Here is a 288,358-nt window from a genome sequence, read left to right on the forward strand (position 1 = left end):
GCCCCTCAACACTGCTTTTAATGCATCCCAGAGAATGGGTGGGGTCACTTCCTCATTATCATTATTTTCCAAATATAATTCAATTTCACTTTTCAGTTTATCTTTAATAATTGGGTTGTTCAGAATACTTGAGTTCAGTCTCCAGAGAGTAGATTTCTTATTATTATTCAGATAGATTGACATATAGATGGGACCGTGATCTGAAATAGTACTGGGTCCTATTTCACAGTTATCCACCCTAAAAAAATCTCCTTTAAGCATAAAAAAGTAATCGATGCGCGAGTAAACATTGTGAGCGTGCGAGTAATGTGAGTAGTCTCGGCTCGTCGGGTTTATCTCTCTCCACACGTCAACAATCCCCACTTCACGCATCCAAATATTTAATCTTCTGCTAATGTTTTTTGCGTCGGATTTCCCGTTTGAAGAGTCAATTTTCGGGTTTAATCGGATGTTAAAATCTCCGCCACCTATTAAAATTCCTTGACTTTTTGTCGTCATTAAATCAACCATATGTTTATAGAAGGACCAGACACTGCCCGGCGGAACATACACGTTAAGGAGACTTATCACGACAACTTCTATTCTTCCTATAACCATAACAAATTTGCCTTCCTTATCCTTATGTTCTGATATGTGTTCATAGTTTACCGCATTGGATATCAGAGTCGCCACTCCTCTCCGCCTCCCCGATTCATGTGAAGAGAAGTAAACATGTTTAAATCCTGATTTATTGAATTTAGTATGTTCGCAGTCGCTGAGGTGTGTCTCCTGTAGGAAAGCTATTTGAATTTGATCTTTCTTTAATTTTGATAAGATTTTCCCCCTCTTAACTGGATTGAGTACTCCATTTATATTAAATGATGCTATTTTCAAAGACCTGTTTTGCATCTATGTGAATTCCTCCTCCATTCCAAACAAAAACCTGGTGCGCTTCCCTCTCCCCGCGTAAATCGGCAGGGAACGAATAACTAACACATTAATAAACATCAAACTGAACACAATTTGTCCTTGTGACTCCCTATGTAGGGGTCTGTTAACCTGACCCTGTTGAGCCTCCCGAGGAGACTCGAAGGGAAAAGTCTCCCTCAGTTCGGAGGGAGAGGCCCTTACCTGCAACAGTCGCCTGTCGGAAAAAGGAAAAAAAATTAAAGGTGAAAAAATTGGCCCCGAACGAACCAGTCTATTAAACAGTGGATCTCCACCACTAATTACAGACATATTACATGACCGATTTCACAGTTTATTCCGTCGTCCTCAGGCCGTGGGTTAAGTCCTTTAGGTCCCGAAGGGGGACGGTGATGATTTCCTGAAGGCTCGGAGCTTCTCCTTGTATCTCGGCTCCAGTTCGGCTGTGCCCTTCCTTGCCCGTCGGTCCACTCTCTTCCAGGTCAGCCGCTGCACCTGCTCCATCAGCGTCGCCAGAGGTGTGGTGGTTGTCACGGTGTAGCCTCTTCTCAGCAGGTCCTCTGATGCCTCCTCCATGGTATCGTAGGTTTTGGTCCCGTCCTCGTGTCTCACGCGCAGCCTGGCAGGGAAGAGGGTCTGGAACTGGACTTTATTTTCCTTCAGCACTTTGCGTATCTCTGTGTATTCTCTTTGTTTCTTGAGTAATAGAGGTGGGTAGTCGTGGTCCAGGTTTATGTGGTTTTCTTGCCAGGCAAACCCCTTCTTCTGCCATGCCTTGCAGAGTAATGTGTCTTTTGTTTTAAAGCTTAGACACTCTCATGTTATTTCTCAATGTCAGGTACTTTAATTACATTATTTTTCTTATTGCTCCAAGATGTCTGTCTCCTCTCATTTATGGCCTCAGGGATGAAATGTTTTTTCATGCCCTGAAGAGATTAGCTCTCTGTGGTTTGCGTAAGAAACACTGATCAGATTTGTATCTATTAACAAATTGTCATGGTTATATTATAAAATGTTTTTGTTATTTAATTGCGTCTCTGGCTTGATTGATATTATTTTATTATTAAAAAAATGTAAATTAAATATTCAGTTCGATATAACAATGAAAATGTTGATTGACTAACATCCAAACTCACTAATTGTATTTTTGCAGACATTTGCAGATTTTATTAAACTCAGTTTGCAATTCATCCTCTGTCATTAACCTGACATTATAGAGAGAATTATAAAAACTTCAAACAGGCCTGCTGTGATATTTACAAAATGGCTATCTATAAATTACCTGAAAAATAGACATGTTTAGAAATACTTTTCAACAGAGAGAACCTCATATACTAACTAGCCTCTGCCCGCTGGCCAATGATCACCTGCCAGATTGAATTCTCCTTGTCTTTCGTCAGTTTTCCCCGTGATGTCAGGTATTTTCTTTGCAGAGCATTGAGTTTGTGCACAGCCTGTTCACAAACAGAGAGAATGTGCACAGTTTACATTTAAATAAAACACCAACTATGGCGACATAGGAGCACAAAATAGTAATATTAAATCATAACTTTAGTTGGTTAAAGTTACCTTGGGGCAACGCCCTTCAAAGGAAGGGAAAAGATAGCCTATTTATTGATTAAGATCAGTCTCATTTAGATCTAGTTAAATTAGAAATCTCAATATTTACTATAAAAGATTATAAAATGAACAGTGAAGGTTATGGAGTTCTTGACAGTGTAGAGGTTGGCAAACTTCCCTTATGCAACATTAATGAAAGAACCTTTGTGAAAGAAAAACATTTATTATGAATATAATAAAGTATAAAAACACAAATTACCAACAATCTTACTAGCTTAACAAAGATAGGTATGTGAGTGTGGATGTCTATGTAAATAAGGTGGTTTCTCAAAATGGTGTTTCACCAAATGTTCACATCTTCCTCAGCATGCTTTCAAAATGGTCGCTAACCCCCCCTAAAGTTGACAGCCCTCCCCCCTTCTTCTGCAGTGGAGGAGGAGATAACTAGGTGTAGAGACATGAGTGTTTCTGTGTAAATGTTAATCAAAGACTGAAAGGGTCAGAGAGATCCTGTGACGAACATAAATAACATTTAACTTTCAAATAACTTATAAACACAATATCCCAACACATATCAAACTTATAAACACCACACAGAATCAAATAAAGTCTTGCTTAGCTTAGTATAATCATTAAGCCCAGATTATGTTACCGATCTGAGGGAAAGGGAAAAGGTGTTAGGCTTTCTGTTAGGCTTTCTCAGATTAAGGACCCAATCGCAGACCAAGTTGCAAAAAACACCGTGGAGGCATCAGCCTCCATGATGAACTGTCTACTGGGTCAGGTTGGATCAGGATGGGGGCTGAGGTGAAGCTCTGCTTTAGGGCTTGAAAACTCTCCCTCCGCAGCAGAGGACCAGAGGAACTTAACAGCCTTTGAAGTCAGGGCTGTGAGGGGAGCCGCCAGTGAACCGTAATCCCGGATGAAGCGTCGATAAAAGTTCGCAAATCCGAGGAAGCTTTGAAGCTCCTTGCTGGTTGAAGGAGGGGGCCACTCCAGGACTGTTTCAAACTTTTGCAAATCCCAGAAAGGTGACTGTTTTTTGATGAAACTCGCACTTCTCAGCCTTCACAATGAGCCGGTTCTCCAGCAGTCGTTGAAGGACAGAATGTACATGGGAGACATTATTAATTCAGTTTTTTTAACTTGATCTGTTTGAGATAAACATCTCAACTGAGGAAGTAGGCGGCTCCCCTCCGAACAGCGGCCATTTATTGTACATGACACATAACAATGAATATCCAATGAGCATTGTCCAAATGTAAAAAACTATTTTAAATGCAAAGCAGAGACAACTCAAGATACAAAGAATATATTTATCAATAAGGCTTCTAATCTTCCAAGAGCTTTGTAATATTGAAGCCCAACTACTTTGGACACAAAGTCTCTTTCAAGCACATCACATTGTAACTATGGCAAATCAATGTTGGCAGTGACTGGTGATGACAACTCTGGTGGTTAAACTTTTATTTTTTTATTTATTAATTTTATCGTCCCCTTGTGGTCGTGGCAACTTTGAATGCCATGTTACTTCAGGGATTGTTTGGTTAAATGAAACCTCTTATATAGATATATTTTTGTCACATTTATTTAACTTACATTGTTTGTCATATACTTCTGATGTTTATTGTTTTTTTGTTTTGATCCTTGTAAATTTTTATGTGGTTACAAATAAGACATTTAAGGCTAAAAAGAACTTTGACGGAGTGAGGCATTAATTACAGTCTCATTTTAGTTCAGGTTTTCATCGCACTTTTCCTCCATCAAGATTTTGCTATTCACAAATCTGATTGTGTATAATTTCTACATGTTTTCATCTGTGTACATTCTGGTCACACCTATTACTCTTCATCACCAATGCACTTCCTCTTCCTCATTCAAGGCCTCAGCTCCTTGCACTGCTTTATTCTCTCACCGTCAACATCAGCATCTCTGAGCTTCTACAAACAACACAGGGTTTCCTCTGAGGGGCTGTTCATCTTTTCACATGTGGCAGGGTCATGTCAGGTCTGCCATTGGTCAACTTTACTTCCCGATCATGAGCATCACCATTGTGTTGTCCTACGCCAAGATAATGAAAGTGTCAGTGCAGTGTTAAATCTGTGAAAACAAGAGGACATCAGATCTGTGAATTTGCCAAAGCTCAGAGTGGCTATAAATTACAGGATATAACCAACATGTATAATAATGTATCAAATGAGAACATGAAAAAAGAAACAATGTAACAAAGGGATGGTTTGTTTTGATTCTACAAATAATTATTACATCGATCACCTCAATTTTCAATACAAGTGTAACAGGCCAAATTAACCCCCGCCCAGATTAAACCTGGGTATACCCCGGGGATAAACTGTCCAAGGCCAAACTATACCTGGGGATGTAAAATAGCCTAGGCCAGACTATACCCCTCCAGGCAGGGCCAGTCCTTCCTATAGGCGACAAAGGCGGTTGCCTAGAGCGCCACCTAGAGGGAGGCGCCAAAAACTGCGCCTAGGAAAAAGACAGAAAAATATTTTAATTTTTTCCTGCCAGACTTTTTTGCGCCCCCTTCTATTTCTCGAACTAATAATTTGACATCAAAAAAATATATTTGACATAGGGGGAAAATTTGCCAAAAATCTAAAGAGGTAGGGGGGTTGTCAGAACATGCTAGCGCATTGATGGGTATGGGTCGAGTGTGGGTCGAGCGGACGGATACATTTTTATTAATTTTTTTGTTTAGTTTTTTTCCAAACTTGCATGCACCTAGTGCAGTACATTCCTAATATCATTGGTTGAATGTTGCCCGGTTCTGTATCCCTCCTCCACTCCCTGAGATGCCCAGACATGCAAGAGATGTCCTAACAAACGTTAGATGATGGCTGAAGTTCAAGCACTATGGACTCTGGTACTGGAAGAAAAATAATAGATATCTAGACACTCTTTTATTATAACTTGACAGAAAATAAAACACATCGCACTGCAATAACGGGAGAGAAACCGTTTGGCTTCAAAATATGTTGGAAAAACACAACAAGCCTCAAGAGACACCTGAGAGCGCACAACCCTGTAATTCATGCTACGGTAAATTAGCTAGCAACTACTAAGAACTGTTGTAGCAATCTTTGATCTTTGTGGAAATTTTGATGTTGTTATCAGTGTTTTTCACTTTGAACATTTATACTGTTGCGAGGATTTGCTAGTCATAGAAGTTGAAGTTTCAGGACATAGTAATCTTTGATCTTTTTGGAAGTCTAATATTTTTTCGGTTTTTCTGGTTAAAGAAATACAAGTCTATGTTTTAGAGTTTTAAGATGTAACCGGGTTCCAACTAAAGACCAGCACCAACAAGAATTCAATGTTGGATGGAAGAGATGCTCATGTTGCAGCGCTCCTGTTGTAGGATCAAACAAGTATTATCTTAAATGTGAACCTTTGCATTCAACTTATGAAATAAAGTTACATGTAAATAGTTGAAACAAATAAAGTCGCCATTACTGAATTATGTTTTGAGTGTGAATCCCTCCAACGGACAAAGTGAGTAACTATAGCTACTGTCGCCAGAGGTGTAAAGTAACGAATTACATTTACTCACGTTACTGTAATTGAGTAGTTTTTGTGTGTACTTTGTAATTTTTTGAGTAGCTTTTGAAATGGGTAATTTTACTTTTACTTAAGTAGATTTTGACTGAAGTATTGCACTTCACTACATTGGAAATTACATCCGTTACTGAGTAAAAAAATAAACAGTTCAAGGTGCAAGGCAATTCTCACTGCAGTGGTAGATGCTGCATAGAGTCGATGACGTTCCCTCACGTGCACGTTCAACATATGAAAACTGATCGTAAAGTTCACTGTTATATGCGCGACACTGCACAGGGAGCCACTGCAGAGGTGCTGAAGAGCCGCAGGTTGTCGAGCCCTGGCTCCGGCGAAAGAGCGATTTGTTTACTGCTCCGCCGTTAAAGACATGCGGACGTCAAAACATTAGATCAGCTATAATATTAGTTCCGCCCCGCATTTTCCCCTCCCGGTCGCGCGCGCACATGTTATGACTCCGCGCTGTTTGAGAATCACTGCATTACACAGGGCCGGCGCTCTATGCAAGCTTCACTCCTGGCGGCCACCCCCCACCCAAGACTGCATTTCTTTTCAAATAAACACAAGAACGATAGCAACGACATGGTGCAAGCATTCGATTTAGACAGCGTCTCTCCTCAGGAGAAGGAAAACATTCCGTAACGTTTTAGCTAGACCTCAGATAATATGAACGTGTTCACTGTTCAAATTCAATATTTGTCATTAAGTTTCGTTCAGTTCAACGTTCTCATAAAAATGAACGTGTTCAATGAACGCATTCTTTTGAACTCGTTCATGCACAACACTGCCTGAAACTCAACACTGGCCTACCTGCCTTGGCCGCCTGCGAGCAACTCTTCAGCTGTGATGCTGTTCAATGCAAAGCGAGCCTGGATGAGCTCTACTCAGCTTGAAAATCAGCTGCTGCTCAAACTCAACAAGAAGTTTGTAGACTAGTGCTCAAAAGGTGGGCCAAAGTTTAACCAAAAGTTTAAATAAACAGTGGGACAGCGGCATTTTAACTTTTTATTTTAGCTGTCATGTGGTTCATGTCTTGACATGTCCCACCAAAAGTTCTTAAATGTTGTGTAGACATGTTTAATGTTTAATGTTTGACATGTTTAATGTCATTGCACTTATATTTGTAAAGATTCTCCTTTAACTAAAAATTACTGTTATTGGATTGGATTTATGACCCCTTGTCCTTTTTTGCACTGTATAGGAGCGGCCCTCATCAAGTTGTTGGAAGTAACTAAGTAACTTTTACTTAAATTAATTTTAAATGAACTACTTTTTACTTTTACTTGAGTAGATTTATGGATGGGTACTTTTACTTGTACTTGAGTAAAATTTCATCAAAGTAAAGGTACTTTTACTTGAGTACAATATTTCAGTACTTTTTACACCTCTGACTGTCGCCTATGAGGTGCGTTGTCACCTTCACTCCAGGGATGGTTTGGTAAACTGGGTCTTGTGTTCTTATGTCTTGTGCTCTTATTTGTCCATGCACGCTGTACTACAATAATGTGTGTTGTGTTTAATAACTGTTGATTCATAGAGAGATAATTTGAGCATCTGTTCTTCAGTTCTGCATCTGGTTTTAGAGCTGAATGAAGTGTGGCAGTGTCTGAAGGCTTTTTATATTTGGTTGTGACAGAGAGAAAAATGGCTGCTAACAACACTACAGAGTACAGGATGAATAATAAGATCATGTTGATTCAGGTCTTTGTCGTCCTCTTTCTCTGCATTAACCTTCTGCTAATTATGACCTTTTTCTCCAAGGAGGTCTTCTACACCACCATGCGCTACTTCTTATTTGCTGTCACACTAATGTCCGACTGTCTGTTTTTATTCGTGACTGACATCCTACTCATCTTGAGTTACTATCGCTTTATGATACAAATGTGGTTGTGCCTTATTATTTATATAATTTCGTCGCTGTACATGTTTGTGACACCGGTCACTCTGACAGTGATGACCCTGGAGCGCTACGTGGCCATTTGCCTGCCGCTGCGTCATGCAGAGCTGTGCTCCCCACGCAGCACTCTGCACGGCATCCTCATCATCCACAGCCTCAGCTCTCTGCCCTGCATCGTTGTTCTCTCCATGTTCTTTGCATCGGCCTCCTCTGCCTCCTACACTCAGGGCAGAATGTGCACTGTGGAAATCTTCATCATCCACACGTGGCAGGGTCACCTGAGATCAGCCATTAATCAGTTTTACTTCCTGATCATGTGCATCACAATCCTGTTTTCCTATGTGAAGATAATGAGAGCGGCCAAAGCTGCATCAGGAGAGGACAAAAAGTCCACATGGAGAGGACTCAGAACTGTGGGGCTTCACGCTTTGCAGCTGCTCCTGTGTCTCATCCAGCTGTGGTGTCCTTTCATAGAAGCTGCTTTGCTTAAAATTAATATCATGGTGTTTATCAATGTCAGGTACTTTAATTACATTACTTTTATTCTTGCTCCAAGATGTCTGTCTCCTCTCATTTATGGCCTCAGGGATGAACTTTTTTTTCATGCCCTGAAGAGATTAGCTCTCTGTGGTTTGCGTAAGAAACACTGATCAGATTTGTATGGATTAACTAATTGTCATGATGTTATATTATGACATGTTTATGTTTTTAATTGTGTCTCTGGCTTGATTTATATTGCTATGTTAAAATAAAGGAATGTTTTCGGTTGATGTCAGGTATTTGCTTTGCAGAGCATTGAGGTTGTGAACAGCCTGTTCACAAACATAGAGAGAACTTGCACAGTTTACATTTAAATCAAACACCAACTATGGTGACAGAGGAGCACATCAAAAGTTTTCAGGAAAATGGACATTTCTTTAACTTTAGTTGATAAATTCAGATTTGACTTTTAATTTCCCTTGTCATGTATTGGGAGTGAAAGCCAAAGTCACAGAGATCTTCATTCTGATATCAAACAATAACTCTCAAAACGTCTTATCTGTCAATTAAATAAGTGTGGAATTATATAAAGTTATAAATATTGGTGTTTTGGGGTTGATATATAGACTCGACCCTCACCTGCTCTGCTTTCAACCCCTGATCTCTTTTAAGTTTAGAAACTGACAGATATTAGTTTATATATACACATATAACAAAACATGTGAACATACATAGGAATTCAATAAGGAAAAAACTGTTGAACAATAGATTAAGACTTAGTTTTGAATACTCAATCACCTTATTTTTTGTAAATTTGTCCTTTTGGTGTGGGATCAATAAATTTATATCTTTAATTTGAACCTTTATATTCAACTTGTGGAATAAAGTTACATGGAAATAGTTGAAAAGCATGAAGTCGCCATTTTAGGTATACTATTTTTGATTGCGTCCCTCCAATGGACAAAATGAGTAACTAAAGCTACTGTCGCCTACGAGGTGTGTTGTTGGCGAATGTTGTCGCTCGTGACTCTGTGGTGATTTAACGTTCATATGACGTTGTGTTATAGTTGCCGATATAAAGCCCTCACACACAGCATCTGCTCAGAAGGCTGCACAGGGCTCAGCTGAACACCTTCACTCCAGGGATTGTTTGGTAAACTGGGTCTTGTGCTCTTATGTCTCCTTCTAAATATTTCTCCATGCACGCTGTACTAAAATAATGTGAATTGTGTTTGATACCTGTTGATTCAAAGTGAGATCATCCCTTGTTGAGTTGTGCATCTGGTTTTAGAGCTGAATGAAGTGTGGCAGTGTCTGAAGGCTTTTTACATTTGGTTGTGACAGAGAGAAAAATGGCTGCTAACATCACCACAGAGTACAAGATGAATGATGAGATCATGTTGATTCAGGTCTTCGTCGTCCTCTTTCTCTGCATTAACCTTCTGCTAATTACAACCTTTTTCTCCAAGGAGCTTTTCTACACCTCCATGCGCTACGTCTTATTTGCTGTCACACTAATGTCTGACTGTCTGTTTTTATTCCTGTCTGACATCCTGTTCATTCTGAATTTATATCGCTATACGATACAAATGTGGTTGTGCCTTATTATTTATATGATTTCGTCTCTGTACCTTTTTGTGACACCGGTCACTCTGACGGCGATGACCCTGGAGCGCTACGTGGCCATTTGCCTGCCGCTGCGTCACGCAGAGCTGTGCTCCCCACGCAGCACTCTGCACGGCATCCTCATCATCCACAGCCTCAGCTCTCTGCCCTGCATTGTTTTTCTCTCCATCTTCTTTGCATCGGCCTCCTATGGCTCCGACACACAGGGCAGAACGTGCACTGTGGAAATCTTCATCATCCACACGTGGCAGGGTCACCTGAGATCAGCCATTTATCAGTTTTACTTCCTGATCATGTGCATCACAATCGTGTTTTCCTATGTGAAGATAATGAGAGCGGCCAAAGCTGCATCAGCAGAGGACAAACAGTCCACATGGAGAGGACTCAGAACTGTGGGGCTTCACGCTTTGCAGCTGCTCCTGTGTCTCATCCAGCTGTGGTGTCCTTTCATAGAAGCTGCTGTGCTTCAAATCAATCTCATGTTATTTATCAATGTCAGGTACTTTAATTACATTACTTTTATTCTTGCTCCAAGATGTCTGTCTCCTCTCATTTATGGCCTCAGGGATGAAATGTTTTTGAATGCCCTGAAAAGATTATCTCTCTGTGGTTTGCGTAAGAAACGCTGATCAGATTGATATGGATTATTAAATTGTCATGATGTTATATTATGAAACGTTTTTGTTTTTTTTTAATTGCGTCTCTGGCTTGATTTATATTGCTATATTAAAATAAAGAAATGTTTTTCCAGTGATGTCAGGTATTTTCTTTGCAGAGTGTTGAGTTTGTGCACAGCCTGTTCACAAACATAGAGAGAACTTGCACAGTTTACATTTAAATCAAACACCAACTATTGTGACAGTGGAGCACATCAAAAGTTTTCAGGAAAATTGATATTTCTTTAACTGTAGTTGATGAATTCAGATTTGACTTTATTTCCACTGTCATGTATTAGGAGTAAAAGCCAAAATCACAGAGATCTTCATCCTGAAATCAAATCACAACTCTCAAAACTGCTTATCTATCAATTAAATAAGTGTGGAATTATATATAGTTATAAATATTGGTGTTTTGGGCTGACGTATAGACTCGACCCTCACCTGCTCTGCTTTCAACCCCTGAACTGTTTTAAGTTTAGAAACTGACAGATATTGGTTTATATATACACATATAACTAAAGATGTTAACATACATAAGACTTACTTTTGAATACTCATCGATGGCGTCTATGAGAGCTAAGGTGGCCTGTGAGAGAAAAGTGGTTGAACTATCTGTTACCAGAGACGCTGCTCGTCTGATCAGAGAGTCATGAGAGAGCTGTTCAACCTGCAGCACAGACACGGAGGGAAACACAAAAAAAGTCAGGACAAACTAGTGTTTCAAGAATCACTCTGGTCCTTAAAGTATCAGTTAAATTCAGAGGAAAATAGATACACTTTCACCTAATTTAGGTAAAATTACAAAGACACTTTTAGGAAAATGTACTGAACATTTTAAAAAGTGCACATTTGTCAGTGTTGTATTTTATGTATTATATGCACATGTATATTACATTAAGGGATTTTTTATTGCTGACGCATTCATGTGAAAATATTACACGGCAAAGTAACAAGTAACCGTCAAATAAATGAAGTCTAAAATATAGGCTATGATACCTCAAGATGTACTAAAGTTTTGCTTGTACTTACCTCTACCACTGCAAAAAATACAGAAGATAAATGTGTCCTGTCAGTTGAATTCTGTATATGACTGTAGTCTTTCTTACATGCATCTGTTTCTGGCCGGTGACAGACTCACCTGTTTGAAAGGTACAGCACACAGCCCACCGCCGACGGCCAAAGACGCCAAACTTGTGTAAAGAACATTTGTCTATTTCCTCGGTTTATGCACTGTGGTATTTTTACAGTTGAACAGGACCCGAGCAGAACTCCTGAAGAGACATTTTATTGGATTAGGAATTCATCATCATATTTCGTTGTATGATTTGGAACAAGGACAATGAGAGAAATTGAAAGGTTTCCATTTGTCATCAAAGGAGAATGAACTATGACAAAATAAAGTATTGATATAATATAAACATTTAGACGCATCAAACACAGCTTATCTTAAATGTTTAATGAGGAACACAGTCATCATTTTAATTATACAGTAAGAAAATGGTATTAGGGCTGTAATGTAATTTGTGGCTGATTTCCATTTGTTGATAGTTAAACAAGTTATAAAGCTGTTACATCCATTTGAATTTATCTGCTGAATAATATTTGCTATAGATCAATTTATGAATTAGTCTGTAACCTGTCAGAAAATATTCAAAGATGCCTGCTATAGTGTCTAAAAACCCAAGATGGTGTATTCAACGGACTTTTATATATCTCCCCCAAACATTCCAGTTCTGTTCCCTGTACATACCCAGTATTTACAAAAATGGCATTAAAATAATTCCTCCTTCCCTCAAAGAATATCCAGTGGTGACTCACTTCCCTATTTGTGTTTGTTTACATCAGCTGTCTCTTCATTTACAGGATTGTATTTGTGTCTGACTTCAATCAGGAAGTTGCCCTGTGACTCAGAGTGAGTTAGAGTAAAACACGAAGGTAACACTTAATCGTCATATAGGGACAAAGACGTGTAATATATTTATTATTGATCCACTTGTGTACGATTCTCTAACCACAATAAACACATTAATGTCAATGTAAAGTGAAAGAAAACAGATGTAATGAGTCAGCTCCGTCGTCCACGCGCTGTTATCAAAGTAACCCTACTCATTCTCCCAATTAGAGTCAACAACAGCTCGTGACGTTTGAGATGCAGATATTTCACTGTGATATTAACAGTTCATTGTTGATTCAGTTTGTTTAACTTGATCTGTCTGACATAAACGTCTCACCTGAGGAAGTAGGCGGCTCCTCTCCTGACATGTTGGTCCGTCACAATAAAGTGCCCGCTGAGTGAGCAAAGGTTCCGCCTGATGGTGAACATTGAAAACTGGTGCCCCCTCCTGGTCAAATATATTATAATATAATATACACGTGGACAAAATTGTTGGTACCATTCCGTTAAAGAAAGACAAACCCACAATGGTCACTGAAATAACTTGAAACTTACAAAATTAATAATAAATCAAAATTTCCTGAAAATTAACTAATCAAAATCAGACATTTCTTTTGAATTTTGGCTCAATAGAATCATTTAAAAAAACAAATTAATGAAAATAGCCTGGACAAAAATGATGGTACCCCTAGAAAAGATTGAAAATAATTGGACAGTAGGGACATGATATACTAAGGTGTATCCTCTAATTAGTATCGCAGGTCTCTTCAAACTTGTAATCAGTTTGTCTGCCTATTTAAAGGGTGAAAAGTAGTCACTGTGCTGTTTGGTATCATGCTGTGTACCACAAGGAACATGGACCACAAAAAGCTAAGGGCAGAGTTGTGTCAGGAGATTAGAAAGGAAATTTTCGACCAGCATGTTAAAGGTAAATGCAATAAGACCATCTCCAAGGAGCTTGATGTTCATTTGACTACAGTGGCACATATTATTCAAAAGTTTAAGGTCCACGGAACTGTAGCCAACCTCCCTGGACTTGGCCGCCTGAGGAAAATTGATGACAAAATGAAGAGACGGATAATACGAATGGTAACCAAAGAGCACAGAACAACTTCCAAAGAGATTAGAGGTGAACTCCAAGGTCAAGGTCCATCAGTGTCAGATCGCACCATCCGTCGCTGTTTGAGCCAAAGTGGACTTCATGGAAGACGACCGAGGAGGACACCACTGTTGAAAGCAAATTATAAAAAACGAGACTGGAATTTGCCAAAATCCATATTGACAAGCCACAAAGCTTCTGGGAGAATGTCCTTTGGACAGATGAGACAAAACTGGAGCTTTCTGGCAAGGCACATCAGCTCTATGTTCACAGACGCAAAAATGAAGCATAAAAAGAAAAAAACACTGCACCTACTGTGAAATATGGAGAATGCTCGGTTATGTTCTGGGGCTGCTTTGCAGCATCTGGCACCGGGTGTCTTGCATCTGTGCAGGGTACAATGAAATCTCAAGACTATCAAGGCATTCTGGAGCTAAATGTGCTGCCCAGTGTCAGAAAGCTTGGTCTCAGTCGCAGGTCATGGGTCCTCCAACAGGATAATGACCCGAACACACAGCTAAAAACACCCAAGAATGACTCGGAGCAAATCATTGGACTATTCTGACGTGGCCTTCTATGAGCCCTGATCTAAATCTGATTGAACATCTGTGGAAGGAGCTGAAACATGCAGTCTGGAGAAGACAACCTTCCAACCTGAGACAGCTGGAGCAGTTTGCTCATGAGGTGTGGGCCAAAATACCTGTTGACAGGTGGAGAAGTCTCATTAAGAGTTGCACAAGTTGCTTGATTGCAGTGATTGCCTCAAAAGGTTGCGCAACAAAATATTAAGTTAAGGGTACAATCATTTTTGTCCAGGCCATTTTCATTAGTTTGTCTTATAAAATTATTCTGTTGAACCACAATTCAAAAGCAATGTCTGATTTTAATTAGATAATTTCCAGTAAATTCTTATTTATTATTCCTTTGTCAGTTTCAAGTTATTTCAGTGACCATTGTGGGTTTCTCTTTCTTTAATGGAAGGGAACCAACAATTTGTCCGCGTGTGTAATATGTGTTATAATATAATATAATGATATATAACATAATATACCACAACACAATATATTTTGATACAATACACTACATTATAATATATTTGTATACAAAAACCCATGAAGGGTCAATGGATTATGATGCTTTATTATAGTTTAAACTTCCAGCAAGTAGAAATTACATTTTTAGTTGCACTTGTATTGATAAATGCTCAGTTCATTTTTGTGGAAAAATTAAAAAGCTCCATCTTCTTAATACTAAAATGTGCTCCTTTTCACCCGCAATGATTTCAGTAAGTCTAATTTATTTTAAATAGTTTTAAGGTTTGCACTGTGCAGTATATAAAATAAGCAATGAGGACGTGTTATCTTGGTAATAATGATTACATTTATCTTTATTTCCTACCAGACAAACAATCAATTGATCAAGCAAGAAAATAACCACTGAGCTGCAACTGAAAAGCTAGGATTGATTTGTTGCACCTTAACCAACTGTTTTACTTTTAAAATGCTGCTCATACATTCATGATGATGACATAAAGATGATGTACACTGTATATAATAAATTATTTATATAATATGTCAAAGAAGATTATATGCTCTCATTTGTGGTTTGTGGGAATTAAAAATAACTTTTAGACATTCCAAATAAAAATATGATATCATATATATATATATAACACAAGTATGGATCCATCCACCAAGGCCATTTATCTGCATCCAATAATTTCATCATATTCTCGCAGACAATGAGACAAATTTGTAGTTTTGCAATTTAAAAAATAAACTTATCTCAAACTTGTGTCCTTCATCCTCGCCCAGAGCCCAAATCAACACCAACACCTTAAATAATTAATGAACCAATTAAGTTGATGAGTTTCACAGGGGTTGGTGGCTCATAAGAGAATAACAAGGATCAGCTCATTAGCATCACTGTTGTGTTTAGAGTCTAAATCCACATGGAAAAAGAAATGACTTCAGAGTTTCACCATCAAAACAATACCCCCTCTTGAAACATCTTTGTCTTCTGGGTGAACAGACGATAGCCACTTTAAAGTATATTCTCTGGACTGGTAGTGTGAAATTTGGATAAAAAGTATATGGAATATAACTTTTTATTGTACATGACACATAGCATTGTCCAAATGTAAAAATCTATTTTAAATGCAAAGCAGAGACGACTCAAGATACAGAGAATATATTATCAATAAGGCTTCTGATCTTCCAAGAGCTTTGTAATATTGAAGCCCAACTACTTTGGACACAAAGTCTCTTTCAAGCACATCACATTGTAACTATGGAAAATCAATGTTGGCAGTAACTGGTGATGACAACTCTTTGGTGGTTAAACTTTTATTTTATCTTCCCCTTGTGGTCGTGGCAACTTTGAATGCCACGTTACTCCAGGGATGGTTTGGTAAAATGAAACCTCTTATATCGATATATTTTTGTCACATTTATTTAACTTACATTATTTGTCATATACTTCTGATGTGTATATAGTTTTTTGTTTTGATCCTTGTAAGTTCTACTAGCAGCTTTGGGATCCTTTTTATTGAATTTATAAGGCAGGTGTCACAAAACCTTTTTTTTATGTGGTTACGAATAAGACATTTATGCCTAAAAACGAGGCATTAATTACAGATTCATTTTAGTTCAGGTTTTCATCGCACTTTTCCTCCATCAACATTTTTCTATTAACAAATCTGGTTGTGTATAATTTTTTACATGTGGTCATCTGTGTACACTCTGTTCACACGTATTACTCTTCATCACCATGCACTTCCTCCTCCTCATTCAAGGCCTCAGCTATGTGCTCTGCTTTATTCTCTCACCGTCAACATCAGCATCTCTGAGCTTCTACAAACAACACAGGGTTTCCTCTGAGTGGCTGTTCATCTACATGCAGCAGGGTCACCTCAGGTCTGCCATTAGTCAGCGTTACTTCCTGATCATGAGAATCCCCATTGTGTTGTCCTACGCTAAGATAATGAAAGTGTCCGTGCAGTGTTAAATCTGTGAAAACAAGAGGACATCAGATCTGTGCATTTGCCAACGCTCAGCGTGGCTATAGACGCAGAGGTCTTCAACAGGGGGTCCGGACCCCTGGGGGTCCGTGGAAGTACTGCAGGGGGGTCGCAACATTTTTGGTTGAGAGAATTTTTTATATTTTTTTATAATTTTTAATTTATTTTCCAACCAATTTTTTCCCCACGAATTGAAATGCATTTAAATAGACATTAACATGCATCCAACATATTGTGAGGCTGATATGACCATCTGCATGACAACCTCCATCCGTCCAAGGTTAGATAAGTTATGTGCTACCCATTCGGGTTTGACATCTCACTAATGTGGGAGTATGTGTGTCATCCACAGATGGCTTGAGGATTCACTGTCAATTCTACAACAGAGAAGGGGAGGAGGAGAGACGAAAACAACAACATACAACTAACCAAATCCTTACAGTATGTTTCATATAAAAACATGAATCTGTGAATTATTTTAATAGCTCAGTGTTGTATGCAAGATGTATGTTTATGAATGGCAGTGGCATGGTCATCCTGTACATTGCACATGTTTAAATTAAGAACATGAATATATGAACCTGTGTAATATTTGAATAGTTTACTATTGAATGCACCATAACAGGGTAGCTATGTTTATACATGGCACTAGGCCCAGTTTAATATAAAACCCAATTTGATACAATATATATAGTATGGGGTCCCTGCTCCATCTCTCCACCAGTTTGAGGGTCCTTGGCCTGAAAAACCTTGAAGACCCCTATATTACAGGATATAACCAATATGTATAATAATGTATCAAATGAGAACATGACAAAAGTAACAATGTGACAAAGGGGTTGTTTGTTGTGATGCTAAAAAGCATTATAACATCAATCACCTCAACTTTTAATGAAAGTTGTCCTGAAATAGTTGCCGACTGAAGAACTGAAGGTTCCTGGTTCAATCCCGGGTTCCAACCAAAGACCAGCACCAACAACAATTCAATGTGTGGGGGAAGAGATGCTCATGTTGCAGTGCTCCTGGTGTAAAATCAAACAAGTAATATCTTAAATGTGAACCTTTACATTTAACTTATTTAATAAAGACACATGTAAATAGTTGAAACACATGAAGTCTCCATTACTGAATTATGTTTTGAGTTTGAATCTCTTCAACGGACAAAATGAGTAACTATAGCTACTGTCGCCTATCAGGTGTGTTGTTGCTGAATGTCATCGCTCGTGACTCTGTGGTTAGTTAACGTTCATATGACGTTGTGTTATAGTTGCCGATATAAAGCCCTCACACACAGCTCCTGCTCAGAAGGCTGCACAGGGCTCAGCTGAACACCTTCACTCCAGGGATGGTTTGGTAAACTGGGTCTTATGCTCTTATGTCTCCTTCTAATTATTTCTCCATGTACAATGTACTAAATAATACGTATTGTGTTTGATACCTGTTGATTCAAATAGAGATCATCCCTTGTTGAGTTGTGCATCTGGTTTTAGAGCTGAATGAAGTGTGGCCGTGTCTGAAAGCTTTTTACATTTGGTTGTGAAAGACAGAAAAATGGCTGCTAACATCACCACAGAGTACAGGATAAATGATGAGAGAATGTTGGTTCAGGTCTTCATCGTCCTCTTTCTCTGCATTAACCTTCTGCTAATTACAACCTTTTTCTCCAAGGAGGTCTTCTACACCACCATGCGCTACGTCTTATTTGCTGTCACACTAATGTCCGACTGTATGTTTTTATGCGTGACTGACATCTTACTCATTTTAAATTACTCTCAGTCTATGATACAAATGTGGTTGTGCCTTATTTTGTATACCATTTCGTCTCTGTGCATGATTTTGACACCGGTCACTCTGACGGCGATGACCCTGGAGCGCTACGTGGCCATTTGCCTGCCGCTGCGTCATGCAGACCTGTGCTCCCCACGCAGCACTCTGCACGGCATCCTCATCATCCACAGCCTCAGCTCTCTGCCCTGCATCGTTTTTCTCTCTGTCTTCTTTGCATCAGCCTCCTTCAGCTCCTACACCCAGAGCGGAACGTGCGCTGTGGAAACCTTCATCATCCACACGTGGCAGGGTCCCCTCACGTCAGCCATTAATCAGTTTTACTTCCTGATCATGTGCATCACAATCGTGTTTTCCTATGTGAAGATAATGAGAGTGGCCAAAGCTGCATCAGGAGAGGACAAACAGTCCACATGGAGAGGACTCAGAACTGTGGGGCTACACGCTTTCCAGCTGCTCCTGTGTCTCATCCAGCTGTGGTGTCCTTTCGTAGAAGCTGCTGTGTTTGAAATCAATCTCATGTTATTTATCAAGGTCAGGTTCTTTAATTACATTACTTTTATTCTTGCTCCAAGGTGTCTGTCTCCTCTCATTTATGGCCTCAGGGATGAAATGTTTTTTCATGCCCTGAAGAGATTAGCTCTCTGTGGTTTGCGTAAGAAACACTGATCAGATTTCTATCGATGAACAAATTGCCATGATGTTATAGTGTGAAATATTTTAGGTTTTTAGTTGAGCCTCTGGCTTGATTTATATTGTTATTTTTTAATTTAAAAAAAAAACGTAAATGAAAAATTCAGTTGGATATAACAATGAAAATGTGAATTGATTAACATCCAATCCCACTACTTGTATCTTTGCAGACAATATTTGCAAACATTGTATTAAACTCAGCTTGCAATTCATCCTGTCTGTCATTAACCTGACATTACAGAGAGAATTATAAAACATCAAACAGGCCTGGTGTGATATTTACAGAGTGACTATCTATAAACATCATAAATGAACTAGCCTCTGCCCGCTGGCCAATGGCTAGACCTGCCAGATTGAATCCTCCTTGTCTTTAGTCAGTTTACCAGTGATGTCACGTATTTTCTTTGCAGAGCATTGCGTTTGTGCACAGCCTGTTCACAAATAGAGAGAACGTGCACAGTTTACATTTAAATCAAGCATCAATTATTTTTTAACTGTAGTTGATAAATTCAGACTTTTCTTTGAATTTCCACTGTCATGTATTGGAAGTGAAAGCCAAAGTCACAGAGATCTTCATTCTGGAATTATATACAGTTATAAATATCGGTGTTTTTGGGGTGCCGTATAGAGTCGACCCTCACCTGCTCTGCTTTCAACCCCTGATATATTTTAAGTTTAGAAACTGACAGATATAAGTTTATATATACACATAAAACAAAACATGTAAACATACATAGGACTTCAAGAAGGAAAAAACTGTTGAGCATAGGATGAAGACTTACTTTTGAATACTCAGTGATGGCGTCTATGAGAGCTAAGGTGGCCTGTGAAAGAAAAGTGGTTGAACTGTCTGTAACCAGAGATGCTGCTCGTCTGGTTTAATTACAGACTCATTTTAGTTCAGGTTTTCATCGCACTTTTCCTCCATCAACATTTTGCTAATAACAAATCTGGTTGTGTATAATTTTTTACATGTGGTCATCTGTGTACACTCTGTTCACACGTATTACTCTTCATCACCATGGACTTCCTCCTCCTCATTCAAGGCCTCAGCTATGTGCTCTGCTTTATTCTGTCACCGTCAACATCAGTATCTCTGAGCTTCTACAAACAACACAGGGTTTCCTCTGAGGGGCTGAGGCCTGTTTCAGGTAGCTGGTTTAACATACTCTGAGTTTAATCCTGCGCTCTGAGTTGGTTGACTCAGAGTTCAGGGTTGAAAAGCAACTCTGGGTTTTCGGTTTCAGAACAGGTGATCAGCGTTGGCTTAATCAACTCTGAGTGTGTTCACGCTGGGTTGGGGGCGTGCCTGTTGACTATAAAGAGCCATCATCAATGGATCTCTGATAACATGATCAAACATGGACCAAAAACGTAGATCCAGTTACTTTTCACCCACGGAATTGGAAATATTAATGCACGCATATGCCGAGCAGGTACCCATTTTCACCAAAAAAAGTAATACCGCCGCGGCAGCGAGAGCGCGAGAGAGAGCTTGGCAGGAAATAGCCGAACAAGTCAATGCGTGAGTAAAATAAAATAGTAAAATAAAATAAGAGGAAAGTTTAATATCTTCCACTTATTCAATATGTAAATTGTGTGTGTGTGTGTCAATTTACACAGGAACAACCCGAGTTGCCCCAAGAGGACTTGGCAGCAAATGAAAATGAAGTACAAAAATATAGTTCAAACAGGTAAACTAATGTTTAATTGAAATCAAATCAATTGTGCTGTTTTGCCTGCTCTACCTAATTTAACAGCTATTTCAACATGTGATGGGTCTATATTTAAGCAGTAAATGTAAGTAGTACATTTCTCAGCCACCCCAACACTGCCAATATTTAATAGGATTTAGATATATTAGAAGGCTACTCCTAGGCAAAATGCATTGTATGTATGTATGTATGTATGTATGTATGTGTATATACATATATATGTGTCTTCAAAATAGCGCTTACTGAATATTAGGGTAACATTTTCCTCCATGTTAGCAAATCGAAAAAAAGCAGAGGCCCGGAAGACTGGAGGGGGTCCACCACCTGCAGCCCTCACAGAGGCTGAGGAGATCAGCCAACAGAGTATGCGTCCTGTGGCTGAGGGCATCCCTGGAGGGAGCTCCTCTGATTCCCCCCACCCCCCAGGATAGAAGTGCCTTTATCAGAGGTTGGTTATTCAAAATAATTAAATATGTACATGCAACCCAGCGCGTTGCAAATTAGATGGGGCAATATTCTGGCTCAAGTAATAATTTCACTGTCTAATCATCTTCTTCCAGTTACTGATGGCGTCATTGCCCTACTGGAACCAGATGCCCTCACCAACCTCCATGCAATTGTAACAATTCTTCACCTTCCACAGATTATTAATATTTTCTTGATAATTGCTGAACACAACTGTTAATGTCATTACAGGAAGATGATGGAGAAACATTGTCTGCAGCATTTGAAAGGGAAGAGGAAAGGCCTATTGAGGTTAACACCTTTTAAAAATAACATCTAAAAGTTGATGATAGCGTTGTACAATTTAAAACTGACATCTTCTTTCTCTCAAACAGGATGAAATCGAATTCAATGAGAGGCCATCCACTTCTAGCTCTACTTCACAGCTTACCTCTGTAAGATTCTCCCTGGAATTATAATAAAACGCTGTACTTGGCACTGTGAAATCCAATGTCATCTTTTGCATTCCTATAGCTTCCAGTCAAAGAGCTCTATAAAATCTATCTGGGAAAACAAATAAACAAAGCAAACTTGGAAATGGACCACATTAGGCAAAAGATGCAAAAGGATGCTTTGGAGATCCAAATTTTGGAACATAAGTTAAAGGTGGGTGAGGTACAAACTGGGATACTGTTTCCTGCTCCAAAAACATACCCAATATGAATGACCTTTTTTTTTTTTTGTGCTTTCAGGAAATAAAGAAATCCTCATAAAAAGTAGATTGTCTTTATTAGAACACGGGCTGTGGTGGGACAAGTTATTTTGTTGAACAGTGTCACCCCCTACCAGAGGCTGGGTCTGTCACACGAGTTTACTATCATACAGGAAGGCGAAAGAATGCCAAAGAAAACATTTCGGAAATAATAAAATACATTTAACTACATAGAAAACTCAAACAAAATGATTTTGGCAGAGTCTTTCTCTAACCACCCTTCCGTCCTGTGGATCCATGGCATGGTTTGGGTTTATGTGCTGCTCATCTGCAACTGCAGGTGGGCAATTTTCCCCTCTCAAAATCGCGATGTGTAGAACCACACATGCAATTATTATGTCACATGCCCTTTCTGGTGTGACTCGCAGCATTTGGAGGCACTGGAATCTTGCCTTCGGGATCCCGAACGTGTTTTCGACCCTGGCTCTCGTCCTCATATGCGCCAGGTTGTAGCGCTGCTGTGGTCCTGGCACGGGATCGGCATACGGGGTCAGAAGGCAAGGCTGGCAGGGGTACCCTCTGTCACCTAAAACATGACCGTCGAACTCTCCTACGATACAGGTGAAATATTAATCATCTGAACAAATATGGATTCTAAATCCTTCAAATATAGGCTTAACTCACCACGGGCAAAGCGAGTGCTCAGATTAGACTCCCGAAATATGCGTGCGTCATGCACAGACCCCGGCCACTTTGCCTCCACTTGGTTGATGATATTTCTGGCATCACATACAACCTTCAAATTGCAGAGGAGTATAATTAGATACAGAGGCTGTTTTGTTAGGTATCTTTAATTTAAAATGCTGAAGGTCTAGGCCTTCACCTGTACCTGCACATTGATGCTGTGGAAGGACTTCCTATTAACATAGTCTCCTTCATTCACTGAAGGAGCTTTAATAGGAATATGAGTTCCATCGATGCACCCGATGACACCCGGAAAATCTAGAACATTACAAATTAATTAATTTAATTAAATTGTGCACATTATTTATTACATCCAAGAAACAAATAGGCTACATTGTTGCTACTGTTACCTGCAATTCTGTAGAACTCTTCCTTGATTATTCGTATAGGTCGGTGACTTGGAAACATCACAAACGTGTAAAGAAAACGTTTCAGTGCCAAAGTCACATTTCTGACAGACCGACACACGGTTGCCTTTGAAATGTGCTCGGCGTCACCGACGTTGTAAAGAAAGCTGCCGTTTGCAAAAAAACGGAGTGCCACACAAATAATTTGTATTGAACTTAAAGCATGCCCCCGGTGCGTTTGACAGTTAACATGGGGGCTGAGAAGGTGGTCTAAATAAATGATAGATTGCGCTGAAAAACGATAGCGCTCGTGAAGAAAATTATCAGGAAAAGAAAGTATATCCAACCGGGGTCTTAATAATCGTTCCTCACGGAGATTCCTTCTGAGGATCGCAGCCTCTACGTCCACGGGCTCTCGTAGAAAAGGACATGCCATTTCTAACACTTCCTTCTGTCGGAGAGCTGCCTTCAGCCTTATAGACAACAAACTCAGAGTAGGTTTAACCACCTCCCGAGCAGGTTAGGTCCACGGCGTATGTTGCCGCAGCAACTAACTCTCGGTTGCGCTGAACCTGCTACCTGAAACGGAAAACCCAGAGTTTCCACTAACTCAGAGCGAACAAACTCGGGGTTGCCTCAAAACCAGCTACCTGAAACAGGCCTCTGTTCATCTACATGCAGCAGGGTCACCTCAGGTCTGCCATTGGTCAGCGTTACTTGTTTTTTCTAGTTTTAAATGTTTTTCATGCCCTGAAGAGATTAGCTCTCTGTGGTTTGCGTAAGAAACACGGATCAGATTTGTATGGATTAACAAATTGTCATGATGTTATATTATAAAATGTTTTTGTTTTTTAATTGTGTCTCTGGCTTGATTGATATTGTTATTTTATAATAAAGAAATGTTTTCCCAGTGATGTCAGGTATTTTCTTTGCAGAGCATTGAGTATGTGCACAGCCTGTTGACAAACATAGAGAGAACGTGCACAGTTTACATTTAAATCAAACACCAACTATGGTGACCGAGGAGCACATCAAAAGTTTTCAGGAAAATTAACATTTCTTTAACTGTAGTTGATAAATTCAGATTTGACTTTTAATTTCCCCTGTCATGTATTAGGAGTAAAAGCCAAAGTCACAGAGATCTTCATTCTGAAATCAAACCACAACTCTCAAAACGTCTTATCTATCAATTAAATAAGTGTTGAATTATATATAGTTATAAATATTGGTGTTTTTGGGGTGACGTATAGACTCGACCCTCACCTGCTCTGCTTTCATCCCCTGATCTATTTTGAGTTTAGAAACTGACAGATATTAGTTTATATATACACATATAACCAGAGGTGTATAAAGTACTTGAGAAAAATAACTAAGTAAAAGTATAAGTACCACAACTGAAAATTACTTTGGTAAAAGTTAAAGTCACCTAAAAAAAATGTACTTGAGTAAAAGTCTTAAAGTAGCTCACATTAAATGTACTTAAGTATCAAAAGTATCTTGTGAAAAAATATACTCAAGTATCAAAAGTACAAGTACAAGTATTTTATAGTACGCATGAAAGGAAGCAAAACAACCCAAAATTATTCTCCCCTTGTTTTTTATTTCACTTTTTCAGGTGAATGAAATGTGGTATAGAATACCACTCAAAAATAAACAATGTCTTTAACATAAGAACCACTTTTTAACTATGTTGGGGGAATCCTCATGAGCTGAGGCACAGTAACACCACACAAACAAACTCTCTGGTTCAAGTGGAGAAGTTGAACTTGCGGTTCATCCTCAGCAGAAGCTGATTTTCAAAAGTGTCTGCAGCTAGCCGTGCTCTTTTTGGGCTGAAGATGAGACCTGCTATGCTGAACAGCCTTTCGCAAGCTGCAGAAGCAGGCAGAGGTGTGTTGAGTTTGACAACTTGAGAACCACAGGAAACGTCTTGAGAATCTTGATGTCGTCTGTTGAGTAGGCCAGATACGAATCAAGCTGCTTGGTGGCGCTTGGTGTTTTGTGGGAACTTTTCAGGATGTGGAAGAAGTCTCCCTCATCAGATGAGCCAGATCCAGCCTCTGCTGAAATAGAAGGATCCTCCAACTGCTCCCTGATGTAGTCCAACCCTGAAACACAGGGAGGGTGACACTAGCATTAGTACAGTCACATTTTTATTGGACAAATTTAATTACATTTATGACATTTTCCATAATTCTAAAGGAATAAATAATATTACATTGACAAAAAACACTATCAGAAACAAAAGGCCAAAATTAGCAACAAAAAAAAAAGAGATATAAAGTAGAAAAAAAGTTGTGACAAATTGTGAAAATAACAGATCTACAACCAAGGCAGTGTGAGCTTGCAGGTGGGCTACACAAATTCAGGGAATAGATAAGGAGAAAAACACAAGTCTTGACTCTGACAATTAGAAATCTTAGATATTGGCTCAACCACTATTCAAAATAAGACTGGTGTATGAAATGAGTAATAAAATAATAAAAAAAATGTAGTAAGTGTGCATTAGATTTGTAATTTAATGGATACAATTTAATTTTATGGATATTTTCTTCCTTTTATTTTCTCCATGTTGTCTTACCGATTTTCAGTGTAGCATCATCTTTGATCCAGGCCGTTTTGAATTTTGGGATGAGAATCGCTGCAGCAACCAATTCAGGGTCTCTTGACATTTCACCAAAACGGTTCTGGATGCCCACTTGAATGGCTTCAACCAGCGGCTTGCAGTGCTTCAGTGCAATCTTTATTTTTTCCAGTTTGCTGCTCAGCAAGGAAATAGTCGGAAGAAGCCATCCCATCTGGACTTCCACTTCTCCTTGGAGGATGTTGATGGACTGGGCAACAGGGCTCATGGTGGTGTAGTACTCTTTTAGGAAAGTGAGCTCAACTGGATGAAACCTGTTAGGGAGAAAACAAACCACTGTTTTACAATTATGCATGAATATTGTACCCAAAAAATAAAATAAAAAATACATAAATACATAATTCAAACTTACATTGGCACCTTCAATTCTGCACAGATCTCTCTCAAAGCTGGCTCTCCCTTCTCTCTCAGAATCTTGAGGAGCCTTTCCACAGCCATAAACATTGAGTTCCACCTGGTGGCGTTTGGTCGTAGCAGCTGGAGGGAGCAGGCATCTTCCACAGCTTCAGCTGCTTGGCAGGATCTTCCACACTTATTCCACAGCCCATAACACTTGCTGAATGTTGAGCGTTGCAGTTTTTTGTATCCATCGTTGGCTGTTGCTTTTTCAGCATCAACTGTAGACACTAAGTTGAGCAGATGACAAGCACATCGTTGATGTTTCGGAAGCTCAAACTCAAAGCCATCATTCTCAACAAGGATTGAAGTCATGTCAACAAATTCCACTCCCTCCATCTCATTCCCTTCCTCATCCTCTTTCTCTTCTGCTTCATTATTGTTTTTGTCCACACTAAAAACTTGAAAAGCCTTCAGGAAGTTGGAGCCATTATCGGTTGTTGTCCTCACAACTTTGTTCCTGATGCCATATTCAGTATGGATGTCATTGAGTGCGGTGGCCAAAACATCAAAGGTGTGGGAACCTCTTAGCTGTCTGCAAGCTAGGGCTGCTGATCGTCTAGTTAGGTCTGTAGAGTTCACCCAATGAGCAGTCACACCAAGGAAGCTCCTTCTCCTAACTGACCAGCAGTCTGTAGTGGTGGCGATGTGGTCCACTTTACTCATCTCCTCAGTTAACACGTTTTTCATAGACTTTGCTAAATCTTCAATCCTTGATCGCAGGGTGACCCGTGTGATGACTTTGGCAGTAGGAAGAAGATCTGTGAGAAGCTCTCTGAAGGCTTCATTCTCGACAGTTGACAATGGCTGGAGATTGTTGACAACATACTTAACAATGGCCCTGTCAACAGCACTCTGAGATATGGATCGGGTAGCCAGCAACGTGGTCTGTTTGAGGGTGGAGGTCCCAGCTTCCGAAGCCCTCTTTCTTTTTTGTGAGGTCAGCTGCTCATATTTCTTTAGATGTTGTGGATGTGCTCTCTACATGAAAAACACAAAATTAAAAGAAATAATAATATTAGTTCAAATGATACTCAAGACATCATTCAACAGTTACCACAATGACAGGTCTGGATTTCTAACCCCTTTCACCCTGATGTCTCGTTTGTGGGCATGTCCAACATTAATAAAAAAAAAAGAAATGGTCAACTGTCAACTATATTTTATCTTTCAAAAATACCAAATAATTTAAAGCTAAAACATCATACAGGACACTGAGCTTGGATATCTAATTGCTGTACAACAAATACAATTTAAAAAAACAAACACAAAGCTATTTTAATGAACAGCATGCCATTTTACTACAGTTCCTATGAACAAACAGGCACATTTTCAATAGCCTATTGCTTAACTTCCAAGTTACAGATTTTGTATGATTTATTTTTTGTATTTTTCATTAAAAAAAGTGAAGCACTTTGTGTGAAGCAAAATGTATCATGCAGGAGGAAAACTGCCTCGTTCGAGATGCTAACCCTGTTTATTGACACTCCTGCATAACACTTGTGTGCGTGCGTGCGTGTGTGTGTGGCGTAGGTTTATTTGTCCACGACATCACCACACGTGTGATACGGGCAAGTTGCTAACGTTAGCACATAGCGTTAGCAACTTGCTACTAGCACGCAACCATGCTAGCACGTCGTTACGTTAGCAACTTGCCTGTAATGTTAGCTAAAACTATGTTTTACACATTTGTATATCCCTCCTGCCACATGAAATGACATTGCTTACTTAATGCACTTACTTCGATGTGTTTTTTGAGGTTGGACGGGGAGTTTTTGAAGGCCTTTATTTCGTGGCACTTCGGAAGGCATAACATGCACTTCATTCGGTAGGAATTTGCCTCCATCCAGAGGTAGCTGAACATACTTTCCAGGTATGACCACGGGTGTCCGTCGTCGACTTCTGTTGAACGCCGTGCGTCGTCTTCTGTGTCTCCCTCATCCACATGCTCTGCGGCTGCCATGTTTGTAGTGATCTCTCTGCCGCCCCCGCACGGCGCGCGCATCCCGCATTTATACCTTCTTCGCGAGAGTACCGTACGTGGTTCTTCTCGTCCTCTCGGAATCTCATGCAGAAACTATTTTAATTTGTAACGAGTAACGAGGTGGCAAATGTCAAAGTAACGAAGTAAAAGTATATTTTTTAACTTAATAATGTAGTGAAGTAAAAGTAAAAGTCCTGATAAAAAAAAAAACTCAAGTAAAGTACAAATCCTCAAAAAAAATACTTAAGTAGTGTAACGAAGTACATCTACTTCGTTACTATACACCTCTGCATATAACAAAACATGTAAACATACACAGGAATTCAATAAAGAAAAACAGTTGACCAATAGATGAAGACTTACTTTTGACTACTCAATCACCTACATTTTTTGTAAATTTGTCCTTTTAGTATGGGATCAATAAAGTTTTATTTTTAATTTGAACCTTTATATTCAACTTATGGAATAAAGTTGCATGGAAATAGTTGAAATGCATGAAGTCGCCATTTTAGGTATACTATTTTTGATTGCGTCCCTCCAATGGACAAAATGAGTAACTAAAGCTACTGTCGCCTACGAGGGGTGTTGTTGGCGAATGTTGTCGCTCGTGACTCTGTGGTGATTCAACGTTCATATGACGTTGTGTTATAGTTGCCGATATCAAGCCCTCACACACAGCATCTGCTCAGAAGGCTGCACAGGGCTCAGCTGAACACCTTCACTCCAGGGATGGTTTGGTAAACTGGGTCTTGTGCTCTTATGTCTCCTTCTAATTATTTGTCCATGCACGCTGTACTAAAATAATGTGTATTGTGTTTGATACCTGTTGATTCAAAGAGAGATCATCCCTTGTGGAGTTGTGCATCTGGTTTTAGAGCTGAATGAAGTGTGGCAGTGTCTGAAGGCTTTTACATTTGGTTGTGACAGAGAGAAAAATGGCTGCTAACATCACCACAGAGTACAGGATGAATGATGAGATCATGTTGATTCAGGTCTTTGTCGTCCTCTTTCTCTGCATTAACCTTCTGCTAATTACGACCTTTTTCACCAAGGAGGTCTTCTACACCACCATGCGCTACGTCTTATTTGCTGTCACACTAATGTCTGACTGTCTGTTTTTATTTCCTGTCTGACATCCTACTCATTTTAAATTACTCTCGGTATACGATACAAATGTGGTTGTGCCTTAATATGTATATAATTTCGTCGCTGTACATGTTTGTGACACCGGTCACTCTGACGGCGATGACCCTGGAGCGCTACGTGGCCATTTGCCTGCCGCTGAGTCACGCAGAGCTGTGCTCCCCACGCAGCACTCTGCACGGAATCCTCATCATCCACAGCCTCAGCTTTCTGCCCTGCAGTGTTTTTCTCTCGATCTTCTGTGCATCGGCCTCCTATGGCTCCCACACACAGGGCAGAACGTGCACTGTGGAAATCTTCATCATCCACACGTGGCAGGGTCACCTGAGATCAGCCATTTATCAGTTTTACTTCCTGATCATGTGCATCACAATCGTGTTTTCCTATGTGAAGATAATGAGAGTGGCAAAAGCTGCATCAGGAGAGGACAAACAGTCCACATGGAGAGGACTCAGAACTGTGGGGCTACACGCTTTGCAGCTGCTCCTGTGTCTCATCCAGCTGTGGTGTCCTTTCATAGAAGCTGCTGTGTTTAAAATCAATCTCTTGTTATTTATCAATGTCAGGTACTTTAATTACATTACTTTTATTCTTGCTCCAAGATATCTGTCTCCTCTCATTTATGGCCTCAGCGATGAAATGTTTTTTAATGCCCTGAAAAGATTAGCTCTCTGTGGTTTGCGTAAGAAACACTGATCAGATTTGTATGGATTAACAAATTGTCATGATGTTATATTATGAAACGTTTTTGTTTTTTAATTGCGTCTCTGGCTTGATTTATATTGCTATATTAAAATAAAGAAATGTATTCTCAGTGATGTCAAGTATTTTCTTTGCAGAGCATTGAGTATGTGCACAGCCTGTTCACAAACATAGAGAAAACTTGCACAGTTTACATTTAAATCAAACACCAACTATTGTGACAGTGGAGCACATCAAAAGTTTTCAGGAAAATTGATATTTCTTTAACTGTAGTTGATGAATTCAGATTTGACTTTATTTCCCCTGTCATGTATTAGGAGTGAAAGCCAAAGTCACACAGATCTTCATTCTGAAATCAAACTACAACTCTCCAAACTGCGTATCTATCAATTAAATAAGTGTGGATTTATATATAGTTATAAATATTGGTGTTTTTGGGGTGACGTATAGACCCGACCCTCACCTGCTCTGCTTTCAAACCCTGAACTATTTTAAGTTTAGAAACTGACAGATATTAGTTTATAATTACACATATAACAAAACATGTGAACACACATACGAATTCAATGAGGAAAAAACTGTTGACCAATAGATGAAGACTTACTTTTGAATACTCAGTGATGGCATCTATGAGAGCTAAGGTGGCCTGTGAGAGAAAAGTGGTTGAACTGTCGCTGCTCGTCTGATCAGAGAGTCATGAGAGAGCTGTTCAACCTGCAGCACAGACACAGAGGGAAAAACAGAAAAATGTCAGGACAAACTAGTGGTTCCCTCCGGTCCTTAACTTCAATACAAGTATCAGTTCAATACAGAGGAAAATAAACACTCAAATAGATAAAGTTTAAAGTCCAAAACTGTCTTCTCAACAAATGAGATCAAAAAGCTCCCTTTGCATCTTAACTTATGGATCTGATTAATTATGAGAAAGGAAACATTTTCAGTTATATGAACATTGTATTGAATAACCAACTTGACAAGTAACAGCAATATTAATTTTTAAAATGTAGGCTTGAATACCTCAAGTTGAACTAAAGTTTAGCATGAACTTACTTTTCACCACTGCAAAAAATACACAAGATAAATGTGTCCTGTCAATTGAATTCTATGACTGTAGTAATTTGTACATGCTTCTGTTTCTTGCCAGTGACAGACTCACCTGTTTGAAAGGTACAGCACATAGACTACCGCCGACAACTAAAGACAACAAACTCGTGTACAGAACATTTGGCCATTTCAATGCAGAGATGAGGTCTGTCTTGCGGGTAGCTGACAGTCAGTTCCATAGGTCCCCTGTGGCAAGATGTTGGGTATGTGTGGAATGGGTGGGATAGTTCGTAGAGGAAGGTTACGGTATTGGTGTGAACGAGTGCAAGGCCTATAGTATCTACGAGTAGAAATGTGCATGGAAAGTATAAAAATAGAAAAATAAAATGAAATATCGGCTTAATACTCCCCGAAGACTCCAACTAAAGTCCCCTTCGTCTTTATCCTCCGGGTCTTCACAGACGCTGTGCTGACCACACACCCTGCTCATGAGTCAATCAGGCACCAAGTGGTGATGGCCCAGCAATAGAAACTCAGCAGAGTTCAACACAAGAGAAACTTTTCACTTTAATCAGTGATCAGGTGAGTTTCACAAAATGTCCTAATTTGCCAACAGCTGATTATTGACAAAGTCTATTGACCACAAAAGGTAGAAAGTAAAATAGAACTTAGTCCTTAACAGAACTGGAATAAAAATGAAGCACTTTAACCTTAGCTGGTTCCCTTTTAACTGTCAATAACTTGAGTGAAACTATAAACAATAAAAAAAATCCTAGCTCATACAATTCAAGGTAAGACCAAACAGTACAATCTATCAATCTATTTAACCTAAAGGCTGAAATATGCTACCCCGACTCCGTTACGCGCGGGGGGACGGACCCTTTTTCATTTATGGTTCTCCGAAGGCTGTGGGTGCTGAAATAATTCACCGCCAGAACAGTACGTGGTGCAACGTTTTTTTTGGGGTCTAAGACGATCTTAGAGAAGCCTACCTCATGACGTCTTTATATGTAGAAGAAGTCCACGATTGTTTATTTACCTTCTCCCGGCTTTCCTCACACACAGTGAACGATGGCAACTATCAGAAAAGGCTGTTGATGGAGCTGGAGCTGCTTGACATGGAAGAGGACTTGCTTAACACAAGCTTAGAGAATCGTAATTGACTCTGAACACGCGTAGAAAGGACAGTTTTAGCTGAAATAAAGTGACACCCAGCGGCTCAAAATGCTTATGTTATCGCTTCTTAGCGCAGCGGTTCCCCGGTCTTGTTTCCAAACTGCATTGCTAATGTGGCTTGAAGCTACACGGAGGCAGATAGCTTCCTCTCCAGCTTCCACACACAGTCAGCAGGGACTCTTGATACTCACTACTACCAATGGTTTGCTTCTAACCTGACGGTATTTGAGAAATAGTGTCATGATAGCTGTGGAATTAAAGACGTGACAGCGGGTTTTTGCGCTGTTACCACCGCAGTTAGCATGGTGGCTAGCACGCTAGCGCCGTTATGACCGGGCATTATAACCGTATGTGACTGTACTCACATGCCGTTAGTGCTCTAACCAGCCACTGTAAGCCGGACAACTCCACTGGCTTAACACACTTGTCACATTAATCGTAGAATCAAAGTTGTGTTTGGGCTTATTGTGATATAGGTAATATGGACTACCATATATCATATATTTGTTTATATATCATACCCTATATAAACAAAATCCTAGCTCATACAATCAAGGTAAGACCAAACAGGAAAAACTATCAATCTAGTTAACCTAAGACAGCAGATACAATAGTAATCTAGCAGAGAAGCTTAGTAAAGAATTTACTTCTGAGGAATCCAAGTAGACCAGTAGTATGAAACTCCAGAAATCCACTGCACATTTAACACAAATGTATAAAATGAGAACATGAAAAAAGTTACAATGTGACAGAGGGGTTGTTTGTTGTGATGCTAGAAAGACATTTTACATCAATCATTTAGTTTGACCCTTAATATTCAACTTATGTAATACAATAACATAGAAATAGTTGAAAAGCATGAAGTCGTCGTTTTAGTCATACTTAGTTTTTGAGTGCGTCCCTCCAACGGACAAAGTGAGTGACTATAGCTACTGTCGCCTATGAGGTGTGTTGTTGGCGAATGTTGTCGCTCGTGACTCTCTGGTGATTTAACGTTCATATGACGTTGTGTTATAGTTGCTGATATAAAGCCCTCACACACAGCTCCTGCTCAGAAGGCTGCACAGAGCTCAGCTTAACAACTTCACTCCAGGGATGGTTTGGTAAACTGGGTCTTATGCTCTCCTTCTAATTATTTGTCCATGCACGATGTACTAAAATAATGTGTATTGTGTTTGATACCTGTGGATTCAAATAGAGATCATCCCTTGTTGAGTTCTGCATCTGGTTTTAGAGCTGAATGAAGTGTGGCAGTGTCTGAAAGCTTTTTACATTTGGTTGTGACAGACAGAAAAATGGCTGCTAACATCAGCACAGAGTACAAGATGAATGATAAGTTCATGTTGATTCAGGTCTTCGTCGTCCTCTTTCTCTGCATTAACCTTCTGCTAATTACGACCTTTTTCACCAAGGAGGTCTTCTACACCACCATGCGCTACGTCTTATTTGCTGTCACACTAATGTCTGACTGTCTACTTTTATTCCTGACTAACATCCTGCTCCTTTTGACTTACTATCGCTATACGATACAAATGTGGTTGTGCCTTATTATGTATATCATTTCGTCGCTGTACATGTTTGTGACACCGGTCACTCTGACGGCGATGACCCTGGAGCGCTACGTGGCCATTTGCCTGCCGCTGCGTCATGCAGAGCTGTGCTCCCCACGCAGCACTCTGCACGGCATCCTCATCATCCACAGCCTCAGCTCTCTGCCCTGCATCGTTTTTCTCTCCATCTTCTTTGCATCGGCCTCCTACAGCTCCTACACCCAGTTCAGAATATGCACTTTGGAAATCTTCATCATCCACACGTGGCAGGGTCACCTGAGATCAGCCATTAATCAGTTTTACTTCCTGATCATGTGCATCACAATCGTGTTTTCCTATGTGAAGATAATGAGAGTGGCCAAAGCTGCATCAGGAGAGGACAAACAGTCCACATGGAGAGGACTCAGAACTGTGGGGCTTCATGCTTTGCAGCTGCTCCTGTGTCTCATCCAGCTGTGGTGTCCTTTCATAGAATCTGCTGTGCTTCAAATCAATCTCATGTTATTTATCAAGGTCAGGTACTTTAATTACATTACTTTTATTCTTGCTCCGAGATGTCTGTCTCCTCTCATTTATGGCCTCAGGGATGAAATGTTTTTTCATGCCCTGAAAAAATTAGCTCTCTGTGGTTTGCGTAAGAAACACTGATCAGATTTGTATCGATGAACAATTTGCCATGATGTTATAGTGTGAAATGTTTTTGTTTTTTAGTTGAGTCTCTGGCTTGATTTATATTGTTATTTTTTTATTAAAAAATAATGTAAATGAAAAATTCAGTTGGATATAACAATGAAAATGTTAATCGATTAACATCCAATCCCACTACTTGTATTTTTACTGACAATATTTGCAAACATTGTATTAAACTCAGCTTGCAATTCATCCTGTCTGTCATTATCCTGACATTACAGAGAGAATTATAAAAACGTCAAACAGGCCTGCTGTGATATTTACAGAGTGACTATCTATAACATCATAAATGAACTAGCCTCTGCCCGCTGGCCAATGGCCACCTGCCAGATTGAATCCTCCTCGTCTTTAGTGAGTTTACCAGTGATGTCACGTATTTTCTTTGCAGAGCATTGCGTTTGTGCACAGCCTGTTCACAAATAGAGAGAACGTGCACAGTTTACATTTAAATCAAGCATCAATTATTTTTTAACTGTAGTTGATAAATTCAGACTTTTCTTTGAATTTCCACTGTCATGTATTGGAAGTGAAAGCCAAAGTCACATAGATCTTCATTCTGAAATCAAACCACAACTCTCAAAACTGCTTATCTATCAATTAAATAAGTGTGGAATTATATATAGTTATAAATATTGGTGATTTTGGGCTGACGTATAGAGTCGACCCTCACCTGCTCTGCTTTCAAACCTTGAAATATTTTAAGTTTAGAAACTGACAGATATTAGTTTATATATATACACATAAAACAAAACATGTAAACATACATAGGACTTCAAGAAGGAAAAAACTGTTGAGCATAGGATGAAGACTTACTTTTGAATACTCAGTGATGGCGTCTATGAGAGCTAAGGTGGCCTGTGAAAGAAAAGTGGTTGAACTGTCTGTAACCAGATATGCTGCTCGTCTGGTTCAATACAGACTCATTTTAGTTCAGGTTTTCATCGCACTTTTCCTCCATCAACATTTTGCTATTAACAAATCTGGTTGTGTATAATTTTTTACATGTGGTCATCTGTGTACACTCTGTTCACACGTATTACTCTTCATCACCATGCGCTTCCTCCTCCTCATTCAAGGCCTCAGCTATGTGCTCTGCTTTATTCTTTCAACGTCAACATCAGTATCTCTGAGCTTCTACAAACAACACAGGGTTTCCTCTAAGGGGCTGTTCATCTACATGCAGCAGGGTCACCTCAGGTCTGCCATTGGTCAGCGTTACTTCCTGATCATGAGAATCCCCATTGTGTTTTCGTACGCTAAGATAATGAAAGTGTCCGTGCAGTGTTAAATCTGTGAAAACAAGAAGACATCAGATCTGTGCATTTGCCAACGCTCAGCGTGGCTATAAATTACAGCAGAGGTCTTCAACAGGGGGTCCGGACCCCTGGGGGTCCGTAGAAGTACTGCAGGGGGGTCGCAACATTTTTGGTTGAGAGAATTTTTTATATTTTTTATAATTTTTAATTTATTTTCCAACCAATTTTTTCCCCACGAATTGAAATGCCTTTAAATAGACATTAACATGCATCCAACATATTGTGAGGCTAATATGACCATCTGCCTGACAACCTCCATCCGTCCAAGGTTAGATAAGTTGTGTGCTACCCATTCGGGTTTGACATCTCACTAATGTGGGAGTATGTGTGCCATCCACAGATGGCTTGAGGATTCACTGTCTCTTCTACATGTATGTGTTAGGGTTTGTGGTGGTGTTCGGACCCCAAAGCAGACACGGAGGAGCAGGTAGTGAAAAAGGTAACAGTTTATTGACTGTGTAGGCAGGTACAGGCTGGAGCGGCAGGGTGCAGGCTGGCTGGAGGATCCACGGAGAGGCAAGGAGGACAGCCGAGCGAAGAGGCACACGGAGGTTCTGCGTGGAGCAAGCAAGAAGCAGGAATTTAGTCCACAAAACAAAACGAGACGTGAAGGTCGAGAGCAACCGCGAAACAACTACCATGATATATGGAATAATCTGGCGCCGGCTTGTTGAGCGGACCAGATCTCTATAGCGGGGATGATTAGGATTGAGTGCAGGTGCGCCTCGTCCGCTGCAGGGAACCAGCCACGCCCCCTACCGCTCACAGCACCTGCAAAGGGAAACAGAGAAGGGGAGGAGGAGAGACGAAAACAACAACATACAACTAACCAAATCCTTACAGTATGTTTCATATAAAAACATGAATCTGTTAATTATTTTAATAGCTCAGTGTTGTATGCAAGATGTATGTTTATGAATGGCAGTGGCATGGTCATCCTGTACATTGCACATGTTTAAATTAAGAACATGAATATATGAACCCGTGTAATATTTGAATAGTTTAGTATTGAATGCACAAAAACAGGGTAGCTATGTGTATACATGGCACTAGGCCCAGTTTAATATAAAACACAATTTTATAGAATATATATAGTATGGGGTCCCTGCTCCATCTCTCCACCAGTTTGAGGGTCCTTGGCCTGAAAAACCTTGAAGACCCCTATATTACAGGATATAACCAATATGTATAATAATGTATCAAATGAGAACATGACAAAAGTAACAATGTGACAAAGGGGTTGTTTGTTGTGATGCTAAAAAGCATTATTACATCAATCACCTCAACTTTTAATGAAAGTTGTCCTGAAATAATTGCCGACTGAAGAACTGAAGGTTCCTGGTTCAATCCGGGTTCCAACCAAAGACCAGCAGCAACAACAATTCGATGTGTGTTGGAAGAGATGCTCATGTTGCAGCGCTCCTGGTGTAGGATCAAACAAGTATTATCTTAAATGTGAACCTTTACATTTAACTTATTTAATAAAGACACATGTAAATAGTTGAAACACATGAAGTCGCCATTACCGAATTACGTTTTGAGTTTGAATCTCTTCAACGGACAAAATGAGTAACTATAGCTACTGTTGCCTATCAGGTGTGTTGTTGCTAAATGTCATCGCTCGTGACTCTGTGGTTAGTTAACGTTCAGATGACGTTGTGTTATAGTTGCCGATATAAAGCCCTCACACACAGTTCCTGCTCAGAAGGCTGCACAGAGCTCAGCTGAACGCCTTCACTCCAGGGATGGTTTGGTAAACTGGGTCTTATGCTCTTATGTCTCCTTCTAATTATTTCTCCATGTACAATGTACTCAAATAATACGTATTGTGTTTGAAACCTGTTGATTCAAATAGAGATCATCCCTTGTTGAGTTGTGCATCAGGTTTTAGAGCTGAATGAAGTGTGGCAGTGTCTGAAAGCGTTTTACATTTGGTTGTGACAGACAGAAAAATGGCTGCTAACATCAGCACAGAGTACAAGATGAATGATAAGTTCATGTTGATTCAGGTCTTCGTCGTCCTCTTTCTCTGCATTAACCTTCTGCTAATTACGACCTTTTTCACCAAGGAGGTCTTCTACACCACCATGCGCTACGTCTTATTTGCTGTCACACTTATGTCTGACTGTCTACTTTTATTCCTGACTAACATCCTGCTCCTTTTGACTTACTATCGCTATACGATACAAATGTGGTTGTGCCTTATTATTTATATCATTTCGTCGCTGTACATGTTTGTGACACCGGTCACTCTGACAGCGATGACCCTGGAGCGCTACGTGGCCATTTCCCTGCCGCTGCGTCACGCAGAGCTGTGCTCCCCACGCAGCACTCTGCACGGAATCCTCATCATCCACAGCCTCAGCTCTCTGCCCTGCATTGTTTTTCTCTCCATCTTCTTTGCATCGGCCTCCTATGGCTCCAACACACAGGGCAGAACGTGCTCTGTGGAAATCTTCATCATCCACAGGTGGCAGGGTCACCTGAGATCAGCGATTAGTCAGTTTTACTTCCTGATCATGTGCATCACAATCGTGTTTTCCTATGTGAAGATAATGAGAGTGGCCAAAGCTGCATCAGGAGAGGACAAAAAGTCCACATGGAGAGGACTCAGAACTGTGGGGCTTCACGCTTTGCAGCTGCTCCTGTGTCTCATCCAGCTGTGGTGTCCTTTCATAGAATCTGCTGTGCTTCAAATCAATCTCATGTTATTTATCAATGTCAGGTTCTTTAATTACATAACTTTTATTCTTGCTCCAAGATGTCTGTCTCCTCTCATTTATGGCCTCAGGGATGAAATGTTTTTTAATGCCCTGAAGAGATTAGCTCTCTGTGGTTTGCGTAAGAAACACTGATCAGATTTGTATCGATTAACAAATTGTCATGATGTTATATTATGACATGTTTTAGATTTTTAATTGCGTCTCTGGCTTGATTTATATTGTTATTTTAAAATAAAGAAATGTTTTCCCAGTGATGTCAGGTATTTTTTTTGCAGAGCATTGAGTTTGTGCACAGCCTTTTCACAAACATAGAGAGAACGTACACAGCTTACATTTAAATCAAACACCAACTACTGTCACAGAGGAGCACATCAACGTTTTCAGGAAAATGGACATTTCTTTAACTGTAGTTGATGAATTCAGATTTGACTTTTAACTTCCCTTGTCATGAATTGGGACTGAAGGCCAAAGTCACAGAGATCTTCATTCTGTTATCAAACCACAACTCTCAAAACTTCTTATCTATTAATTAAATAAGTGTGGAATTATATATAGTTATAAATATTGGTGTTTTGGGGTGACGTATAGACTCGACCCTCACCTGCTCTGCTTTTAACCCCTGATCTATTTTGAGTTTAGAAACTGACAGATATTAGTTTATATATACACATATAACAAAACATGTTAACATACATAGGAATTCAGTAAGGAAACAACTGTTGACTTATAGATGAAGACTTACTTTTGAATACTCAATTACCTTAATTTTTTGTAAATTTGTCCTTTTGGTGTGGAATCAATAAATTTGTATCTTTAATCTGAACCTTTATATTCAACTTATGGAATAAAGTTACATGGAAATAGTTGAAATGCATGAAGTCGCCATTTTAGGCATACTTATTTTTGAGTGAATCACTCCAACGGACAAAGTGAGTAGCTATAGCTACTGTCGCCTATGAGTTGTGTTGTTGGCGAATGTTGTCGCTCTTGACTCTGTGGTGATTTAACGTTCATATGACGTTGTGTTATAGTTGCCGATATAAAGCCCTCACACACAGCTCCTGCTCAGAAGGCTGCACAAAGCTCAGCTGAACACCTTCACTCCAGGGATGGTTTGGTAAACTGGGTCTTATGCTCTTATGTCTCCTTCTAATTATTTGTCCACGTACTAAAATAATGTGAATTGTGTTTGATACCTGTTTATTCAAAGTGAGATCATCCCTTGTTGAGTTCTGCATCTGGTTTAAAATCAGAATGAAGTGTGGCAGTGTCTGAAAGCGTTTTACATTTGGTTGTGACAGAGAGAAAAATGGCTGCTAACATCACCACAGAATACAAGCTGAATGAAAAGATCATGTTGATTCAGGTCTTTGTCGTTCTTTTTCTCTGCATTAACCTTCTGCTAATTACGACCTTTTTCTCCAAGGAGGTCTTCTACACCACCATGCGCTACGTCTTATTTGCTGTCACACTAATGTCTGACTGTCTTTTTTTATTCCTGTCTGACATCCTACTCATTTTGAGTTTCTATCGCTTTATGATACAAATGTGGTTGTGCCTTATTATATATATCATTTCGTCGCTGTACATATTTGTGACACCGGTCACTCTGACAGCGATGACCCTGGAGCGCTACGTGGCCATTTGCCTGCCGCTGCGTCACGCAGAGCTGTGCTCCCCACGCAGCACTCTGCACGGCATCCTCATCATCCACAGCCTCAGCTCTCTGCCCTGCATTGTTTTTCTCTCCATCTTCTTTGCATCGGCCTCCTATGGCTCCCACACACAGGGCAGAACGTGCTCTGTGGAAATCTTCATCATCCACACGTGGCAGGGTCACCTGAGATCAGCGATTAGTCAGTTTTACTTCCTGATCATGTGCATCACAATCGTGTTTTCCTATGTGAAGATAATGAGAGTGGCCAAAGCTGCATCAGGAGAGGACAAAAAGTCCACATGGAGAGGACTCAGAACTGTGGGGCTTCACGCTTTGCAGCTGCTCCTGTGTCTCATCCAGCTGTGGTGTCCTTTCATAGAAGCTGCTTTGCTTAAAATCAATCTCATGTTATTTATCAATGTCAGGTACTTTAATTACATTACTTTTATTCTGGCTCCGAGGTGTCTGTCTCCTCTCATTTATGGCCTCAGGGATGAACTTTTTTTTCATACGCTGAAAAGATTAGCTCTCTGTGGTTTGCGTAAGAAACACTGATCAGATTTGTATCGATTAACAAATTGTCATGATGTTATATTATGAAATGTTTTAGATTTTTAATTGTGTCTCTGGCTTGATTTATATTGTTATTTTAAAATAAAGAAATGTTTTCCCAGTGATGTCAGGTATTTTTTTTGCAGAGCATTGAGTTTGTGCACAGCCTGTTCACAAACATAGAGAGAACGTGCACAGTTTACATTTAAATCAAACACCAACTATGGTGACAGAGGAGCACGTAAGAAGTTTTCAGGATAATTAAAATTTCTTTAACTGTAGTTCTGTCAGACAACTCACGTTTGATCATGTAATATATTTATTACAACAGATTTAGTGTTTGGCGTTTAGGCTCCAACTTAATCACTCCCCCATATGATTACACAGTAATGATGGGAGTGATGAGCAAATACTTGTAACCCCCGTTGGAGCCTACAGGTGGATGCTGGGCCTACAGGTGGATGCTGGGGTGGTGGAGGGACTGAAGCAACAGGTAGCAATACTGCAGCAGCAGTGCGAGCAAGAGGGGTTGATGGGAAATGTCTCTCTGGTTAAATAGACCACCTGATAAGGTGGGTGTGTATTAAGATGGTTGTGGAGATTGAGGTATGTCACATGATGTATGTCACATGATGTATGACACCTGATTGGCGCAGCGCCGCTCGAGTTGCCTGCCAGAACTAGCTCGCAGGCGTCGCCATATTTCTGTCAGACAACTCACGTTTGATCATGTAATATATTTATTACAACAGATTTAGTGTTTGGCGTCTAGGCTCCAACTTAATCACTCCCCCATATGATTACACAGTAATGATGGGAGTGATGAGCAAATACTTGTAACCCCCCAACACTGCACATAGTCGGAGCCTGACGTATGGATCGGTATCTGCTATGTGTACGCCATTCACCGCAGCGGTGTGGCCATTCTCCGTAGGGGCATTAGCCTGCAGGAGAATATGCTAACTAGTGAACCTGTTATGTGAGCCATTCACCGCCGTGGTGGTAGCCAAATTCGATGTAGCCAAATTGTCTGCGGGGGAATATACTTCCTGGTGAAGTTCCATATACGGGAATATAGTGAACTTGGCACATGGCAACATATGCATCGGAATTTCACCTTTAAGCCCAGCAAACCACCTGAAATGCAATAAAAGAATCAGTCTGCAAAGCACATAGAAATTATTCACTCACATGTTTTGTTTGTATCGCCAATATTCAAAACATGATTCGTTTCATCGGGCTTAACAAATGCGACATCCTGTCCTTAACCCTCGACAAGAGTAAGGAAAAACTACCAAAAAACCCCCATAAACAGGGGAAAATGTAGAAACCTCAGAGAGAGCCACATGTGAGGGATCCCTCTCCCAGGATGGACAGGAACAGATGTATGCCACGGCAAGGGTGCAATGAATCCCTTGGCATCGTTTGCATTGTATCGTCACCATTTGAGGGGATGAAGGCGCGCCGAAACATGCCTGTGACTATACCCGGACGCGAAGACGTGATGGATCCCGAGATCTGACATGCAACAAAGGATTTGTGCAGTGGAGATTACATATTAAAACATCAAGGCTGCAGATGATGTTTGAGAGTCAATATTCCTTCTTGTGGTGTCCAACATAGCATGAGTAGCATTGATGATGGAGTGTTGCAGTCATAGCGGTGCCACATCTTAGGGAGTGCGGGGACAGCATCCAGGTGTTAGGCCTCAGCTCTGGCAGGGATGGCGAAGCTTTGAGGAGATCTCGTCATGCATTTTCAACCATTGTTGGTAGGCAAGGGTGTCGTCAGATGGGTTGAAGAGGGATGCAAGCGTTTGATCATAGAGAAGAAAGAACAGAAAGCAGTTTATTCTTAGCAATGATAATTCAGAAGTCTCGACAAGATCTATCAGACTTGTTGTGAACATGTGTTGGGACATGGTTTTTGTGCAAACCACAGGCCTCCCTTCAGTCAAACTTGAAACAAGGGAGCCGCATGTTCTGGAGTGAACTCAGTCTCCCAGAGTGCCACATGTTCCCTTTGTCTTAAGACAGTCAAGGAACTCAGTCTCCCAGAGGATGTAACAGGATGCTGCATGTCCTGGGATTTGGGCAATATCACACAAAAGTGTAAAGAACCTGGGGGGTCACTCCTATTGGTCACTCTGGTCCAAGACCTGTGAGGTCACCGGGGCCAATATAAGGAGAGGTCTCCCCTCTCTCTCTCTCTTTCTACAATCCTTCGAAGGCGGAAGGCTGCTACAGCCTCTCTTCTCCTACATCGCCAAGGGGGGGGGCCTGGCTGATCCAGCTTCCTTCTCTATCCAACCCACAACCGGAGGTCAGAGGTGCAGCTCCCAGCTCACCCCTCTCAAGGAAATCTCCTCGCCCTTCAAGCTCTACAAAACTCCTCGTAGCGACGCGATGTCCTGCAGGAGAACTTCAACCAGCATCTGAGCACACGGCTCGACAGAATCGCGAATGCAGAACTCTACGACCACCAACCCAGGAGACGTCACAGAACTGCAACTGGACTGCAACTTCTTTTCCCCTTTCCCTCGGACTGGTAACATAATCTGGGCTTAATAATTATACTACGCTAAGCAAGACTGTTTATTTGATCAGTGTGTGTGTATAAGTTTGATATGTGTTGTGATATTGTGGACACAAGTTATTTGAAAGTAATTGTTAGTTAGGCCCTTCATAGGCCTCCTTTGTAGGTCTCTCTGACTCTTGCATTATCTGATTAACATCTACACAGACACACGCATAGTCTCCACCTAATTAAACCTACCCCCATAAAGCAACCTCAGAAGAAGGGGGGGGGGGGGCTCTTATCTTAGGGACCATTTTTAAAGCATGCTAATTTACATTCACACACACACACACTCACACACTTCCTTGTTAGTTAGTTTGATTGTTTAGTAATTTGTGTTTTTATACTTTATTATGTTCATAATAAATGTTCTTCTTTCACAAATGTTCTGTCATTAATATTGCATAAGTGAATCTTGCCAACTGTTACACTGTTAAGAACTCCATAGCCTTCATTGTTTATTATATAATCTTTTAATGGTAAAATATTGAGATTTCTAATTGAACTAGATCTAAATGAGACTGATCTTAATCAATAAATTGGCTATCTTTTCCCTTCTATGAAGGGTGGTGCCCCGCGAGAACTTTAACCAATTAAAGTTATGATTTAATATTAATATTTTAAATATTAATGTTTTACATTTTATTTTGATAACCAAATTTATTGAGTGCCTAAAGGCACACCACTCTATGGTAACACTTTTTACGTACTATTGCACAACACATGTGTTCTTCTAAGACTAGAGAGGATAAGGTCATGTAGAGGATTAAATGAGCGTCCTTGTCAGATTTCCTATTAGACTGCTTCCGTTATCGTATACTCTGACTCACCTTGACAACAATTCAGTAATAAGGAAATATAAAGCCAAGGTAAATGACAGTCTTACCTGTCATCATTGAGGATTCATAGATTTTCTATTGTAGCAGCATTGACACATGATAAGGTTATTGGTTCTTGATCTATTCACTGCTCTGTAGGAATTGGATGAATACCATGGGGTCAAGACGCTCGGGTATGGTTGGACAGATGGGATTTCCCTCTGCTTAAATAGACCGCCTAATGCAGTGGATGAGTGCTGTGGCTGGTTGTGGCAAGTGAAGTATGTCACCTGATATGTCACATGATTTATGTCACCTGATGTATGGCACATGACTGAAGCAGCGCAGCTCGATTTGCCTGCCAGAACTAGCTCGCTGGCTTCGCTCCATTTCAGTCAGACTACTCATGTTTGATTATTTATCTTATTTATTAAGATATTTATTATTTACAATAGAACATGTTTGTGTTTGGTGTCTAGGCTCCAACTTAATCACTCCCCATATGCTAACACAGGAATGATGGGAGTGATGAGCTAATACTGTAACCCCCCAACACTGCACAAATTCGGAGCCTGACGAATGAATCGGTATCTGTTATGTGTGCGCCATTCACCGCTGCGGTGTGGCCATTTCTCCATAAGCGCATGCCTGCTTGAGAATATGCTACCTAGTGAGCCTGTTATGTGTTCCATGCCACTGCGGTGTGGCTATTCTCCATAGGCGCATGCCTGCAGGAGAATATGCTACCTAGTGAGCCTGTTATGTGTTCCACACCACTGCGGTGTGGCTATTCTCCATAGGCGCCTGCCTGCAGGAGAATATGCTACCTAGTGAGCCTGTTATGTGTTCCACGCCACTGCGGTGTGGCTATTCTCCATAGGCGCATGCCTGCTGGAGAATATGCTACCTAGTGAGCCTGTTATGTGTTCCACGCCACTGCGGTGTGGCTATTCTCCATAGGCGCATGCCTGCTGGCTAGTGAGCCTGTTACCTAGTGAGCCTGTTATGTGTTCCACGCCACTGCGGTGTGGCTATTCTCCATAAGCGCATGCCTGCTGGAGAATATGCTACCTAGTGAGCCTGTTATGTGTTCCACGCCACTGCGGTGTGGCTATTCTCCATAGGCAATCATGGACAATCCGTCTCACCCCTCCACAAAACACTGGACAGGCTAAGGAGCAGCTTCAGCCATAGACTCATTCAACCCCGCTGCTCTAAGGAACGATACAGGTCGTTCCTCCCAACCGCAATAAGACTGTACAACGCATCTACCTCTGTCAGAGCCACCATCACTGAACTAAACTAATTATACCTGTCTCAATTCATCATTTTATACAATAATATTGTCTTTTGCACACTCTGTCTACATATTCTTACACTCATAGTACATTATATTATCTATTGCATCGCCAAATACTTATATTTATACCCGTACTATATATTATATCATACTCTTTGTATATTCTTTGTATATATAAGTCTATATACACATATTTATACATGTGTACCTGTTATTATTATTATTATTATTATATTTGACTATTATTATATATACTGTTACTGCTATTATTACTATATACTGCTATTATATTGGTATAATTACTATCATATATAAATATATATTATATATACTATACAATTTTTTATATACTATCTAACAATAACATTACCATCATATCATCATGTAGCGCCTTTAACCCTGATGGAAGAAAGCAACCCACATTCCCCTAGGTTCAGAAAGCTGGACTCTTACTGGAAGTTGAACAGTGATCATTTATTGCCTTGCCAACAATTCCTATTTTGCAGTGCAGTGAATTAGGAACAAACAAAAATAGAGCTCTTTCAATAAAATAAAAAAATAAAATAAAGTTCAAAGAAAAGTGTCCTTTCTTCTATATCAGAAGATGGGGTTTTAACCCTGTGTTCGTTCTACTACCCGGGTAGGTTTTATGGTGAACGTTCTTATCTGAATCAAAGGAAAATGAGTAGAAGTCTTTGGTCTTCGGAGTGGATCCCGATCTCCGTCTGCTGTCAATCGCCTGGCTCGCCACTGAACCACCAAAGGTTCAGAATCTGATCAATATCTGATCTAGCAAAAAACCAATCTACACGCATGGTGCAGAAAATAGATTTCAATTATCCATATTCATCACATGACTTCTACTACTCTTAATCTGATTCTCTGCATATACATATCCAAATGCAGTACATTGTTCCAATCATTGTAAATGGCAATGTACACATTTACAGTACAAATATTTTAACAATTATTCATCATGTACTTGTACTTAACATAAATATACTTATTTATCTCTATAAGCAGTGTTTATATTCTTAAGCAATATTTATCTTTTTAACTGTAAATGAACTGTATCAATTCACTCCTTTTTACTCTACATTCAAATGACCTCCATGAATTTATCACATTATGTACACAGTAAATTATATCTGATCAATATAATTACAACCTGACATCATCGTCCATCTCTGTCTCTATCATCAAATATTGTGGTGGCATGGTAGTTTAGCCAGCTACACATTAGCTATATTGAACACCACAGTATATCTGAGCTAGCTTAACAATGCTATCCGCGATTAGCGTTAGCGCGGTAGCTAGCGATCTTTTAGTAGTAATAGTAAGTAATTTTCCACATATCACAATGATACAATAGTACCACGGTGGGTTAAAACATTAGGAAACATTCCCTTAACTCCGATTGGTTTTATGAAAGTATCTCAGTAAGCAGCATGTTCATCTGAGCTAACATCAACAAGCTAATAACGAGGCTTAGCCTCTTAGCATGTAGCAATGCTCTTACCGGAGTCCAACAGAGGCTTACACGGCTGAAGCAGCTCCGCTCTCTCTCTCTCTACACACAAAGCTCTCTCCTAATAAACAAGAGATTTATCAATATACTACGTGGGGATTAATCATTAATTTATGAGGTTTACATCACGTTTCATACCCAGGTTCGTCAGCTCACTCAACGAGTGGCACTCACGGTCAACGTCTCGGGTGTGGCTCAGGACGAGCACGCGCTCTGTGGTCGTGACCATGAATGCAGGGCTAACGCGCCACCTTGTGGTGGGGCTCGGTAAACTCCCTCTAAATGACATACATGGGTCTTGTATCCATGTGGGTTACACCCAGTACTATTACCATCATCTGCCACTGCACCTTATCTACCTATTTATCTTGTGTTTCTGTTTTTATTCTTTCTACCTCAATATTTTATTCTATTGTATTTATTTTATTGTAATCAAATGTACCGGCTGCTATGACGACTTAATTTCCCTTCGGGGATGAATAAAGTAATCTATCTATCTATCTATCTATTTACGGACCTCAGAGTGACAAAGGGAGCCACAACAACTAGGGCTGCACAATTAATCGAATTGCATGATCGTCAGCGATATTGACATTTAAAATGCGTGCTTTGCTACATATCAAATCAAGCGCTTTCTCGACTAACATTCGCTAACCACCAGAGGGAGAACAAAATGGGAGTTGTCATGCACGCACCCTGCAGCGGTAGCCAGAACAACGTTTTGTCTGCAGTCAGTTCCGGTATTTCTTAGAGAGTAGAGACAGAGAGTAGCCAATCACGGTGTCGTGTGAAAGGTAAATCAATTATCAGGAGCAGAAGGCGAGGAGCTAGTCCTTCGAAAAGGATCATCAACCGTTGTATGGTAGTTTTGGAATTTAGGGCAAGTGATGATAACCAAGAACAAATCATGCCAGAGTGACTTTAGAGTTGTGTTTGCGCCGCATAGCAATACAACTACCTTGTTTAACCACCTGAAAAAACGACCCACAAACCATAGTACAACAAGTGCATCAAGGCCAAAAATATGGCGACGCCTGCGAGCTAGTTCTGGCAGGCAACTCGAGCTGCGCTGCGCCAATCACGTGACATACATCATGTGACATACATCATGTGATATACCTCAATCTCCACAACCATCTATAATACACACCCACCTTATCAGGTGGTCTATTTAACCAGAGAGACATTTCCCATCAACCCCTCTTGCTCGCACTGCTGCTGCAGTATGGCTACCTGTTGCTACAGCTTCTCAGCCGTTGACCAAGTGACCGTTGTTCCTCCGTGGGTCGTTGTCTCTTATTTCCGAAATTTCGTTCGGTCCTTCAAGATTCACTACGTGTGAATCGGACGTCAAGCGTCTGCGCCACGACTCCCGCGGGCCTCTCAGCGCGCACCACATCCTGGAGGAGCTGCGCACCCGAAGCGTTTAATTCATCCGGTCTGAGCCACGAGTTAATTTCAACTACTTCTTGACTGAAGGCGGCTCCGCGAGGCCGAACAAACGCTGGTGGCAGCGTCACTGATGGCAGCTTCGCTGACGGATTCTTCCCGGGACATCTCTGCTCTACCAACTTCTCCCTCACCGCGGGATGTTGTCCCTCGGAGGCAGAGGAAGCGCGCCTGGATCCGCTGGGGCTTTCATCCTGTCTCCTTTGCTGAATGAAGTCTGCACTGAACGTTATGAATGAGACAATTCAGTCTCGAATCACACGCCATCTTCCCTGCACGTGATGTAAACAAAACTACGGTACCGGCTCGTGCTATAGTACTTCCTGGTACGTCACTCCAGCAGGATTGTGGGAGTTGTAGTCCAATCTCCAGCCATGGGTTTGAAGCTCCTGTCTCCTGACAACAGTACCTTTCCCAAAGGAATCAAATGCTAGCAGGTAATATGTTTTGTTATTCCGGAAACATTCAATTATATAATATAATATATATGCGGGTAGAGTGGTCTTCCTCCAACCAAAGGTTGGGGTTCAATCTTGTGCAAGATACTGAACCCTCAAATGGGCCCTCATAGATGTTGGATGCAAGAATTGTAAATAACTTGTATATATGACTTTCTTATGACTTCTGGCATGCGATGATTTCACAACGGACGTGCCATGTGCTATATTTGTCGCATTGCACATGCCAGAGTTTCAGGGATAGGAAGGGAGCGAGATGGCTCACTCCTCAGCTACTTCCATCAGCACCTCCGGTAAAACAAAGTTTATTACAGCTGCGCGAATAACACACGCTATGAGGTAACTAACGAATGATCGAATATTAAATTCGCGGGCAACTATTTTGTCTTCGGATTGTCGACTACAATCTGGTGCACTTTGAGGAAGTAAATATGTCAGAATCTACTGTTGGTGGTCATAATCTACTTGTGGTGTGAGAAACAGTTCATAGACACACTGAGCAGTACCCGGGTTTTTCTTTTCCGCAGATGAACGTCTTGGCGATGTCCGACTCGGGAAACCTTCTTTGAAAATTTCTGAACATCTTTCATTGGATGTGAGAGAGTGGTGGTTTACTGTTGTGTCAAGACACCACAACCCTTCTGTGCGCAGCGTTGTCGTAAGGCCTGCATGATTATGGCCAAAATCATAATTACGATTATTTAGATCAATATTAATATCATGATTATTCATACATTTTAGGAACAATATATTTTTTATAGCGTTTTTATGTTTAAATGCACAAGAACACTGCTTTCACTTCCATGTTGTGCTACACTCCAGCTAATGTACACATCTTTCATTAGGCCCTGGGCAATCAACTCTCCTGGCGGTTCTTATGGGAAAAAATGACGTCTGTAAGCATCGACTCTTCATTGCAAATTACAATCGATGCAGTGAATTGTCAGGGACATGTACGGCTCCATTGTTGTGCTTGATCATTGCTCACAGTATTTATGGGACACCAGTCTTTGGCCAAATGAAATGCGATCGCATCCGTTATTCCAGTGTGTCTTCGGGAAGGGGACGGATACGCGTCGCACCATGCATGGTCGTTTATGGTTTTCTCTGTTGACGTTGGACATGGACGGAGATTCAGGGAGGTAATGTTAGCTTTGGCCTTGATGCAATTGTTGTACTATGGTTTGTGGGTTGTTTTTTTTCAGGTGGTTAAACAAGGTAGTTGTATTGCTATGAGGCGCAAACACAACTCTAAACGTACTCTGGCATGATTTGTTCTTGGTTATCATCACTTGCCCTAAATTCCAAAACTACCAAACAACGGATGATGACCCTTTTCGAAGGACTAGCGCCTCGCCTTCTGCTCCTGATAATTAATTTACCTTTCACATGACACCGTGATGGCTACTCTCTGTCTCTACTCTTCTAAGAAATACCGGAACTGACTCAGACAAAACGTTTGTTCTGGCTACCGCTGCAGGGTGTGTGCATGACAACTCCCATCTTGTTCTCCCTCTGGTGGTTAGCGAATGTTAGTCGAAAAAGCGCTTGATTGGATATGTAGCAAAGCACGCATTTTAAATGTCAATATCGCTGACGATCATGCAATTCGATTAATTGTGAAGCCCTAGTTGTCGTGGCTCCCGTTGTCACTCTGAGGTCTGTTGAAGCAGAGGGAAAAATAAATTGTTGCATTTCAGGTGGTTTGCTGGACTTAGAGTGTTCAATTCTGGGGTATAGGTTGCCATGTGCCAAGTTCACAATATATTCTCCTACAGCCAGGGCTGTCGGGGGGAACCTCACCAGGCAGTATATAGTCTCCCGCGACAATGTGCCTACAGCGAATGACCACACCACGGGGGTGCATGGTGCGCATCACAGTTTCACAGGTAGCATATTCTCCTGCAGGCATGCGCCATGGAAAATGGCCCCACCGCGGCGGTGAATGGCGCACATAATCAGTTTCACAAGGTAGCATATTCTCCTGCAGGCATGCGCCTATGGCGATTAGCTACACCGCAGTGGCATGGCACACATAACAGGCTCACTAGGTAGCATATTCTCCAGCAGGCATGCGCCTATGGAGAATAGCCACACCGCAGTGGCGTGGAACACATAACAGGCTCACTAGGTAGCATATTCTCCAGCAGGCATGCGCCTATGGAGAATAGCCACACCGCAGTGGCGTGGAACACATAACAGGCTCACTAGGTAGCATATTCTCCAGCAGGCATGCGCCTATGGAGAATAGCCACACCGCAGTGGCGTGGAACACATAACAGGCTCACTAGGTAGCATATTCTCCAGCAGGCATGCGCCTATGGAGAATAGCCACAACGCAGTGGCGTGGAACACATAACAGGCTCACTAGGTAGCATATTCTCCAGCAGGCATGCGCCTATGGAGAATAGCCACACCGCAGAGGCGTGGAACACATAACAGGCTCACTAGGTAGCATATTCTCCAGCAGGCATGCCCCTATGGAGAATAGCCACACCGCAGTGGCGTGGAACACATAACAGGCTCACTAGGTAGCATATTCTCCAGCAGGCATGCGCCTATGGAGAATAGCCACACCGCAGTGGCGTGGAACACATAACAGGCTCACTAGGTAGCATATTCTCCAGCAGGCATGCGCCTATGGAGAATAGCCACAACGCAGTGGCGTGGAACACATAACAGGCTCACTAGGTAGCATATTCTCCAGCAGGCTAATGCCCCTATGGAGAATGGCCACACCGCAGCGGTGAATGGCGCACACATAGCAGATACCGATCCGTACGTCAGGCTCCGACTATGTGCAGTTTTGGGGGGTTACAAGTATTTGCTCATCACTCCCATCATTCCTGTGTAATCATATGGGGGAGTGATTAAGTTGGAGCCTAGACGCCAAACACTAAATCTGTTGTAATAAATATATTACATGATCAAACGTGAGTTGTCTGACAGAAATATGGCGACGCCTGCGAGCTAGTTCTGGCAGGCAACTCGAGCTGCGCTGCGCCAATCACGTGACATACATCATGTGATATACCTCAATCTCCACAACCATCTATAATACACACCCACCTTATCAGGTGGTCTATTTAACCAGAGAGACATTTCCCATCAACCCCTCTTGCTCGCACTGCTGCTGCAGTATGGCTACCTGTTGCTACAGTCCCTCCACCACCCCAGCATCCACCTGTAGGCCCAGCATCCACCTTTAGGCTCCAACGGGGGGTTACAAGTATTTGCTCATCACTCCCATCATTCCTGTGTTATCATATGGGGGAGTGATTAAGTTGGAGCCTAGACGCCAAACACTAAATCTGTTGTAATAAATATATTACATGATCAAACGTGAGTTGTCTGACAGAACTAACATTACCTCCCTGAATCTCCGTCCATGTCCAACGTCAACAAAGAAAACCATAAACGACCATGCATGGTGCGACAGCGTATCCATCCCCTTCCCGAAGACACACTGGAATAACTGATGCGATCGCATTTCATTTGGCCAAAGACATGTGTCCAATAAATACTGTGAGCAATGATCAAGCACAACAATGGAGCCGTACATGTCCCTGACAATTCACTGCATTGATTGTAATTTGCAATGAAGAGTCGATGCTTACAGACGTCATTTTTTCCCATAAGAACCGACAGGAGAGTCGATTGCCCAGGACCTAATGAAAGATGTGTACATTTGGCGGATTGGCTCTTCCGAATTTCCAACTGTATTATTGGGCGACACATATTCAAAAAATGTCATTTTGGTTCAAGTCAGTGAATCTGCCATGGTGTCACCTGGAGGCACAGTCATGTGTTTCATCCTCCTTACCTGCTCTACTTACTTCTTCTATTCCATCCAACCTCTCTGGCTTCACAAATAATCAAGTGGTTCACTCCACACTTAAAATTTGGTATCAGTTTAGGAAACACTTCAAATTTAAATCAACATCTACTTTAGCTCCTTTACTGAACAATCATTTATTTCGACCTCCGCTCACAGATTCAACCTTTCTCACATGGCATAATAAAGGCCTGAAATGTTTTGAAGATCTTTACAAGGATGGTATTTTTCGCAGCTTTACAGATCTCTCAGGAGAATTTCATCTCCCACCTTCTCATCTCTTTCGATACTTTCAAATTAGACACTGCGCTAAAGCATTGTTTCCAGTTTTTCCCTCCTCGCCGCCGACCCTACAGTGGGAGGTGCTCTTAAACCACGATCCACTTCAAAAATCACTCATCTCTAAAGTTTATAATGAACTTCTGTCCTTTGATTGCTCTCCAGTTACTAAAATTAGGGCTGCCTGGGAAGATGAACTAGATCTGAATTTGGAGGATGACTGGTGGGACACTGCTCTTAAGAAAATTCACACAAGTTCATCCTGCGCTCGTCTCACACTTATACAGTTTAAAGTAGTGTTTAGAGTCCACTTTTCTAAAGCGCGACTGTCGAAAATCTATCCCAGTATCACTGACAAATGCAACAAATGTCATGCCTCATCCTGCAATTTAACCCATATGTTCTACTCTTGTCCGCTACTCTCTTGCTTTTGGCTGAATTATTTTGACACCATGTCAAAAATACTCTCAGTGACTATAAAAGTCTCCCCCCATGTTGCCATATTCGGGCTCCCAGAGAACCATAACCGGTTTACCTCTACACAATTAGACATTTTAGCTTTTACTTCCTTACTGGCAAGATGCCATCTTCTTTTCCACTGGAAGTCGACTAAAGCTCCCTCTAGTACTCAGTGGCTCAACGACACCATGTCTCTTCTAAAGCTGGAAAAGATCAGATATTCAGTAAAAGGCAGCTCTAACAAATTTTATAGTAAGTGGCTTCCCTTTCTTACATTCTTCCACTCTCTCCAGTCCCTGCCCCCTGATTGACGGAACCCCCTCTCTCTCTCTCTTTTCTCTCTTTCTTCTTCCTTTTTATTCATTCATTTATTTATTTATTTTATTTATATATATATATATTTTTTTATTTATGTATATTTTATTTTTTCTTTCCTTTTAATTTGTTTATACTGTGCAGCTTTAATACTTAATTGTTACTTAATATAATTTCCAGTTATCTATCTATCATTATTGTTGTTGTTTTCATTGAGTTGTGTAATGTGTTGTTTGCTGGACCACGTTCATGTGGTCCATAAAATAAGAAAAACTTCCTAGGAGGAAGACTGTATATACTACTCTTGATCAAGATGCGCAATGTTTTTGTGGTATCAATGTCTTTGTGTATTGCTGATTGTCGTGCTGAGATTTTATGATACCCAATGTAAATTTGACATTGATTTCTGTCCTACTGTGCCTTACCTCCTAATAAAAATATTAAAAAAAAAAAAAAAAGACACAGGGTTTAAATACATCTCCCGCCCTGAATAGACATTCTTCACCAGATGTGCCACAGAAAAAAAAAAAAAAAGATGTGTACATTAGCTGGAATGTAGCACAACATGGAAGTGAAGCAGTGTTCTTGTGCCTTTAAACATGAAAATGCTATAAAAATATATTGTTCCTAAAATGTATGAATAATCATGATATTAATATTGATCTAAATAATCGTAATTATGATTTTGGCCATAATCATGCAGGCCTTACGACAACGCTGCGCACAGAAGTGTTGTGGTGTCTTGACACAACAGTAAACCACCACTCTCTCACATCCAATGAAGGATGTCCAGAATTTTCTGGTGCACTTCCTCAAAGTGCACCAGATTGTAGTCGACAATCCGAAGACAAAATAGTTGCCCGCGAATTTATTATTCGATCATTCGTTAGTTACCTCATAGCGTGTGTTATTCGCGCAGCTGTAATAAACTTTGTTTTACCGGAGGTGCTGATGGAAGTAGCTGAGGAGTGAGCCATCTCGCTCCCTTCCTATCCCTGAAACTCGGGCATGTGCAATGCGATAAATATAGCACATGGCACGTCCGTTGCGAAATCATCGCATGCCAGAAGTCATAAGAAAGTCATATATACAATTTATTTACAATTATTGCATTCAACATCTATGAGGGCCCACCTGAGGGCCCAGCACCCTGCACAAGATTGAACCCCAACCCTTGGTTGGAGGAAGACCACTCCACCCACATATATATTATATTATATAATTGAAAGTTTCCGGAATAACAAAACATATTACCTGCTAGCCTTTGATTCCTTTGGGAAAGGTACTGTTGTCAGGAGACAGAAGCTTCAGACCCATGGCTGGAGATTGGACTACAACTCCCATAATCCTGCTGGAGTGACGTACCAGGAAGTACTATAACACGAGCCGGTCCCGTAATTTTGTTTACATCACGTGCCGGGAAGATGGCGTGTGATTCCTGCCTGAATTGTTTCATTCATAACGTTCAGTGCAGACTTCATTCAGCAGAGGAGACAGGATGAAAGCCCCAGCGGATCCAGGTGCGCTTCCTCTGCCTCCGAGGGACAACATCCCGCGGTAAGGGAGAAGTTGGTAGAGCAGAGATGTCCTGGGAAGAATCCGTCAGCGAAGCTGCCGTCAGTGACGCTGCCACCAGCGTTTGTTCGGCCTCGCGGAGCCGCCTTCAGTCAAGAAGTGGTTGAAACTAACTCGTGGCTCAGACCCGATGAATTAAACGCTTCGGGTGCGCAGCTCCTCCAGGATGTGGTGCGCGCTGAGAGGCCCGCGGGAGTCGTGGCGCAGACGCTTGACGTCCGATTCACACGTAGTGAATCTTGAAGGACCGAGCCGAAATTTCGGAAATAAAGCGAACTTCTTCAGAGGAGGAATCACTCGGATTGAGAGAGACAACGACCCACGGAGGAACAACGGTCACTTGGTCAACGGCTGAGACGCTGAAGCAACAGGTAGCAATACTGCAGCAGCAGTGCGAGCAAGAGGGGTTGATGGGAAATGTCTCTCTGGTTAAATAGACCACCTGATAAGGTGGGTGTGTATTAAGATGGTTGTGGAGATTGAGGTATGTCACATGATGTATGTCACATGATGTATGACACCTGATTGGCGCAGCGCCGCTCGAGTTGCCTGCCAGAACTAGCTCGCAGGCGTCGCCATATTTGATAAATTCAGATTTGACTTTTAATTTCCACTGTCATTTATTGGGAGTGAAAGCCAAAGTCACAGAGATCTTCATTCTGAAATCAAACCACAACTCTCAAAACTGCTTATCTATCAATTAAATAAGTGTGGAATTATATATAGTTATAAATATTGGTGTTTTTGGGGTGATGTATAGACTCGACCCTCACCTGCTCTGCTTTTAACTCCTGAACTATTTTAAGTTTAGAAACTGACAGATATTAGTTTATATATACACGTAGAAAAAAACATACATAGGAATTCAATAAGGAAAGAACTGTTGACCAAAAGGCTGTAGACTTAGTTTTGAATACTCAGTGATGGCATCTATGAGAGCTAAGGTGGCCTGTGATGGCCGGTGATTTAACGTTCATATGACATTGTGTTATAGTTGCCGGAATAAAGCCCTCGCACACAGCTCCTGCTCAGAAGGCTGCACAGAGCTCGGCTGAACACCTTCACTCCAGGGATGGTTTGGTAAACTGGGTCTTGTGCTCTTATTGCTCCTTCTAATTATTTCTCCTTTCACGATGTACTAAAATAATGTGTATTGTGTTTGATACCTGTTGATTCAAATAGAGATCATCCCTTTGACCCGGTCGAGAACCATTGTAGTTGACATATTTTCTCCCAGCTCTCCTGTGAGATCTTTACCCCTATTTCCGTTTCCCATTTCCTCTTTATGTATTCTGTATTCTCTTGTTTGGATAATTGTATGGCGTTATATAATTTGGAGATAATTTTATTGCATGTTCTAGATTTAGTCAATGCTAAAAATACCTCCATGAACCCTGGCTCATCTTTTCCTAATGCCTCTTTAATATTTTTGTTAAAGTAATGTCTCACTTGCAGGTACCTAAAAAAATCATCTTACCCCAGACCGTGATCCTTCTGTAGGGTTTCAAAACTCTGAAATACCCCCTTGTGGACAAATGAATAATAGGAAGTTAAACCTTTTGTGATCCATGTCTTAAATCTGCCGTCGATTTTATTCGGTGTAAAGTCTGAGTCATAGGCACACCACCTCATAATTTTAGATGTGTTTTTTAATCTGCAAATTTTGGCTATTTCCTGCCAGGACTTCAAGAAGCTGCCCGTTATAGAGTCTTCTGGGATCTCCTGTTCTCTTTGTAGTTTGTTATCATTTAGTAGAGCTGTTATTGGAATACCCTTTACCATCGTTCCTTCTATTTCCTTCCATGCTGCAGTGTATGATGGTAAACACAGGCAGACTAGCGGCCTTAATTGGGCTGCATAGTAGTATTCCTGTACGCAGGGAAGGCCATTCCCACCCTTTTCTTTTCTTAATTGCAGCGTTTTGAATTTAATTCTGGCCTTTTTCCCTTGCCACAGATACCTCGCTATTAATCTGTCCCATTCTAAGAATTGCTTAGATGGTATTCTAACTGGTAGACATTGAAAAAGATACAGCATCCGTCGGAGAATATTCATCCTGATTGATTCTATCCGGGAGCTTAAACTCAAAAAGGGAATAACGTTCCATCTTTGTATATCAGTTTTTATCTTTGAATTTAACGGGTCGTAGTTGATGTTATATAACCTTGTGAAGTCCCTAGGTAATGAGACACCCAAATATTTAATGGACTCAGCCTCCCAATTCCAGTTGTACATGGTCTTAATTGAGACTGGAGGGTCATGATTAAATGTTAATACTTGAGTTTGATTAATATTAATTTTGTAACCTGAAATTGAACCAAATTTCTCTAGCAATTTCATCAATTTTGGGAGTGTCTGAGTAGGTTGTATTATACTCAGCAATAAATCGTCTGCAAATAGGCCCAGTTTTTGTTCCCCGGATGCCATCGTTACCCCCTTTATATCAGTCCTCTGCCTAATTAGCTGACTTATGGGTTCTACAAACAAGGCAAAGAGGAGCGGCAACGCACAACACCCCTGTCTCGTTCCCCTTTCCAGAATGAACGAGTCGGACAAATCCCCATTGATTTTGACTCTAGCAGTTGGTCTGCTATATAGTGCTGCAAACGTGTCAATTATAGTTGTATGAAAGCCAAATTTTGAAAGTACTTTATATAAAAAAGACCACCTCACTGAATCAAATGCTTTCTCTGCATCCAAACTTAGTATCAACGTCTCCAGTCTTTGTGTGACTTGTTTCATAACGTGCAGTGTTTTCCTGATGTTATCTTGGGTCTGTCTTTTTCTGACAAAGCCAGTCTGGTCCTCATGTATTAATACTGGTAGTATCAATTCTATTCGTTTAGATAATATGGAAGTGAATAGTTTCTAGTCGTTGTTTAAAAGACTTACAGGACGGTAATTCCCACATTCCAATTTGTCTTTCCCCTCTTTAGGTATGGTCGAAATCACCCCTTTCATCTTTCTGATTGCCAATTGAATTTCTTCTTTTGTTATTTAAGATGTTAATTTTTCATTTTGTTCATCAGTGATCATTGGAAGGTTTACCTGGGACAGGAAGGCATCGATTTGGTTGTCGTTGTTTGTCTGTGGTTGAGAATATAATTTTTTATAGTATTCTCGGAAGCATTGTTGTATTTTCTCCTGACTAGTTTCTATTACATTGGCTACTGAGTTTCTTATTTTATATATAGTTCTGTCTGCTTGTTGTTTTCTTAACCTATATGATAAAAGTTTCAGTGATTTCCCATCTGTCTCATAGTATTGTTGCTTTGTCTTTGAGAGACTTTGCATGTTCTTTCTGTATACTTTTCAAGTCCTCTTCTAATTTTTTTAGTTTTTGCTCCCTAATTTTCTTCTCATATGAGGAGATGGCTATTATTTTGCCCCTCAACACTGCTTTTAATGCATCCCAGAGAATGGGTGGGGTCACTTCCTCATTATAATTATTTTCAAATATAATTCAATTTCACTTTTCAGTTTATCTTTAATAATTGGGTTGTTCAGAATACTTGAGTTCAGTCTCCAGAGAGTAGATTTCTTATTATTATTCAGATAGATTGACATATAGATGGGACCGTGATCTGAAATAGTACTGGGTCCTATTTCACAGTTATCCACCCTAAAAAAATCTCCTTTAAGCATAAAAAAGTAATCGATGCACGAGTAAACATTGTGAGCGTGCGAGTAATGTGAGTAGTCTCGGCTCGTCGGGTTTATCTCTCGCCACACGTCAACAATCCCCACTTCACGCATCCAAATATTTAATCTTCTGCTAATGTTTTTTGCGTCGGATTTCCCGTTTGAAGAGTCAATTTTCGGGTTTAATCGGATGTTAAAATCTCCGCCACCTATTAAAATTCCTTGACTTTTTGTCGTCATTAAATCAACCATATGTTTATAGAAGGACCAGACACTGCCCGGCGGAACATACACGTTAAGGAGACTTATCACGACAACTTCTATTCTTCCTATAACCCTAACAAATTTGCCTTCCTTATCCTTATGTTCTGATATGTGTTCATAGTTTACCGCATTGGATATCAGAGTCGCCACTCCTCTCCGCCTCCCCGATTCATGTGAAGAGAAGTAAACATGTTTAAATCCTGATTTATTCAATTTAGTATGTTCGGAGTCGCTGAGGTGTGTCTCCTGTAGGAAAGCTATTTGAATTTGATCTTTCTTTAATTTTGATAAGATTTTCCCCCTCTTAACTGGATTGAGTACTCCATTTATATTAAATGATGCTATTTTCAAAGACCTGTTTTGCATCTATGTGAATTCCTCCTCCATTCCAAACAAAAACCTGGTGCGCTTCCCTCTCCCCGCGTAAATCGGCAGGGAACAATAAACTAACACATTAATAAACATCAAACTGAACACAATTTGTCCTTGTGACTCCCTATGTAGGGGTCTGTTAACCTGACCCTGTTGAGCCTCCCGAGGAGGCTCGAAGGGAAAAGTCTCCCTCAGTTCGGAAAGAGAGGCCCATACCTGCAACAGTCGCCTGTCGGAAAAAGGAAAAAAAATTAAAGGTGAAAAAATTGGCCCCGAACGAACCAGTCTATTAAACAGTGGATCTCCACCACTAATTACAGACATATTACATGACCGATTTCACAGTTTATTCCGTCGTCCTCAGGCCTTAGGTTAAGTCCTTTAGGTCCCGGAAGGGGGACGGTGATGATTTCCTGAAGGCTCGGAGCTTCTCCTTGTATCTCGGCTCCAGTTCGGCTGTGCCCTTCCTTGCCCGTCGGTCCACTCTCTTCCAGGTCAGCCGCTGCACCTGCTCCATCAGCGTCGCCGGAGGTGTGGTGGTTGTCACGGTGTAGCCTCTTCTCAGCAGGTCCTCTGATGCCTCCTCCATGGTATCGTAGGTTTTGGTCCCGTCCTCGTGTCTCACGCGCAGCCTGGCAGGGAAGAGGGTCTGGAACTGGACTTTATTTTCCTTCAGCACTTTGCGTATCTCTGTGTATTCTCTTTGTTTCTTGAGTAATAGAGGTGGGTAGTCGTGGTCCAGGTTTATGTGGTTTTCTTGCCAGGCAAACCCCTTCTTCTGCCATGCCTTGCGGAGTAATGTGTCTTTTGTTTTAAAGCTTAGACACTCTCATGTTATTTCTCAATGTTAGGTACTTTAATTACATTATTTTTCTTATTGCTCCAAGATGTCTGTCTCCTCTCATTTATGGCCTCAGGGATGAAATGTTTTTTCATGCCCTGAAGAGATTAGCTCTCTGTGGTTTGCGTAAGAAACACTGATCAGATTTGTATCTATTAACAAATTGTCATGGTTATATTATAAAATGTTTTTGTTATTTAATTGCGTCTCTGGCTTGATTGATATTATTTTATTATTAAAAAAATGTAAATTAAATATTCAGTTCGATATAACAATGAAAATGTTGATTGACTAACATCCAAACTCACTAATTGTATTTTTGCAGACAACATTTGCAGATTTTATTAAACTCAGTTTGCAATTCATCCTCTGTCATTAACCTGACATTATAGAGAGAATTATAAAAACTTCAAACAGGCCTGCTGTGATATTTACAAAATGGCTATCTATAAATTACCTGAAAAATAGACATGTTTAGAAATACTTTTCAACAGAGAGAACCTCATATACTAACTAGCCTCTGCCCGCTGGCCAATGATCACCTGCCAGATTGAATTCTCCTTGTCTTTCGTCAGTTTTCCCCGTGATGTCAGGTATTTTCTTTGCAGAGCATTGAGTTTGTGCACAGCCTGTTCACAAACAGAGAGAATGTGCACAGTTTACATTTAAATAAAACACCAACTATGGCGACATAGGAGCACAAAATAGTAATATTAAATCATAACTTTAGTTGGTTAAAGTTACCTTGGGGCAACGCCCTTCAAAGGAAGGGAAAAGATAGCCTATTTATTGATTAAGATCAGTCTCATTTAGATCTAGTTAAATTAGAAATCTCAATATTTACTATAAAAGATTATAAAATGAACAGTGAAGGTTATGGAGTTCTTGACAGTGTAGAGGTTGGCAAACTTCCCTTATGCAACATTAATGAAAGAACCTTTGTGAAAGAAAAACATTTATTATGAATATAATAAAGTATAAAAACACAAATTACCAACAATCTTACTAGCTTAACAAAGATAGGTATGTGAGTGTGGATGTCTATGTAAATAAGGTGGTTTCTCAAAATGGTGTTTCACCAAATGTTCACATCTTCCTCAGCATGCTTTCAAAATGGTCGCTAACCCCCCCTAAAGTTGACAGCCCTCCCCCCTTCTTCTGCAGTGGAGGAGGAGATAACTAGGTGTAGAGACATGAGTGTTTCTGTGTAAATGTTAATCAAAGACTGAAAGGGTCAGAGAGATCCTGTGACGAACATAACTAATATTTAACTTTCAAATAACTTATAAACACAATATCCCAACACATATCAAACTTATAAACACCACACAGAATCAAATAAAGTCTTGCTTAGTTTAGTATAATCATTAAGCCCAGATTATGTTACCGATCTGAGGGAAAGGGAAAAGGTGTTAGGCTTTCTGTTAGGCTTTCTCAGATTAAGGACCCAATCGCAGACCAAGTTGCAAAAAACACCGTGGAGGCATCAGCCTCCACGATGAATTGTCTACTGGGTCAGGTTGGATCAGGATGGGGGCTGAGGTGAAGCTCTGCTTTAGGGCTTGAAAACTCTCCCTCCGCAGCAGAGGACCAGAGGAACTTAACAGCCTTTGAAGTCAGGGCTGTGAGGGGAGCCGCCAGTGAACCGTAATCCCGGATGAAGCGTCGATAAAAGTTCGCAAATCCGAGGAAGCTTTGAAGCTCCTTGCTGGTTGAAGGAGGGGGCCACTCCAGGACTGTTTCAACCTTTTGCAAATCCCAGAAAGGTGACTGTTTTTTGATGAAACTCGCACTTCTCAGCCTTCACAATGAGCCGGTTCTCCAGCAGTCGTTGAAGGACAGAATGTACATGGGAGACATTATTAATTCAGTTTTTTTAACTTGATCTGTTTGAGATAAACATCTCAACTGAGGAAGTAGGCGGCTCCCCTCCGAACAGCGGCCATTTATTGTACATGACACATAACAATGAATATCCAATGAGCATTGTCCAAATGTAAAAAACTATTTTAAATGCAAAGCAGAGACAACTCAAGATACAAAGAATATATTTATCAATAAGGCTTCTAATCTTCCAAGAGCTTTGTAATATTGAAGCCCAACTACTTTGGACACAAAGTCTCTTTCAAGCACATCACATTGTAACTATGGCAAATCAATGTTGGCAGTGACTGGTGATGACAACTCTGGTGGTTAAACTTTTATTTTTTTATTTATTAATTTTATCGTCCCCTTGTGGTCGTGGCAACTTTGAATGCCATGTTACTTCAGGGATTGTTTGGTTAAATGAAACCTCTTATATAGATATATTTTTGTCACATTTATTTAACTTACATTGTTTGTCATATACTTCTGATGTTTATTGTTTTTTTGTTTTGATCCTTGTAAATTTTTATGTGGTTACAAATAAGACATTTAAGGCTAAAAAGAACTTTGACGGAGTGAGGCATTAATTACAGTCTCATTTTAGTTCAGGTTTTCATCGCACTTTTCCTCCATCAAGATTTTGCTATTCACAAATCTGATTGTGTATAATTTCTACATGTTTTCATCTGTGTACATTCTGGTCACACCTATTACTCTTCATCACCAATGCACTTCCTCTTCCTCATTCAAGGCCTCAGCTCCTTGCACTGCTTTATTCTCTCACCGTCAACATCAGCATCTCTGAGCTTCTACAAACAACACAGGGTTTCCTCTGAGGGGCTGTTCATCTTTTCACATGTGGCAGGGTCATGTCAGGTCTGCCATTGGTCAACTTTACTTCCCGATCATGAGCATCACCATTGTGTTGTCCTACGCCAAGATAATGAAAGTGTCAGTGCAGTGTTAAATCTGTGAAAACAAGAGGACATCAGATCTGTGAATTTGCCAAAGCTCAGAGTGGCTATAAATTACAGGATATAACCAACATGTATAATAATGTATCAAATGAGAACATGAAAAAAGAAACAATGTAACAAAGGGATGGTTTGTTTTGATTCTACAAATAATTATTACATCGATCACCTCAATTTTCAATACAAGTGTAACAGGCCAAATTAACCCCCGCCCAGATTAAACCTGGGTATACCCCGGGGATAAACTGTCCAAGGCCAAACTATACCTGGGGATGTAAAATAGCCTAGGCCAGACTATACCCCTCCAGGCAGGGCCAGTCCTTCCTATAGGCGACAAAGGCGGTTGCCTAGAGCGCCATCTAGAGGGAGGCGCCAAAAACTGCGCCTAGGAAAAAGACAGAAAAATATTTTAATTTTTTCCTGCCAGACTTTTTTGCGCCCCCTTCTATTTCTCGAACTAATAATTTGACATCAAAAAAATATATTTGACATAGGGGGAAAATTTGCCAAAAATCTAAAGAGGTAGGGGGGTTGTCAGAACATGCTAGCGCATTGATGGGTATGGGTCGAGTGTGGGTCGAGCGGACGGATACATTTTTATTAATTTTTTTGTTTAGTTTTTTTCCAAACTTGCATGCACCTAGTGCAGTACATTCCTAATATCATTGGTTGAATGTTGCCCGGTTCTGTATCCCTCCTCCACTCCCTGAGATGCCCAGACATGCAAGAGATGTCCTAACAAACGTTAGATGATGGCTGAAGTTCAAGCACTATGGACTCTGGTACTGGAAGAAAAATAATAGATATCTAGACACTCTTTTATTATAACTTGACAGAAAATAAAACACATCGCACTGCAATAACGGGAGAGAAACCGTTTGGCTTCAAAATATGTTGGAAAAACACAACAAGCCTCAAGAGACACCTGAGAGCGCACAACCCTGTAATTCATGCTACGGTAAATTAGCTAGCAACTACTAAGAACTGTTGTAGCAATCTTTGATCTTTGTGGAAATTTTGATGTTGTTATCAGTGTTTTTCACTTTGAACATTTATACTGTTGCGAGGATTTGCTAGTCATAGAAGTTGAAGTTTCAGGACATAGTAATCTTTGATCTTTTTGGAAGTCTAATATTTTTTCGGTTTTTCTGGTTAAAGAAATACAAGTCTATGTTTTAGAGTTTTAAGATGTAACCGGGTTCCAACTAAAGACCAGCACCAACAAGAATTCAATGTTGGATGGAAGAGATGCTCATGTTGCAGCGCTCCTGTTGTAGGATCAAACAAGTATTATCTTAAATGTGAACCTTTGCATTCAACTTATGAAATAAAGTTACATGTAAATAGTTGAAACAAATAAAGTCGCCATTACTGAATTATGTTTTGAGTGTGAATCCCTCCAACGGACAAAGTGAGTAACTATAGCTACTGTCGCCAGAGGTGTAAAGTAACGAATTACATTTACTCACGTTACTGTAATTGAGTAGTTTTTGTGTGTACTTTGTAATTTTTTGAGTAGCTTTTGAAATGGGTAATTTTACTTTTACTTAAGTAGATTTTGACTGAAGTATTGCACTTCACTACATTGGAAATTACATCCGTTACTGAGTAAAAAAATAAACAGTTCAAGGTGCAAGGCAATTCTCACTGCAGTGGTAGATGCTGCATAGAGTCGATGACGGTCCCTCACGTGCACGTTCAACATATGAAAACTGATCGTAAAGTTCACTGTTATATGCGCGACACTGCACAGGGAGCCACTGCAGAGGTGCTGAAGAGCCGCAGGTTGTCGAGCCCTGGCTCCGGCGAAAGAGCGATTTGTTTACTGCTCCGCCGTTAAAGAGATGCGGACGTCAAAACATTAGATCAGCTATAATATTAGTTCCGCCCCGCATTTTCCCCTCCCGGTCGCGCGCGCACATGTTATGACTCCGCGCTGTTTGAGAATCACTGCATTACACAGGGCCGGCGCTCTATGCAAGCTTCACTCCACCCCCCACCCAAGACTGCATTTCTTTTCAAATAAACACAAGAACGATCGCAACGACATGGTGCAAGCATTCGATTTAGACAGCGTCTCTCCTCAGGAGAAGGAAAACATTCCGTAACGTTTTAGCTAGACCTCAGATAATATGAACGTGTTCACTGTTCAAATTCAATATTTGTCATTAAGTTTCGTTCAGTTCAACGTTCTCATAAAAATGAACGTGTTCAATGAACGCATTCTTTTGAACTCGTTCATGCACAACACTGCCTGAAACTCAACACTGGCCTACCTGCCTTGGCCGCCTGCGAGCAACTCTTCAGCTGTGATGCTGTTCAATGCAAAGCGAGCCTGGATGAGCTCTACTCAGCTTGAAAATCAGCTGCTGCTCAAACTCAACAAGAAGTTTGTAGACTAGTGCTCAAAAGGTGGGCCAAAGTTTAACCAAAAGTTTAAATAAACAGTGGGACAGCGGCATTTTAACTTTTTATTTTAGCTGTCATGTGGTTCATGTCTTGACATGTCCCACCAAAAGTTCTTAAATGTTGTGTAGACATGTTTAATGTTTAATGTTTGACATGTTTAATGTCATTGCACTTATATTTGTAAAGATTCTCCTTTAACTAAAAATTACTGTTATTGGATTGGATTTATGACCCCTTGTCCTTTTTTGCACTGTATAGGAGCGGCCCTCATCAAGTTGTTGGAAGTAACTAAGTAACTTTTACTTAAATTAATTTTAAATGAACTACTTTTTACTTTTACTTGAGTAGATTTATGGATGGGTACTTTTACTTGTACTTGAGTAAAATTTCATCAAAGTAAAGGTACTTTTACTTGAGTACAATATTTCAGTACTTTTTACACCTCTGACTGTCGCCTATGAGGTGCGTTGTCACCTTCACTCCAGGGATTGTTTGGTAAACTGGGTCTTGTGTTCTTATGTCTTGTGCTCTTATTTGTCCATGCACGCTGTACTACAATAATGTGTGTTGTGTTTAATAACTGTTGATTCATAGAGAGATAATTTGAGCATCTGTTCTTCAGTTCTGCATCTGGTTTTAGAGCTGAATGAAGTGTGGCAGTGTCTGAACGCTTTTTATATTTGGTTGTGACAGAGAGAAAAATGGCTGCTAACATCACTACAGAGTACAGGATGAATAATAAGATCATGTTGATTCAGGTCTTTGTCGTCCTCTTTCTCTGCATTAACCTTCTGCTAATTATGACCTTTTTCTCCAAGGAGGTCTTCTACACCACCATGCGCTACGTCTTATTTGCTGTCACACTAATGTCCGACTGTCTGTTTTTATTCGTGACTGACATCCTACTCATCTTGAGTTACTATCGCTTTATGATACAAATGTGGTTGTGCCTTATTATTTATATAATTTCGTCGCTGTACATGTTTGTGACACCGGTCACTCTGACAGTGATGACCCTGGAGCGCTACGTGGCCATTTGCCTGCCGCTGCGTCATGCAGAGCTGTGCTCCCCACGCAGCACTCTGCACGGCTTCCTCATCATCCACAGCCTCAGCTCTCTGCCCTGCATCGTTGTTCTCTCCATGTTCTTTGCATCGGCCTCCTCTGCCTCCTAAACCCAGGGTAGAACGTGCTCTGTGGAAATCTTCATCATCCACACGTGGCAGGGTCACCTGAGATCAGCCATTAATCAGTTTTACTTCCTGATCATGTGCATCACAATCGTGTTTTCCTATGTGAAGATAATGAGAGCGGCCAAAGCTGCATCAGGAGAGGACAAACAGTCCACATGGAGAGGACTCAGAACTGTGGGGCTTCACGCTTTGCAGCTGCTCCTGTGTCTCATCCAGCTGTGGTGTCCTTTCATAGAAGCTGCTTTGCTTAAAATTAATATCATGGTGTTTATCAATGTCACGTACTTTAATTACATTACTTTTATTCTTGCTCCAAGATGTCTGTCTCCTCTCATTTATGGCCTCAGGGATGAACTTTTTTTTCATGCCCTGAAGAGATTAGCTCTCTGTGGTTTGCGTAAGAAACACTGATCAGATTTGTATGGATTAACTAATTGTCATGATGTTATATTATGACATGTTTATGTTTTTAATTGTGTCTCTGGCTTGATTTATATTGCTATGTTAAAATAAAGGAATGTTTTCGGTTGATGTCAGGTATTTGCTTTGCAGAGCATTGAGGTTGTGAACAGCCTGTTCACAAACATAGAGAGAACTTGCACAGTTTACATTTAAATCAAACACCAACTATGGTGACAGAGGAGCACATCAAAAGTTTTCAGGAAAATTGACATTTCTTTAACTTTAGTTGATAAATTCAGATTTGACTTTTAATTTCCCTTGTCATGTATTGGGAGTGAAAGCCAAAGTCACAGAGATCGTCATTCTGATATCAAACAATAACTCTCAAAACGTCTTATCTGTCAATTAAATAAGTGTGGAATTATATAAAGTTATAAATATTGGTGTTTTGGGGTTGATATATAGACTCGACCCTCACCTGCTCTGCTTTCAACCCCTGATCTCTTTTAAGTTTAGAAACTGACAGATATTAGTTCATATATACACATATACAGTGTTGCCATAGTTACTTTGAAAAAGTAACTTAGTTACTTTACAAGTTACTTGATTTTAAAAGTAACTAAGTTAGATTACAAGTTACTTGATTTTAAAAGTAACTAAGTTAGATTACAAGTTACTTTATTAGTTACATTCAGCAGCTGCCGACAACACCCCCGCCGCCTCAACATAAAAATGACAACCGGTTTGGCCAACACTAACTTTATTAGACACCGCCGGAGGCCCCCCCCCCCCCCCCGCGCGAACGGAGGGTTCCCCTAACGGGCGCTGTAGCTGAGGTGATCCGCGAGAAGAGCCCGACACACGTCCAGAGTCGCTGTCGCCGACCGTCGTACCCGGTCCCCTCCAACCGGTCCCCGCCTTCCGCAGCGCCGACGGACACCGCCCCGCGGCATACTATAAGGAAAGCCCCCGCACCGCGGACGAGCACCTCCCCCCCTAAAAAAACGTCGAGGAGTGCCGCACACCGAGCCTCCGGCGGCGTGGTGAGGAGGGCGACGGGGCGACTGCTCCCCCAGCCGCAGGACGTGCCCAGTGGTCTAACCACAAATACCGAAATAGTAACGCAAGGTGACTTGGACAAGTAACTTTAATCTGATTACTGGTTTGGAAATAGTAACGCGTTAGATTACTCGTTACTGAAAAAAGCGGTCAGATTAGAGTAACGCGTTACTAAGTAGCGCGTTACCGGCATCACTGCACATATAACAAAACATGTGAACATACATAGGAATTCAATAAGGAAAAAACTGTTGAACAATAGATCAAGACTTAGTTTTGAATACTCAATCACCTTATTTTTTGTAAATTTGTCCTTTTGGTGTGGGATCAATAAATTTGTATCTTTAATTTGAACCTTTATATTCAACTTGTGGAATAAAGTTACATGGAAATAGTTGAAAAGCATGAAGTCGCCATTTTAGGTATACTATTTTTGATTGCGTCCCTCCAATGGACAAAATGAGTAACTAAAGCTACTGTCGCCTACGAGGTGTGTTGTTGGCGAATGTTGTCGCTCGTGACTCTGTGGTGATTTAACGTTCATATGACGTTGTGTTATAGTTGCCGATATAAAGCCCTCACACACAGCATCTGCTCAGAAGGCTGCACAGGGCTCAGCTGAACACCTTCACTCCAGGGATTGTTTGGTAAACTGGGTCTTGTGCTCTTATGTCTCCTTCTAAATATTTCTCCATGCACGCTGTACTAAAATAATGTGAATTGTGTTTGATACCTGTTGATTCAAAGTGAGATCATCCCTTGTTGAGTTGTGCATCTGGTTTTAGAGCTGAATGAAGTGTGGCAGTGTCTGAAGGCTTTTTACATTTGGTTGTGACAGAGAGAAAAATGGCTGCTAACATCACTACAGAGTACAAGATGAATAATAAGGTCATGTTGATTCAGGTCTTTGTCGTCCTCTTTCTCTGCATTAACCTTCTGCTAATTACAACCTTTTTCTCCAAGGAGCTTTTCTACACCTCCATGCGCTACGTCTTATTTGCTGTCACACTAATGTCTGACTGTCTGTTTTTATTCCTGTCTGACATCCTGTTCATTCTGAATTTATATCGCTATACGATACAAATGTGGTTGTGCCTTATTATTTATATGATTTCGTCTCTGTACCTTTTTGTGACACCGGTCACTCTGACGGCGATGACCCTGGAGCGCTACGTGGCCATTTGCCTGCCGCTGCGTCACGCAGAGCTGTGCTCCCCACGCAGCACTCTGCACGGCATCCTCATCATCCACAGCCTCAGCTCTCTGCCCTGCATTGTTTTTCTCTCCATCTTCTTTGCATCGGCCTCCTATGGCTCCGACACACAGGGCAGAACGTGCACTGTGGAAATCTTCATCATCCACACGTGGCAGGGTCACCTGAGATCAGCCATTTATCAGTTTTACTTCCTGATCATGTGCATCACAATCGTGTTTTCCTATGTGAAGATAATGAGAGTGGCCAAAGCTGCATCAGGAGAGGACAAAAAGTCCACATGGAGAGGACTCAGAACTGTGGGGCTTCACGCTTTGCAGCTGCTCCTGTGTCTCATCCAGCTGTGGTGTCCTTTCATAGAATCTGCTGTGCTTCAAATCAATCTCATGTTATTTATCAATGTCAGGTACTTTAATTACATTACTTTTATTCTTGCTCCAAGATGTCTGTCTCCTCTCATTTATGGCCTCAGGGATGAAATGTTTTTGAATGCCCTGAAGAGATTAGCTCTCTGTGGTTTGCGTAAGAAACACTGATCAGATTTGTATGGATTAACAAATTGTCATGATGTTATATTATGAAACGTTTTTGTTTTCACACACAGCTTCTGCTCAGAAGGCTGCACAGAGCTCAGCTGAACACCTTCACTCCAGGGATGGTTTGGTAAACTGGGTCTTATGCTCTTATGTCTCCTTCTAATTATTTGTCCATGTACAATGTACTAAAATAATGTGTATTTTGTTTGATACCTGTTGATTCAAAGTGAGATCATCCCTTGTGGAGTTGTGCATCAGGTTTTAGAGCTGAATGAAGTGTGGCAGTGTCTGAAGGCTTTTTACATTTGGTTTTGACAGACAGAAACATGGCTGCTAACATCACCACAGAGTACAAGATGAATAATAAGGTCATGTTGATTCAGGTCATCGTCGTCCTCTTTCTCTGCATTAACCTTCTGCTAATTACGACCTTTTTCACCAAGGAGGTCTTCTACACCACCATGCGCTACGTCTTATTTGCTGTCACACTAATGTCCGACTGTCTGTTTTTATTCCTGGCTGTCATTTTAAATTACTCTCGGTATACGATACAAATGTGGTTGTGCCTTATTATTTATATAATTTCGTCGCTGTACATGTTTGTGACACCGGTCACTCTGACGGCGATGACCCTGGAGCGCTACGTGGCCATTTGCCTGCCGCTGCGTCATGCAGAGCTGTGCTCCCCACGCAGCACTCTGCACGGCATCCTCATCATCCACAGCCTCAGCTCTCTGCCCTGTATCGTTTTTCTCTCCATCTTCTTTGCATCGGCCTCCTACAGCTCCTACACCCAGGTCAGAATATGCACTTTGGAAATCTTCATCATCCACACGTGGCAGGGTCACCTCACGTCAGCCATTAATCAGTTTTACTTCCTGATCATGTGCATCACAATCGTGTTTTCCTATGTGAAGATAATGAGAGCGGCCAAAGCTGCATCAGGAGAGGACAAACAGTCCACATGGAGAGGACTCAGAACTGTGGGGCTTCACGCTTTGCAGCTGCTCCTGTGTCTCATCCAGCTGTGGTGTCCTTTCATAGAATCTGCTGTGCTTCAAATCAATCTCATGTTATTTATCAAGGTCAGGTTCTTTAATTACATTACTTTCATTCTTGCTCCAAGATGTCTGTCTCCTCTCATTTATGGCCTCAGGGATGAAATGTTTTTTAATGCCCTGAAAAAATTAGCTCTCTGTGGTTTGCGTAAGAAACACTGATCAGATTTGTATGGGTTAACAAATTGTCATGATGTTATATTATAAAATGTTTTTGTTTTTTAATTGCGTCTCTGGCTTGATTGATATTGTTATTTTATGATAAAGAAATGTTTTCCCAGTGATGTCAGGTATTTTCTTTGCAGAGCATTGAGTATGTGCACAGCCTGTTGACAAACATAGAGAGAACGTGCACTGTTTACTAGGGATGCACCGATTTATCGGCCGAACATCGGTAGCGGCCGATATTCGCCTGATATCGGCTTATCGGTAATAAACTTGACTTTCACCGATATCATTGGCCGATGTTCATATTTGTGGTAAAACCGCTGGGCACGTGCCGCGGCTGAGGGAGCAGTCGCTCCGTCGCCCTCCTCTCCGCGTGAGGAGTGTGCGGCACCGGGAGGTCCTCATCCGGTGGCACCTCACGGCGTCACTGGTGGGGGGGCTTTCTTTCTCTTGGACCGCGGGGCGTTGTCCATCGCCGGCACGGAAGGTGGGCTGTTGGAGGGGACCGGGTACGCGGTCAGCGTACCCGGTCTGGACGCGTGTCGGGCCCTTCTCGCGGATCACCTCAGCTACGGCGACCGCTGGGGGAACCCTCCGGCTGGCGCCTAGCAGCTGACTGAGAACTGGTGCGGACCAGGGGAATCCGACTGTTTAATTAAACAAGCATCGCGAAGGGCCACGGTGGGTGTTGACGTGATGTGATTTCTGCCCGACACTAAAAACAGGTAAAACTGAGGAGGGCTTGTTAAGGTATCTTGACTCACGCAGTGTAACATGGCATTAAAAGTATGAGCGTAGCGTCTGTTTAAGTACTTTATTCTCATGTGCACCGGCTCTATTCATCCGTCTCATGCACAGGTAACAAGGGAATTGACAACATACGTCATACACACAGAAGCCGTAACACATCTAATAAACGGGCAATACTGCTACCGTAAATCAATGAGAAGAGCGTTCTCTATAATGCTACTTTAAGAGGGCTGTTTTAGACAGGGTAAAAAGGTGCTGTTTTAAATTATCCTTGTGGTATTTTGACCAAAATATGTTACAGTCATTTCATTAAGATCCCAAGGAACCATTTCAACTTGCGGTAAAATGGGTATAATATGTCTCTGTTAAATAAAGTTTAGTTAAATCCAAGATTGTTTCATAAATCTGATTCAATTTGTGCTCATTAAAAGATAAGAGTGATGAAGGGCTGAACATTTTTTAAATAGTGCTTTTAAATAATGATTTAATTATTTTTTCTGGCACAAAAGGGTGAATGAATAACAACAAAAAGAAAATAAACAAATATCGGTATCGGTATCGGCTATCGGCCAGATTGTTATTTTAAATATCGGTATCGGTATCGGTATCGGCCAAGAATTTCCATATCGGTGCATCCCTACTGTTTACATTTAAATCAAACAACATCTATGGTGACGGAGGAGCACATCAAAGGTTTTCAGGAAAATTAACATTTCTTTAACTGCAGTTGATAAAATCAGATTTGACTTTTAATTTCCCCTGTCATGTATTAGGAGTAAAATCTAAAGTCACAGAGATCTTCATTCTGAAATCAAACCACAACTCTCAAAACTGCTTATCTATCAATTAAATAAGTGTGGAATTATATATAGTTATAAATATTGGTGTTTTGGGCTGACGTATAGACTCGACCCTCACCTGCTCTGCTTTCAACCCCTGAACTATTTTAAGTTTAGAAACTGACAGATATTGGTTTATATATACACATATAACTAAAGATGTTAACATACATAAGACTTACTTTTGAATACTCATCAATGGCGTCTATGAGAGCTAAGGTGGCCTGTGAGAGAAAAGTGGTTGAACTGTCTGTTACCAGAGACGCTGCTCATCTGATCAGAGAGTCATGAGAGAGCTGTTCAACCTGCATCACAGACACGGGGCGAAACACAAAAAAAGTCAGGACAAATTAGTGGTTCAAGAATCACTCTGGTCCTTAAAGTATCAGTTCAATTCAGAGGAAAATAGATACACTTTCACCTAATTTAGGTAAAATTACAAAGACACTTTTAGGAAAATGTACTTAACATTTTAAAAAGTGCACATTTGTCAGTTTTGTATTTTATGTATTATATGTACATGTATATTACATTAAGGGATTTTTATTGCTGACGCATTCATGTGAAAATATTACACGGCAAAGTAACAAGTAACCGTCAAATAAATGAAGTCTAAAATATAGGCTATGATACCTTAAGATGTACTAAAGTTTTGCTTGTACTTACCTCTACCACTGCAAAAAATACAGAAGATAAATGTGTCCTGTCAGTTGAATTCTGTATATGACTGTAGTCTTTCTTACATGCATCTGTTTCTGGCCGGTGACAGACTCACCTGTTTGAAAGGTACAGCACACAGCCCACCGCCGACGGCCAAAGACGCAAAACTTGTGTAAAGACCATTTGTCCATTTCCTCGGTTTATGCACTGTGGTATTTTTACAGTTGAACAGGACCCGAGCAGAACTCCTGAAGAGACATTTTATTGGATTAGGAATTCATCATCATATTTCGTTGTATGATTTGGAACAAGGACAATGAGAGAAATTGAAAGGTTTCCATTTGTCATCAAAGGAGAATGAACTATGACAAAATAAAGTATTGATATAATATAAACATTTAGACGCATCAAACACAGCTTATCTTAAATGTTTAATGAGGAACACAGTCATCATTTTAATTATACAGTAAGAAAATGGTATTAGGGCTGTAATGTAATTTGTGGCTGATTTCCATTTGTTGATAGTTAAACAAGTTATAAAGCTGTTACATCCATTTGAATTTATCTGCTGAATAATATTTGCTATAGATCAATTTATGAATTAGTCTGTAACCTGTCAGAAAATATTCAAAGATGCCTGCTATAGTGTCTAAAAACCCAAGATGGTGTATTCAACGGACTTTTATATATCTCCCCCAAACATTCCAGTTCTGTTCCCTGTACATACCCAGTATTTACAAAAATGGCATTAAAATAATTCCTCCTTCCCTCAAAGAATATCCAGTGGTGACTCACTTCCCTATTTGTTTTTGTTTACATCAGCTATCTCTTCATTTACAGGATTGTATTTGTGTCTGACTTCAATCAGGAAGTTGCCCTGTGACTCGGAGTGAGTTAGAGTAAAACACGAAGGTAACACTTAATCGTCATATAGGGACAAAGACGTGTAATATATTTATTATTGATCCACTTGTGTACGATTCTCTAACAACAATAAACACAGTAATGTCAATGTAAAGTGAAAGAAAACAGATGTAATGAGTCAGCTCCGTCGTCCAGGCGCTGTTATCAAAGTATCCCTACTCATTCTCCCACGTTAGAGTCAACAACAGCTCGTGACGTTTGAGATGCAGATATTTCACTGTGATATTAACAGTTCATTGTTGATTCAGTTTAACTTGATCTGTCTGACATAAACGTCTCACCTGAGGAAGTAGGCGGCTCCCCTCCTGACCGCGGCCATGTTGGTCCGTCACAATAAAGTGCTCGCTGAGTGAGCAAAGGTTCCGCCTGATGGTGAACTTTGGAAACTGGTCAAATATATTATAATATAATATACACGTGGACAAAATTGTTGGTACCATTCCGTTAAAGAAAGACAAACCCACAATGGTCACTGAAATAACTTGAAACTGACAAAATTAATAATAAATAAAAATTTCCTGAAAATTAACTAATCAAAATCAGACATTTCTTTTAAATTTTGGCTCAATAGAATCATTTAAAGAAACAAATTAATCTAAACAGCCTGGACAAAAATGATGGTACCCCTAGAAAAGATTGAAAATAATTGGACAGTAGGGACATGATATACTAAGGTGTATCCTCTAATTAGCATCGCAGGTCTCTTCAAACTTGTAATCAGTCTGTCTGCCTATTTAAAGGGTGAAAAGTAGTCTCTGTGCTGTTTGATATCATGCTGTGTACCACAAGGAACATGGACCACAAAAAGCTAAGGGCAGAGTTGTGTCAGGAGATTAGAAAGGAAATTTTCGACCAGCATGTTAAAGGTAAGTGCAATAAGACCATCTCCAAGGAGCTTGATGTTCATCTGACTACAGTGGCACATATTATTCAAAAGTTTAAGGTCCACGGGACTGTAGCCAACCTCCCTGGACTTGGCCGCCTGAAGAGACGGATAATACGAATGGTAACCAAAGAGCCCAGAACAACTTCCAAAGAGATTAGAGGTGAACTCCAAGGTCAAGGTCCATCAGTGTCAGATCGCACCATCCGTCGCTGTTTGAGCCAAAGTGGACTTCATGGAAGACGACCGAGGAGGACACCACTGTTGAAAGCAAATTATAAAAAACGAGACTGGAATTTGCCAAAATCCATTTTGACAAGCCACAAAGCTTCTGGGAGAATGTCCTTTGGACAGATGAGACAAAACTGGAGTTTTCTGGCAAGGCACATCAGCTCTATGTTCACAGACGCAAAAATGAAGCATAAAAAGAAAAGAACACTGCACCTACTGTGAAATATGGAGAATGCTCGGTTATGTTCTGGGGCTGCTTTGCTGCATCTGGCACCGGGTGTCTTGCATCTATGCAGGGTACAATGAAATCTCAAGACTATCAAGGCATTCTGGAGCTAAATGTGCTGCCCAGTGTCAGAAAGCTTGGTCTCAGTCGCAGGTCATGGGTCCTCCAACAGGATAATGACCCGAACACACAGCTAAAAACACCCAAGAATGACTCGGAGCAAATCATTGGACTATTCTGACGTGGCCTTCTATGAGCCCTGATCTAAATCTGATTGAACATCTGTGGATGGAGCTGACACATGCAGTCTGGAGAAGACAACCTTCCAACCTGAGACAGCTGGAGCAGTTTGCTCATGAGGTGTGGGCCAAAATACCTGTTGACAGGTGGAGAAGTCTCATTAAGAGTTGCACAAGTTGCTTGATTGCAGTGATTGCCTCAAAAGGTTGTGCAACAAAATATTAAGTTAAGGGTACAATCATTTTTGTCCAGGCCATTTTCATTAGTTTGTCTTATAAAATTATTCTGTTGAACCACAATTCAAAAGCAATGTCTGATTTTCATTAGATAATTTCCAGTAAATTCTTATTTATTATTCCTTTGTCAGTTTCAAGTTATTTCAGTGACCATTGTGGGTTTCTCTTTCTTTAATGGAAGGGAACCAACAATTTGTCCGCGTGTGTAATATGTGTTATAATATAATATGATATATAACATAATATACCACAACACAATATATTTTGATACAATACACTACATTATAATATATTTGTATACAAAAACCCATGAAGGGTCAATGGATTATGATGCTTTATTATAGTTTAAACTTCCAGCAAGTAGAAATTACATTTTTAGTTGCACTTGTATTGATAAATGCTCAGTTCATTTTTGTGGAAAAATTAAAAAGCTCCATCTTCTTAATATGAAAATTTGCTCCTTTTCACCCACGATCATTTCAATAAGTCTCATTTATTTTAAATAGTTTTAAGGTTTGCACTGTGCAGTAAATAAAATAAGCAATGAGGACGTGTTATCTTGGTAATAATGATTACATTTATCTTTATTTTCTACCAGACAAACAATCAATTGATCAAGCAAGAAAATAACCACTGAACTGCAACTGAAAAGCTAGGATTGATTTGTTGCACCTTAACCAACTGTTTTACTTTTAAAATGCTGCTCATACATTCATGATGATGACATAAAGATGATGTACACTGTATATAATAAATTATTTATATAATATGTCAAAGAAGATTATATGCTCTCATTTGTGGTTTGTGGGAATTAAAAATAACTTTTAGACATTCCAAATAAAAATATGATATATAACACAAGTATGGATCCATCCACCAAGGCCATGTATCTGCATCCAATAATTTCATCATATTCTCACAGACAATGAGACAAATTTGTAGTTTTGCAATTAAAAAAATAAACTTATCTCAAACTTGTGTCCTTCATCCTCGCCCAGAGCCCAAATCAACACCAACACCTTAAATAATTAATGAACCAATTAAGTTGATGAGTTTCACAGGGGTTGGTGGCTCATAAGAGAATAACAAGGATCAGCTCATTAGCATCACTGTTGTGTTTAGAGTCTAAATCCACCTGGAAAAAAAAATGACTTCAGAGTTTCACCATCAAAACAATATTCCCTCTTGAAACATCTGTGTCTTCTTGGTGAACAGACGATAGCCACTGTAAAGTATATTCTCTGGACTGGTAGTGTGAAATTTGGATAAAAAGTATATGGAATTTAACTTTTTATTGTACATGACACATACAAATGTATGTCCAATGAGCATTGTCCAAATGTAAAAATCTATTTTAAATGCAAAGCAGAGACGACTCAAGATACAAAGAATATATTATCAATAAGGCTTCTAATCTTCCAAGAGCTTTGTAATATTAAAGCCTTTGGACACAAAGTCTCTTTCAAGCACATCACATTGTAACTATGGAAAATCAATGTTGGCAGTAACTGGTGATGACAACTCTTTGGTGGTTAAACTTTTATTTTATCTTCCCCTTGTGGTCGTGGCAACTTTGAATGCCATGGTTTGGTAAAATGAAACCTCTTATATCGATATATTTTTGTCACATTTATTTAACTTACATTATTTGTCATATACTTCTGATGTGTATATAGTTTTTTGTTTTGATCCTTGTAAGTTCTACTAGCAGCTTTGGGATCCTTTTTATTGAATTTATAAGGCAGGTGTCACAAAACCTATTTTTTATGTGGTTACGAATAAGACATTTATGCCTAAAAACATTAATTACAGATTCATTTTAGTTCAGGTTTTCATCGCACTTTTCCTCCATCAACATTTTGCTATTCACAAATCTGGTTGTGTATAATTTTCTACATGTTCTCATCTGTGTACACTCTGGTCAAACTTGTTACTCTTCATCACCATCACATCCTCCTCCTCATTCAAGGCCTTAACTCTGTGCACTGCTTTATTCTCTCACCGTCAACATCAGTATCTCTGAGCTTCTACAAACAACACAGGGTTTCCTCTGAGGAGCTGTTCATGTTTCACATGCGGCAGGGTCACCTCAGGTCTGCCATCGGTCAGCTTTACTTCCTGATCATGAGCATCACCATTGTGTTGTCCTACGCTAAGATAATGAAAGTGTCCGTGCAGTGTTAAATCTGTGAAAACAAGAGGACATCAGATCTGTGCATTTGCCAAAGCTCAGCGTGGCAATAAATTATAGGATATAACCAATATGTATATAAATGTATCAAATGCTAACATGAAAAAAGCAACAATTTGACAAAGGGGTTGTTTTTTTTGATGCTACATAGAATTATTACATCACCTCAATTTTCAATCCCGGTGTAACAGACCAAGTTAACCCCTGCCTAGATTATACTTCGGCCCAGGCCAGAGTATACCCCGGGGATAAACTGTCCTAGGCCAAACTATACCTGGGGGTGTAAAATAGCCTAGGTCAGACTATACCCCTCCAGTCTTTCCTATAGGCGACAAAGGTGGTTGCCTACAGCGCCACCTAGAGAGGGGGCGCAAAAAACTGCCCATAGGAAAAAAATAAAGTGTAGTACATTCTTAATATCATTTGTTGAATGTTGTCCGGTTCTGTATCCCTCCTCCAATCCCTGAGATGCCCAGACATGCAAGAGATATCCTAACAAACATTAGATGATGGCTGAAGTTCAAGCACTATGGACTCTAGTACAGCAAGAAAATAATAGATATCTGGACACTCTTTTATTATAACTTGACAAAATTAAACACATCGTACTACTTTTTTTCTGTTTTTCTGGTTGAAGTAATACAAGTCTATGTTTTAGAGTTTTAAGATTTAAGTCAGTTAGCTTTCTCACTTAATGTGACAGTTCTTTACAGATCTGGGACTCAGTAGCAGAAAAGAAGCACGAGAAGCAAAATAAAGTATAAAAAATAAAACTTTACTTCAAAAGTCCATTCAGGGATAAGGCAAAATCCAAAGTCATAGATCCAGGCAGAGTCAAAAAGCAGGTAGTCCAAAACACGAATGAAAGAGCTGGAGAGCATGCACACACGGTGGCGACAATGAACAATCTGGCAGAGGGTGAGGGGAAACACAGGGTACAAATAGAGAGTGCTTAATGAGAAACAAGGTACAGGTGCGTGGGGAAACAAACAGGAAGTAAAGCTAGACACAGGACACAAGAACCCAGACAACAAAATAAAACAGGAAGTGGATACCAACAAACAGACTGCACAGATGTTACAGTACCTCCCCCTCAAGGGACGGCTCCAGACGTCCCTGGTTGGTCCGGGTGACGCCGGTGGAAATCTCGAATCAAAGTCTTAGCAAAAATGTCTCTAGAAGGGACCCAGGACCTCTCCTCGGGCCCATAACCCTCCCAGTCCACGAGGTACTGCAGTCCACGGCCCCTGCGGCGGACCACCAGAAGACGCCTTACGGCGTATGTTGGCCCCCCATCAATGACCTGGGGGGGTGGAGGGAGCCAGCGGACTGGTCCTGACAGGTTTGACCTTGGACACATGGAAGGTCGGATGGACCCTCATTGTCCTGGGGAGCTTGAGCTGCACCGCAACAGGGTTTACCACCTTGGTGATGGTGAACGGACCAACGAATCTGGGAGCTAACTTGCGGGACTCCAGGCGGAGAGGAAGGTCCTGGGTGGACAGCCAGACTCTCTGGCCAACCCTGTAGTGCAGAGCTTGTGAACGGTTCTTGTCAGCCACACGCTTGTACCGACTGGAGGTGCGGAGGAGAGCCGCCCGTGCTCTTCTCCAAGTAAGATGGCAGCGGCGCACCAAGGCCTGAGCAGATGGCACCGAAATCTCCTCCTCTAGCTCAGGAAACAGGGGTGGTTGATACCCATAAACACACTGGAACGGGGAAAGTCCTGTGGCTGAGACAGGGAGAGAATTATGAGCATACTCAATCCATATTAACTTTTTGCTCCAAAGAGAAGGATCTTGTGAAACTACACAGCGGAGTCCTGTCTCCAGCTCTTGGTTGTAGCGTTCCGTCTGGCCGTTTGACTGGGGGTGAAAACCAGAGGAGAGGCTGGCTGTGGCACCAATGAGCCTACAAAATTCCTTCCAAAACCTGGAGGCAAACTGTGGTCCCCGGTCCGACACTACATCCTGAGAGAGTCCATGTAAACGAAAAACATGAGACAACATAACCTCTGCTGTCTCTTTGGCAGAGGGAAGCTTCGGCAGAGGGACAAAATGAGCCATTTTAGAAAATCGGTCAACAATAGTTAGTACGACTGTGTTACCCTCAGAAGGAGGCAGTCCAGTTACAAAGTCGATAGAGATGTGCGACCAGGGTCGCCGGGGAATAGGCAAAGGGTGGAGCAAACCGTGGGGCCGCTGGCGAGAGGTCTTATTCTGGGCGCAGACTGGGCATGCAGCGACGAACTCCTGGACATCCTCCTTCAGTGTGGGCCACCAGAAACGTTGTCGGAGGAGACTTATGGAGCGAGCCACCCCTGGATGACAGCTAAAGTTGGAACAGTGTCCCCACTGCAGGACCTGCGGACGGAGAATAGACAGAACAAAGAGACGGTTCTCCGGACAGCCTACCGGGATCTCTGCCCCCTCCAGTGCCTGTCTGACCTTATCGGTAATGCCCCATGTCACAGCTCCAATGACGCACGCTGAAGGCAGGATGGTGGCAGGGGTTCCGGGGGTGTCCTCCAGCTCAAATTGGCGGGACAGAGCATCAGCCTTGACGTTCCTGGAGCCAGGGCGATAGGACAGTGTAAAGTCAAAGCGGTTAAAAAACAGTGCCCACCTGGCTTGACGAGAGTTTAGTCTTTTAGCAGTCCTTATATACTCCAGGTTCTTGTGGTCGGTCCACACCAAAAATGGCTGCTCAGCCCCCTCCAGCCAGTGCCTCCACTCCTCTAGAGCCAACTTCACAGCCAGCAGCTCCCTGTTGCCCACATCATAGTTCCTCTCGGCAGGAGAAAGCTTCCTGGAAAAGAAAGCACAGGGGTGAACCTTGTTGTCCTTGGAACAGCGCTGGGAGAGGACTGCCCCCGCCCCCACCCCAGAGGCGTCGACCTCGACGATAAACTGCAGCTTCGGGTCTGGCAAGGTGAGGATGGGTGCAGAAGAGAACCGCTGCTTAAGAGACCGAAAGGCCTCTTCTGCCTGGAGACTCCATGAAAACCTGGTTCCTGGGGACGTGAGGACATGGAGAGGGGCTGCAACAGAGCTGTAGTTCCTGATGAAACGTCTGTAGAAATTTGCAAAGCCCAAGAACCTCTGCAGCTGCTTCCTGTCTGTGGGAACAGGCCAATCCAAAACTCCACTGACCTTACCAGGGTCCATCTGGATGCTGCCGGGTGCCACAATGAACCCCAGGAAGCTAACAGTTCGCTGATGAAATTCACACTTTTCAGCCTTAACGAAAAGCTGATTCTCCAGCAGCCGCTGAAGAACCCGTCGGACATGCTGCACATGCTCCTCCTCTGACTTGGAAAAAAAAAATCAAGATGTCATCCAGGTAAATAAACACAAACTTATTTAACATGTCCCTCATAACGTCATTGACCAATGCCTGAAAAACTGCTGGGGCGTTGGTTAAACCAAATGGCATGACCAAATATTCATAGTGGCCGCTAGGGGTGTTAAAGGCCGTTTTCCATTCGTCCCCCTCCCGTATGCGAACTAAATGATAAGCATTTCTTAAATCCAGTTTAGAAAAAATGGATGCCCCTTTTAATAGTTCAAAAGCAGAAGATATGAGTGGAAGAGGGTACCTGTTTTTGACCATGACATTGTTCAGACCTCTGTAGTCAATGCAAGGACGCAGGGATTTGTCCTTCTTACTGACAAAAAAAAATCCAGAACCAGTGGGAGACGATGAGGGACGGATAATCCCAGTAGCCAGGGAGCCTGGAATGTATTTATTCATGGCCTCCGTCTCAGGAGCAAACAAGGAGTAAAGGCGACCCTTCGGAAGTGAGGCACCAGGGAGGAGGTCGATAGTACAGTCATAGGGCCGATGGGGGGGTAAGGACGTAGCGCGGGATTTGTTGAAAACCTCCTTCAAATCCAGGTAGACGGGTGGGACCTCCGAGAGATCAGGAAAATCTGGGGAAGAGTCAGAGTTCTGGGGACAACAACTAACCGAGGCAGACACAAGGCAGGATGAGAGGCAAAATTCACTCCATCCTAAAATCAACCCAGTTGACCAGTCAATGTGAGGGTTGTGTCTTTTGAGCCAAGGCAGGCCCAAAACAAGCGGCACCTGAGGTGAGTCAATGAGCAAAAATGATATCATCTCAGCGTGGTTACCTGAGATCGTGAGACTCAAAGCAGGAGTACGGTGAGTAACATGACATAACAGGCGGCCATCCAGGGCGTTGGCCTCCCGGGGAACAGGGAGTGGTTCTGGGATCAGCTTGAGCTGCTTAGCTAGCTCCCGATCCAGGAAGTTCTCATCGGCCCCAGAATCCACAAACACAGCCAGTTCCAGGGAAACATCAGGAGATCTCAGACAGGCATGGATTAATGGTCTGAAGGGACTAGAGGAAGTTGAGGTTTGGCTCACCAATAAACCTCTCCTTATTGATGAGCCCGGTCTTTTAACGGACAAGCCGCCAAGAAATGGCCCAGCTTTCCGCAGTAGAGGCATCTTCCCTCCCTACGGCAGCGCTGACTTTCCTCAGAAGAGAGGGGAGTGCGCCCGAGTTGCATGGGTTCCTCCTTCCCACAGGGAGACACTGAGGCGCTGTCCGCTGGCCTCACTGGAACAGAAGAAGGTGCAGGAAACCGGAATGGCGAAGGCTGCCCCCATTGGGCCGGCGGTCTATCGTTGCATCGAGCCTTCTCCATCCTCCTCTCATGGAGTCGATTATCAATCTTTATAGCCAGGGCGACCAGAGAATCGAATTTGGATGGCAGATCGAGTGGGGCCAGGTGGTCTTTAATGTCCTCGGATAGACTGTGCAGGAAAGTGTCACACAATGAATTCTCTCCCCACTCACTCTCCGACGCCAGGGTGCGGAAGCGTATAGCATGATCGGCGACTCGACTGCTTCCCTGTCGCAAGTCCAACAGTCCACGAGCCGCCTCTCTGCCTGGTGTGTGATGATCGAAAACTTTGCGGAGGGCTTCCGCGAAACTCCTCGCTGAAACAAAAGTTAACGACTTCTTGTCCCACTCTGCGGTAGCCCACTCTCGGGCCCTTCCAGAAAGGTGAGTAATCATAAACGCCACCCGAGAGCTCTCTGAGGGGTAAGAGTGAGGCTGCAGTTCAAAAGTCATTGAGCAGAGTGACAGGAAGGAGCGGCAAGTAGACGGATCACCATCATACCTCTCGATACTAGGGAGACGGGGGTCTGGGTGAACAACAGGATGAGCCTCCCTAGGCTGAGGAGCAGGCTGAGCAGGTGGATCCGAAGCAGTGGTTCTCAGGCTAGCGTGCATCTGTTGCATCTGGTTGGAAAGATCTTGGAACTGAACTGACAGGGAAGTTTGAAACGCATCCTGTCTGGCTTGCAATTGCTGCACGCCACCCACCAGAGAAGACAGCTGCTGCTCATGATCGTGAAGCAAACTCCCTTGTGCACGGAGAGCCGAGCGAAAAACGTCTTCCTCTGCTGAGTCTGTCATGGCCAGATTGTACTGTGACAGTTCTTTACAGATCTGGGACTCAGTAGCAGAAAAGAAGCACGAGAAGCGAAATAAAGTATAAAAAATAAAACTTTACTTCAAAAGTCCATTCAGGGATAAGGCAAAATCCAAAGTCATAGATCCAGGCAGAGTCAAAAAGCAGGTAGTCCAAAACATGAATGCAAGAGCTGGAGAGCATGCACACACGGTGGCGACAATGAACAATCTGGCAGAGGGTGAGGGGAAACACAGGGTACAAATAGAGAGTGCTTAATGAGAAACAAGGTACAGGTGCGTGGGGAAACAAACAGGAAGTAAAGCTAGACACAGGACACAAGAACCCGGACAACAAAATAAAACAGGAAGTGGATACCAACAAACAGACTGCACAGATGTTACACTTAACTTACCCGACAAAGCTGAGTCCCCAATAAAGTGTTGAAAAATTAAGTAATTCTTGTGTATATCACTGAACACTACTGATATTATGGGGGTATAATCTGGCCTGAGGGGTATGAATTGGCCAAGGCCAATTTATACCAAGGGTATAATCTAGCCTAGTCCCCTTCAACCCCAGGTATAGTCCGGACTGAGGGTATACTATTGCCTGTTACACCGGGTTCCAACTGAAGACCAGCACCAACAAAAATTCAATGTTTGATGGAAGAGATGCTCATGTTGCAGCGCTCCTGGTGTAGGATCAAACAAGTATTATCTTAAATGTGAACCTTTATATTAAACTTATCTAATAAAGTTAAATGGAAATAGTTGAAACACATAAGTCGCCATTACTGAATTATGTTTTGAGTGTGAATCCCTCCAATGGACAAAGTGAGTAACTGTAGCTACTGTCGCCTATGAGGTGTGTTGTTGCCGATTGTTGTAGCTCGTGACTCTGTGGTGAGTTAATGTTCATATGACGTTGTGTTATAGTTGCCGATATAAAGCCCTCAAACACAGCTCCTGCTCAGAAGGCTGCACAGAGCTCAGCTGAACACCTTCACTCCAGGAATGGTTTGGTAAACTGGGTCTTGTGCTCTTATGTCTCCTTCTAATTATTTGTCCATGTGCGTTGTACTAAAATAATGTGTATTGTGTTTGATACCTGTTGATTCAAAGAGAGATAATTTGAGCATCTGTTCTTGAGGTCTGCATCTGGTTTAAGAGCAGAAAGAAGTGTGGCAGTGTCTGAAGGCCTTTTACATTTGGTTGTGAGAGACAGAAAAATGGCTGCTAACATCACCACAGAGTACAAGATGAATGATAAGATCATGTTGATTCAGATCTTCGTCGTCCTCTTTCTCTGCATTAACCTTCTGCAAATTACAACCTTTTTCTCCAAGGAGGTCTTCTACACCACCATGCGCTACGTCTTATTTGCTGTCACACTAATATCCGACTGTCTGTTTTTATTCGTGACTGTCATCCTGCTCATTTTGTATTACTATCGCTTTACGATACAAATGTGGTTGTGCCTTATTATATATATGGTTTTGTCGCTGTACACTTTTGTGACACCGGTCACTCTGACAGCGATGACCCTGGAGCGCTACGTGGCCATTTGCCTGCCGCTGCGTCACACAGAGCTGTGCTCCCCACGCAGCACTCTGCACGGCATCCTCATCATCCAAAGCCTCAGCTCTCTGCCCTGCATCGTTTTTCTCTCCGTCTTCTTTGGATCGGCCTCCTCTGCCTCCTACACCCAGAGCGGAACGTGCGCTGTGGAAACCTTCATTATCCACACGTGGCAGGGTCACCTCAGATCAGAGATAAATCAGTTTTACTTCCTGATCATGTGCATCACAATCGTGTTTTCCTATGTGAAGATAATGAGAGCAGCCAAAGCTGTATCAGCAGAGGACAAACAGTCCACATGGAGAGGACTCAGAACTGTGGGGCTTCATGCTTTCCAGCTGCTCCTGTGTCTCATCCAGCTGTGGTGTCCTTTCATAGAAGCTGCTGTGCTTCAAATCAATCTCATGTTATTTCTCAATGTCAGGTACTTTAATTACATTACTTTTCTTATTGCTCCAAGATGTCTGTCTCCTCTCATTTATGGCCTCAGGGATGAAATATTTTTTCATGCCCTGAAGAGATTAGCTCTCTGTGGTTTGCGTAAGAAACACTGATCAGATTTGTATCATTAACAAATTGTCATGGTTATATTATAAAATGTTTTTGTTATTTAATTGCGTCTCTTGCTTGAAAAAATGTAAATGTAATATAATCAGTTTCGATATAACAATGAAAATGTTGATTGATTAATATCCAATCCCACTACTTGTATTTTTGCTGACAACATTTGCAGATTTTATTAAACTCAGCTTGCAATTCAACCTCTGTCATTAACCTGACATTATAGAGAGAATTATAAAAACTTCAAACAGGCCTGCTGTGATATTTACAAAATGGCTATCTAAAAATTACCTAAAAAAAATCGACATGTTTAGAAATACTTTTCAACAGAGAGAACATCATAAATGAACTAGCCTCTGCCCGCTGGTCAATGGCCACCTGCCAGATTGAATCCTCCTTGTCTTTAGTCAGTTTACCAGTGATGTCACGTATTTTCTTTGCAGAGCATTGCGTTTGTGCACAGCCTGTTCACAAATAGAGAGAATGTGCACAGTTTACGTTTAAATCAAGCACCAATTATTTTTTAACTGTAGTTGATAAATTCAGACTTTTCTTTGAATTTCCACTGTCATGTATCGGAAGTGAAAGCCAAAGTCACAGAGATCTTCATTCTGAAATCAAACCACAACTCTCAAAACTGCTTATCTATCAATTAAATAAGTGTGGAATTAAATACAGTTATAAATATTGGTGTTTTTGGGGTGACGTATAGACTCGACCCTAACCTGCTCTGCTTTCAACCCCTGAAATATTTTAAGTTTAGAAACTGACAGATATTAGTTTATATGTACACATAAAACAAAACATGTAAACATACATAGGACTTCAAGAAGGAAAAAACTGTTGAGCATAGGATGAAGACTTACTTTTGAATACTCAGTGATGGCGTCTATGAGAGCTAAGGTGGCCTGTGAAAGAAAAGTGGTTGAAATGTCTGTAACCAGAGATGCTGCTCGTCTGGTTTATTACAGACTCATTTTAGTTCAGGTTTTCATCGCACTTTTCCTCCATCAACATTTTGCTATTAACAAATCTGGTTGTGTATAATTTTTTACATGTGGTCATCTGTGTAGGGCCAGAGCCCAGAGTGAACTGACCATCTACACAAAGGCTTGAAAATTTGAGGCCCTGTGGGAAATTCTGATCCAGCATAGGAATTTCACTTGGCAGTTTCGAGAAACCCCAGCAGGTTTCAAGACCCCCGCAGGAACACAGGGACCCCTGCTGGGTCTGAAGAGCCCAGAGGTTGGCCACCAGACACTGGAGCCGAGGTTAAACAAAGGGTTGTTAAACTTTTGGAGGGAAAACATTCTCCAGCAGGCCCAAGAGTCTCCCCCTGGTGGTGGAAAATGTCCTGGGAATGCCTTGGGACCCCCACTGAGTTCCAAGCCCCGCCCACTTAGATCGATTCCTGACAATTCAATTGGCCGATGTCCTATGACCAACTCCTCAAGGAGGAGGACCTCACAGGTAATTTAAAAGCCCTGACACCCCAAAAATCTTAGCCATTCCCCCTGCTAAGGACTTCGACCAGGGCCCTTCCGGGCCTCCCAGATGTTCCAGCTCTAAAGGGGGCAACTTTAACAAAAGCCGCGCAACAGGAAGCTCATTCGCCGGCCGAGACAAAGACTTTTCTTTTCCACGATCTCCAAAACAACCGTGCCACCGCTGTTCATCACTGCAGAAGAACGACGTCATCCCGTTGAGGAGCAAGAAGAATCCGCTCCTATTCGGCCCAGCCGACGCCGCTGCAACAGAGGAACCAGCGCCACCGAGCTTGAGCGGCCACGATTATTCACTGGACTTCCGGAATATCCGCGCGACACATGCATGCAACACCGTGAAGGTCACAGTAAGAGGCTTATTAATTGTCTGGGCAGAGAACTAGTTTAAATACTTAGCGTGTCATTTATTTGATTGTATGTTTGTTTGAAGATTGCGGATCTATTTTTCAGTCCGTGTTTGAACGCAGCGAAACGATAAGTCACTTCCGATTCCTTTGTACCGTGTTGAAATGTTTTATGTTATGGAGAGTCTACGGCAGCACTGTTATCGTCCAACTGGGTTTGCAGAGACTTTGCCAATAAAAAGTTTGGTACACAACTCCAATTTGAGTACCGAGTGGTAAAGTTTCTGTAACCTTGTCTCTGACGATTTTTTGAGAGCTTTCCTGATCTCTCTCTATCTCTCCCTCTCTCTCTCTTTTCTCCTAAACCTGTTTTTACACACGTCCCGACCTACACTTATACGTTTCATGTTACACAGCTAAATCTTGACTAAAAGAGCCTAAATTCATCTCGACGCCGTTCGGCGCCAGAACCAGGAGATGCAGTGTTAAATCTGTGAAAACAAGAGGACATCAGATCCGTGCATTTGCCAACGCTCAGCGTGGCTATAAATTACAGCAGAGGTCTTCAACAGGGGGTCCGGACCCCTGGGGGTCCGTGGAAGTACTGCTGGGGGGTCGCAACATTTTTGGTTGAGACAATTTTTTATATTTTATATAATTTTTTATTTATTTTCCAACCAATTTTTCCCCCACGAATTGAAATGCCTTTAAATAGACATTAACATGCATCCAACCTATTGTGAGGCGGATAGGACCATCTGCCTGACAACCTCCATCCGTCCAAGGTTAGATAAGTTGTGTGCTACCCATTCGGGTTTGACATCTCACTAATGTGGGAGTATGTGTGCCATCCACAGATGGCTTGAAGATTCACTGTCTCTTCTACAAGTATGTTTCATATAAAAAAAATGAATCTATGAATTATTTTAATAGCTCAGTGTTGAATGCAAGATGTATGTTTATGAATGGCAGTGGCATGGTCATCCTGTACATTGCACATGTTTAAATTAAGAACATGAATATATGAACCTGTGTAATATTTGAATAGTTTAGTATTGAATGCACAATAACAGGGTAGCTATGTTTATACATGGCACTAGGCCCAGTTTAATATAAAACACAAATTTATAGAATATATATAGTATGGGGTCCCTGCTCTAACTCTCCACCAGTTTGAGGGTCCTTGGCGTGAAAAACCTTGAAGACCCCTATATTACAGGATATAACCAATATGTATAATAATGTATCAAATGAGAACATGACAAAAGTAACAATGTAACAAAGGGGATGTTTGTTGTGATGCTACAAAGAATTATAACATCAATCACCTCAACTTTTAATGAAAGTTGTCCTGAAATAGTTGCCGACTGAAGAACTGAAGGTTCCTGGTTCAATCCCGGGTTCCAACCAAAGACCAGCACCAACAACAATTCAATGTTTGATGGAAGAGATGCTCATGTTGCAGCGCTCCTGGTGTAAAATCAAACAAGTATTATCTTAAATGTGAACCTTTACATTTAACTTATTTAATAAAGACACATGTAAATAGTTGAAACACATGAAGTCGCCATTACTGAATTATGTTTTGAGTGTGAATCCCTCCAACGGACAAAGTGAGTAACTATAGCTACTGTTGCCTATCAGGTGTGTTGTTTGTTAATGTCATCGCTCGTGACTCTGTGGTTAGTTAACGTTCATATGACGTTGTGTTATAGTTGCCGATATAAAGCCCTCACACAGCTCCTGCTCAGAAGGCTGCACAGAGCCCAGCCTTCACTCCAGGGATGGTTTGGTAAACTGGGTCTTATGCTCTTATGTCTCCTACTAATTATTTCTCCATGTACAATGTACTAAAATAATGTGTATTGTGTTTGATACCTGTTGATTCAAATAGAGATCATCCCTTGTTGAGTTGTGCATCTGGTTTTAGAGCTGAATGAAGTTTGGCAGTGTCTGAAGGCTTTTTACATTTGGTTGTGAAAGACAGAAAAATGGCTGCTAACATCACCACAGAGTACAGGATGAATGATATGAGAATGTTGATTCAGGTCATCGTCGTCCTCTTTCTCTGCATTAACCTTCTGCTAATTACAACCTTTTTCTCCAAGGAGGTCTTCTACACCACCATGCGCTACCTCTTATTTGCTGTCACACTAATGTCCGACAGTATGTTTTTATTCGTGACTGACATCCTACTCATTGTAAATTTCTCTCAGTATACGATACAAATGTGGTTCTGCCTTATTTTGTATATCATTTCGTCTCTGTGCATGGTTGTGACACCGGTCACTCTGACGGCGATGACCCTGGAGCGCTACGTGGCCATTTGCCTGCCGCTGCGTCATGCAGAGCTGTGCTCCCCACGCAGCACTCTGCACGTTATTCTCATCATCTACAGCCTCAGCTCTCTGCCCTGCATTGTTTTTCTCTCCATCTTCTTTGCATCCGCCTCCTCTGCCTCCTACACCCAGAGCGGAACGTGCGCTGGGGAAACCTTCATCATCTACACGTGGCAGGGTCACCTCATGTCAGCCATTAATCAGTTTTACTTCCTGATCATGGGCATCACGGTCGTGTTTTCCTATGTGAAGATAATGAGAGTGGCCAAAGCTGCATCAGGAGAGGACAAACAGTCCACATGGAGAGGACTCAGAACTGTGGGGCTACACGCTTTCCAGCAGCTCCTGTGTCTCATCCAGCTGTGGGGTCCTTTCATAGAAGCTGCTGTGTCTAAAATCAATCTCATGTTATCTATCAAGGTCAGGTTCTTTAATTACATTACTTTTATTCTTGCTCCAAGGTGTCTGTCTCCTCTCATTTATGGCCTCAGGGATGAAATGTTTTTTCATGCCCTGAAAAAAATTGTTCTCTGTGGTTTGCGTAAGAAACACTGATCAGATTTGTATCGATGAACAAATTGCCATGATGTTATAGTGTGAAATGTTTTAGTTGTTTAGTTGAGCCTCTGGTTTGATTTATATTGTTATTTTTTAATTAAAAAAAAACGTAAATGAAAAATTCAGTTGGATATGACAATGAAAATGTTGATTGATCAACATCCAATCCCACTACTTGTATCTTTGCAGACAATATTTGCAAACATTGTATTAAACTCAGACTGCAATTCATCCTGTCTGTGATTAACCTGACATTATAGAGATAATTATAAAAACATCAAACAGGCATGGTGTGATATTTACAGAGTGACTATCTATAAACATCATAAATGAACTAGCCTCTGCCCGCTGGCCAATGGCCACCTGCCAGATTGAATCCTCCTCGTCTTTAGTGAGTTTACCAGTGATGTCACGTATTTTCTTTGCAGAGCATTGCGTTTGTGCACAGCCTGTTCACAAATAGAGAGAACGTGCACAGTTTACATTTAAATCAAGCACCAATTATTTTTTAACTGTAGTTGATAAATTCAGACTTTTCTTTGAATTTCCACTGTCATGTTTTGGAAGTGAAAGCCAAAGTCACAGAGATCTTCATTCTGAAATCAAACCACAACTCTCAAAACTGCTTATCTATCAATTAAACAAGTGTGGAATTATATACAGTTATAAATATTGGTGATTTTGGGCTGACGTATAGAGTCGACCCTCACCTGCTCTGCTTTCAACCCCTGAAATATTTTAAGTTTAGAAACTGACAGATATTAGTTTTTATATACATGTAACGATCTCCTGGGCCTGAGTTCGTAAACACAAAAAATGAATATGATCTCAGAAGAATATTTGAAACGAAACTTATCTTTTGTTTTAATTCCTCTAATTAAAATTAAAGACCACCACAACTGTATTTTAAAAGTCAAAACCTTTACAGGTGTTTATTAACAATATGAAATAAATGAAATTGTTGTGAGCTCCTCTCTCAGGAAGTAAAATATTTACAAAATAAAATAAATGCACAACAGTTATATGAAATATAACTTTTCTCAAATGCACAAAATAAAATACAGGGTCTCTTTAAATTGTTTTACCCATTCCTATGAATTCACCCTTTAAATCACTGAAAAAGGGTTAAATAAAATCTTTACCTTTCACAGGTCTCTGAATAAAAACAAAACAATTATCAACTTTAAATTAACTCACAAACATCACATGTGGACCAGAAATGATAAAACTCAAAACTCAGTTGCAGGCCTGTAGTGATGCTCGGGTTCGGTGAGGCCTGAAAACTATTATGGCCACTTCACTCAGTCAAGAGCATAAAATAAAAGCACGTGCATTGTCACATCAGTTCAATACTCACAGGTCCAAACGAGGAGAAATAGGGCAATGACAGTCACAGATAGGGGTGATGGCAGTCACAATCCAAACACAGGCAGCACACAGCAACGAAAATCCACTGCGGTCAAGTGAGCAGTGGTTCGTCTTTTCGTGGTCAAGTGAGCAGACGTTCGTCTTTTCCTGATTTCGAGTGCGCCCTTATTACAGAATGTATGGCAAATGCAGGTAGTCCATGATACGGAGCGAGCCAATCTTTTATGCGACTGTAAAATCCCTTTATACCATAATTTCTGACAAAGGCTGATCCAGTTGTCCTCAGGACCATCCTGACTGTTCAGTCACTCAGTATCAAGCATATTTACTGTATAATTGTGGAGAAATTCAGCCTCAAAGTTCCTTTTTTTTTGTTGAAAAAGGCAATATGTGCAATATTTCCTCTACTGTAAAATCTCTATGATCCATAATTTCTGACAAAGGTTGATACAATTTAACTCAGGACCATCCTGACTGTTCACTCAGTCAGTATCAAGCATATTTACTTTATCATTTTGGAGAAATTCAGCCTCAAAGTTCCTTTTATTTAGTTGAAAAAGGCATTATGTGCAATATTTACTCTACTGTCAAATCTCTTTGATCCATAATTTCTGACAAAGGTTGATACAATTTAACTCAGGACCATTCTGACTGTTCACTTACTCAGTGTCAAGCATATTTACTGTATCATTTTGGAGAAATTCAGCCTCAAAGTTCCTTTTTTGTTTGTTGAAAAAGGCAATATGTGCAATATTTACTCTACTGTAAAATCTCTTTGATCCATAATTTCTGACAAAGGTTGATACAATTTAACTCAGGACTATCCTGACTGTTCAGTCACTCAGTATCAAGCATATTTACTGTATCATTTTGGAGAAATTCAGCCTCAAAGTTCCTCATTTTTGAGTAAATAAAAATTCCCATTTCCCTTGCTAATTTCCGTGTGCTCTCTCTCTCCTTGAACATCAGCAAGGTTTGCAAGGGGGTGGAGGTGGGAGAATTTTTTTTATATACTTCTGTATGTATGATGTTTAATTTTCAATTGTGAAAACCAATAAATAAAGTGAAAAAAAAATGAGTAGTATACCGTTTATTTATTTATTTATTCATTTAATATTTATGTATTCATTCATTTATATATTGTAGCGTCCTCGCTTACAGAGGACAGGGAACTTTTCCTTCGTTTAACAATTTGTATTAACATTTACACGGACATGTGCACTTCTCCTTTCACTCGTCACTCGAACGGATCATCTTATCATCTTACGGATATCATATGATATCATACTCTTTGTATATTCTTTGTATATATAAGTCTATATACACATATTTATACATGTGCACATGTTATTATTATTATATTTACTATTATTATTATATATACTGTTGCTGCCATTATTACTATATACTGCTATTTTATTGGTATATTACTATCATATATAAATATATATTATGTTATATTATATATACTGTACTATTTTTATATACTGTCTAACAATAACATTACCATCATATCATCAGTACTATTACCATCATCTTGCCACTGCACCTTATCTACCTATTTATCTTGTGTTTCTGTTTTTTATTCTTTCTACCTCAATATTATTCTTTTATTTTATTCTATTGTATTGTATTTTATTGTATTCAAATATACCGGCTGCTATGACGACTTAATTTCCCTTCGGGATGAATAAAGTAATCTATCTATCTATCTAACACCTCAACAACAACTTCACTTCACAACGTCATTGACTCCTGATCCCCCCCAAAACCAGCCAATGAGAGACTGTCTTCCCCAAACAGCCCCATCCTATTCGTCTAAACAATCACATGTCCCACCCCCATCCCCTTCTGTGACACTCAGGATCTCAGAACACTCCTTAAACACAGTGTTTTACTGAATAACGTCAAACCCACATATATACATAAAACCCAGTCCGTTGCAATATATTTAATTATGCATTTTTATTATTTCCTGAGTTGGTAACTTTACACTGAATAAGCGCATGCGCGATATTATAACACCAGATTTGCTCTTCCAACGACTTCTTCTCGTCAAATGTTGAGGCATGGCGCCAACACGAGGGTAAGTAGCCCTTGCAAATATTTCTTATGGCTACTTGGGCTTAAGTGACATGGGATGTTGACAGTAATAGTAGCTAAATAGCGCCATCCTATCCTTTTCTATGAATAAATATAACATTTGTTATAAATATTTGTGGCATCTACACCGCACATGGTTAGTCTAATTGTTCAGCCAATAAGCACATGCTCATGTTAATTGGCACACCAAGTAACATATGCAAAGTATGCACAATAGGCTATGTTGTATACATTTTTATCAGTGCAAATTATATTTTACTATTTTCCAGTTGTTACATAACTCATCCGCAGCTTGTTGCGGAGCCTACAGCACGCAGAAACGCAGAAACTCAGTCGCTACCTGCAGGCCAGTGATTGAGAGAGACATATGGGGGTGACAGGCAGCCCCCGCTAGTTTATAACTTTCACACTGTTCAAAATTTCTAAGTTTATAGGCTACAGCACGCGCAGCCGACTATGCGCAGCCGGGCCTACAGAAACACTTCAAGAAATGCTGCAGCATAACACAATATCTTTTTCTTTTGTTCATTTCAGAGTCTTTCTGTTCTCTACGTTTGGAAAGGTAAGCAACCCCACTCCAGCCAAATGTAGGCCTACTTTTAATTAATACATTTTATTGTTTTCCCCTGGATTATATTTAGTTAATTTCATCCAAAGCCCAACAAACGGGTGTTTGGAGCAGGCACGGCGGCAGGATCTCAATTTCGGGTGAACCAGAGTAATTTTGGATGGGCCTATTAATTACAGATGTTAAGTCAATGGCGCAGTATTTCACTGGGCGCATAATCAAGATAGTAATCTGTGTCTCTTTGGGCGGGTGCACAACACACACTGCTTAGACACACACGGAGCACTGCACACACATATGCAAACGATTACAAATAAACGTCATTTATGTTTTTCTCTCCTATGCGAGACGACCCAGAGCGTAAAGAAAGTTAGTGAGACGCGCATCCCAGTCCCGGAGTCAGACGCGCGACTGCACTTGGACTGTGTGTGTGTGTGTGTGTGTGTGTGTGTGTGTGTGTGTGTGTGTGTGTGTGTGTGTGTGTGTGTGTGTGTGTGTGTAACAGCTGAGATTCGGATGTGTACAAGAGTTCAGAACATTAATTACATTAGATCCTGACCGATCACATGAGTGGAGATTAATGGTTGGGGAGTAACAGATTACATGTAACGGCGTTAAGTATTTAAAATAAAAAACACGAGTAACGGTATTCCGTTATAGTTAGTTTAAATTGGTGTATTTACTTTCTTTCCCGAGTGCCCCCGCTGGCGGGGGCAACAGCGCCCCCTATAAATTAAAAACTTCTCAGGGCAGTTAAACAAGCACGAATATAAGTCATATGACACACATTAGTCGATGTTATTTGCATAACTTATTCTCTGAAGACAGTAATAAGATCGCTCTCTAAAGCAAGTGTTAAATAAAATCAGTGTCCCAGATAAATACGTTCAACTAGACAATTTTGAAGTAAGCTTAAATTAATCCAAAAGTATTTAGAATACATTACTTTACTTGAGTAATCCAAGGGAATACATTACAGATAACATTTTAACAGGGGAATACATTTTAAAAGTAACCCTCACAACACTATGGAGATTTATGCTGTGCCTCGTGTGTTAATGAGCACATGTCTTATCGATTTGCCTGGCATCTATTGATTTCTTTTAAGCACCGCGGTGCTGGACAGCTCCCGTTAACAGCTTCTTCAGTGTGATTTTAAGGCACTCAAAATAATCCAGTTAAGAACGCGCATGGGAAACATTCTTAAGAGCGCTCTTAAGTCCTTAAGTACAATCTTAATTGGGAAAATGACATATTGTCTTTTGTTTTACAGTCCAGAAAAGTTTAAAAAAAACCATTGAGGATATAGTGACTGTCATTGACAAGCGTCGTGCCTCGAGCCATGATGAGACTTTTTGGGGTGAAATCTGTCGTGACCTTGGTATTACAAATTCCAACATAAACAGGACAAGGCTCAAAGATGGCTATCTTCGATATAAAAAGGTAATGGTTTCACGTTCTCACTTTGACATTTCTAAAAGCCTGTGGACATGAACCCTCTAAATAGTAAAATTCATAGTTCATATAGTGTCAAAATGTTGTATTGTCATTATTTGTCCATAAATTTCTTAGAGAAAGAAAATGTTTATAAAATGAGAAACTAAGTTGACAAACCGCTGTGTTGCTTGGTCCAGACTCAGTAGGCAGAGTGAGTAGCAATAGAACATAGATTGATGTTACAACACAACAATTTTCTTTACACACCCACTCAGCAAGTAACATTACTTATTTATGACCTTTTTGTAATTAATTGCATAATTTGTGTGTTGAACGCTAAGCACAACCACAATGAAACATAACTTATGATATCATTTGTTAAATTTGGATAGATTCAATGGATTTCCAATCATTTTAAAATGTTTGACAGTATATACATGAACGCCTAATTTACATGGTTACAGGCACATGTTGCATGTGAGTTTCCAGAGGCTCTAATATTTGGCATCACAAATTAAATCTGCCAGTAAAAAACGATATTGCCCTTGACTGTACTAGCTGTTTTCCAAGGTAATGTAATGTGTTATGACTGACTGTTTCATCTCTCTCTAGGAAAATGTGTCCACTAGCGTGACCCTGCCCACACCTGGGCCAAATGTCCAGAGTCCTGCAAAAGAGACCACACCACCTGTGGAGGTAACACAATTAAATCTTTCAGTAGTAAAGACAGAAATATGGAGATGGGTGTTATGATACATGAAAAATAACGGAGTGTCTTACATTATTTAACATTCAAAGTGCAGTAATATAAATTATCAGCCTTTAAAAGAATAACTCATATTTTAATTGTATTTCATTGCTATTTGCAGATTGGATCCACAGACGCTTCAGATGAAGAAAAATCATCTAGTGAAGAGTACTTCACCCATTCATTGCCGCCGCCACCTTGTTTTTTCTTCATTGACCAGAAGGATTGGACCAAACTGCGCAAAAAACAACACTGCCGTAGATTCAAAACACTGAACTGGACCTCTGTAATGGCCAAAGGAATACGGAGTGTTCATCCTTACTGCAGTTTTGGATTTAAGTGCCACAGTGTCAAATCCATCGGCTCTAAAAGAAGTGGCCCAGTCTTCACATGTTCTGGCTACTGTACTTTTGATGACTGCCCTGTAGAGGTGGAAATAAAGTTTCAAGAAGAGTCGTCTCTGAAGGCTGAGGTCATCTTCAGTGGTGATTTGGTCTGCCACCGATGGGACCAAATAAAAAGACGGCCGGTGCGAGGTGAGGAAAGGGATGCCCTGTCCCATACTCTTTCAACCAAACTGCCGAGGACTGTCTTCTTGGAGAGCATTGAGAGGCTGGATGAAACTGTTGTGGCATCAGGGTGCAGGGACAACGTCCCTGCAACTGGTGTCATGAAAACAGTGTCATGGAGCAAGAAAAAACTAAAAAGAAGACAAAACAATGAGATGATCAGCCTCCAGAAGATGGTGGCAGAAGAGGAGGCAGAGGCAGAAGGAAGGGTGATCCAGAACATCGGTCTTTACCCTAAAAGCGTGATGCTGTACTCTCTAGAAACACTTAATATTTTCTTTGACAAGTGCAAAGAAGATATTGTATATTTAGATGCAACAGGCAGCATTGTACGGAAGGGAAAAGGACAGACGTCACCATTTTACGTCTATGAGTTGGTCGTGAGACACCCAACTAAAGGATCTTCCCCTCTCCCTGTGGCAACATATATCACCAGTGACCACACCACAGCATCAGTCTCACATTTCTTAGGGTCAGTGGTCACAGACTTAGCAAAACATCATGGTCGACAAGCCAAATCAAGGCCAGTGATGTTAATTTGTGACGGCTCAGTGGTTCTGCTGCAGTCACTTGCATATCATTTCTGTGGAGTGAGTCTGCAGGAACTACTCTGCAGATATTTTGCAATTGTGACTGGACAAGCAACAAATGATGCCATAGGTCTACCTATACTCCACCGATGCTTGAGCCACATTATGAAAAATGCTAAGGAGCTTTGCAGAAAACAGTAGGTGGCGACTGTATATAAATATGCTTAAGATTTCAGACATAACAGCATTATGACATCTCTGATAATGTTTTTTTTTTAATTATCCTTTGTAGTGCCTCCAAACATTACCACTTAACAATGTATGTGTTTGGACTCATGACCCGAGCATCAACCCTTAAGGAACTGGATGAAGTTGTCATCAGTGCTAACGTGGTCTTCTCCAGTTCTCACAGTGGTCAGAATGTTGAGAAACATTTTAAAAATCTACAAATGCTTCTGACCAAAGCAGGACCATGTGCTGAGGATACTTCCATCAAAGAGCAAGACTATGAGGTATCTTTTACTTAACTGCAACTGTTACATTCTTGCTTTTGATTCAGGTTTTTGCTGTACCTGACTAAGAAATGTCATTTCAAACACATTTGGCTTACTAAATTCAAGCTCTAAAGAGCACAACACTGGACACAGATACAGCTATGAACAGCATAACTCAAAAGTGTATGATGTATACACAGCTGGTTGTAAAAAACATGCTCCACGACACTCCATTCATCAGCTGTTTGGGTCAGACTCTTGCAGTGTGTGGACCCAGCGTTATGTCTGACTTGTGGAGAGGAGAGAGCTGTCAACTACAGATATATACTTAGGGGGTCATTAGGGCCTCATACAACCACACTTAAAAACTTAACTATCCCTTTAAAGCTTTGTTCTTTTTTTTTACTTCTTTGCTAAACTAAACTCTTGTGTAGGCATGCATAAATGTTTTATGTTTCATCTGTGATGTGTGAAAAACATATTTCCACACACTCTGCCAGCCACTGTAGTGTCACCTGCCCTGCACACACTCTTTCTTAAACAGTCTTGTAGATTAGTACATTTTTTTTTCTAGAACGATGTTGGAACAACGCCTTTCTCGCAGCACTTTGAAGAAGTCATTGAGACGGAAGAATGTGACCAGGAAGGTGATTCAAACATCTACTTCTGTCCAACCTTCATCCCGACGTTGATGAAGTACTTTCTACCTCAGGCTGCCCTATGGTCTGGCTTACTCCTGGGTTAGTCCTGTTTAATTGTTGTTATTAATCTATATGCTTATTTTAATATATTTAAGTAAATTAAATACAAAATTAATGTTCCATCTTCTGCCAGGTGATCGAGGTCGTCATGGATCAGGCCCAGTATATGACAGTCTGACAAAAAAGTACAGTAGAGCTGCCTGTAAATCACAACAGGTACAATAAAGCTGAACATCTGTTAATGAAACTGAATATTACTTGCACGTTTTCATGCTGGATATTACACATGATAAAATAAACCAAATGAATGAAGACATTTTGATTTGATGCAATGTTTTTGTTGAACCCTAGAATTACACTCTGGACAACAAAACGAAGGGAATAATGGAGAAAGGCCAATGGGACCTCAAACACATCCGTTTCCAACGTAAAAAAATGACCAGACTCGATGACTTTGTGGACACCTACAAAGTCACACTCAAGGCTTTATTGAGGGAGTATGCTGACTCCCAGAGGAGAAAGAAAAAGGTAAGAAGTGCATATGCTGATCATAAATACTTCAATTACTAGTATTTTAGAAATTTGTGATTATGCACCAGCCATTGCTAAAGTAACCCCACCCTCATGCCAAACAACCACACAAAAAGTACAATCCACAAAATGTAATGCTTACACTATGGCTACAATAATCAAAATCAAGATAATTTTCCATTCAAAGTCACATGAAAAATAAGTAAAAAAATGTTGTAGTTAAATCTAATAATGTAGCATGGAACAATGCAAAATTGTGCTTCAAGAATACTACTATTAAATTAATTTGATATTGACAATATTTTGTTGATTTACTTTAGACACATCGGGTGGACGTGGAACGCTGGAAGAGCAGGAAACAGAGAAAACGAGGGGTGTATGTGTCTCGACTGAACAAGCCTTTTGTTTATAAACAACAGAAGAAGAAGGTAAGTGTTTTTGAAAGATTCATTGGAATTTCAGAAGTGGATACAGAATATGGTCATATTCCACTGTACAATAATACAAAACCATACACAGTCCTCTATATTTATCCATATTCATCCTCCATAGAGTTCTCTACATTTATTTTATCTGATCCTATTTCACTTGAATCTTACTTTATATATTTAGTTAGAGTTTACTGCTTAGTGTTAATAGTTTATTGTTTTACTGTTTACTTATATATATATATTTAGCTTAGAGTCTATTGTTTATCTTGTATTATATTTTGTTATACCTCCTTTATTTTGTATACAAGTATCTGTATGCTACTGGAAATTCAATTTCCTTCAGGGAGTCATCCCAGAGTGATCAATAAAGTGCGGTCTAAGTCTGAGAATAATGTACTGTGTCTGTCTATTTTAGAGAACATTGGCCAAAAAACCCTCTAAAGCAGTGGATCCCAAACTTTTTACAGTCGCGTACCCCTTCAGACATTCAATCTCCAGCTACGTACCCCGCGCAGCACGTGCGATAGGAAACAAAAGATGTTGCGCTATGCAAAACCTAAATCAAATATTTCCCCTGCGTACCCCCTGAACCACTTTGCGTACCCCTGGGGGTACATGTACCCCAGTTTGGGAACCAATGCTCTAAAGCATCTGAAGATCATTCTCCATCACCGGCTCCATCACAGGTAATTTCTTGAGGCAAAATGCTACAAATAGCAAGCAAAACAAACAAAGTAGAAATCAAAACCTGATTTTAGATGTTCTGATTTTAGATGAAAATGTATAAATGCATATAGTGATATGGTTAATTTCCATTGCTTGCAATATGTACTTGAAAGATTTCTATAACACTACTATTTCTATCCCTAGAGTCCACAAAGCAGCACACAAGCTCCACCAGCATCACTCAGTGATGATCTTCAATCACAGGTATGTCCAACATAGCGTAATTGTCTAATGTTATATTTCTTAATTATATTTTATATATTTTATTAAATTAACTTTAGGATGGAAAAAAAATTGGTTAATTGTTGCCAATTGATGTATATAATCCCTGATAATATTGTTATGTTGATTAATGATGTATCGCTGTGGCTTCAGGTGTTTATTAGTTATGTCACGGCAGTGTAGTGAGCGTGCCAATGCGTCCATTAAGGGATCGTCACACATTTATTTGTCTCGCCTTCCGTGTACACTATGCCAGCGACATAGATATGGAACTTTCTGAGCCAAGAGGTTGCTTTTTGTTAACAGTCTCTTAAAGTCCTTTAAGTTTATAAACACTAAAATCTTATCATTTATTAATCTTCTACTGTTTATCATTATATATCCTTATTATTGCATTGTGTAATTTAAGCAAGTCTGTGTTGGTTTATTATTAATATTGCATATGATTAATATGCACATTTCTGTTGATTCCTTATTGTAGTAACACACAGACAATATCAACAGAAGAGTTTATTCAGCAATAAATGAGGGGCATCTCAATGAGAGTGTGTGTGAACTGGACTCATTAACCCTTCACCATCATTCCTGTTCTTACAGGACAACCTCTGTCTATTATGAATAGGTCTCAAGTTTGGTATTCAGTAAGCCAGCACCTGTTTTATACCCACCATAAAAAAAAAGTCATAGCTTTTTATGATTTGCAGGTCACAGAACTGTGGGGAAAAAGGGACACAGAAGTGGTCGTTTCTGTGGTGCCCTCTCAATTAGGGAACAACTTTGTTATCCACCACAGTGAGTTCAACACTCTAAGACCTCACCAGTGGCTTGTAGGCGAGGTAAGTAGATTGATTAAAAGAACAGAACCACTTATCTTAAAGACATAAAAACTATGAAAGATGCAGTCAGCGATGATCGAGCAGACCATTACAGTACAAGCAGTTTGAACAATGTGTGATAGTGAGTCAAATGTCATTGAAGAACAGCTCCATTAGCCAAAACAATTGATATAAGTGTGTGATTTAAATGTTTTTTGTTGACTTTGTGTTATACATAACAGAGAAGATGAAGAGTAATCCATAAGGATCATATGTTCAGCATTTTAACTAAATGTATGACTTCACAACACTTTGTGTGTGTTCATAAAAAAATCTCTGAAGGTCATCGAGTCCCTACTTCACCACACTGCCAGGAAACTGAATTTGGGAAGCACCATTTACGTTCTGAGCCATTATGTGGCTGGTGTGATCTTCTTTGGTAAGAGGGAAGAAGTTTGGAGACAGACTATGTCAAAGGTAATATTTTTGTCAGGTACAAAAACAAAGTAGAACAGTATGTCAATTGTTTACAAGTTAGCTGTGTGTGTGCATGTGTGCGTGTGTGTGTGTGTGTTGTGGGTGGGTGGGTGGGTGTGTGTGAATTAAGATTAATCAAATAAAAACAATATTCCATTGAGCCTTTCAGTCAGTCATTAATTTATTTGTAGTTGCAATGACATATCTATCTATCTATAAATTACAGGAGCACACACAGACATATACACACGCTCTTGCTTGCACGCTCCAGATTCTGGGAGATTGGATCTCATTTACGGGCGTCAAGGAGCCGCTACTAATATGTGGGAGAGTTTGGATGTCTGGCTTTGTAGTAAAAACACACGCAAAACAGATGTTGCACAGTCAAAGCACTAGTAAAATTAAATAACTAATTTTGGGTTTTGTTACAGACCGACTTTGACAACTATAACTATAAGGCCATTGTGTCCTTTATTAACATTGGCAATGTACACTGGAAGTTTCTGGTAAGTCGTTACTTAATACATCACAACTGCCTTCAATTCTGTGTATGTCATTATTAACTTCTAAATGATATTTCATATTTTCTCTTTTGGTTACAGTACATCAGTGCTGCAGATAGTACTGTCTTTGTTGTTGATCCCGCACGCAGTGCTACCGAGCAGGCAGACTCAGACAACGCAGCAAAAAGATTGCGGTAATTAAGCAGATCTATCTGAACAGTGTGACTGAAGCAATTTCAAAACTGAATATTTCTTATATGTTTGCAAGATGTGTTTTCTTTAAATTAAAATATTTAAGTATGGATGCTATATTGTGAATCATGCTTGCAGTAATCTGTTAAACAACATGTTAGAGGCAACTTTACAAAACAGAAATAGGTAACAAGTAGAATTTATGCATAAGGCTGAACATAGGCAATATGTCAGAAAATACTTGTTCAATGTCCCACACATTAACAATGTCACCCTTGCTAAACACCTAAAAAAGTTAGAAGAGACTTGTGACCACTTAAAGACATCATTACCAACATTATAATTTTTTTCAATCAAACTTGTTAACACTATTAGGCCGAACAAGTGTTACATAATATGTAATTCTGACCCCAAAATATTAACTCTGTCTAACTCTCTTGTCCAAACAACCCCCTTTTTCTTTAGTACGACATACATTGTTTTCTTGGGTGAATAATGTGTACATATTCCTTACATTAACCACTTTAAAAAAATGGCCTTTCACAGTGAGTACTTCAACATGAGGAGGATCTGTCTGGGAAAAACTGACTGGGTCAATGTTAAGTGGAAAGGCGGTGTTCTGGAACACCCATTTCAGAGAGACGGGAGTAGCTGCGGTGTAATTGTCATCAAAGTAATGAGAATGTTTCTTGGAACATCATCTTTATCTAAATGATCTACATTCATTAAGAATTTGGATCAATTTCTGTTTTATTGCAATTCCACGTACTTTATTTTGCTGACTAGGAAACTTATGCAAACAGATGCTTTCTTGTGTGTTTAGATGGCAAAGGCAGTCATGGAGGCTTTTCCAAAGAAAGCAGAAATGTCATTTGGGACAGCTCCAAGATTGATGGCAGATGACAGAAAACACTTGGCTCTCGAGCTCCTGGAAGCCTCAGGTATGTAACAACTTATCTTAAATCTACAGTGACACGGTATTACAGAAAACACTTTGTAAACATATTCTCTATACACTAAAACAAGTAAATCATTATTTTATTTATTATAAGTACAATTGTTAGTGGTGGCAGTAGTGGTAAATCTAATATTTTCAACTTTCTGTTAGTGTTTAACACAGAGACCAGCTGTGCCATGTGCTCAGCAGTCAAACCACCAATTAAAGGGCCTGACTTAACAAACTGGATAAGTTGTTTAAAATGTTTTTTCTGCACATTTTGTATGCCTTGTTTTAAAGTGGATGACAGCAAGCAAGAGCCGAAAAGGATGAGAAATGACGACAGACAATCATCTGTGCTAGGACAACCTGAGGTTCACTCCTCAGCCATAGGGATGTGCATGTTTTCCTATCAAGAATTCCAAAAAGAAAGTGTGCATTAGATTGAGATTTCAACAATGACAATTTTGATCAGGAGAATAATCAAATGAAGAAAGTCATCAAAAGGTTGTAGAACAGTACATAATTACTTAGCTATTTCATGAAGAAAGCAAAAACAACGGCTAAGTCAACCCTGTAATTTCATGTCATTCACATTTATAATGTCCTGTTTTACATGGTGGAAATGCATTTCTACAGAGTGAAATATTATATTTGGACCACATCAACCAAAATATCACACTGTGAAGCCTTCACCATTTCTAGAGAAAGATCTACAAATATAAAAAAACTGTATCTGTATTAAGTGTTTCAAAGAAGCAAATATTAGCTCAAAATATTACTTTGGGGATCATGGTTATCTGGTGTCCATCACGGCTAGATATCAAAGTTTATTCTTGCATGTGCTTAATTTGCCCTTTTACAGATTCAGTGTGACACCTGTTGCAGGTGGTTCCATGTTGAGTGCATCGACATGGACTCGGAAACACTTCAGCAGGCAGAGAGTAGTGAATGGAATTGTGTTATTTGTGAAAAATTAATGAACAACTTCAACAATGATCTCAGACTATATCTACAGTCTGTATTCATCCTGCTCCCACATCCACATTTTACTAGAGAATGATGTTATTTGTTCCCCAAATGTGGAGCTGAGACATGGAGGGTTTGTAATGATGTTTTCAGTTTTCAACTGAGTTTAGTTTTTCCTCTGTGTTTGGAGTTTAAACCTCTTGATTTGTTCAGCTTCATTCTTATTTTGAACAAATAAACAAAACTGATATTTAAAAAAATAAATAAAGAATCTACCTTTACAAAGCAAAAATGTGAACTTTGAGGCTGAATTTCTCAACAGTCAGGGTGGTCCTGAGATCAAGTGTACAACCTTTTGTCAGAAATTATGGATCAAAGAGATTTTACAGTAGAGTCAACACTGCACATATTGCCTTTTTCAACAAAAAAAAGGAACTTTGAGGCTGTATTTCTCCAAAATGATGCAGTAAATATGCTTGATACTGAATGAGTGAACAGTCAGGATGGTCCTGAGGACAACTGTATCGGCCTTTGTCAGAAATTATGGAATAAAGGGATTTTACAGTAGAGTAACTGTTGCGCATAATGCCTTTTTCAACTAAATAAAAGGAACTTTGAGGCTGAATTTCTCCAAAATGATACAGTAAATATGCTTGATACTGAGTGAGTGAACAGTCAGGATGGTCCTGAGGACAACTGGATCAGCCTTTGTCAGAAATTATGAATCAAAGAGATTTTACAGTAGAGTAATTATTGCACATATTGCCTTTTTCAAAAAAAAAAAGGAACTTTGAGGCTGAATTTCTCCAAAATGATACAGTAAATATGCTTGATACTGAGTGAGTGAGCACATTCAGGATGGTCCTGAGGACAACTGGATCAGCCTTTGTCAGAAATTATGGAATAAAGGGATTTTACAATAGAGTAACTATTGCGCATAATGCCTTTTTCAACTAAATAAAAGGAACTTTGAGGCTGAATTTCTCCAAAATGATACAGTAAATATGCTTGATACTGAGTGAGTGAACAGTCAGGATGGTCCTGAGGACAACTGGATCAGCCTTTGTCAGAAATTATGGATCAACGAGATTTTACAGTAGAGTAACTATTGCACATATTGCCTTTTTCAAAAAAAAAAAGGAACTTTGAGGCTGAATTTCTCCAAAATGATACAGTAAATATGCTTGATACTGAGTGAGTGAGCACATTCAGGATGGTCCTGAGGACAACTGGATCAGCCTTTGTCAGAAATTATGGATCAAAGAGATTTTACAGTGGAGTAACTATTGAGCATATTGCCTTTTTCAACAACAAAAAAAGGAACTTTGAGGCTGAATTTCTCCAAAATAATACAGTAAATATGCTTGATACTGACTGAGTGAACAGTCAGGATGGTCCTGAGTTAAATTGTATCAACTTTTGTCAGAAATTATGGATCAAAGAGATTTTACAGTAGAGTAAATACTGCACATATTGCCTTTTTCAACAAAAAAAAGGAACTTTGAGGCTGAATTTCTCCAAAATGATACAGTAAATATGCTTGATACTGAATGAGTGAACAGTCAGGATGGTCCTGAGGACAACTGTATCAGCCTTTGTCAGAAATTATGGAATAAAGGGATTTTACAATAGAGTAACTATTGCGCATAATGCCTTTTTACACTAAATAAAAGGAACTTTGAGGCTGAATTTCTCCAAAATGATACAGTAAATATGCTTGATACTGAATGAGTGAACAGTCAGGATGGTCCTGAGGACAACTGTATCAGCCTTTGTCAGAAATTATGGATCAAAGAGATTTTACAGTAGAGTAAATATTGCACATATTGCCTTTTTCAACAAAAAAAAAGGAACTTTGAGGGGGAATTTCTCCAAAATGATACAGTAAATATGCTTGATACTGACTGAGTGAACAGTCAGGATGGTCCTGAGGACAACTGTATCGGCCTTTGTCAGAAATTATGGAATAAAGGGATTTTACAGTAGAGTAACTGTTGCGCATAATGCCTTTTTCAACTAAATAAAAGGAACTTTGAGGCTGAATTTCTCCAAAATGATACAGTAAATATGCTTGATACTGAGTGAGTGAACAGTCAGGATGGTCCTGAGGACAACTGGATCAGCCTTTGTCAGAAATTATGAATCAAAGAGATTTTACAGTAGAGTAACTATTGCACATATTGCCTTTTTCAAAAAAAAAAAGGAACTTTGAGGCTGAATTTCTCCAAAATGATACAGTAAATATGCTTGATACTGAGTGAGTGAGCACATTCAGGATGGTCCTGAGGACAAGTGGATCAGCCTTTGGCAAAAATTATGGATCAAAGAGATTTTACAGTAGAGTAACTATTGCACATATTGCCTTTTTCAACAACAAAAAAAGGAACTTTGAGGCTGAATTTCTCCAAAATGATACAGTAAATATGCTTGATACTGAATGAGTGAACAGTCAGGATGGTCCTGAGGACAACTGTATCAGCCTTTGTCAGAAATTATGGATCAAAGAGATTTTACAGTAGAGTAAATATTGCACATATTGCCTATTTCAACAAAAAAAAAGGAACTTTGAGGGGGAATTTCTCCAAAATGATACAGTAAATATGCTTGATACTGACTGAGTGAACAGTCAGGATGGTCCTGAGGACAACTGTATCGGCCTTTGTCAGAAATTATGGATCAAAGAGATTTTACAGTAGAGTAAATATTGCACATATTGCCTATTTCAACAAAAAAAAAGGAACTTTGAGGGGGAATTTCTCCTAAATGATACAGTAAATAGGCTTGATACTGACTGAGTGAACAGTCAGGATGGTCCTGAGGACAACTGTATCGGCCTTTGTCAGAAATTATGGAATAAAGGGATTTTACAGTAGAGTAACTGTTGCGCATAATGCCTTTTTCAACTAAATAAAAGGAACTTTGAGGCTGAATTTCTCCAAAATGATACAGTAAATATGCTTGATACTGAGTGAGTGAACAGTCAGGATGGTCCTGAGGACAACTGGATCAGCCTTTGTCAGAAATTATGAATCAAAGAGATTTTACAGTAGAGTAATTATTGCACATATTGCCTTTTTCAAAAAAAAAAAGGAACTTTGAGGCTGAATTTCTCCAAAATGATACAGTAAATATGCTTGATACTGAGTGAGTGAGCACATTCAGGATGGTCCTGAGGACAACTGGATCAGCCTTTGTCAGAAATTATGGATCAAAGAGATTTTACAGTAGAGTAACTATTGCGCATATTGCCTTTTTCAACAACAAAAAAAGGAACTTTGAGGCTGAATTTCTCCAAAATAATACAGTAAATATGCTTGATACTGACTGAGTGAACAGTCAGGATGGTCCTGAGTTAAATTGTATCAACTTTTGTCAGAAATTATGGATCAAAAAAGATTTTACAGTAGAGTAAATACTGCACATATTGCCTTTTTCAACAAAAAAAAGGAACTTTGAGGCTGTATTTCTCCAAAATGATACAGTAAATATGCTTGATACTGAATGAGTGAACAGTCAGGATGGTCCTGAGGACAACTGTATCAGCCTTTGTCAGAAATTATGGAATAAAGGGATTTTACAATAGAGTAACTATTGCGCATAATGCCTTTTTCAACTAAATAAAAGGAACTTTGAGGCTGAATTTCTCCAAAATGATACAGTAAATATGCTTGATACTGAATGAGTGAACAGTCAGGATGGTCCTGAGGACAACTGTATCAGCCTTTGTCAGAAATTATGGATCAAAGAGATTTTACAGTAGAGTAAATATTGCACATATTGCCTTTTTCAACAAAAAAAAAGGAACTTTGAGGGGGAATTTCTCCAAAATGATACAGTAAATATGCTTGATACTGACTGAGTGAACAGTCAGGATGGTCCTGAGGACAACTGTATCGGCCTTTGTCAGAAATTATGGAATAAAGGGATTTTACAGTAGAGTAACTGTTGCGCATAATGCCTTTTTCAACAAAAAAAAAAGTAACTTTGAGGGTGAATTTCTCCAAAATGATACAGTAAATATGCTTGATACTGAGTGAGTGAGCACATTCAGGATGGTCCTGAGGACAACTGGATCAGCCTTTGTCAGAAATTATGGATCAAAGAGATTTTACAGTAGAGTAACTATTGCGCATATTGCCTTTTTCAACAACAAAAAAAGGAACTTTGAGGGTGAATTTCTCCAAAATGATACAGTAAATATGCTTGATACTGAGTGAGTGAACAGTCACGATGGTCCTGAGGACAACTGTATCAGCCTTTGTCAGAAATTATGGATCTAAGAGATTTTACAGTAGAGTAACTATTGCGCATATTGCCTTTTTCAACAAAAAAAAAAGGAACTTTGAGGGTGAATTTCTCCAAAATGATATAGTAAATATGCTTGATACTGAGTGAGTGAACAGTCAGGATGGTCCTGAGGACAACTGGATCAGCCTTTGTCAGAAATTATGGAATAAAGGGATTTTACAGTCGCATAAAAGATTGGCTCGCTCCGTATCATGGACTACCTGCATTTGCCATACATTCTGTAATAAGGGCGCACTTGAAATCAGGAAAAGACGAACGTCTGCTCACTTGACCGCAGTGAAAATCCGGGGAAGAATAAAACAGCAGGGTCCATCAACCGGCAACCATCTCAGGTTCTCTCTCCCTCTCTTCAACAGACGTCCGTCTCCTTTAATTACATGAACTCTGTTGAGCCATAATATCATCACGCTAAATCGTACTGACTTAACGTTAGCCCGTTTTAGCATTGAAAACTACAACAGTGCTAAAGCTATGCTATCCAAACACGTGATGCTATGCTAGCGGGTGGCTAATTACATTACAGTTTGGTCTTTTTTTACTACAACATTAAGTTACAGCTCACAATTTAAGGCATACACATTATATTTACCTTTGGCAAGTTACATAGAAGAGTAATATATCAGGAACACGAGTAGTCGACCTCGATGACACCTCTTAAATGTTTCCCACAGCACTACACTTTTCCTCAGGACACCGGACAATCTGTCTCTCTAACTCACCTGCTCAAAGCATGCTGAACCTCATCCTACACTTCATGTCCCTCCCCATACCAGACTTGGATTGGCTGTGAATTTGCTACTACCCAATGAAAAATGCAGAAACTGAATGACTGACACACAACAGAGAAAAAGTTAGATTTCACATTAAAAGCACTCAAATCAAGTTTCTCGTCTTCTCAATCACAGAGCCTTTTAACCACACATCTATTTATTGCTTTACTTTTTTTAACTGTAAATAGCTAAACTTATTAACTGTACATATTATATTTATTACATTTTATCCCGTATTTAACCTTATTTTAACTAATATTTTTAATAATATGAACTTATCTAATTATCATGAACTTTCTCTAACATTTTTTATGCTATTTTGAGATTAATTTTATGCACTGTATCCTAATGATTTTATACAGGGCTACACCCTCCCTCTTCTGAATGTGTAGATGTCCTCATCACACCTTTTGTCCCTCTTTTACTTGGAAGGGCGATAACTTTTCTCTTCCTCCTCTATGAACCTTTTGGATGTTTTGCACTTTTTCCTTGGTTCGTTGTCTTGGTCTGGAGGGTTTAACTTAAGATGAATAACCATACCATGGTGCATGATGGTAACCGGTTCACAGGATTGGTTACCAGGTTTTTCATAGGTCAATCTCATAGTTGGTTTTGGACTGTAGAAGACCTTTTACTTCCACTTCTTGCTCTTTTAGCGGCTTTATCCCGTCTGGCTCTGTTTAACTGAGGCGAGCTTGTTCCCTCTTCTAGATCTTGTTCTTCCACAGATTCATCATTTGTGTCTTGGACATCAGAGTCTGATAAAGGAGGTGCAGCACCTTCAGGGGGTTCATCATACTCTGTTTCTGTGAGTAGTTGATTTTCTGTTTCCACCACAGGTTTTTCATCCTCTTCAGAGCTTTCACTCTCTTCAAAGCTCTGACTCTCTTCATTTTCCACGTGGTGATTCACCATGTCCATTTGTCTCCTGACCTCAACCACATCAAAATCTGGAGGATTGTGGACAGTTTCAAACTCTGAGCCTGATGACTCTGTGTCACTTTCTTCTACTGGGTCAGTAGACTTGGTAGTTTGACGTTTCCGGGTAAGTTGAGCTCTTGTTACAGGTCTCCGAACAGAGTTTGTATCATCTGAGGGGTTAAACATCCTGACCATGTAACAGATGGGCAACAGGTGGTCTCGATGGAGAGTTTTGACTACACCTGTACCATGCTCTGGTTTGACCTTGTAAACTGGCAGGTTAGGCAACTTCTCCACAACAACATACGGTGTTGATTTCCATCGATCTTGGAGTTTATGCTTTCCTTTTAGACCCACATTCTGAATGAGGATTCTGTCACCTTTCTCCAAAGGTTAGTCTCTCACACGGTGGTCATATCGTGCTTTATTTTTCAGGTGATTCTTTGTAGCATTATCAGATGCCAACTGGTAAGCTTTTTGCAGCTCTTTCCTCATCCTGGCGACGTACTGTTGGTAGGAGGTTTCACTTTCACCATTTGGTGAGATTCCAAAACAGATGTCGATGGGTAACCTTGCCTCCCTTCCAAACATGAGATAATACGGTGAGTATCCCGTGGAATCGTTTTTTGTGCAGTTGTACGCATGTACCAGGTAGGTGATATGTTGACTCCAACACTGTTTCTTTACAGTGTCCAGGGTACCGAGCATTGCTAAAAGCGTTCGATTGAACCTCTCTGGTTGTGCATCTCCTTGAGGGTGGCAGGGGGATGTTCTTGACTTCAGAACCCCAAGCATGGACAAGATCTCTTTGATCAGGCGACTTTCAAAATCTCGTATCGCATATACGAGCAGGTAGGCCGTAGTGCACAAAATACTTCTCCCACAATACTCTTGCAACAGTGATAGCCTTTTGATCTTTCGTAGTGAATGCTTGTGCATAACGTGTATAACTGTCTGTCACTACTAACACATTAGCAACACCTTTAGAGTCCGGCTCTATCTGCAAAAAGTCAATACATACTAAGTCTAAGGGGCCATTACTTGTTATTTGGTTCAAGGGCGAGGCATGCTGAGGGAGTGTCTTCCTGGAGATACATCTTCCACAGGTTCGAATGTACTGCTCAACCTCAGCTGTCATCCGCGGCCAATAAAATCGGTCTTTGATCAGTTCGGTGGTGCGCTCCACTCCCATGTGTCCGCACTCATCATGTAGAGACCTTAACACCATTGGGCGGTATCTTGCTGGTAAGACAAGTTGTTTGATCTTTTTTCCACACATTTTTTCTTTTACTCTGTAGAGTAATCCATCCTTTAATTCCAACTTGCGGCTTTCACGTAGCAACAACACAGTCTCGGGCGAATCATTTTTTGAACGAGACAGCCTTTTATTGCTCTCGAGTGCTTTCTTCAACGGCCCAATCGTTGAGTCCATATCTTGTGATGCCTGAATATCTTTCGGGCTCAGCTGATCAAGGGTGTTTATGCTGAGGTTCACTGGGAACACATAAGCTTCTGGTACTGCAGTGGCAGGAGCTCCCAGCTGATCCACCAGTCTGTCAGGCACATCTGCCTCTTCACTGATGCAGGCTCGCTTGCAGAGGGCTTTGATGCCAGCAGGTGGGACACTAGTCCACTCTTTGACCTCTTCTGGAGTGTGTTGTCGAGACAGCAAGTCAGCATCGATATTGTGCCTCCCAGGACGATACTGGATGGTGAAATCGTAGGTGGCAAGGGCAGCGAGCCAACGATGTCCGACTGCACTGAGTTTGGCGGAGGTCAACACATATGTTAACAGGTTGTTGTCAGTTCTTACAATAAATTTAGCTCCATCCAAGTAATCGTGAAACTTGTCTACGGCGGCCCATTTTAATGCCAGAAATTCCAATTGATGGACTGGATAGTTGTGCTCTGAATCTTTAAGCTTGCGACTGGCAAAAGCTACTGGCCTGAGGCCCTCAGGATATTCCTGGTTCAGGACAGCGCCTAGCCCATTCATACTGGCGTCCACATGCAAGATGTAAGTCTTAGTGGGGTCAGCGAATGCCAACACTGGGGCATTGATCAAACAGTCACGGATCTGCTCAAACGCCTCCTGGCAGGCTTGAGTCCACCGTTCTCCAAATGGCTCTGATGGCTTGAAATAGACTTTGCTTGGGTCAACACTCTTTTTGGAATTGGGGTCTTTCCAAGTGGGGGCATAACCCTTGGTGAGCTCGGAGAGGGGACGGACAACGCCAGAATAATTAGCAATAAACCTCCGATAATAACTACAAAATCCGAGGAAGGACTTGAGAGGCTTCAGGTGAGTGGGCGCTTTCCAGTGCTTTACTACTTCCACTTTGTCTGGATCAGTAGCTATTCCATTAGCCGAAACAATGTGACCCACATACTTAACTCGAGGCTGGCAAAATTGACATTTGTCAATAGAAACTTTCAATCCGACCTCCTCTAGTCTATCCAGTACCTTGAGGAGACGTTGCTCATGCTCTTCAAGTGTTTTTCCAAAGATGATAATGTCATCTAAATACACAAGGGCTTCCAGAAAATGCATATCGCCAACAGCTTTCTCCATTAAGCGCTGAAACGTCGCCGGCGCTCCTGTGATTCCCTGTGGCATGAGCTCAAACTGATAGAATCCGAGAGGGCAAATGAAAGCCGTCTTCTCTTTGTCCTCCGGAGCCATCTCTATCTGGTAGTAGCCACTACGCAGATCTAGAACCGAGAACCACTGGCTGCCTGATAAGGAATCCAAGGCGTCGTCAATGCGTGGCATTGTGTATTGGTCTGGTGTGGTGCGGTTGTTAAGTGTCCTGTAGTCGATACATATTGTTATAGTCCCATTCTTTTTGCGGACTACGACGATCGGTGAGGCGTAGGGGCTACGGGACTCTGTGATAATGCCAGCGGCCAGCAGTTGTTGTATGTGCCGCCGCACATCGTCAATGTCTGCAGGGGCTAGTCTCCTTGACCTTTCCCTGAAGGGTCTGGGGTCATGCAGGCGTATGTGGTGTTCAACCCCCTTGGCCAAGCCAACATCCCACTCATGCAGCGAGAAAGCATTCCGCCTCTCAGCCAACTTCTGCTGGAGCCGACTCTTCCACTCTTCAGGGATGGAGGAGTCCCCGAAATTAAAGAGACTTGGGTCTACGGTTTCAGCTGTGAGGTCGGAAGGCTGGATTGGGGTAACTGTATCCACAGCATACATCTCAGCAATGACGCTCCCCACTGGGATGGAAGTTGTCTTTTTGGATTCGTTCAGAATGAGCACAGTGAAACTGTTGCTGTCTACATCGGCGTCTGAGAGCACACCAGGCTGTACCAGCACACCGGCAGGGAGTAACTGGGCAGTGGGTGCATCAATCAGCACAAGGTCTTTGGACGGGGCACTCTGTCTTTCTACTTTGCAGGTTGCATAGTACTTTGCACCTGGAGCAATAGAAAGTGGGCCGGGTCCTTTCCACTTTATCTGTCCCAAGACTTCATTTTTGGCTAACTGTTCATGTGATTTAACAGGGGCGTACACAGCCTGAATTCTCATGGAGTGCACAGTGTTCTTGTCACCTTTTGTCTTCACCAGCTCCCATAGGCGGCGGAACAGAGATGTATTGGTTCCAACCAGCACAGGGGTTTGTTGTTGGTTTCTTGGCTCAGGACAAATCAAGGCGAGCACTTCTACACGTCCCGACACACCAGTGATCTCCTCAGTAAACTCCATCTCAACAACAACGTACCCTTTGTAAGGATACTCTGTGTCAGCGAGGCCCCAAAGTCCAAGGCGAGAGAGGGGTTTTCATCGGGATACCTGGTAAGTGTTTGTTATACCAGCTTTCAAAGATAATAGTCACATTAGACCCACTGTCGATGAGAGCATCGCAGACCACATCATTAACTTTGATGGTGTGTATAAACGATGGACCTACAAGACCCTCAGGTAAGTCAGCGTTGTTCTCTGGGACTTCAACCTTATGGTTCTAGCTAGACACTGCTCTTCAGATGCGGGCTTTGGGTTCTCTTTGTTGGGAAGAGGGGAAACTCGCACCAAGCGTATGAGCTTTCTGATGACTTTCTGGAGGTTCTCAGGGGCATTACACTCTTTTTATTTTCTAGTGCTTTCACTTGTTCCCTCAGTGATTGCAGTTCACTCTGTGACTCATTTTTCTGTTTTGGTTTCTCTTTAGGACCTTTAAAGGAATCATCAGATGGCGGATGAGGCCGTGGGTTGTTTCTTTCCTCTAACTGTGTTCTCAACTCTTGAATCTGAGCTTTCAGTTCACTCTGAGAGACTGATTCAGATTCTTTCTCCTTTTCTGCTTGGATGGTGCGTACACGCTGAGGACGCATGGGTGCCACTTGGCTTTGTCTGGCTGACTGGCGACCTTCCTCTTCCATCACTTCTCTTAACAGGTTCAAGAACGTAGGGGGATTACTGCTCCGCTCCCTAATTTTCAACTGAAGCAACATGATCTCAGAGGTGGACCCTCTAATAAGCTGCTCTAACCGAGCGCTGTTGGCAGCACTAACAGGTAAACCACCTCCCTGTACTACTTTGACAAGGGATCTCTCTAATCTTCGTAGGAACTCAGACAGACGCTCACCAGGCTGTTGGTGGAGGGCTCTAAACGACAGGTATAGTTCTTCTGAGGACTCTACTGTACCAAAAATGCTCTCTATAGCCTCTATGTCAGGGGTACTCAAGTAGAAATGATGAGGGGCCACAAAAAATTTTTTCAGTGACTCAAGGGGCCATTTATTGGGACCGTGTACGTCCGATAACGTATCATAACATAACGTATGTATAACATTTACAACATTTTATAACACAACATTTCCTTTTTATTAAAAAAAAAAATATTTCCTAAAATAAAAATATAATTTTAATTTGGGCAAATATTAAAAAAAATAACTAAATAAAACCAAACATAACCCTGTTCAAGATAAAAAAACAAAAAAAAACAAAAAGCCTTCAGACAGCCCATTTTTGTGCTTTGTTTAACAAACTATTTCACATTTCTCACATGTCCCCTTTAATGGGAGAATTGGCCTCTGCTTTCTTTGGACAATGCTTCAAACCTGGGCTGATATGGTGTGATTGCCAGGGAGACACACTGATGCACGTGCTCGTTGGTTAGGCGACTCCGGTACTGATTTTTGATGAAGTTCATTTTTGAGAATGCAGATTCACATCTGTATGTGGATCCAAACATTGTAAGGATGTGCACTGCCATCCTATTCAGCAGGGGGAAATTGGCCGCAGTTACCATTTTTGTCCACAGGGTGATGACGTCACACTGAGTCTCCCTCAGTGTGATATTCTCCTGCAGGTCAATCAGCTCAGTTTGGAGTGCTGCAGCTTGGATCCAGGGGAATACCTGATTCGCCTCTGAAGTGAACTCACTCACATTTCTGACAAGGAATGGGTTTCCAATGCACAGGAGGATTTGGTTTCCAAGAATGAAGTCATCAAATCTTGTTCTGAAGTTCTCAATCATCTTCTCCACAAATGCAATGTGTTTTTGATGAGCATCTTTTTCTTTGGTCTGCTCCAAAAGTTCGGGGAAATGGAGCAATTCCTCCTGTACATAACAATAAAAAAATAGTAATTATTATTGGCATATTGGCAAATTATTGTTATTAGGACAATGATTCTGATCATGAGTATGGTGATGATGATGATTGTTGTTGTTGTTATTGTTATTATTAATATTAGTAGTAGTAGTAGTAATAGTAATTAGTAGTAGTAGTATTGTTATTATTTTAAAATGGCATGACAAAAATGGCATAATAAAATAAAGATGTGTGGCAGCCAATGTTAAACAGCCTACCTGTAAGTCACCCTTGTAGAGCTCTAGTTTCCTCTGGAATGCCCGCATTGCTGATATCAGCTGACATACAGTGTTGCCATTCCCTTGGAGCTTCAGATTCAAGTCATTCATGTGAGATGTCATGTCAGTCAAAAATGCCACAGCCTCCATCTTTTCTGGATTGTGCAGGAAATCCAAGAACAGTTTTGCTTTTGCACTTTTTTGTTGTGACAGAAATAGTTGTAGTTCATTCCTAATGGCCCAAAACCGCTCCAGGACCTTGCCCTTGCTCAGCCATCTGACGTTGTTGTGCAAAAGCAAGTCATCAAATTCAGCACTGACCTCAGTCAGGAATGACCGCAGCAAGCGATGCTGTAGTGCAGATGATGCTCTCAAGAAATTGACGCGCTTCAGCATTGTGTTCATGACTTCGGCGTAGATTTCTCCAAGACTTGCACAAAGGATGGACTGGTGAATTATACAGTGGTATGAAATGAGTTGAGGGTGAAGAAGCTTCAGGCGCTGAACTAGTCCCTTCTCTCTGCCCATTATAGATGGCGCCCCATCAGTAGCCACTGACACAATTTTCTTCACATCAATTCCTTTTTCATTCAGCACTGCCATTATTGCATTGTAAATGTCTTCACCCCTCGTCTGCCCAGAAAGGCTTGCCATGCCCAGCACATCTTCAATAAACTCTCTTTTTGACTCATCAAAGTATCTCACAAATATCATCAACTGAGCTTTATCATTAGTGTCAGTGGATTCATCCACAGCAAGGGAAATGCACTCTGCATTTTTTATTCCATCACACAGCTGCTTTGCAATATCATCAGCCAGCATTTCAGTACGTCTGCATGCTGTGGAGTCAGACTGCTTATCTATCAATTAAATAAGTGTGGAATTATATATAGTTATAAATATTGGTGTTTTTGGGGTGATGTATAGACTCGACCCTCACCTGCTCTGCTTTCAAACCCTGAACTATTTTAAGTTCAGAAACTGACCAATATTAGTTTATATATACACGTATAACAAAACATGTTAACATACATAGGAATTCAATAAGGAAAAAACTGTTGACCAAAAGGCTGTAGACCTAGTTTTGAATACTCAGTGATGGCATCTATGAGAGCTAAGGTGGCCTGTGAGAGACAAGTGGTTGAACTCTCTGTAGCAGAGACGCTGCTCATCTCGTTTAATTACAGACTAATAATCAGTTCAGGTTTTTATCGCACTTTTCCTCCATCAACATTTTGCAATTCACAAATCTGGTTGTGTATAATTTTGTCATCTGTGTATACTCTGGTCACACCTATAACTCTTCATCACTTCCACCTCTTCCTCATTCAAGGCCTCAGCTCTGTGCTTTGCTTTATTCTCTCACCGTCAACATCAGTATCTCTGAGCTTCTACAAACAACACAGGGTTTCCTCTGAGGGGCTGTTCATCTATATACGGCAGGGTCACCTCAGGTCTGCCATTGGTCAGCTTTACTTCCTGATCATGTGCATCCCCATTTTGTTTTCCTACACTAAGATAATGAAAGTGTCCGTGCAGTGTTAAATCTGTGAAAACAAGAGGACATCAGTTCTGTGCATTAGCCAACGCTCAGCGTGGCTATAATTTACAGAATATAACCAAAATGTATAATAATGTATCAAATGAGAAAATGAAAAAAGTAACAATGTGACAAAGGGGTTGTTTGTTGTGGTGCTACAAAGAATTATGACATCAATCACCTCAACTTTTAATGAAAGTTGTCCTGAAATAGTTGGCAACTCAAGAACTGAAGGTTCCTGGTTCAATCCGGGTTCCAACCAAAGACCAGCACCAACAACAATTCGATGTGTGGTGGAAGAGATGCTCATGTTGCAGTGCTCCTGGTGTAAAATCAAACAAGTATTATCTTAAATGTGAACCTTTACATTTAACTTATTTAATAAAGACACATGTAAATAGTTGAAACACATGAATTCGCCATTACTGAATTATGTTTTGAGTGTGAATCCCTCCAACGGACAAAATGAGTAACTATAGCTACTGTCGCCTATGAGGTGTGTTGTTGGTGAATGTTGTCGCTCGTGACTCTGTGGTGATTTAACGTTCATATGACGTTGTGTTATAGTTGCCGATATAAAGCCCTCACACACAGCATCTGCTCAGAAGGCTGCACAGGGCTCAGCTGAACACCTTCACTCCAGGGATTGTTTGGTAAACTGGGTCTTGTGCTCTTATGTCTCCTAAATATTTCTCCATGCACGCTGTACTAAAATAATGTGAATTGTGTTTGATACCTGTTGATTCAAAGTGAGATCATCCCTTGTTGAGTTGTGCATCTGGTTTTAGAGCTGAATGAAGTGTGGCAGTGTCTGAAGGCTTTTTACATTTGGTTGTGACAGAGAGAAAAATGGCTGCTAACATCACCACAGAGTACAAGATGAATGATGAGATCATGTTGATTCAGGTCTTCGTCGTCCTCTTTCTCTGCATTAACCTTCTGCTAATTACAACCTTTTTCTCCAAGGAGCTTTTCTACACCACCATGCGCTACGTCTTATTTGCTGTCACACTAATGTCTGACTGTCTACTTTTATTCCTGTCTGACATCCTGTTCATTCTGAATTTATATCGCTATACGATACAAATGTGGTTGTGCCTTATTATTTATATGATTTCATCTCTGTACACTTTTGTTACACCGGTCACTCTGACGGCGATGACCCTGGAGCGCTACGTGGCCATTTGCCTGCCGCTGCGTCACGCAGAGCTGTGCTCCCCACGCAGCACTCTGCACGGCATCCTCATCATCCACAGCCTCAGCTCTCTGCCCTGCATTGTTTTTCTCTCCATCTTCTTTGCATCGGCCTCCTATGGCTCCGACACACAGGGCAGAACGTGCACTGTGGAAATCTTCATCATCCACACGTGGCAGGGTCACCTGAGATCAGCGATTAGTCAGTTTTACTTCCTGATCATGTGCATCACAATCGTGTTTTCCTATGTGAAGATAATGAGAGCGGCCAAAGCTGCATCAGCAGAGGACAAACAGTCCACATGGAGAGGACTCAGAACTGTGGGGCTTCACGCTTTGCAGCTGCTCCTGTGTCTCATCCAGCTGTGGTGTCCTTTCATAGAAGCTGCTGTGCTTCAAATCAATCTCATGTTATTTATCAATGTCAGGTACTTTAATTACATTACTTTTATTCTTGCTCCAAGATGTCTGTCTCCTCTCATTTATGGCCTCAGGGATGAAATGTTTTTGAATGCCCTGAAAAGATTAGCTCTCTGTGGTTTGCGTAAGAAACGCTGATCAGATTGATATGGATTATTAAATTGTCATGATGTTATATTATGAAACGTTTTTGTTTTTTTTAATTGCGTCTCTGGCTTGATTTATATTGCTATATTAAAATAAAGAAATGTATTCTCAGTGATGTCAAGTATTTTCTTTGCAGAGCATTGAGTATGTGCACAGCCTGTTCACAAACATAGAGAGAACTTGCACAGTTTACATTTAAATCAAACACCAACTATTGTGACAGTGGAGCACATCAAAAGTTTTCAGGAAAATTGATATTTCTTTAACTGTAGTTGATGAATTCAGATTTGACTTTATTTCCCCTGTCATGTATTAGGAGTGAAAGCCAAAGTCACACAGATCTTCATTCTGAAATCAAACTACAACTCTCCAAACTGCGTATCTATCAATTAAATAAGTGTGGAATTATATATAGTTATAAATATTGGTGTTTTTGGGGTGACGTATAGAGTCGACCCTCACCTGCTCTGCTTTCAACCCCTGAAATATTTTAAGTTTAGAAACTGACAGATATTAGTTTACATGTACACATAAAACAAAACATGTAAACATACATAGGACTTCAAGAAGGAAAAAACTGTTCAGCATAGGATGAAGACTTACTTTTGAATACTCAGTGATGGCATCTGTGAGAGCTAAGGTGGCCAGTGAAAGAAATGTTATTGAACTGTCTGCAACCAGAGATGCTGCTCGTCTGGTTTAATTACAGACTCATTTTAGTTCAGGTTTTCATCGCACTTTTCCTCCATCAAAATTTTGCTATTAACAAATCTGGTTGTGTATAATTTTTTACATGTGGTCATCTGTGTACACTCTGTTCACACGTATTACTCTTCATCACCATGCGCTTCCTCCTCCTCATTCAAGGCCTCAGCTATGTGCTCTGCTTTATTCTTTCACTGTCAACATCAGTATCTCTGAGCTTCTACAAACAACACAGGGTTTCCTCTAAGGGGCTGTTCATCTACATTTAGCAGGGTCACCTCAGGTCTGCCATTGGTCAGCGTTATTTCCTGATCATGAGAATCCCCATTGTGTTTTCCTACGCTTAGATAATGAAAGTGTCCGTGCAGTGTTAAATCTGTGAAAACAAGAGGACATCAGATCTGTGCATTTGCCAACGCTCAGCGTGGCTATAAATTACAGAGAGGTCTTCAACAGGGGGTCCGTGGAAGAACTGCAGGGGGGTCGCAACATTTTTGGTTGAGACAATTCTTTATATTTTTTATAATTTTTTATTTATTTTCCAACCAATTTTTTCCCCACGAATTGAAATGCCTTTAAATAGACATTAACATGCATCCATAATATTGTGAGGCTGATATGACCATCTGCCTGACAACCTCCATCCGTCCAAGGTTAGATAAGTTGTGTGCTACCCATTCGGGTTTGACATCTCACTAATGTGGGAGTATGTGTGCCATCCACAGATGGCTTGAGGATTCACTGTCTCTTCTACATGTATGTTTCATATAAAAACATGAATCTGTGAATTATTTTAATAGCTCAGTGTTGTATGCAAGATGTATGTTTATGAATGGCAGTGGCATGGTCATCCTGTACATAGCACATGTTTAAATTAAGAACATGAATATATGAACCCGTGTAATATTTGAATAGTTTAGTATTGAATGCACAATAACAGGGTAGCTATGTTTATACATGGCACTAGGCCCAGTTTAATATAAAACACAATTTTATAGAATATATATAGTATGGGGTCCCTGCTCCATCTCTCCACCAGTTTGAGGGTCCTTGGCCTGAAAATCCTTGAAGACCCCTATATTACAGGATATAACCAATATGTATAATAATGTATCAAATGAGAACATGACAAAAGTAACAATTTGACAAAGGAGTTGTTTGTTGTGATGCTAAAAAGCATTATAACATCAATCACCTCAACTTTTAATGAAAGTTGTCCTGAAATAATTGCCGACTGAAGAACTGAAGGTTCCTGGTTCAATCCCGGGTTCCAACCAAAGACCAGCAGCAACAACAATTTGATGTGTGGTGGAAGAGATGCTCATGTTGCAGCGCTCCTGGTGTAGGATCAAACAAGTATTATCTTAAATGTGAACCTTTACATTTAACTTATTTAATAAAGACAAATGTAAATAGTTGAAACACATGAAGTCGCCATTACCGAATTACGTTTTGAGTTTGAATCTCTTCAACGGACAAAATGAGTAACTATAGCTACTGTCGCCTATCAGGTGTGTTGTTGCTGAATGTTGTCGCTCGTGACTCTGTGGTTAGTTAACGTTCATATGACGTTGTGTTATAGTTGCCGATGTAAAGCCCTCACACACAGCTTCTGCTCAGAAGGCTGCACAGAGCTCAGCTGAACGCCTTCACTCCAGGGATGGTTTGGTAAACTGGGTCTTATGCTCTTATGTCTCCTTCTAATTATTTGTCCATGTACAATGTACTAAAATAATGTGTATTTTGTTTGATACCTGTTGATTCAAAGTGAGATCATCCCTTGTGGAGTTGTGCATCAGGTTTTAGAGATGAATGAAGTGTGGCAGTGTCTGAAGGCTTTTTACATTTGGTTTTGACAGACAGAAAAATGGCTGCTAACATCACCACAGAGTACAAGATGAATGATGAGAGAATGTTGATTCAGGTCATCGTCGTCCTCTTTCTCTGCATTAACCTTCTGCTAATTACGACCTTTTTCACCAAGGAGGTCTTCTACACCACCATGCGCTACGTCTTATTTGCTGTCACACTAATATCTGACTGTCTGTTTTTATTCCTGGCTGTCATTTTAAATTACTCTCGGTATACGATACAAATGTGGTTGTGCCTTATTATTTATATCATTTCGTCGCTGTACATGTTTGTGACACCGGTCACTCTGACGGCGATGACCCTGGAGCGCTACGTGGCCATTTGCCTGCCGCTGCGTCATGCAGAGCTGTGCTCCCCACGCAGCACTCTGCACGGCATCCTCATCATCCACAGCCTCAGCTCTCTGCCCTGTATCGTTTTTCTCTCCATCTTCTTTGCATCGGCCTCCTACAGCTCCTACACCCAGGTCAGAATATGCACTTTGGAAATCTTCATCATCCACACGTGGCAGGGTCACCTCACGTCAGCCATTAATCAGTTTTACTTCCTGATCATGTGCATCACAATCGTGTTTTCCTATGTGAAGATAATGAGAGCGGCCAAAGCTGCATCAGGAGAGGACAAACAGTCCACATGGAGAGGACTCAGAACTGTGGGGCTTCATGCTTTGCAGCTGCTCCTGTGTCTCATCCAGCTGTGGTGTCCTTTTATAGAAACTGCTGTGTTTAAAATCAATCTCACATTATTTATCAAGGTCAGGTTCTTTAATTACATAACTTTTATTCTTGCTCCAAGATGTCCGTCTCCTCTCATTTATGGCGCCAGGGATGAAATGTTTTTGAATGCCCTGAAAAGATTAGCTCTCTGTGGTTTGCGTAAGAAACGCTGATCAGATTGATATGGATTATTAAATTGTCATGATGTTATATTATGAAACGTTTTTGTTTTTTTTAATTGCGTCTCTGGCTTGATTTATATTGCTATATTAAAATAAAGAAATGTATTCTCAGTGATGTCAAGTATTTTCTTTGCAGAGCATTGAGTATGTGCACAGCCTGTTCACAAACATAGAGAGAACTTGCACAGTTTACATTTAAATCAAACACCAACTATTGTGACAGTGGAGCACATCAAAAGTTTTCAGGAAAATTGATATTTCTTTAACTGTAGTTGATGAATTCAGATTTGACTTTATTTCCCCTGTCATGTATTAGGAGTGAAAGCCAAAGTCACACAGATCTTCATTCTGAAATCAAACTACAACTCTCCAAACTGCGTATCTATCAATTAAATAAGTGTGGAATTATATATAGTTATAAATATTGGTGTTTTTGGGGTGACGTATAGAGTCGACCCTCACCTGCTCTGCTTTCAACCCCTGAAATATTTTAAGTTTAGAAACTGACAGATATTAGTTTACATGTACACATAAAACAAAACATGTAAACATACATAGGACTTCAAGAAGGAAAAAACTGTTCAGCATAGGATGAAGACTTACTTTTGAATACTCAGTGATGGCATCTGTGAGAGCTAAGGTGGCCAGTGAAAGAAATGTTATTGAACTGTCTGCAACCAGAGATGCTGCTCGTCTGGTTTAATTACAGACTCATTTTAGTTCAGGTTTTCATCGCACTTTTCCTCCATCAAAATTTTGCTATTAACAAATCTGGTTGTGTATAATTTTTTACATGTGGTCATCTGTGTACACTCTGTTCACACGTATTACTCTTCATCACCATGCGCTTCCTCCTCCTCATTCAAGGCCTCAGCTATGTGCTCTGCTTTATTCTTTCACTGTCAACATCAGTATCTCTGAGCTTCTACAAACAACACAGGGTTTCCTCTAAGGGGCTGTTCATCTACATTTAGCAGGGTCACCTCAGGTCTGCCATTGGTCAGCGTTATTTCCTGATCATGAGAATCCCCATTGTGTTTTCCTACGCTTAGATAATGAAAGTGTCCGTGCAGTGTTAAATCTGTGAAAACAAGAGGACATCAGATCTGTGCATTTGCCAACGCTCAGCGTGGCTATAAATTACAGAGAGGTCTTCAACAGGGGGTCCGTGGAAGAACTGCAGGGGGGTCGCAACATTTTTGGTTGAGACAATTCTTTATATTTTTTATAATTTTTTATTTATTTTCCAACCAATTTTTTCCCCACGAATTGAAATGCCTTTAAATAGACATTAACATGCATCCAACATATTGTGAGGCTGATATGACCATCTGCCTGACAACCTCCATCCGTCCAAGGTTAGATAAGTTGTGTGCTACCCATTCGGGTTTGACATCTCACTAATGTGGGAGTATGTGTGCCATCCACAGATGGCTTGAGGATTCACTGTCTCTTCTACATGTATGTTTCATATAAAAACATGAATCTGTGAATTATTTTAATAGCTCAGTGTTGTATGCAAGATGTATGTTTATGAATGGCAGTGGCATGGTCATCCTGTACATAGCACATGTTTAAATTAAGAACATGAATATATGAACCCGTGTAATATTTGAATAGTTTAGTATTGAATGCACAATAACAGGGTAGCTATGTTTATACATGGCACTAGGCCCAGTTTAATATAAAACACAATTTTATAGAATATATATAGTATGGGGTCCCTGCTCCATCTCTCCACCAGTTTGAGGGTCCTTGGCCTGAAAATCCTTGAAGACCCCTATATTACAGGATATAACCAATATGTATAATAATGTATCAAATGAGAACATGACAAAAGTAACAATTTGACAAAGGAGTTGTTTGTTGTGATGCTAAAAAGCATTATAACATCAATCACCTCAACTTTTAATGAAAGTTGTCCTGAAATAATTGCCGACTGAAGAACTGAAGGTTCCTGGTTCAATCCCGGGTTCCAACCAAAGACCAGCAGCAACAACAATTTGATGTGTGGTGGAAGAGATGCTCATGTTGCAGCGCTCCTGGTGTAGGATCAAACAAGTATTATCTTAAATGTGAACCTTTACATTTAACTTATTTAATAAAGACAAATGTAAATAGTTGAAACACATGAAGTCGCCATTACCGAATTACGTTTTGAGTTTGAATCTCTTCAACGGACAAAATGAGTAACTATAGCTACTGTCGCCTATCAGGTGTGTTGTTGCTGAATGTTGTCGCTCGTGACTCTGTGGTTAGTTAACGTTCATATGACGTTGTGTTATAGTTGCCGATGTAAAGCCCTCACACACAGCTTCTGCTCAGAAGGCTGCACAGAGCTCAGCTGAACGCCTTCACTCCAGGGATGGTTTGGTAAACTGGGTCTTATGCTCTTATGTCTCCTTCTAATTATTTGTCCATGTACAATGTACTAAAATAATGTGTATTTTGTTTGATACCTGTTGATTCAAAGTGAGATCATCCCTTGTGGAGTTGTGCATCAGGTTTTAGAGATGAATGAAGTGTGGCAGTGTCTGAAGGCTTTTTACATTTGGTTTTGACAGACAGAAAAATGGCTGCTAACATCACCACAGAGTACAAGATGAATGATGAGAGAATGTTGATTCAGGTCATCGTCGTCCTCTTTCTCTGCATTAACCTTCTGCTAATTACGACCTTTTTCACCAAGGAGGTCTTCTACACCACCATGCGCTACGTCTTATTTGCTGTCACACTAATATCTGACTGTCTGTTTTTATTCCTGGCTGTCATTTTAAATTACTCTCGGTATACGATACAAATGTGGTTGTGCCTTATTATTTATATCATTTCGTCGCTGTACATGTTTGTGACACCGGTCACTCTGACGGCGATGACCCTGGAGCGCTACGTGGCCATTTGCCTGCCGCTGCGTCATGCAGAGCTGTGCTCCCCACGCAGCACTCTGCACGGCATCCTCATCATCCACAGCCTCAGCTCTCTGCCCTGTATCGTTTTTCTCTCCATCTTCTTTGCATCGGCCTCCTACAGCTCCTACACCCAGGTCAGAATATGCACTTTGGAAATCTTCATCATCCACACGTGGCAGGGTCACCTCACGTCAGCCATTAATCAGTTTTACTTCCTGATCATGTGCATCACAATCGTGTTTTCCTATGTGAAGATAATGAGAGCGGCCAAAGCTGCATCAGGAGAGGACAAACAGTCCACATGGAGAGGACTCAGAACTGTGGGGCTTCATGCTTTGCAGCTGCTCCTGTGTCTCATCCAGCTGTGGTGTCCTTTTATAGAAACTGCTGTGTTTAAAATCAATCTCACATTATTTATCAAGGTCAGGTTCTTTAATTACATAACTTTTATTCTTGCTCCAAGATGTCCGTCTCCTCTCATTTATGGCGCCAGGGATGAAATGTTTTTTAATGCCCTGAAAAGATTAGCTCTCTGTGGTTTGCGTAAGAAACACTGATCAGATTTGTATGGATTAACAAATTGTCATGATGTTATATTATAAAATGTTTTTGTTTTTTAATTGCGTCTCTGGCTTGATTGATATTGTTATTTTATGATAAAGAAATGTTTTCCCAGTGATGTCAGGTATTTTCTTTGCAAAGCATTGAGTATGTGCACAGCCTGTTGACAAACATAGAGAGAACGTGCACTGTTTACTAGGGATGCACCGATTTATCGGCCGAACATCGGTAGCGGCCGATATTCGCCTGATATCGGCTTATCGGTAATAAACTTGACTTTCACCGATATCATTGGCCGATGTTCATATTTGTGGTAAAACCGCTGGCCACGTGCCGCGGCTGAGGGAGCAGTCGCTCCGTCGCCCTCCTCTCCGCGCCGCCGGAGGCTCAGTGTGCGGCACCGGGAGGTCCTCATCCGGTGGCAACTCACGGCGTCACTGGTGGGGGGGCTTTCTTTCTCTTGGACCGCGGGGCGTTGTCCATCGCCGGCACGGAAGGCGGGCTGTTGGAGGGGACCGGGTACGCGGTCAGCGTACCCGGTCTGGACGCGTGTCGGGCCCTTCTCGCGGATCACCTCAGCTACGGCGACCGCTGGGGGAACCCTCCGGCTGGCGCCTAGCAGCTGACTGAGAACTGGTGCGGACCAGGGGAATCCGACTGTTTAATTAAACAAGCATCGCGAAGGGCCACGGTGGGTGTTGACGTGATGTGATTTCTGCCCGACACTAAAAACAGGTAAAACTGAGGAGGGCTTGTTAAGGTATCTTGACTCACGCAGTGTAACATGGCATTAAAAGTATGAGCGTAGCGTCTGTTTAAGTACTTTATTCTCATGTGCACCGGCTCTATTCATCCGTCTCATGCACAGGTAACAAGGGAATTGACAACATACGTCATACACACAGAAGCCGTAACACATCTAATAAACAGGCAATACTGCTACCGTAAATCAATGAGAAGAGCGTTCTGTATAATGCTACTTTAAGAGGGCTGTTTTAGACAGGGTAAAAAGGTGCTGTTTTAAATTATCCTTGTGGTATTTTGACCAAAATATGTTACAGTCATTTCATTAAGATCCCAAGGAACCATTTCAACTTGCGGTAAAATGGGTATAATATGTCTCTGTTAAATAAAGTTTAGTTAAATCCAAGATTGTTTCATAAATCTGATTCAATTTGTGCTCATTAAAAGATAAGAGTGATGAAGGGCTGAACATTTTTTAAATAGTGCTTTTAAATAATGATTTAATTATTTTTTCTGGCACAAAAGGGTGAATGAATAACAACAAAAAGAAAATAAACAAATATCGGTATCGGTATCGGCTATCGGCCAGATTGTTATTTTAAATATCGGTATCGGTATCGGTATCGGCCAAGAATTTCCATATCGGTGCATCCCTACTGTTTACATTTAAATCAAACAACATCTATGGTGACGGAGGAGCACATCAAAGGTTTTCAGGAAAATTAACATTTCTTTAACTGCAGTTGATAAAATCAGATTTGACTTTTAATTTCCCCTGTCATGTATTAGGAGTAAAATCTAAAGTCACAGAGATCTTCATTCTGAAATCAAACCACAACTCTCAAAACTGCTTATCTATCAATTAAATAAGTGTGGAATTATATACAGTTATAAATATTGGTGTTTTGGGCTGACTTATAGACTCGACCCTCACCTGCTCTGCTTTCAACCCCTGAACTATTTTAAGTTTAGAAACTGACAGATATTGGTTTATATATACACATATAACTAAAGATGTTAACATACATAAGACTTACTTTTGAATACTCATCGATGGCGTCTATGAGAGCTAAGGTGGCCTGTGAGAGAAAAGTGGTTGAACTGTCTGTTACCAGAGACGCTGCTCGTCTGATCAGAGAGTCATGAGAGAGCTGTTCAACCTGCATCACAGACACGGAGCGAAACACAAAAAAAGTCAGGACAAATTAGTGTTTCAAGAATCACTCTGGTCCTTAAAGTATCAGTTCAATTCAGAGGAAAATAGATACACTTTCACCTAATTTAGGTAAAATTACAAAGACACTTTTAGGAAAATGTACTTAACATTTTAAAAAGTGCACATTTGTCAGTTTTGTATTTTATGTATTATATGTACATGTATATTACATTAAGGGATTTTTATTGCTGACGCATTCATGTGAAAATATTACACGGCAAAGTAACAAGTAACCGTCAAATAAATGAAGTCTAAAATATAGGCTATGATACCTTAAGATGTACTAAAGTTTTGCTTGTAATTACCTCTACCACTGCAAAAAATACAGAAGATAAATGTGTCCTGTCAGTTGAATTCTGTATATGACTGTAGTCTTTCTTACATGCATCTGTTTCTGGCCGGTGACAGACTCACCTGTTTGAAAGGTACAGCACACAGCCCACCGCCGACGGCCAAAGACGCAAAACTTGTGTAAAGACCATTTGTCCATTTCCTCGGTTTATGCACTGTGGTATTTTTACAGTTGAACAGGACCCGAGCAGAACTCCTGAAGAGACATTTTATTGGATTAGGAATTCATCATCATATTTCGTTGTATGATTTGGAACAAGGACAATGAGAGAAATTGAAAGGTTTCCATTTGTCATCAAAGGAGAATGAACTATGACAAAATAAAGTATTGATATAATATAAACATTTAGACGCATCAAACACAGCTTATCTTAAATGTTTAATGAGGAACACAGTCATCATTTTAATTATACAGTAAGAAAATGGTATTAGGGCTGTAATGTAATTTGTGGCTGATTTCCATTTGTTGATAGTTAAACAAGTTATAAAGCTGTTACATCCATTTGAATTTATCTGCTGAATAATATTTGCTATAGATCAATTTATGAATTAGTCTGTAACCTGTCAGAAAATATTCAAAGATGCCTGCTATAGTGTCTAAAAACCCAAGATGGTGTATTCAACGGACTTTTATATATCTCCCCCAAACATTCCAGTTCTGTTCCCTGTACATACCCAGTATTTACAAAAATGGCATTAAAATAATTCCTCCTTCCCTCAAAGAATATCCAGTGGTGACTCACTTCCCTATTTGTTTTTGTTTACATCAGCTGTCTCTTCATTTACAGGATTGTATTTGTGTCTGACTTCAATCAGGAAGTTGCCCTGTGACTCGGAGTGAGTTAGAGTAAAACACGAAGGTAACACTTAATCGTCATATAGGGACAAAGACGTGTAATATATTTATTATTGATCCACTTGTGTACGATTCTCTAACAACAATAAACACAGTAATGTCAATGTAAAGTGAAAGAAAACAGATGTAATGAGTCAGCTCCGTCGTCCAGGCGCTGTTATCAAAGTATCCCTACTCATTCTCCCACGTTAGAGTCAACAACAGCTCGTGACGTTTGAGATGCAGATATTTCACTGTGATATTAACAGTTCATTGTTGATTCAGTTTAACTTGATCTGTCTGACATAAACGTCTCACCTGAGGAAGTAGGCGGCTCCCCTCCTGACCGCGGCCATGTTGGTCCGTCACAATAAAGTGCTCGCTGAGTGAGCAAAGGTTCCGCCTGATGGTGAACATTGAAAACTGGTCAAATATATTATAATATAATATACACGTGGACAAAATTGTTGGTACCATTCCGTTAAAGAAAGACAAACCCACAATGGTCACTGAAATAACTTGAAACTGACAAAATTAATAATAAATAAAAATTTCCTGAAAATTAACTAATCAAAATCAGACATTTCTTTTGAATTTTGGCTCAATAGAATCATTTAAAAAAACAAATTAATCTAAACAGCCTGGACAAAAATGATTGTACCCCTAGAAAAGATTGAAAATAATTGGACAGTAGGGACATGATATACTAAGGTGTATCCTCTAATTAGCATCGCAGGTCTCTTCAAACTTGTAATCAGTCTGTCTGCCTATTTAAAGGGTGAAAAGTAGTCTCTGTGCTGTTTGATATCATGCTGTGTACCACAAGGAACATGGACCACAAAAAGCTAAGGGCAGAGTTGTGTCAGGAGATTAGAAAGGAAATTTTCGACCAGCATGTTAAAGGTAAGTGCAATAAGACCATCTCCAAGGAGCTTGATGTTCATCTGACTACAGTGGCACATATTATTCAAAAGTTTAAGGTCCACGGGACTGTAGCCAACCTCCCTGGACTTGGCCGCCTGAGGAAAATTGATGACAAAATGAAGAGACGGATAATACGAATGGTAACCAAAGAGCCCAGAACAACTTCCAAAGAGATTAGAGGTGAACTCCAAGGTCAAGGTCCATCAGTGTCAGATCGCACCATCCGTCGCTGTTTGAGCCAAAGTGGACTTCATGGAAGACGACCGAGGAGGACACCACTGTTGAAAGCAAATTATAAAAAACAAGACTGGAATTTGCCAAAATCCATATTGACAAGCCACAAAGCTTCTGGGAGAATGTCCTTTGGACAGATGAGACAAAACTGGAGCTTTCTGGCAAGGCACATCAGCTCTATGTTCACAGACGCAAAAATGAAGCATAAAAAGAAAAGAACACTGCACCTACTGTGAAATATGGAGAATGCTCGGTTATGTTCTGGGGCTGCTTTGCTGCATCTGGCACCGGGTGTCTTGCATCTATGCAGGGTACAATGAAATCTCAAGACTATCAAGGCATTCTGGAGCTAAATGTGCTGCCCAGTGTCAGAAAGCTTGGTCTCAGTCGCAGGTCATGGGTCCTCCAACAGGATAATGAGCCGAACACACAGCTAAAAACACCCAAGAATGACTCGGAGCAAATCATTGGACTATTCTGACGTGGCCTTCTATGAGTCCTGATCTAAATCTGATTGAACATCTGTGGAAGGAGCTGACACATGCAGTCTGGAGAAGACACCCTTCCAACCTGAGACAGCTGGAGCAGTTTGCTCATGAGGTGTGGGCCAAAATACCTGTTGACAGGTGGAGAAGTCTCATTAAGAGATGCACAAGTTGCTTGATTGCAGTGATTGCCTCAAAAGGTTGTGCAACAAAATATTAAGTTAAGGGTACAATCATTTTTGTCCAGGCCATTTTCATTAGTTTGTCTTATAAAATTATTCTGTTGAACCACAATTCAAAAGCAATGTCTGATTTTCATTAGATAATTTCCAGTAAATTCTTATTTATTATTCCTGTGTCAGTTTCAAGTTATTTCAGTGACCATTGTGGGTTTCTCTTTCTTTAATGGAAGGGAACCAACAATTTGTCCGCGTGTGTAATATGTGTTATAATATAATATGATATATAACATAATATACCACAACACAATATATTTTGATACAATACACTACATTATAATATATTTGTATACAAAAACCCATGAAGGGTCAATGGATTATGATGCTTTATTATAGTTTAAACTTCCAGCAAGTAGAAATTACATTTTTAGTTGCACTTGTATTGATAAATGCTTAATTCATTTTTGTGGAAAAATTAAAAAGCTCCATCTTCTTAATACGAAAATTTGCTCCTTTTCACCCACGATCATTTCAATAAGTCATTTATTTTAAATAGTTTTAAGGTTTGCACTGTGCAGTAAATAAAATAAGCAATGAGGACGTGTTATCTTGGTAATAATGATTACATTTATCTTTATTTTCTACCAGACAAACAATCAATTGATCAAGCAAGAAAATAACCACTGAGCTGCAACTGAAAAGCTAGGATTGATTTGTTGCACCTTAACCAACTGTTTTACTTTTAAAATGCTGCTCATACATTCATGATGATGACATAAAGATGATGTACACTGTATATAATAAATTATTTATATAATATGTCAAAGAGGATTATATGCTCTCATTTGTGGTTTGTGGGAATTCAAAATAACTTTTAGACATTCCAAATAAAAATATGATATATATATAACACAAGTATGGATCCATCCACCAAGGCCATTGTGATGGAAATTCATCTTGAGATTTGAAATAATGAAATCAGACTGGAGTTGCCATTGAGTCTTTATAATAGTAATCTCTGCAGAGATACACAACAAGCACGGGTGCTCAGGATGGAACAACTGGCTGCGAAGGTGAAAAAGCCAGGACTTATACAAAGAGGCGTTTCATAAGACAGCATGAGAAAAAGAAGACATGCCAGAATTAATACAAAGAGGTGCTTCATAAAACTTAATATGAAAAAGATATGAAATCCTCCTCAGTGCTCATCTGCTGTGTCCGTCCGCTGTAGCAAACTCCCAGTTTGCCAAGGCCACAGTAGTGAGACACCTGGTCTGTTGAATTTTCCCTCACACTCCCCCATTTGATCATCAATAAAAATATGATCACTAACGAAAAATAATCAAGAAACATCATAATCATTATCAATAACAAACATCAAATCATAGAAGAAAAATCGACAAGTCTGCAACCCTGGTACCTTACATACAGAATCACTGGCGATGAGGCCACAATAGGTAGCCACTGCTGTTTTTTTAGAAAGGAAACAAAAAAAAAAAAATTCTTTCCCTGTAATGGAGCAAGCGTCTAAAATGAAAAAAATATGGAAGGAAATCAGGTCAAACAAAATCATTTTCTCATTAACCATTATCAAAATGTAACACGCTGTATTGATTGGCAAAATTAACTCATATTAAAATGTAATAAAACGTTAAATGTCAACATAAAGTATATCTAAGGTTGAAAATATCATAGGCCTTTAACATGGTGTGACATCTGCCCTTAACCCTCATAAAGTGTAAGGAAGAAAACTACTCAAAAAACCCTTTTCACAGGGTGAAAAATAAGTAGAAACCTTAGAGAGAGCCACATGTGAGGGATTCCTCACCCAGGACGGACAGAAGTGGTATGTATATATTATTAAGTATGTACAAACTTCATAAAGTAACACATCAACCTTAAAAATTCAGAGATTTAAATTAAGGCATCAGAAAATATGAAGTTGAAAGGATAATTGCAGTAGCTGTTTTTTGTCTAGTGAAATCAGAAACACATAAGCAAGCTGGAGGGAGAAAATAACATAAAAATGAAAATGAAAATGAAAAATAAAAAGAGTAAAATAAAACTAAATTTGAGTATCGTCATCAGAATCATCTGTGCTGTCAGTGTCCAGGTAAGTAGTGATGTGGAATAGGTTACAGATCAAGGGGACCTGAATCACTTTTCTTGTGTCTAGTAAATTTGCATGTGCTGGACGGGTCTGAGAGGACACTGTAGGTAAAGAGGAGTTTGTTAGATCATCAGAAGCTTTTCTAGGAGGGTGTCTCGACAAAATAATTGGAAAAACAATAATTAAGGAGATCATGGATAACACGAATAGTGAGCCTCTGAGGCTTTTGTCTCTGATCTTCTTAACTGGGAACAGTGGAGTGTGGACCGGTGCATCAGGGAAGGGGACATTTACACCAGCCTGCAAAAAAGATTCAGAAACAGGACGTATACCCTCCACTGCTTCTTGTCTGAGAGGATATTGTTGTTTACATGGTCTATAATCAGATTTTGGAGTGATTTTGACTGGATCACAGTTTCTGATGAGGCCCACATCAGATTTGTCCTTTACCTACAATGTTTCAGGCAGATCTGAAAGTAGAGGAGAAACATCAGAGGGGCTGGTCAACATCGCATAAGAATGAAGGTGATTTTCAGTCACAACAAATGAGCATGTGTCTGTCACATGTGAAGTGCAGTGCAATGAATCCGTGTGCATAACATCAGAAAAAAGGGTGATAAGAGAGTGTGACGTGGAGAGCAGATCAGTGGAGGCATTTATAGGAAGTTGCAACTGATATGCAAACAGCTGCTCATGTGTGGTCTGTGACATTGTGAAGGTGGGTGAAGAAGAATTGTGTGTAACCGTCACTCCATCAGGGGAGGATACTAAATTGAGGCCTAACACAATCATCAAATCTCTTCCTAATAGATTAACTGGCCAACAGGTAGACAACAGAAAATCATGTTCAAACCTTATGGGATGTTTGTCTAACTGAGCGGCGCATTTGAAAGAATATAAAGCGACCATTCAGCTCAGGAGATGTGGGCAAATCTGACATCCTAACCACAGAATAACCTGCACCAGAGTCGACCATTACATTAAGTTTGTGACCGTTAACTTGGAGTTAAGGCATTTTCTTAAAGGCATTACTATTGTACTTAACATAAGAACCACAAAGTTGTGTGTAATCTGGTGTGTGTGTGTGTGTGTGTGTGTGTGCGGTTAGTAATGCAAGCTGATACTTCTTTGCAGTGGCATGTATTTGTGTGTGTGCTGGAGCTTCTGTGTGTGTGTTTCACTTCCCTTTCTCTGATCCTCGGTGGGTAGGCTGGACGTCTCCTCCCCGTCTGCCCTCTCCTCCCTTTTTCTATTTCAGTCGGCAGTGATAGTTCCTGTCTCTCCCACCTCTCGCCGCTGGGGGCAGTTCTTCGCCCAGTGTCCTTTTTCTCTGCAGATCATACACTCATCTTTGGGAATTCGAAATTGTCGAGAGAAGCCTCTCCCACGGCCACGTCCGCGACCGCGCCCCTCTCCTCCTGGTTCATTGAAGTTGGTTCTGCTATCAGCGTTATCTTTGCTGCTTGGCCTTGACAAGGCTGAAACAGCCTGTATCATGGTTAGCTGTGCTTTCTGGAGCTGTTGATCCTTTTTTAGTTTTTCTCTGTCTTTGGTTTCTTTGTGTTGGCGTTCAGCATGTTCAGCATGACGTCTGATCTCTGTCAAGCGAGCATCCTCAAGCCCGATGCAGGTGTTGCCTACGTTTGCCCGTAGTGGGGGGAACAGTCCATTCAGGAAGGCCTGTTTCAGATGTGTTTCATAAGCCCCTGGCTCATTGCCAAGGTCGTCCGGTATGGGGATGCCGCTGTGTTGATTAAACAGGACAGTCAGACGTGTGAGGAAATCTCCTACGGTTTCGTCTGGTTGTTGTTTGCACCCCGTTATTTTGGACATGTCAATTTTATTGGGGAAGGCGTTCTTCAGGGCATTGAGGAGTGTGTTGAGAGCGTTGACATATGCTGCATTACCCGCATCCTCCCAGTCTGGCGAAGTCAGACGGAGGTCACCTCCACAGTGCTGACGTATTTTTGCAAAGTCAGTGGGGCCTAATTTCTTCATTAGAAGTCGTCTGATTTCAGACACTGTTGGCATGAATTCACGGCAAAATGTTTCAAACTGGAGGGCAAATGCTGTGCCAGAGTTCCGTGGGTCTGGGAGGTGATTCAGTGCTTCGGTCATGTCTGCATCAGTCCAGGGGCGGTAGACGAGGGCTGGGCCGGTTGGTCCCATGACATTTATCATAGGAGCAGTTATCACTTCTCTCTGCTGTTGACGAGTTCTATTTGCAATGGGAGAAAAGGAATCGGAGCCCAGAGATGAGGAAGAGGTGACGTTATCATTCAGTCCTCCAGCTGCCCCGTCTCCATAGACTGGCAGAGCGGCGGGTGGAGGCTGGGATGGGCCTGAGAGTTGATCGGTGGAGTCTGGTATCTGCACATCATATGGAGGGGGGTTTTGTCGTTGGGGAGGAGGGAGGCAGGCGTCGAGGAGAGGCCCTTTAAACCCTGTAAGGGGAGGATAAAGAGATGTATATGATTTCTTTTCAACTTTCTTTTCAACATTCTCAATTTCCTTCTTGTCAACCTTAGCCATCTGTTTAAACGTTTTTTTCCTGTCCCTACACTCTGCCTCTTTTTCCCACATTTCAAGACACTTTTTATTGTCTTCAATGTCTTTCAACATTGCGACCTTGACCTTTTTCTTGCTTTTTAACTCTTCCTCTCTCTTGAGGAGTTTCTCTCTTAAAAGTTTAATTTTTTCGACACTGAATGACCCGTTATGAGGAAAACCAAAGTCTCTGGACCATACTGGAAGATATGTCACACTTTCCCATCCGTGCCTTGCAACCATAGAGTCCACAATAGGACCCTCTGGGCTTTGGGGTCCTTGACTCCCCTTGTTACCCATCCTGTCTGGTCTATGAAATTGGCTTATCAACAATTTTCATAACCTTATTAATTAGCTGTGTGAAAATGGACTCATCAACAGTTTTCACAACACTCTAATTTAAGACGTGGACGTCTCCACGAATCCTTGTTTCTTTCTAAGGCAAAACAGGAAAAATGCCTCAACAAGAATGATTGCCACAAAATGGGTCAGATTAACAATAATAATCCACAATAATCCAGAGACAATGACTAATACACCTGTTCCAAATAAAACCCTTAAATGTTTTATTTCTTATGTTTGATTTCGTATTTGAGAAATCACCTTAACAGTCACAAAAATCTGAATTTCAACATCTCACCAGATTTAAGATGACCAAAGAGAGGTCTTTGGATCCCTGTGAAGAAGGTCCAGAGCCCCAGTTTTTTCGGTCCTCTCTTCTCTTCAGTGTTGGAGGTAGAGGCAGAAGATTTTCTCTCCTGGGTGATCAGCCACCGAAGACTTCTCGGGTCCAGACGATCTTTCAAGGGATCCTGTTCGTGACGCCAAAATTGTGATGGAAATTCATCTTGAGATTTGAAATAATGAAATCAGACTGGAGTTGCCATTGAGTCTTTATAATAGTAATCTCTGCAGAGATACACAACAAGCACGGGTGCTCAGGATGGAACAACTGGCTGCGAAGGTGAAAAAGCCAGGACTTATACAAAGAGGCGTTTCACAAGACAGCATGAGAAAAAGAAGACATGCCAGAATTAATACAAAGAGGTGCTTCATAAAACTTAATATGAAAAAGATATGAAATCCTCCTCAGTGCTCATCTGCTGTTTCCGTCCGCTGTAGCAAACTCCCAGTTTGCCAAGGCCACAGTAGTGAGACACCTGGTCTGTTGAATTTTCCCTCACACCATTTATCTGCATCCAATAATTTCATCATATTCTTGCAGACAATGAGACAAATTTGTAGTTTTGCAATTAAAAAAATAAACTTATCTCAAACTTGTGTCCTTCATCCTCGCCCAGAGCCCAAATCAACACCAACACCTTAAATAATTATTGAACCAATTAAGTTGATGAGTTTCACACGGGTTGGTGGCTCATAAGAGAATAACAAGGATCAGCTCATTAGCATCACTGTTGTGTTTAGAGTCTAAATCCACATGGAAAAAAAAATGACTTCAGAGTTTCACCATCAAAACAATACCCCCTCTTGAAACATCGGTGTCTTCTGGGTGAACAGACGATAGCCACTTTAAAGTATATTCTCTGGACTGGTAGTGTGAAATTTGGATAAAAAGTATATGGAATATAACTTTTTATTGCACATGACTGTGACGCAGTCTGACTCTGAGCTTTGTCAACAAACGAGGGAGACGGATGAGGGATGAACAAAATAACAATTATTTATTATAACACTAAGTTAACAATAGCCAAAGTCAATAACCAAGTGAAAAACAGCCGTCTGCATCCGGGAAGGGATCCCCCCCGAACTGGAAGAGTCGTCTTGATATAACCAGACCGGGCACAGGTGTGGCTCATCAGGCCTGACGACCCATCACTCCACCAGGACACCTGAAAGAGAGAAGACACCTAGTTGAGTGGAGGGTCGTCACACCCCCACCCATAAAAAAAACGTTCCCACCTGGAACCGCCAACCTTAGTCAACCCCGCCACCTAGTAACTCTGGTTCCCAGAGAGACGCTTTTGGAAAGCAGAGAGACACAGACAGAGCAGGTAAAACAAAGACAAAATGAATACAGAACTTAAGAGCAAGGTGCTCTCGACAAGGCATCTGCCACAATATTTTCAGAGCCTTTGATGTAACGGATGTCCAAACAGTAGGCTTGCAAAAACAAAATCCAACGCATCAACCTGCGGTTTGGACAAAGCACCGAGTGCAAAAAGGTGATCGGGTTGTGGTCTGTGTAGACCACTAGAGGAACACTGGAGTCTACGTAGACTTCAAAATGTTGCAATGCCCAGATGAGTGACAATGTCTCTTTTTCAATAACAGAATAATTTAACTGAAAAGAATTACATTTCTTTGAGTAAAAACTCACGGGACGTTCAACACCCTGGGTGTCACTTTGAAACAAAACAGCACCTGTACCTACATCACTTGCATCCACATGAAGTTGGAAAGGTTGATCCATGCATGGAGCTGCAAGAACAGGGGGTGAGCAAAGAACAGACTTCGCATTATCAAATGCTTGCTGACAGGACAATGACCAGATGTATTTTACTTTACCCTTGAGTAGGTCAGTCAGAGGAGCGACAACCGTAGAAAAGTTCCTACAAAAACTGCGGTAGTAACTAGAGATGAGCCGGATACTCGGCTGAAACGAGTATCCGGTACGGATAAAGCACTTTTGCCGAGCACGAGTATTATACGAGTAATACGAGTCAATATCTGTGCTCGGACTGAATGAAAATCCTCACACAGCGTCACAGCGCTCCTCCCCTTCACACACCGCTCTGCTCACTCACTCAAAGAACAGCTCTCTGTCTCTCAGTCACTCAGGTTCGCGGGTCTTTTCCGTTAACGTTTAGGGTTTCTTCAGCTTGAAGTTTGTTTTTATTTCAGTTTGTACTTACTTATTAACCAGTAGAGTTCTGTTAAACGTGGGTTCGTTCAGACGTGGTGCTGGTAGAAAGCGACTCGCGTTGCGTCTCTGCCTGTCGGAGATTTTTTTTTTTTTTAAACATTTTTTTTTTTTTTACTTTAACGGTTTAAACTTTTTTTAAACCGTCAGTTGGCTCTAATCAGTTTTATTTTACTTCACGCACTGAGTGTCTGACAAGTTCTAGGTAGTAGTGGTATAAAAAATATTACAAATTAAGCTACACACACACACACACTCCCCCTCTCTCTCTCTGTCTCTGTCTCTCTCTTACTCACTTACACACACACACACACACACACACACACACCTGGTGTGGAAATAAATTTAAAAAAATTCAAAGTTAAAAAAGAAAGTTATGTTGAGTATGAAAACACTTGTTATTACATTTCACTTCATAATTGCAACAGCATGTGTTGTATTCATTGTTACAAAACTTGTTCTGTAAATAGTTCGTTTGCTATTGTGATCAAAATCATTGATCTGAAGCTCAATGCTGATGCTGTCCTGTAATAGTTTTCTAATCAGCAATAAATATAACAATTTCTGATCAACCCATATCAATTGCATGCTTAAAATAACATACTGGTTAAAGCCCCGCCCATTTCAAGACAACCCGGCCCACTTCCGGGTTAAATCACACCCACTTCCTGGTTAGGCCCCGCCCACTCCGAGTACGGATACGGATACAGATAATTGATATGGTTAACAGATACAGATACAGATACAGATAATGCTGTACTCGCTCATCCCTAGTAGTAACCCACAAGCCCAAGGAACTGCTGGAGCTCCTTTTTAGTGGTGGGCACTGGGTAGTGCTCAATGGCAGTCACTTTAGCCTGAAGGGGCCGCACAATCCCCTGCCCCACTACCTTGCCCAGGTATCTAACTGTGGCCTTAGCAAACTCACACTTTGCCAAATTTACAGTCAAACGGGCATTACGCAGGTGATCAAACAGCTGCTCAATACAAACCACATGCTCCTCCCAAGTATTACTGTAAATCACAACATCATCCAGGTACACAGCACATCCTTCAAGCCCAGACACAACCATGTTCATCAGGCGCTGGAACCCAAAGCTCTTCTTCATTCTCACCTGTGAAGAGGCCAACTTTTCCCTAGCCATCTCCCCAGCTGCGTACAACCTGTGGCGGAAACCATTAACATAATTAATCAGGTTCTGAGGCGGTACTGGTTTCTCCACAGTGTCATGCAATAATGCGAGTGGCCCACGCACTGTATGGCCAAAAACCAGTTCATTCGGGCTAAAACCTGTGCTCTCCTGCACAACCTCTCTGGCTGCTAACAGTAGCCATGGTAGCCCCTCTTCCCAATCTTTGTTCAATTGAACACAATACCCCCGTAACAGAGACTTGAGGGTCTGGTGGAACCTCTCCAAAGCTCCCTGAGCGTGGTATGCAGAAGCCTGATTATGTCTAACATGCAACTGCTTTAGAACTTGGGCAAATAAATGGGATGAAAAATTTTATCCTTGGTCACTCTGAATTACTTTCGGAATTCCAAAAATGGAAATGAACCGTGTCAGTGCTTTGACTACAGCCTTAGCAGCAATGGAACGCAATGGATACACAGCCGGATACCTGGTGCTCTGACACATTACTGTCAGCAGGTAGCTGCTACCAGACTTGGAACGAGGCAGAGGACCCACACAGTCTATTATCAGGTGCTCGAATGGCTGCTCCACCACCGGAATCGGGTATAAAGGAGCCGGGAAAATACCCTGATTGGGTTTACCGGTCATTTGACATGTATGGCACGTTTTGACATAACCAGACACATCCCTCCTTACACAGGGCCAGAAAAAGTATCGCAGCAAGTACTCATATGTCTTACTAACTCCCAAATGGCCTGACTGATCATGAGCGGTTTTCAGAACTTCTCCACGAAACTTAGAAGGAACTACTACCTGAAACACAGGATTATCAGCAAAGCTATCACCATGTGGAAGCCATTTTCTCACCAGCAACTTGTCCTGAAGCAAGTACCCACTAGCAGCACTCCTTCCTTCCTCAGTGGTGAGAACCAAGTCAAACAGTTGGCTCAGCGAGGAATCAGCTCTCTGCTCCGCCACTAGGTCACTGCGAGAAACGGACAAAAGAGAGTTAGGAATAGGCACCCTCTCTTCTGCCCCCTCCTGCTCAGATGCAGGTTCAGGCCCCGACTCTGCACGGCCCATAGCCTGTGTCACTGCACAGGCAGTAAACACCCCAGGGAAGCGCTGAGCACTCTCATCGGGTTCTCCTGTAACACAGGGTGAGGATGTCACTATTGGAGGAATGGGATTTGGCTGAGTTCCAGCCCAAACATGGCTACCTGCCAGGTCATTTCCCACTATGACCTCCACGCCCTCAATGGGTAATGCAGGCCGCACGCCCAGGACCACCTCACCTTTGACCAACCCACAGTTGAACACCATCTTATGCAGTGGGACAGGGAACACACTCAAACCCATACCTCGCATCAAAACCCGGTCCCCTGTATCCGAGTCTCCAGAAAAAGGTAAGACAGAGCTCACTATGTATGAATTAAAAGCCCCAGTGTCCCTCAGAATCTTTACCGGTACAGTGATGTCACTCCCCACAAGTGACACGAAGCCGTCCGACAAGAACGCAGAGAAATCAGACCCCAAGCTGCCTTTCACTCCAGATTGCACCTGTTGACAGGGAGAAACAGATTTGGTTGAGTCAACAGAACCAGCAAACAGTGCTGGTGTAACCTGTCCCCTACCACTTCCACGTTTAGCTTTTGGACACTCCGCCCCCGAACTGGAAGAGTCGTCTTGATATAACCAGACCGGGCACAGGTGTGGCTCATCAGGCCTGACGACCCATCACTCCACCAGGACACCTGAAAGAGAGAAGACACCTAGTGGAGTGGAGGGTCGTCACATGACACATAGAAATGGATGTCCAATGAGCATTGTCCAAATGTAAAAATCTATTTTAAATGCAAAGCAGAGACGACTCAAGATACAGAGAATATATTATCAATAAGGCTTCTGATCTTCCAAGAGCTTTGTAATATTGAAGCCCAACTACTTTGGACACAAAGTCTCTTTCAAGCACATCACATTGTAACTATGGAAAATCAATGTTGGCAGTAACTGGTGATGACAACTCTTTGGTGGTTAAACTTTTATTTTATCTTCCCCTTGTGGTCGTGGCAACTTTGAATGCCACGTTACTCCAGGGATGGTTTGGTCAAATGAAACCTCTTATATCGATATATTTTTGTCACATTTATTTAACTTACATTATTTGTCATATACTTCTGATGTGTATATAGTTTTTTGTTTTGATCCTTGTAAGTTCTACTAGCAGCTTTGGGATCCTTTTTATTGAATTTATAAGGCAGGTGTCACAAAACCTTTTTTTTATGTGGTTACGAATAAGACATTTATGCCTAAAAACGAGGCATTAATTACAGATTCATTTTAGTTCAGGTTTTCATCGCACTTTTCCTCCATCAACATTTTGCTATTTACAAATCTGGTTGTGTAAAATTGTTTACATGTGGTCATCTGTTTACACTCTGTTCACACGTATTACTCTTCATCACCATGCACTTCCTCCTCCTCATTCAAGGCCTCAGCTATGTGCACTGCTTTATTCTCTCACTGTCAACATCAGTATCTCTGAGCTTTTACAAACAACACAGGGTTTACTCTGAGGGGCTGTTCATCTACATGCAGCAGGGTCACCTCAGGTCTGCCATTGGTCAGCGTTACTTCCTGATCATGAGAATCCCCATTGTGTTTTCCTACACTAAGATAATGAAAGTGTCCGTGCAGTGTTAAATCTGTGAAAACAAGAGGACATCAGATATGTGCCTTTGCCAATGCTCAGCGTGGCTATAAATTACAGCAGAGGTCTTCAACAGGGGGTCCGGACCCCTGGGGGTCCGTGGAAGTACTGCAGGGGGGTCGCAACATTTTTGGTTGAGAGAATTTTTTATATTTTTAGTGCTACCCATTCGGGTTTGACATCTCACTAATGTGGGAGTATGTGTGTCATCCACAGATTGCTTGAGGATTCACTGTCAATTCTACATGTATGTTTCATGTAAAAACATGAACCTGTGAATTATTTTAATTGCTCAGTGTTGTATGCAAGATGTATGTTTATGAATGGCAGTGGCATGGTCATCCTGTACAAACCACACCAAGACAATTTCCTGTATGTGCAAATATACATGGCAATAAAAAGAATTCTGATTCTGATTCTTATTCTACATTGCACATGTTTAAATTAAGAACATGAATATATGAACCCGTGTAATATTTGAATAGTTTACTATTGAATGCACAATAACAGGGTAGCTATGTTTATACATGGCACTAGGCCCAGTTTAATATAAAACACAATTTGATACAATATATATAGTATGGGGTCCCTGCTCCATCTCTCCACCTGTTTGAGGGTCCTTGGCCTGAAAAACCTTGACGACCCCTATATTACAGGATATAACCAATATGTATAATAATTTATCAAATGAGAACATGACAAAAGTAACAATCCGACAAAGGAGTTGTTTGTTGTGATGCTAAAAAGCATTATTACATCAATCACCTCAACTTTTAATGAAAGTTGTCCTGAAATATTTGCCGACTGAAGAACTGAAGGTTCCTGGTTCATCCCGGGTTCCAACCAAAGACCAGCACCAACAACAATTCAATGTGTGGGGGAAGAGATGCTCATGTTGCAGCGCTCCTGGTGTAAAATCAAACAAGTATTATCTTAAATGTGAACCTTTACCTTTAACTTAGTTAATAAAGACACATGTAAATAGTTGAAACACATGAAGTCGCCATTACTGAATTATGTTTTGAGTGTGAATCCCTCCAACGGACAAAGTGAGTAACTATAGCTACTGTTGCCTATCAGGTGTGTTGTTTGTTAATGTCATCGCTCGTGACTCTGTGGTTAGTTAACGTTCATATGACGTTGTGTTATATTTGCCGATATCAAGCCCTCATACACAGCATCTGCTCAGAAGGCTGCACAGGGCTCAGCTGAACACCTTCACTCCAGGGATGGTTTGGTAAACTGGGTCTTGTGCTCTTATGTCTCCTTCTAATTATTTGTCCATGCACGCTGTACTAAAATAATGTGTATTGTGTTTGATACCTGTTGATTCAAAGAGAGATCATCCCTTGTTGAGTTGTGCATCTGGTTTTAGAGCTGAATGAAGTGTGGCAGTGTCTGAAGGCTTTTACATTTGGTTGTGACAGAGAGAAAAATGGCTGCTAACATCACCACAGAGTACAGGATGAATGATGAGATCATGTTGATTCAGGTCTTCATCGTCCTCTTTCTCTGCATTAACCTTCTGCTAATTACGACCTTTTTCACCAAGGAGGTCTTCTACACCACCATGCGCTACGTCTTATTTGCTGTCACACTAATGTCTGACTGTCTGTTTTTATTTCCTGTCTGACATCCTACTCATTTTAAATTACTCTCGGTATACGATACAAATGTGGTTGTGCCTTATTATGTATATAATTTCGTCGCTGTACATGTTTGTGACACCGGTCACTCTGACGGCGATGACCCTGGAGCGCTACGTGGCCATTTGCCTGCCGCTGCGTCATGCAGAGCTGTGCTCCCCACGCAGCACTCTGCACGGCATCCTCATCATCCACAGCCTCAGCTTTCTGCCCTGCAGTGTTTTTCTCTCGATCTTCTGTGCATCGGCCTCCTATGGCTCCCACACACAGGGCAGAACGTGCACTGTGGAAATCTTCATCAACCACACGTGGCAGGGTCACCTGAGATCAGCCATTTATCAGTTTTACTTCCTGATCATGTGCATCACAATCGTGTTTTCCTATGTGAAGATAATGAGAGTGGCAAAAGCTGCATCAGGAGAGGACAAACAGTCCACATGGAGAGGACTCAGAACTGTGGGGCTTCACGCTTTGCAGCTGCTCCTGTGTCTCATCCAGCTGTGGTGTCCTTTCATAGAAGCTGCTGTGTTTAAAATCAATCTCATGTTATTTATCAATGTCAGGTACTTTAATTACATTACTTTTATTCTTGCTCCAAGATATCTGTCTCCTCTCATTTATGGCCTCAGCGATGAAATGTTTTTTAATGCCCTGAAAAGATTACCTCTCTGTGGTTTGCATAAGAAACACTGATCAGATTTGTATGGATTAACAAATTGTCATGATGTTATATTATGAAACGCTTTTGTTTTTTAATTGCGTCTCTGGCTTGATTTATATTGCTATATTAAAATAAAGAAATGTATTCTCAGTGATGTCAAGTATTTTCTTTGCAGAGCATTGAGTATGTGCACAGCCTGTTCACAAACATAGAGAAAACTTGCACAGTTTACATTTAAATCAAACACCAACTATTGTGACAGTGGAGCACATCAAAAGTTTTCAGGAAAATTGATATTTCTTTAACTGTAGTTGATGAATTCAGATTTGACTTTATTTCCCCTGTCATGTATTAGGAGTGAAAGCCAAAGTCACACAGATCTTCATTCTGAAATCAAACTACAACTCTCCAAACTGCGTATCTATCAATTAAATAAGTGTGGATTTATATATAGTTATAAATATTGGTGTTTTTGGGGTGACGTATAGACCCGACCCTCACCTGCTCTGCTTTCAAACCCTGAACTATTTTAAGTTTAGAAACTGACAGATATTAGTTTATAATTACACATATAACAAAACATGTGAACACACATACGAATTCAATGAGGAAAAAACTGTTGACCAATAGATGAAGACTTACTTTTGAATACTCAGTGATGGCATCTATGAGAGCTAAGGTGGCCTGTGAGAGAAAAAGTGGTTGAACTGTCGCTGCTCGTCTGATCAGAGAGTCATGAGAGAGCTGTTCAACCTGCAGCACAGACACAGAGGGAAAAACAGAAAAATGTCAGGACAAACTAGTGGTTCCCTCCGGTCCTTAACTTCAATACAAGTATCAGTTCAATACAGAGGAAAATAAACACTCAAATAGATAAAGTTTAAAGTCCAAAACTGTCTTCTCAACAAATGAGATCAAAAAGCTCCCTTTGCATCTTAACTTATGGAGCTGATTAATTATGAGAAAGGAAACATTTTCAGTTATATGAACATTGTATTGAATAACCAACTTGACAAGTAACAGCAATATTAATTTTTAAAATGTAGGCTTGAATACCTCAAGTTGAACTAAAGTTTAGCATGAACTTACTTTTCACCACTGCAAAAAATACACAAGATAAATGTGTCCTGTCAATTGAATTCTATGACTGTAGTAATTTGTACATGCTTCTGTTTCTTGCCAGTGACAGACTCACCTGTTTGAAAGGTACAGCACATAGCCTACCGCCGACAACTAAAGACAACAAACTCGTGTACAGAACATTTGGCCATTTCAATGCAGAGATGAGGTCTGTCTTGCGGGTAGCTGACAGTCAGTTCCATAGGTCCCCTGTGGCAAGATGTTGGGTATGTGTGGAATGGGTGGGATAGTTCGTAGAGGAAGGTTACGGTATTGGTGTGAACGAGTGCAAGGCCTATAGTATCTACGAGTAGAAATGTGCATGGAAAGTATAAAAATAGAAAAATAAAATGAAATATCGGCTTAATACTCCCCGAAGACTCCAACTAAAGTCCCCTTCGTCTTTATCCTCCGGGTCTTCACAGACGCTGTGCTGAGCACACACCCTGCTCATGAGTCAATCAGGCACCAAGTGGTGATGGCCCAGCAATAGAAACTCAGCAGAGTTCAACACAAGAGAAACTTTTCACTTTAATCAGTGATCAGGTGAGTTTCACAAAATGTCCGAATTTGCCAACAGCTGATTATGGACAAAGTCTATTGACCACAAAAGGTAGAAAGTAAAATAGAACTTAGTCCTTAACAGAACTGGAATAAAAATGAAGCACTTTAACCTTAGCTGGTTCCCTTTTAACTGTCAATAACTTGAGTGAAACTATAAACAATAAAAAAAATCCTAGCTCATACAATTCAAGGTAAGACCAAACAGTACAATCTATCAATCTATTTAACCTAAAGGCTGAAATATGCTACCCCGACTCCGTTACGCGCGGGGGGACGGACCCTTTTTCATTTATGGTTCTCCGAAGGCTGTGGGTGCTGAAATAATTCACCGCCAGAACAGTACGTGGTGCAACGTTTTTTTTGGGGTCTAAGACGATCTTAGAGAAGCCTACCTCATGACGTCTTTATATGTAGAAGAAGTCCACGATTGTTTATTTACCTTCTCCCGGCTTTCCTCACACACAGTGAACGATGGCAACTATCAGAAAAGGCTGTTGATGGAGCTGGAGCTGCTTGACATGGAAGAGGACTTGCTTAACACAAGCTTAGAGAATCGTAATTGACTCTGAACACGCGTAGAAAGGACAGTTTTAGCTGAAATAAAGTGACACCCAGCGGCTCAAAATGCTTATGTTATCGCTTCTTAGCGCAGTGGTTCCCCGGTCTTGTTTCCAAACTGAGTTGCTAATGTGGCTTGAAGCTACACGGAGGCAGATAGCTTCCTCTCCAGCTTCCACACACAGTCAGCAGGGACTCTTGATACTCACTACTACCAATGGTTTGCTTCTAACCTGACGGTATTTGAGAAATAGTGTCATGATAGCTGTGGAATTAAAGACGTGACAGCGGGTTTTTGCGCTCTTACCACCGCAGTTAGCATGGTGGCTAGCACGCTAGCGCCGTTATGACCGGGCATTATAACCGTATGTGACTGTACTCACATGCCGTTAGTGCTCTAACCAGCCACTGTAAGCCGGACAACTCCACTGGCTTAACACACTTGTCACATTAATCGTAGAATCAAAGTTGTGTTTGGGCTTATTGTGATATAGGTAATATGGACTACCATATATCATATATTTGTTTATATATCATACCCTATATAAACAAAATCCTAGCTCATACAATCAAGGTAAGACCAAACAGGAAAAACTATCAATCTAGTTAACCTAAGACAGCAGATACAATAGTAATCTAGCAGAGAAGCTTAGTAAAGAATTTACTTCTGAGGAATCCAAGTAGACCAGTAGTATGAAACTCCAGAAATCCACTGCACATTTAACACAAATGTATAAAATGAGAACATGAAAAAAGTTACAATGTGACAGAGGGGTTGTTTGTTGTGATGCTAGAAAGACATTTTACATCAATCATTTAGTTTGACCCTTAATATTCAACTTATGTAATACAATAACATAGAAATAGTTGAAAAGCATGAAGTCGTCGTTTTAGTCATACTTAGTTTTTGAGTGCGTCCCTCCAACGGACAAAGTGAGTGACTATAGCTACTGTCGCCTATGAGGTGTGTTGTTGGCGAATGTTGTCGCTCGTGACTCTCTGGTGATTTAACGTTCATATGACGTTGTGTTATAGTTGCTGATATAAAGCCCTCACACACAGCTCCTGCTCAGAAGGCTGCACAGAGCTCAGCTTAACAACTTCACTCCAGGGATGGTTTGGTAAACTGGGTCTTATGTTCTTATGTCTCCTTCTAATTATTTGTCCATGCACGATGTACTAAAATAATGTGTATTGTGTTTGATACCTGTGGATTCAAATAGAGATCATCCCTTGTTGAGTTCTGCATCAGGTTTTAGAGCTGAATGAAGTGTGGCAGTGTCTGAAAGCTTTTTACATTTGGTTGTGACAGACAGAAAAATGGCTGCTAACATCACCACAGAGTACAAGATGAATGATAAGTTCATGTTGATTCAGGTCTTCGTCGTCCTCTTTCTCTGCATTAACCTTCTGCTAATTACGACCTTTTTCACCAAGGAGGTCTTCTACACCACCATGCGCTACGTCTTATTTGCTGTCACACTAATGTCTGACTGTCTTTTTTTATTCCTGGCTGACATCCTGCTCATTTTGAGTTACTATCGCTTTACGATACAAATGTGGTTGTGCCTTATTATATATATTGTTTTGTCTCTGTACACTTTTGTTACACCGGTCACTCTGACAGCGATGACCCTGGAGCGCTACGTGGCCATTTGCCTGCCGCTGCGTCATGCAGAGCTGTGCTCCCCACGCAGCACTCTGCACGGCATCCTCATCATCCACAGCCTCAGCTCTCTGCAATGCATCGTTGTTCTCTCCATCTTCTTTGCATCGGCCTCTTCTGCCTCCTACACTCAGGGCAGAGTGTGCACTGTGGAAATCTTCATCATCCACACGTGGCAGGGTCACCTCAGATCAGCCATTAATCAGTTTTACTTCCTGATCATGTGCATCACAATCCTGTTTTCCTACGTTAAGATAATGAGAGTGGCCAAAGCTGCATCAGCAGAGGACAAACAGTCCACATGGAGAGGACTCAGAACTGTGGGGCTTCACGCTTTTCAGCTGCTCCTGTGTCTCATCCAGCTGTGGTGTCCTTTCATAGAAGCTGCTGTGCTTCAAATCAATCTCATGTTATTCATCAATGTCAGGTTCTTTAATTACATTACTTTTATTCTTGCTCCAAGATGTCTGTCTCCTCTCATTTATGGCCTCAGGGATGAAATGTTTTTTAATGCCCTGAAAAGATTAGCTCTCTGTGGTTTGCGTAAGAAACACTGATCAGATTTGTATGGGTTAACAAATTGTCATGATGTTATATTATGAAATGTTTTTGTTACTTAATTGCGTCTCTGGCTTGATTAATATTGTTATTTATAATAAAAAAATGTAATTGAAATATTCAGTTGAATAGTAAAATGTAAATGTTGATTGATTAACATCCATTCAACTACTTGAACTACTATTACTACTATTTTTGCTGACAATATTTGCAAACATTGTATTAAACTCAGCTTGCATTAATCCTGTCTGTCATTAACCTGACATTACAGAGAGAATTCTAAAAACGTCAAACAGGCCTGCTGTGATATTTACAGAGTGACTATCTATAAATTACCTGAAAAACAGACATGTTTAGAAAACCTTTTCAACAGAGAGAACATCATATACGAACTAGCCTCTGCCCGCTGGCCGATGATCACCTGCCAGATTGAATCCTCCTCGTCTTTAGTCATTTTTCCCATCGATGTCAGGTATTTTCTTTGCAGAGCATTAACTATTTTTGAACTGTAGTTGATAAATTCAGACTTTTCTCTGAATTTCCCCTGTCATTTATTGGGCATGAAAACCACAGTCACAGAGGTCTTTATTCTGAAATCAAACCACAACTCTCAAAACTGCTTATCTATCAATTAAATAAGTGTGGAATTTTATATAGTTATAAATATTTGTGTTTTTCGGGGCTGATGTATAGACTCGACCCTCACCTGCTCTGCTTTCAACCCCTGAACTCAGGGCCGGCCCAAGCCTTTCGGGGGCCCTAAGCAGAATTTAATATTGGGGCCCCCCCTCCCACCTAGCGGAGTCATTTGCGCTCGACGATTATTGACAAAAATGTCACACTACAATGATTTGACAATGAATTAATTGACATTATCAATTGTATTAATACTGAATTACGTAGATGTGATTTCCTGTATTTTTTATATGGCCAGCTGGAGAAGGGAAATACCTAAATTTAAGCATATTCATAGCATTTTGCTTTTTGACTTATTGAGATGGTGACTTGGGCTTGGGCTTCAGTGCCCCTTGACCTCTTGGGCCTGGAAGGCTCATTCAGTTGCTCTCATGCCAAAAATATTCTAGACTTTTGTCCCTAGATAGACCCCTGTATTATTATAGTCGTTATTTACACCAAAACAGTCACCTTTTAACCTTAGAGGGCACTTAGATCACAGATTTATTTTAAACTTTCATATTCAAAGTAAAGCATCAAGTGTGGTTTACTGAAGTTAAATTGTAAAATAATTAAATACAACAGCATTTGTATTTTTTTTTAAAGTATCAGTTTAATAAACAGATCTTTCAACAGATTTGTAAATGTGCAATCTTAAACTGAAATCAAAATACACAAACATTAGCAGTGGATGCTGTAGAAGGACCTGTAGGGACATTAGATACAAAAATAGAATCATAACATAACACAAGATATTTCACAGTTAAGTAAGGCAACACAAAACAAAAACTGTTAGATTAACTGACCTGTTATGCCGGCAGAGGTTGAAGTCGGTGTATCAGTGACTGTCAATGCTGGTAACTGTTCCTCAATGGGTAAAAGTTCTTCCTCACTTTCAGGTGACTGTAAGTCTGCTGGGGGTGAACCTGCAAAGATAAAATAAATAAATCAACAAATAAAAAAAATGTAATTATTTTTTTTTTAAATGTGTCATGTCATATTAAAAGACTATGTAGCCATTTGCCATCAAGAAAAACCTCACCTGCTGTATCATCAGCTGTGGAGGCACTGACACTTGATGACACATCGGGGGCAGGTACAGTTGGTTGTGCTCCAAAATACTTCAACAGTGTTCCTGAAAAAATAACATTGCAAAAGTGCATAGTTGATAGTGAGTTTATGAAAAATGAGTTTATTTTGCCATCATTACTTACACTCATCAACAAACAATTCCACACCTAACCATTCCTATTCTAGTGAGGCAAAATAAGGCACAGCCTAATTGCAGTGTGGTGAACACTTAACATCCTAAATATAATATTAATACAATATAAGTATATTTTTATCACAGACGTCTCCTCACTTCAACATGGTGTTTTCTCATAAAGACCAATAGGCCATCTCTCAACAAAGATCTTAGAGCAGAGCGCACATTGTGCTCCATCTTTGGCTGAGATGTCACTTTTACTAACGTGCACAGGCACAGCAATGCTAGCTTGCATCCCTTACACCTAGAAGGTTAAGTTCACCTTTGGCTGTTTCCTCCAATATAAACCGATATCTCACGGACTAAGACTCTGCACTTAGTCGCTGTCAGACTCACCACTATGTCACATTTATAAAACAGTACTGTTTTCATGTAGCTAGCTACTAGTGCTAATGTCCACCTCAGTCAGCGAGCTAAGGTTAGATTAAGCCTGGCAAGAGCTAGCAGTACATGTTTGATTGAACATCCTAAACACTGCCAATATTGTTGACATCTGATATACACCTAGATAAATGTATATTAATGAGATACATACACTGTTGATGAATATAGCTCATGTGATGGCAAATATAAGATGACATTAACTCGCTAGCTAGCTAGCTAACTCCTATGATAGCTTGAGCTGCTCCTCCCTCAAATGAGTTCAAAACATATTTTAAATAATCATGCAATCATACCTTTATCTTGCTCTTTTTTCTCATCTTCTGTCCTTTTCTTTTTCCGTTTTTGGGCACCAGAGAGATACGTCCTTTTAGATGACATGCTTATATATGTCCCTTCCAACTTAACCTTGAGTATTATGCAGTGTCTGTCTATGACCGCGAATTATCTGTCAGCAGATTGAGCACGCAGTTGATATGCATGACTTGAACGCTGGCAGATATATTGATCGTAAAATCAGAATTTTCTTGTATAGATGTATTCTTTATTTCATTCAATCAGGTCACTTGTTTAAGTTATTTAATATTATTATTATTATTATTTTTAATTATTTTTAATTATAATTTTTTTTTTCCGATAGGGGGCCCCCTATCACATGTGGCGGGGTCATCTCAGGTCTGCCATTGGTCAACCTTACTTCCTGATCATGAGCATCACCATTGTGTTGTTCTACGCTAAGATAATGAAAGTGTCAGTGCAGTGTTAAATCTGTGAAAACAAGAGGACATCAGATCTGTGCATTTGCCAAAGCTCAGTGTGGCAATAAATTACAGGCGATAACCAATATGTATATAAATGTATCAAATGAGAATGTGAAAAAAGTAACAATGTGACAAAGGGGTTGTTTGTTTTGATGCTACATAGAATTATTACATCAATCACCTCAATTTTCAATCCCGGTGTAACAGGCCAAATTAACCCCCGCCCAGATTATACTTCGGCCCAGGCCAGAGAATACCCCGGGGATAAACTGTCCTAGGCCAAACTATACCCGGGGGTGTAAAATAGCCTAGGTCAGACTATACCGCTCCAGTCAGGGCTGGTCTTTCCTATAGGCAACAAAAGTGGTAGCCTACAGCGCCACCTAGAGAGGGGGCGCAAAAAACTGCCCCTAGGAAAAAGAGAAAAAAAAAATTGCGACCTTTTTGCGCCCCTTCTATTTCTCGAACTAATATTTTGACATCAAAAAAATATATTTGACATAAGGGTAAAAGTTGCACAAAATCGAAAGAGGTAGTGGGTTGTCAGAACATGCTAGCGCAATGATGGGATTTGGGTAGAGTGTGGGTCGAACGGACCGATTAATTTGTATTCGTTTTTTTGTTTAGTTTTTTTCCAAACTTGCATGCACCTAGTGCAGTACATTCTTAATATAATTTGTTGAATGTTGCCCGGTTCTGTATCCCTCCTCCACTCCCTGAGATGCCCAGGCATGCAAGAGATGTCTTAACAAACGTTAGATGATGGCTGAAGTTCAAGCACTATGGACTCTGGTACTGGAAGAAAAATAATAGATATCTAGACACCATTTTATTATAACTTGACAGAAAATAAAACACATCGCACTGCAATAACGGGAGAGAAATCGTGTGGCTTCAAAAGAGTTGGAAGAACACAACAAACCTCAAGAGGCACCTGAGAGCGCACAACCCTGTAATTCATGCTACGGTAAATTAGCAAGTAACTAATAGAAGAAGTCTAATATTTTTTCTGGTTGAAGTAATACAAGTCTATGTTTTAGAGTTTTAAGATTTAAGTCAGTTAGCTTTCTCACTTAACTTACCCGACAAAGCTGAGTCCCCAATAAAGTGTTGAAAAATTAAGTAATTCTTGTGTATATCACTGAACACTACTTATATTATGGGGATATAATCTGACCTGAGGGGTATGAATTGGCCAAGGCCAATTTATACCCCGGAGTATGAACTGGCCTAGGCCATAATATACCCAGGGTATAATCTAGCCTAGGCCCCTTTAACCAAAGGTATAGTCCGGACTGGGGTTATACTATTGCCTGTTACACCGGGTTCCAACTGAAGACCTGCACCAACAAGAATTCAATGTTTGATGGAAGAGATGCTCATGTTGCAGCGCTCCTGGTGTAGGATCAAACAAGTATTATCTTAAATGTGAACCTTTATATTCAACTTATTTAATGAAGACACATGTAAATAGTTGAAACACATGAAGTCGCCAATACTGAAATATGTTTTGAGTGTGAATCCCTCCAACGGACAAAATGAGTAACTATAGCTACTGTCGCCTATGAGGTGTGTTGTTGGTTAATGTTGTCGCTCGTGACTCTGTGGTGAGTTAACGTTCATATGACGTTGTGTTATAGTTGCCGATATAAAGCCCTCACACACAGCTCCTGCTCAGAAGGCTGCACAGAGCTCAGCTGAACACCTTCACTCCAGGAATGGTTTGGTAAACTGGGTCTTGTGCTCTTATGTCTCCTTCTAATTATTTGTCAATGCGCATTGTACTAAAATAATGTGTGTTGTGTTTGATACCTGTTGATTCAAAGAGAGATAATTTGAGCATCTGTTCTTGAGTTCTGCATCTGGTTTAAAATCAGAATGAAGTGTGGCAGTGTCTGAAGGCTTTTTACATTTGGTTGTGACAGAGAGAAAAATGGCTGCTAACATCACCACAGAATACAAGCTGAATGAAAAGATCATGTTGATTCAGGTCTTTGTCGTTCTTTTTCTCTGCATTAACCTTCTGCTAATTACGACCTTTTTCTCCAAGGAGGTTTTCTACACCACCATGCGCTACGTCTTATTTGCTGTCACACTAATGTCCGACTGTCTGTTTTTATTCCTGGCTGACATCCTGCTCATCTTGAGTTACTATCGCTTTACGATACAAATGTGGTTGTGCCTTATTATATATATTGTTTTGTCTCTTTACACTTTTGTTACACCGGTCACTCTGACAGCGATGACCCTGGAGCGCTACGTGGCCATTTGCCTGCCGCTGCGTCATGCAGAGCTGTGCTCCCCACGCAGCACTCTGCACGGCATCCTCATCATCCACAGCCTCAGCTCTCTGCAATGCATCGTTGTTCTCTCCATCTTCTTTGCATCGGCCTCCTCTGCCTCCTACACTCAGGGCAGAACGTGCTCTGTGGAAATCTTCATCATCCACACGTGGCAGGGTCACCTGAGATCAGCCATTAATCAGTTTTACTTCCTGATCATGTGCATCACAATCGTGTTTTCCTATGAGAAGATAATGAGAGCAGCCAAAGCTGCATCAGGAGAGGACAAACAGTCCACATGGAGAGGACTCAGAACTGTGGGGCTTCACGCTTTGCAGCTGCTCCTGTGTCTCATCCAGCTGTGGTGTCCTTTCATAGAAGCTGCTTTGCTTAAAATTAATATCATGGTGTTTATCAATGTCAGGTACTTTAATTACATTACTTTTATTCTTGCTCCAAGATGTCTGTCTCCTCTCATTTATGGCCTCAGGGATGAACTTTTTTTTCATGCCCTGAAGAGATTAGCTCTCTGTGGTTTGCGTAAGAAACACTGATCAGATTTCTATGGATTAACTAATTGTCATGATGTTATATTATGACATGTTTATGTTTTTAATTGTGTCTCTGGCTTGATTTATATTGCTATGTTAAAATAAAGGAATGTTTTTGGTTGATGTCAGGTATTTGCTTTGCAGAGCATTGAGGTTGTGAACAGCCTGTTCACAAACATAGAGAGAACTTGCACAGTTTACATTTAAATCAAACACCAACTATGGTGACAGAGGAGCACATCAAAAGTTTTCAGGAAAATTGACATTTCTTTAAATTTAGTTGATAAATTCAGATTTGACTTTTAATTTCCCTTGTCGTGTATTGGGAGTGAAAGCCAAAGTCACAGAGATCTTCATTCTGATATCAAACAATAACTCTCAAAACGTCTTATCTGTCAATTAAATAAGTGTGGAATTATATAAAGTTATATATATTGGTGTTTTGGGGTTGATATATAGACTCGACCCTCACCTGCTCTGCTTTCAACCCCTGATCTCTTTTAAGTTTAGAAACTGACAGATATTAGTTTATATATACACATATAACAAAACATGTGAACATACATAGGAATTCAATAAGGAAAAAACTGTTGAACAATAGATTAAGACTTACTTTTGAATACTCAATCACCTTATTTTTTGTAAATTTGTCCTTTTGGTGTGGGATCAATAAATTTGTATCTTTAATTTGAACCTTTATATTCAACTTGTGGAATAAAGTTACATGGAAATAGTTGAAAAGCATGAAGTCGCCATTTTAGGTATACTATTTTTGATTGCGTCCCTCCAATGGACAAAATGAGTAACTAAAGCTACTGTCGCCTACGAGGTGTGTTGTTGGCGAATGTTGTCGCTCGTGACTCTGTGGTGATTTAACGTTCATATGACGTTGTGTTATAGTTGCCGATATAAAGCCCTCACACACAGCATCTGCTCAGAAGGCTGCACAGAGCTCAGCTGAACACCTTCACTCCAGGGATTGTTTGGTAAACTGGGTCTTGTGCTCTTATGTCTCCTTCTAAATATTTCTCCATGCACGATGTACTAAAATAATGTGAATTGTGTTTGATACCTGTTGATTCAAAGTGAGATCATCCCTTGTTGAGTTTTGCATCTGGTTTTAGAGCTGAATGAAGTGTGGCAGTGTCTGAAGGCTTTTTACATTTGGTTGTGACAGAGAGAAAAATGGCTGCTAACATCACCACAGAGTACAAGATGAATGATGAGATCATGTTGATTCAGGTCTTTGTCGTCCTCTTTCTCTGCATTAACCTTCTGCTAATTACAACCTTTTTCTCCAAGGAGCTTTTCTACACCTCCATGCGCTACGTCTTATTTGCTGTCACACTAATGTCTGACTGTCTGTTTTTATTCCTGTCTGACATCCTGTTCATTCTGAATTTATATCGCTATACGATACAAATGTGGTTGTGCCTTATTATTTATATCATTTCGTCGCTGTACATGTTTGTGACACCGGTCACTCTGACGGCGATGACCCTGGAGCGCTACGTGGCCATTTGCCTGCCGCTGCGTCACGCAGAGCTGTGCTCCCCACGCAGCACTCTGCACGGCATCCTCATCATCCACAGCCTCAGCTCTCTGCCCTGCATTGTTTTTCTCTCCATCTTCTTTGCATCAGCCTCCTATGGCTCCGACACACAGGGCAGAACGTGCACTGTGGGAATCTTCATCATCCACACGTGGCAGGGTCACCTCAGATCAGCCATTAATCAGTTTTACTTCCTGATCATGTGCATCACAATCCTGTTTTCTTACGTTAAGATAATGAGAGTGGCCAAAGCTGCATCAGCAGAGGACAAACAGTCGACATGGAGAGGACTCAGAACTGTGGGGCTTCACGCTTTTCAGCTGCTCCTGTGTCTCATCCAGCTGTGGTGTCCTTTCATAGAAGCTGCTGTGCTTCAAATCAATCTCATGTTATTTATCAATGTCAGGTACTTTAATTACATTACTTTTATTCTTGCTCCAAGATGTCTGTCTCCTCTCATTTATGGCCTCAGGGATGAAATGTTTTTTAATGCCCTGAAAAGATTAGCTCTCTGTGGTTTGCGTAAGAAACACTGATCAGATTTGTATGGGTTAACAAATTGTCATGATGTTATATTATTAAATGTTTTTGTTACTTAATTGCGTCTCTGGCTTGATTGATATTGTTATTTATAATAAAAAAATGTAATTGAAATATTCAGTTGAATAGTAAAATGTAAATGTTGATTGATTAACATCCATCCAACTACTTGTATTTTTGCTGACAATATTTGCAAACATTGTATTAAACTCAGCTTGCATTAATCCTGTCTGTCATTAACCTGACATTACAGAGAGAATTCTAAAAACGTCAAACAGGCCTGCTGTGATATTTACAGAGTGACTATCTATAAATTACCTGAAAAACAGACATGTTTAGAAAACCTTTTCAACAGAGAGAACATCATATACGAACTAGCCTCTGCCCGCTGGCCGATGATCACCTGCCAGATTGAATCCTCCTCGTCTTTAGTCATTTTTCCCATCGATGTCAGGTATTTTCTTTGCAGAGCATTAACTATTTTTGAACTGTAGTTGATAAATTCAGACTTTTCTCTGAATTTCCCCTGTCATTTATTGGGCATGAAAACCACAGTCACAGAGGTCTTTATTCTGAAATCAAACCACAACTCTCAAAACTGCTTATCTATCAATTAAATAAGTGTGGAATTTTATATAGTTATAAATATTTGTGTTTTTCGGGGCTGACGTATAGACTCCACCCTCACCTGCTCTGCTTTCAACCCCTGAACTTTTTTACGTTTAGAAACTGACAGATATTAGTTTATATATACACGTATAACAAAACATGTTAACACACATAGGAATTCAATAAGGATAAAACTGTTGACCAAAAGGCTGTAGACTTAGTTTTACATACTCAGTGATGGCGTCTATGAGAGCTAAGGTGGCCTGTGAGAGAAAAGTGGTTGAACTGTCTGTAACCAGAGATGCTGCTTGTATGGTTTAATTACAGACTCATTTTAGTTCAGGGTTTCATCGCACTTTTCCTCCATCAACATTTTGCTATTCACAAATCTGGTTGTGTATAATTTTCTACATGTTGTCATCTGTGTACACTCTGGTCACACATATTACTCTTCATCACCATCACATCCTCCTCCTCATTCAAGGCCTCAGCTCTGTGCTCTGCTTTATTCTCTCACCGTCAACATCAGCATCTCTGAGCTTCTACAAACAACACAGGGTTTCTTCTGAGTGGCTGTTTATCTTTCACATGTGGCGGGGTCATCTCAGGTCTGCCATTGGTTAACCTTACTTCCTGATCATGAGCATCACCATTGTGTTGTCCTACGCTAAGATAATGAAAGTGTCAGTGCAGTGTTAAATCTGTGAAAACAAGAGGACATCAGATCTGTGCATTTACCAAAGCTCAGTGTGGCAATAAATTACAGGCGATAACCAATATGTATATAAATGTATCAAATGAGAATGTGAAAAAAGTAACAATGTGACAAAGGGGTTGTTTGTTTTGATGCTACATAGAATTATTACATCAATCACCTCAATTTTCAATCCCGGTGTAACAGGCCAAATTAACCCCCGCCCAGATTATACTTCGGCCCAGGCCAGAGAATACACCGGGGATAAACTGTCCTAGGCCAAACTATACCCGGGGGTGTAAAATAGCCTAGGTCAGACTATACCGCTCCAGGCAGGGCTGGTCTTTCCTATAGGCAACAAAAGTGGTAGCCTACAGCGCCACCTAGAGAGGGGGCGCAAAAAACTGCCCCTAGGAAAAAGAGAAAAAAAAAATTGCGACCTTTTTGCGCCCCTTCTATTTCTCGAACTAATATTTTGACATCAAAAAAATATATTTGACATAAGGGTAAAAGTTGCACAAAATCGAAAGAGGTAGTGGGTTGTCAGAACATGCTAGCGCAATGATGGGATTTGGGTAGAGTGTGGGTCGAACGGACCGATTAATTTGTATTCGTTTTTTTGTTTAGTTTTTTTCCAAATTTGCATGCACCTAGTGCAGTACATTCTTAATATAATTTGTTGAATGTTGCCCGGTTCTGTATCCCTCCTCCACTCCCTGAGATGCCCAGGCATGCAAGAGATGTCTTAACAAACGTTAGATGATGGCTGAAGTTCAAGCACTATGGACTCTGGTACTGGAAGAAAAATAATAGATATCTAGACACCATTTTATTATAACTTGACAGAAAATAAAACACATCGCACTGCAATAACGGGAGAGAAATCGTGTGGCTTCAAAAGAGTTGGAAGAACACAACAAACCTCAAGAGGCACCTGAGAGTGCACAACCCTGTAATTCATGCTCGGTAAATTAGCAAGTAACTAATAGAAGAAGTCTAATATTTTTTCTGGTTGAAGTAATACAAGTCTATGTTTTAGAGTTTTAAGATTTAAGTCAGTTAGCTTTCTCACTTAACTTACCCGACAAAGCTGAGTCCCCAATAAAGTGTTGAAAAATTAAGTAATTCTTGTGTATATCACTGAACACTACTTATATTATGGGGATATAATCTGACCTGAGGGGTATGAATTGGCCAAGGCCAATTTATACCCCGGAGTATGAACTGGCCTAGGCCATAATATACCCAGGGTATAATCTAGCCTAGGCCCCTTTAACCACAGGTATAGTCCGGACTGGGGTTATACTATTGCCTGTTACACCGGGTTCCAACTGAAGACCTGCACCAACAAGAATTCAATGTTTGATGGAAGAGATGCTCATGTTGCAGCGCTACTGGTGTAGGATCAAACAAGTATTATCTTAAATGTGAACCTTTATATTCAACTTATTTAATGAAGACACATGTAAATAGTTGAAACACATGAATTCGCCATTACTGAATTATGTTTTGAGTGTGAATCCCTCCAACGGACAAAATGAGTAACTATAGCTACTGTCGCCTATGAGGTGTGTTGTTGGTTAATGTTGTCGCTCGTGACTCTGTGGTGAGTTAACGTTCATATGACGTTGTGTTATAGTTGCCGATATAAAGCCCTCACACACAGCTCCTGCTCAGAAGGCTGCCCAGAGCTCAGCTGAACACCTTCACTCCAGGAATGGTTTGGTAAACTGGGTCTTGTGCTCTTATATCTCCTTCTAATTATTTGTCAATGCGCGTTGTACTAAAATAATGTGTGTTGTGTTTGATACCTGTTGATTCAAAGAGAGATAATTTGAGCATCTGTTCTTGAGTTCTGCATCTGGTTTAAAATCAGAATGAAGTGTGGTAGTGTCTGAAGGCTTTTTACATTTGGTTGTGACAGAGAGAAAAATGGCTGCTAACATCACCACAGAATACAAGCTGAATGAAAAGATCATGTTGATTCAGGTCTTTGTCGTTCTTTTTCTCTGCATTAACCTTCTGCTAATTACGACCTTTTTCTCCAAGGAGGTTTTCTACACCACCATGCGCTACGTCTTATTTGCTGTCACACTAATGTCCGACTGTCTGTTTTTATTCGTGACTGACATCCTGCTCATCTTGAGTTACTATCGCTTTATGATACAAATGTGGTTGTGCCTTATTATTTATATAATTTCGTCGCTGTACATGTTTGTGACGCCGGTCACTCTGACAGCGATGACCCTGGAGCGCTACGTGGCCATTTGCCTGCCGCTGCGTCATGCAGAGCTGTGCTCCCCACGCAGCACTCTGCACGGCTTCCTCATCATCCACAGCCTCAGCTCTCTGCCCTGCATCGTTGTTCTCTCCATGTTCTTTGCATCCGCCTCCTCTGCCTCCTACACTCAGGGCAGAACGTGCTCTGTGGAAATCTTCATCATCCACATGTGGCAGGGTCACCTGAGATCAGCCATTAATCAGTTTTACTTCCTGATCATGTGCATCACAATCGTGTTTTCCTATGTGAAGATAATGAGAGCGGCCAAAGCTGCATCAGGAGAGGACAAAATGTCCACATGGAGAGGACTCAGAACTGTGGGGCTTCACGCTTTGCAGCTGCTCCTGTGTCTCATCCAGCTGTGGTGTCCTTTCATAGAAGCTGCTTTGCTTAAAATTAATATCATGGTATTTATCAATGTCAGGTACTTTAATTACATTACTTTTATTCTTGCTCCAAGATGTCTGTCTCCTCTCATTTATGGCCTCAGGGATGAACTTTTTTTTCATGCCCTGAAGAGATTAGCTCTCTGTGGTTTGCGTAAGAAACACTGATCAGATTTGTATCGATTAACAAATTGTCATGATGTTATATTATGACATGTTTATGTTTTTAATTGTGTCTCTGGCTTGATTTATATTGCTATGTTAAAATAAAGGAATGTTTTCCATTGATGTCAGGTATGTGCTTTGCAGAGCATTGAGTTTGTGAACAGCCTGTTCACAAACATAGAGAGAACTTGCACAGTTTACATTTAAATCAAACACCAACTACGGTGACAGAGGAGCACATCAAAAGTTTTCAGGAAAATTGACATTTCTTTAACTTTAGTTGATAAATTCAGATTTGACTTTTAATTTCCCCTGTCATGTATTGGGAGTGAAAGCCAAAGTCACAGAGATCTTCATTCTGATATCAAACAATAACTCTCAAAACGTCTTATCTGTCAATTAAATAAGTGTGGAATTATATAAAGTTATAAATATTGGTGTTTTGGGGTTGATATATAGACTCGACCCTCACCTGCTCTTCTTTCAACCCCTGATCTCTTTTAAGTTTACAAACTGACAGATATTAGTTTATATATACACATATAACAAAACATGTGAACATACATAGGAATTCAATAAGGAAAAAACTGTTGAACAATAGATTAAGACTTACTTTTGAATACTCAATCACCTTATTTTTTGTAAATTTGTCCTTTTGGTGTGGGATCAATAAATTTGTATCTTTAATTTGAACCTTTATATTCAACTTATGGAATAAAGTTACATGGAAATAGTTGAAAAGCATGAAGTCGCCATTTTAGGTATACTATTTTTGAGTGCGTCCCTCCAATGGACAAAATGAGTAACTAAAGCTACTGTTGCCTACGAGTAGCCTGGATGCCAGACGAACTTAGCCCCGCCCACAACATTTTTGGTCGGGCAGTTCGGTCTGGAGTCGCTCCATTGGGAAAAAATTATGGGGCGTGTTTCAACTGACCAGGAAGTAAAATACCCCAAGGAGCTTTTCTACACCACCATGCGCTACGTCTTATTTGCTGTCACACTAATGTCTGACTGTCTTTTTTTATTCCTGTCTGACATCCTACTCATTTTGAGTTTCTATCGCTATACGATACAAATGTGGTTGTGCCTTATTATGTATATAATTTCGTCGCTGTACATGTTTGTGACACCGGTCACTCTGACAGCGATGACCCTGGAGCGATACGTGGCCATTTGCCTGCCGCTGCGTCATGCAGAGCTGTGCTCCCCACGCAGCACTCTGCACGGCATCCTCACCATCCACAGCCTCAGCTCTCTGCCCTGCATCGTTGTTCTCTCCATCTTCTTTGCATCGGCCTCCTATGGCTCCTACACACAGGGCAGAATGTGCTCTGTGGAAATCATCATCATCCACACATGGCAGGGTCACCTGAGATCAGCCATTAATCAGTTTTACTTCCTGATCATGTGCATCACAATCATGTTTTCCTATGTGAAGATAATGAGAGTGGCCAAAGCTGCATCAGCAGAGGACAAAAAGTCCACATGGAGAGGACTCAGAACTGTGGGGCTTCACGCTTTGCAGCTGCTCCTGTGTCTCATCCAGCTGTGGTGTCCTTTCATAGAAGCTGCTTTGCTTAAAATCAATCTCATGTTATTTATCAATGTCACGTACTTTAATTACATTACTTTTATTCTTGCTCCAAGATGTCTGTCTCCTCTCATTTATGGCCTCAGGGATGAACTTTTTTTTCATGCCCTGAAGAGATTAGCTCTCTGTGGTTTGCGTAAGAAACACTGATCAGATTTGTATCGATTAACAAATTGTCATGATGTTATATTATGACATGTTTTGGATTTTTAATTGCGTCTCTGGCTTGATTTATATTGTTATTTTAAAATAAAGAAATGTTTTCCCAGTGATGTCAGGTATTTTTTTTGCAGAGCATTGAGTTTGTGCACAGCCTGTTCACAAAGATAGAGAGAACGTACACAGCTTACATTTAAATCAAACACCAACTACTGTCACAGAGGAGTACATCAACGTTTTCAGGAAAATGGACATTTCTTTAACTGTAGTTGATAAATTCAGATTTGACTTTTAACTTCCCTTGTCATGAATTGGGACTGAAGGCCAAAGTCACAGAGATCTTCATTCTGTTATCAAACCACAACTCTCAAAACTTCTTATCTATTAATTAAATAAGTGTGGAATTATATATAGTTATAAATATTGGTGTTTTGGGGTGACGTATAGACTCGACCCTCACCTGCTCTGCTTTCAACCCCTGATCTATTTTGAGTTTAGAAACTGACAGATATTAGTTTATATATACACATATAACAAAACATGTTAACATACATAGGAATTCAGTAAGGAAACAACTGTTGACTTATAGATGAAGACTTACTTTTGAATACTCAATCACCTTAATTTTTTGTAAATTTGTCCTTTTGGTGTGGAATCAATAAATTTGTATCTTTAATCTGAACCTTTATATTCAATTTATGGAATAAAGTTACATGGAAATAGTTGAAATGCATGAAGTCGCCATTTTAGGTATACTATTTTTGAGTGCGTCCCTCCAATGGACAAAATGAGTAACTAAAGCTACTGTTGCCTACGAGTAGCCTGGATGCCAGACGAACTTAGCCCCGCCCACAACATTTTTGGTCGGGCAGTTCGGTCTGGAGTCGCTCCATTGGGAAAAAATTATGGGGCGTGTTCAGGCGCGGCGCGTCCCATTGGGCAAGTCGGGCAGTTGCCCAGGGCCTCGGCCACCAGGGGGCCTCGTCGTATTTATGATTTTTTTCTTTATTTTTCAAATAAATCACTCCTCATGTCCTCCTTCATTCAATATGAACCCAATAGCAAGACAGGCTTCATTGTACTTTCTTTTCAACTTGGTTTTTGAACACTGTGTCTTGTTTGTCACTGACCGGCTGCTTAACAGGAACGAGCTCTGATCTCACTCTGCGTCTCTGAGCGAATGTGAGAGGGCGGAGCCCCGGGGCCTGTGTGTGTGTGATGTCTGGGGACACACACGCAGACACTCGCCCGCACAACACTGTACAGCAGACCTGGGCATTGTACGGCCCCCGGGCCGCATCCGGCCCTTTGGCTGTCTGTGACCGGCCCGCGTGAGGTCAACGGAATATTAGGAATCACATGTAAATAAGTGAACATCATGCAGAGAATACAACAACATTTATTTTATTTTGAAGGTGCCTTTTTTTAACATTTACCTGACGTACATCCTGAATGCCGCGAGCGGATGATGTGTTGGCGAACGGAGTTAAGAAGAGATTTGAGTTACTAAAGTCCGCAAAAATGTCAGCCCACGTTAAGAGAAGAAAGATAGAGTTTTTAACGAGACATGGACTGCTAAGTATTTATTTACTGAAGTCAATGGGAAAGCCGTGTGCTTAGTTTGTGGAGAAAAGACCGCTGTTTTTAAGGATTGCAATTTGAACCGCCACTACGAGACAAAGCACGGAGAGACTCTTACGGACGAAACGTAACGAGAAGGATCGAGGACATCGGTCATGAAAAACCTGGAAAAGTCATGGAATTGTTAAATGTTTATTTTCCAGTCCTGGAAAAGTGCTTGAAAAAAATCCCAAAAGTTTTGGAGAAGTCATGGAGATTTGTTATATTCATATTTTCATGTCGTTCATTTACGCTGAGTTTTAATTAATTCAAATGCTTTTAAAAGAAATACGCTCAAAATATAAGTAGGCATACTATCTCATACTAATTGAAATGTTCGGTGGGGAAGCAGGTGAGATAATGCACTACGCCAGGGAAGTGTAGATTTAACCATGCTTGGCTACAAATGGAAAAGTACATGCCATGTGTTACAACAGACGTCAATCAAACTATTGTCTCACTCATTTGTGTAATTCAAGGTTTACTGTATGCTTTGAAATTCTCATTGTTATCTTAAATACTAAATTTAGTCTCTTTTGCATGTATACACTGAGATCTCACAAAATGTTTGGTCATGGAAAGTTGGTTTAAAGATATTGAAAGTCATGGAAAAGTCATGGAAATCCATGGGTTAAAAATGTGTATGAACCCTGTGTATTATACATCAGGAGGTGTTTTGTAAGTCAGTGCTAAAAATGAATCATTACTGATGTTGTAACTAAATTAGTTAACTTTATCAGGGCAGGAGCTGAATCACAGACAGTTTGTTGCACTTTTGGAGGAGCATGAGACTGAACATGGGGACATAGGCCCCCACACAGCTGTCAGATGGCTCAGTCTGGACAAAGTGCTTAAAACTGTATGGGACCTGAGAGCAGAGATTCAAGAGTTTTGTGAAAAGAAAGGCAAGAACAGCCCAGAGCTCTCAGATGCAGACTGGATGGAAGATGAGGTAAACAGAGAGTTTAATTCTGCGTGGACAGATTCATTTGCTTTCACTGCCAACGATGCAACGATGCAGGTGTATGACAATCCACCGTACATTGTCATACACCTGTATGCTTGATATGTGGTGAGGAATTAGCAAGCAATAAGAAATGTCATGTTGAAAGACATTTCCAGAGCGAGCACACAGCATCTGCTGAAAAGTACCAAGCTGGAGATGAGCAAAAAAAGCAGAGTTCTGTGTTTCATTTAATTCAAAGTAGGCCTACACATGTATTATGTTCTCCTCTTCTTAAGAGTTTAGTGTTTTCCTTTTTTGTAACAGGTTAAAATAGCAGATAAACAGTTTTTTATTGTCGTTCTATAATTCAATAAATGCAACAAACTATAGTTTTTATATATATTGTATAACTATATATATAACTTTATAACCTGTGTTATCAAATATTTGTTTGGCTCCAGGCAGATTTAATTTGGGGGAAGAGGGGACAAAATGGCTCTTTCGATACTAAAGGTTGACTACCCCTGGGTTAGTATGACACAAACACTAACTCACTCACTCACATGTCTCCCTTTCTCACACACACTCACACAGACAAGTCTCCATTTCACACACACTTATTTAATCACTTTCTCTTTCTCTTTCTCTCTCTCTCTCACACACATACACACGCACATAGTCAAAATAGATATTTTTTTTTGGGGGGGGGGGGGGCCTCAAAATTGTTCTTTGCCCAGGGCCTCCAATTAGCCAGAACCGCCCCTGGGCGTGTTTCAACTGACCAGGAAGTAAAATTCCCCAAGGAGCTTTTCTACACCACCATGCGCTACGTCTTATTTGCTGTCACACTAATGTCTGACTGTCTTTTTTTATTCTTGTCTGACATCCTACTCATTACTTATTTTTGAGTGAATCACTCCAACGGACAAAGTGAGTAGCTATAGCTACTGTCGCCTATGAGTTGTGTTGTTGGCGAATGTTGTCGCTCTTGACTCTGTGGTGATTTAACGTTCATATGACGTTGTGTTATAGTTGCCGATATAAAGCCCTCACACACAGCTCCTGCTCAGAAGGCTGCACAAAGCTCAGCTGAACACCTTCACTCCAGGGATGGTTTGGTAAACTGGGTCTTATGCTCTTATGTCTCCTTCTAATTATTTGTCCACGTACTAAAATAATGTGAATTGTGTTTGATACCTGTTTATTCAAAGTGAGATCATCCCTTGTTGAGTTCTGCATCTGGTTTAAAATCAGAATGAAGTGTGGCAGTGTCTGAAGGCTTTTTACATTTGGTTGTGGCAGAGAGAAAAATGGCTGCTAACATCACCACAGAGTACAGGATGAATGATGAGATCATGTTGATTCAGATCTTCGTCATCCTTTTTCTCTGCATTAACCTTCTGCAAATTACAACCTTTTTCCCCAAGGAGCTTTTCTACACCACCATGCGCTACGTCTTATTTGCTGTCACACTAATGTCTGACTGTCTTTTTTTATTCCTGTCTGACATCCTACTCATTTTGAGTTTCTATCGCTATACGATACAAATGTGGTTGTGCCTTATTATATATATCATTTCGTCGCTGTACATGTTTGTGACACCGGTCACTCTGACGGCGATGACCCTGGAGCGCTACGTGGCCATTTGCCTGCCGCTGCGTCATGCAGAGCTGTGCTCCCCACGCAGCACTCTGCACGGCATCCTCATCATCCACAGCCTCAGCTCTCTGCCCTGCATTGTTTTTCTCTCCATCTTCTTTGCATCGGCCTCCTATGGCTCCCACACACAGGGCAGAACGTGCTCTGTGGAAATCTTCATCATCCACACGTGGCAGGGTCACCTGAGATCAGCGATTAGTCAGTTTTACTTCCTGATCATGTGCATCACAATCGTGTTTTCCTATGAGAAGATAATGAGAGTGGCCAAAGCTGCATCAGGAGAGGACAAAAAGTCCACATGGAGAGGACTCAGAACTGTGGGGCTTCACGCTTTGCAGCTGCTCCTGTGTCTCATCCAGCTGTGGTGTCCTTTCATAGAATCTGCTGTGCTTCAAATCAATCTCATGTTATTTATCAATGTCAGGTACTTTAATTACATTACTTTTATTCTGGCTCCGAGGTGTCTGTCTCCTCTCATTTATGGCCTCAGGGATGAACTTTTTTTTCATACGCTGAAAAGATTAGCTCTCTGTGGTTTGCGTAAGAAACACTGATCAGATTTGTATCGATTAACAAATTGTCATGATGTTATATTATGAAATGTTTTAGATTTTTAATTGTGTCTCTGGCTTGATTTATATTGTTATTTTAAAATAAAGAAATGTTTTCCCAGTGATGTCAGGTATTTTTTTTGCAGAGCATTGAGTTTGTGCACAGCCTGTTCACAAACATAGAGAGAACGTGCACAGTTTACATTTAAATCAAACACCAACTATGGTGACAGAGGAGCACGTAAGAAGTTTTCAGGATAATTAAAATTTCTTTAACTGTAGTTCTGTCAGACAACTCACGTTTGATCATGTAATATATTTATTACAACAGATTTAGTGTTTGGCGTCTAGGCTCCAACTTAATCACTCCCCCATATGATTACACAGTAATGATGGGAGTGATGAGCAAATACTTGTAACCCCCGTTGGAGCCTACAGGTGGATGCTGGGCCTACAGGTGGATGCTGGGGTGGTGGAGGGACTGAAGCAACAGGTAGCAATACTGCAGCAGCAGTGCGAGCAAGAGGGGTTGATGGGAAATGTCTCTCTGGTTAAATAGACCACCTGATAAGGTGGGTGTGTATTAAGATGGTTGTGGAGATTGAGGTATGTCACATGATGTATGTCACATTATGTATGACACCTGATTGGCGCAGCGCCGCTCGAGTTGCCTGCCAGAACTAGCTCGCAGGCGTCGCCATATTTCTGTCAGACAACTCACGTTTGATCATGTAATATATTTATTACAACAGATTTAGTGTTTGGCGTCTAGGCTCCAACTTAATCACTCCCCCATATGATTACACAGTAATGATGGGAGTGATGAGCAAATACTTGTAACCCCCCAACACTGCACATAGTCGGAGCCTGACGTATGGATCGGTATCTGCTATGTGTACGCCATTCACCGCAGCGGTGTGGCCATTCTCCGTAGGGGCATTAGCCTGCAGGAGAATATGCTAACTAGTGAACCTGTTATGTGAGCCATTCACCGCCGTGGTGGTAGCCAAATTCGATGTAGCCAAATTCTCTGCGGGGGAATATACTTCCTGGTGAAGTTCCATATACGGGAATATAGTGAACTTGGCACATGGCAACATATGCATCGGAATTTCACCTTTAAGCCCAGCAAACCACCTGAAATGCAATAAAAGAATCAGTCTGCAAAGCACATAGAAATTATTCACTCACATGTTTTGTTTGTATCGCCAATATTCAAAACATGATTCGTTTCATCGGGCTTAACAAATGCGACATCCTGTCCTTAACCCTCGACAAGAGTAAGGAAAAACTACCAAAAAACCCCCATAAACAGGGGAAAATGTAGAAACCTCAGAGAGAGCCACATGTGAGGGATCCCTCTCCCAGGATGGACAGGAACAGATGTATGCCACGGCAAGGGTGCAATGAATCCCTTGGCATCGTTTGCATTGTATCGTCACCATTTGAGGGGATGAAGGCGCGCCGAAACATGCCTGTGACTATACCCGGACACGAAGACGTGATGGATCCCGAGATCTGACATGCAACAAAGGATTTGTGCAGCGGAGATTACATATTAAAACATCAAGGCTGCAGATGATGTTTGAGAGTCAATATTCCTTCTTGTGGTGTCCAACATAGCATGAGTAGCATTGATGATGGAGTGTTGCAGTCATAGCGGTGCCACATCTTAGGGAGTGCGGGGACAGCATCCAGGTGTTAGGCCTCAGCTCTGGCAGGGATGGCGAAGCTTTGAGGAGATCTCGTCATGCATTTTCAACCATTGTTGGTAGGCAAGGGTGTCGTCAGATGGGTTGAAGAGGGATGCAAGCGTTTGATCATAGAGAAGAAAGAACAGAAAGCAGTATTTATTCTTAGCAATGATAATTCAGAAGTCTTGACAAGATCTATCAGACTTGTTGTGAACATGTGTTCTTCTAAGACTAGAGAGGATAAGGTCATGTAGAGGATTAAATGAGCGTCCTTGTCAGATTTCCTATTAGACTGCTTCCGTTATCGTATACTCTGACTCACCTTGACAACAATTCAGTAATAAGGAAATATAAAGCCAAGGTAAATGACAGTCTTACCTGTCATCATTGAGGATTCATAGATTTCCTATTGTAGCAGCATTGACACATGATAAGGTTATTGGTTCTTGATCTATTCACTGCTCTGTAGGAATTGGATGAATACCATGGGGTCAAGACGCTCGGGTATGGTTGGACAGATGGGATTTCCCTCTGCTTAAATAGACCGCCTAATGCAGTGGATGAGTGCTGTGGCTGGTTGTGGCAAGTGAAGTATGTCACCTGATATGTCACATGATTTATGTCACCTGATGTATGGCACATGACTGAAGCAGCGCAGCTCGATTTGCCTGCCAGAACTAGCTCGCTGGCTTCGCTCCATTTCAGTCAGACTACTCACGTTTGATTATTTATCTTATTTATTAAGATATTTATTATTTACAATAGAACATGTTTGTCGACTTCCGGTGTTGCGACTAATGGAGTAGCACGTGTTTCTCTGAGCTCCTGCAACAACTTTTAAAAAATCCTATTTTAGGTACACCTGCTGCATCTTTCTTCGGTGTGTATTTTTCCCACGTTCATATTCTGAATTTCAGCCGTCTTTTTGCCGACCAAAATGCCTCCAAAAGCCAAGCCACCTGTACAACTGCCGCGGCCTGCTGCACACACTGCATCCCCGCCTCGTAGTGACTCCTCCACCTGCCTGGTCGAAGCTGCCGGTGAGGCTCCGCCACACGATTTCAAGGCCGAACTCCTCTCTTCACTCCGTGTTGAGATGGCGGCTATTTTCAAAACTGAGCTTCAAGCTGCTTTGACCGAGACCTTGTCAAGCATCAAGACTGAGCTACAGGCAGTGAAGTCTGAGTTATCCAGCAGCATTACAAACATCCAGTCTGAGGTGCGTACTGAAGAATACCGTAGGTGAAATGGAAACATCGCTCTCCTCCTGCACCGATGACATTACTACCATACAGAAAGTGGAGCATCTGTCAACTGAGCTGATAAAACTGGACAATAAATGCGAGGATTTGGAGGCGAGATCGCGGCGCAATAACATACGATTAGTGGGAATTCCCGAAGATTTTTCCACCTTTTCTGCTGCTGTAGATGTTTCCTCTCTGCTCAAGGAGGCGTTTAACCTGGAGAAGGAGCCTCTCGTGGACCGCGCACATCGTACTCTCCAGCCGAAGCCGAAGCCCGGAGAGCGCCCTCGCCCCATAATCGCTCGTCTACACTATCATACAGAGTGTGTGGACATATTGCGCCGAGCCAGGACCCAGCAACGGATCAAGATCGGAGAGCTGAGTTTCTCTGTCTTTCCCGACCATACCCCGAAGACGGCTCGTGCCCGAGCCGCATTCAATGATGTCCGTCGCCGGCTCCGTGAAATACCGGGGATCCGCTATGGTCTGCTATACCCGGCGCGCCTCCGGGTCACTCACAACGGTGCGGAGAGGAGGTTCGATTCAGCAGAGGAGGCCAGCGCATTCATCAGTTCGCTCAACAAGTAAGAGAACCGAGAAGTGATGCACACCGTTGAGGAAGCAGTGACAGTTAATATTGACATTTATTACTCTTTTCAGATAATCTGTTTCCTCTTATTTTCATTAACACACAGTATGTGGTTTTCAGTTTAACTTGGTCTTGATTGGTTGTACCTTCATGTCAAATGTTGCTAGGCTTGCAGGAGCTGAACCCGAAGCTTGTTAGTTATGCAAAAAGCCGAAAGTGTTCGTTTTAGGGATCTGACTCCTTGTAGAGTTAGCACTGGGTTCTCCATCGTTTGGGGATGGGGACGTTGTAAGTGCAATTGGGGGGAGGGGGGGTGGTTCAATGTGTTTTTTTTTGTTTTTTGTTTTTCTCTTTTTTGTTTTGTTTTGCTTATTGTTTTGTTTTTTCTTCTTCTTCTTCCTTTTTCTTCTTCCTTCCTTGGGGATCCGCATTCAGTCTATTTCTATCTCTAAGGATTTAACATATGGCCACCAATACTAATACTTCTGATGTTCCACTCACTGGGTCCTCAATGAGATTATTGAGCTGGAATATTAAAGGCATGGGGAGTCCAATTAAGAGATCAAGGATATTTGCTCATTTGAAACGTCTTAAAGCGGACTTAGTGTTTCTGCAGGAAACCCACATGCGCACTAAAGATCAGGTCAGACTTAAATGTCCCTGGGTTTCTGAGGTGTTTCACTCTAATTTCAACTCTAAGGCCAGAGGGGTTGCTATTTTAATTAGTAAGTCAATTCAGTTTTCAGCTTCTAAGGTGATATCAGACAAAAACGGCAGATACTTAATTGTTGCAGGTACGCTATTCCATATTCCCATTTTATTAGTTAACATATATGCCCCCAATTTCGATGATCCACACTTTATGAATAAGCTATTTGAACGTCTTCCCTCATTGAACAACAGCCTCCTTATAATTGGCGGGGACATGAACTGTGTAATTGATCCCAACCTAGACCGCTCCAACCCACGAACTCTGACCCCTTCTTCAATGTCGAGGTCACTTTCAGATTTTGTGTCCAAGAACGGTTGCACTGATCCTTGGAGATTTTATAACCCTCGTAATAAGGAATATTCCTTCTTTTCTCAGATGCATCAATCTTTCTCTCGGATTGATTATTATTTTATTGATGCTAAACTAATTTCCAAAGTACTGGCTGTTAATTATCATCCTATTGTTATTTCTGACCACGCCCCTCTTTCATTAGATATTCAGTTCTCCTCACAACCCCGGTACTCAACACCTTGGAGGTTCAATACATTACTTCTTTCAGATGATAAGTTCACCAAATTTATTACAACTAAAATTGATGATTATATCTCTCTAAATCAAAATGATATGGAACCAATTTCATGTTCACTGCTGTGGGAATCATTAAAAGCATACTTGCGGGGACAAATTATTTCCTACTCTGTCCACTTGAATAAGTCCCGTAAAGCCAAATTGCAAGAAATCTCTATCAATATCACCAAATTGGACCAACAACTCGCTACTTGCCCCTCTCCCAGTTTACTTAAACAGCGTGTTGAATTACAGACTGAATATGATCTCATCACCACTAGTGATGCAGAGCGACTTCTTTTACGATCACGCTCCACATATTATGAACATGGTGACAAGGCAAGTCGGCTCCTGGCTCATCAACTACGTCGCCAGGCTGCCTCACGTACGATCCCTCAAATAAAAGATTCATCTGGCTCATTGCATAAGGATCCCGCCACCATTAATTCTGTCTTTCACTCATTCTATTCCTCTCTATATAAGTCTGAATCTCCACCTGACACCACTGAATTGAATTCATTCTTAGATAGCCTCAACTTTCCTGTGATAAGCTCAGATGCTGCTAAAAAACTTGACTCACCATTAACGGTAGAAGAAATCACTTTCGCTGCGAGAGGTATGCAGAATAACAAAGCTCCTGGCCCTGATGGATTTCCAGTGGAATTTTTTAAGAGATTTCAGGATAGATTGTCCCCTTTACTACATGCTGTTTATAAGGAATCACTGGAACATGGCACTCTCCCTCCCACTTTAAGGCAAGCCTCCATAAGTCTCCTCTTAAAAAAAGATAAGGATCCGAATCTCTGCGGCTCATACAGACCTCTCTCATTAATAAATGTAGATGCTAAGATCCTTGCTAAAGCTTTGGCCTATCGCCTGGAGAACATTGCACCAACTATTGTCTCACATGAGCAAACTGGATTTGTTAAGGGGCGGCAGTTATTCTTTAACGTCCGAACACTCCTAAATATTATTTACTCTAAAACTGCCACAACAACACCTGAAGTAGTGATATCGGTCGATGCTGAAAAAGCATTCGATAGGGTTGAATGGGACTATTTATTTACTGTACTAAAGAGGTTTGGACTGGGTAATGGGTTCATTTCGTGGATACGTCTCCTTTACATATCACCACAAGCAAACATTTCCACTAATGGCATTCAGTCCAATTTTTTCACTCTAACCCGTGGCACCAGACAGGGGTGTCCCCTATCTCCTCTATTGTTCGCGCTAGCTATAGAGCCCCTGTCAATCTTTCTGAGGTCCTCCTCCACTTTTACTGGGATCTCACGATTGGGCACAGAATTTAAGCTGTCACTTTATGCGGATGACTTATTATTGTACGTCTCAGATCCTGTCCTTTCCATTCCCACAATTGTATCTGCTTTCCAGAGATTTGGTTCATTCTCAGGCTATAAAGTGAATACTTCTAAAAGTGAATGGTATCCTGTCAATGCTTCAGCATCACAGCTCACACAGTCAGATGTCCCTTTCAAAATGAGTCTTTCTGGCTTTAAGTATCTCGGGATCAACGTAACCAGAACGTTAAATTCTCTTTTTTCTGCTAATTTCTCACCTTTAATGTCTAAAATTAAATCTGACCTCCAAAGATGGAGGAGCTTACCTCTTTCGTTAATTGGAAGAATTAACGCGGTTAAGATGAACATTTTGCCCAAATTTCTTTTTTTGTTCCATTGTCTCCCACTTTTCCTGCCAAAGCAGTTTTTTAAAACAATTGATCAAACTATTTCTGACTTCTTATGGTGTGGGAAGGCTCCTAGGATCCGCAAATCCACACTTCAGAGATGTAAATTCAATGGCGGATTGGCACTTCCGAATTTCCAACTGTATTATTGGGCGACACATATTCAAAAAATGTCATTTTGGTTCAAGTCAGTGAATCTGCCATGGTGTCACCTGGAGGCACAGTCATGTGTTTCATCCTCCTTACCTGCTCTACTTACTTCTTCTATTCCATCCAACCTCTCTGGCTTCACAAATAATCAAGTGGTTCACTCCACACTTAAAATTTGGTATCAGTTTAGGAAACACTTCAAATTTAAATCAACATCTACTTTAGCTCCTTTACTGAACAATCATTTATTTCGACCTCCGCTCACAGATTCAACCTTTCTCACATGGCATAATAAAGGCCTGAAATATTTTGAAGATCTTTACAAGGATGGTATTTTTCGCAGCTTTACAGATCTCTCAGGAGAATTTCATCTCCCACCTTCTCATCTCTTTCGATACTTTCAAATTAGACACTGCGCTAAAGCATTGTTTCCAGTTTTTCCCTCCTCGCCGCCGACCCTACAGTGGGAGGTGCTCTTAAACCACGATCCACTTCAAAAATCACTCATCTCTAAAGTTTGTAATGAACTTCTGTCCTTTGATTGCTCTCCAGTTACTAAAATTAGGGCTGCCTGGGAAGATGAACTAGATCTGAATTTGAAGGATGACTGGTGGGACACTGCTCTTCACACAAGTTCATCCTGCGCTCGTCTCACACTTATACAGTTTAAAGTAGTGTTTAGAGTCCACTTTTCTAAAGCGCGACTGTCGAAAATCTATCCCAGTATCACTGACAAATGCGACAAATGTCATGCCTCATCCTGCAATTTAACCCATATGTTCTACTCTTGTCCGCTACTCTCTTGCTTTTGGCTGAATTATTTTTACACCATGTCAAAAATACTCTCAGTGACTATAAAAGTCTCCCCCCATGTTGCCATATTCGGGCTCCCAGAGAACCATAACCGGTTTACCTCTACACAATTAGACATTTTAGCTTTTACTTCCTTACTGGCAAGACGCCATCTTCTTTTCCACTGGAAGTCGACTAAAGCTCCCTCTAGTACTCAGTGGCTCAACGACACCATGTCTCTTCTAAAGCTGGAAAAGATCAGATATTCAGTAAAAGGCAGCTCTAACAAATTTTATAGTAAGTGGCTTCCCTTTCTTACATTCTTCCACTCTCTCCAGTCCCTGCCCCCTGATTGACGGAACCCCCCCTCTCTCTCTCTTTTCTCTCTTTCTTCTTCCTTTTTATTCTTTCATTTATTTATTTATTTTATTTATATATATTTTTTTTTTTATTTATGTATATTTTATTTTTTCTTTCCTTTTAATTTCTTTATACTGTGCAGCTTTAATACTTAATTGTTACTTAATATAATTTCCAGTTATCTATCTATCATTATTGTTGTTGTTTTCATTGAGTTGTGTAATGTGTTGTTTGCTGGACCACGTTCATGTGGTCCATAAAATAAGAAAAACTTCCTAGGAGGAAGACTGTATATACTACTCTTGATCAAGATGCGCAATGTTTTTGTGGTATCAATGTCTTTGTGTATTGCTGATTGTCGTGCTGAGATTTTATGATACCCAATGTAAATTTAACATTGATTTCTGTCCTACTGTGCCTTACCTCCTAATAAAAATATTAAAAAAAAAAGAAAAAAAAGAACATGTTTGTGTTTGGTGTCTAGGCTCCAACTTAATCACTCCCCATATGCTAACACAGGAATGATGGGAGTGATGAGCTAATACTGTAACCCCCCAACACTGCACAAATTCGGAGCCTGACGAATGAATCGGTATCTGTTATGTGTGCGCCATTCACCGCCGCGGTGTGGCCATTTCTCCATAAGTGCATGCCTGCTTGAGAATATGCTACCTAGTGAGCCTGTTATGTGTTCCATGCCACTGCGGTGTGGCTATTCTCCATAGGCGCATGCCTGCAGGAGAATATGCTACCTAGTGAGCCTGTTATGTGTTCCACACCACTGCGGTGTGGCTATTCTCCATAGGCGCCTGCCTGCAGGAGAATATGCTACCTAGTGAGCCTGTTATGTGTTCCACGCCACTGCGGTGTGGCTATTCTCCATAGGCGCATGCCTGCTGGAGAATATGCTACCTAGTGAGCCTGTTATGTGTTCCACGCCACTGCGGTGTGGCTATTCTCCATAGGTGCATGCCTGCTGGAGAATATGCTACCTAGTGAGCCTGTTATGTGTTCCACGCCACTGCGGTGTGGCTATTCTTCATAGGCGCATGCCTGCTGGAGAATATGCTATCTAGTGAGCCTGTTATGTGTTCCACGCCACTGCGGTGTGGCTATTCTCCATAGGCGCATGCCTGCTGGAGAATATGCTACCTAGTGAGCCTGTTATGTGTTCCACGCCACTGCGGTGTGGCTATTCTCCATAGGCGCATGCCTGCTGGAGAATATGCTACCTAGTGAGCCTGTTATGTGTTCCACGCCACTGCGGTGTGGCTATTCTTCATAGGTGCATGCCTGCTGGAGAATATGCTACCTAGTGAGCCTGTTTATGTGTTCCATGCCACTGCAGTGTGGCTATTCTCCATAGGCGCATGCCTGCTGGAGAATATACTACCTAGTGAGCCTGTTATGTGTTCCATGCCACTGCGGTGTGGCTATTCTCCATAGTCGCATGCCTGCTGGCTAGTGAGCCTGTTACCTAGTGAGCCTGTTATGTGTTCCACGCCACTGCGGTGTGGCTATTCTCCATAAGCGCATGCCTGCTGGAGAATATGCTACCTAGTGAGCCTGTTATGTGTTCCACGCCACTGCGGTGTGGCTATTCTCCATAGGCGCATGCCTGCTGGAGAATATGCTACCTAGTGAGCTTGTTATGTGTGCCATGCCACTGCGGTGTAGCTATTCTCCATAGGCGCATGCCTGCAGGAGAATATGCTACCTTGTGAAACTGATTATGTGCGCCATTCACCGCCGCGGTGGGGCCATTCTCCATGGCGCATGCCTGCAGGAGAATATGCTACCTGTGAAACTGTGATGCGCACCATGCACTCCCGTGGTGTGGTCATTCGCTGTAGGCACATTGTCGCGGGAGAATATATACTGCCTGGTGAGGTTCCCCCCAACTGCCCTGGCTGTAGGAGAATATATTGTGAACTTGGCACATGGCAACCTATACTTCAGAATTTAACACTCTAAGTCCAGCAAACCACCTGAAATGCTGGCAATCATGGACAATCCGTCTCACCCCTCCACAAAACACTGGACAGGCTAAGGAGCAGCTTCAGCCATAGACTCATTCAACCCCGCTGCTCTAAGGAACGATACAGGTCGTTCCTCCCAACCGCAATAAGACTGTACAACGCATCTACCTCTGTCAGAGCCACCATCACTGAACTAAACTAAATATACCTGTCTCAATTCATCATTTTATACAATAATATTGTCTTTTGCACACTCTGTCTACATATTCTTACACTCATAGTACATTATATTATCTATTGCATCGCCAAATACTTATATTTATACCCGTACTATATATTATATCATACTCTTTGTATATTCTTTGTATATATAAGTCTATATACACATATTTATACATGTGTACCTGTTATTATTATTATTATTATTATATTTGACTATTATTATATATACTGTTACTGCTATTATTACTATATACTGCTATTATATTGGTATAATTACTATCATATATAAATATATATTATATATACTATACAATTTTTTATATACTATCTAACAATAACATTACCATCATATCATCAGTACTATTACCATCATCTGCCACTGCACCTTATCTACCTATTTATCTTGTGTTTCTGTTTTTATTCTTTTTACCTCAATATTTTATTCTATTGTATTTATTTTATTGTAATCAAATGTACCGGCTGCTATGACGACTTAATTTCCCTTCGGGGATGAATAATGTAATCTATCTATCTATCTATCTATTTACGGACCTCAGAGTGACAAAGGGAGCCACAACAACTAGGGCTGCACAATTAATCGAATTGCATGATCGTCAGCGATATTGACATTTAAAATGCGTGCTTTGCTACATATCAAATCAAGCGCTTTCTCGACTAACATTCGCTAACCACCAGAGGGAGAACAAAATGGGAGTTGTCATGCACGCACCCTGCAGCGGTAGCCAGAACAACGTTTTGTCTGCAGTCAGTTCCGGTATTTCTTAGAGAGTAGAGACAGAGAGTAGCCAATCACGGTGTCGTGTGAAAGGTAAATCAATTATCAGGAGCAGAAGGCGAGGAGCTAGTCCTTCGAAAAGGATCATCAACCGTTGTATGGTAGTTTTGGAATTTAGGGCAAGTGATGATAACCAAGAACAAATCATGCCAGAGTGCGTTTAGAGTTGTGTTTGCGCCGCATAGCAATACAACTACCTTGTTTAACCACCTGAAAAAACGACCCACAAACCATAGTACAACAAGTGCATCAAGGCCAAAACTAACATTACCTCCCTGAATCTCCGTCCATGTCCAACGTCAACAGAGAAAACCATAAACGACCACGCATGGTGCGACAGCGTATCCATCCCCTTCCCGAAGACACACTGGAATAACTGATGCGATCGCATTTCATTTGGCCAAAGACATGTGTCCAATAAATACTGTGAGCAATGATCAAGCACAACAATGGAGCCGTACATGTCCCTGACAATTCACTGCATTGATTGTAATTTGCAATGAAGAGTCGATGCTTACAGACGTCATTTTTTCCCATAAGAACCGACAGGAGAGTCGATTGCCCAGGACCTAATGAAAGATGTGTACATTAGCTGGAATATAGCACAACATGGAAGTGAAGCAGTGTTCTTGTGCCTTTAAACATGAAAATGCTATAAAAATATATTGTTCCTAAAATGTATGAATAATCATGATATTAATATTGATCTAAATAATCGTAATTATGATTTTGGCCATAATCATGCAGGCCTTACGACAACGCTGCGCACAGAAGTGTTGTGGTGTCTTGACACAACAGTAAACCACCACTCTCTCACATCCAATGAAGGATGTCCAGAATTTTCTGGTGCACTTCCTAAAAGTGCACCAGATTGTAGTCGACAATCCGAAGACAAAATAGTTGCCCGCGAATTTAATATTCGATCATTCGTTAGTTACCTCATAGTGTGTGTTATTCGCGCAGCTGTAATAAACTTTGTTTTACCGGAGGTGCTGATGGAAGTAGCTGAGGAGTGAGCCATCTCGCTCCCTTCCTATCCCTGAAACTCGGGCATGTGCAATGCGATAAATATAGCACATGGCACGTCCGTTGCGAAATCATTGCATGCCAGAAGTCATAAGAAAGTCATATATACAAGTTATTTACAATTGTTGCATTCAACATCTATGAGGGCCCACCTGAGGGCCCAGCACCCTGCACAAGATTGAACCCCAACCCTTGGTTGGAGGCAGACCACTCCACCCACATATATATTATATTATATAATTGAAAGTTTCCGGAATAACAAAACATATTACCTGCTAGCATTTGATTCCTTTGGGAAAGGTACTGTTGTCAGGAGACAGAAGCTTCAGACCCATGGCTGGAGATTGGACTACAACTCCCATAATCCTGCTGGAGTGACGTACCAGGAAGTACTATAACACGAGCCGGTCCCGTCATTTTGTTTACATCACGTGCAGGGAAGATGGCGTGTGATTCCAGCCTGAATTGTTTCATTCATAACGTTCAGTGCAGACTTCATTCAGCAGAGGAGACAGGATGAAAGCCCCAGCGGATCCAGGCGCGCTTCCTCTGCCTCCGAGGGACAACATCCCGCGGTGAGGGAGAAGTTGGTAGAGCAGATATGTCCCGGGAAGAATCCGTCAGCGAAGCTGCCGTCAGTGACGCTGCCACCAGCGTTTGTTCGGCCTCGCGGAGCCGCCTTCAGTCAAGAAGTAGTTGAAACTAACTCGTGGCTCAGACCCGATGAATTAAACGCTTCGGGTGCGCAGCTCCTCCAGGATGTGGTGCGCGCTGAGAGGCCCGCGGGAGTCGTGGCGCAGACGCTTGACGTCCGATTCACACGTAGTGAATCTTGAAGGACCGAGCCGAAATTTCGGAAATAAAGCGAACTTCTTCAGAGGAGGAATCACTCGGATTGAGAGAGACAACGACCCACGGAGGAACAACGGTCACTTGGTCAACGGCTGAGACACTGAAGCAACAGGTAGCAATACTGCAGCAGCAGTGCGAGCAAGAGGGGTTGATGGGAAATGGGAAGACCACCTGATAAGGTGGGTGTGTATTAAGATGGTTGTGGAGATTGAGGTATGTCACATGATGTATGTCACATGATGTATGACACCTGATTGGCGCAGCGCCGCTCGAGTTGCCTGCCAGAACTAGCTCGCAGGCGTCGCCATATTTGATAAATTCAGATTTGACTTTTAATTTCCACTGTCATTTATTGGGAGTGAAAGCCAAAGTCACAGAGATCTTCATTCTGAAATCAAACCACAACTCTCAAAACTGCTTATCTATCAATTAAATAAGTGTGGAATTATATATAGTTATAAATATTGGTGTTTTTGGGGTGATGTATAGACTCGACCCTCACCTGCTCTGCTTTTAACTCCTGAACTATTTTAAGTTTAGAAACTGACAGATATTAGTTTATATATACACGTATAAAAAAACATGTTAACATACATAGGAATTCAATAAGGAAAGAACTGTTGACCAAAAGGCTGTAGACTTAGTTTTGAATACTCAGTGATGGCATCTATGAGAGCTAAGGTGGCCTGTGATGGCCGGTGATTTAACGTTCATATGACATTGTGTTATAGTTGCCGGAATAAAGCCCTCGCACACAGCTCCTGCTCAGAAGGCTGCACAGAGCTCGGCTGAACACCTTCACTCCAGGGATGGTTTGGTAAACTGGGTCTTGTGCTCTTATTGCTCCTTCTAATTATTTCTCCTTTCACGATGTACTAAAATAATGTGTATTGTGTTTGATACCTGTTGATTCAAATAGAGATCATCCCTTTGACCCGGTCGAGAACCATTGTAGTTGACATATTTTCTCCCAGCTCTCCTGTGAGATCTTTACCCCTATTTCCGTTTCCCATTTCCTCTTTATGTATTCTGTATTCTCTTGTTTGGATAATTGTATGGCGTTATATAATTTGGAGATAATTTTATTGCATGTTCTAGATTTAGTCAATGCTAAAAATACCTCCATGAACCCTGGCTCATCTTTTCCTAATGCCTCTTTAATATTTTTGTTAAAGTAATGTCTCACTTGCAGGTACCTAAAAAAATCATCTTACCCCAGACCGTGATCCTTCTGTCGGGTTTCAAAACTCTGAAATACCCCCTTGTGTACAAATGAATAATAGGAAGTTAAACATTTTGTGATCCATGTCTTAAATCTGCCGTCGATTTTATTCGGTGTAAAGTCTGAGTCATAGGCACACCACCTCATAATTTTAGAAGTGTTTTTTAATCTGCAAATTTTGGCTATTTCCTGCCAGGACTTCAAGAAGCTGCCCGTTATAGAGTCTTCTGGGATCTCCTGTTCTCTTTGTAGTTTGTTATCATTTAGTAGAGCTGTTATTGGAATACCCTTTACCATCGTTCCTTCTATTTCCTTCCATGCTGCAGTGTATGATGGTGAACACAGGCAGACTAGTGGCCTTAATTGGGCTGCATAGTAGTATTCCTGTACGCAGGGAAGGCCCATCCCACCCTTTTCTTTTCTTAATTGCAGCGTTTTGAATTTAATTCTGGCCTTTTTCCCTTGCCACAGATACCTCGCTATTAATCTGTCCCATTCTAAGAATTGCTTAGATGGTATTCTAACTGGTAGACATTGAAAAAGATACAGCATCAGTCGGAGAATATTCATCCTGATTGATTCTATCCGCGAGCTTAAACTCAAAAAGGGAATAACGTTCCATCTTTGTACATCAGTTTTTATCTTTGAATTTAACGGGTCGTAGTTGATGTTATATAACCTTGTGAAGTCCCTAGGTAATGAGACACCCAAATATTTAATGGACTCAGCCTCCCAATTCCAGTTGTACATGGTCTTAATTGAGACTGGAGGGTCATGATTAAATGTTAATACTTGAGTTTGATTAATATTAATTTTGTAACCTGAAATTGAACCAAATTTCTCTAGCAATTTCATCAATTTTGGGAGTGTCTGAGTAGGTTGTATTATACTCAGCAATAAATCGTCTGCAAATAGGCCCAGTTTTTGTTCCCCGGATGCCATCGTTACCCCCTTTATATCAGTCCTCTGCCTAATTAGCTGACTTATGGGTTCTACAAACAAGGCAAAGAGGAGCGGCAACGCACAACACCCCTGTCTCGTTCCCCTTTTCAGAATGAACGAGTCGGACAAATCCCCATTGATTTTGACTCTAGCAGTTGGTCTGCTATATAGTGCTGCAAACGTGTCAATTATAGTTGTATGAAAGCCAAATTTTGAAAGTACTTTATATAAAAAAGACCACCTCACTGAATCAAATGCTTTCTCTGCATCCAAACTTACCCATATGGAAAAGATATAGATGAATCTTATAAAATTTGTATGTCTTCTGTCTGAAACTTGTATGTAAAGCATACAACAGTGAAACCAGATATAAGATCCTTAGTATATTTGAACAAAATGAAACTTGTATGATTTGGGTATTTATAAGAACAATATATGACAGTAATGTTGCATACAATATCCTTAGTAGGAAAATGTAATATCAAACTTATATAAGTTGGACATTCATCAGTGAAACTAAACTGTTGCAAACATTATAGAAAATACTTATAAAATGTACTTGTGTTGCCACAAATGTGAGACATTCAAATAAACAACATGATTTGACAATGAAATTAAAGGGAAATCACGAGTTGACTAAAAGCAGGTTTTCATGCAAAATATTGTTTAACATTTTAGGAGCAATTATATACAATCATATTCATTCCATTCTTGTTGTAGAAATATTTTTAATTTTGCACAAGATCAGCAGATTACATTAGAATAAGAATTATAATTTAATTTGTTACAATAGTAATTTGGAAAAATATTTCCTTTTCTGCTCAGAAACACAACAGCAATAACTCCACCTTCACAGTTAACACTCAATCATTTACAGTAATACATATTCAGTAGCCGACATACGATCGAGTGGGACTGTGGACACTGTATGTACATACATGGTCTAACTATCAGAGTGGCATTTATGGCTTTGTGAAAGCCTGTGGGAAAGTGAACAGTTGACATGTACCTCAGTTGAGTTCTGATTATAGAACCTCTGGCCAACTTCTGCACTGTACAAATGTCATATTTTCCTATGGCATATACACATTGATCACCCATGTCAATAAAGTGTGAGACTGTAAAAATACTTCCATCCTTCAAAAGCACAACAGAGTTGTTTCTTTGTTTTATTTTGCTGTAGGTATGACCATGAACAACACCACCATTTACAGCAATTCTCTTGTAGTAACTCACCACAGAGTTTGTGGGAACCTCTCTCACTGTGTGGAGAGCAGCTTGGTCACCAAGAGATATACAGTGCCTTGCATAAGTATTCACCCCCCTTGGACTTTTTCCCATTATGTACTGTTACTAACTGGAATTCAAATAGACTAAAATAAACTTTTTCCCGTTTGATCAACAAAACATGCATAGTACTTTGGAGGTGCAAAATAAATTTTATTGTGACACAAACAATAATGAGAACAAAAAAGTTGACATCTGTTGGGTGCATAAGTATTCACCCCCCTGTGTCAATACTTGGTAGAACCCCCTTTCGCTGCAATTACAGCTGCAAGTCTTTTGGGGTATGTCTCTACCAGCTTTGCACATCTAGAGATGGAAAGGTTTGTCCATTCTTCTTGGCAAAAAAGATGAAGCTCAGTCAGATTGGATGGAGACCGTCTGTGAACCGCAATCTTCAAGTCTTGCCATAGATTCTCTATTGGATTGAGGTCTGGGCTTTGACTGGGCCATTTTAAGACATTAACATTCTCTAATCCAAACCATTCCTTTGTAGCTCTGGCTGTATGTTTAGGGTCATTGTCCTGCTGGAAGATGAACCTCCGCCCCAGTCTCAAGTCTTTTGCAGACTGCATCAGATTTTCTTCAAGGATTTCCCTGTATTTGGCTCCATCCATCTTTCCCTCTATTCTGACCAGTTTCCCTGTACCTGCTGAAGAGAAGCATCCCCACAGCATGATGCTACCACCACCATGTTTCACTGTTGGGATGGTGTGCTCAGGGTGATGGGCAGTGTTGGGTTTTCGCCACACATAGCGTTTTGCATTGAGGCCAAAACATTCAATTTTGGTCTCATCTGACCAGAGCACCTTCTTCCACATGTTTGCTGTGTCTCCCACATGGCTTCTGGCAAACTCCAAACGGGATTTTTTATGGATCCCTTTCAACAATGGCTTTCTTCTTGCCACTCTTCCATAAAGGCCAGATTTGTGGAGTAGACGACTAATAGTTGTCCTGTGGACAGATTCTCCCACCTCAGCTGTGGATCTCTGCAACTCCTCCAGAGTAACCATGGGCCTCCTGGTTGCTTCTCTGATTCATTTTCTCCTTGTCCGACTCTTCAGTTTGGGTGGACGGCCTCCTCTTGGTAGGTTTGCGGTTGTGCCATATTCTTTCCATTTTCTTATGATGGATTTTATGGTGCTCAGAGAGATGTTCAAAGCTCTGGATATTTTTTTATAACCTAACCCTGCTTCATATTTCTCCACAACTTTATCCCTGACCTGTTTGGTGAGCTCCTTGGTCTTCATGATGCTGTTTGTTCAGTAATGATCTCCAACAAACTCTGAGTCCGTCACAGAACAGGTGTATTTATACTGAGATTAAATTGCAGACAGGTGGACCCTATTTACTAATTATGTGACTTGCAAATGTGACTTGTGAATGCAATTGGTCGCACCAGATCTTTGTTAGGGGTTTCACAGTAAAGGGGGTGAATACATATGCACTCAACACTTTTCAGATTTTTATTTGTAAATAATTGTGAAATCCATGTAATATTTCCCCCCACTTCCAAATGATGCACTATTTTGTGTTGGTCCATTACATAAACTCACGATGAAATAAATTTTAATCTGTGGTTATACCATGACAAAATGTAGAAAAGTCCAAAGGGGGTGAATACTTATGCAAGGCACTGTAAATCTCACATTTGGTGGACCAAGGGCAGTCACCTCGGTCAACTTTTTATACTTCTTGACATGCTGGTTTCCCTGTCTCATTTCATTGCAGAAATCTTTAACTTCTGCCGATGCATTTGTCAAGAATTGCTTTGCTAAACAGGGGAAAGCACGGGATAATGCCACTTGTTTGCATATTTGTTGTGGAACAGCTTGACTACTTTTGACTTGTTTCAGGAGGTACCCGTTGAAATCTTCAAACATGAAGGCTGAGTGAGCCCACAGAGGACCCCAGTGTACAACACTTTTGCTTAAACGCAGTAGTGAATGAACATTGAATGTCATGTGCTCTTTCCCATACAATGACTGCACACCTCCAACAAAGTACACTAATGCGTCATGTGCGTGATTTATCAGCTCAGCATTTAATTCAGACCCCAACAGAATGCTTATGCCCTCTATCAGTAATGCCCAATGAGAGTGAAACCTCTGTGGAAGTAGGCCTTTCAGAACTGGCAAGCTGTAGTACAAAAGCCAGTGCTGCCACTCATGGGCTTTCCAGAATTTGCGTTCTATTAGAGATCTTGGAACTCGAGCAACAATACTTGGAGGTTTAATAGACAAGAGGTGTCTGTCGATGATGGCTGTTTGTGCACCAATATACCATGGCTTAGAACTGCTTTTAGAATCCATCCATAAAGTCGCCATATATCTGCACACACCAAGCAACACACAGTGCATGTAGTCAGGGACCATCCCATTGATTAGATCAAACAATGGTAAATCTGCAAGAGCAGATGAGCCCTTTATGCCCAATATGGTCTTCCCTTCTCTTTCAGCTATTTGTCCTATTTTGACTGTGGTTTTATAATTTCTGTCAATTGGCTTTTCATCTGGACATGCATAAACCCTTGTGCTTCCTTTTCCTTTCCTTGTTTGCATCCCAGGGTGAAGGCAGACTCCACAGCCATACTCACCATTAAACTGCTTAAAATTCTGTAGTAATGGCCTTGCAACTGCATCACACACACAGCACAATGTGTGCACTTTTATGTGTCTCAATGACTGGTCACTAGGATGCTGCCACTCAAAACCAGCTTGAGAAAGATTGGCACACTCCTCAACAAATGGTTTAAAGAAGCAGGACATGTCTGGCTTCTTGGATCCAAACCACAAACCACATAAAAGTATATGTTTATCCCTACTCTCAGGTGGTATCTCATTAACACAGCATAATATTGGCCAAATACTAAATTTGGAGGACTGAAAAACTGGTACACCATCACAATTGAATGTAAGGGACAGAAAATCCTCTTTACTGTTATTTTTCAAAGTCTGATATAAGGTGCCATCACATATGTCATTTATTACATGCTTTGTACCGGCATCAGCACAAAAACATAGATCATGCATACCCTGGTTCTCAAGAATGTCTTTCAGCTGATCCTTCAATGGTATGTGAATAAAGAAATGTCTTTCCTGTAAACTGTCTTTCACTGTCATGAATGAGGAACATGACACACATTTGAGTGTTTCTTCCAGAGATTGTGAAGAACCAATGTACTTAGTACAAACTCTACAGTAATGGTGTCGTTCAAACTGATGTGTAATACCAGCTAATGGTTTCTCCAGAAAATACTTGCTTGTTGGAACTGCACTAGTCCGAGCAGAATGCAATTTGAGCAGTTTCAGCAGGTCTTCCATTAATACACCTGTTGTGTTGTGTCTCAATCTAAAGGAGAGAATCGAGATGATGCTTTGCTCTTCTGTTAGTCCATGGGAGGAGTGGACATCATCAACTTCTTGAGGGACATTGTCCTAAATGATAGAAAGAGAAGCACTGCATTGAAACTGATCAGGTTTCCCTTGTTTTGCTCATAACCTTGTTTTGGCAGACTGAACTTAGTATGGAAGATAAACAGAAGCTACAACACATGAGAAAGAGAAAAATAAGCGGATGGATAGAAAGCGTACACGTTAATAAACTGCAGAATATGTTACAGTTTGTCCAATGACAAATTAATCTAATGTGTAATCAACCTCATATGTAAGTGCTTAAGTTTTGTCTCACCTGCACCATTGTGAAAGATTCTGCTCTTTGTTCTTGTCTTTGGCTGCCACCTTCATTGTTTTCCTGAAAAGGACAGAAATTAACAAATCATTAAAGAGAAACAGAGGGATAGAGATGGAGCAGATTATATGACACTGCAGTTTTGTCTCACCTGTGGCACTGTGAGAGGTTCTGCTCTCTCCTCTTCTCTCTGGCTATCATCTTCATCACTTTCCTAATAATGATACAAAGAAACAACATAGATAATTGTAATTTGACTGTAAGAGTAAGCAACAGAGGTAGAGTTGTCTAATATTGTAGTTTTGTCTCACCTGTGGCAGTGTGAGAGGTTCTTCTCTCAGCTCATCTCTTTGGGTGGTATCTTCACTTTCCTGAGAGGAACATCATTTATTGAATAGATAAAAGAATTAGAGATTGGATCTAACAGTGACCTAATTCATGGAATGGATATTGGGCTGACAGCACAGAGCCACTATGGGCGGCTGGAGAGAAGCCGAGCTCACTTGAAGACATCTGTGAACTCTACATCTCTCTCTTCTACACTGTGATGTATCAGTGTAGAAGAGACTTGGTGTGCACAGAACAACATAAGAATGAAGGGATGACATCAACCAGGGGCGTCGTTAGCCCTGGGCGTCCGGGGCTTTAGCCCCGGATGTTTTATGAATAGCCCCGGATCAATTTCGCATCAATTTTTTTTTTTTTTTTTTTTTTAATTATAGCCCCGCGATAACATTCGCTGATTATAAAGCAAACGTTTTTCCAAAGCAGTCATGTATGTTTTAGAAAATTTAGATGAATTGCTCCAGTTTCTCCCCTGGCCATAGAACGGGCAGCATATCCACATTGCGTTGGCATAGATAGCAACCATCTCTAAGTGAGGAAAGCTGTGAAAGTTGTATGCTAATTTGCGGTGAAATACCATACTGTATCTGATGATGCTATAACAAACCAAGCCAGGTAAGGCAAGATAAGCTAGGACTGATGCTCTCTTTTTTAGCAACTGATTAAGTAAAAGACAAAAAAGCAGAGAGACATGACAACCACCGTTATGTGGTTTAGTTAGCCTACATGAAAAGCTAGCCTAGATTTTATGCAACAAAAAAAGGAAAACAGACACAAAACAAAGACAAGCAGGAATTCATTGAGTGTGAGGGTGATGAAAGGCGGTGTGTGTGTGTGTGTGTGTGTGTTTGTTTGTGTGTTTGTGAAAAGGGCTTTTAGGTCCCGCTAGCTTCAATGCTAACTTACAATGCATTCTCAATGTACAATGCTGCCGCGATTAGCATCGCCGAATTTAAGCTACAATTAAACATTCAGAAAATTAACAAACATACTTGCTATGCCACAAAAGTGATTTAGCTCCTTTAAACATAAATACTCAGGGACTGAGACTCTCTCAGGACAACAAAGATGAGAATTAACTGACATGCTGTGCTCTCTTGCTCAAACTAAACTAAGGTAACACAGGAGGGTCAAAAAACACAAATCACACCTGCAATGCAGTTTTTAACCACCAAGCGTCTACAGCAAAAACTAATTGTGGTGCAGAACAGTAGTTCAAAATCATTTACTAGTATTTGGAAATTTTCACTTTAAAATAAAATAAGATTGAAATTAACTGGTGTGGGTAAATGTAAAAAGCATTGGACTATACTTTTAAGCAAAGCCAAAATTGTAATAAATGAATAGATAAACGACCCTCTATCTAAGTGTGTATTAAAGTATATTTGTCAATTCCACATGGAGTTTCAGGAAAGTGTCAGTTAATGTTGAAATGTATTATGATAAAATAATTTCAAGCAGTTTAATAACAGTTAACTTTCATTCACAGTTAGTGTCATCATGAGCAAGAGGAAAGGTGGAAGTGACATTCGTCACTTTTTTGGGCAGCCCCAGAAAATAAGAAAAGTAAGTTGAGAGCAGTGAGAAAATGTGTAATAGGCTTATGTTAGAAATATACAGAAGTGCAAGAGATGAGTTTATTTAGAGTGATATAATAATCATTGCTGTTTAGTTCAGAAATGCCATTTTGACGAGACAAATCACTTTGATAAGATATCTTTATTGTTCACTCTGGTATGTTCAGAGTAAAGAGAGAGAGGGAGAAGGAGAGCTCAATGATGATGAAAGGGCAGGACGAGCAAGTGAGGTGGAGGTGAGTGAGAAAAAGAGAATTTGATTGTAAAGTCTGAACAATGACACAACAACACTATAGTAAGTAGTGTATCTTGTGTATATTTCAGATAATACAATCAAGCAGGGAGAGTGAGTTTGAGAAAGAAACAGAAACACACACAGAGAAAGGACAGGCAGTTGAAGACGAAAGAGAGGGAGTAGAGGACCCTGGACCTTGCCCAAATCAGGAAAAGACAGGAATGACAGATTTAGGAAACACAGAAACAGGTCCTAAACAAGTTAAAGATATCCAGTTCCCCTTTAGACAGTTTGGACTTCAAAAGAGGTGCTTCCAGAAGGGCTGGTACGACGCTTTTAACTGGCTAGAATATTCAGTAAGCCAAAATTCAGCGTTCTGCTTTTGTTGTAGATTGTTCAGCAATCAGCTAGGTAGGCAGAACAAAGATGGTCTGGCCTGCACAGGCTACACAAACTGGAAGAGGGCTCTAGATTCCTTTAGGGACCATGAAAAAACTTCACTGCACAAGGCCTCAATGGTGGCATGGACAAGCTTTAAAGCCACCAAGGTCCATGGGGACATAACTGAGCAGCTACAAACTGCAAGTGTAGTGGAGATAACTGAAAGAAGGCAGTATCTCCAACGCATTTTGTCAGTAACTACCTTTCTGGCCAAACAGGGCCTTGCTTTTCGTGGCCAAAACGAAAAGGAGGACAGCCCCAACCGAGGGAACTTCCTTGAATGCATGAACATGCTGAAGAAATTCGACCCTTTCCTGCAGAGATACGAAACTCCAGCCAATACAACATACCTCTCACCTTCTTCCCAAATTGAATTGATAAAATGCTGCTCTACCGAGGTCACAGCCCAGATAATTCAAGAAGTGCAAGAATCAACCATGTATGCAGTAATGGCAGACGAGGCTAAGGATGGGCACACAGAACAACTCTCTGTGTGTGTGCGTTATGTTGCACCAGAGGGTAACATCAAGGAGCGATTTCTGAGCTTGAACAAACTGGATGGCTATGGTGCCGAAGCAATTACAAACGCGGTGGAGCAGGTTCTCGTGTCAAACAATATTGCTAACCTGAAAGTTGTGGCACAAACTTATGATGGTGCGGCGGTTATGAGTGGATCAATTCGAGGGGTTCAAGCCCGTTTCAGGGAAAAACACCCAGAGGCTGTCTATGTGCATTGTTATGCACATGAACTGAACCTTGTCCTTTGCCACACCTGCAAGGCGATTCCTGAAGCAAGAGATTTTTTTGATCTGCTGGAGAACCTCTACGCATTTTTTAGTGTGTCTATAATCAACCACGATCAGTTTGCTGCTGTTCAGAGAGAGCTCAACATCGTGCAGGAAGAGCTTGTGCAAATATCAACAACCCGATGGTCATGCCAGTTGAACTCAGTCAAGGCCCTGCTGAAGAATTTTCCTGCAGTAGTAAAAACGCTTCAGATAATCAACACGCCAACGGCGATAGGTCTGCATTCCAAGTTATGCAAACTGTCCCTGGTCTACATGTTGGCTATGTTCAAACAGTTGCTGGGCATCACTGAGGGGTTCCACAAGTTTCTTCAAAAAGAAACTGTCGACCTGGCGCATGCAATTCAATACAAAAGTGCTGTAAATGAGACCTTGGTCAGCCAGCGAACATCACAGGTGGCTGAAGATATCTATTCCATGGCAAAGAATATTTGCCAAGAGAACAACATCGAGGAGCCCTCTCTCGGTCCCAGAAGGAAACAGAAGAGGATGGAAGACTATGTTGTGGAGGTGTCATGTGGGTCCAGCTCAGACCTGCTTGAAGAATCATCAGAGCATCTCAAGCAAAGGCTCTTCTACCCCTGCATTGATCGAATGACCAGTGAGCTGGAGAATCGTTTTTCCAGTGTTGGGAGCGATGTCATGATTGGCATCCAAGCATGTCACCCTGCCTCCAACACCTTTCTGTGCATGCAGTCCCTCGACAAACTAGCCTCGCATTACAACATCCAGCTAGCCTCAGAAGAGGTCTTGGTGGCGAAAAGCTTTTTAAGCAGGAAGGGGCCAGAAGCCATCCCGGACATTCTGAGTGTGTTTAAGCTTCTAGATCCCATGATGTTCCCATCATTGAAGGCGGTCTTGCAGGTGGCCCTTACCATCCCAGTCAGTAGCTGCAGCTGTGAGAGGTCATTCAGTGCTCTTCGCCGGCTACACACTTGGCTCCGGCGCACCATGGGCCAGGAAAGACTCAATGATCTGGCAGTGATGTCAATTTAGAGAGAGTTGGTGGGAGGCATCAATGATGACAAAGTGATCGACCGATTCGCCAAACTTAAATCAAGGCGCCACACCCTGCTGCTTCCTCACCAGAGAAAATAGAACATATTGTACTGTTGCTTTTCCAAAGCCTTAGCAAACAAGTAGGTTTCATATTTGCTAAAACAGCAAGAAACACAAAACTGTCAAAGGTCATGAGGTTGTTACTTTAAAATTATTGTACAGTGGTCAGGTGATATCTTAATGGCTTTTTGTCCAGTACCATGAGTGTTTGTTAGTTAAGTGTTCACAGTGGAGCAACTGTTGTTTTTCCGGTTTGTGATCAGCAGTATGAGATGTATAAAAAGATTGATTGCATGTAAAGTTGTGCTGCATCTAGAGGGAGCTGGTTCCTAATGTACCTATAATTCCTTAAATTGAATTTGACTGTATTACTCACCTGCTTCACATGTTTCTTGAAGGAGAGCTGTGAGTCCACAGTTATTCCTAAATATTTAAAATGTGAAGCAGGCTGGATCTTTTCTCCATTAACAATAATATCAGGCTGATTTCCATTTGTTCTATTTTAAAAGTACATGCATGCTGTTTTACTGATGTTGAGTGTCAGGCAGGACTTTGAGAGCCAATCAGTTAATTGATTCATTGTTTTTCATAGGCATATACGAGATAACACAAATATGTAGACTGCATTTAATTTTCTATTCCAATGTACCTTTTGTCTCTTGGATGTTTATTAAAGACAAACTGTTCGATAAAGCTGCCAATATATATTTTTTTTTAAACACGGTTTATCACAATAAGGGGAGAATAGTTGGCACAGCCTGTACCCTGTATATGTACACACCCACACCCAATGGTCTGCATCCAATCAGCAGGCATTTGAGGACTGACATTTTTATTTTAACTATTCTACTGCACCAGATTGATGGATTTAACTAACTGACGTGCAAAATTTTCTACGGGGGGGCAACCCCCCCGGACCCCCCTTAGTCAATGTTCGCCCCTGGGCTAAGCCCCCGATGTCTCATGATCCTAACAACGCCCCTGACATCAACTTATAGCCTGGGCACCTATATTCAGATTTTAAAAGCCATGAGAAAAAGGTTACATAAATAAATATGTAAATATGGGAGAGAGAGAGGGGAGGTTGTATAATCCTGTAATTTATTTCTCACCTGCTGTGGTACTGTGAGAGGTCCTGCATGCTGCTCTTCTCTCTGGGTATTATCTTCATCACTTTCCTTAAAATGGTATATCAAGAACTCGTTTGAGACAGATTTCACACAGCTCCCCAGGAAACAATTACAATGCAGTTTTTCTCCCTTTCCATATTGTGGACTGGTTGTTTTTGAACCACAATAAGATAGTGCTTTGTTTATGAGTTAAAAACAGTTCATTTTCTTCTTCTAGTCAACGTTTCACATTTACTCAAGCAACATTTTGGATAACTTAAATATAACAGAGATATTATGAAGTACATTTTAGGTTTTCAAATACTGGGATTTCCTTCTCACAACAAATGCACAGAATTCACCATTCATGTGGCAAACATCATGTAGGCTATTATGTTACCACTGTAATTCGTGCTCATTGAGAATACATGCACCTAAGTGTATGAAGTTTCATACTTTTCATACTTTTGTGCAAAAGTGACACTTCAGCTTACATTGGTACACATAACCTTGACTCGGGATTGAATGATTATAGTGCGGTGAGAAACAGTTCACCTTACATTGACTATTGTTAGCTGATAAACAGAGAGGACAAGAGATAAATTGCACTTACATGTTGCGCGGTGTGCTCCCCGCTGTCACTCAAAGCTCTGTTGATTTTCCTAATGAAACAATGGACAGTAACTAGTAACGATAACTGTAACGTTAACGTCACCTATGAGCTGCAAAGAGCGTGCATATACCTTTTTTTCCATCTCGTCAAAGTCCGTGTAGGAACGTTTCTCCGCAGCCAGTCTCTTTCTGTTGTGTTAGGTCTCACGACTTTTCTTTTCGGCATGTCTCTAAAGTAACAGAAGCCAGTTCGACGATCGGTTTACCAATTCACCCAGGAAGTTAAAAGTTTGTTTTTATCCCTGAGAGCGTCGATTTGCTGGGAGTATCAGGATACGTCCAATCAAAGACAGCGAAGGGCGGGTCATGCCCATCATGCCGGTCAGAGCGAAGGTGTACCTGGCAGCTATCAACGCGAGGCCTTGGCACATCACACGAGAGAGCATTATTTTAACGGTTGACGGTTGGCGGTTGATATTTGACGGTTGATGCTCTCTCTGCATATCATCATCGCGCGATGGATACACTGCAGACAGATGAACCTCCCGTTAGTGGTAAGTACATTTACGTAATTTAAGGAGTTAGCGAACATCGGATTTTCTGTTTATGTAGCATTTGCTAAGTGATAGTTAGCTGAATGCTAAAACACATTAAACCAATAAAATGTAGGAATTCTCAGTTAAGAAGGCGGAATTGTGCATATGAAATTACACTTGCCTAAACCTACAGATGCCCTGTAAAAAATAATAATTTTTTTCAAAAGAAAAAGAAAAAAATGATGGTTAGGTAGTGTATTGGTCATATATTGCTTAGCTACATGTAAGCAATAATTACATTATGTTTCACTACAGAACACAAGGAGAGGAAGTTTGCAGTGGTGCGGTGGAGTGAAGGGGAGGATTGTGGGAAGCTCAGTGAAGTAAAAACTAGAGCTGTGAAAAATAACGCGTTAACGCGTTATGATTAAATTACAGGATTAATTCGTTGTTTTTTTTTAACGCATTTAACGCATGCGCAGAAGGACCTTCCAATTCCGCCGCCTCTGCATTACGCCGGGTTCACACCGGACGCGGAAGCGACGCCGAAGCGAGGCGTAAGCGCAGCGCCAATCCTCTGGCTCCCATCCACTCCCATGTTAAACCGCAGCGCTGAACACACCGGAGGCTGAGGCGTAGCGTTGTGCCGCGGCTGCCTAGCGCCGTGAAGCGATCGTTTCGGCGTCGAGTCTATTTTTTCCGCTTGACACGAGCGTATCGCAACAGGAAACACACTGAAAAATGATTTTAAACGATATAGATGACATATTTTATATGATATAAATGATCAAATATGCATCCCATACTTTGTATTCACGTTCTGTTGTCTTGGAGTTTTAATTTTACCACTTTTACCAACCACATTATTTAATGTCCCCCTCTGCCCATCCACTACAGCCACACAAGCAGTCATAAAGATAAAAAAGAGAGGGGGGGGGCTACGTATTCTCCACATAGGCTTGAGTGGAGAATACGTAATTTACCCTCGACACCCGACATTTACCGGAGCTAACAGCGGAGAAGTTCTTCAACATGGATGACATTAAATTAATCATTGAAGTGGAGGAGTAACTTGAGTTGTTGATTCTCAGCATATGTTGTATAAAGACAACACCAAAAAAGACACATGTTGGGACGCTGTTGCAGTTAATGTTGGAGCAACAAGTAAGTATATGCTTGAAAAAAATGATTAAATGCCGTTTTTACTGCAGGCTGATAGCAGCAGAAGTATGTGATATTATTAGTAATGCGCGGCGCTTCGGCGGCGCTACCGCGTCCGGTGTGAACCCGGCGTAAGTCGCCGCTCTAATGCAGTCAGACGGCAGCTGCCATTCAAACAAACAAACAACATGGATAATTCTGATGAACCTGAGGACCTTCTGGACGGGAAGATCGTGTTCGCAACGCGAAGCATGTGTTGGTCGGCGAGGGGCGTTCAAGTGGAATGCCCCAAACCAGACTCACTCGCAGGACACATTGTGCAAAAGAAGCGGTCAGCTTTACTGTCAGAGAATTTGAACAAGTTAGTTTGCCTCACCAACTGGCTAAAGACTGAGTAGCTAAGAGGGCCTTTAGAGGCATTAGATTGTATCATGGTGTGGTTAATGGTTGTGTGACAAAAAATATAAAAAACGTCAACCATCCTATGGCTAAGAAGCTCAAATAATTTCTGTTTGATTTAAAAAAAAAAAAAAGTTTTATTCAACCACACAATGGCTAAGGAGCCCGAATATTGTTTAGGATGAAGATTATATTAATGTTCCATATGGAAAAGCAATGATAACTGCTGAAGAACTGCTGAGTTGCAGCACAAAAGAAAAGTTAAATGTCATAAATCTTGTTTTCACAAAACTATTCCGAGAAAATTGGTAATGTGATTAATCATGATTAATCCATAGAAACCTGTGATTAATTTGATTAAAAATTTAAATCATTTCACAGCCCTAGTAAAAACTGATAATATACGGAGGTACGATGATTCCAAGATGGACCAACATGGGAATCCCATCTCCACCTACTCAGCCGTTATCGAATGGCGCCATGGGAAGAAACAGCGTGGAGGGTGGCCCCACTACCGGGCCACTGTTATATTTGTCAGTGGTAAGTTAATGCTGCTATGGTTCAAAGTAAAGATTGTCTTCTCTACATAACCTGAAAATAGGCGTCTAAAGTTAGACAGGGGACATTTTGTGCTTACTTTCCTTGCTAGGTGGATAAATACTTTCCAACAAATGTTTTGCAGTATACATGATGAATAATTAGCTTACACGATTATTGGTGGTAAAGTCAAGTAAAAATATGATCCCTATTTTAATAAGCCAACTCTTGACACATTTTAATGGAACTCATATTATTTACTACAGTTTTGACACCATTTTATCATGTATAAGCGACTGATCTACAAAATGCTTATCTGCACAACTTTCCTTGTCTCTAAGTGAATGCATGAACAACACTAACCATAGTTGTAGTACTCTGTAGCTGTGGTTCCTACTTTTAAGTACCCTTAAACTGACACAAATTAGATCACAATCACCTGTCTGATGTCTGATAAGATTTTTCTTATACATGTTTTAGTACACAAAGTTTATTAAACATTAACCAAAGTTTCATATGAATGGGAATATAGTAAAATATTAATTATTATTTTTTGCAAACCCCATTGTGTGAACCACAGCTCTACACAACACATACTATATTGTTATGCTGACAGTGTCATAACCTGGTGATACAAAAAGTGCTTTCGAATATTAAGCAGTTTGCCATTAAATCTGTTTGTTTGCTTTCTTCCTTTGTTCTCTAGTTACTCGTTATGAGGCAACCCGTAAACTTAATGCACTGTTGAAGGAAAATGAACGTGCAGAGCTGACCAAGAGGGTACCAGTCCGCCCTCAAAAATATCAGGATGATCCAGATGACTCAGATCCAGATGACACTCTTCTGACTCAGTCATTGCATGTCAAGGTGACATCTATTTGCTATTTTGAGGTGACCATGTTTTTCAGTTGTATCATGTAAATCGAATGTCAGATCTCTCTCTCTCTCTCTCTCTCTCTCTCTCTCTCTCTCTCTCTCTGTCTGTCTGTCTGTCTGTCTGTCTGTCTGTCTGTCTGTCTGTCTGTATACCCAGAAATCAAAGGATCTCACAAGGAAAGACCCTGCAGAGGAATTCCTTGCAATGTACAGTGATTCACCGCCCTCAGTCATTCATAATGTTAAAAGTCTGCCAAAGACAGTGGTTGAATTAAAGCGGGAGATCCAAGACCTGAAAGAAGAGAATGCCAATTTGAGGGAGTTGCTTGTCCAAGGTATCAATTCTTTTCAGTTATTTAACAATTAGACAACCAAAACACTTAAAAAAAAATCACTTTAGCCTACTTTACATTGTACTAAATGATGTTCCATTTTTGTTTGCGATCTGCTGTGGATAGATGTGCCTGAACTCCTAAAGACCATGAATAATGTAATTGATTTGGCTGAACCTCCTAAGAGATCCAGTTCGGAGCTGACCACACCACGACTGCCCCCCCAAAGTTCTCCGCAGTCCAGGTCTGGTTCATCATCTGCAGATTCACTGCTGTCCCTCCCCAGATCTTCACCGTCCAGCTCCACATCAGAGTCTGTCATTCCATCGTCTAAGGTAATAGATTTTTAAAGAATAAATAAATACAGTGCATAAATTGGATCTACTGCCTCTCAGATGTACATGTATGAGTATGGCAGATCTAATTTTTGTTTTAATGTCTTCAGTCTCTAGGGGTGAGCAAATTATATTTGAACCCTAAATACTCATCATGTCTCCTTGTTTAAATAGATGGAGATCCATCCTGGGACTAGAGTCATGGTAGAGAAACTGGCGTGGGCCTATGCAGTCAATGCAAATTCGGCTACAGTATTTGTGAGGCATCTGCTCACAGCAGTCTTCCCAGTGGAGATACTGCTGGTGAGCAATCTTCGAGGGGGGAAACGAGGCAGAGGAGATGCTCGTCTACCTCTGGACAAACGTAAACTGGATGCTATCTACATTAAGTTTTCAACCTTTTATGGTATGTGTTTTGACAATAGTCCATGCTTTTTTGTTGCTGATTTCAGACGAGGAATATGTAGGGAGTCATACACCTTACCAGCATTCTACATTGTCAGACTTCAGTGGCAGTTGTGTTAAATTTTATGACAGGCATGGAGAACATATCTACCCAACATTTATATCTATAACTGTTAATGAAAAAAAATGCCTCTGTCAAATGGAAGAACCTAATTCATAAAATACTTTCTGCTCTTCCTTTTCTTTCTTTATATGCATATGTGTAATATTGGTCCTCTCATGACATGCTATTGTAGAATACCACTTTCTCTGCTCTTTCAAGTGCCTCTCAAATCTTTATTTTTTTTTTTGTCCAACAGCAAATAAACAAATGAACACATTTAGGAAAATAAGTTTTTTTCAGTCTGACGTATAATCTTGCATTTGATAGAGGCCTTTCTTTATCAAAGGTCATACAGTGTGATGTATTTCTTTTTAGTTAAGTTCTCCATGTATCTCCAATACAGTGCAATAGAGCCGGCACCATCAGTCATTAATATAATGTCATGATGCTTTTTTATTGGTTGCTTCAAGATCAATAATTGTACTGTTATTCTTTTCCATTTCCCCCTATTCTTGTGTTCATAATATATAGGTGCAACGCTTGAGAGGTGGCCTGGGACCCAGCCCTCCAGCATTGGCAGCACAATCAACGCCAAGATCACAGAGCTCCGTGCCAAAAGTAAAATTGTTTCTGTTATAACACCCCCTTAAAACCACACCACAATCATTATCCACCTGGAAGTAACTGTTACTGTTACTGTTACAGTGTCACATTTGTAGCCAGGTTTTACCTGTTAGAGGGAAATTGTTTTAAGTGGGCAGGTTTTTATCCCTCCCTAGTTTTGCCCATGTTGATGTTCACTATAATATCAGTTCACTGCAAATAAAGTCCATTAAATAAAAAGTTTGCCTAACAGCCATTTTTTTTCAGCATTACAGATATTGAAAGCATTTATAGACTGCAGTTATGTAGCTGGAATGGTAGAAAGTAGTATTGCAGTAGTGAAGGGACAAATTAAGTTTCGTCACTTTCATATGTGAGTTACATGTTTCTTATGATAGAAACTTATATGAAGCTGTATGAAATAATCATAAAAAAAGTATGTAATTTTGATAATTGTATTGCAAATTTCATAGGCTGACTTCCCTTAACATACAAAAAATCTATATGTAATGGTACATATTCCTATATGTTTTTATAGAAATTTTTATTAGATGCCATTTAATAAACCTATATGAAACATATAAAGACAGTATAATTTCCCTGGAAAAAATATTCACTTTACATACAGAAAAACTACATGTAATGGTATTTGTTCATATATGTAAAGTATATGTCTTTATAACAGGCATAGTAAAAACAACTGCAAAAATTATATGAAACATGTATGAAAAACATACGTTGATGTGTGCTTTCCTTATTTTCCACATACATGGTTCTCACATGATTCTTATGCAATTCTTTTTATTATCTTGTATGAAAAGAATGCAAAAGTGGCCACTTTCAGGAGTAAATCATATATGACTTATATGATGCACAATACATGAAACATAAACTGGAGGTGATGGAAAGTTATATATTTTTTTATAAGTTTCTTCTATTTCTTTTCCATATGGGTAGTATCAACGTCTCCAGTCTTTGTGTGACTTGTTTCATAACGTGCAGTGTTTTCCTGATGTTATCTTGGGTCTGTCTTTTTCTGACAAAGCCAGTCTGGTCCTCATGTATTAATACTGGTAGTATCACTTCTATTCGTTTAGATAATATGGAAGTGAATAGTTTATAGTCGTTGTTTAAAAGACTTACAGGACGGTAATTCCCACATTCCAATTTGTCTTTCCCCTCTTTAGGTATGGTCGAAATCACCCCTTTCATCTTTCTGATTGCCAATTGAATTTCTTCTTTTGTTATTTAAGATGTTAATTTTTCATTTTGTTCATCAGTGATCATTGGAAGGTTTACCTGGGACAGGAAGGCATCGATTTGGTTGTCGTTGTTTGTCTGTGGTTGAGAATATAATTTTTTATAGTATTCTCGGAAGCATTGTTGTATTTTCTCCTGACTAGTTTCTATTACATTGGCTACTGAGTTTCTTATTTTATATATAGTTCTGTCTGCTTGTTGTTTTCTTAACCTATATGATAAAAGTTTCAGTGATTTCCCATCTGTCTCATAGTATTGTTGCTTTGTCTTTGAGAGACTTTGCATGTTCTTTCTGTATACTTTTCAAGTCCTCTTCTAATTTTTTTAGTTTTTGCTCCCTAATTTTCTTCTCATATGAGGAGATGGCTATTATTTTGCCCCTCCACACTGCTTTTAATGCATCCCAGATAATGGGTGGGGTCACTTCCTCATTATCATTATTTTCCAAATATAATTCAATTTCACTTTTCAGTTTATCTTTAATAATTGGGTTGTTCAGAATACTTGAGTTCAGTCTCCAGAGAGTAGATTTCTTATTATTATTCAGATAGATTGACATATAGATGGGACCGTGATCTGAAATAGTACTGGGTCCTATTTCACAGTTATCCAACCTAAAAAAATCTCCTTTAAGCATAAAAAAGTAATCGATGCGCGAGTAAAAATTTTGAGCGTCGGGTTTATTTCTCTCCACACGTCAACAATCCCCACTTCACGCATCCAAATATTTAATCTTCTGCTAATGTTTTTTGCGTCGGATTTCCCGTTTGAAGAGTCAATTTTTGGGTTTAATCGGATGTTAAAATCTCCGCCACCTATTAAAATTCCTTGACTTTTTGTCGTCATTAAATCAACCATATGTTTATGAAGGACCAGACACTGCCCGGCGGAACATACACGTTAAGGAGACTTATCACGACACCTTCTATTCTTCCTATAACCATAACAAATTTGCCTTCCTTATCCTTATGTTCTGATATGTGTTCATAGTTTACCGCATTGGATATCAGAGTCGCCACTCCTCTCCGCCTCCCCGATTCATGTGAAGAGAAGTAAACATGTTTAAATCCTGATTTATTCAATTTAGTATGTTCGGAGTCGCTGAGGTGTGTCTCCTGTAGGAAAGCTATTTGAATTTGATCTTTCTTTAATTTTGATAAGATTTTCCCCCTCTTAACTGGATTGAGTACTCCATTTATATTAAATGATGCTATTTTCAAAGACCTGTTTTGCATCTATGTGAATTCCTCCTCCATTCCAAACAAAAACCTGGTGCGCTTCCCTCTCCCCGCGTAAATCGGCAGGGAACGAATAACTAACACATTAATAAACATCAAACTGAACACAATTTGTCCTTGTGACTCCCTATGTAGGGGTCTGTTAACCTGACCCTGTTGAGCCTCCCGAGGAGGCTCGAAGGGAAAAGTCTCCCTCAGTTCGGAGGGAGAGGCCCTTACCTGCAACAGTCGCCTGTCGGAAAAAGGAAAAAAAATTAAAGGTGAAAAAATTGGCCCCGAACGAACCAGTCTATTAAACAGTGGATCTCCACCACTAATTACAGACATATTACATGACCGATTTCATGGTTTATTCCGTCGTCCTCAGGCCGTGGGTTAAGTCCTTTAGGTCCCGGAGGGGGACGGTGATGATTTCCTGAAGGCTCGGAGCTTCTCCTTGTATCTCGGCTCCAGTTCGGCTGTGCCCTTCCTTGCCCGTCGGTCCACTCTCTTCCAGGTCAGCCGCTGCACCTGCTCCATCAGCGTCGCCGGAGGTGTGGTGGTTGTCACGGTGTAGCCTCTTCTCAGCAGGTCCTCTGATGCCTCCTCCATGGTATCGTAGGTTTTGGTCCCGTCCTCGTGTCTCACACGCAGCCTGGCAGGGAAGAGGGTCTGGAACTGGACTTTATTTTCCTTCAGCACTTTGCGTATCTCTGTGTATTCTCTTTGTTTCTTGAGTAATAGAGGTTGGTAGTCGTGGTCCAAGTTTATGTGGTTTTCTTGCCAGGCAAACCCCTTCTTCTGCCATGCCTTGCGGAGTAATGTGTCTTTTGTTTTAAAGCTTAGACACTCTCATGTTATTTCTCAATGTTAGGTACTTTAATTACATTATTTTTCTTATTGCTCCAAGATGTCTGTCTCCTCTCATTTATGGCCTCAGGGATGAAATGTTTTTTTATACCCTGAAGAGATTAGCTCTCTGTGGTTTGCGTAAGAAACACTGATCAGATTTGTATCTATTAACAAATTGTCATGGTTATATTATAAAATGTTTTTGTTATTTAATTGCGTCTCTGGCTTGATTGATATTATTTTATTATTAAAAAAATGTAAATTAAATATTCAGTTCGATATAACAATGAAAATGTTGATTGACTAACATCCAATCTCACTAATTGTATTTTTGCAGACAACATTTGCAGATTTTATTAAACTCAGTTTGCAATTCATCCTCTGTCATTAACCTGACATTATAGAGAGAATTAAAAAAACTTCAAACAGGCCTGCTGTGATATTTACAAAATGGCTATCTATAAATTACCTGAAAAATAGACATGTTTAGAAATACTTTTCAACAGAGAGAACCTCATATACTAACTAGCCTCTGCCCGCTGGCCAATGATCACCTGCCAGATTGAATTCTCCTTGTCTTTCGTCAGTTTTCCCCGTGATGTCAGGTATTTTCTTTGCAGAGCATTGAGTTTGTGCTAAGCCTGTTCACAAACAGAGAGAATGTGCACAGTTTACATTTAAATAAAACACCAACTATGGTGACATAGGAGCACAAAATAGTCATATTAAATCATAACTTTAGTTGGTTAAAGTTACCTTGGGGCAACGCCCTTCAAAGGAAGGGAAAAGATAGCCTATTTATTGATTAAGATCAGTCTCATTTAGATCTAGTTAAATTAGAAATCTCAATATTTACTATAAAAGATTATAAAATGAACAGTGAAGGTTATGGAGTGTAGAGGTTGGCAAACTTCCCTTATGCAACATTACTGAAAGAACCTTTGTGAAAGAAAAACATTTATTATGAATATAATAAAGTATAAAAACACAAATTACTAACAATCTTACTAGCTTAACAAAGATAGGTATGTGAGTGTGGATGTCTATGTAAATAAGGTGGTTTCTCAAAATGGTGGTTCACCAAACGTTCACATCTTCCTCAGCATGCTTTCAAAATGGTCGCTAACCCCCCCTAAAGTTGACAGCCCTTCCCCCCTTCTTCTGCAGTGGAGGAGGAGATAACTAGGTGTAGAGACATGAGTGTGTCTGTGTAAATGTTAATCAAAGACTGAAAGGGTCAGAGAGATTCTGTGACGAACATAACTAACATTTAACTTTCAAATAACTTATAAACACAATATCCCAACACATATCAAACTTATAAACACCACACAGAATCAAATAAAGTCTTGCTTAGCTTAGTATAATCATTAAGCCCAGATTATGTTACCGATCCGAGGGAAAGGGAAAAGGTGTTAGGCTTTCTGTTAGGCTTTCTCAGATTAAGGACCCAATCGCAGACCAAGTTGCAAAAAACACTTATTTATTTCAAAAAAGGAAAAACCAAGGATCCAAAAGGGAAAAAACACAAGAGCAAAAAGCTGAAAAAATCCTCTTCAAAAACACAGAGGATCAAAAATCTGAAAGTCAAATACCATACCAGGTAAACAGGGCTCAAAAATGGGAATTCTGGCATAGCTTCTCACATACAAACGATAACAATCCGACAGGGGACAACAGAAAGACTGGGCTTATATAGAAGGGGGAACAAAGACAAGACACAGGTTAACAAATCAGGCAAACACTCAGGCTGATGATAGGGAACAGGTGAGGGAGAAAAAGAGCTGGAAGCAGCAGAGGGCGGAGTCTCCAGACAATAACAGAACACACATGGCCTGACAACATAAACATGACAACATAAATAAACAGGGGGAAACACATGGCATAACTAAAACACAGCAGGAGGCACAAGGAAAAATGTCTTAGATCACCAGGATCTTAACAGTACCTCCTCCCTAACGGACGCCTCCAGGCGTTTTCTTGGGCGGAATGGGGTGCTGGCGGTGAAAGTCCTTGCGAAGGGCTTGGCATAGGATGAAGCGAGATGGGACCCAGGATCTCTCCTCGATGCCATCGCCCTCCCAGTCCACGAGGTACTGGAGTCCCCGGCCACGGCGGCGAACATCCAGCAATCGACGCACTGTGTGTGCCTCTGAACCAGGTTTGGGGGCAGGGTGCAAGGGGCTACAAATAAATGGCTTGATTCTGGAAACGTGGAAGGTGGGGTGTAGAGATGAGCCGGATACTCGGCTGAAACGAGTATCCGGTACGGATAAAGCACTTTTGCCGAGCACGAGTATTATACGAGTAATACGAGTCAATATCTGTGCTCGGACTGAATGAAAATCCTCACACAGCGTCACAGCGCTCCTCCCCTTCACACACCGCTCTGCTCACTCACTCAAAGAACAGCTCTCTGTCTCTCAGTCACTCAGGTTCGCGGGTCTTTTCCGTTAACGTTTAGGGTTTCTTCAGCTTGAAGTTTGTTTTTATTTCAGTTTGTACTTACTTATTAACCAGTAGAGTTCTGTTAAACGTGGGTTCGTTCAGACGTGGTGCTGGTAGAAAGCGACTCGCGTTGCGTCTCTGCCTGTCGGAGATTTTTTTTTTTTTTTTACTTTAACGGTTTAAACTTTTTTTAAACCGTCAGTTGGCTCTAACCAGTTTTATTTTACTTCACGCACTGAGTGTCTGACAAGTTCTAGGTAGTAGTGGTATAAAAAATATTACAAATTAAGCTACACACACACACACACACTCCCCCTCTCTCTCTCTGTCTCTCTCTTACTCACTTACACACACACACACACACACACACACACACACACACACACACACACACCTGGTGTGGAAATAAATTAAAAAAAATTCAAAGTTAAAAAAGAAAGTTATGTTGAGTATGAAAACACTTGTTATTACATTTCACTTCATAATTGCAACAGCATGTGTTGTATTCATTGTTACAAAACTTGTTCTGTAAATAGTTCGTTTGCTATTGTGATCAAAATCATTGATCTGAAGCTCAATGCTGATGCTGTCCTGTAATAGTTTTCTAATCAGCAATAAATATAACAATTTCTGATCAACCCATATCAATTGCATGCTTAAAATAACATACTGGTTAAAGCCCCGCCCATTTCAAGACAACCCGGCCCACTTCCGGGTTAAATCACACCCACTTCCGGGTTAGGCCCCGCCCACTCCGAGTACGGATACGTATACAGATAATTGATATGGTTAACAGATACAGATACAGATAATGCTGTACTCGCTCATCCCTAGTGGGGTGGAATGCGGCGAAGGGGACGAGGAAGGTTGAGACGAACAGCGGTGGGACTGATGACTCCGGTGATTGGAAACGGTCCGATGAAGCGGGAGAGAGCTTACGGGACTCAGTCTTGAGGGGGAGGTCTTTGGTGGAGAACCACACCTGTTGCCCCTGGCGATAAAGGGTGGGGGGGTTGGGAGCGGTGTTTGTCTGCCTGGACCTTCATCCTGGCAGAGGAGAGAAGGTCTGCTGAGCGTGTGCATTTCCAAGTCCGGCGGCAGCGACGGATGAATGCCTCAGCAGAAGGAACGCCCACCTCCCTCTCCTGGTCCGGGAACAGAGGTGGTTAATAACCCAGGGAACACTCGAAGGGGGAGCGGCCTGTGGACAATGTAATATGGGAATTTATGGCGTATTCCGTCCAGGGCAGTTGTTGGCTCCAGGAGGTGGGGTTCTGCGACGCCACGCATCGCAGCATCGTCTCCAACTGCTGGTTCGCCCTCTCGGTTTGGCCGTTGGACTGGGGTGAAAACCAGACGATAAACAGACAGATGCACCAATAGACCACAAAAAGCCTTCCAGAAACTGGATGTAAACTGAGGGCATCAGCCTCCACGATGAACTGTCTACTGGGTCAGGTTGGATCAGGATGGGGGCTGAGGTGAAGCTCTGCTTTAGGGCTTGAAACGCTCCCTCCGCAGCAGAGGACCAGAGGAACTTAACAGCCTTTGAAGTCAGGGCTGTGAGGGGAGCCGCCAGTGAACCGTAATCCCGGATGAAGCGTCGATAAAGTTCGCAAATCCGAGGAAGCTTTGAAGCTTCTTGCTGGTTGAAGGAGGGGGCCACTCCACGACTGTTTCAACCTTTTGCAAATCCCAGAAAGGTGACTGTTTTTTGATGAAACTCGCACTTCTCAGCCTTCACAATGAGCCGGTTCTCCAGCAGTCGTTGAAGGACAGAATGTACATGGGAGACATTATTAATTCAGTTTTTTAAACTTGATCTGTTTGAGATAAACATCTCAACTGAGGAAGTAGACGGCTCCCCTCCGAACAGCGGCCATTTATTGTACATGACACATAACAATGAATATCCAATGAGCATTGTCCAAATGTAAAAAACTATTTTAAATGCAAAGCAGAGACAACTCAAGATACAAAGAATATATTTATCAATAAGGCTTCTAATCTTCCAAGAGCTTTGTAATATTGAAGCCCAACTACTTTGGACACAAAGTCTCTTTCAAGCACATCACATTGTAACTATGGCAAATCAATGTTGGCAGTGACTGGTGATGACAACTCTGGTGGTTAAACTTTTATTTTTTTATTTATTAATTTTATCGTCCCCTTGTGGTCGTGGCAACTTTGAATGCCATGTTACTTCAGGGATTGTTTGGTTAAATGAAACCTCTTATATAGATATATTTTTGTCACATTTATTTAACTTACATTGTTTGTCATATACTTCTGATGTTTATTGTTTTTTTGTTTTGATCCTTGTAAATTTTTATGTGGTTACAAATAAGACATTTAAGGCTAAAAAGAACTTTGACGGAGTGAGGCATTAATTACAGTCTCATTATAGTTCAGGTTTTCATCGCACTTTTCCTCCATCAAGATTTTGCTATTCACAAATCTGATTGTGTATAATTTCTACATGTTTTCATCTGTGTACATTCTGGTCACACCTATTACTCTTCATCACCAATGCACTTCCTCTTCCTCATTCAAGGCCTCAGCTCCTTGCACTGCTTTATTCTCTCACCGTCAACATCAGCATCTCTGAGCTTCTACAAACAACACAGGGTTTCCTCTGAGGGGCTGTTCATCTTTTCACATGTGGCAGGGTCATGTCAGGTCTGCCATTGGTCAACTTTACTTCCCGATCATGAGCATCACCAGTGTGTTGTCCTACGCCAAGATAATGAAAGTGTCAGTGCAGTGTTAAATCTGTGAAAACAAGAGGACATCAGATCTGTGAATTTGCCAAAGCTCAGAGTGGCTATAAATTACAGGATATAACCAACATGTATAATAATGTATCAAATGAGAACATGAAAAAAGAAACAATGTAACAAAGGGATGGTTTGTTTTGATTCTACAAATAATTATTACATCGATCACCTCAATTTTCAATACAAGTGTAACAGGCCAAATTAACCCCCGCCCAGATTAAACCTGGGTATACCCCGGGGATAAACTGTCCAAGGCCAAACTATACCTGGGGATGTAAAATAGCCTAGGCCAGACTATACCCCTCCAGGCAGGGCCAGTCCTTCCTATAGGCGACAAAGGCGGTTGCCTAGAGCGCCACCTAGAGGGAGGCGCCAAAAACTGCGCCTAGGAAAAAGACAGAAAAATATTTAAATTTTTTCCTGCCAGACTTTTTTGCGCCCCCTTCTATTTCTCGAACTAATAATTTGACATCAAAAACATATATTTGACATAGGGGGAAAATTTGCCAAAAATCTAAAGAGGTAGGGGGGTTGTCAGAACATGCTAGCGCATTGATGGGTATGGGTCGAGTGTGGGTCGAGCGGACGGATACATTTTTATTAATTTTTTTGTTTAGTTTTTTTCCAAACTTGCATGCACCTAGTGCAGTACATTCCTATTATCATTGGTTGAATGTTGCCCGGTTCTGTATCCCTCCTCCACTCCCTGAGATGCCCAGGCATGCAAGAGATGTCCTAACAAACGTTAGATGATGGCTGAAGTTCAAGCACTATGGACTCTGGTACTGGAAGAAAAATAATAGATATCTAGACACTCTTTTATTATAACTTGACAGAAAATAAAACACATCGCACTGCAATAACGGGAGAGAAACCGTTTGGCTTCAAAATATGTTGGAAAAACACAACAAGCCTCAAGAGACACCTGAGAGCGCACAACCCTGTAATTCATGCTACGGTAAATTAGCTAGCAACTACTAAGAACTGTTGTAGCAATCTTTGATCTTTGTGGAAATTTTGATGTTGTTATCAGTGTTTGACTTTGAACATTTATACTGTTGCGAGGATTTGCTAGTCATAGAAGTTGAAGTTTCAGGACATAGTAATCTTTGATCTTTTTGGAAGTCTAATATTTTTTCGGTTTTTCTGGTTGAAGAAATACAAGTCTATGTTTTAGAGTTTTAAGATGTAACCGGGTTCCAACTAAAGACCAGCACCAACAAGAATTCAATGTTGGATGGAAGAGATGCTCATGTTGCAGCGCTCCTGTTGTAGGATCAAACAAGTATTATCTTAAATGTGAACCTTTGCATTCAACTTATGAAATAAAGTTACATGTAAATAGTTGAAACAAATAAAGTCGCCATTACTGAATTATGTTTTGAGTGTGAATCCCTCCAACGGACAAAGTGAGTAACTATAGCTACTGTCGCCAGAGGTGTAAAGTAACGAATTACATTTACTCACGTTACTGTAATTGAGTAGTTTTTGTGTGTACTTTGTAATTTTTTGAGTAGCTTTTGAAATGGGTAATTTTACTTTTACTTAAGTAGATTTTGACTGAAGTATTGCACTTCACTACATTGGAAATTACATCCGTTACTGAGTAAAAAAATAAACAGTTCAAGGTGCAAGGCAATTCTCACTGCAGTGGTAGATGCTGCATAGAGTCGATGACGTTCCCTCACGTGCACGTTCAACATATGAAAACTGATTGTAAAGTTCACTGTTATATGCGCGACACTGCACAGGGAGCCACTGCAGAGGTGCTGAAGAGCCGCAGGTTGTCGAGCCCTGGCTCCGGCGAAAGAGCGATTTGTTTACTGCTCCGCCGTTAAAGACATGCGGACGTCAAAACATTAGATCAGCTATAATATTAGTTCCGCCCCGCATTTTCCCCTCCCGGTCGCGCGCGCACATGTTATGACTCCGCGCTGTTTGAGAATCACTGCATTACACAGGGCCGGCGCTCTATGCAAGCTTCACTCCTGGCGGCCACCCCCCACCCAAGACTGCATTTCTTTTCAAATAAACACAAGAACGATCGCAACGACATGGTGCAAGCATTCGATTTAGACAGCGTCTCTCCTCAGGAGAAGGAAAACATTCCGTAACGTTTTAGCTAGACCTCAGATAATATGAACGTGTTCACTGTTCAAATTCAATATTTGTCATTAAGTTTCGTTCAGTTCAACGTTCTCATAAAAATGAACGTGTTCAATGAACGCATTCTTTTGAACTCGTTCATGCACAACACTGCCTGAAACTCAACACTGGCCTACCTGCCTTGGCCGCCTGCGAGCAACTCTTCAGCTGTGATGCTGTTCAATGCAAAGCGAGCCTGGATGAGCTCTACTCAGCTTGAAAATCAGCTGCTGCTCAAACTCAACAAGAAGTTTGTAGACTAGTGCTCAAAAGGTGGGCCAAAGTTTAACCAAAAGTTTAAATAAACAGTGGGACAGCGGCATTTTAACTTTTTATTTTAGCTGTCATGTGGTTCATGTCTTGACATGTCCCACCAAAAGTTCTTAAATGTTGTGTAGACATGTTTAATGTTTAATGTTTGACATGTTTAATGTCATTGCACTTATATTTGTAAAGATTCTCCTTTAACTAAAAATTACTGTTATTGGATTGGATTTATGACCCCTTGTCCTTTTTTGCACTGTATAGGAGCGGCCCTCATCAAGTTGTTGGAAGTAACTAAGTAACTTTTACTTAAATTAATTTTAAATGAACTACTTTTTACTTTTACTTGAGTAGATTTATGGATGGGTACTTTTACTTGTACTTGAGTAAAATTTCATCAAAGTAAAGGTACTTTTACTTGAGTACAATATTTCAGTACTTTTTACACCTCTGACTGTCGCCTATGAGGTGCGTTGTCACCTTCACTCCAGGGATTGTTTGGTAAACTGGGTCTTGTGTTCTTATGTCTTGTGCTGTTATTTGTCCATGCACGCTGTACTACAATAATGTGTGTTGTGTTTAATAACTGTTGATTCATAGAGAGATAATTTGAGCATCTGTTCTTCAGTTCTGCATCTGGTTTTAGAGCTGAATGAAGTGTGGCAGTGTCTGAACGCTTTTTATATTTGGTTGTGACAGAGAGAAAAATGGCTGCTAACATCACTACAGAGTACAGGATGAATAATAAGATCATGTTGATTCAGGTCTTTGTCGTCCTCTTTCTCTGCATTAACCTTCTGCTAATTATGACCTTTTTCTCCAAGGAGGTCTTCTACACCACCATGCGCTACGTCTTATTTGCTGTCACACTAATGTCCGACTGTCTGTTTTTATTCGTGACTGACATCCTACTCATCTTGAGTTACTATCGCTTTATGATACAAATGTGGTTGTGCCTTATTATTTATATCATTTCGTCGCTGTACATGTTTGTGACACCGGTCACTCCGACGGCGATGACCCTGGAGCGCTACGTGGCCATTTGCCTGCCGCTGCGTCATGCAGAGCTGTGCTCCCCACGCAGCACTCTGCACGGCATCCTCATCATCCACAGCCTCAGCTCTCTGCCCTGCATCGTTGTTCTCTCCATGTTCTTTGCATCGGCCTCCTCTGCCTCCTACACTCAGGGCAGAATGTGCACTGTGGAAATCTTCATCATCCACACGTGGCAGGGTCACCTGAGATCAGCCATTAATCAGTTTTACTTCCTGATCATGTGCATCACAATCCTGTTTTCCTATGTGAAGATAATGAGAGCGGCCAAAGCTGCATCAGGAGAGGACAAACAGTCCACATGGAGAGGACTCAGAACTGTGGGGCTTCACGCTTTGCAGCTGCTCCTGTGTCTCATCCAGCTGTGGTGTCCTTTCATAGAAGCTGCTTTGCTTAAAATTAATATCATGGTGTTTATCAATGTCAGGTACTTTAATTACATTACTTTTATTCTTGCTCCAAGATGTCTGTCTCCTCTCATTTATGGCCTCAGGGATGAACTTTTTTTTCATGCCCTGAAGAGATTAGCTCTCTGTGGTTTGCGTAAGAAACACTGATCAGATTTGTATGGATTAACTAATTGTCATGATGTTATATTATGACATGTTTATGTTTTTAATTGTGTCTCTGGCTTGATTTATATTGCTATGTTAAAATAAAGGAATGTTTTCGGTTGATGTCAGGTATTTGCTTTGCAGAGCATTGAGGTTGTGAACAGCCTGTTCACAAACATAGAGAGAACTTGCACAGTTTACATTTAAATCAAACACCAACTATGGTGACAGAGGAGCACATCAAAAGTTTTCAGGAAAATTGACATTTCTTTAACTTTAGTTGATAAATTCAGATTTGACTTTTAATTTCCCTTGTCATGTATTGGGAGTGAAAGCCAAAGTCACAGAGATCTTCATTCTGATATCAAACAATAACTCTCAAAACGTCTTATCTGTCAATTAAATAAGTGTGGAATTATATAAAGTTATAAATATTGGTGTTTTGGGGTTGATATATAGACTCGACCCTCACCTGCTCTGCTTTCAACCCCTGATCTCTTTTAAGTTTAGAAACTGACAGATATTAGTTTATATATACACATATAACAAAACATGTGAACATACATAGGAATTCAATAAGGAAAAAACTGTTGAACAATAGATTAAGACTTAGTTTTGAATACTCAATCACCTTATTTTTTGTAAATTTGTCCTTTTGGTGTGGGATCAATAAATTTATATCTTTAATTTGAACCTTTATATTCAACTTGTGGAATAAAGTTACATGGAAATAGTTGAAAAGCATGAAGTCGCCATTTTAGGTATACTATTTTTGATTGCGTCCCTCCAATGGACAAAATGAGTAACTAAAGCTACTGTCGCCTACGAGGTGTGTTGTTGGCGAATGTTGTCGCTCGTGACTCTGTGGTGATTTAACGTTCATATGACGTTGTGTTATAGTTGCCGATATAAAGCCCTCACACACAGCATCTGCTCAGAAGGCTGCACAGGGCTCAGCTGAACACCTTCACTCCAGGGATTGTTTGGTAAACTGGGTCTTGTGCTCTTATGTCTCCTTCTAAATATTTCTCCATGCACGCTGTACTAAAATAATGTGAATTGTGTTTGATACCTGTTGATTCAAAGTGAGATCATCCCTTGTTGAGTTGTGCATCTGGTTTTAGAGCTGAATGAAGTGTGGCAGTGTCTGAAGGCTTTTTACATTTGGTTGTGACAGAGAGAAAAATGGCTGCTAACATCACCACAGAGTACAAGATGAATGATGAGATCATGTTGATTCAGGTCTTCGTCGTCCTCTTTCTCTGCATTAACCTTCTGCTAATTACAACCTTTTTCTCCAAGGAGCTTTTCTACACCTCCATGCGCTACGTCTTATTTGCTGTCACACTAATGTCTGACTGTCTGTTTTTATTCCTGTCTGACATCCTGTTCATTCTGAATTTATATCGCTATACGATACAAATGTGGTTGTGCCTTATTATTTATATGATTTCGTCTCTGTACCTTTTTGTGACACCGGTCACTCTGACGGCGATGACCCTGGAGCGCTACGTGGCCATTTGCCTGCCGCTGCGTCACGCAGAGCTGTGCTCCCCACGCAGCACTCTGCACGGCATCCTCATCATCCACAGCCTCAGCTCTCTGCCCTGCATTGTTTTTCTCTCCATCTTCTTTGCATCGGCCTCCTATGGCTCCGACACACAGGGCAGAACGTGCACTGTGGAAATCTTCATCATCCACACGTGGCAGGGTCACCTGAGATCAGCCATTTATCAGTTTTACTTCCTGATCATGTGCATCACAATCGTGTTTTCCTATGTGAAGATAATGAGAGCGGCCAAAGCTGCATCAGCAGAGGACAAACAGTCCACATGGAGAGGACTCAGAACTGTGGGGCTTCACGCTTTGCAGCTGCTCCTGTGTCTCATCCAGCTGTGGTGTCCTTTCATAGAAGCTGCTGTGCTTCAAATCAATCTCATGTTATTTATCAATGTCAGGTACTTTAATTACATTACTTTTATTCTTGCTCCAAGATGTCTGTCTCCTCTCATTTATGGCCTCAGGGATGAAATGTTTTTGAATGCCCTGAAAAGATTATCTCTCTGTGGTTTGCGTAAGAAACGCTGATCAGATTGATATGGATTATTAAATTGTCATGATGTTATATTATGAAACGTTTTTGTTTTTTTTTAATTGCGTCTCTGGCTTGATTTATATTGCTATATTAAAATAAAGAAATGTTTTTCCAGTGATGTCAGGTATTTTCTTTGCAGAGTGTTGAGTTTGTGCACAGCCTGTTCACAAACATAGAGAGAACTTGCACAGTTTACATTTAAATCAAACACCAACTATTGTGACAGTGGAGCACATCAAAAGTTTTCAGGAAAATTGATATTTCTTTAACTGTAGTTGATGAATTCAGATTTGACTTTATTTCCACTGTCATGTATTAGGAGTAAAAGCCAAAATCACAGAGATCTTCATCCTGAAATCAAATCACAACTCTCAAAACTGCTTATCTATCAATTAAATAAGTGTGGAATTATATATAGTTATAAATATTGGTGTTTTGGGCTGACGTATAGACTCGACCCTCACCTGCTCTGCTTTCAACCCCTGAACTGTTTTAAGTTTAGAAACTGACAGATATTGGTTTATATATACACATATAACTAAAGATGTTAACATACATAAGACTTACTTTTGAATACTCATCGATGGCGTCTATGAGAGCTAAGGTGGCCTGTGAGAGAAAAGTGGTTGAACTGTCTGTTACCAGAGACGCTGCTCGTCTGATCAGAGAGTCATGAGAGAGCTGTTCAACCTGCAGCACAGACACGGAGGGAAACACAAAAAAAGTCAGGACAAACTAGTGTTTCAAGAATCACTCTGGTCCTTAAAGTATCAGTTAAATTCAGAGGAAAATAGATACACTTTCACCTAATTTAGGTAAAATTACAAAGACACTTTTAGGAAAATGTACTTAACATTTTAAAAAGTGCACATTTGTCAGTGTTGTATTTTATGTATTATATGTACATGTATATTACATTAAGGGATTTTTTATTGCTGACGCATTCATGTGAAAATATTACACGGCAAAGTAACAAGTAACCGTCAAATAAATGAAGTCTAAAATATAGGCTATGATACCTCAAGATGTACTAAAGTTTTGCTTGTACTTACCTCTACCACTGCAAAAAATACAGAAGATAAATGTGTCCTGTCAGTTGAATTCTGTATATGACTGTAGTCTTTCTTACATGCATCTGTTTCTGGCCGGTGACAGACTCACCTGTTTGAAAGGTACAGCACACAGCCCACCGCCGACGGCCAAAGACGCCAAACTTGTGTAAAGAACATTTGTCTATTTCCTCGGTTTATGCACTGTGGTATTTTTACAGTTGAACAGGACCCGAGCAGAACTCCTGAAGAGACATTTTATTGGATTAGGAATTCATCATCATATTTCGTTGTATGATTTGGAACAAGGACAATGAGAGAAATTGAAAGGTTTCCATTTGTCATCAAAGGAGAATGAACTATGACAAAATAAAGTATTGATATAATATAAACATTTAGACGCATCAAACACAGCTTATCTTAAATGTTTAATGAGGAACACAGTCATCATTTTAATTATACAGTAAGAAAATGGTATTAGGGCTGTAATGTAATTTGTGGCTGATTTCCATTTGTTGATAGTTAAACAAGTTATAAAGCTGTTACATCCATTTGAATTTATCTGCTGAATAATATTTGCTATAGATCAATTTATGAATTAGTCTGTAACCTGTTAGAAAATATTCAAAGATGCCTGCTATAGTGTCTAAAAACCCAAGATGGTGTATTCAACGGACTTTTATATATCTCCCCCAAACATTCCAGTTCTGTTCCCTGTACATACCCAGTATTTACAAAAATGGCATTAAAATAATTCCTCCTTCCCTCAAAGAATATCCAGTGGTGACTCACTTCCCTATTTGTGTTTGTTTACATCAGCTGTCTACAGGATTGTATTTGTGTCTGACTTCAATCAGGAAGTTGCCCTGTGACTCGGAGTGAGTTAGAGTAAAACACGAAGGTAACACTTAATCGTCATATAGGGACAAAGACGTGTAATATATTTATTATTGATCCACTTGTGTACGATTCTCTAACCACAATAAACACATTAATGTCAATGTAAAGTGAAAGAAAACAGATGTAATGAGTCAGCTCCGTCGTCCACGCGCTGTTATCAAAGTAACCCTACTCATTCTCCCACGTTAGAGTCAACAACAGTTCGTAACGTTTGAGATGCAGATATTTCACTGTGATATTAACAGTTCATTGTTGATTCAGTTTGTTTAACTTGATCTGTCTGACATAAACGTCTCACCTGAGGAAGTAGGCGGCTCCTCTCCTGACATGTTGGTCCGTCACAATAAAGTGCCCGCTGAGTGAGCAAAGGTCCCGCCTGATGGTGAACATTGAAAACTGGTGCCCCCTCCTGGTCAAATATATTATAATATAATATACACGTGGACAAAATTGTTGGTACCATTCCGTTAAAGAAAGACAAACCCACAATGGTCACTGAAATAACTTGAAACTTACAAAATTAATAATAAATCAAAATTTCCTGAAAATTAACTAATCAAAATCAGACATTTCTTTTGAATTTTGGCTCAATAGAATCATTTAAAAAAACAAATTAATGAAAATAGCCTGGACAAAAATGATGGTACCCCTAGAAAAGATTGAAAATAATTGGACAGTAGGGACATGATATACTAAGGTGTATCCTCTAATTAGTATCGCAGGTCTCTTCAAACTTGTAATCAGTCTGTCTGCCTATTTAAAGGGTGAAAAGTAGTCACTGTGCTGTTTGGTATCATGCTGTGTACCACAAGGAACATGGACCACAAAAAGCTAAGGGCAGAGTTGTGTCAGGAGATTAGAAAGGAAATTTTCGACCAGCATGTTAAAGGTAAATGCAATAAGACCATCTCCAAGGAGCTTGATGTTCATTTGACTACAGTGGCACATATTATTCAAAAGTTTAAGGTCCACGGAACTGTAGCCAACCTCCCTGGACTTGGCCGCCTGAGGAAAATTGATGACAAAATGAAGAGACGGATAATACGAATGGTAACCAAAGAGCACAGAACAACTTCCAAAGAGATTAGAGGTGAACTCCAAGGTCAAGGTCCATCAGTGTCAGATCGCACCATCCGTCGCTGTTTGAGCCAAAGTGGACTTCATGGAAGACGACCGAGGAGGACACCACTGTTGAAAGCAAATTATAAAAAACGAGACTGGAATTTGCCAAAATCCATATTGACAAGCCACAAAGCTTCTGGGAGAATGTCCTTTGGACAGATGAGACAAAACTGGAGCTTTCTGGCAAGGCACATCAGCTCTATGTTCACAGACGCAAAAATGAAGCATAAAAAGAAAAAAACACTGCACCTACTGTGAAATATGGAGAATGCTTTTGTTATGTTCTGGGGCTGCTTTGCAGCATCTGGCACCGGGTGTCTTGCATCTGTGCAGGGTACAATGAAATCTCAAGACTATCAAGGCATTCTGGAGCTAAATGTGCTGCCCAGTGTCAGAAAGCTTGGTCTCAGTCGCAGGTCATGGGTCCTCCAACAGGATAATGACCCGAACACACAGCTAAAAACACCCAAGAATGACTCGGAGCAAATCATTGGACTATTCTGACGTGGCCTTCTATGAGCCCTGATCTAAATCTGATTGAACATCTGTGGAGGGAGCTGAAACATGCAGTCTGGAGAAGACAACCTTCCAACCTGAGACAGCTGGAGCAGTTTGCTCATGAGGTGTGGGCCAAAATACCTGTTGACAGGTGGAGAAGTCTCATTAAGAGTTGCACAAGTTGCTTGATTGCAGTGATTGCCTCAAAAGGTTGTGCAACAAAATATTAAGTTAAGGGTACAATCATTTTTGTCCAGGCCATTTTCATTAGTTTGTCTTATAAAATTATTCTGTTGAACCACAATTCAAAAGCAATGTCTGATTTTCATTAGATAATTTCCAGTAAATTCTTATTTATTATTCCTTTGTCAGTTTCAAGTTATTTCAGTGACCATTGTGGGTTTCTCTTTCTTTAATGGAAGGGAACCAACAATTTGTCCGCGTGTGTAATATGTGTTATAATATAATATGATATATAACATAATATACCACAACACAATATATTTTGATACAATACACTACATTATAATATATTTGTATACAAAAACCCATGAAGGGTCAATGGATTATGATGCTTTATTATAGTTTAAACTTCCAGCAAGTAGAAATTACATTTTTAGTTGCACTTGTATTGATAAATGCTTAGTTCATTTTTGTGGAAAAATTAAAAAGCTCCATCTTCTTAATATGAAAATTTGCTCCTTTTCACCCACGATCATTTCAATAAGTCTCATTTATTTTAAATAGTTTTAAGGTTTGCACTGTGCAGTAAATAAAATAAGCAATGAGGACGTGTTATCTTGGTAATAATGATTACATTTATCTTTATTTTCTACCAGACAAACAATCAATTGATCAAGCAAGAAAATAACCACTGAACTGCAACTGAAAAGCTAGGATTGATTTGTTGCACCTTAACCAACTGTTTTACTTTTAAAATGCTGCTCATACATTCATGATGATGACATAAAGATGATGTACACTGTATATAATAAATTATTTATATAATATGTCAAAGAAGATTATATGCTCTCATTTGTGGTTTGTGGGAATTAAAAATAACTTTTAGACATTCCAAATAAAAATATGATATATAACACAAGTATGGATCCATCCACCAAGGCCATGTATCTGCATCCAATAATTTCATCATATTCTCACAGACAATGAGACAAATTTGTAGTTTTGCAATTAAAAAAATAAACTTATCTCAAACTTGTGTCCTTCATCCTCGCCCAGAGCCCAAATCAACACCAACACCTTAAATAATTAATGAACCAATTAAGTTGATGAGTTTCACAGGGGTTGGTGGCTCATAAGAGAATAACAAGGATCAGCTCATTAGCATCACTGTTGTGTTTAGAGTCTAAATCCACCTGGAAAAAAAAATGACTTCAGAGTTTCACCATCAAAACAATATTCCCTCTTGAAACATCTGTGTCTTCTTGGTGAACAGACGATAGCCACTGTAAAGTATATTCTCTGGACTGGTAGTGTGAAATTTGGATAAAAAGTATATGGAATTTAACTTTTTATTGTACATGACACATACAAATGTATGTCCAATGAGCATTGTCCAAATGTAAAAATCTATTTTAAATGCAAAGCAGAGACGACTCAAGATACAAAGAATATATTATCAATAAGGCTTCTAATCTTCCAAGAGCTTTGTAATATTAAAGCCTTTGGACACAAAGTCTCTTTCAAGCACATCACATTGTAACTATGGAAAATCAATGTTGGCAGTAACTGGTGATGACAACTCTTTGGTGGTTAAACTTTTATTTTATCTTCCCCTTGTGGTCGTGGCAACTTTGAATGCCATGGTTTGGTAAAATGAAACCTCTTATATCGATATATTTTTGTCACATTTATTTAACTTACATTATTTGTCATATACTTCTGATGTGTATATAGTTTTTTGTTTTGATCCTTGTAAGTTCTACTAGCAGCTTTGGGATCCTTTTTATTGAATTTATAAGGCAGGTGTCACAAAACCTATTTTTTATGTGGTTACGAATAAGACATTTATGCCTAAAAACGAGGCATTAATTACAGATTCATTTTAGTTCAGGTTTTCATCGCACTTTTCCTCCATCAACATTTTGCTATTCACAAATCTGGTTGTGTATAATTTTCTACATGTTCTCATCTGTGTACACTCTGGTCAAACTTGTTACTCTTCATCACCATCACATCCTCCTCCTCATTCAAGGCCTTAACTCTGTGCACTGCTTTATTCTCTCACCGTCAACATCAGTATCTCTGAGCTTCTACAAACAACACAGGGTTTCCTCTGAGGAGCTGTTCATGTTTCACATGCGGCAGGGTCACCTCAGGTCTGCCATCGGTCAGCTTTACTTCCTGATCATGAGCATCACCATTGTGTTGTCCTACGCTAAGATAATGAAAGTGTCCGTGCAGTGTTAAATCTGTGAAAACAAGAGGACATCAGATCTGTGCATTTGCCAAAGCTCAGCGTGGCAATAAATTATAGGATATAACCAATATGTATATAAATGTATCAAATGCTAACATGAAAAAAGCAACAATTTGACAAAGGGGTTGTTTTTTTTGATGCTACATAGAATTATTACATCACCTCAATTTTCAATCCCGGTGTAACAGACCAAGTTAACCCCTGCCTAGATTATACTTCGGCCCAGGCCAGAGTATACCCCGGGGATAAACTGTCCTAGGCCAAACTATACCTGGGGGTGTAAAATAGCCTAGGTCAGACTATACCCCTCCAGTCTTTCCTATAGGCGACAAAGGTGGTTGCCTACAGCGCCACCTAGAGAGGGGGCGCAAAAAACTGCCCATAGGAAAAAAATAAAGTGTAGTACATTCTTAATATCATTTGTTGAATGTTGTCCGGTTCTGTATCCCTCCTCCAATCCCTGAGATGCCCAGACATGCAAGAGATATCCTAACAAACATTAGATGATGGCTGAAGTTCAAGCACTATGGACTCTAGTACAGCAAGAAAATAATAGATATCTGGACACTCTATTATAACTTGACAAAATTAAACACATCGTACTACTTTTTTTCTGTTTTTCTGGTTGAAGTAATACAAGTCTATGTTTTAGAGTTTTAAGATTTAAGTCAGTTAGCTTTCTCACTTAATGTGACAGTTCTTTACAGATCTGGGACTCAGTAGCAGAAAAGAAGCACGAGAAGCAAAATAAAGTATAAAAAATAAAACTTTACTTCAAAAGTCCATTCAGGGATAAGGCAAAATCCAAAGTCATAGATCCAGGCAGAGTCAAAAAGCAGGTAGTCCAAAACACGAATGAAAGAGCTGGAGAGCATGCACACACGGTGGCGACAATGAACAATCTGGCAGAGGGTGAGGGGAAACACAGGGTACAAATAGAGAGTGCTTAATGAGAAACAAGGTACAGGTGCGTGGGGAAACAAACAGGAAGTAAAGCTAGACACAGGACACAAGAACCCAGACAACAAAATAAAACAGGAAGTGGATACCAACAAACAGACTGCACAGATGTTACAGTACCTCCCCCTCAAGGGACGGCTCCAGACGTCCCCGGTTGGTCCGGGTGACGCCGGTGGAAATCTCGAATCAAAGTCTTAGCAAAAATGTCCCTAGAAGGGACCCAGGACCTCTCCTCGGGCCCATAACCCTCCCAGTCCACGAGGTACTGCAGTCCACGGCCCCTGCGGCGGACCACCAGAAGACGCCTTACGGCGTATGTTGGCCCCCCATCAATGACCTGGGGGGGTGGAGGGAGCCAGCGGACTGGTCCTGACAGGTTTGACCTTGGACACATGGAAGGTCGGATGGACCCTCATTGTCCTGGGGAGCTTGAGCTGCACCGCAACAGGGTTTACCACCTTGGTGATGGTGAACGGACCAACGAATCTGGGAGCTAACTTGCGGGACTCCAGGCGGAGAGGAAGGTCCTGGGTGGACAGCCAGACTCTCTGGCCAACCCTGTAGTGCAGAGCTTGTGAACGGTTCTTGTCAGCCACACGCTTGTACCGACTGGAGGTGCGGAGGAGAGCCGCCCGTGCTCTTCTCCAAGTAAGATGGCAGCGGCGCACCAAGGCCTGAGCAGATGGCACCGAAATCTCCTCCTCTAGCTCAGGAAACAGGGGTGGTTGATACCCATAAACACACTGGAACGGGGAAAGTCCTGTAGCTGAGACAGGGAGAGAATTATGAGCATACTCAATCCATATTAACTTTTTGCTCCAAAGAGAAGGATCTTGTGAAACTACACAGCGGAGTCCTGTCTCCAGCTCCTGGTTGTAGCGTTCCGTCTGGCCGTTTGACTGGGGGTGAAAACCAGAGGAGAGGCTGGCTGTGGCACCAATGAGCCTACAAAATTCCTTCCAAAACCTGGAGGCAAACTGTGGTCCCCGGTCCGACACTACATCCTGAGAGAGTCCATGTAAACGAAAAACATGAGACAACATAACCTCTGCTGTCTCTTTGGCAGAGGGAAGCTTCGGCAGAGGGACAAAATGAGCCATTTTAGAAAATCGGTCAACAATAGTTAGTACGACTGTGTTACCCTCAGAAGGAGGCAGTCCAGTTACAAAGTCGATAGAGATGTGCGACCAGGGTCGCCGGGGAATAGGCAAAGGGTGGAGCAAACCGTGGGGCCGCTGGCGAGAGGTCTTATTCTGGGCGCAGACTGGGCATGCAGCGACGAACTCCTGGACATCCTCCTTCAGTGTGGGCCACCAGAAACGTTGTCGGAGGAGACTTATGGAGCGAGCCACCCCTGGATGACAGCTAAAGTTGGAACAGTGTCCCCACTGCAGGACCTGCGGACGGAGAATAGACAGAACAAAGAGACGGTTCTCCGGACAGCCTACCGGGATCTCTGCCCCCTCCAGTGCCTGTCTGACCTTATCGGTAATGCCCCATGTCACAGCTCCAATGACGCACGCTGAAGGCAGGATGGTGGCATGGGTTCCGGGGGTGTCCTCCAGCTCAAATTGGCGGGACAGAGCATCAGCCTTGACGTTCCTGGAGCCAGGGCGATAGGACAGTGTAAAGTCAAAGCGGTTAAAAAACAGTGCCCACCTGGCTTGACGAGAGTTTAGTCTTTTAGCAGTCCTTATATACTCCAGGTTCTTGTGGTCGGTCCACACCAAAAATGGCTGCTCAGCCCCCTCCAGCCAGTGCCTCCACTCCTCTAGAGCCAACTTCACAGCCAGCAGCTCCCTGTTGCCCACATCATAGTTCCTCTCGGCAGGAGAAAGCTTCCTGGAAAAGAAAGCACAGGGGTGAACCTTGTTGTCCTTGGAACAGCGCTGGGAGAGGACTGCCCCCGCCCCCACCCCAGAGGCGTCGACCTCGACGATAAACTGCAGCTTCGGGTCTGGCAAGGTGAGGATGGGTGCAGAAGAGAACCGCTGCTTAAGAGACCGAAAGGCCTCTTCTGCCTGGAGACTCCATGAAAACCTGGTTCCTGGGGACGTGAGGACATGGAGAGGGGCTGCAACAGAGCTGTAGTTCCTGATGAAACGTCTGTAGAAATTTGCAAAGCCCAAGAACCTCTGCAGCTGCTTCCTGTCTGTGGGAACAGGCCAATCCAAAACTCCACTGACCTTACCAGGGTCCATCTGGATGCTGCCGGGTGCCACAATGAACCCCAGGAAGCTAACAGTTCGCTGATGAAATTCACACTTTTCAGCCTTAACGAAAAGCTGATTCTCCAGCAGCCGCTGAAGAACCCGTCGGACATGCTGCACATGCTCCTCCTCTGACTTGGAAAAAAAAATCAAGATGTCATCCAGGTAAATAAACACAAACTTATTTAACATGTCCCTCATAACGTCATTGACCAATGCCTGAAAAACTGCTGGGGCGTTGGTTAAACCAAATGGCATGACCAAATATTCATAGTGGCCGCTAGGGGTGTTAAAGGCCGTTTTCCATTCGTCCCCCTCCCGTATGCGAACTAAATGATAAGCATTTCTTAAATCCAGTTTAGAAAAAATGGATGCCCCTTTTAATAGTTCAAAAGCAGAAGATATGAGTGGAAGAGGTTACCTGTTTTTGACCATGACATTGTTCAGACCTCTGTAGTCAATGCAAGGACGCAGGGATTTGTCCTTCTTACTGACAAAAAAAAATCCAGAACCAGTGGGAGACGATGAGGGACGGATAATCCCAGTAGCCAGGGAGCCTGGAATGTATTTATTCATGGCCTCCGTCTCAGGAGCAAACAAGGAGTAAAGGCGACCCTTCGGAAGTGAGGCACCAGGGAGGAGGTCGATAGTACAGTCATAGGGCCGATGGGGGGGTAAGGACGTAGCGCGGGATTTGTTGAAAACCTCCTTCAAATCCAGGTAGACGGGTGGGACCTCCGAGAGATCAGGAAAATCTGGGGAAGAGTCAGAGTTCTGGGGACAACAACTAACCGAGGCAGACACAAGGCAGGATGAGAGGCAAAATTCACTCCATCCTAAAATCAACCCAGTTGACCAGTCAATGTGAGGGTTGTGTCTTTTGAGCCAAGGCAGGCCCAAAACAAGCGGCACCTGAGGTGAGTCAATGAGCAAAAATGATATCATCTCAGCGTGGTTACCTGAGATCGTGAGACTCAAAGCAGGAGTACGGTGAGTAACATGACATAACAGGCGGCCATCCAGGGCGTTGGCCTCCCGGGGAACAGGGAGTGGTTCTGGGATCAGCTTGAGCTGCTTAGCTAGCTCCCGATCCAGGAAGTTCTCATCGGCCCCAGAATCCACAAACACAGCCAGTTCCAGGGAAACATCAGGAGATCTCAGACAGGCATGGGTTAATGGTCTGAAGGGACTAGAGGAAGTTGAGGTTTGGCTCACCAATAAACCTCTCCTTATTGATGAGCCCGGTCTTTTAACGGACAAGCCGCCAAGAAATGGCCCAGCTTTCCGCAGTAGAGGCATCTTCCCTCCCTACGGCAGCGCTGACTTTCCTCAGAAGAGAGGGGAGTGCGCCCGAGTTGCATGGGTTCCTCCTTCCCACAGGGAGACACTGAGGCGCTGTCCGCTGGCCTCACTGGAACAGAAGAAGGTGCAGGAAACCGGAATGGCGAAGGCTGCCCCCATTGGGCCGGCGGTCTATCGTTGCATCGAGCCTTCTCCATCCTCCTCTCATGGAGTCGATTATCAATCTTTATAGCCAGGGCGACCAGAGAATCGAATTTGGATGGCAGATCGAGTGGGGCCAGGTGGTCTTTAATGTCCTCGGATAGACTGTGCAGGAAAGTGTCACACAATGAATTCTCTCCCCACTCACTCTCCGACGCCAGGGTGCGGAAGCGTATAGCATGATCGGCGACTCGACTGCTTCCCTGTCGCAAGTCCAACAGTCCACGAGCCGCCTCTCTGCCTGGTGTGTGATGATCGAAAACTTTGCGGAGGGCTTCCGCGAAACTCCTCGCTGAAACAAAAGTTAACGACTTCTTGTCCCACTCTGCGGTAGCCCACTCTCGGGCCCTTCCAGAAAGGTGAGTAATCATAAACGCCACCCGAGAGCTCTCTGAGGGGTAAGAGTGAGGCTGCAGTTCAAAAGTCATTGAGCAGAGTGACAGGAAGGAGCGGCAAGTAGACGGATCACCATCATACCTCTCGATACTAGGCTGAGGAGCAGGCTGAGCAGGTGGATCCGAAGCAGTGGTTCTCAGGCTAGCGTGCATCTGTTGCATCTGGTTGGAAAGATCTTGGAACTGAACTGACAGGGAAGTTTGAAACGCATCCTGTCTGGCTTGCAATTGCTGCACGCCACCCACCAGAGAAGACAGCTGCTGCTCATGATCGTGAAGCAAACTCCCTTGTGCACGGAGAGCCGAGCGAAAAACGTCTTCCTCTGCTGAGTCTGTCATGGCCAGATTGTACTGTGACAGTTCTTTACAGATCTGGGACTCAGTAGCAGAAAAGAAGCACGAGAAGCAAAATAAAGTATAAAAAATAAAACTTTACTTCAAAAGTCCATTCAGGGATAAGGCAAAATCCAAAGTCATAGATCCAGGCAGAGTCAAAAAGCAGGTAGTCCAAAACATGAATGCAAGAGCTGGAGAGCATGCACACACGGTGGCGACAATGAACAATCTGGCAGAGGGTGAGGGGAAACACAGGGTACAAATAGAGAGTGCTTAATGAGAAACAAGGTACAGGTGCGTGGGGAAACAAACAGGAAGTAAAGCTAGACACAGGACACAAGAACCCGGACAACAAAATAAAACAGGAAGTGGATACCAACAAACAGACTGCACAGATGTTACACTTAACTTACCCGACAAAGCTGAGTCCCCAATAAAGTGTTGAAAAATTAAGTAATTCTTGTGTATATCACTGAACACTACTGATATTATGGGGGTATAATCTGGCCTGAGGGGTATGAATTGGCCAAGGCCAATTTATACCAAGGGTATAATCTAGCCTAGTCCCCTTCAACCCCAGGTATAGTCCGGACTGAGGGTATACTATTGCCTGTTACACCGGGTTCCAACTGAAGACCAGCACCAACAAAAATTCAATGTTTGATGGAAGAGATGCTCATGTTGCAGCGCTCCTGGTGTAGGATCAAACAAGTATTATCTTAAATGTGAACCTTTATATTAAACTTATCTAATAAAGTTAAATGGAAATAGTTGAAACACATAAGTCGCCATTACTGAATTATGTTTTGAGTGTGAATCCCTCCAATGGACAAAGTGAGTAACTGTAGCTACTGTCGCCTATGAGGTGTGTTGTTGCCGATTGTTGTAGCTCGTGACTCTGTGGTGAGTTAATGTTCATATGACGTTGTGTTATAGTTGCCGATATAAAGCCCTCAAACACAGCTCCTGCTCAGAAGGCTGCACAGAGCTCAGCTGAACACCTTCACTCCAGGAATGGTTTGGTAAACTGGGTCTTGTGCTCTTATGTCTCCTTCTAATTATTTGTCCATGTGCGTTGTACTAAAATAATGTGTATTGTGTTTGATACCTGTTGATTCAAAGAGAGATAATTTGAGCATCTGTTCTTGAGGTCTGCATCTGGTTTAAGAGCAGAAAGAAGTGTGGCAGTGTCTGAAGGCCTTTTACATTTGGTTGTGAGAGACAGAAAAATGGCTGCTAACATCACCACAGAGTACAAGATGAATGATAAGATCATGTTGATTCAGATCTTCGTCGTCCTCTTTCTCTGCATTAACCTTCTGCAAATTACAACCTTTTTCTCCAAGGAGGTCTTCTACACCACCATGCGCTACGTCTTATTTGCTGTCACACTAATATCCGACTGTCTGTTTTTATTCGTGACTGTCATCCTGCTCATTTTGTATTACTATCGCTTTACGATACAAATGTGGTTGTGCCTTATTATATATATGGTTTTGTCGCTGTACACTTTTGTGACACCGGTCACTCTGACAGCGATGACCCTGGAGCGCTACGTGGCCATTTGCCTGCCGCTGCGTCACACAGAGCTGTGCTCCCCACGCAGCACTCTGCACGGCATCCTCATCATCCAAAGCCTCAGCTCTCTGCCCTGCATCGTTTTTCTCTCCGTCTTCTTTGGATCGGCCTCCTCTGCCTCCTACACCCAGAGCGGAACGTGCGCTGTGGAAACCTTCATCATCCACACGTGGCAGGGTCACCTCAGATCAGAGATAAATCAGTTTTACTTCCTGATCATGTGCATCACAATCGTGTTTTCCTATGTGAAGATAATGAGAGCAGCCAAAGCTGTATCAGCAGAGGACAAACAGTCCACATGGAGAGGACTCAGAACTGTGGGGCTTCATGCTTTCCAGCTGCTCCTGTGTCTCATCCAGCTGTGGTGTCCTTTCATAGAAGCTGCTGTGCTTCAAATCAATCTCATGTTATTTCTCAATGTCAGGTACTTTAATTACATTACTTTTCTTATTGCTCCAAGATGTCTGTCTCCTCTCATTTATGGCCTCAGGGATGAAATATTTTTTCATGCCCTGAAGAGATTAGCTCTCTGTGGTTTGCGTAAGAAACACTGATCAGATTTGTATCATTAACAAATTGTCATGGTTATATTATAAAATGTTTTTGTTATTTAATTGCGTCTCTTGCTTGAAAAAATGTAAATGTAATATAATCAGTTTCGATATAACAATGAAAATGTTGATTGATTAATATCCAATCCCACTACTTGTATTTTTTCCGGAAAACATTTGCAGATTTTATTAAACTCAGCTTGCAATTCAACCTCTGTCATTAACCAGACATTATAGAGAGAATTATAAAAACTTCAAACAGGCCTGCTGTGATATTTACAAAATGGCTATCTAAAAATTACCTAAAAAAAATCGACATGTTTAGAAATACTTTTCAACAGAGAGAACATCATAAATGAACTAGCCTCTGCCCGCTGGTCAATGGCCACCTGCCAGATTGAATCCTCCTTGTCTTTAGTCAGTTTACCAGTGATGTCACGTATTTTCTTTGCAGAGCATTGCGTTTGTGCACAGCCTGTTCACAAATAGAGAGAATGTGCACAGTTTACGTTTAAATCAAGCACCAATTATTTTTTAACTGTAGTTGATAAATTCAGACTTTTCTTTGAATTTCCACTGTCATGTATCGGAAGTGAAAGCCAAAGTCACAGAGATCTTCATTCTGAAATCAAACCACAACTCTCAAAACTGCTTATCTATCAATTAAATAAGTGTGGAATTAAATACAGTTATAAATATTGGTGTTTTTGGGGTGACGTATAGACTCGACCCTAACCTGCTCTGCTTTCAACCCCTGAAATATTTTAAGTTTAGAAACTGACAGATATTAGTTTATATGTACACATAAAACAAAACATGTAAACATACATAGGACTTCAAGAAGGAAAAAACTGTTGAGCATAGGATGAAGACTTACTTTTGAATACTCAGTGATGGCGTCTATGAGAGCTAAGGTGGCCTGTGAAAGAAAAGTGGTTGAAATGTCTGTAACCAGAGATGCTGCTCGTCTGGTTTATTACAGACTCATTTTAGTTCAGGTTTTCATCGCACTTTTCCTCCATCAACATTTTGCTATTAACAAATCTGGTTGTGTATAATTTTTTACATGTGGTCATCTGTGTAGGGCCAGAGCCCAGAGTGAACTGACCATCTACACAAAGGCTTGAAAATTTGAGGCCCTGTGGGAAATTCTGATCCAGCATAGGAATTTCACTTGGCAGTTTCGAGAAACCCCAGCAGGTTTCAAGACCCCCGCAGGAACACAGGGACCCCTGCTGGGTCTGAAGAGCCCAGAGGTTGGCCACCAGACACTGGAGCCGAGGTTAAACAAAGGGTTGTTAAACTTTTGGAGGGAAAACATTCTCCAGCAGGCCCAAGAGTCTCCCCCTGGTGGTGGAAAATGTCCTGGGAATGCCTTGGGACCCCCACTGAGTTCCAAGCCCCGCCCACTTAGATCGATTCCTGACAATTCAATTGGCCGATGTCCTATGACCAACTCCTCAAGGAGGAGGACCTCACAGGTAATTTAAAAGCCCTGACACCCCAAAAATCTTAGCCATTCCCCCTGCTAAGGACTTCGACCAGGGCCCTTCCGGGCCTCCCAGATGTTCCAGCTCTAAAGGGGGCAACTTTAACAAAAGCCGCGCAACAGGAAGCTCATTCGCCGGCCGAGACAAAGACTTTTCTTTTCCACGATCTCCAAAACAACCGTGCCACCGCTGTTCATCACTGCAGAAGAACGACGTCATCCCGTTGAGGAGCAAGAAGAATCCGCTCCTATTCGGCCCAGCCGACGCCGCTGCAACAGAGGAACCAGCGCCACCGAGCTTGAGCGGCCACGATTATTCACTGGACTTCCGGAATATCCGCGCGACACATGCATGCAACACCGTGAAGGTCACAGTAAGAGGCTTATTAATTGTCTGGGCAGAGAACTAGTTTAAATACTTAGCGTGTCATTTATTTGATTGTATGTTTGTTTGAAGATTGCGGATCTATTTTTCAGTCCGTGTTTGAACGCAGCGAAACGATAAGTCACTTCCGATTCCTTTGTACCGTGTTGAAATGTTTTATGTTATGGAGAGTCTACGGCAGCACTGTTATCGTCCAACTGGGTTTGCAGAGACTTTGCCAATAAAAAGTTTGGTACACAACTCCAATTTGAGTACCGAGTGGTAAAGTTTCTGTAACCTTGTCTCTGACGATTTTTTGAGAGCTTTCCTGATCTCTCTCTATCTCTCCCTCTCTCTCTCTTTTCTCCTAAACCTGTTTTTACACACGTCCCGACCTACACTTATACGTTTCATGTTACACAGCTAAATCTTGACTAAAAGAGCCTAAATTCATCTCGACGCCGTTCGGCGCCAGAACCAGGAGATGCAGTGTTAAATCTGTGAAAACAAGAGGACATCAGATCCGTGCATTTGCCAACGCTCAGCGTGGCTATAAATTACAGCAGAGGTCTTCAACAGGGGGTCCGGACCCCTGGGGGTCCGTGGAAGTACTGCTGGGGGGTCGCAACATTTTTGGTTGAGACAATTTTTTATATTTTATATAATTTTTTATTTATTTTCCAACCAATTTTTCCCCCACGAATTGAAATGCCTTTAAATAGACATTAACATGCATCCAACCTATTGTGAGGCGGATAGGACCATCTGCCTGACAACCTCCATCCGTCCAAGGTTAGATAAGTTGTGTGCTACCCATTCGGGTTTGACATCTCACTAATGTGGGAGTATGTGTGCCATCCACAGATGGCTTGAAGATTCACTGTCTCTTCTACAAGTATGTTTCATATAAAAAAATGAATCTATGAATTATTTTAATAGCTCAGTGTTGAATGCAAGATGTATGTTTATGAATGGCAGTGGCATGGTCATCCTGTACATTGCACATGTTTAAATTAAGAACATGAATATATGAACCTGTGTAATATTTGAATAGTTTAGTATTGAATGCACAATAACAGGGTAGCTATGTTTATACATGGCACTAGGCCCAGTTTAATATAAAACACAAATTTATAGAATATATATAGTATGGGGTCCCTGCTCTATCTCTCCACCAGTTTGAGGGTCCTTGGCGTGAAAAACCTTGAAGACCCCTATATTACAGGATATAACCAATATGTATAATAATGTATCAAATGAGAACATGACAAAAGTAACAATGTAACAAAGGGGATGTTTGTTGTGATGCTACAAAGAATTATAACATCAATCACCTCAACTTTTAATGAAAGTTGTCCTGAAATAGTTGCCGACTGAAGAACTGAAGGTTCCTGGTTCAATCCCGGGTTCCAACCAAAGACCAGCACCAACAACAATTCAATGTTTGATGGAAGAGATGCTCATGTTGCAGCGCTCCTGGTGTAAAATCAAACAAGTATTATCTTAAATGTGAACCTTTACATTTAACTTATTTAATAAAGACACATGTAAATAGTTGAAACACATGAAGTCGCCATTACTGAATTATGTTTTGAGTGTGAATCCCTCCAACGGACAAAGTGAGTAACTATAGCTACTGTTGCCTATCAGGTGTGTTGTTTGTTAATGTCATCGCTCGTGACTCTGTGGTTAGTTAACGTTCATATGACGTTGTGTTATAGTTGCCGATATAAAGCCCTCACACAGCTCCTGCTCAGAAGGCTGCACAGAGCCCAGCCTTCACTCCAGGGATGGTTTGGTAAACTGGGTCTTATGCTCTTATGTCTCCTACTAATTATTTCTCCATGTACAATGTACTAAAATAATGTGTATTGTGTTTGATACCTGTTGATTCAAATAGAGATCATCCCTTGTTGAGTTGTGCATCTGGTTTTAGAGCTGAATGAAGTTTGGCAGTGTCTGAAGGCTTTTTACATTTGGTTGTGAAAGACAGAAAAATGGCTGCTAACATCACCACAGAGTACAGGATGAATGATATGAGAATGTTGATTCAGGTCATCGTCGTCCTCTTTCTCTGCATTAACCTTCTGCTAATTACAACCTTTTTCTCCAAGGAGGTCTTCTACACCACCATGCGCTACCTCTTATTTGCTGTCACACTAATGTCCGACAGTATGTTTTTATTCGTGACTGACATCCTACTCATTGTAAATTTCTCTCAGTATACGATACAAATGTGGTTCTGCCTTATTTTGTATATCATTTCGTCTCTGTGCATGGTTGTGACACCGGTCACTCTGACGGCGATGACCCTGGAGCGCTACGTGGCCATTTGCCTGCCGCTGCGTCATGCAGAGCTGTGCTCCCCACGCAGCACTCTGCACGTTATTCTCATCATCTACAGCCTCAGCTCTCTGCCCTGCATTGTTTTTCTCTCCATCTTCTTTGCATCCGCCTCCTCTGCCTCCTACACCCAGAGCGGAACGTGCGCTGGGGAAACCTTCATCATCTACACGTGGCAGGGTCACCTCATGTCAGCCATTAATCAGTTTTACTTCCTGATCATGGGCATCACGGTCGTGTTTTCCTATGTGAAGATAATGAGAGTGGCCAAAGCTGCATCAGGAGAGGACAAACAGTCCACATGGAGAGGACTCAGAACTGTGGGGCTACACGCTTTCCAGCAGCTCCTGTGTCTCATCCAGCTGTGGGGTCCTTTCATAGAAGCTGCTGTGTCTAAAATTAATCTCATGTTATCTATCAAGGTCAGGTTCTTTAATTACATTACTTTTATTCTTGCTCCAAGGTGTCTGTCTCCTCTCATTTATGGCCTCAGGGATGAAATGTTTTTTCATGCCCTGAAAAAAATTGTTCTCTGTGGTTTGCGTAAGAAACACTGATCAGATTTGTATCGATGAACAAATTGCCATGATGTTATAGTGTGAAATGTTTTAGTTGTTTAGTTGAGCCTCTGGTTTGATTTATATTGTTATTTTTTAATTAAAAAAAAACGTAAATGAAAAATTCAGTTGGATATGACAATGAAAATGTTGATTGATCAACATCCAATCCCACTACTTGTATCTTTGCAGACAATATTTGCAAACATTGTATTAAACTCAGACTGCAATTCATCCTGTCTGTGATTAACCTGACATTATAGAGAGAATTATAAAAACATCAAACAGGCATGGTGTGATATTTACAGAGTGACTATCTATAAACATCATAAATGAACTAGCCTCTGCCCGCTGGCCAATGGCCACCTGCCAGATTGAATCCTCCTCGTCTTTAGTGAGTTTACCAGTGATGTCACGTATTTTCTTTGCAGAGCATTGCGTTTGTGCACAGCCTGTTCACAAATAGAGAGAACGTGCACAGTTTACATTTAAATCAAGCACCAATTATTTTTTAACTGTAGTTGATAAATTCAGACTTTTCTTTGAATTTCCACTGTCATGTTTTGGAAGTGAAAGCCAAAGTCACAGAGATCTTCATTCTGAAATCAAACCACAACTCTCAAAACTGCTTATCTATCAATTAAACAAGTGTGGAATTATATACAGTTATAAATATTGGTGATTTTGGGCTGACGTATAGAGTCGACCCTCACCTGCTCTGCTTTCAACCCCTGAAATATTTTAAGTTTAGAAACTGACAGATATTAGTTTTTATATACATGTAACGATCTCCTGGGCCTGAGTTCGTAAACACAAAAAATGAATATGATCTCAGAAGAATATTTGAAACGAAACTTATCTTTTGTTTTAATTCCTCTAATTAAAATTAAAGACCACCACAACTGTATTTTAAAAGTCAAAACCTTTACAGGTGTTTATTAACAATATGAAATAAATGAAATTGTTGTGAGCTCCTCTCTCAGGAAGTAAAATATTTACAAAATAAAATAAATGCACAACAGTTATATGAAATATAACTTTTCTCAAATGCACAAAATAAAATACAGGGTCTCTTTAAATTGTTTTACCCATTCCTATGAATTCACCCTTTAAATCACTGAAAAAGGGTTAAATAAAATCTTTACCTTTCACAGGTCTCTGAATAAAAACAAAACAATTATCAACTTTAAATTAACTCACAAACATCACATGTGGACCAGAAATGATAAAACTCAAAACTCAGTTGCAGGCCTGTAGTGATGCTCGGGTTCGGTGAGGCCTGAAAACTATTATGGCCACTTCACTCAGTCAAGAGCATAAAATAAAAGCACGTGCATTGTCACATCAGTTCAATACTCACAGGTCCAAACGAGGAGAAATAGGGCAATGACAGTCACAGATAGGGGTGATGGCAGTCACAATCCAAACACAGGCAGCACACAGCAACGAAAATCCACTGCGGTCAAGTGAGCAGTGGTTCGTCTTTTCGTGGTCAAGTGAGCAGACGTTCGTCTTTTCCTGATTTCGAGTGCGCCCTTATTACAGAATGTATGGCAAATGCAGGTAGTCCATGATACGGAGCGAGCCAATCTTTTATGCGACTGTAAAATCCCTTTATACCATAATTTCTGACAAAGGCTGATCCAGTTGTCCTCAGGACCATCCTGACTGTTCAGTCACTCAGTATCAAGCATATTTACTGTATAATTATGGAGAAATTCAGCCTCAAAGTTCCTTTTTTTTTGTTGAAAAAGGCAATATGTGCAATATTTCCTCTACTGTAAAATCTCTATGATCCATAATTTCTGACAAAGGTTGATACAATTTAACTCAGGACCATCCTGACTGTTCACTCAGTCAGTATCAAGCATATTTACTTTATCATTTTGGAGAAATTCAGCCTCAAAGTTCCTTTTATTTAGTTGAAAAAGGCATTATGTGCAATATTTACTCTACTGTCAAATCTCTTTGATCCATAATTTCTGACAAAGGTTGATACAATTTAACTCAGGACCATTCTGACTGTTCACTTACTCAGTGTCAAGCATATTTACTGTATCATTTTGGAGAAATTCAGCCTCAAAGTTCCTTTTTTGTTTGTTGAAAAAGGCAATATGTGCAATATTTACTCTACTGTAAAATCTCTTTGATCCATAATTTCTGACAAAGGTTGATACAATTTAACTCAGGACTATCCTGACTGTTCAGTCACTCAGTATCAAGCATATTTACTGTATCATTTTGGAGAAATTCAGCCTCAAAGTTCCTCATTTTTGAGTAAATAAAAATTCCCATTTCCCTTGCTAATTTCCGTGTGCTCTCTCTCTCCTTGAACATCAGCAAGGTTTGCAAGGGGGTGGAGGTGGGAGAATTTTTTTTATATACTTCTGTATGTATGATGTTTAATTTTCAATTGTGAAAACCAATAAATAAAGTGAAAAAAAAATGAGTAGTATACCGTTTTATTTATTTATTCATTTAATATTTATGTATTCATTCATTTATATATTGTAGCGTCCTCGCTTACAGAGGACAGGGAACTTTTCCTTCGTTTAACAATTTGTATTAACATTTACACGGACATGTGCACTTCTCCTTTCACTCGTCACTCGAACGGATCATCTTATCATCTTACGGATATCATATGATATCATACTCTTTGTATATTCTTTGTATATATAAGTCTATATACACATATTTATACATGTGCACATGTTATTATTATTATATTTACTATTATTATTATATATACTGTTGCTGCCATTATTACTATATACTGCTATTTTATTGGTATATTACTATCATATATAAATATATATTATGTTATATTATATATACTGTACTATTTTTATATACTGTCTAACAATAACATTACCATCATATCATCAGTACTATTACCATCATCTTGCCACTGCACCTTATCTACCTATTTATCTTGTGTTTCTGTTTTTTATTCTTTCTACCTCAATATTATTCTTTTATTTTATTCTATTGTATTGTATTTTATTGTATTCAAATATACCGGCTGCTATGACGACTTAATTTCCCTTCGGGATGAATAAAGTAATCTATCTATCTATCTAACACCTCAACAACAACTTCACTTCACAACGTCATTGACTCCTGATCCCCCCCAAAACCAGCCAATGAGAGACTGTCTTCCCCAAACAGCCCCATCCTATTCGTCTAAACAATCACATGTCCCACCCCCATCCCCTTCTGTGACACTCAGGATCTCAGAACACTCCTTAAACACAGTGTTTTACTGAATAACGTCAAACCCACATATATACATAAAACCCAGTCCGTTGCAATATATTTAATTATGCATTTTTATTATTTCCTGAGTTGGTAACTTTACACTGAATAAGCGCATGCGCGATATTATAACACCAGATTTGCTCTTCCAACGACTTCTTCTCGTCAAATGTTGAGGCATGGCGCCAACACGAGGGTAAGTAGCCCTTGCAAATATTTCTTATGGCTACTTGGGCTTAAGTGACATGGGATGTTGACAGTAATAGTAGCTAAATAGCGCCATCCTATCCTTTTCTATGAATAAATATAACATTTGTTATAAATATTTGTGGCATCTACACCGCACATGGTTAGTCTAATTGTTCAGCCAATAAGCACATGCTCATGTTAATTGGCACACCAAGTAACATATGCAAAGTATGCACAATAGGCTATGTTGTATACATTTTTATCAGTGCAAATTATATTTTACTATTTTCCAGTTGTTACATAACTCATCCGCAGCTTGTTGCGGAGCCTACAGCACGCAGAAACGCAGAAACTCAGTCGCTACCTGCAGGCCAGTGATTGAGAGAGACATATGGGGGTGACAGGCAGCCCCCGCTAGTTTATAACTTTCACACTGTTCAAAATTTCTAAGTTTATAGGCTACAGCACGCGCAGCCGACTATGCGCAGCCGGGCCTACAGAAACACTTCAAGAAATGCTGCAGCATAACACAATATCTTTTTCTTTTGTTAATTTCAGAGTCTTTCTGTTCTCTACGTTTGGAAAGGTAAGCAACCCCACTCCAGCCAAATGTAGGCCTACTTTTAATTAATACATTTTATTGTTTTCCCCTGGATTATATTTAGTTAATTTCATCCAAAGCCCAACAAACGGGTGTTTGGAGCAGGCACGGCGGCAGGATCTCAATTTCGGGTGAACCAGAGTAATTTTGGATGGGCCTATTAATTACAGATGTTAAGTCAATGGCGCAGTATTTCACTGGGCGCATAATCAAGATAGTAATCTGTGTCTCTTTGGGCGGGTGCACAACACACACTGCTTAGACACACACGGAGCACTGCACACACATATGCAAACGATTACAAATAAACGTCATTTATGTTTTTCTCTCCTATGCGAGACGACCCGGAGCGTAAAGAAAGTTAGTGAGACGCGCATCCCAGTCCCGGAGTCAGACGCGCGACTGCACTTGGACTGTGTGTGTGTGTGTGTGTGTGTGTGTGTGTGTGTGTGTGTGTGTGTGTGTGTGTAACAGCTGAGATTCGGATGTGTACAAGAGTTCAGAACATTAATTACATTAGATCCTGACCGATCACATGAGTGGAGATTAATGGTTGGGGAGTAACAGATTACATGTAACGGCGTTAAGTATTTAAAATAAAAAACACGAGTAACGGTATTCCGTTATAGTTAGTTTAAATTGGTGTATTTACTTTCTTTCCCGAGTGCCCCCGCTGGCGGGGGCAACAGCGCCCCCTATAAATTAAAAACTTCTCAGGGCAGTTAAACAAGCACGAATATAAGTCATATGACACACATTAGTCGATGTTATTTGCATAACTTATTCTCTGAAGACAGTAATAAGATCGCTCTCTAAAGCAAGTGTTAAATAAAATCAGTGTCCCAGATAAATACGTTCAACTAGACAATTTTGAAGTAAGCTTAAATTAATCCAAAAGTATTTAGAATACATTACTTTACTTGAGTAATCCAAGGGAATACATTACAGATAACATTTTAACAGGGGAATACATTTTAAAAGTAACCCTCCCAACACTATGGAGATTTATGCTGTGCCTCGTGTGTTAATGAGCACATGTCTTATCGATTTGCCTGGCATCTATTGATTTCTTTTAAGCACCGCGGTGCTGGACAGCTCCCGTTAACAGCTTCTTCAGTGTGATTTTAAGGCACTCAAAATAATCCAGTTAAGAACGCGCATGGGAAACATTCTTAAGAGCGCTCTTAAGTCCTTAAGTACAATCTTAATTGGGAAAATGACATATTGTCTTTTGTTTTACAGTCCAGAAAAGTTTAAAAAAAACCATTGAGGATATAGTGACTGTCATTGACAAGCGTCGTGCCTCGAGCCATGATGAGACTTTTTGGGGTGAAATCTGTCGTGACCTTGGTATTACAAATTCCAACATAAACAGGACAAGGCTCAAAGATGGCTATCTTCGATATAAAAAGGTAATGGTTTCACGTTCTCACTTTGACATTTCTAAAAGCCTGTGGACATGAACCCTCTAAATAGTAAAATTCATAGTTCATATAGTGTCAAAATGTTGTATTGTCATTATTTGTCCATAAATTTCTTAGAGAAAGAAAATGTTTATAAAATGAGAAACTAAGTTGACAAACCGCTGTGTTGCTTGGTCCAGACTCAGTAGGCAGAGTGAGTAGCAATAGAACATAGATTGATGTTACAACACAACAATTTTCTTTACACACCCACTCAGCAAGTAACATTACTTATTTATGACCTTTTTGTAATTAATTGCATAATTTGTGTGTTGAACGCTAAGCACAACCACAATGAAACATAACTTATGATATCATTTGTTAAATTTGGATAGATTCAATGGATTTCCAATCATTTTAAAATGTTTGACAGTATATACATGAACGCCTAATTTACATGGTTACAGGCACATGTTGCATGTGAGTTTCCAGAGGCTCTAATATTTGGCATCACAAATTAAATCTGCCAGTAAAAAACGATATTGCCCTTGACTGTACTAGCTGTTTTCCAAGGTAATGTAATGTGTTATGACTGACTGTTTCATCTCTCTCTAGGAAAATGTGTCCACTAGCGTGACCCTGCCCACACCTGGGCCAAATGTCCAGAGTCCTGCAAAAGAGACCACACCACCTGTGGAGGTAACACAATTAAATCTTTCAGTAGTAAAGACAGAAATATGGAGATGGGTGTTATGATACATGAAAAATAACGGAGTGTCTTACATTATTTAACATTCAAAGTGCAGTAATATAAATTATCAGCCTTTAAAAGAATAACTCATATTTTAATTGTATTTCATTGCTATTTGCAGATTGGATCCACAGACGCTTCAGATGAAGAAAAATCATCTAGTGAAGAGTACTTCACCCATTCATTGCCGCCGCCACCTTGTTTTTTCTTCATTGACCAGAAGGATTGGACCAAACTGCGCAAAAAACAACACTGCCGTAGATTCAAAACACTGAACTGGACCTCTGTAATGGCCAAAGGAATACGGAGTGTTCATCCTTACTGCAGTTTTGGATTTAAGTGCCACAGTGTCAAATCCATCGGCTCTAAAAGAAGTGGCCCAGTCTTCACATGTTCTGGCTACTGTACTTTTGATGACTGCCCTGTAGAGGTGGAAATAAAGTTTCAAGAAGAGTCGTCTCTGAAGGCTGAGGTCATCTTCAGTGGTGATTTGGTCTGCCACCGATGGGACCAAATAAAAAGACGGCCGGTGCGAGGTGAGGAAAGGGATGCCCTGTCCCATACTCTTTCAACCAAACTGCCGAGGACTGTCTTCTTGGAGAGCATTGAGAGGCTGGATGAAACTGTTGTGGCATCAGGGTGCAGGGACAACGTCCCTGCAACTGGTGTCATGAAAACAGTGTCATGGAGCAAGAAAAAACTAAAAAGAAGACAAAACAATGAGATGATCAGCCTCCAGAAGATGGTGGCAGAAGAGGAGGCAGAGGCAGAAGGAAGGGTGATCCAGAACATCGGTCTTTACCCTAAAAGCGTGATGCTGTACTCTCTAGAAACACTTAATATTTTCTTTGACAAGTGCAAAGAAGATATTGTATATTTAGATGCAACAGGCAGCATTGTACGGAAGGGAAAAGGACAGACGTCACCATTTTACGTCTATGAGTTGGTCGTGAGACACCCAACTAAAGGATCTTCCCCTCTCCCTGTGGCAACATATATCACCAGTGACCACACCACAGCATCAGTCTCACATTTCTTAGGGTCAGTGGTCACAGACTTAGCAAAACATCATGGTCGACAAGCCAAATCAAGGCCAGTGATGTTAATTTGTGACGGCTCAGTGGTTCTGCTGCAGTCACTTGCATATCATTTCTGTGGAGTGAGTCTGCAGGAACTACTCTGCAGATATTTTGCAATTGTGACTGGACAAGCAACAAATGATGCCATAGGTCTACCTATACTCCACCGATGCTTGAGCCACATTATGAAAAATGCTAAGGAGCTTTGCAGAAAACAGTAGGTGGCGACTGTATATAAATATGCTTAAGATTTCAGACATAACAGCATTATGACATCTCTGATAATGTTTTTTTTTTAATTATCCTTTGTAGTGCCTCCAAACATTACCACTTAACAATGTATGTGTTTGGACTCATGACCCGAGCATCAACCCTTAAGGAACTGGATGAAGTTGTCATCAGTGCTAACGTGGTCTTCTCCAGTTCTCACAGTGGTCAGAATGTTGAGAAACATTTTAAAAATCTACAAATGCTTCTGACCAAAGCAGGACCATGTGCTGAGGATACTTCCATCAAAGAGCAAGACTATGAGGTATCTTTTACTTAACTGCAACTGTTACATTCTTGCTTTTGATTCAGGTTTTTGCTGTACCTGACTAAGAAATGTCATTTCAAACACATTTGGCTTACTAAATTCAAGCTCTAAAGAGCACAACACTGGACACAGATACAGCTATGAACAGCATAACTCAAAAGTGTATGATGTATACACAGCTGGTTGTAAAAAACATGCTCCACGACACTCCATTCATCAGCTGTTTGGGTCAGACTCTTGCAGTGTGTGGACCCAGCGTTATGTCTGACTTGTGGAGAGGAGAGAGCTGTCAACTACAGATATATACTTAGGGGGTCATTAGGGCCTCATACAACCACACTTAAAAACTTAACTATCCCTTTAAAGCTTTGTTCTTTTTTTTTACTTCTTTGCTAAACTAAACTCTTGTGTAGGCATGCATAAATGTTTTATGTTTCATCTGTGATGTGTGAAAAACATATTTCCACACACTCTGCCAGCCACTGTAGTGTCACCTGCCCTGCACACACTCTTTCTTAAACAGTCTTGTAGATTAGTACATTTTTTTTTCTAGAACGATGTTGGAACAACGCCTTTCTCGCAGCACTTTGAAGAAGTCATTGAGACGGAAGAATGTGACCAGGAAGGTGATTCAAACATCTACTTCTGTCCAACCTTCATCCCGACGTTGATGAAGTACTTTCTACCTCAGGCTGCCCTATGGTCTGGCTTACTCCTGGGTTAGTCCTGTTTAATTGTTGTTATTAATCTATATGCTTATTTTAATATATTTAAGTAAATTAAATACAAAATTAATGTTCCATCTTCTGCCAGGTGATCGAGGTCGTCATGGATCAGGCCCAGTATATGACAGTCTGACAAAAAAGTACAGTAGAGCTGCCTGTAAATCACAACAGGTACAATAAAGCTGAACATCTGTTAATGAAACTGAATATTACTTGCACGTTTTCATGCTGGATATTACACATGATAAAATAAACCAAATGAATGAAGACATTTTGATTTGATGCAATGTTTTTGTTGAACCCTAGAATTACACTCTGGACAACAAAACGAAGGGAATAATGGAGAAAGGCCAATGGGACCTCAAACACATCCGTTTCCAACGTAAAAAAATGACCAGACTCGATGACTTTGTGGACACCTACAAAGTCACACTCAAGGCTTTATTGAGGGAGTATGCTGACTCCCAGAGGAGAAAGAAAAAGGTAAGAAGTGCATATGCTGATCATAAATACTTCAATTACTAGTATTTTAGAAATTTGTGATTATGCACCAGCCATTGCTAAAGTAACCCCACCCTCATGCCAAACAACCACACAAAAAGTACAATCCACAAAATGTAATGCTTACACTATGGCTACAATAATCAAAATCAAGATAATTTTCCATTCAAAGTCACATGAAAAATAAGTAAAAAAATGTTGTAGTTAAATCTAATAATGTAGCATGGAACAATGCAAAATTGTGCTTCAAGAATACTACTATTAAATTAATTTGATATTGACAATATTTTGTTGATTTACTTTAGACACATCGGGTGGACGTGGAACGCTGGAAGAGCAGGAAACAGAGAAAACGAGGGGTGTATGTGTCTCGACTGAACAAGCCTTTTGTTTATAAACAACAGAAGAAGAAGGTAAGTGTTTTTGAAAGATTCATTGGAATTTCAGAAGTGGATACAGAATATGGTCATATTCCACTGTACAATAATACAAAACCATACACAGTCCTCTATATTTATCCATATTCATCCTCCATAGAGTTCTCTACATTTATTTTATCTGATCCTATTTCACTTGAATCTTACTTTATATATTTAGTTAGAGTTTACTGCTTAGTGTTAATAGTTTATTGTTTTACTGTTTACTTATATATATATATTTAGCTTAGAGTCTATTGTTTATCTTGTATTATATTTTGTTATACCTCCTTTATTTTGTATACAAGTATCTGTATGCTACTGGAAATTCAATTTCCTTCAGGGAGTCATCCCAGAGTGATCAATAAAGTGCGGTCTAAGTCTGAGAATAATGTACTGTGTCTGTCTATTTTAGAGAACATTGGCCAAAAAACCCTCTAAAGCAGTGGATCCCAAACTTTTACAGTCGCGTACCCCTTCAGACATTCAATCTCCAGCTACGTACCCCGCGCAGCACGTGCGATAGGAAACAAAAGATGTTGCGCTATGCAAAACCTAAATCAAATATTTCCCCTGCGTACCCCCTGAACCACTTTGCGTACCCCTGGGGGTACATGTACCCCAGTTTGGGAACCAATGCTCTAAAGCATCTGAAGATCATTCTCCATCACCGGCTCCATCACAGGTAATTTCTTGAGGCAAAATGCTACAAATAGCAAGCAAAACAAACAAAGTAGAAATCAAAACCTGATTTTAGATGTTCTGATTTTAGATGAAAATGTATAAATGCATATAGTGATATGGTTAATTTCCATTGCTTGCAATATGTACTTGAAAGATTTCTATAACACTACTATTTCTATCCCTAGAGTCCACAAAGCAGCACACAAGCTCCACCAGCATCACTCAGTGATGATCTTCAATCACAGGTATGTCCAACATAGCGTAATTGTCTAATGTTATATTTCTTAATTATATTTTATATATTTTATTAAATTAACTTTAGGATGGAAAAAAAATTGGTTAATTGTTGCCAATTGATGTATATAATCCCTGATAATATTGTTATGTTGATTAATGATGTATCGCTGTGGCTTCAGGTGTTTATTAGTTATGTCACGGCAGTGTAGTGAGCGTGCCAATGCGTCCATTAAGGGATCGTCACACATTTATTTGTCTCGCCTTCCGTGTACACTATGCCAGCGACATAGATATGGAACTTTCTGAGCCAAGAGGTTGCTTTTTGTTAACAGTCTCTTAAAGTCCTTTAAGTTTATAAACACTAAAATCTTATCATTTATTAATCTTCTACTGTTTATCATTATATATCCTTATTATTGCATTGTGTAATTTAAGCAAGTCTGTGTTGGTTTATTATTAATATTGCATATGATTAATATGCACATTTCTGTTGATTCCTTATTGTAGTAACACACAGACAATATCAACAGAAGAGTTTATTCAGCAATAAATGAGGGGCATCTCAATGAGAGTGTGTGTGAACTGGACTCATTAACCCTTCACCATCATTCCTGTTCTTACAGGACAACCTCTGTCTATTATGAATAGGTCTCAAGTTTGGTATTCAGTAAGCCAGCACCTGTTTTATACCCACCATAAAAAAAAAGTCATAGCTTTTTATGATTTGCAGGTCACAGAACTGTGGGGAAAAAGGGACACAGAAGTGGTCGTTTCTGTGGTGCCCTCTCAATTAGGGAACAACTTTGTTATCCACCACAGTGAGTTCAACACTCTAAGACCTCACCAGTGGCTTGTAGGCGAGGTAAGTAGATTGATTAAAAGAACAGAACCACTTATCTTAAAGACATAAAAACTATGAAAGATGCAGTCAGCGATGATCGAGCAGACCATTACAGTACAAGCAGTTTGAACAATGTGTGATAGTGAGTCAAATGTCATTGAAGAACAGCTCCATTAGCCAAAACAATTGATATAAGTGTGTGATTTAAATGTTTTTTGTTGACTTTGTGTTATACATAACAGAGAAGATGAAGAGTAATCCATAAGGATCATATGTTCAGCATTTTAACTAAATGTATGACTTCACAACACTTTGTGTGTGTTCATAAAAAAATCTCTGAAGGTCATCGAGTCCCTACTTCACCACACTGCCAGGAAACTGAATTTGGGAAGCACCATTTACGTTCTGAGCCATTATGTGGCTGGTGTGATCTTCTTTGGTAAGAGGGAAGAAGTTTGGAGACAGACTATGTCAAAGGTAATATTTTTGTCAGGTACAAAAACAAAGTAGAACAGTATGTCAATTGTTTACAAGTTAGCTGTGTGTGTGCATGTGTGCGTGTGTGTGTGTGTGTTGTGGGTGGGTGGGTGGGTGTGTGTGAATTAAGATTAATCAAATAAAAACAATATTCCATTGAGCCTTTCAGTCAGTCATTAATTTATTTGTAGTTGCAATGACATATCTATCTATCTATAAATTACAGGAGCACACACAGACATATACACACGCTCTTGCTTGCACGCTCCAGATTCTGGGAGATTGGATCTCATTTACGGGCGTCAAGGAGCCGCTACTAATATGTGGGAGAGTTTGGATGTCTGGCTTTGTAGTAAAAACACACGCAAAACAGATGTTGCACAGTCAAAGCACTAGTAAAATTAAATAACTAATTTTGGGTTTTGTTACAGACCGACTTTGACAACTATAACTATAAGGCCATTGTGTCCTTTATTAACATTGGCAATGTACACTGGAAGTTTCTGGTAAGTCGTTACTTAATACATCACAACTGCCTTCAATTCTGTGTATGTCATTATTAACTTCTAAATGATATTTCATATTTTCTCTTTTGGTTACAGTACATCAGTGCTGCAGATAGTACTGTCTTTGTTGTTGATCCCGCACGCAGTGCTACCGAGCAGGCAGACTCAGACAACGCAGCAAAAAGATTGCGGTAATTAAGCAGATCTATCTGAACAGTGTGACTGAAGCAATTTCAAAACTGAATATTTCTTATATGTTTGCAAGATGTGTTTTCTTTAAATTAAAATATTTAAGTATGGATGCTATATTGTGAATCATGCTTGCAGTAATCTGTTAAACAACATGTTAGAGGCAACTTTACAAAACAGAAATAGGTAACAAGTAGAATTTATGCATAAGGCTGAACATAGGCAATATGTCAGAAAATACTTGTTCAATGTCCCACACATTAACAATGTCACCCTTGCTAAACACCTAAAAAAGTTAGAAGAGACTTGTGACCACTTAAAGACATCATTACCAACATTATAATTTTTTTCAATCAAACTTGTTAACACTATTAGGCCGAACAAGTGTTACATAATATGTAATTCTGACCCCAAAATATTAACTCTGTCTAACTCTCTTGTCCAAACAACCCCCTTTTTCTTTAGTACGACATACATTGTTTTCTTGGGTGAATAATGTGTACATATTCCTTACATTAACCACTTTAAAAAAATGGCCTTTCACAGTGAGTACTTCAACATGAGGAGGATCTGTCTGGGAAAAACTGACTGGGTCAATGTTAAGTGGAAAGGCGGTGTTCTGGAACACCCATTTCAGAGAGACGGGAGTAGCTGCGGTGTAATTGTCATCAAAGTAATGAGAATGTTTCTTGGAACATCATCTTTATCTAAATGATCTACATTCATTAAGAATTTGGATCAATTTCTGTTTTATTGCAATTCCACGTACTTTATTTTGCTGACTAGGAAACTTATGCAAACAGATGCTTTCTTGTGTGTTTAGATGGCAAAGGCAGTCATGGAGGCTTTTCCAAAGAAAGCAGAAATGTCATTTGGGACAGCTCCAAGATTGATGGCAGATGACAGAAAACACTTGGCTCTCGAGCTCCTGGAAGCCTCAGGTATGTAACAACTTATCTTAAATCTACAGTGACACGGTATTACAGAAAACACTTTGTAAACATATTCTCTATACACTAAAACAAGTAAATCATTATTTTATTTATTATAAGTACAATTGTTAGTGGTGGCAGTAGTGGTAAATCTAATATTTTCAACTTTCTGTTAGTGTTTAACACAGAGACCAGCTGTGCCATGTGCTCAGCAGTCAAACCACCAATTAAAGGGCCTGACTTAACAAACTGGATAAGTTGTTTAAAATGTTTTTTCTGCACATTTTGTATGCCTTGTTTTAAAGTGGATGACAGCAAGCAAGAGCCGAAAAGGATGAGAAATGACGACAGACAATCATCTGTGCTAGGACAACCTGAGGTTCACTCCTCAGCCATAGGGATGTGCATGTTTTCCTATCAAGAATTCCAAAAAGAAAGTGTGCATTAGATTGAGATTTCAACAATGACAATTTTGATCAGGAGAATAATCAAATGAAGAAAGTCATCAAAAGGTTGTAGAACAGTACATAATTACTTAGCTATTTCATGAAGAAAGCAAAAACAACGGCTAAGTCAACCCTGTAATTTCATGTCATTCACATTTATAATGTCCTGTTTTACATGGTGGAAATGCATTTCTACAGAGTGAAATATTATATTTGGACCACATCAACCAAAATATCACACTGTGAAGCCTTCACCATTTCTAGAGAAAGATCTACAAATATAAAAAAACTGTATCTGTATTAAGTGTTTCAAAGAAGCAAATATTAGCTCAAAATATTACTTTGGGGATCATGGTTATCTGGTGTCCATCACGGCTAGATATCAAAGTTTATTCTTGCATGTGCTTAATTTGCCCTTTTACAGATTCAGTGTGACACCTGTTGCAGGTGGTTCCATGTTGAGTGCATCGACATGGACTCGGAAACACTTCAGCAGGCAGAGAGTAGTGAATGGAATTGTGTTATTTGTGAAAAATTAATGAACAACTTCAACAATGATCTCAGACTATATCTACAGTCTGTATTCATCCTGCTCCCACATCCACATTTTACTAGAGAATGATGTTATTTGTTCCCCAAATGTGGAGCTGAGACATGGAGGGTTTGTAATGATGTTTTCAGTTTTCAACTGAGTTTAGTTTTTCCTCTGTGTTTGGAGTTTAAACCTCTTGATTTGTTCAGCTTCATTCTTATTTTGAACAAATAAACAAAACTGATATTTAAAAAAATAAATAAAGAATCTACCTTTACAAAGCAAAAATGTGAACTTTGAGGCTGAATTTCTCAACAGTCAGGGTGGTCCTGAGATCAAGTGTACAACCTTTTGTCAGAAATTATGGATCAAAGAGATTTTACAGTAGAGTCAATACTGCACATATTGCCTTTTTCGACAAAAAAAAGGAACTTTGAGGCTGTATTTCTCCAAAATGATGCAGTAAATATGCTTGATACTGAATGAGTGAACAGTCAGGATGGTCCTGAGGACAACTGTATCGGCCTTTGTCAGAAATTATGGAATAAAGGGATTTTACAGTAGAGTAACTGTTGCGCATAATGCCTTTTTCAACTAAATAAAAGGAACTTTGAGGCTGAATTTCTCCAAAATGATACAGTAAATATGCTTGATACTGAGTGAGTGAACAGTCAGGATGGTCCTGAGGACAACTGGATCAGCCTTTGTCAGAAATTATGAATCAAAGAGATTTTACAGTAGAGTAATTATTGCACATATTGCCTTTTTCAAAAAAAAAAGGAACTTTGAGGCTGAATTTCTCCAAAATGATACAGTAAATATGCTTGATACTGAGTGAGTGAGCACATTCAGGATGGTCCTGAGGACAACTGGATCAGCCTTTGGCAAAAATTATGGATCAAAGAGATTTTACAGTAGAGTAACTATTGCGCATATTGCCTTTTTAAACAAAAAAAAAGGAACTTTGAGGGTGAATTTCTCCAAAATGATACAGTAAATATGCTTGATACTGAGTGAGTGAACAGTCAGGATGGTCCTGAGGACAACTGTATCAGCCTTTGTCAGAAATTATGGATCAAAGAGATTTTACAGTAGAGTAACTATTGCACATATTGCCTTTTTCAAAAAAAAAAAGGAACTTTGAGGCTGAATTTCTCCAAAATGATACAGTAAATATGCTTGATACTGAGTGAGTGAGCACATTCAGGATGGTCCTGAGGACAACTGGATCAGCCTTTGTCAGAAATTATGGATCAAAGAGATTTTACAGTAGAGTAACTATTGCGCATATTGCCTTTTTCAACAACAAAAAAAGGAACTTTGAGGCTGAATTTCTCCAAAATAATACAGTAAATATGCTTGATACTGACTGAGTGAACAGTCAGGATGGTCCTGAGTTAAATTGTATCAACTTTTGTCAGAAATTATGGATCAAAGAGATTTTACAGTAGAGTAAATACTGCACATATTGCCTTTTTCAACAAAAAAAAGGAACTTTGAGGCTGTATTTCTCCAAAATGATACAGTAAATATGCTTGATACTGAATGAGTGAACAGTCAGGATGGTCCTGAGGACAACTGTATCAACTTTTGTCAGAAATTATGGATCAAAGAGATTTTACAGTAGAGTAAATACTGCACATATTGCCTTTTTCAACAAAAAAAAGGAACTTTGAGGCTGTATTTCTCCAAAATGATACAGTAAATATGCTTGATACTGAATGAGTGAACAGTCAGGATGGTCCTGAGGACAACTGTATCAGCCTTTGTCAGAAATTATGGAATAAAGGGATTTTACAATAGAGTAACTATTGCGCATAATGCCTTTTTCAACTAAATAAAAGGAACTTTGAGGCTGAATTTCTCCAAAATGATACAGTAAATATGCTTGATACTGAATGAGTGAACAGTCAGGATGGTCCTGAGGACAACTGTATCAGCCTTTGTCAGAAATTATGGATCAAAGAGATTTTACAGTAGAGTAAATATTGCACATATTGCCTTTTTCAACAAAAAAAAAGGAACTTTGAGGGGGAATTTCTCCAAAATGATACAGTAAATATGCTTGATACTGACTGAGTGAACAGTCAGGATGGTCCTGAGGACAACTGTATCGGCCTTTGTCAGAAATTATGGAATAAAGGGATTTTACAGTAGAGTAACTGTTGCGCATAATGCCTTTTTCAACAAAAAAAAAAGTAACTTTGAGGGTGAATTTCTCCAAAATGATACAGTAAATATGCTTGATACTGAGTGAGTGAGCACATTCAGGATGGTCCTGAGGACAACTGGATCAGCCTTTGTCAGAAATTATGGAATAAAGGGATTTTACAATAGAGTAACTATTGCGCATAATGCCTTTTTCAACTAAATAAAAGGAACTTTGAGGCTGAATTTCTCCAAAATGATACAGTAAATATGCTTGATACTGAATGAGTGAACAGTCAGGATGGTCCTGAGGACAACTGTATCAGCCTTTGTCAGAAATTATGGATCAAAGAGATTTTACAGTAGAGTAAATATTGCACATATTGCCTTTTTCAACAAAAAAAAAGGAACTTTGAGGGGGAATTTCTCCAAAATGATACAGTAAATATGCTTGATACTGACTGAGTGAACAGTCAGGATGGTCCTGAGGACAACTGTATCGGCCTTTGTCAGAAATTATGGAATAAAGGGATTTTACAGTAGAGTAACTGTTGCGCATAATGCCTTTTTCAACAAAAAAAAAAGTAACTTTGAGGGTGAATTTCTCCAAAATGATACAGTAAATATGCTTGATACTGAGTGAGTGAGCACATTCAGGATGGTCCTGAGGACAACTGGATCAGCCTTTGTCAGAAATTATGGATCAAAGAGATTTTACAGTAGAGTAACTATTGCGCATATTGCCTTTTTCAACAACAAAAAAAGGAACTTTGAGGGTGAATTTCTCCAAAATGATACAGTAAATATGCTTGATACTGAGTGAGTGAACAGTCACGATGGTCCTGAGGACAACTGTATCAGCCTTTGTCAGAAATTATGGATCTAAGAGATTTTACAGTAGAGTAACTATTGCGCATATTGCCTTTTTCAACAAAAAAAAAAGGAACTTTGAGGGTGAATTTCTCCAAAATGATATAGTAAATATGCTTGATACTGAGTGAGTGAACAGTCAGGATGGTCCTGAGGACAACTGGATCAGCCTTTGTCAGAAATTATGGAATAAAGGGATTTTACAGTCGCATAAAAGATTGGCTCGCTCCGTATCATGGACTACCTGCATTTGCCATACATTCTGTAATAAGGGCGCACTTGAAATCAGGAAAAGACGAACGTCTGCTCACTTGACCGCAGTGAAAATCCGGGGAAGAATAAAACAGCAGGGTCCATCAACCGGCAACCATCTCAGGTTCTCTCTCCCTCTCTTCAACAGACGTCCGTCTCCTTTAATTACATGAACTCTGTTGAGCCATAATATCATCACGCTAAATCGTACTGACTTAACGTTAGCCCGTTTTAGCATTGAAAACTACAACAGTGCTAAAGCTATGCTATCCAAACACGTGATGCTATGCTAGCGGGTGGCTAATTACATTACAGTTTGGTCTTTTTTTACTACAACATTAAGTTACAGCTCACAATTTAAGGCATACACATTATATTTACCTTTGGCAAGTTACATAGAAGAGTAATATATCAGGAACACGAGTAGTCGACCTCGATGACACCTCTTAAATGTTTCCCACAGCACTACACTTTTCCTCAGGACACCGGACAATCTGTCTCTCTAACTCACCTGCTCAAAGCATGCTGAACCTCATCCTACACTTCATGTCCCTCCCCATACCAGACTTGGATTGGCTGTGAATTTGCTACTACCCAATGAAAAATGCAGAAACTGAATGACTGACACACAACAGAGAAAAAGTTAGATTTCACATTAAAAGCACTCAAATCAAGTTTCTCGTCTTCTCAATCACAGAGCCTTTTAACCACACATCTATTTATTGCTTTACTTTTTTTAACTGTAAATAGCTAAACTTATTAACTGTACATATTATATTTATTACATTTTATCCCGTATTTAACCTTATTTTAACTAATATTTTTAATAATATGAACTTATCTAATTATCATGAACTTTCTCTAACATTTTTTATGCTATTTTGAGATTAATTTTATGCACTGTATCCTAATGATTTTATACAGGGCTACACCCTCCCTCTTCTGAATGTGTAGATGTCCTCATCACACCTTTTGTCCCTCTTTTACTTGGAAGGGCGATAACTTTTCTCTTCCTCCTCTATGAACCTTTTGGATGTTTTGCACTTTTTCCTTGGTTCGTTGTCTTGGTCTGGAGGGTTTAACTTAAGATGAATAACCATACCATGGTGCATGATGGTAACCGGTTCACAGGATTGGTTACCAGGTTTTTCATAGGTCAATCTCATAGTTGGTTTTGGACTGTAGAAGACCTTTTACTTCCACTTCTTGCTCTTTTAGCGGCTTTATCCCGTCTGGCTCTGTTTAACTGAGGCGAGCTTGTTCCCTCTTCTAGATCTTGTTCTTCCACAGATTCATCATTTGTGTCTTGGACATCAGAGTCTGATAAAGGAGGTGCAGCACCTTCAGGGGGTTCATCATACTCTGTTTCTGTGAGTAGTTGATTTTCTGTTTCCACCACAGGTTTTTCATCCTCTTCAGAGCTTTCACTCTCTTCAAAGCTCTGACTCTCTTCATTTTCCACGTGGTGATTCACCATGTCCATTTGTCTCCTGACCTCAACCACATCAAAATCTGGAGGATTGTGGACAGTTTCAAACTCTGAGCCTGATGACTCTGTGTCACTTTCTTCTACTGGGTCAGTAGACTTGGTAGTTTGACGTTTCCGGGTAAGTTGAGCTCTTGTTACAGGTCTCCGAACAGAGTTTGTATCATCTGAGGGGTTAAACATCCTGACCATGTAACAGATGGGCAACAGGTGGTCTCGATGGAGAGTTTTGACTACACCTGTACCATGCTCTGGTTTGACCTTGTAAACTGGCAGGTTAGGCAACTTCTCCACAACAACATACGGTGTTGATTTCCATCGATCTTGGAGTTTATGCTTTCCTTTTAGACCCACATTCTGAATGAGGATTCTGTCACCTTTCTCCAAAGGTTAGTCTCTCACACGGTGGTCATATCGTGCTTTATTTTTCAGGTGATTCTTTGTAGCATTATCAGATGCCAACTGGTAAGCTTTTTGCAGCTCTTTCCTCATCCTGGCGACGTACTGTTGGTAGGAGGTTTCACTTTCACCATTTGGTGAGATTCCAAAACAGATGTCGATGGGTAACCTTGCCTCCCTTCCAAACATGAGATAATACGGTGAGTATCCCGTGGAATCGTTTTTTGTGCAGTTGTACGCATGTACCAGGTAGGTGATATGTTGACTCCAACACTGTTTCTTTACAGTGTCCAGGGTACCGAGCATTGCTAAAAGCGTTCGATTGAACCTCTCTGGTTGTGCATCTCCTTGAGGGTGGCAGGGGGATGTTCTTGACTTCAGAACCCCAAGCATGGACAAGATCTCTTTGATCAGGCGACTTTCAAAATCTCGTATCGCATATACGAGCAGGTAGGCCGTAGTGCACAAAATACTTCTCCCACAATACTCTTGCAACAGTGATAGCCTTTTGATCTTTCGTAGTGAATGCTTGTGCATAACGTGTATAACTGTCTGTCACTACTAACACATTAGCAACACCTTTAGAGTCCGGCTCTATCTGCAAAAAGTCAATACATACTAAGTCTAAGGGGCCATTACTTGTTATTTGGTTCAAGGGCGAGGCATGCTGAGGGAGTGTCTTCCTGGAGATACATCTTCCACAGGTTCGAATGTACTGCTCAACCTCAGCTGTCATCCGCGGCCAATAAAATCGGTCTTTGATCAGTTCGGTGGTGCGCTCCACTCCCATGTGTCCGCACTCATCATGTAGAGACCTTAACACCATTGGGCGGTATCTTGCTGGTAAGACAAGTTGTTTGATCTTTTTTCCACACATTTTTTCTTTTACTCTGTAGAGTAATCCATCCTTTAATTCCAACTTGCGGCTTTCACGTAGCAACAACACAGTCTCGGGCGAATCATTTTTTGAACGAGACAGCCTTTTATTGCTCTCGAGTGCTTTCTTCAACGGCCCAATCGTTGAGTCCATATCTTGTGATGCCTGAATATCTTTCGGGCTCAGCTGATCAAGGGTGTTTATGCTGAGGTTCACTGGGAACACATAAGCTTCTGGTACTGCAGTGGCAGGAGCTCCCAGCTGATCCACCAGTCTGTCAGGCACATCTGCCTCTTCACTGATGCAGGCTCGCTTGCAGAGGGCTTTGATGCCAGCAGGTGGGACACTAGTCCACTCTTTGACCTCTTCTGGAGTGTGTTGTCGAGACAGCAAGTCAGCATCGATATTGTGCCTCCCAGGACGATACTGGATGGTGAAATCGTAGGTGGCAAGGGCAGCGAGCCAACGATGTCCGACTGCACTGAGTTTGGCGGAGGTCAACACATATGTTAACAGGTTGTTGTCAGTTCTTACAATAAATTTAGCTCCATCCAAGTAATCGTGAAACTTGTCTACGGCAGCCCATTTTAATGCCAGAAATTCCAATTGATGGACTGGATAGTTGTGCTCTGAATCTTTAAGCTTGCGACTGGCAAAAGCTACTGGCCTGAGGCCCTCAGGATATTCCTGGTTCAGGACAGCGACTAGCCCATTCATACTGGCGTCCACATGCAAGATGTAAGTCTTAGTGGGGTCAGCGAATGCCAACACTGGGGCATTGATCAAACAGTCACGGATCTGCTCAAACGCCTCCTGGCAGGCTTGAGTCCACCGTTCTCCAAATGGCTCTGATGGCTTGAAATAGACTTTGCTTGGGTCAACACTCTTTTTGGAATTGGGGTCTTTCCAAGTGGGGGCATAACCCTTGGTGAGCTCGGAGAGGGGACGGACAACGCCAGAATAATTAGCAATAAACCTCCGATAATAACTACAAAATCCGAGGAAGGACTTGAGAGGCTTCAGGTGAGTGGGCGCTTTCCAGTGCTTTACTACTTCCACTTTGTCTGGATCAGTAGCTATTCCATTAGCCGAAACAATGTGACCCACATACTTAACTCGAGGCTGGCAAAATTGACATTTGTCAATAGAAACTTTCAATCCGACCTCCTCTAGTCTATCCAGTACCTTGAGGAGACGTTGCTCATGCTCTTCAAGTGTTTTTCCAAAGATGATAATGTGCTCTAAATACACAAGGGCTTCCAGAAAATGCATATCGCCAACAGCTTTCTCCATTAAGCGCTGAAACGTCGCCGGCGCTCCTGTGATTCCCTGTGGCATGAGCTCAAACTGATAGAATCCGAGAGGGCAAATGAAAGCCGTCTTCTCTTTGTCCTCCGGAGCCATCTCTATCTGGTAGTAGCCACTACGCAGATCTAGAACCGAGAACCACTGGCTGCCTGATAAGGAATCCAAGGCGTCGTCAATGCGTGGCATTGTGTATTGGTCTGGTGTGGTGCGGTTGTTAAGTGTCCTGTAGTCGATACATATTGTTATAGTCCCATTCTTTTTGCGGACTACGACGATCGGTGAGGCGTAGGGGCTACGGGACTCTGTGATAATGCCAGCGGCCAGCAGTTGTTGTATGTGCCGCCGCACATCGTCAATGTCTGCAGGGGCTAGTCTCCTTGACCTTTCCCTGAAGGGTCTGGGGTCATGCAGGCGTATGTGGTGTTCAACCCCCTTGGCCAAGCCAACATCCCACTCATGCAGCGAGAAAGCATTCCGCCTCTCAGCCAACTTCTGCTGGAGCCGACTCTTCCACTCTTCAGGGATGGAGGAGTCCCCGAAATTAAAGAGACTTGGGTCTACGGTTTCAGCTGTGAGGTCGGAAGGCTGGATTGGGGTAACTGTATCCACAGCATACATCTCAGCAATGACGCTCCCCACTGGGATGGAAGTTGTCTTTTTGGATTCGTTCAGAATGAGCACAGTGAAACTGTTGCTGTCTACATCGGCGTCTGAGAGCACACCAGGCTGTACCAGCACACCGGCAGGGAGTAACTGGGCAGTGGGTGCATCAATCAGCACAAGGTCTTTGGACGGGGCACTCTGTCTTTCTACTTTGCAGGTTGCATAGTACTTTGCACCTGGAGCAATAGAAAGTGGGCCGGGTCCTTTCCACTTTATCTGTCCCAAGACTTCATTTTTGGCTAACTGTTCATGTGATTTAACAGGGGCGTACACAGCCTGAATTCTCATGGAGTGCACAGTGTTCTTGTCACCTTTTGTCTTCACCAGCTCCCATAGGCGGCGGAACAGAGATGTATTGGTTCCAACCAGCACAGGGGTTTGTTGTTGGTTTCTTGGCTCAGGACAAATCAAGGCGAGCACTTCTACACGTCCCGACACACCAGTGATCTCCTCAGTAAACTCCATCTCAACAACAACGTACCCTTTGTAAGGATACTCTGTGTCAGCGAGGCCCCAAAGTCCAAGGCGAGAGAGGGGTTTTATCGGGATACCTGGTAAGTGTTTGTTATACCAGCTTTCAAAGATAATAGTCACATTAGACCCACTGTCGATGAGAGCATCGCAGACCACATCATTAACTTTGATGGTGTGTATAAACGATGGACCTACAAGACCCTCAGGTAAGTCAGCGTTGTTCTCTGGGACTTCAACCTTATGGTTCTAGCTAGACACTGCTCTTCAGATGCGGGCTTTGGGTTCTCTTTGTTGGGAAGAGGGGAAACTCGCACCAAGCGTATGAGCTTTCTGATGACTTTCTGGAGGTTCTCAGGGGCATTACACTCTTTTTATTTTCTAGTGCTTTCACTTGTTCCCTCAGTGATTGCAGTTCACTCTGTGACTCATTTTTCTGTTTTGGTTTCTCTTTAGGACCTTTAAAGGAATCATCAGATGGCGGATGAGGCCGTGGGTTGTTTCTTTCCTCTAACTGTGTTCTCAACTCTTGAATCTGAGCTTTCAGTTCACTCTGAGAGACTGATTCAGATTCTTTCTCCTTTTCTGCTTGGATGGTGCGTACACGCTGAGGACGCATGGGTGCCACTTGGCTTTGTCTGGCTGACTGGCGACCTTCCTCTTCCATCACTTCTCTTAACAGGTTCAAGAACGTAGGGGGATTACTGCTCCGCTCCCTAATTTTCAACTGAAGCAACATGATCTCAGAGGTGGACCCTCTAATAAGCTGCTCTAACCGAGCGCTGTTGGCAGCACTAACAGGTAAACCACCTCCCTGTACTACTTTGACAAGGGATCTCTCTAATCTTCGTAGGAACTCAGACAGACGCTCACCAGGCTGTTGGTGGAGGGCTCTAAACGACAGGTATAGTTCTTCTGAGGACTCTACTGTACCAAAAATGCTCTCTATAGCCTCTATGTCAGGGGTACTCAAGTAGAAATGATGAGGGGCCACAAAAAATTTTTTCAGTGACTCAAGGGGCCATTTATTGGGACCGTGTACGTCCGATAACGTATCATAACATAACGTATGTATAACATTTACAACATTTTATAACACAACATTTCCTTTTTATTAAAAAAAAAAATATTTCCTAAAATAAAAATATAATTTTAATTTGGGCAAATATTAAAAAAAATAACTAAATAAAACCAAACATAACCCTGTTCAAGATAAAAAAACAAAAAAAAACAAAAAGCCTTCAGACAGCCCATTTTTGTGCTTTGTTTAACAAACTATTTCACATTTCTCACATGTCCCCTTTAATGGGAGAATTGGCCTCTGCTTTCTTTGGACAATGCTTCAAACCTGGGCTGATATGGTGTGATTGCCAGGGAGACACACTGATGCACGTGCTCGTTGGTTAGGCGACTCCGGTACTGATTTTTGATGAAGTTCATTTTTGAGAATGCAGATTCACATCTGTATGTGGATCCAAACATTGTAAGGATGTGCACTGCCATCCTATTCAGCAGGGGGAAATTGGCCGCAGTTACCATTTTTGTCCACAGGGTGATGACGTCACACTGAGTCTCCCTCAGTGTGATATTCTCCTGCAGGTCAATCAGCTCAGTTTGGAGTGCTGCAGCTTGGATCCAGGGGAATACCTGATTCGCCTCTGAAGTGAACTCACTCACATTTCTGACAAGGAATGGGTTTCCAATGCACAGGAGGATTTGGTTTCCAAGAATGAAGTCATCAAATCTTGTTCTGAAGTTCTCAATCATCTTCTCCACAAATGCAATGTGTTTTTGATGAGCATCTTTTTCTTTGGTCTGCTCCAAAAGTTCGGGGAAATGGAGCAATTCCTCCTGTACATAACAATAAAAAAATAGTAATTATTATTGGCATATTGGCAAATTATTGTTATTAGGACAATGATTCTGATCATGAGTATGGTGATGATGATGATTGTTGTTGTTGTTATTGTTATTATTAATATTAGTAGTAGTAGTAGTAGTAGTAGTAGTAGTAGTAGTAATAGTAATTAGTAGTAGTAGTATTGTTATTATTTTAAAATGGCATGACAAAAATGGCATAATAAAATAAAGATGTGTGGCAGCCAATGTTAAACAGCCTACCTGTAAGTCACCCTTGTAGAGCTCTAGTTTCCTCTGGAATGCCCGCATTGCTGATATCAGCTGACATACAGTGTTGCCATTCCCTTGGAGCTTCAGATTCAAGTCATTCATGTGAGATGTCATGTCAGTCAAAAATGCCACAGCCTCCATCTTTTCTGGATTGTGCAGGAAATCCAAGAACAGTTTTGCTTTTGCACTTTTTTGTTGTGACAGAAATAGTTGTAGTTCATTCCTAATGGCCCAAAACCGCTCCAGGACCTTGCCCTTGCTCAGCCATCTGACGTTGTTGTGCAAAAGCAAGTCATCAAATTCAGCACTGACCTCAGTCAGGAATGACCGCAGCAAGCGATGCTGTAGTGCAGATGATGCTCTCAAGAAATTGACGCGCTTCATCATTGTGTTCATGACTTCGGCGTAGATTTCTCCAAGACTTGCACAAAGGATAGACTGGTGAATTATACAGTGGTATGAAATGAGTTGAGGGTGAAGAAGCTTCAGGCGCTGAACTAGTCCCTTCTCTCTGCCCATCATAGATGGCGCCCCATCAGTAGCCACTGACACAATTTTCTTCACATCAATTCCTTTTTCATTCAGCACTGCCATTATTGCATTGTAAATGTCTTCACCCCTCGTCTGCCCAGAAAGGCTTGCCATGCCCAGCACATCTTCAATAAACTCTCTTTTTGACTCATCAAAGTATCTCACAAATATCATCAACTGAGCTTTATCATTAGTGTCAGTGGACTCATCCACAGCAAGGGAAATGCACTCTGCATTTTTTATTCCATCACACAGCTGCTTTGCAATATCATCAGCCAGCATTTCAGTACGTCTGCATGCTGTGGAGTCAGACTGCTTATCTATCAATTAAATAAGTGTGGAATTATATATAGTTATAAATATTGGTGTTTTTGGGGTGATGTATAGACTCGACCCTCACCTGCTCTGCTTTCAAACCCTGAACTATTTTAAGTTCAGAAACTGACCAATATTAGTTTATATATACACGTATAACAAAACATGTTAACATACATAGGAATTCAATAAGGAAAAAACTGTTGACCAAAAGGCTGTAGACCTAGTTTTGAAAACTCAGTGATGGCATCTATGAGAGCTAAGGTGGCCTGTGAGAGACAAGTGGTTGAACTCTCTGTAGCAGAGACGCTGCTCATCTCGTTTAATTACAGACTAATAATCAGTTCAGGTTTTTATCGCACTTTTCCTCCATCAACATTTTGCAATTCACAAATCTGGTTGTGTATAATTTTGTCATCTGTGTATACTCTGGTCACACCTATAACTCTTCATCACTTCCACCTCTTCCTCATTCAAGGCCTCAGCTCTGTGCTTTGCTTTATTCTCTCACCGTCAACATCAGTATCTCTGAGCTTCTACAAACAACACAGGGTTTCCTCTGAGGGGCTGTTCATCTATATACGGCAGGGTCACCTCAGGTCTGCCATTGGTCAGCTTTACTTCCTGATCATGTGCATCCCCATTTTGTTTTCCTACACTAAGATAATGAAAGTGTCCGTGCAGTGTTAAATCTGTGAAAACAAGAGGACATCAGTTCTGTGCATTAGCCAACGCTCAGCGTGGCTATAATTTACAGAATATAACCAAAATGTATAATAATGTATCAAATGAGAAAATGAAAAAAGTAACAATGTGACAAAGGGGTTGTTTGTTGTGGTGCTACAAAGAATTATGACATCAATCACCTCAACTTTTAATGAAAGTTGTCCTGAATTAGTTGGCAACTCAAGAACTGAAGGTTCCTGGTTCAATCCGGGTTCCAACCAAAGACCAGCACCAACAACAATTCGATGTGTGGTGGAAGAGATGCTCATGTTGCAGTGCTCCTGGTGTAAAATCAAACAAGTATTATCTTAAATGTGAACCTTTACATTTAACTTATTTAATAAAGACACATGTAAATAGTTGAAACACATGAATTCGCCATTACTGAATTATGTTTTGAGTGTGAATCCCTCCAACGGACAAAATGAGTAACTATAGCTACTGTCGCCTATGAGGTGTGTTGTTGGTGAATGTTGTCGCTCGTGACTCTGTGGTGATTTAACGTTCATATGACGTTGTGTTATAGTTGCCGATGTAAAGCCCTCACACACAGCTTCTGCTCAGAAGGCTGCACAGAGCTCAGCTGAACACCTTTACTCCAGGGATGGTTTGGTAAACTGGGTCTTATGCTCTTATGTCTCCTTCTAATTATTTGTCCATGTACAATGTACTAAAATAATGTGTATTTTGTTTGATACCTGTTGATTCAAAGTGAGATCATCCCTTGTGGAGTTGTGCATCAGGTTTTAGAGCTGAATGAAGTGTGGCAGTGTCTGAAGGCTTTTTACATTTGGTTTTGACAGACAGAAAAATGGCTGCTAACATCACCACAGAGTACAGGATGAATGATGAGAGAATGTTGATTCAGATCATCGTCGTCCTCTTTCTCTGCATTAACCTTCTGCTAATTATGACCTTTTTCTCCAAGGAGGTCTTCTACACCACCATGCGCTACGTCTTATTTGCTGTCACACTAATGTCTGACTGTCTGTTTTTATTCCTGGCTGTCATTTTAAATTACTCTCGGTATACGATACAAATGTGGTTGTGCCTTATTATTTATATCATTTCGTCGCTGTACATGTTTGTGACACCGGTCACTCTGACGGCGATGACCCTGGAGCGCTACGTGGCCATTTGCCTGCCGCTGCGTCATGCAGAGCTGTGCTCCCCACGCAGCACTCTGCACGGCATCCTCATCATCCACAGCCTCAGCTCTCTGCCCTGTATCGTTTTTCTCTCCATCTTCTTTGCATCGGCCTCCTACAGCTCCTACACCCAGGTCAGAATATGCACTTTGGAAATCTTCATCATCCACACGTGGCAGGGTCACCTCACGTCAGCCATTAATCAGTTTTACTTCCTGATCATGTGCATCTCAATTGTGTTTTCCTATGTGAAGATAATGAGAGTGGCCAAAGCTGCATCAGGAGAGGACAAACAGTCCACATGGAGAGGACTCAGAACTGTGGGGCTTCACGCTTTGCAGCTGCTCCTGTGTCTCATCCAGCTGTGGTGTCCTTTTATAGAAACTGCTGTGTTTAAAATCAATCTCATATTATTTATCAAGGTCAGGTTCTTTAATTACATAACTTTTATTCTTGCTCCAAGATGTCCGTCTCCTCTCATTTATGGCGCCAGGGATGAAATGTTTTTTAATGCCCTGAAAAGATTAGCTCTCTGTGGTTTGCGTAAGAAACACTGATCAGATTTGTATGGATTAACAAATTGTCATGATGTTATATTATAAAATGTTTTTGTTTTTTAATTGCGTCTCTGGCTTGATTGATATTGTTATTTTATGATAAAGAAATGTTTTCCCAGTGATGTCAGGTATTTTCTTTGCAAAGCATTGAGTATGTGCACAGCCTGTTGACAAACATAGAGAGAACGTGCACTGTTTACTAGGGATGCACCGATTTATCGGCCGAACATCGGTAGCGGCCGATATTCGCCTGATATCGGCTTATCGGTAATAAACTTGACTTTCACCGATATCATTGGCCGATGTTCATATTTGTGGTAAAACTGCTGGCCACGTGCCGTGGCTGAGGGAGCAGTCGCTCCGTCGCCCTCCTCTCCGCGCCTGGAGGCTCAGTGTGCGGCACCGGGAGGTCCTCATCCGGTGGCACCTCACGGCGTCACTGGTGGGGGGGCTTTCTTTCTCTTGGACCGCGGGGCGTTGTCCATCGCCGGCACGGAAGGTGGGCTGTTGGAGGGGACCGGGTACGCGGTCAGCGTACCCGGTCTGGACGCGTGTCGGGCCCTTCTCGCGGATCACCTCAGCTACGGCGACCGCTGGGGGAACCCTCCGGCTGGCGCCTAGCAGCTGACTGAGAACTGGTGCGGACCAGGGGAATCCGACTGTTTAATTAAACAAGCATCGCGAAGGGCCACGGTGGGTGTTGACGTGATGTGATTTCTGCCCGACACTAAAAACAGGTAAAACTGAGGAGGGCTTGTTAAGGTATCTTGACTCACGCAGTGTAACATGGCATTAAAAGTATGAGCGTAGCGTCTGTTTAAGTACTTTATTCTCATGTGCACCGGCTCTATTCATCCGTCTCATGCACAGGTAACAAGGGAATTGACAACATACGTCATACACACAGAAGCCGTAACACATCTAATAAACGGGCAATACTGCTACCGTAAATCAATGAGAAGAGCGTTCTCTATAATGCTACTTTAAGAGGGCTGTTTTAGACAGGGTAAAAAGGTGCTGTTTTAAATTATCCTTGTGGTATTTTGACCAAAATATGTTACAGTCATTTCATTAAGATCCCAAGGAACCATTTCAACTTGCGGTAAAATGGGTATAATATGTCTCTGTTAAATAAAGTTTAGTTAAATCCAAGATTGTTTCATAAATCTGATTCAATTTGTGCTCATTAAAAGATAAGAGTGATGAAGGGCTGAACATTTTTTAAATAGTGCTTTTAAATAATGATTTAATTATTTTTTCTGGCACAAAAGGGTGAATGAATAACAACAAAAAGAAAATAAACAAATATCGGTATCGGTATCGGCTATCGGCCAGATTGTTATTTTAAATATCGGTATCGGTATCGGTATCGGCCAAGAATTTCCATATCGGTGCATCCCTACTGTTTACATTTAAATCAAACAACATCTATGGTGACGGAGGAGCACATCAAAGGTTTTCAGGAAAATTAACATTTCTTTAACTGCAGTTGATAAAATCAGATTTGACTTTTAATTTCCCCTGTCATGTATTAGGAGTAAAATCTAAAGTCACAGAGATCTTCATTCTGAAATCAAATCACAACTCTCAAAACTGCTTATCTATCAATTAAATAAGTGTGGAATTATATATAGTTATAAATATTGGTGTTTTGGGCTGACGTATAGACTCGACCCTCACCTGCTCTGCTTTCAACCCCTGAACTATTTTAAGTTTAGAAACTGACAGATATTGGTTTATATATACACATATAACTAAAGATGTTAACATACATAGGACTTACTTTTGAATACTCATCGATGGCGTCTATGAGAGCTAAGGTGGCCTGTGAGAGAAAAGTGGTTGAACTGTCTGTTACCAGAGACGCTGCTCGTCTGATCAGAGAGTCATGAGAGAGCTGTTCAACCTGCATCACAGACACGGAGCGAAACACAAAAAAAGTCAGGACAAATTAGTGGTTCAAGAATCGCTCTGGTCCTTAAAGTATCAGTTCAATTCAGAGGAAAATAGATACACTTTCACCTAATTTAGGTAAAATTACAAAGACACTTTTAGGAAAATGTACTTAACATTTTAAAAAGTGCACATTTGTCAGTTTTGTATTTTATGTATTATATGTACATGTATATTACATTAAGGGATTTTTATTGCTGACGCATTCATGTGAAAATATTACACGGCAAAGTAACAAGTAACCGTCAAATAAATGAAGTCTAAAATATAGGCTATGATACCTTAAGATGTACTAAAGTTTTGCTTGTACTTACCTCTACCACTGCAAAAAATACAGAAGATAAATGTGTCCTGTCAGTTGAATTCTGTATATGACTGTAGTCTTTCTTACATGCATCTGTTTCTGGCCGGTGACAGACTCACCTGTTTGAAAGGTACAGCACACAGCCCACCGCCGACGGCCAAAGACGCAAAACTTGTGTAAAGACCATTTGTCCATTTCCTCGGTTTATGCACTGTGGTATTTTTACAGTTGAACAGGACCCGAGCAGAACTCCTGAAGAGACATTTTATTGGATTAGGAATTCATCATCATATTTCGTTGTATGATTTGGAACAAGGACAATGAGAGAAATTGAAAGGTTTCCATTTGTCATCAAAGGAGAATGAACTATGACAAAATAAAGTATTGATATAATATAAACATTTAGACGCATCAAACACATCTTAAATGTTTAATGAGGAACACAGTCATCATTTTAATTATACAGTAAGAAAATGGTATTAGGGCTGTAATGTAATTTGTGGCTGATTTCCATTTGTTGATAGTTAAACAAGTTATAAAGCTGTTACATCCATTTGAATTTATCTGCTGAATAATATTTGCTATAGATCAATTTATGAATTAGTCTGTAACCTGTCAGAAAATATTCAAAGATGCCTGCTATAGTGTCTAAAAACCCAAGATGGTGTATTCAACGGACTTTTATATATCTCCCCCAAACATTCCAGTTCTGTTCCCTGTACATACCCAGTATTTACAAAAATGGCATTAAAATAATTCCTCCTTCCCTCAAAGAATATCCAGTGGTGACTCACTTCCTTATTTGTTTTTGTTTACATCAGCTGTCTCTTCATTTACAGGATTGTATTTGTGTCTGACTTCAATCAGGAAGTTGCCCTGTGACTCGGAGTGAGTTAGAGTAAAACACGAAGGTAACACTTAATCGTCATATAGGGACAAAGACGTGTAATATATTTATTATTGATCCACTTGTGTACGATTCTCTAACAACAATAAACACAGTAATGTCAATGTAAAGTGAAAGAAAACAGATGTAATGAGTCAGCTCCGTCGTCCAGGCGCTGTTATCAAAGTATCCCTACTCATTCTCCCACGTTAGAGTCAACAACAGCTCGTGACGTTTGAGATGCAGATATTTCACTGTGATATTAACAGTTCATTGTTGATTCAGTTTAACTTGATCTGTCTGACATAAACGTCTCACCTGAGGAAGTAGGCGGCTCCCCTCCTGACCGAGGCCATGTTGGTCCGTCACAATAAAGTGCTCGCTGAGTGAGCAAAGGTTCCGCCTGATGGTGAACATTGAAAACTGGTCAAATATATTATAATATAATATACACGTGGACAAAATTGTTGGTACCATTCCGTTAAAGAAAGACAAACCCACAATGGTCACTGAAATAACTTGAAACTGACAAAATTAATAATAAATAAAAATTTCCTGAAAATTAACTAATCAAAATCAGACATTTCTTTTGAATTTTGGCTCAATAGAATCATTTAAAAAAACAAATTAATCTAAACAGCCTGGACAAAAATGATGGTACCCCTAGAAAAGATTGAAAATAATTGGACAGTAGGGACATGATATACTAAGGTGTATCCTCTAATTAGCATCGCAGGTCTCTTCAAACTTGTAATCAGTCTGTCTGCCTATTTAAAGGGTGAAAAGTAGTCTCTGTGCTGTTTGATATCATGCTGTGTACCACAAGGAACATGGACCACAAAAAGCTAAGGGCAGAGTTGTGTCAGGAGATTAGAAAGGAAATTTTCGACCAGCATGTTAAAGGTAAGTGCAATAAGACCATCTCCAAGGAGCTTGATGTTCATCTGACTACAGTGGCACATATTATTCAAAAGTTTAAGGTCCACGGGACTGTAGCCAACCTCCCTGGACTTGGCCGCCTGAGGAAAATTGATGACAAAATGAAGAGACGGATAATACGAATGGTAACCAAAGAGCCCAGAACAACTTCCAAAGAGATTAGAGGTGAACTCCAAGGTCAAGGTCCATCAGTGTCAGATCGCACCATCCGTCGCTGTTTGAGCCAAAGTGGACTTCATGGAAGACGACCGAGGAGGACACCACTGTTGAAAGCAAATTATAAAAAACGAGACTGGAATTTGCCAAAATCCATATTGACAAGCCACAAAGCTTCTGGGAGAATGTCCTTTGGACAGATGAGACAAAACTGGAGCTTTCTGGCAAGGCACATCAGCTCTATGTTCACAGACGCAAAAATGAAGCATAAAAAGAAAAGAACACTGCACCTACTGTGAAATATGGAGAATGCTCGGTTATGTTCTGGGGCTGCTTTGCTGCATCTGGCACCGGGTGTCTTGCATCTATGCAGGGTACAATGAAATCTCAAGACTATCAAGGCATTCTGGAGCTAAATGTGCTGCCCAGTGTCAGAAAGCTTGGTCTCAGTCGCAGGTCATGGGTCCTCCAACAGGATAATGACCCGAACACACAGCTAAAAACACCCAAGAATGACTCGGAGCAAATCATTGGACTATTCTGACGTGGCCTTCTATGAGCCCTGATCTAAATCTGATTGAACATCTGTGGAAGGAGCTGACACATGCAGTCTGGAGAAGACACCCTTCCAACCTGAGACAGCTGGAGCAGTTTGCTCATGAGGTGTGGGCCAAAATACATGTTGACAGGTGGAGAAGTCTCATTAAGAGTTGCACAAGTTGCTTGATTGCAGTGATTGCCTCAAAAGGTTGTGCAACAAAATATTAAGTTAAGGGTACAATCATTTTTGTCCAGGCCATTTTCATTAGTTTGTCTTATAAAATTATTCTGTTGAACCACAATTCAAAAGCAATGTCTGATTTTCATTAGATAATTTCCAGTAAATTCTTATTTATTATTCCTTTGTCAGTTTCAAGTTATTTCAGTGACCATTGTGGGTTTCTCTTTCTTTAATGGAAGGGAACCAACAATTTGTCCGCGTGTGTAATATGTGTTATAATATAATATGATATATAACATAATATACCACAACACAATATATTTTGATACAATACACTACATTATAATATATTTGTATACAAAACCCATGAAGGGTCAATGGATTATGATGCTTTATTATAGTTTAAACTTCCAGCAAGTAGAAATTACATTTTTAGTTGCACTTGTATTGATAAATGCTTAGTTCATTTTTGTGGAAAAATTAAAAAGCTCCATCTTCTTAATACGAAAATTTGCTCCTTTTCACCCACGATCATTTCAATAAGTCATTTATTTTAAATAGTTTTAAGGTTTGCACTGTGCAGTAAATAAAATAAGCAATGAGGACGTGTTATCTTGGTAATAATGATTACATTTATCTTTATTTTCAAACAATCAATTGATCAAGCAAGAAAATAACCACTGAGCTGCAACTGAAAAGCTAGGATTGATTTGTTGCACCTTCACCAACTGTTTTACTTTTAAAATGCTGCTCATACATTCATGATGATGACATAAAGATGATGTACACTGTATATAATAAATTATTTATATAATATGTCAAAGAGGATTATATGCTCTCATTTGTGGTTTGTGGGAATTAAAAATAACTTTTAGACATTCCAAATAAAAATATGATATATATATAACACAAGTATGGATCCATCCACCAAGGCCATTTATCTGCATCCAATAATTTCATCATATTCTTGCAGACAATGAGACAAATTTGTAGTTTTGCAATTAAAAAAATAAACTTATCTCAAACTTGTGTCCTTCATCCTCGCCCAGAGCCCAAATCAACACCAACACCTTAAATAATTAATGAACCAATTAAGTTGATGAGTTTCACAGGGGTTGGTGGCTCATAAGAGAATAACAAGGATCAGCTCATTAGCATCACTGTTGTGTTTAGAGTCTAAATCCACATGGAAAAAAAAATGACTTCAGAGTTTCACCATCAAAACAATACCCCCTCTTGAAACATCTGTGTCTTCTGGGTGAACAGACGATAGCCACTTTAAAGTATATTCTCTGGACTGGTAGTGTGAAATTTGGATAAAAAGTATATGGAATATAACTTTTTATTGTACATGACTGTGACGCAGTCTGACTCTGAGCTTTGTCAACAAACGAGGGAGACGGATGAGGGATGAACAAAATAACAATTATTTATTATAACACTAAGTTAACAATAGCCAAAGTCAATAACCAAGTGAAAAACAGCCGTCTGCATCCGGGAAGGGATCCCCCCCGAACTGGAAGAGTCGTCTTGATATAACCAGACCGGGCACAGGTGTGGCTCATCAGGCCTGACGACCCATCACTCCACCAGGACACCTGAAAGAGAGAAGACACCTAGTTGAGTGGAGGGTCGTCACACCCCCACCCATAAAAAAAAACGTTCCCACCTGGAACCGCCAACCTTAGTCAACCCCGCCACCTAGTAACTCTGGTTCCCAGAGAGACGCTTTTGGAAAGCAGAGAGACACAGACAGAGCAGGTAAAACAAAGACAAAATGAATACAGAACTTAAGAGCAAGGTGCTCTCGACAAGGCATCTGCCACAATATTTTCAGAGCCTTTGATGTAACGGATGTCCAAACAGTAGGCTTGCAAAAACAAAATCCAACGCATCAACCTGCGGTTTGGACAAAGCACCGAGTGCAAAAAGGTGATCGGGTTGTGGTCTGTGTAGACCACTAGAGGAACACTGGAGTCTACGTAGACTTCAAAATGTTGCAATGCCCAGATGAGTGACAATGTCTCTTTTTCAATAACAGAATAATTTAACTGAAAAGAATTACATTTCTTTGAGTAAAAACTCACGGGACGTTCAACACCCTGGGTGTCACTTTGAAACAAAACAGCACCTGTACCTACATCACTTGCATCCACATGAAGTTGGAAAGGTTGATCCATGCATGGAGCTGCAAGAACAGGGGGTGAGCAAAGAACAGACTTCGCATTATCAAATGCTTGCTGACAGGACAATGACCAGATGTATTTTACTTTACCCTTGAGTAGGTCAGTCAGAGGAGCGACAACCGTAGAAAAGTTCCTACAAAAACTGCGGTAGTAACTAGAGATGAGCCGGATACTCGGCTGAAACGAGTATCCGGTACGGATAAAGCACTTTTGCCGAGCACGAGTATTATACGAGTAATACGAGTCAATATCTGTGCTCGGACTGAATGAAAATCCTCACACAGCGTCACAGCGCTCCTCCCCTTCACACACCGCTCTGCTCACTCACTCAAAGAACAGCTCTCTGTCTCTCAGTCACTCAGGTTCGCGGGTCTTTTCCGTTAACGTTTAGGGTTTCTTCAGCTTGAAGTTTGTTTTTATTTCAGTTTGTACTTACTTATTAACCAGTAGAGTTCTGTTAAACGTGGGTTCGTTTAGACGTGGTGCTGGTAGAAAGCGACTCGCGTTGCGTCTCTGCCTGTCGGAGATTTTTTTTTTTTTTTTACTTTAACGGTTTAAACTTTTTTTAAACCGTCAGTTGGCTCTAACCAGTTTTATTTTACTTCACGCACTGAGTGTCTGACAAGTTCTAGGTAGTAGTGGTATAAAAAATATTACAAATTAAGCTACACACACACACACACACTCCCCCTCTCTCTCTCTGTCTCTCTCTTACTCACTTACACACACACACACACACACACACACACACACACACACACACACACACACACACACACACACACACACACACACCTGGTGTGGAAATAAATTAAAAAAAATTCAAAGTTAAAAAAGAAAGTTATGTTGAGTATGAAAACACTTGTTATTACATTTCACTTCATAATTGCAACAGCATGTGTTGTATTCATTGTTACAAAACTTGTTCTGTAAATAGTTCGTTTGCTATTGTGATCAAAATCATTGATCTGAAGCTCAATGCTGATGCTGTCCTGTAATAGTTTTCTAATCAGCAATAAATATAACAATTTCTGATCAACCCATATCAATTGCATGCTTAAAATAACATACTGGTTAAAGCCCCGCCCATTTCAAGACAACCCGGCCCACTTCCGGGTTAAATCACACCCACTTCCGGGTTAGGCCCCGCCCACTCCGAGTACGGATACGTATACAGATAATTGATATGGTTAACAGATACAGATACAGATAATGCTGTACTCGCTCATCCCTAGTGGGGTGGAATGCGGCGAAGGGGACGAGGAAGGTTGAGACGAACAGCGGTGGGACTGATGACTCCGGTGATTGGAAACGGTCCGATGAAGCGGGAGAGAGCTTACGGGACTCAGTCTTGAGGGGGAGGTCTTTGGTGGAGAACCACACCTGTTGCCCCTGGCGATAAGGGGTGGGGGGGTTGGGAGCGGTGTTTGTCTGCCTGGACCTTCATCCTGGCAGAGGAGAGAAGGTCTGCTGAGCGTGTGCATTTCCAAGTCCGGCGGCAGCGACGGATGAATGCCTCAGCAGAAGGAACGCCCACCTCCCTCTCCTGGTCCGGGAACAGAGGTGGTTAATAACCCAGGGAACACTCGAAGGGGGAGCGGCCTGTGGACAATGTAATATGGGAATTTATGGCGTATTCCGTCCAGGGCAGTTGTTGGCTCCAGGAGGTGGGGTTCTGCGACGCCACGCATCGCAGCATCGTCTCCAACTGCTGGTTCGCCCTCTCGGTTTGGCCGTTGGACTGGGGTGAAAACCAGACGATAAACAGACAGATGCACCAATAGACCACAAAAAGCCTTCCAGAAACTGGATGTAAACTGAGGGCATCAGCCTCCACGATGAACTGTCTACTGGGTCAGGTTGGATCAGGATGGGGGCTGAGGTGAAGCTCTGCTTTAGGGCTTGAAACGCTCCCTCCGCAGCAGAGGACCAGAGGAACTTAACAGCCTTTGAAGTCAGGGCTGTGAGGGGAGCCGCCAGTGAACCGTAATCCCGGATGAAGCGTCGATAAAGTTCGCAAATCCGAGGAAGCTTTGAAGCTTCTTGCTGGTTGAAGGAGGGGGCCACTCCAGGACTGTTTCAACCTTTTGCAAATCCCAGAAAGGTGACTGTTTTTTGATGAAACTCGCACTTCTCAGCCTTCACAATGAGCCGGTTCTCCAGCAGTCGTTGAAGGACAGAATGTACATGGGAGACATTATTAATTCAGTTTTTTAAACTTGATTTGTTTGAGATAAACATCTCAACTGAGGAAGTAGACGGCTCCCCTCCGAACAGCGGCCATTTATTGTACATGACACATAACAATGAATATCCAATGAGCATTGTCCAAATGTAAAAAACTATTTTAAATGCAAAGCAGAGACAACTCAAGATACAAAGAATATATTTATCAATAAGGCTTCTAATCTTCCAAGAGCTTTGTAATATTGAAGCCCAACTACTTTGGACACAAAGTCTCTTTCAAGCACATCACATTGTAACTATGGCAAATCAATGTTGGCAGTGACTGGTGATGACAACTCTGGTGGTTAAACTTTTATTTTTTTATTTATTAATTTTATCGTCCCCTTGTGGTCGTGGCAACTTTGAATGCCATGTTACTTCAGGGATTGTTTGGTTAAATGAAACCTCTTATATAGATATATTTTTGTCACATTTATTTAACTTACATTGTTTGTCATATACTTCTGATGTTTATTGTTTTTTTGTTTTGATCCTTGTAAATTTTTATGTGGTTACAAATAAGACATTTAAGGCTAAAAAGAACTTTGACGGAGTGAGGCATTAATTACAGTCTCATTATAGTTCAGGTTTTCATCGCACTTTTCCTCCATCAAGATTTTGCTATTCACAAATCTGAATGTGTATAATTTCTACATGTTTTCATCTGTGTACATTCTGGTCACACCTATTACTCTTCATCACCAATGCACTTCCTCTTCCTCATTCAAGGCCTCAGCTCCTTGCACTGCTTTATTCTCTCACCGTCAACATCAGCATCTCTGAGCTTCTACAAACAACACAGGGTTTCCTCTGAGGGGCTGTTCATCTTTTCACATGTGGCAGGGTCATGTCAGGTCTGCCATTGGTCAACTTTACTTCCCGATCATGAGCATCACCAGTGTGTTGTCCTACGCCAAGATAATGAAAGTGTCAGTGCAGTGTTAAATCTGTGAAAACAAGAGGACATCAGATCTGTGAATTTGCCAAAGCTCAGAGTGGCTATAAATTACAGGATATAACCAACATGTATAATAATGTATCAAATGAGAACATGAAAAAAGAAACAATGTAACAAAGGGATGGTTTGTTTTGATTCTACAAATAATTATTACATCGATCACCTCAATTTTCAATACAAGTGTAACAGGCCAAATTAACCCCCGCCCAGATTAAACCTGGGTATACCCCGGGGATAAACTGTCCAAGGCCAAACTATACCTGGGGATGTAAAATAGCCTAGGCCAGACTATACCCCTCCAGGCAGGGCCAGTCCTTCCTATAGGCGACAAAGGCGGTTGCCTAGAGCGCCACCTAGAGGGAGGCGCCAAAAACTGCGCCTAGGAAAAAGACAGAAAAATATTTAAATTTTTTCCTGCCAGACTTTTTTGCGCCCCCTTCTATTTCTCGAACTAATAATTTGACATCAAAAACATATATTTGACATAGGGGGAAAATTTGCCAAAAATCTAAAGAGGTAGGGGGGTTGTCAGAACATGCTAGCGCATTGATGGGTATGGGTCGAGTGTGGGTCGAGCGGACGGATACATTTTTATTAATTTTTTTGTTTAGTTTTTTTCCAAACTTGCATGCACCTAGTGCAGTACATTCCTAATATCATTGGTTGAATGTTGCCCGGTTCTGTATCCCTCCTCCACTCCCTGAGATGCCCAGGCATGCAAGAGATGTCCTAACAAACGTTAGATGATGGCTGAAGTTCAAGCACTATGGACTCTGGTACTGGAAGAAAAATAATAGATATCTAGACACTCTTTTATTATAACTTGACAGAAAATAAAACACATCGCACTGCAATAACGGGAGAGAAACCGTTTGGCTTCAAAATATGTTGGAAAAACACAACAAGCCTCAAGAGACACCTGAGAGCGCACAACCCTGTAATTCATGCTACGGTAAATTAGCTAGCAACTACTAAGAACTGTTGTAGCAATCTTTGATCTTTGTGGAAATTTTGATGTTGTTATCAGTGTTTGACTTTGAACATTTATACTGTTGCGAGGATTTGCTAGTCATAGAAGTTGAAGTTTCAGGACATAGTAATCTTTGATCTTTTTGGAAGTCTAATATTTTTTCGGTTTTTCTGGTTGAAGAAATACAAGTCTATGTTTTAGAGTTTTAAGATGTAACCGGGTTCCAACTAAAGACCAGCACCAACAAGAATTCAATGTTGGATGGAAGAGATGCTCATGTTGCAGCGCTCCTGTTGTAGGATCAAACAAGTATTATCTTAAATGTGAACCTTTGCATTCAACTTATGAAATAAAGTTACATGTAAATAGTTGAAACAAATAAAGTCGCCATTACTGAATTATGTTTTGAGTGTGAATCCCTCCAACGGACAAAGTGAGTAACTATAGCTACTGTCGCCAGAGGTGTAAAGTAACGAATTACATTTACTCACGTTACTGTAATTGAGTAGTTTTTGTGTGTACTTTGTAATTTTTTGAGTAGCTTTTGAAATGGGTAATTTTACTTTTACTTAAGTAGATTTTGACTGAAGTATTGCACTTCACTACATTGGAAATTACATCCATTACTGAGTAAAAAAATAAACAGTTCAAGGTGCAAGGCAATTCTCACTGCAGTGGTAGATGCTGCATAGAGTCGATGACGTTCCCTCACGTGCACGTTCAACATATGAAAACTGATCGTAAAGTTCACTGTTATATGCGCGACACTGCACAGGGAGCCACTGCAGAGGTGCTGAAGAGCCGCGGGCTGTCGAGCCCTGGCTCCGGCGAAAGAGCGATTTGTTTACTGCTCCGCCGTTAAAGACATGCGGACGTCAAAACATTAGATCAGCTATAATATTAGTTCCGCCCCGCATTTTCCCCTCCCGGTCGCGCGCGCACATGTTATGACTCCGCGCTGTTTGAGAATCAATGCATTACACAGGGCCGGCGCTCTATGCAAGCTTCACTCCTGGCGGCCACCCCCCACCCAAGACTGCATTTCTTTTCAAATAAACACAAGAACGATCGCAACGACATGGTGCAAGCATTCGATTTAGACAGCGTCTCTCCTCAGGAGAAGGAAAACATTCTGTAACGTTTTAGCTAGACCTCAGATAATATGAACGTGTTCACTGTTCAAATTCAATATTTGTCATTAAGTTTCGTTCAGTTCAACGTTCTCATAAAAATGAACGTGTTCAATGAACGCATTCTTTGAACTCGTTCATGCACAACACTGCCTGAAACTCAACACTGGCCTACCTGCCTTGGCCGCCTGCGAGCAACTCTTCAGCTGTGATGCTGTTCAATGCAAAGCGAGCATGGATGAGCTCTACTCAGCTTGAAAATCAGCTGCTGCTCAAACTCAACAAGAAGTTTGTAGACTAGTGCTCAAAAGGTGGGCCAAAGTTTAACCAAAAGTTTAAATAAACAGTGGGACAGCGGCATTTTAACTTTTTATTTTAGCTGTCATGTGGTTCATGTCTTGACATGTCCCACCAAAAGTTCTTAAATGTTGTGTAGACATGTTTAATGTTTAATGTTTGACATGTTTAATGTCATTGCACTTATATTTGTAAAGATTCTCCTTTAACTAAAAATTACTGTTATTGGATTGGATTTATGACCCCTTGTCCTTTTTTGCACTGTATAGGAGCGGCCCTCATCAAGTTGTTGGAAGTAACTAAGTAACTTTTACTTAAATTAATGTTAAATGAACTACTTTTTACTTTTACTTGAGTAGATTTATAGATGGGTACTTTTACTTGTACTTGAGTAAAATTTCATCAAAGTAAAGGTACTTTTACTTGAGTACAATATTTCAGTACTTTTTACACCTCTGACTGTCACCTATGAGGTGCGTTGTCACCTTCACTCCAGGGGTGGTTTGGTAAACTGGGTCTTGTGTTCTTATGTCTTGTGCTCTTATTTGTCCATGCACGCTGTACTACAATAATGTGTGTTGTGTTTAATAACTGTTGATTCATAGAGAGATAATTTGAGCATCTGTTCTTCAGTTCTGCATCTGGTTTTAGAGCTGAATGAAGTGTGGCAGTGTCTGAAGGCTTTTTATATTTGGTTGGGACAGAGAGAAAAATGGCTGCTAACATCACTACAGAGTACAGGATGAATAATAAGATCATGTTGATTCAGGTCTTTGTCGTCCTCTTTCTCTGCATTAACCTTCTGCTAATTATGACCTTTTTCTCCAAGGAGGTCTTCTACACCACCATGCGCTACGTCTTATTTGCTGTCACACTAATGTCTGACTGTCTGTTTTTATTCGTGACTGACATCCTACTCATCTTGAGTTACTATCGCTTTATGATACAAATGTGGTTGTGCCTTATTATTTATATCATTTCGTCGCTGTACATGTTTGTGACACCGGTCACTCTGACGGCGATGACCCTGGAGTGCTACGTGGCCAATTGCCTGCCGCTGCGTCACGCAGAGCTGTGCTCCCCACGCAGCACTCTGCACGGAATCCTCATCATCCACAGCCTCAGCTTTCTGCCCTGCAGTGTTTTTCTCTCGATCTTCTGTGCATCGGCCTCCTATGGCTCCCACACACAGGGCAGAACGTGCACTGTGGAAATCTTCATCAACCACACGTGGCAGGGTCACCTGAGATCAGCCATTTATCAGTTTTACTTCCTGATCATGTGCATCACAATCGTGTTTTCCTATGTGAAGATAATGAGAGTGGCAAAAGCTGCATCAGGAGAGGACAAACAGTCCACATTGAGAGGACTCAGAACTGTGGGGCTTCACGCTTTGCAGCTGCTCCTGTGTCTCATCCAGCTGTGGTGTCCTTTCATAGAAGCTGCTGTGTTTAAAATCAATCTCTTGTTATTTATCAATGTCAGGTACTTTAATTACATTACTTTTATTCTTGCTCCAAGATATCTGTCTCCTCTCATTTATGGCCTCAGCGATGAAATGTTTTTTAATGCCCTGAAAAGATTACCTCTCTGTGGTTTGCGTAAGAAACACTGATCAGATTTGTATGGATTAACAAATTGTCATGATGTTATATTATGAAACGCTTTTGTTTTTTAATTGCGTCTCTGGCTTGATTTATATTGCTATATTAAAATAAAGAAATGTATTCTCAGTGATGTCAAGTATTTTCTTTGCAGAGCATTGAGTATGTGCACAGCCTGTTCACAAACATAGAGAAAACTTGCACAGTTTACATTTAAATCAAACACCAACTATTGTGACAGTGGAGCACATCAAAAGTTTTCAGGAAAATTGATATTTCTTTAACTGTAGTTGATGAATTCAGATTTGACTTTATTTCCCCTGTCATGTATTAGGAGTGAAAGCCAAAGTCACACAGATCTTCATTCTGAAATCAAACTACAACTCTCCAAACTGCGTATCTATCAATTAAATAAGTGTGGATTTATATATAGTTATAAATATTGGTGTTTTTGGGGTGACGTATAGACCCGACCCTCACCTGCTCTGCTTTCAAACCCTGAACTATTTTAAGTTTAGAAACTGACAGATATTAGTTTATAATTACACATATAACAAAACATGTGAACACACATACGAATTCAATGAGGAAAAAACTGTTGACCAATAGATGAAGACTTACTTTTGAATACTCAGTGATGGCATCTATGAGAGCTAAGGTGGCCTGTGAGAGAAAAGTGGTTGAACTGTCGCTGCTCGTCTGATCAGAGAGTCATGAGAGAGCTGTTCAACCTGCAGCACAGACACAGAGGGAAAAACAGAAAAATGTCAGGACAAACTAGTGGTTCCCTCCGGTCCTTAACTTCAATACAAGTATCAGTTCAATACAGAGGAAAATAAACACTCAAATAGATAAAGTTTAAAGTCCAAAACTGTCTTCTCAACAAATGAGATGAAAAAGCTCCCTTTGCATCTTAACTTATGGATCTGATTAATTATGAGAAAGGAAACATTTTCAGTTATATGAACATTGTATTGAATAACCAACTTGACAAGTAACAGCAATATTAATGTTTAAAATGTAGGCTTGAATACCTCAAGTTGAACTAAAGTTTAGCATGAACTTACTTTTCACCACTGCAAAAAATACACAAGATAAATGTGTCCTGTCAATTGAATTCTATGACTGTAGTAATTTGTACATGCTTCTGTTTCTTGCCAGTGACAGACTCACCTGTTTGAAAGGTACAGCACATAGTCTACCGCCGACAACTAAAGACAACAAACTCGTGTACAGAACATTTGGCCATTTCAATGCAGAGATGAGGTCTGTCTTGCGGGTAGCTGACAGTCAGTTCCATAGGTCCCCTGTGGCAAGATGTTGGGTATGTGTGGAATGGGTGGGATAGTTCGTAGAGGAAGGTTACGGTATTGGTGTGAACGAGTGCAAGGCCTATAGTATCTACGAGTAGAAATGTGCATGGAAAGTATAAAAATAGAAAAATAAAATGAAATATCGGCTTAATACTCCCCGAAGACTCCAACTAAAGTCCCCTTCGTCTTTATCCTCCGGGTCTTCACAGACGCTGTGCTGAGCACACACCCTGCTCATGAGTCAATCAGGCACCAAGTGGTGATGGCCCAGCAATAGAAACTCAGCAGAGTTCAACACAAGAGAAACTTTTCACTTTAATCAGTGATCAGGTGAGTTTCACAAAATGTCCTAATTTGCCAACAGCTGATTATGGACAAAGTCTATTGACCACAAAAGGTAGAAAGTAAAATAGAACTTAGTCCTTAACAGAACTGGAATAAAAATGAAGCACTTTAACCTGAGCTGGTTCCCTTTTAACTGTCAATAACTTGAGTGAAACTATAAACAATAAAAAAAATCCTAGCTCATACAATTCAAGGTAAGACCAAACAGTACAATCTATCAATCTATTTAACCTAAAGGCTGAAATATGCTACCCCGACTCCGTTACGCGCGGGGGGACGGACCCTTTTTCATTTATGGTTCTCCGAAGGCTGTGGGTGCTGAAATAATTCACCGCCAGAACAGTACGTGGTGCAACGTTTTTTTTGGGGTCTAAGACGATCTTAGAGAAGCCTACCTCATGACGTCTTTATATGTAGAAGAAGTCCACGATTGTTTATTTACCTTCTCCCGGCTTTCCTCACACACAGTGAACGATGGCAACTATCAGAAAAGGCTGTTGATGGAGCTGGAGCTGCTTGACATGGAAGAGGACTTGCTTAACACAAGCTTAGAGAATCGTAATTGACTCTGAACACGCGTAGAAAGGACAGTTTTAGCTGAAATAAAGTGACACCCAGCGGCTCAAAATGCTTATGTTATTGTTTCTTAGCGCAGCGGTTCCCCGGTCTTGTTTCCAAACTGCGTTGCTAATGTGGCTTGAAGCTACACGGAGGCAGATAGCTTCCTCTCCAGCTTCCACACACAGTCAGCAGGGACTCTTGATACTCACTACTACCAATGGTTTGCTTCTAACCTGACGGTATTTGAGAAATAGTGTCATGATAGCTGTGGAATTAAAGACGTGACAGCGGGTTTTTGCGCTCTTACCACCGCAGTTAGCATGGTGGCTAGCACGCTAGCGCCGTTATGACCGGGCATTATAACCGTATGTGACTGTACTCACATGCCGTTAGTGCTCTAACCAGCCACTGTAAGCCGGACAACTCCACTGGCTTAACACACTTGTCACATTAATCGTAGAATCAAAGTTGTGTTTGGGCTTATTGTGATATAGGTAATATGGACTACCATATATCATATATTTGTTTATATATCATACCCTATATAAACAAAATCCTAGCTCATACAATCAAGGTAAGACCAAACAGGAAAAACTATCAATCTAGTTAACCTAAGACAGCAGATACAATAGTAATCTAGCAGAGAAGCTTAGTAAAGAATTTACTTCTGAGGAATCCAAGTAGACCAGTAGTATGAAACTCCAGAAATCCACTGCACATTTAACACAAATGTATAAAATGAGAACATGAAAAAAGTTACAATGTGACAGAGGGGTTGTTTGTTGTGATGCTAGAAAGACATTTTACATCAATCATTTAGTTTGACCCTTAATATTCAACTTATGTAATACAATAACATAGAAATAGTTGAAAAGCATGAAGTCGTCGTTTTAGTCATACTTAGTTTTTGAGTGCGTCCCTCCAACGGACAAAGTGAGTGACTATAGCTACTGTCGCCTATGAGGTGTGTTGTTGGCGAATGTTGTCGCTCGTGACTCTCTGGTGATTTAACGTTCATATGACGTTGTGTTATAGTTGCTGATATAAAGCCCTCACACACAGCTCCTGCTCAGAAGGCTGCACAGAGCTCAGCTTAACAACTTCACTCCAGGGATGGTTTGGTAAACTGGGTCTTATGCTCTTATGTCTTCTTCTAATTATTTGTCCATGCACGATGTACTAAAATAATGTGTATTGTGTTTGATACCTGTGGATTCAAATAGAGATCATCCCTTGTTGAGTTCTGCATCAGGTTTTAGAGCTGAATGAAGTGTGGCAGTGTCTGAAAGCTTTTTACATTTGGTTGTGACAGACAGAAAAATGGCTGCTAACATCAGCACAGAGTACAAGATGAATGATAAGTTCATGTTGATTCAGGTCTTTGTCGTCCTCTTTCTCTGCATTAACCTTCTGCTAATTACGACCTTTTTCACCAAGGAGGTCTTCTACACCACCATGCGCTACGTCTTATTTGCTGTCACACTAATGTCTGACTGTCTACTTTTATTCCTGACTAACATCCTGCTCCTTTTGACTTACTATCGCTATACGATACAAATGTGGTTGTGCCTTATTATGTATATCATTTCGTCGCTGTACATGTTTGTGACACCGGTCACTCTGACGGCGATGACCCTGGAGCGCTACGTGGCCATTTGCCTGCCGCTGCGTCACGCAGAGCTGTGCTCCCCACGCAGCACTCTGCACGGGATCCTCATCATCCACAGCCTTAGCTCTCTGCCCTGCATTGTTTTTCTCTCCATCTTCTTTGCATCGGCCTCCTATGGCTCCGACACACAGGGCAGAACGTGCTCTGTGGAAATCTTCATCATCCACAGGTGGCAGGGTCACCTGAGATCAGCCATTAATCAGTTTTACTTCCTGATCATGTGCATCACAATCGTGTTTTCCTATGTGAAGATAATGAGAGTGGCCAAAGCTGCATCAGGAGAGGACAAAAAGTCCACATGGAGAGGACTCAGAACTGTGGGGCTTCACGCTTTGCAGCTGCTCCTGTGTCTCATCCAGCTGTGGTGTCCTTTCATAGAATCTGCTGTGCTTCAAATCAATCTCATGTTATTTATCAAGGTCAGGTACTTTAATTACATTACTTTTATTCTTGCTCCGAGATGTCTGTCTCCTCTCATTTATGGCCTCAGGGATGAAATGTTTTTTCAGGCCCTGAAAAAATTACCTCTCTGTGGTTTGCGTAAGAAACACTGATCAGATTTGTATCGATGAACAATTTGCCATGATGTTATAGTGTGAAATGTTTTTGTTTTTTAGTTGAGTCTCTGGCTTGATTTATATTGTTATTTTTTTATTAAAAAATAATGTAAATGAAAAATTCAGTTGGATATAACAATGAAAATGTTAATTGATTAACATCCAATCCCACTACTTGTATTTTTACTGACAATATTTGCAAACATTGTATTAAACTCAGCTTGCAATTCATCCTGTCTGTCATTAACCTGACATTACAGAGAGAATTATAAAAACGTCAAACAGGCCTGCTGTGATATTTACAGAGTGACTATCTATAACATCATAAATGAACTAGCCTCTGCCCGCTGGCCAATGGCGACCTGCCAGATTGAATCCTCCTCGTCTTTAGTGAGTTTACCAGTGATGTCACGTATTTTCTTTGCAGAGCATTGCGTTTGTGCACAGCCTGTTCACAAATAGAGAGAACGTGCACAGTTTACATTTAAATCAAGCATCAATTATTTTTTAACTGTAGTTGATAAATTCAGACTTTTCTTTGAATTTCCACTGTCATGTATTGGAAGTGAAAGCCAAAGTCACAGAGATCTTCATTCTGAAATCAAACCACAACTCTCAAAACTGCTTATCTATCAATTAAATAAGTGTGGAATTATATATAGTTATAAATATTGGTGTTTTTGGGATGACGTATAGAGTCGACCCTCACCTGCTCTGCTTTCAACCCCTGAAATATTTTAAGTTTAGAAACTGACAGATATTAGTTTATATATACACATAAAACAAAACATGTAAACATACATAGGACTTCAAGAAGGAAAAAACTGTTGAGCATAGGATGAAGACTTACTTTTGAATACTCAGTGATGGCGTCTATGAGAGCTAAGGTGGCCTGTGAAAGAAAAGTGGTTGAACTGTCTGTAACCAGATATGCTGCTCGTCTGGTTTAATTACAGACTCATTTTAGTTCAGGTTTTCATCGCACTTTTCCTCCATCAACATTTTGCTATTAACAAATCTGGTTGTGTATAATTTTTTACATGTGGTCATCTGTGTACACTCTGTTCACACGTATTACTCTTCATCACCATGCGCTTCCTCCTCCTCATTCAAGGCCTCAGCTATGTGCTCTGCTTTATTCTTTCAACGTCAACATCAGTATCTCTGAGCTTCTACAAACAACACAGGGTTTCCTCTAAGGGGCTGTTCATTTACATGCAGCAGGGTCACCTCAGGTCTGCCATTGGTCAGCGTTACTTCCTGATCATGAGAATCCCCATTGTGTTTTCGTACGCTAAGATAATGAAAGTGTCCGTGCAGTGTTAAATCTGTGAAAACAAGAAGACATCAGATCTGTGCATTTGCCAACGCTCAGCGTGGCTATAAATTACAGCAGAGGTCTTCAACAGGGGGTCCGGACCCCTGGGGGTCCGTGGAAGTACTGCAGGGGGGTCGCAACATTTTTGGTTGAGAGAATTTTTTATATTTTTTATAATTTTTAATTTATTTTCCAACCAATTTTTCCCCCACGAATTGAAATGCCTTTAAATAGACATTAACATGCATCCAACATATTGTGAGGCTAATATGACCATCTGCCTGACAACCTCCATCCGTCCAAGGTTAGATAAGTTGTGTGCTACCCATTCGGGTTTGACATCTCACTAATGTGGGAGTATGTGTGCCATCCACAGATGGCTTGAGGATTCACTGTCTCTTCTACATGTATGTGTTAGGGTTTGTGGTGGTGTTCGGACCCCAAAGCAGACACGGAGGAGCAGGTAGTGAAAAAGGTAACAGTTTATTGACTGTGTAGGCAGGTACAGGCTGGAGCGGCAGGGTGCAGGCTGGCTGGAGGATCCACGGAGAGGCAAGGAGGACAGCCGAGCGAAGAGGCACACGGAGGTTCTGCGTGGAGCAAGCAAGAAGCAGGAATTTAGTCCACAAAACAAAACAAGACGTGAAGGTCGAGAGCAACCGCGAAACAACTACCATGATATATGGAATAATCTGGCGCCGGCTTGTTGAGCGGACCAGATCTTTATAGCGGGGATGATTAGGATTGAGTGCAGGTGCGCCTCGTCCGCTGCAGGGAACCAGCCACGCCCCCTACCGCTCACAGCACCTGCAAAGGGAAACAGAGAAGGGGAGGAGGAGAGACGAAAACAACAACATACAACTAACCAAATCCTTACAGTATGTTTCATATAAAAACGTGAATCTGTGAATTATTTTAATAGCTCAGTGTTGTATGCAAGATGTATGTTTATGAATGGCAGTGGCATGGTCATCCTGTACATTGCACATGTTTAAATTAAGAACATGAATATATGAACCCGTGTAATATTTGAATAGTTTAGTATTGAATGCACAAAAACAGGGTAGCTATGTGTATACATGGCACTAGGCCCAGTTTAATATAAAACACAATTTTATAGAATATATATAGTATGGGGTCCCTGCTCCATCTCTCCACCAGTTTGAGGGTCCTTGGCCTGAAAAACCTTGAAGACCCCTATATTACAGGATATAACCAATATGTATAATAATGTATCAAATGAGAACATGACAAAAGTAACAATGTGACAAAGGGGTTGTTTGTTGTGATGCTAAAAAGCATTATTACATCAATCACCTCAACTTTTAATGAAAGTTGTCCTGAAATAATTGCCGACTGAAGAACTGAAGGTTCCTGGTTCAATCCCGGGTTCCAACCAAAGACCAGCACCAACAACAATTCAATGTGTGGTGGAAGAGATGCTCATGTTGCAGCGCTCCTGGTGTAGGATCAAACAAGTATTATCTTAAATGTGAACCTTTACATTTAACTTATTTAATAAAGAAACATGTAAATAGTTGAAACACATGAAGTCGCCATTACCGAATTACGTTTTGAGTTTGAATCTCTTCAACGGACAAAATGAGTAACTATTGCTACTGTCGCCTATCAGGTGTGTTGTTGCTGAATGTCATCGCTCGTGACTCTGTGGTTAGTTAACGTTCAGATGACGTTGTGTTATAGTTGCCGATATAAAGCCCTCACACACAGTTCCTGCTCAGAAGGCTGCACAGAGCTCAGCTGAACACCTTCACTCCAGGGATGGTTTGGTAAACTGGGTCTTATGCTCTTATGTCTCCTTCTAATTATTTCTCCATGTACAATGTACTCAAATAATGTGTATTGTGTTTGAAACCTGTTGATTCAAATAGAGATCATCCCTTGTTGAGTTGTGCATCTGGTTTTAGAGAAGAATGAAGTGTGGCAGTGTCTGAAGGCTTTTTACATTTGGTTGTGAAAGACAGAAAAATGGCTGCTAACATCACCACAGAGTACAGGATGAATGATGAGAGAATGTTGATTCAGATCTTTGTCGTCCTCTTTCTCTGTATTAACCTTCTGCTAATTACGACCTTTTTCACCAAGGAGGTCTTCTACACCACCATGCGCTACGTCTTATTTGCTGTCACACTAATGTCCGACTGTGTGTTTTTATTCCTGGCTGACATTCTACTCATTTTAAATTACTCTCGGTATACGATACAAATGTGGTTGTGCCTTATTATGTATATCATTTCGTCGCTGTACATGTTTGTGACACCGGTCACTCTGACGGCGATGACCCTGGAGCGCTACGTGGCCATTTGCCTGCCGCTGCGTCATGCAGAGCTGTGCTCCCCACGCAGCACTCTGCACGGCATCCTCATCATCCACAGCCTCAGCTCTCTGCCCTGCATTGTTTTTCTCTCCATCTTCTTTGCATCGGCCTCCTACAGCTCCTACACCCAGTTCAGAATATGCACTTTGGAAATCTTCATCATCCACACGTGGCAGGGTCACCTCACGTCAGCCATTAATCAGTTTTACTTCCTGATCATGTGCATCACAATCGTGTTTTCCTATGTGAAGATAATGAGAGCGGCCAAAGCTGCATCAGGAGAGGACAAACAGTCCACATGGAGAGGACTCAGAACTGTGGGGCTTCACGCTTTGCAGCTGCTCCTGTGTCTCATCCAGCTGTGGTGTCCTTTCATAGAAACTGCTGTGTTTAAAATCAATCTCATGTTATTTATCAAGGTCAGGTTCTTTAATTACATTACTTTCATTCTTGCTCCAAGATGTCTGTCTCCTCTCATTTATGGCCTCAGGGATGAAATGTTTTTTAATGCCCTGAAAAGATTAGCTCTCTGTGGTTTGCGTAAGAAACACTGATCAGATTTGTATGGGTTAACAAATTGTCATGATGTTATATTATAAAATGTTTTTGTTTTTTAATTGCGTCTCTGGCTTGATTGATATTGTTATTTTATGATAAAGAAATGTTTTCCCAGTGATGTCAGGTATTTTCTTTGCAGAGCATTGAGTATGTGCACAGCCTGTTGACAAACATAGAGAGAACGTGCACAGTTTACATTTAAATCAAACAACATCTATGGTGACGGAGGAGCACATCAAAGGTTTTCAGGAAAATTAACATTTCTTTAACTGCAGTTGATAAATTCAGATTTGACTTTTAATTTCCCCTGTCATGTATTAGGAGTAAAAGCTAAAGTCACAGAGATCTTCATTCTGAAATCAAACCACAACTCTCAAAACTGCTTATCTATCAATTAAATAAATGTGGAATTATATATAGTTAATAATATTGGTGTTTTTTGGGTGACGTATAGACTCGACCCTCACCTGCTCTGCTTTCAACCCCTGAACTATTTTAAGTTTATAAACTGACATATATTAGTTTATATATACACGTATAACAAAACATGTTAACATACATAGGAATTCAATAAGGAAAAAACTGTTGACCAATAGATGAAGACTTACTTTTGAATACTCAATCTCCTACATTTTTTGTAAATTTGTCCTTTTGGTATTGGATCAATAAAGTTTTATTTTTAATTTGAACCTTTATATTCAACTTATGGAATAAAGTTGCATGGAAATAAGTAAAATGCATGAAGTCGCCATTTAAGGTATACTTATTTTTGAGTGAATCCCTCCAACGGACAAAGTGAGTAACTATAGCTACTGTCGGTTATGAGGTGTGTTGTTGGTTAATGTTGTTGCTCATGACTTGGTGGTGATTTAACGTTCATATGACGTTGTGTTATAGTTGCCGATTATAAAGCCCGTAACACACAGTTCCTGCTCAGAAGGCTGCACAGTGCTCAGCTGAACACCTTCACTACAGGGATGGTTTGGTAAACTGGGTCTTGTGCTCTTATGTCTCCTTCTAATTATTTCCCCATGTACGATGTACAAAAATAATGTGTCGTGTGTTTGATACCTGTTGATTCAAAGAGAGATAATTTGAGCATCTGTTCTTGAGTTCTCCATCTGGTTTTCAAGCTGAATGAAGTGTGGCAGTGTCTGAAGGCTTTTTACATTTGGTTGTGACAGAGAGAAAAATGGCTGCTAACATCACCACAGAGTACAGGATGAATGATGAGATCATGTTGATTCAGGTCTTCATCGTTCTCTTTCTCTGTATTCATCTTTTGCTAATTACAACCTTTTTCACCAAGGAGCTTTTCTACACCACCATGCACTACGTCTTATTTGCTGTCACACTAATGTCTGACTGTGTGTTTTTATTCCTGGCTGACATCCTGTACATTATGAATTTATATCGCTATACGATACAAATGTGGTTGTGCCTTATTATGTATATAATTGCGTTGCTGTACATATTTGTGACACCGGTCACTCTGACGGCGATGACCCTGGAGCGCTACGTGGCCATTTGCCTGCCGCTGCGTCATGCAGAGCTCTGCTCCCCACGCAGCACTCTGCACGGCATCCTCATCATCCACAGCCTCAGCTCTCTGCCCTGCATCGTTTTTCTCTCCATCTTCTTTGCATCGGCCTCCTCTGCCTCCTACACTCAGGGCAGAGTGTGCTCTGTGGAAATCATCATCATCCACACGTGGCAGGGTCACCTCACATCAGCCATTAATCAGTTTTACTTCCTGATCATGTGCATCACAATCGTGTTTTCCTATGTGAAGATAATGAGAGTGGCCAAAGCTGCATCAGGAGAGGACAAACAGTCCACATGGAGAGGACTCAGAACTGTGGGGCTTCACGCTTTGCAGCTGCTCCTGTGTCTCATCCAGCTGTGGTGTCCTTTCATAGAAGCTGCTGTGCTTCAAATCAATCTCATGTTATTTATCAATGTCACGTACTTTAATTACATTACTTTTATTCTTGCTCCAAGATGTCTGTCTCCTCTCATTTATGGCCTCAGGGATGAAATGTTTTTTCATGCCCTGAAAAGATTAGCTCTCTGTGGTTTGCGTAAGAAACACTGATCAGATTTGTATCGATGAACAAATTGCCATGATGTTATATTGTGATTTTTTTTTGTTTTTTTAATTGCGTCTCTGACTTGATTATTATTATTTTAAAATAAAGAAATGTTTTTCCAGTGATGTCAGGTATTTTCTTTGCAGAGTGTTGAGTTTGTGCACAGCCTGTTCACAAACATAGAGAGAACTTGCACAGTTTACATGTTAATCAAACACCAACTATTGTCACAGAGGAGCACATCAAAAGTTTTCAGGAAAATGGACATTTCTTTAACTGTAGATGATGAATTCAGATTTGACTTTATTTCCCCTGTCATGTATTAGGAGTAAAAGCCAAAGTCACAGAGATCTTCATCCTGAAATCAAATCACAACTCTCAAAACTGCTTATCTATCAATTAAATAAGTGTGGAATTATATATAGTTATAAATATTGGTGTTTTGGGCTGACGTATAGACTCGACCCTCACCTGCTCTTCTTTCAACCCCTGAACTGTTTTAAGTTTAGAAACTGACAGATATTGGTTTATATATACACATATAACTAAAGATGTTACCATATATAAGACTTACTTTTGAATACTCATCGATGGCGTCTATGAGAGCTAAGGTGGCCTGTGAGAGAAAAGTGGTTGAACTGTCTGTTACCAGAGACGCTGCTCGTCTGATCAGAGAGTCATGAGAGAGCTGTTCAACCTGCAGCACAGACACGGAGGGAAACACAAAAAAAATCAGGACAAACTAGTGTTTCAAGAATCACTCTGGTCCTTAAAGTATCAGTTCAATTCAGAGGAAAATAGATACACTTTCACCTAATTTAGGTAAAATTACAAAGACACTTTTAGGAAAATGTACTGAACATTTTAAAAAGTGCACATTTGTCAGTGTTGTATTTTATGTATTATATGTACATGTATATTACATTAAGGGATTTTTTATTGCTGACGCATTCATGTGAAAATATTACACGGCAAAGTAACAAGTAACCGTCAAATAAATGAAGTCTAAAATATAGGCTATGATACCTCAAGATGTACTAAAGTTTTGCTTGTAATTACCTCTACCACTGCAAAAAATACAGAAGATAAATGTGTCCTGTCAGTTGAATTCTGTATATGACTGTAGTCTTTCTTACATGCATCTGTTTCTGGCCGGTGACAGACTCACCTGTTTGAAAGGTACAGCACACAGCCCACCGCCGACGGCCAAAGACGCAAAACTTGTGTAAAGACCATTTGTCCATTTCCTCGGTTTATGCACTGTGGTATTTTTACAGTTGAACAGGACCCGAGCAGAACTCCTGAAGAGACATTTTATTGGATTAGGAATTCATCATCATATTTCGTTGTATGATTTGGAACAAGGACAATGAGAGAAATTGAAAGGTTTCCATTTGTCATCAAAGGAGAATGAACTATGACAAAATAAAGTATTGATATAATATAAACATTTAGACGCATCAAACACAGCTTATCTTAAATGTTTAATGAGGAACACAGTCATCATTTTAATTATACAGTAAGAAAATGGTATTAGGGCTGTAATGTAATTTGTGGCTGATTTCCATTTGTTGATAGTTAAACAAGTTATAAAGCTGTTACATCCATTTGAATTTATCTGCTGAATAATATTTGCTATAGATCAATTTATGAATTAGTCTGTAACCTGTCAGAAAATATTCAAAGATGCCTGCTATAGTGTCTAAAAACCCAAGATGGTGTATTCAACGGACTTTTATATATCTCCCCCAAACATTCCAGTTCTGTTCCCTGTACATACCCAGTATTTACAAAAATGGCATTAAAATAATTC

General features: G+C 40.7%; 29 protein-coding genes, 6 long non-coding RNA genes and 4 pseudogenes across 36 annotated transcripts in view; 30 read left to right on the forward strand and 9 right to left on the reverse strand.

Moving 5' to 3' along the window:
• The first annotated feature begins 7,719 nt into the window (after positions 1 to 7,719).
• LOC128440471 (odorant receptor 131-2) lies at positions 7,720 to 8,592 on the forward strand. Its single transcript, XM_053423199.1, has one exon. It carries the CDS (start codon positions 7,720 to 7,722, stop codon positions 8,590 to 8,592), a length of 873 nt encoding a protein of 290 aa, XP_053279174.1.
• Positions 8,593 to 9,804: 1,212 nt separating this feature from the next.
• Positions 9,805 to 10,677, forward strand: LOC128440707 (odorant receptor 131-2-like). The gene has a single exon (XM_053423507.1). It carries the CDS (start codon positions 9,805 to 9,807, stop codon positions 10,675 to 10,677), a length of 873 nt encoding a protein of 290 aa, XP_053279482.1.
• A 7,593-nt stretch (positions 10,678 to 18,270) lies between these two features.
• On the forward strand, positions 18,271 to 19,173 carry LOC128440472 (odorant receptor 131-2-like). Its single transcript, XM_053423200.1, has one exon. It carries the CDS (start codon positions 18,271 to 18,273, stop codon positions 19,171 to 19,173), a length of 903 nt encoding a protein of 300 aa, XP_053279175.1.
• Positions 19,174 to 20,344: 1,171 nt separating this feature from the next.
• Positions 20,345 to 21,264, forward strand: LOC128440791 (uncharacterized). Its single transcript, XR_008338575.1, has 3 exons — positions 20,345 to 20,722; positions 20,821 to 20,891; positions 21,189 to 21,264. It is a non-coding gene; the product is annotated as an uncharacterized LOC128440791 (long non-coding RNA).
• Positions 21,265 to 21,490: 226 nt separating this feature from the next.
• LOC128440673 (uncharacterized) lies at positions 21,491 to 21,957 on the forward strand. Its single transcript, XR_008338557.1, has 4 exons — positions 21,491 to 21,531; positions 21,609 to 21,668; positions 21,752 to 21,811; positions 21,891 to 21,957. It is a non-coding gene; the product is annotated as an uncharacterized LOC128440673 (long non-coding RNA).
• Positions 21,958 to 22,128: 171 nt separating this feature from the next.
• On the reverse strand, positions 22,129 to 23,609 carry LOC128440672 (putative nuclease HARBI1). The gene is made up of 4 exons (XM_053423457.1): positions 23,163 to 23,609; positions 22,958 to 23,070; positions 22,753 to 22,864; positions 22,129 to 22,678 (listed from the first exon to the last, which is right to left on the reverse strand). Exons 1-4 carry the CDS (start codon positions 23,593 to 23,595, stop codon positions 22,308 to 22,310), a joined length of 1,029 nt encoding a protein of 342 aa, XP_053279432.1. The 5' UTR covers positions 23,596 to 23,609; the 3' UTR covers positions 22,129 to 22,307.
• A 1,130-nt stretch (positions 23,610 to 24,739) lies between these two features.
• On the reverse strand, positions 24,740 to 28,196 carry LOC128440055 (uncharacterized). The gene is made up of 4 exons (XM_053422632.1): positions 27,941 to 28,196; positions 26,156 to 27,180; positions 25,741 to 26,057; positions 24,740 to 25,267 (listed from the first exon to the last, which is right to left on the reverse strand). The coding sequence occupies exons 1-4, from the start codon at positions 28,160 to 28,162 to the stop codon at positions 25,008 to 25,010; spliced, it is 1,824 nt and encodes a 607-aa protein (XP_053278607.1). The 5' UTR covers positions 28,163 to 28,196; the 3' UTR covers positions 24,740 to 25,007.
• A 952-nt stretch (positions 28,197 to 29,148) lies between these two features.
• On the forward strand, positions 29,149 to 30,022 carry LOC128440473 (odorant receptor 131-2-like; annotated as a pseudogene).
• Positions 30,023 to 33,573: 3,551 nt separating this feature from the next.
• On the forward strand, positions 33,574 to 34,446 carry LOC128440474 (odorant receptor 131-2-like). The gene has a single exon (XM_053423201.1). The coding sequence runs from the start codon at positions 33,574 to 33,576 to the stop codon at positions 34,444 to 34,446; it is 873 nt and encodes a 290-aa protein (XP_053279176.1).
• A 1,789-nt stretch (positions 34,447 to 36,235) lies between these two features.
• On the reverse strand, positions 36,236 to 37,742 carry LOC128440136 (uncharacterized). The gene is made up of 2 exons (XR_008338480.1): positions 36,443 to 37,742; positions 36,236 to 36,358 (listed from the first exon to the last, which is right to left on the reverse strand). It is a non-coding gene; the product is annotated as an uncharacterized LOC128440136 (long non-coding RNA).
• Positions 37,743 to 37,786: 44 nt separating this feature from the next.
• On the forward strand, positions 37,787 to 38,659 carry LOC128440475 (odorant receptor 131-2-like). Its single transcript, XM_053423202.1, has one exon. It carries the CDS (start codon positions 37,787 to 37,789, stop codon positions 38,657 to 38,659), a length of 873 nt encoding a protein of 290 aa, XP_053279177.1.
• A 1,177-nt stretch (positions 38,660 to 39,836) lies between these two features.
• On the forward strand, positions 39,837 to 40,739 carry LOC128440476 (odorant receptor 131-2-like). The gene has a single exon (XM_053423203.1). The coding sequence runs from the start codon at positions 39,837 to 39,839 to the stop codon at positions 40,737 to 40,739; it is 903 nt and encodes a 300-aa protein (XP_053279178.1).
• Positions 40,740 to 61,386: 20,647 nt separating this feature from the next.
• LOC128440134 (uncharacterized) lies at positions 61,387 to 63,641 on the reverse strand. The gene is made up of 2 exons (XR_008338479.1): positions 63,555 to 63,641; positions 61,387 to 63,283 (listed from the first exon to the last, which is right to left on the reverse strand). It is a non-coding gene; the product is annotated as an uncharacterized LOC128440134 (long non-coding RNA).
• A 2,787-nt stretch (positions 63,642 to 66,428) lies between these two features.
• Positions 66,429 to 67,301, forward strand: LOC128440480 (odorant receptor 131-2-like; annotated as a pseudogene).
• A 1,926-nt stretch (positions 67,302 to 69,227) lies between these two features.
• LOC128440481 (odorant receptor 131-2-like) lies at positions 69,228 to 70,100 on the forward strand. The gene has a single exon (XM_053423206.1). The coding sequence runs from the start codon at positions 69,228 to 69,230 to the stop codon at positions 70,098 to 70,100; it is 873 nt and encodes a 290-aa protein (XP_053279181.1).
• Positions 70,101 to 70,426: 326 nt separating this feature from the next.
• LOC128440482 (odorant receptor 131-2-like) lies at positions 70,427 to 71,320 on the forward strand. The gene has a single exon (XM_053423207.1). The coding sequence runs from the start codon at positions 70,427 to 70,429 to the stop codon at positions 71,318 to 71,320; it is 894 nt and encodes a 297-aa protein (XP_053279182.1).
• Positions 71,321 to 71,409: 89 nt separating this feature from the next.
• On the reverse strand, positions 71,410 to 74,843 carry LOC128440483 (diablo IAP-binding mitochondrial protein-like; annotated as a pseudogene).
• An 8,199-nt stretch (positions 74,844 to 83,042) lies between these two features.
• On the forward strand, positions 83,043 to 86,091 carry LOC128440485 (odorant receptor 131-2-like). The gene is made up of 2 exons (XM_053423208.1): positions 83,043 to 83,261; positions 85,213 to 86,091. Exons 1-2 carry the CDS (start codon positions 83,043 to 83,045, stop codon positions 86,089 to 86,091), a joined length of 1,098 nt encoding a protein of 365 aa, XP_053279183.1.
• Positions 86,092 to 89,938: 3,847 nt separating this feature from the next.
• On the forward strand, positions 89,939 to 90,841 carry LOC128440486 (odorant receptor 131-2-like). The gene has a single exon (XM_053423209.1). It carries the CDS (start codon positions 89,939 to 89,941, stop codon positions 90,839 to 90,841), a length of 903 nt encoding a protein of 300 aa, XP_053279184.1.
• A 246-nt stretch (positions 90,842 to 91,087) lies between these two features.
• Positions 91,088 to 130,754, reverse strand: LOC128440487 (diablo IAP-binding mitochondrial protein). The gene is made up of 6 exons (XM_053423211.1): positions 130,697 to 130,754; positions 129,607 to 129,739; positions 129,014 to 129,136; positions 127,338 to 127,392; positions 91,180 to 91,239; positions 91,088 to 91,092 (listed from the first exon to the last, which is right to left on the reverse strand). Exons 1-6 carry the CDS (start codon positions 130,732 to 130,734, stop codon positions 91,088 to 91,090), a joined length of 414 nt encoding a protein of 137 aa, XP_053279186.1. The 5' UTR covers positions 130,735 to 130,754.
• LOC128439601 (uncharacterized) lies at positions 103,171 to 104,446 on the forward strand. Its single transcript, XR_008338429.1, has 3 exons — positions 103,171 to 103,261; positions 104,083 to 104,200; positions 104,368 to 104,446. It is a non-coding gene; the product is annotated as an uncharacterized LOC128439601 (long non-coding RNA).
• On the forward strand, positions 119,406 to 120,278 carry LOC128440179 (odorant receptor 131-2-like). Its single transcript, XM_053422816.1, has one exon. The coding sequence runs from the start codon at positions 119,406 to 119,408 to the stop codon at positions 120,276 to 120,278; it is 873 nt and encodes a 290-aa protein (XP_053278791.1).
• Positions 130,755 to 145,046: 14,292 nt separating the features above from the next.
• LOC128440488 (odorant receptor 131-2-like) lies at positions 145,047 to 145,920 on the forward strand (annotated as a pseudogene).
• A 3,559-nt stretch (positions 145,921 to 149,479) lies between these two features.
• LOC128440489 (odorant receptor 131-2-like) lies at positions 149,480 to 150,352 on the forward strand. The gene has a single exon (XM_053423212.1). It carries the CDS (start codon positions 149,480 to 149,482, stop codon positions 150,350 to 150,352), a length of 873 nt encoding a protein of 290 aa, XP_053279187.1.
• A 5,018-nt stretch (positions 150,353 to 155,370) lies between these two features.
• On the forward strand, positions 155,371 to 156,273 carry LOC128440490 (odorant receptor 131-2-like). Its single transcript, XM_053423213.1, has one exon. The coding sequence runs from the start codon at positions 155,371 to 155,373 to the stop codon at positions 156,271 to 156,273; it is 903 nt and encodes a 300-aa protein (XP_053279188.1).
• Positions 156,274 to 157,485: 1,212 nt separating this feature from the next.
• Positions 157,486 to 158,358, forward strand: LOC128440491 (odorant receptor 131-2-like). Its single transcript, XM_053423214.1, has one exon. It carries the CDS (start codon positions 157,486 to 157,488, stop codon positions 158,356 to 158,358), a length of 873 nt encoding a protein of 290 aa, XP_053279189.1.
• Positions 158,359 to 161,597: 3,239 nt separating this feature from the next.
• LOC128440492 (odorant receptor 131-2-like) lies at positions 161,598 to 162,500 on the forward strand. The gene has a single exon (XM_053423215.1). It carries the CDS (start codon positions 161,598 to 161,600, stop codon positions 162,498 to 162,500), a length of 903 nt encoding a protein of 300 aa, XP_053279190.1.
• Positions 162,501 to 163,647: 1,147 nt separating this feature from the next.
• LOC128440493 (odorant receptor 131-2-like) lies at positions 163,648 to 164,241 on the forward strand. Its single transcript, XM_053423216.1, has one exon. It carries the CDS (start codon positions 163,648 to 163,650, stop codon positions 164,239 to 164,241), a length of 594 nt encoding a protein of 197 aa, XP_053279191.1.
• A 3,915-nt stretch (positions 164,242 to 168,156) lies between these two features.
• LOC128440494 (odorant receptor 131-2-like) lies at positions 168,157 to 169,029 on the forward strand. The gene has a single exon (XM_053423218.1). The coding sequence runs from the start codon at positions 168,157 to 168,159 to the stop codon at positions 169,027 to 169,029; it is 873 nt and encodes a 290-aa protein (XP_053279193.1).
• An 18,434-nt stretch (positions 169,030 to 187,463) lies between these two features.
• Positions 187,464 to 189,293, reverse strand: LOC128440496 (uncharacterized). Its single transcript, XM_053423220.1, has 5 exons — positions 189,164 to 189,293; positions 189,004 to 189,066; positions 188,853 to 188,915; positions 187,640 to 188,599; positions 187,464 to 187,493 (listed from the first exon to the last, which is right to left on the reverse strand). The coding sequence occupies exons 3-5, from the start codon at positions 188,859 to 188,861 to the stop codon at positions 187,464 to 187,466; spliced, it is 999 nt and encodes a 332-aa protein (XP_053279195.1). The 5' UTR covers positions 188,862 to 188,915; positions 189,004 to 189,066; positions 189,164 to 189,293.
• A 24,815-nt stretch (positions 189,294 to 214,108) lies between these two features.
• LOC128440086 (odorant receptor 131-2-like) lies at positions 214,109 to 214,981 on the forward strand. The gene has a single exon (XM_053422665.1). The coding sequence runs from the start codon at positions 214,109 to 214,111 to the stop codon at positions 214,979 to 214,981; it is 873 nt and encodes a 290-aa protein (XP_053278640.1).
• A 10,545-nt stretch (positions 214,982 to 225,526) lies between these two features.
• Positions 225,527 to 228,533, forward strand: LOC128440498 (odorant receptor 131-2-like). The gene is made up of 2 exons (XM_053423223.1): positions 225,527 to 225,745; positions 227,655 to 228,533. The coding sequence occupies exons 1-2, from the start codon at positions 225,527 to 225,529 to the stop codon at positions 228,531 to 228,533; spliced, it is 1,098 nt and encodes a 365-aa protein (XP_053279198.1).
• Positions 228,534 to 232,380: 3,847 nt separating this feature from the next.
• On the forward strand, positions 232,381 to 233,283 carry LOC128440499 (odorant receptor 131-2-like). The gene has a single exon (XM_053423225.1). It carries the CDS (start codon positions 232,381 to 232,383, stop codon positions 233,281 to 233,283), a length of 903 nt encoding a protein of 300 aa, XP_053279200.1.
• Positions 233,284 to 233,529: 246 nt separating this feature from the next.
• LOC128440500 (diablo IAP-binding mitochondrial protein) lies at positions 233,530 to 264,965 on the reverse strand. The gene is made up of 6 exons (XM_053423226.1): positions 264,928 to 264,965; positions 263,843 to 263,975; positions 263,250 to 263,372; positions 261,576 to 261,630; positions 233,622 to 233,681; positions 233,530 to 233,534 (listed from the first exon to the last, which is right to left on the reverse strand). Exons 1-6 carry the CDS (start codon positions 264,963 to 264,965, stop codon positions 233,530 to 233,532), a joined length of 414 nt encoding a protein of 137 aa, XP_053279201.1.
• On the forward strand, positions 245,447 to 246,862 carry LOC128440201 (uncharacterized). Of its 2 annotated transcripts, none has more exons than XR_008338487.1 (3): positions 245,447 to 245,486; positions 246,499 to 246,616; positions 246,784 to 246,862. It is a non-coding gene; the product is annotated as an uncharacterized LOC128440201 (long non-coding RNA). The 2 variants fall into 2 exon arrangements; XR_008338486.1 differs by lacking the exon at positions 245,447 to 245,486 and adding an exon at positions 245,587 to 245,677.
• Positions 264,966 to 274,934: 9,969 nt separating the features above from the next.
• LOC128440501 (odorant receptor 131-2-like) lies at positions 274,935 to 275,807 on the forward strand. Its single transcript, XM_053423227.1, has one exon. The coding sequence runs from the start codon at positions 274,935 to 274,937 to the stop codon at positions 275,805 to 275,807; it is 873 nt and encodes a 290-aa protein (XP_053279202.1).
• A 3,558-nt stretch (positions 275,808 to 279,365) lies between these two features.
• LOC128440502 (odorant receptor 131-2-like) lies at positions 279,366 to 280,238 on the forward strand. Its single transcript, XM_053423228.1, has one exon. The coding sequence runs from the start codon at positions 279,366 to 279,368 to the stop codon at positions 280,236 to 280,238; it is 873 nt and encodes a 290-aa protein (XP_053279203.1).
• Positions 280,239 to 283,428: 3,190 nt separating this feature from the next.
• Positions 283,429 to 284,451, forward strand: LOC128440503 (odorant receptor 131-2-like). The gene has a single exon (XM_053423229.1). The coding sequence runs from the start codon at positions 283,549 to 283,551 to the stop codon at positions 284,449 to 284,451; it is 903 nt and encodes a 300-aa protein (XP_053279204.1). The 5' UTR covers positions 283,429 to 283,548.
• Positions 284,293 to 288,358, reverse strand: part of LOC128440504 (diablo IAP-binding mitochondrial protein) — a 4,607-nt gene continuing 541 nt past the window's right edge. Inside the window, exons 2-4 of the mRNA XM_053423230.1 lie at positions 287,714 to 287,846; positions 287,120 to 287,242; positions 284,293 to 284,615 (exon numbers count right to left, since the gene is read on the reverse strand). Of these exons, the coding sequence (XP_053279205.1) occupies positions 284,541 to 284,615; positions 287,120 to 287,242; positions 287,714 to 287,846 (331 nt within the window). The 3' untranslated portion in view covers positions 284,293 to 284,540. The remainder of the gene's footprint in view (positions 284,616 to 287,119; positions 287,243 to 287,713; positions 287,847 to 288,358) is intronic.

This window comes from Pleuronectes platessa, chromosome 5 (assembly GCF_947347685.1).
Source record: "Pleuronectes platessa chromosome 5, fPlePla1.1, whole genome shotgun sequence".
NCBI classification, from domain to species: Eukaryota; Metazoa; Chordata; class Actinopteri; order Pleuronectiformes; family Pleuronectidae; genus Pleuronectes; species Pleuronectes platessa.

Bases quoted from the DNA above. Each gene is read 5' to 3' on its own strand.
- LOC128440471 (XM_053423199.1), top strand. From the start codon at position 7,720: ATGAATAATAAGATCATGTTGATTCAGGTCTTTGTCGTCCTCTTTCTC.
- LOC128440707 (XM_053423507.1), top strand. From the start codon at position 9,805: ATGAATGATGAGATCATGTTGATTCAGGTCTTCGTCGTCCTCTTTCTC.
- LOC128440472 (XM_053423200.1), top strand. From the start codon at position 18,271: ATGGCTGCTAACATCACCACAGAGTACAGGATAAATGATGAGAGAATG.
- LOC128440672 (XM_053423457.1), bottom strand. From the start codon at position 23,595: ATGGCATGTCCTTTTCTACGAGAGCCCGTGGACGTAGAGGCTGCGATC. The intron at 23,071-23,162 runs GTAACAGTAGCA...GTAATGTTCTAG, and splicing joins AGAGTTCTACAGAATTGCAG to ATTTTCCGGGTGTCATCGGG. The intron at 22,679-22,752 runs GTGAGTTAAGCC...CCTGTATCGTAG, and splicing joins GAGCACTCGCTTTGCCCGTG to GAGAGTTCGACGGTCATGTT.
- LOC128440055 (XM_053422632.1), bottom strand. From the start codon at position 28,162: ATGGCAGCCGCAGAGCATGTGGATGAGGGAGACACAGAAGACGACGCA. The intron at 26,058-26,155 runs GTAAGTTTGAAT...TCTCCCTAACAG, and splicing joins GCAGAATTGAAGGTGCCAAT to GTTTCATCCAGTTGAGCTCA. The intron at 25,268-25,740 runs GTAAGACAACAT...CCTGTGTTTCAG, and splicing joins TGATGCTACACTGAAAATCG to GGTTGGACTACATCAGGGAG.
- LOC128440474 (XM_053423201.1), top strand. From the start codon at position 33,574: ATGAATGATAAGTTCATGTTGATTCAGGTCTTCGTCGTCCTCTTTCTC.
- LOC128440475 (XM_053423202.1), top strand. From the start codon at position 37,787: ATGAATGATAAGTTCATGTTGATTCAGGTCTTCGTCGTCCTCTTTCTC.
- LOC128440476 (XM_053423203.1), top strand. From the start codon at position 39,837: ATGGCTGCTAACATCACCACAGAATACAAGCTGAATGAAAAGATCATG.
- LOC128440481 (XM_053423206.1), top strand. From the start codon at position 69,228: ATGAATAATAAGGTCATGTTGATTCAGGTCTTTGTCGTCCTCTTTCTC.
- LOC128440482 (XM_053423207.1), top strand. From the start codon at position 70,427: ATGGCTGCTAACATCACCACAGAGTACAAGATGAATAATAAGGTCATG.
- LOC128440485 (XM_053423208.1), top strand. From the start codon at position 83,043: ATGGGTTCCTCCTTCCCACAGGGAGACACTGAGGCGCTGTCCGCTGGC. The intron at 83,262-85,212 runs GCCAGGTGGTCT...ATCACCACAGAG, and splicing joins TGGATGGCAGATCGAGTGGG to TACAAGATGAATGATAAGAT.
- LOC128440486 (XM_053423209.1), top strand. From the start codon at position 89,939: ATGGCTGCTAACATCACCACAGAGTACAGGATGAATGATATGAGAATG.
- LOC128440179 (XM_053422816.1), top strand. From the start codon at position 119,406: ATGAATGATGAGATCATGTTGATTCAGGTCTTCGTCGTCCTCTTTCTC.
- LOC128440487 (XM_053423211.1), bottom strand. From the start codon at position 130,734: ATGGCCGCGGTCAGGAGGGGAGCCGCCTACTTCCTCAG. The intron at 129,740-130,696 runs GTGAGACGTTTA...ATGTCTCTTCAG, and splicing joins GGAGCCGCCTACTTCCTCAG to GAGTTCTGCTCGGGTCCTGT. The intron at 129,137-129,606 runs GTGAGTCTGTCA...TCTGTGATGCAG, and splicing joins GTGCTGTACCTTTCAAACAG to GTTGAACAGCTCTCTCATGA.
- LOC128440489 (XM_053423212.1), top strand. From the start codon at position 149,480: ATGAATGATAAGTTCATGTTGATTCAGGTCTTCGTCGTCCTCTTTCTC.
- LOC128440490 (XM_053423213.1), top strand. From the start codon at position 155,371: ATGGCTGCTAACATCACCACAGAATACAAGCTGAATGAAAAGATCATG.
- LOC128440491 (XM_053423214.1), top strand. From the start codon at position 157,486: ATGAATGATGAGATCATGTTGATTCAGGTCTTTGTCGTCCTCTTTCTC.
- LOC128440492 (XM_053423215.1), top strand. From the start codon at position 161,598: ATGGCTGCTAACATCACCACAGAATACAAGCTGAATGAAAAGATCATG.
- LOC128440493 (XM_053423216.1), top strand. From the start codon at position 163,648: ATGACCCTGGAGCGATACGTGGCCATTTGCCTGCCGCTGCGTCATGCA.
- LOC128440494 (XM_053423218.1), top strand. From the start codon at position 168,157: ATGAATGATGAGATCATGTTGATTCAGATCTTCGTCATCCTTTTTCTC.
- LOC128440496 (XM_053423220.1), bottom strand. The intron at 187,494-187,639 runs GTCAAAATAGGA...TGGTGTGTGCAG, and splicing joins ACAGAAATTATAAAACCACA to ATATATGGCGACTTTATGGA.
- LOC128440086 (XM_053422665.1), top strand. From the start codon at position 214,109: ATGAATGATGAGATCATGTTGATTCAGGTCTTCGTCGTCCTCTTTCTC.
- LOC128440498 (XM_053423223.1), top strand. From the start codon at position 225,527: ATGGGTTCCTCCTTCCCACAGGGAGACACTGAGGCGCTGTCCGCTGGC. The intron at 225,746-227,654 runs GCCAGGTGGTCT...ATCACCACAGAG, and splicing joins TGGATGGCAGATCGAGTGGG to TACAAGATGAATGATAAGAT.
- LOC128440499 (XM_053423225.1), top strand. From the start codon at position 232,381: ATGGCTGCTAACATCACCACAGAGTACAGGATGAATGATATGAGAATG.
- LOC128440500 (XM_053423226.1), bottom strand. From the start codon at position 264,965: ATGGCCTCGGTCAGGAGGGGAGCCGCCTACTTCCTCAG. The intron at 263,976-264,927 runs GTGAGACGTTTA...ATGTCTCTTCAG, and splicing joins GGAGCCGCCTACTTCCTCAG to GAGTTCTGCTCGGGTCCTGT. The intron at 261,631-263,249 runs GTAAGTCCTATG...GTTTGTCAACAG, and splicing joins CCATCGATGAGTATTCAAAA to GCTGTGCACATACTCAATGC.
- LOC128440501 (XM_053423227.1), top strand. From the start codon at position 274,935: ATGAATAATAAGATCATGTTGATTCAGGTCTTTGTCGTCCTCTTTCTC.
- LOC128440502 (XM_053423228.1), top strand. From the start codon at position 279,366: ATGAATGATAAGTTCATGTTGATTCAGGTCTTTGTCGTCCTCTTTCTC.
- LOC128440503 (XM_053423229.1), top strand. From the start codon at position 283,549: ATGGCTGCTAACATCACCACAGAGTACAGGATGAATGATGAGAGAATG.